Genomic DNA, 281171 nt, shown 5'->3' on the forward strand with positions numbered 1-281171 from the left:
CTGCAGTTCGTGGGGTTGCAAAGAATCAGACACAACTGAAGCGACAAACACACACACGATTTAACAGCTGCTGGACTTGTCAGAGCCAATGACTGCATCCAAACCACATTTACCAAATTTGCCGCATGAACAAATGACACCCACATTTACACTTTTCCTAAGGCTAGTTAGTTGGTGCCATTTTTCATATTTGGATCACTTCTTTTGGTCATGTGAAGAAAAATGCCAAGTCTAACGCAGTTACAGAGTGTTCCTCAGTAGGTAGAGAGTTTCAGTGGCTGAGACAGTAAAGAATCTGCCTGCAATCAGGAGACCCAGGTTCAATCCCTGGGTTGGGAAGATCCCCTGGAGGAGGAGATGGCTACCCACTCCAGTATTCTTGCCTGGAGAATTTTATGGACAGAGGAGCCTTGCAGGCTACAGTCCATAGGGTCCAAGAGTCAGTCACAGCTAAGCAACTAACACACTTCAGAAAATCAATGTCATCAGCGAATGTCCACATAGGTATTAGAGAACCATAAACTAAAGCAGAGATGAGCAGTCAGCATTCCAGAACCACCCACAGACCACCTGTTTTCACTATAAGGCCCATGATATAATTCAAAGATAGAAGGTTAATCCACGGTTTCCATTTTCCTTTTTAAAAAATATTCCGATAAGTATTAAGTAATTCTGAGTTGCCAGGTTTCAGAGCCTTCTTGTTTATTAAAATAGGCCATCTTACATTGAAACACTCATCATTTCTTTATGGGCCTCAATCATATTATTTTCATTGGTAATAGAAAAATAATGCAGCCCATAATTATATTTGGTTTTTGAGAGTTGACTGTTGAGTGGAGCTGGGTGCTCACCACTGGGCTGGTGGATGGAGCCTCAAGTTCTCCCTTCGCCAAGATCTCTAACGAGCCCCAAAGTCCTGCACTGGCTGTCAGTGCTCCCCTGAGGTGACTCCAGCCCTGAAAATCCAGGCATAGCTGCTGGAGCTTTGCTGCTCCAGCTGGGTGAGGATATTAGTCACTAAGCCAGTGGTTCTCATTTTCAGTGGCACAGTGGAGTCACTTGGAGAACTTCAAAAACCATGGGCACCTGCATCCCACCTCCACAGACACTAATTTAATTGGTCCAGGATGTGGCATGGGCATCAGGATTTATTCAAGTTCCCTTTGTGACACTAATGTTAAGAACCATGGCCTTCAACTTCCTTTTTTTTAGCTTTCCTTAAATCATTTTTAGTATCTATTAAAGTATATTCCTGTTAATTTGGGACTCTGGAGGAAAGCCAACCAAGGATGAGTGCCACAAAAACGCCTGAGCCCAAGTGAGAGAGGTGCAGTGACCAAAACCTCCTACAGTGACATCTGCAACCTGAAATCCTGACACTCAAACTCGGCCCACCAAGAAAGACAATCTTCGTTTTTTTAAATCCTTGTCAGAATTGCCCTTTCCAATAAAAATTTAGAAGTGAGCTTTCTTTGTCTTAAGTAATGCAGTCTCTCTGGCTCGAAATACATTCTGAAGAAATTCATGGCCTCGAAACCCTTGAGTTGTTTGAAGCCCATAATTATAACTGAAAATCCCCTTACTCGAGAAGGAAGAGGGACTTCCCTGGTGGCCCAGTGGCTTAAACTCAGTGCTCCCAATGCAGAGGGCCCAGGTTCAATCGCTGGTCAGAGAACTAGATCTCAAATGCTGCAACTAGAACCTGGCTCAGCCAAATGAACAAGTAAATTTTAAAAAAAAAGAAAGAAGGAAGTGAGATTGCTCTCACAGGGGCCCTTCAAAACACATCTGGGGGCAAAGCCAGCTGAAAGTAGAGCAGTTCCACCCACTACCCGAAGACCCTCAAAGGAAACTGTACCAGTGTCCCTGTCACACGTCCCTACCCCTGGCAGATATGTCACCAGGTGACTCACCTCCAAGAGGATTCTTTCAAAATTGAGTCTTTCCAGTCCCTTTGCTTTTTCAGCAAGGACTGGGATTATTCCCAAAAGGATTCTTATCTGCTCTAGGTTACCCCTCCATGCATTAGCTAGGACCCTCACTAGTTTACCTGGCTTAGGTAGATGCTAGAATTCCTTACCTGAAAAATTGGGCTGCCTCTCCTCCCAATTAATTTTAAGAGAAACAGGTATAAGCGAGAATGCATGGGTTCTGAGGCCAGAGGGACTGGGCACAAGGCTGACTCCACTGTCTTCCCAGTGATGAGACCTTAAGCAAGTCACTAAAGCTCTATGTTATCTTAGTTTACCTCCTGCACATAGGATCTCTTGGTTATTAACCTATTAACCTATTAACATAGGTTATTCTAAAGATTGAATAAAATAGTCTCCATAAAATAACTGGTACCCAGTGCATACGCACTTTGTCACTCAGTCATGTCTGACTCGTTGCGACCCCATGGACTGCAGCCCGCGAGGCTCCTCTGTGTGGGATTCTCCAGGCAAGAATACTGGGTGGGCTGCCATTTCCTCCTCCAGGGGACCTTTCCAACCCAGGAATCGAATCTGAACCTCCTGGCAATGCAGGAGGATTCTTTATCACTGAGCCACCTAGGAAGCCCCTGACACCCAGTAGATACCCAATAATTGTTGAAAGGAGAAGTAAATGATCACGATTTGGGTTTAGGAGGCATTCTGTATTTTACCGGTTTTGAGATTTAACACATCCTTGGAGGCTTTTTTTGTTTGTTTGTTTATTAATTATTCATTTACAAAATTTACAAAACAGATGCTTAAAGAAGAAATCCACTTCAATCTTCCAGCACCTCCTCCGTCCTCCAGATGTTGATGTTACAACTCCAAATGTTACAACACCATTCTCAGCACTTGTACAAATGGATGCACACATTTTGGTTTTGTTTTGGTTTGTTATACAAAGGTGGGGTCACATACAGCTCAGTGCTTTGCAACCTGCTTTATCCTTGGACACCCTTCCAAATCAGTACATACAGACCTAAGCTATTTTTAAAAGCTATATAGTAATGCCCAGTATGATGGAATATACTTTACTAGTCATTCCCTTTAATGAGAGACATTAAGGATCTTTCCAGATCTCCACTAAAAACAGTGATACAATAAACATTCTTGTAGTTACATCTCCTGTGCTTTAATTCTGTGATTGCCTCCTTTTTTCTTTAACTATTACTTGGTGTTTTGTTTAGATACTTCATAGTGTGTGCTGTGTGCTCACTCAATCATGTCCGGCTCTTGCGAACCCATGGACTGTAGCCTGCCAGGCTCCTCTATCCACAGAGTTTTCCAGGCCAGAATATTGGAGTGGGTCATTATGCCCTCCTCCAGGGGATCTTCCTGACCCAGGGATCAAACCTGGATCTCTTTACATCTCCTGCATTGGGAGGCAGGTTCTTCACCACTGAGCCACCTGGGAAGCCCACTTTAGAGTACAGAGAGCTAATTAAGGTGGGGAAGACCAGGTGAGTCTATTATAAAGAAGTTCCATTTCTTAAAACAAAGTTGGGCTACCACCCGCCTTATCTGACTAACACCAATTCATTTGTAGAACGTAGGTGTCACTTCCTTGATGCAACTGTTTCTGTCTATTACACACACACACACACACACACACACACACATACCCACACATAGGCTCCAAGGATAATCAACTGCTTCCTGAATACAGACTTTACTCTGTTTCCTCTTTGAGAGTAGAGGCAAACCCCAGCCATCTTTGTAACTATAGCCCTCAGCACAGAAGCAGGCAGAATCTCTCTTGAAGGGAAATGCTAACCGTTGGGACCCACCCTTTCAATGTTTCACTAACGGGTGTGACCCTACTCTTTCTGATGCCTAACACCCCTCCCCTTACCTTCGAGAGGAGACCCTAGGCCTGACTTTCACTCAGGTTTAATCTCACTGCTTTCAAGCTTGAAACCCCCTATCCGATTGACTCTTCCTTAAGTCACTCCCTTTCCAAGTTTTGGATCTATGATCCCAAACACTTTCCTTCCACAGAATGTCATCTCTACTGTCTCTAACAGACAGCCCTCTGGCGGTTAATTCATCTGCTGAAATTCATCCCACTCCACCATGTTCTTACAGAGAATTACAGAGTTATAACAGAGTTGTTCCTAGGAAGCAGCTAAACAGACAGAGACTGGTTTCAGACCCACCATCCCTTTGCATTTAGCTGTGACTGATGCCTGATTTTCACCAATGGAGTGAAATAAGTATGATGTGTCTTAATTCCAAGCAAGGCTTTGAAGAAGGAACTTGCCATCTCCATGCTTTCTCTCTCCTTGCACCAGCCACAATCCCAAGGACCTAGAGGAAGGCAGAGCCACCATATGGAAGGTGTTGGGGTTCCTGAGTACACTGAACGAGAAAAGCTGCCTGCTGTAGAGTAGGGTTTGCTTCAGATGGTTGCAGAAGTAAGAAACAAACTCTGACTATGCTCAAGACATCATACTGCATTAAATCTCTATGTCACCACAACTAGCATTACCATAGCTGATGCAAGTCCTTAACGAGGACAGCCATAGTCCTTTACGAAAGATCTGGAACACAAACCAGGTCTCTGAAGCCAAATTCCATTTTCTTAGTCACCACGCCACACTGCTAGAGGCTCTGCTTCTTCCCTCTAGAAAAACTCTTCTAGGTCAGTGACTCACCCTTTTTCAGTTCATGCACCTCTTCAGTTTAGCTTAAATCCTGTCTCCCAGTCTTTATTTTCCTTTAGCCACCAGGGCAGAAACCAGATCAGGTCAAAATAAGATTCATCATGAGCAAACAATCAGTTCATGCCAGAAAAAAGAACCTGGATTTTATTATGATGTCAGAAACACAAATGTTTATCAAGTGACTACAGGAGACTACTTTGGCATCCTCTGGAAAAGCTGTGGGTGTCTGCAATCCTCAGCACCAGGCTTCAACCATTACCGCCCCAGTTGAATCCTGATGCTTAGAAATGCAATTACCTTTTGCACTGACGTTCATTTATTTTTTTCTAAATAGGATATGACATATTCATTATGAGATAGGTTGATGGGTAATGAGTTTTCCAGGATATTTTAATTGAGGTTTATAGTCAGTTGTTGGTATAAATTAGTATTATATTTAATAATTTATGAACTAATGGTCTCTCTCTCTGCTTAGTCGCTCAGTCATGTCCGACTCTTTGCAACCCCCTAGTTGCGCAGAATGAAAAGTCTCACTCCTGAGAAATAGTCCTTTCATTTCGTAGCTTTAGTAGGAAATGACTTACCAGGACTAATTAATTAGTTTAAGTAATGCTTTGCCATAGCATCCTTCTCCCTGAATATCCGTCTGTTCGAGAACAATGCTCTGCCTATGTTCGTAACATGGCCCTTGTTTTCAAAACTACTGAATCCACTGCTCTGCACACTGTATTAAGAGCACAAGGTAGAAAAGCAGTACTAACGGTAAAACAGATTTTATTTTCACCCACCAGACTAGGCATTCAAACTTTCTCAGTGATTATTTACTACCAGAGTCTTTTTTCTTTTATATTCAATCAATACCTTATTTGCTTTCTGGCTTTGCAGAAAATAGTGGCATGTATCCTGATTCTGGTAAAGCATAGACAAGGCTGCAAGTGAGTTCTTTAATTTTCTGCCTCATAAAGTTACTTCCTTCCAGATGTCCGTTAGTTCTCAGTAGAAATTACAGTCACCTTGTGAGGGGGCTTTTTAGGTCACAGAGCATCCCCTACGTATTAGAAATGACATTTGAAAGACAACTGGGGGTTCACTTCAGTAGCAATTCAGATGTGAGAGTTCAAGGTGTGGGCTCTCACAGGCAACAGAGAGCGAGGACTTTACTATTTATCACAAAGCATCCGTTTCCTCTTTCCAGTGTGTGAAGGACTCTCGTCCCTGCTGCTTAAGAAGGCTGATTTTAAGATGTGTCATTGCCTCAGATGCAAATCAGATTGAGAGCGGGACGCCAGACAACTCTGTCAGGCTAAGTAATTTTTTAAGGGAAGTAATAAACGCCTCAGGAAGAATAATTCCGTGTGGGGATATTTCATATGGGAGAAATAAATCCGACTCCCTGCAGTTCTGGCTAAACTAAGAGTGGGAGGAAAACAGAACATGAGTCTTTTCGGAGTTCCCAGACAGTCTCACCACACTGCAAGCGGTGGGTGCTGGGTCTTCAGAGAGAGAGCAGCTTTCACTTCCGGGGCCGAGGCCAAGAGCAGGAAAGGCGAACGTGAGGACAGATGGTGGAAACGCCTCAGTGAGCAGCCCAGGTGACAAGGCAGTGTCTGCAGACCCCGGCGCCTCTGCTGCAGGCCTTCCCACGACGAACCTGTGGTGCTGGAACACATTGCTCGGCAGTCTCCTGCGGGTGTTTCCTCTGTGAGAGTCAGAGTTAGAGAACTACCTGGTGTGCCTTTCAGGAGACCTGCAGTGTCTCTTGAGGACATTCTTCAGTCTCCAGTGGGACTCAGTGAAGCTCAGAGCCAGGCCCACCTGTAGGAGTTCTGAGCCCTAAAAGGGATTTGGCAATTTAGCAAAGGCAGCCTTGAAGGAACTGAACTGCTAAGGTTTTCTGAGTTCTGTAGGCAATATGTAAATAGTTAAAACCTCATTTGCGTTTCCTCTACTTTCCAAGCTGATCTGAGGGCTTCTTCCCTCATAAACATTAGGCAAGATTGTATTTCTAAGAGTCACTCAGGAAATACAAATTAATAGGCTTTAAAAGGAAGGGGTCAATCCAACAGAAAAAAATAAAACATAATAGTTTGAAATAGTCTATATTCCCCTTTTGACCGCACTTGAAATTTGATGTTCATTTGCCCCTTTCAAGTCTTATTTTCTCTATCTCTTGTTTCCATTATAATAAGCCCAGTCTCCTGATTTGCATAACTGCTGTGCCAATATCATACTAACAATGCCCTCCTCAACTCACCGAACTAAAAAGTCTCAGTGCCCACTTCCTCTTTGCAAAAGTACACATATGTGTATCACTTCCCAAATTATACTCATCAAGAATTTTGGACTATAAAATCATCCAAAAGTTGTTTTCATCTGAGACAATTAACTGCTCCTTTAAAGCATCGAAGTTGTTTTGATTTCATATCTTAAGAGTCTCTATATGTACAAGTTGGGGCCAAATATACTCACGCATCGTCAGAATTTTGAATTTCAAAGAAAGCAGGAAGTTCTCATACAAATTACTTTCATTTCAGGTGCTTGCATGGATTTTCCTCTACCACCAATTAATTGGGCAAGCAGAATTGCTCTTACATCACACAAGAAAATGAAAGCCAAATCTCAGATTTCTGAGACAAGTACTTATGGTCATTCCCAACTCAAAGTTACTCAGGCTTCTTGGCTCAAGATGAAAGCCTTTTCATTGGGAATTCCTTTGGCTTCACTTTCCAGGCAAGTCGTACAAACCATCCAAAACATGGACCAGTCTCACGGCACTGCAAGTGGAGGTACCAGGACTTTAGGAAAACAATAGCTTTACCACATAGTCAAATGGTCCATATAGTCAAAGCTATGGTTTTTTCCAGTCGTCATGTACAGATGTGAGAATTGGTCTGTAAAGAAGGCTAGTTGCTCAAGAATTGATGCTTTCAAACTGTGGTGCTGGAGAAGAGTCTTGAGAGTCCCTTGGACTGCAAGGAAATCAAACCAGTCAGTCTAAAAGGAAATCAACCCTGAATATTCATTGGAAGGACTATTGCTGAAGCTCCAATACTTTGGCCACCTGATACAAAGAGACAACTCATTGGAAAAGACTGTGATGCTGGGAAAGATTGAAGGCAAAAGAAGAAGGGGGTGGCAGAGGATGAGATGGTTAGATAGCATCATTGGCTCAATGGACATGAATTTGAGCAAACTCTGAAAGATAGTGGAGGACAGAAGAGCCTGTGTGCTACAGTCCATGGAGCTGCAAAGAGTTGAACTCGACTTAGTGACTGAAAAACAAAACTTTTCTTTCCAAGTTCCGAAGCCCACCTATGACAAATTAGTTAAGAACTTGAGATAGTATAACTCTTAAGTTACCTTATTGTCCCTGTGAAGTGAAAGTTACTCAGTCATGTCCAACGCTTTGCAACCCCATGGACTATACAATCCATGGAATTCTCCAGGCCAGAATACTGGAGTGGGTAACTGTTCCCTTCTCCAGGGGATCTTCCAATCCCATAAGTTGCTTCAAATTCTTTTGAGGAACTGAAAAAGTATCATAACCAAATTAATATCTTTATATTTAATTATATCTCTGTCTATATATTCTAATCTATATATTTCCTGGTGGCTCACATAGTAAAGAATCTTCCTGCAGTGCAAGGCAGATGGGAATGGCTACCCACTCCAGTATTTTTGCCTGGAGAATTCCATGGAAAGAGGAACCTGGTGGGCTAGAGTCCATGGGGTCGCAAAGAGTTGGACATGACTGAGCAACAAACACATATATTTTTCTCTCTATATTTATTTAGCTTTCAGTTCAGTTCAGTTCAGTTGCTCAGTCATGTCCAACTCTTTGCAACTCCATGAATCGCAGCACACCAGGCCTCCCTGTCCATCACCAACTGCCAGAGTCCACCCAAACCCATGTCCATTGAGTCATTGATGCCATCCAGCCATCTCATCCTCTGTCGTCCCCTTCTCCTTCTGCTCTCAATCCTTCCCAGCATCAGGGTCTTTTCCAATGAGTCAGCTCTTCACATGAGGTGGCCAAAGTATTGGAGTTTCAGCTTCAACATCAGTCCTTCCAATGAACACCCAGGACTGATCTCCTTTAGGATGGACTGGTTAGATCTCCTTGCTGTCCAAGGGACTCTCAAGAATCTTCTCCAACACCACAGTTCAAAATCATCAATTCTTCGGCACTCAGCTTTCTTTATAGGCCAACTCTCACATCCATACATGACCATTGGAAAAACCATAGCCTTGACTATACGGACCTTTGTTGGCAAAGTAATGTCTCTGCTTTTTAATATGCTGTCTAGGTTGGTCATAACTTTCCTTCCAAGGAGTAAGTGCCTTTTAATTTCATTGCTGCAATCTTTCTCTGGCTACCAAAACCTGGAAACTCCTCCCAGTGGCAGAATCTCCAGGTAGCTGCCAAAGATGGAAATCTACTTTGTTTTAGGAGATCAAGTCAGTAAAAACCAATCTTGATGTCAACTTTACCTGCATCCCAAATCTCTTTGGTCCCTCCTCTCATTCATATTTCCAGTATCCTATTGTAATCAGATTCTGCTCTTGTGGTCAGTGGTATTAATAGCTATGGCCTTTGTATTCTCAGTGCCTATTACAATTCTTCTTGCTTCTTTGGGGATCTCTTTGCCAACTCTATGTGGTTCTGCCGATGCTGTAAGACTTGCTACCAGCTTCCTCTATCACCAAAGTGACCTAGGCAGATAAGCCCAAAGGAATACCCATTCTGCCACCCTCCATGGGCTCATTAATGGGCATGTGACCACAGCAGCACCAATCAGAAGCTTCCCTGGAATTGATATACAGGTACTGAACTTTCTCAACTGAGAAAATAAGAGCCTGACAGCCCTCTTGTATACTATGTGGAGAGAGAGCTTGCATCAGAAACTAAGGGTAGAGGACTTCCCTGGTGGTCCAGTGGCTAAGACTCCATGCTGCTAATGCAGGGAGCCTGGGTTTGATTCCCGGTCAGGGATCTAGTTCCCACATGCTGCAACTAAAGATCCTGCATGCTGCATATAAGACCTGGCACAGCCAAATAAATAAATTAATTTTTTTTGAAAGAAAGGAGAAGCTAAGGAGAGCAGTAGAGTCAAGCGGTGATGGAGGAGAAAGAGAAAACCTTGATGACATCCTATGAGTTTGGATTTAGCCTGAAGCCAGATCCACCCCTGGACATTTTGTTATAGCAGCCAATAATTTCCCATTTTACTTATACTAGTTAAGTCAAATTTCTGTCAAGATTGAAGGAGTCCTGACTGTACTTTTGTCTCTGACCTTGTGGCCCTGTTCCTATCACCTCAACCCATCCTCCACATGGCTAAGTGATCTTGTAATGTTTCTAAGAAACATCTGATTTTAACATGTGCTCAGTGTCTTAAAATCTTAAAACCCATAGTATAAAATAGAAACTCTCTGCATGATGTTCAAGGCTTTTTATTCAGTTACCTGAATAGATATTAACAGTGACAACACTCAGAACCTGAGTCAATGTTCTCTGAGCTAAAATACATGTGGGAAGAGAGTTTAGTCATGTTGGCTTTCCTGTTGTGTCGTTTGTGATTTCTCTTACTGACCATTAGAGTCAAACCTCGGGCTGAGCCCTGAAATAGAGTTGGGTACCTTCTTGCTAACCCTGTGATGCAGTGATGCAGAAAATACCCCTTAATGATGTTAGATTTCTTTTGTAAAGTTCCAACCGCTGAATCTAAACCAGGGGAAATGGGAGGTCACAGTAAAGTCAAGGTAGTAATAAGAATACCTTTCATTTATGCTTTCTGGAGAACTAACAGCATCCTGTTAACCTGAAAAAAAGTTATTGAAACTTCCCAGAGCTGTCCAACTTGCCCTCAGGAAATAATCTGGACCTTTTTGCATTAGTTCATTATCTCATATGATCTCAGAACATTCCTGAGAATAAGGGAAAGCAAGCAGGTGTGCTTTTTATTTTGCAGAAAGAGAACTGGACACAGAGGGATTAAGAGGGGATTTCCCAAGAGTTGATAGTAACTATGCAGCCAGGATTAGAATGTCACACTTACATTATTAGCCCAGTGGTCTTCAAACTTAGTCACTCACATAGTCCCCCCCAAAAATGGTTAAAACCCTGCCCTTCTCATACATTCATAAGGTGACTTCAAAATTTGTCCATCATATATTTCAGAAATTGCAAAAAATATCATTTCCATAACTTTCTAAATATAAACATTTAAAAATATATCTGCTAGGGAATTCAAACAGGGGCTCCATGACAACCTAGAGAGGTGGGATGGGATGGGAGGTGGGAGGGAGATTCAGGAGGGAGGGGACATGTGTATACCTATGACTGATTCATGTTGGTGTATAGCAGAAACCAACGCAATATTGTAAAGCAATCAGCCTTCAATTAAAAATAAATAAATGAAAAATATAAATCTGCTATACCCAATAGAATGCATCTTTTAAATGTACCCAATAGAATTTAAATACCAAGTCAATTTGACTGTCATATCCATTTAAAAAAGGATAAATGAGTAAGCTATGCTTTATTCTTTTTAAAATTTTTTGTTTATTGGCTGTACTGGGTCTTCGTTGCTGCACTTGGGCTGTCTCTAGCTGTGGTGAGAAGGGCCTACTCTTCATTGCAGTGTGTGAGCTTCTCAGTGTGCTGACTTCTCTTGTTGCTGAGCACAGGCACTAGCTGTTTGGGCTTCAGGAGTTGCAACATATGGGCTCAGTAGTTGTGACTCTTCAGGCTCTAGCGTGCTAGCTCAGTAGTTGTGGTGCACAGGCTTAGTTGCTCTGCCGAATGTGAAACCTTCCCAGACCAGGGATCAAACCAGTGTCCCTTGCACTGCAAGGTGGATTCTTAACCACTGGACCATCAGAGAAGCCCTTTATTTATTCTCGAACTTATATTCCATTCTAATTCCTCTCAAAACTTAGTACTAACATATTTTTAGGTTTTAATGTTTTATTGACATTTAAACATTTTTAAATGTTTTATTTATCACCCTATCATACTTCTTCACACATAAATATCAATTTAAATTTTTAAGTTTCCTGTGACCATAAAGTTTTAAGTAACAAAATTTTTCTATATTTGTTACTATTACAGTTACTGTTATTAATCAATTGATTAAAGCAACAAAAGTCTATTATAAACTTTGATGAACAATTATAGACTAAAAAGAGAAATTGTACTGGAAATGCACATTTTATTGAGAGGGTCTTTTCCAATTAATTCATGTATCTACCCATAAACATTACTTATTGATAGAATGAGACAGAGTTCTCCATCATTTCTATTCTCATTATTTGTATTTAAGGATGTAAACCTTGAAACAAACCTATTCATAATTAAGTAGGTAGGAGTGGAAGGAGTCTCCTATGTCACTGTCAATCAATTCTTTGAGTTCCCTTTGAATTATATGCCAAAAACTTGCTGTGATCTATCATCAAAAATTACTTTTAGTGATCTTTCAGATGACAACTCCATTAGTTCTTGAATTTCATTGACAGCAAAGTGCTGGAAACCCCTTGACTTGCAACAATTTACTAACCAGTGATTAGAGCTATATACTGTTTCATACTTGTTCCTATACTGCCCAGGTTTCTTCACAGGTGATTTTTTACCACATGGGGGATTGCATCTCAGTGAGACTGATGAGACAATCCATTCATTTGTTAAGTAAGAGGAGAAGGATTGGAAAAAGGAAGATGGGAAAGAAACCAGCAGGACAACTTTCTCAGTGCCTTCTCAGGCAGATGAAATTTGAGAAATGACTCATAGGGAAGTTGAGGATCTAGACATTGGTTCCCTAAAGCTATCCATCCCCAGCCATCTCTTGGAAAGTCTTTGTAAAGTCTTTTGGCATAAGCATACTGCAATTTGAAGACCACTATGCATGCTAAGCCACTTCAGTTGTGTCCAACTCTGAGACCTTATGGATTGTGGCTTGCCAGGCTCCTCTGTTCATGGGATTCTCCGGGCAAGAATGCTGGAGTGGGTTGCCACTTCCTCCTCCAGGGGATCTTCCTTATCCAGGGACGGAACCCACGTCTCCTTCGGCTCCTGCATTGCAGGGGGATTCTTTACTGCTGAGCCACCGGGGAAGTCCTTGAAGACCACTGCATTAGCTCATTCTTCTACCACTTTTAAATATCTCCTTCAAATTTGTGCCCTATCCTTATACCTTGTATGTCAATCATCAACAATGTGTTGGACATTCTTACAATTATTGGGCCTACAACAACCAAAAAAGACAAAATTCCTGCCTTCCACACTAGTGGCAGAGACAGACAATAAATTATCAGAATTTGAGTCTGTTTCACACTGAGCATGACACAGCATGGACATAGCAGTCAGAAATAGTAAACTCAGGCTAATGCTGATCCTCAAACACTGCTGTCTTGTTTCCCCTGTAACCGGCAAGGGCAGAGGGTACTGGGACCTTCATCCTAAGTTTCCCCTGCACCAGGCAGAGTACCAGGCACATAACAGGCTCTCCATACAAATTTGACTAATTAACTGAGTGAAATTGCAAGTCAAAGAAATTGTACTTATCTTTCCAAAATGTCTGACACAATTGTCCTTTAAAGGGAAATACTGTAGAACCATTCATAAAATCAAAACCTTTTTATATCCAGAAGAAAACTCAGTAACCACCTGATCCCTTCTCTTCTTTTTTTAAATAAACTGTTTACTTTCCCCCAGCCTTATTTACATTTTCTGTTAAAGAGTATGTGAAGGAGCCGTGTAAGACCACTGTGGTTGTTCCTCCCTGGTCAGTGGCCTGAGCCGCAGCAGCTGTAGACCAGCCTTCAGAGGCGGGCAGAGTGCCGTGGTCCTCCAGGAGGAGCTGCTGGAAGGCACTGAGGCCACCTGTGCCTGTAGACCCTGTGCTTACAGACCCGTCTGCAACTTGGGGTTGAGTAGCAATAAATTCGGGAACTGGAGCAATTCGCGCACCCTGAAATTCCTCCTGAGTCTCAGCCTTTTCACAGCTGCCTGTTCTTCCTTTTTAGTCTCTTTTCAGGATCCCTGTAGAAGCAGAGACAGCACTTGACCTCCCAGGAGTGTGCACCTGAGATGGAGCAGCACAGGCGCAGAATCCCAGGGCCAGCATGGCCACATCAGACCCCGGGAGCTCCCCTCTTGCTGTGGGGGTGGCAGTGTCCACACAGCACTGGGGAGAGTCTCTGTGACCTGGGGCAACAGTAGGTGGGTTACCATAAGACACCTCTGTGAGACTGGTGGTCACCCCTGGGGTCTGTAACCACAGAAGACAGGGCAGAAGCTTTCTACTCTGTCTGTTAGTGATGCTTACATGAGTGGATGAAATGCCCCACAATGGGAGTTGCTCCCATGGCAGCAGCAAACTTCAGCACAGCTTGGCTGAATGGCCAGCACTCCTGGAGCAGAAGACACTGGCATCAGTGATTAATGATTAATGAGGTAGTTCAGTTCAGTTCAGTTCAGTCACTCAGTCATGTCGACTCTTTGCAACCCCATGGACTGTAGCACGCCAGGTAATGAGGTAACGCCATCACTTTTCCTTTTGTAGGTGTGCTGTTCCATTTGGAAGTCAGAGTCAGTGTCCCTAAGTGGGTTCCTCTGAGAGGGATTTGAGGACATCCTCCTCCTTCATTTGCAGGACATCAAGGGCTCCACATATTGTGAAATTCTCCCTTTAAGTTACAAGCGGGAGCCCAAAACATGCCGCCATATGGACCCCTCTCTGGCTAGTGTGGAAAGAACGTTTTGCCTTTTCTTGAAGAAGAAAATTTAAGCCTGGGAAGGTAAAGCAGTTTGTCAAGGTCATGAATCCAGTCAGTGACAGATGTTATATTTGCAGCCAGTGGAAAATCTCTGGATACCTTCAATTCAGGTAAAACCTGCATCCACTTTTCTTTAACATTACCCCAGTTTGATAGTTGCCACTGAGAAATGTCCCTGCCCTGTACCCCTGTAACTTCCCAACAAAGCCTTAGCATCTATATAAAAAGTGAAATAAGAAACTGTTTCTCCTACTATTTCATGAAATCCCTTGGAATTCACAAAAAAATATATATATCTCATAACAGAAACAATTGGTTAATTGGGTCACTTAAAGTGGCTACTTCTACAACCCAAAATGTGGTTTCTGTTTTTTAGCTTGGAGAGCATGAATGGAATTTCTAATGAATGGGAGTCTTCTACAGTTTCACTGTGAATTTAATATCTGTAAATGGAGCCCCAAGGCCAAATTTCCCATAAATGGTTAGCAGGATTATTGGTGAGGAAGACTCCTTAGACGGAGAAAGAGCAGTTCGAGTGGAAATGCGATTGCTTCTGTTTTGAGGTCTCTGGGGTAAGTCCTTGGGATGGGTGCTGCCCCCACAAAAGGGAAGTCCCTGGTGGCTGAATAAAGAGGTTCCAAGTAAAAGAAAAAAAAGAGCTGTTTTATTACCCTGGCACAAATGGAAACCAAAGAAGTAAATAAACGACGAGCTTCTGAGAGGAGAGTTTGATGGTTTGGTTTCTGGGTGTGTCCCCAGTGGTTTCACTTTGCATTTCTCTGGCACTTGATTGAGGTGATGTGCCATGAGAAGTTTCTGCTCATGGCTTTCCAATAAGAAACCCTGGAAACCACACTCAGGGGTAGGGACCGGCAAGTCCCAAAAAAGAGATTATTTCACAGTTATCATTCAACCTCCATTGATGACACCCAGGTAATGCACTCCATTCCTGAGCTCTCTCCCACGTCCCAAGTTGGATTTCTCACTCCTCTGGAAGTCTGTATTCAAGTCTGTATTCCCAAGATTTCTCAAGCCTATCCTCATTATCTTTGCCCCTGAAACTGCTCCTGCTCCTATTTTCTCTTGTTTAGCAGACAGCCCCGCCCTTTATCCAGGTACTCCAGCCTGAACCTTGGAACTTCTTGACTCTTTCTCTTAAACCACTTCAAATTCAAATTCATCACCAGATCCTGTCATGTGAGTGATCTGTCTCACAGTTGTGTCTGACTCTTTGCTGACCGCATGGACTGTAGCCTGCCAGGCTCCTCTGTCCATAGAATTCTCCAGGCAAGAATACTGGAGTGGGTAGCCAATCCCTTCTCCGGAGGGTCTTCCTGACCCAGTTATCGAACCCAGGTCTCCCACATAGTAGGCAGTTTCTTCTTCACCACCTGAGCCACCAGGGAACCCCAGTTCTGTCATGACTGCCTTCTAAATCCTCTTCAGCTGGTCTAGAGCAAATGCCTTAGTGGAATGAGCCCCAAGTTCTCGCCAGGGCTGGTATAAAAACTTCCCCAGAGTTCCAGCCTCCACAAAGTTCCCTCCAATCCATCCAGCACATCATTCCTTATGCTCTTTCAGAAAAGCAAATCCAATTACCTTTCCACTCTGCAAAGTCCTTCAGTGGCTCTGGCCATCTATGAAATATGATGTAACAAGGAGGAAACCTGTAAGTCTAGACACATGAGCAGGAATTCTAGCCCTGTTACTCATCTTGGGCAAGTCACATAGCCTGTATGAGCCTACATTTCTTTACCCATAAAATAAGGTATTTTGAACTAGGAAAAGAAATTTCAAATTTTTAGCCCAGGATCAACACTCTAGTACTCTTGCCTGGTAAATCCCATGGACGGAAGAGTCTGGTAGGCTGCAGTCCATGGGGTCGCTAAGGGTCGGACACTACTGAGCGACTTCACTTTCACTCTTCACTTTCATGCATTGGAGAAGGAAATGGCAACCCACTCCAGTGTTCTTGCCTGGAGAATCCCAGGGAAGGGGGAGCCTGGTGGGCTGCCATCTATGGGTTCGCACAGAGTTGGACACGACTGAAGCGACTTAGCAGCAGCAGCTGAAACGGTTTAACAGCAGCAGCAGCAACAGCAAATAATACATTTAAACCATCACACAGACACATGTATGCATAAGCACATAGCACACACAAAAGTGTACACACAAAAAACATATATGTACATGCAGGCCACACACATACATGCATGGATTCACATGCTACACACAAATACACATATGTACACACAAAGCATATTGTAAAATGCAAAGCTTCCAAGTATGAAATGCAGCCTTTTATATACAATGTAGTCTGATACTTTGTTTTTTCCATATTACTTAATTTTTATATTTTTAATGATTGAAATAATATTAACTGTGACCCACAAAATTGATGACAAGACTCATAAGGAGACTGAAATCCTGTGTTATTAAATATCGAGCTACTATATTTCTAAGTTTCCTTCTAACTGTGAAGATGTAGGTGGGCCAAATCAGAAAAAAGAAGTGCTTCCAGAATTTAAGAAGAAAAGTTAGGAAGAATTCCTTCTAAGTAGGATTTTTAGGATAAAGGCTTCAGCCTCTTCCACCTTCCCTGATTTCCAAAGGGCAGAGGCAAACAGTTACTCATTAGGGAAGCAAGGGGATGAAGAAAGAAACAGCAGTGCAGTGATGGGTCAGGGTCCTAGCTCCTCCTGGGCTAGGGTGGAGGATGAGGGGAGAACAATCTGATGCATATCTCTGAGGTCTTCTACAGGAACTAAGGCTCCACCCAGGTGAAGGATGGTAACTTCAGGCTGAACACAAGCACATGGACTCCCAGACAAGTAGGAGCCAGCAGGCTGATGACTGAGATTCCTGGAACACCACCTTGTTAGTATACCTCACCACTAACAAATCAGAGGAGGGTTATACATTCTGCACCCCTTCCCCTACATTTTGCCCATAAAAACTTCTTCCCTAAAACCCAGGCCAGAGTTTGGATCTTTTGAGCACGAACCACCTATTCTTCCTTGCTCAGTTCTTCAATAAACTTTTTTCTCTGCTTCAAACTCTGACATTTCACTATGTGTTGGGCACATGAACTTGAATTCAACACTAATACTAAAAAACAGTCACTTTATTACAAGGCAGTCCCATATCCCAGTCAACAACTCACTACTTTGCTATTTGTAAATATGGAAACCACAGGCACCAGTTAAAAATTAACCACAGACCTCAGTTAAAAATTGTGTAATTGGCTTCATGACAGTATTCAAAATTCCCCAGCTCTTTAGGCAGACAGTCCCTTTTAAATAATACACGCACACAAAAAGTGTGAGAAACAGATTTTTTTTTTTAGCTTAATAATGTATCTTCAGACAATGTTACTCATATCCTATATTCAGATACATCTCTTGCTTAATGACTAAATAGAATTCCATTTTATAAATTGGGTCTAATTTAACTAATTTCTTATAGATGGCCTTTTCTACTATAATACAAACATCCTAGAAATGAAATTCCAAAGAAAAAGAACACATACAGTTGTCATTTGATAGGTATGGCCAAGTTATCTTTCTTGGAAAATTTACCAGTTCACACCCTTCTTAATGGTGTATGAGTACCAGTTACCCCTGCCAACACTTGTTTGAGAATCAACCAAATGGATTCAAATCTCAGCTTTGGCATGAGGTATGTGATCTTGAACAAGTTGTCTGGCCCTTTGTCAAAACCCACAAGGTTGTTATATGGGTTAAATTCAGTAGTGAGTGCAATAGGTCTTTTATAATTTATCAAGTATTATTGGTTGCATCTTTTTTCCCCAGCCCCACCCCAGTAATATAATGTTTACCTTTAACATAGTATTATATGTTAAGTTACAACTGTAACAGTGTATGTTCCTTGAGGGTAGTCCAATTTAAACAGCATGAGTGTAGCAAACTTCATGCTCAATAAATATTGACACATTATGAGCTTACATCTTTTTTTTTTTAATATATGGTTTTCAAGTGAGCCTTGTATATTGATGATCTTAGGTATTTAAAGTCTTCTGAGCTCTTTAGCAGAACAGAGTGGTGAAGAATTCATTGTAGATGACCAATATCTATTACCAAAAACAGTTAATTATCGTTTGACAGAAGTTGATTTTAAAGTGTTATAATACACCAATAGAAAATAAAACATTTCTTAGAGTTATTTATTAGAACTTGAATGTTCTAAACAGATTTATTGATGTATAATTCACATACCTTAAAATCTGTTTTGAGTATAAAATTAGTGATTTGGGATAAATTTATAGAGTTGAGCAAACATCACTACAATCCAGTTTTAGAACATTTCTATCAACCCAGTAAGATTCTCTCATGCCCATCCACATCCCTGTAAGTTCATGATATCAGTTAGCTGGGGATGGGTGAATAGCTTGTATTACCTCTGGTCCGCCACCACCCTGCTCTGCACATGCTCAGAAGACAACCAGGGGGTGTAGGGTAATTGTTCAAGCTGCTCTGTAGTGTCTCATTTCTAGGGTCTCCCTATTCAATGCCTGGATTGTCGCCCATAATATTGCTTTTCCCAACCTGGACTGCAGCTTCAGGTCAACAAAGTGCTGGCTTTCCTTGTTCACTTGCCACCGGGATCATTCCTTTAACACAACCAAGGGTGGGTTTTCTGCTGAAACTCAGTTGCACTCCCTCCAGCACTAATGGCTTCCCAGGTGGCTCAACGGTAAAGAATCCACCTCCCAATGCAGGAGATGCAGATTCCATCCCTGGGTCAGGAAGATCCCCTAGGGGAAGACATGGCAACCCACTCCAGTATTCTTGCCAGCAAAATCCCATGGACAGAGGGACCAGGTGGGCTGTAGTCATGGGGTCTCACAGAGTTGGACATGACTGAGCTAATGAGCACCAGGACTGAAGCTGCAGGCTTTTTCAGTATGTCCGATCCTGCTAGAACCTTCTCACTGAGCTGGCACAGGACTGGCTGGGAGCAGTCCCAAGCAAGCATGCCAAAGAACTCCACTATTCTTAATAAGATATAGCAGTTCTTTATGAAGAAAAAAAAAAACACACACTTCCCAGTTTGTTGTTTGTCTTTAGTCAATTTCCAGAGCCCTGAAATGGATGCTGTTCGCATTTTATCATTATTTTCTAGGAGATGATTGCTGACTTGCTTACTCTTCCCTATTGGAAGTCTGGAGCTTGGGTTTTAAGATGAGCACTTTTCTTCTATTTGGCTTCTCAGTGTTCCAGCAGCATTGATCCTTGGCCTCAGTGGACATTCTCCTATGAATGACAAAGCCTTTGGAAGGGAACCTGGACTCAACATCACTGTGCCAGCCAGACCTGCCACTCAGAAGGTGACTGAACATCACTCAGCATACACAGATTATCTTGGTTCTTCAGGAGCAACTTGATGCGCAAAATGAGCCAGTTAGGAAAACAAAGCAAAAGTAAAAAAAAAAAAAGATGTGTTAACTACACACAGAGTAGTAAAACCTCCTTTTGCGGCTGGAAAGCTGAGAACTAAACCCTTCCCCAGTCTGGAAAGTCCAGAAATCAAGACCTCCAGACAAAAGACAACCCCATACAGGACTGTGCACAACAAGAATTCTGAGAGAGGACTGTAGGACTGAAAGAAGTTATTGTTTCAGTTCAGTTCAGTTCAATCACTCAGTCATGTTCAACTCTTTGCAACCCCATGGACTGTAGCATGCCAGGCCTCCCTGTCCATCACCAACTCCTGGAGCTTACTCAAACTCATGTCCACTGAGTCAGTGATGCCATCCAACCATCTCATCCTCTGTAATCCCCTTCTCCTCCCACCTTCAATCTTTCCCAGCATCAGGGTCTTTTCCAATGAGCCAGTTCTTCTCATCAGGTGGCCAAAGTATTGAAGTTTCAGCTTCAGCATCAGTCCTTCCAATGAATATTTGGACTGATTTCCTTTAGGATGGACTGGTTGGATCTCCTTGCTGTCCAAGGGACTCTCAAGAGTCTTCTCCAACACCACAGTTCAAAAGCATCAATTCTTCAGTGCTCAGCTTTCTTTATAGCCCAACTCTCACATCCATACATGACTACTGGAAAAACCAAATCTTTGACTAGACAGACCTTTGTTGGCAAAGTAATGTCTCTGATTTTTAATATGTTGTCTAGGTTGGTCATAGCTTTTCTTCCAAGGAGCAAGAGTCTTTTAATTTCATGGCTGCAGTCATCATCTGCAGTGAAACTTGGAGCCCAAGAAAATAAAGTCTGTCACTGTTTCCACTGTTTCCCCATCTATTTGCCATGAAGTGATGGGACCAGATGCCATGATCTTAGTTTTCTGAATGTTGAGCTTTAAGTCAACTTTTTCACTCTCCTCTTCTACTTTCATCGAGAGGTTCTTTAGTTCTTCTTTGCTTTGGGGACTGACATATTTTGTGCTATGCAGGGAAGCCCTATGAATATGTATACATATATATTAATATGTGTGTGTATATATATATATATATATATGCCATATTCTGGGTATGGGTCAAAATTACAATTATTCCAAAATCTGACTTCAGTTCTTGCTTAGGGCTACATGAAATACCACAGAATATTTTCAGTGATTCTTAATCTCTTAGAAACATAGGCCAATGCTATTTAGAGTATTAAACACGCTAAGAGTCTTCACATTGATTTCCCACTTTCATGCCATGTAAACTCTACACCACATGGGTTTAAATGAAAAAACAAAAGTGAAGACAATCAAATCAAAACAAAATAAAACAAAGCACTCAGAAGGCAGTGTGTGTAATGGATTCAAGTGTGGCCAATGAGCACAGCCTGCCTGCTTTCAAAGACTTGCTCTTGCCCAGGTAACCGCGTGAGCCTGGACAATCTGACTGACCTCCCAGCACCTACTCCTTCATCTAGAAAATAGGAGTCATTGTAGTACCTGCCCCATGGTGTTGCTTTCAGAAATAAAGGACATAATGCACGTAGCACATGTTGGCTAGTGCCAGACACATTGTTGCTGCCTATAGAGGTTCAGGGCTTCCCTGATGGCTTCCCTGTGGGTTTCCTGGTGGCTCAGCTAGTGAAGAATCCGCCCACAATGCAGGAGACCTGGGTTCAATCCCTGGGTTGGGAAGATCCCCCGGAGAAGGGAACAGCTACCCACTCTAGTATTCTGGCCTGTAGAATTCTATGGGCTGTATAGTCCATGCGGTTGCAAAGAGTTGGACACGACTGAGTGACTTTCACTTTCACTATAGAGGTTAGCTGTTCGTTATCTATTATAATTCTTATCCTATTATTTACTGACCAGATAATTCAGCATTTCCTAACTGCTGGTGCCAGAGAACTCAAAGAGGCCACAAAAACCTACCACTGAATGCAGTTAATTCTTTTTTTTTTTTTTTTTTGGCGTTTATAAATTTATTTATTTTAGTTGGGGGCTAATTACTTTACAATATTGTAATAGTTTTTGCCATACATTGACATGAATCAGCCATGGGTTTACATGTGTTTCCCTTCCTGGACCCCCCACCCACCTCCCTCCCCATCTCATCCCTCTGGGTCATCCCATTGCCCCGGCCCTGAGCCCTTGTCTCATGCATCGAACATGGAATGGTGTTCTTTTTCACATATGATAATATACATGTTTCAATGCTATTCTCCCAGAACGTCCCACCCTCACCTTCTCCCTCAGAGTCCATAAAATTGTTCTATGCATCTGTGTCTCTTATTCTGTCTCGCATATAGGGTTATCGTTACCATCTTTCAAATTCCATATATATGCATTAGTATACTGTATTGGTGTTTTTCTTTCTGGCTTACTTCACTCTGTATAATGGGCTCCAGTTTCATCCATCTCAGTAGAACCGATTCAAATGTATTTTTTTTAATGGCTGAGTAATATTCCATTGTGTATATGTACCACAGCTTCCTTATCCATTCGTCTGCTGATGGACATCTAGGTTGCTTCCATGTCCTGGCTATTGTAAACAGTGCTGCGATGAACATTGGGGTACACGCGTCTCTTTCAATTCTGGTTTCCTCGGTGTGTATGCCCAGCAGTGGGATTGCTGGGTCATATGGCAGTTCTATTCCCAGTTTTTTAAGGAATCTCCACAATGTTCTCCATAGTGGCTGTATTAGTTTGCATTCCCACCAACAGTGTAGGAGGGTTCCCTTTTCTCCACACCCTCTCCAGCATTTATTGCTTGTAGACTTTTGGATAGCAGCCGTTCTGACTGGTGTGAAATGATACCTCATTGTGGTTTTGATTTGCATTTCTCTAATAATGAGTGATGTTGAGCATCTTTTCATGTGTTTGTTAGCCATCTGTATTTCTTCTTTGGAGAAATGTCTGTTTAGTTCTTTGGCCCATTTTTTGATTGGATCGTTTATTTTTCTGGAATTCAGCTGCAGAAGTTGCTTGTATATTTTTGAGATTAATTGTTTGTCTGTTGCTTCATTTGCTATTATTTTCTCCCATTCTGAAGGCTGTCTTTTCACCTTACTTATTAACAAGTGGTGCTGGGAAAACTGGTCAACCACTTGTAAAAGAATGAAACTAGAACACTTCCTAACACCGTACACAAAAATAAACTCAAAATGGATTAAAGATCTAAACGTAAGACCAGAAACTATAAAACTCCTAGAGGAAAACATAGGCAAAACACTCTCCGACATAAATCACAGCAGGATCCTCCATGACCCACCTCCCAGAATATTGGAAATAAAAGCAAAAATAAACAAATGGGACCTAATTAAAATTGAATGCAGTTAATTCTTAAGACCAAAAGCTCACATGACTCTTAATCAATAAGAAAAATCATATATGTCAGTGTGTTCAATGCAACTTCTATTTTTGATGACAAAATAAACAAAGGAAAAATTATGATTCAAATGCTTCGCTCTTTTTACTAAAAATGTTGAGAAGAATATAGTCTCTGCTTTCAAAGATTTAACAGTCTGAGGAGGAGAATTTTCATATTTTACCAATCCATACTAAGCCAGTGTGGGGACACACTGCTAGGAGAATGAGCACTCGGAAAGAGCCTGTTACACTCTTTCATTCTGATGTAAATTTGTAGACTTAGTAGGTTAATGACTGTCCCAGAACACACTCAACATCACTAACAGCACTAAAATAACTAGAAAATAATTCTTTCAACGAGAGTGTTTCATTGGGCCAACAGTGAGGCTTACCCTGAATACTTGTCTTCCTTCTGCTGCTGCTGCTGCTAAGTCGCTTCAGTCGTGTCCGACTCTATGCGTCCCCATAGACGGCAGCCCACCAGGCTCCGCCGTCCCTGGGATTCTCCAGGCAAGAACACTGGAGTGGGTTGCCATTTCCTTCTCCAATGCATGAAAGTGAAAAGTGAAAGTGAAGTCGCTCAGTCGTGTCCGACTCTTCACGACCCCATGGACTGCAGCCTACCAGGCTCCTCCGTCCATGGATTTTCCAGGCAAGAGTACTGGAGTGGGGTGCCATTGCCTTCTCCTAAGAGTCTGGAATTCTGGCAGCCTGTGCCTACACAACCAACTCCCAGTAAAAACCCTGATCACTGAGTCTTAATGAGCTCCCCTGGTAGACAATATTTCATACCTGTTGTCCCACTTTGTGGCTGGAGAAATTCAATGTGTTCAGTGACTGCAATGGAAATAAAGTCTTGAAAGCCCACACCTGGTTTCCTCTGGTCTCTGTCCCGTGTACCTCTTCTCTTTGCTGATTTTGCTTTGCATCTTTTCATTATAATAAATTGAAGCTGTGAACACACACACAAAGAAAGAGTTGTTTAAAACAGTATGCCAAATATATTTGTGATACGTAAAAAAGACATAATCACATCTTAAAACATCTTACTTATCATTAGAAACAGACTAACAACTCAATTTATAAATGACAGAAGAGAATAAGCAATTTATAAAAGAAATATAAATTACTGTATAATATGGAAAGACCCTCAACCTCACTAATAATAAACATTATGTGAACTAGATACATTTATTCCCAACACACTGGCAAAGAGAAAAATGAATAATTGATCATATCTAGGACTAGCACTTCCCTGGTAACTCAGACAGTAAAGAATCTGCCTACAATGCAGGAGACCCGGGTACAATCCCCGGGTCAGGAAGATCCCCTGGAGAAGGGAGTGGCAACCCACTCCAGTATTCTTGCCTGGAGAATTTAATGGATAGAGGAGCCTGGCAGGCTATATAGTTCATGGGGTCGCAAAGAGTTGGACACAACTGAGCAACTAACACTTTCACTTTCAGTAGCAGTTTGGTGGCAGTGTGAACTGGTACAGCCTATGGCAAGAATGCTTCAAGACCTTTCTTTCTCTAAGGTTCAAAGCCAGCTGGAAAAACTCCCATCAATGTTCCATAAACTTTACTGGGCCTAATGTTGTTTTTTAGTCCCTGAGTCATGTCTGACTCTTTTGCAACCCATGGACTGAGGCCCACCAGGCTCTTCTGTCCATGGGATTTCTCAGGCAAGGATACTGGAGTGGGTTGCCATTTCTTTCTCCAGGGGATCTTTCTGACCCGAGGATCAAAACCCCGTCTCTTGCTTTGACAGGTGGATTCTTTACCACTGAACCACTAAGGAAATTCATACAAGGGATTAGTACATGTGTATTGTTCTACAATGTTTCTTTGTTTCACTTTTTAAATCCTGGAGACACTTCCATGTCTGGTATCCCCAAGTTAAGAGCATCCCTGACCCATTTTTCTAAAGAATAAACTCTTGACTGCGGCCAAGAAGAAAGTGGAGGTTATCTGCTCCCCCAAATACAATGTTTGTCCCTCCTGCCACCTCTCCCTACCTTCCTGGGAACCACCATTTCCTGAGACTCTTTATGTTTTATTTTTCATTACCCTTTTCAAAATTTATTTTCATGATTTGGTCTCTTTAGGGATACTTTTGTGCTGTCATTTCAATGAGATTTAAGGACGATAAGTGTGTAAACCATGTGGTCAGCCTGCTATATCAAAGCAAAGTTTCCATAATGTAATTTAAAAGGATGAAAGCAAGTTGCAGGAATATCTGCATATACATAAATAATACATATATTTACATATAATACCATTTTCAACATTAATAAACACGTGCTCTGTATACCTAGAAATTGAGAAAGAACTTTCTATAGTACACGTTTCTCTATTTTTAAGTTTTTTGAATGGCAGAGATTTTTTTCACAAGGAAAGATACTTTTTAAAAACTCTAAACTGTTTTTTAATTTTTTAAGAGAATACATGTTCACTGCAGAAATTATTGAAAGTTCAAGAAGTGAAATGAATCATAAAAAAAAAAATACCTTTCATAGTCTCCTTTCACTTTGGCTATAACTATTTGGCAGATAAATGTTTGGGCTTAAATTCCCTTTCTTCCTGCAAGCATGCACACATTTTTTCTCCCCAGTACAATCAGTTTTAACATGATGCTTTCTCTCAACAATATGTCATAAGCATCTTTTCCAAATCGATAAAAGAAGTATCAACTAATCTAAAAGAATAGATTTAATATCCTCTGTCCACAGAGCAATAAAATTAGAGATCAATATGAAAAGACAGAAAAAAATACACTTGGGATTTTAAAGACATCATTCTAATAATGTATGAATACAAGAAGAAATTGCAAGAAAAATTCAAAATATTGGTAAACAAAAAATAATCCAAACACTAAAAATCAAGGTGCAATAAATGTCATATTTGTATGGAAATGCATAGTCGTAAATGCTTTTATTAATAAATAAGAAGTCTTTAGTAAATAAGATTGAAAAAAATCTGATTTTTAAAATCTAGGTATGATACTGTGATTTGTAGAAAGAAATATATATTTGGTCTTCCTCAGTTTCCAGCACAGAGCTCCTAAAACCCTTGGAGTTTCACAAGTGTTGAGAGCTATCAAGATGTCTTTTATTATGTCAATAAGGTGACTTTCGGAAAGTCCCTGGGTCACCTGAAGATGGGCGATTGCTCACCAGAGGTAACAACAAAGGGGTTAAAGGGTTGGAACTTTTAGTCCCACCTCTTGGCTTCCTGGAAGGGGCGGTGCCTAAAACTTGAATCAATTATCAATGGCCAATGATTTAATCAATCATAACTACTTAATGAAACCCCCGTAAAGACTCTCAAGGATGGATGGCCAAGCTGTCTAAGGCACTGTATTCCGATTGCAGTCTCCTCTGGAGATGTGGGTTCGAATCCCACTCCTGACAAGCCAGCCTTTGGACTTCCCTCATAGCTCAGTTGGTAAATCATCTGCCTGCAATGCAGGAGACCCGGGTTCAATTCCCGGGTCAGAAAGATCCCCTGGAGAAAGAAATGGCAACCCACTCCAGTATTCTTGCCTGGAGAATTCCATGGACTGTATAGACCATGGGGTTGCAAGAGTTGGACACGACTTAGTGACTAAACCACCAACCAAAGACTCAAAGGACAGGGTTCAGAGAGCTTCCACATCAGTAAGCACGTGGAGATTGGGAGACGGTGGTGTGTCTGGAGAGGGCAAGGATGCTCCAAGCTCTTTCCCATACCTTGCCTCATGCATCGCCTCCATCTGAGTTTTCCTGAGTTATAGCCTTTGATACGGAGAAGGCAATGGCACCCCACTCCAGTACTCTTGCCTGGAAAATCCCATGGACGGAGGAGCCTGGTAGGCTGCAGTCCATGGGGTCGCAAAGAGTCAGACATGACTGAGCAACTGAACTGAACTGAAACTCAAAGAAAGGGACTTCCCTGGTAGCTCAGCTGGCAAAGAATCCACCTGCAATGCAGGAGACCTTGGTTCAATTCCTGCGTCAGGAAGATCCCCTGGAGAAGGGATAGAAAGGGCTTCCCTGGTGGCTCAATGGTAAAGATTCTGTCTGCAATACAGGAGACGCAGGTTCAATCCCTGGGTCAGGAAAATCCCCTGGAGAAGGAAACGTCAACCCACTCCAGTATTCTTGCCTGGAGAATCCCAAGGACAAAGGAGACTGGTGGGACAGTCTATAAGGTGACAAAGAGTCAGACATGGCTGAGTGACTAAGTACAGTACAGCACAGCAAACTCAAAGAAAGCATGAAAAAATAAATAAATACAAAAGCAGAAATTAGTGATGATCAGTAAAACTAAAAGCCAATCCTTCAAAGAGACAATAAATAAAGCCCTGACTACAGTGACCAAGAAAAGTGAGAGGGACTTCCCTGGTGGTCTAGTGGTTAAGACTCTTCACTTCCAAAGCAGGGGACCCAGATTCTATCTCTGGTTGGGAAACTAAGATCCCACATGCTACAGCCAAAAATTAAAAATTTAAATAAAAAAGAAAAAACAACTACCATACAATTTTTTTTAAAAAAAGGCTACCAACTTATTTTGTCAGACAAAACTGTCTTCTCCTAGATTTCCCTGAGACAGAGCCTGAGACACAGGCTTGCACGTAAGTAGTTTATTTGGAACAAGATCTCAGGAAGCAGAAATGAGAGAGAAAAGGTTGAAACGAAGAAAGGCTGAAGTAAGGTTGCATCATTAACTTGGCTTGCAGGGAGGTATAGACTGAGGACTGATGGCTCAAGGATAAGTAATATTTTTTCTAGAGTGATGAAAAATGTTCTAAAATGGATTGTGATGGTACCTGCATGCATGCAAGCTCAGTTGTGTCTGACTTTTTGTGGCCCCAAGGACTGTGGCCACCAGGCTCCTCTGTCCATGGAATTCTCCAGGCAAGAATACTGGAGTGGGTTGCCATTTCCTTCTCCAGAGGATCTTCCCAACCCAGAAATCAAATTTCATCTCCTGCGTCTCCTGCATTGGCAGGCAGATTCTTTACCACTGAGCCACCTGAGATGATAGTTTCAGTTGACTTTTACAACTGAAATGGTAAACTGTATGTGAATTATGTCTCAATAAAGCTGTTACAAACATAAAAGGAAAAGAATTATTTGGAAATTATTTGAATTATTTAAAAATAAGAAAATAAGACCAAAGTAAAAAAGAAAAGAAGAAAAAGAAGAATGCAAAGAAGGAAGTGCACAGAAAGTGGGAGAGAAAATGGAAAGGAAGAATAAAATTCTTTGAGAAACTTTTCTGGTTGTCCAGAGGTTAAGATTTCACCTTCCAATGGAGGGGGTGCAGGTTCAGTCTCTGATCAGGGAGCTCTGATACTCATGCCACATGACACAGTCAGGAGAAAAAAATTCTTTGAATCAGTAGGAAAACAGAAAATTGTTAATTGCCTGTATAAGAAAAGGTGACTCTTCAGAAAAACACTAAAATTTCTGAATCCAAGTTTAACACACCAAAATTGAAACATTCTTTAGTAGGCCTAGTAATGGGTCCCAGTAATATCAGGTCCTAATCCTTGGAAATTAATAAATGTCTTACTTGGAGAAGGATTTTTGCATATGTGATTAAATTAATGGTCTTGGGGTGGAGATTTGATCCTGAACTATTAGGTAGATCTTGAATACAATCTCTTATATCACAGAAGGGAGGTCACACATACACACAGGAGAAGGCAATATGAAGACAAAGCAGAGGAGGATGTGAAGACTGACCCTGAAGATTAGAATGATGCAACCACAAATCAAGGAACACCAGCAACCACCAGAAACTGGGAGAGTTGAGGAACTGATCCTTCGTAGGGCCTCTGGAGGGAGAGCAGCCCCGTGCACAGCTTCATCTCCACCCGGTGGTACCAATTAGATTCCTGTTGTCTTAAGCCGTCAAGCTTTCAGAAATTTGTTACGGCAGCCATGGGAAACTAATGCACAGTCCTGTGGAACACACCAGAAGAAACGAATTAAAAAGTGTAATGAAAAAAAGTTCCTCCTCACAAATCAGCAAACACTTCCAGATACTTAGGAACAAATCTCACATTATACAGCATTGACCATGGACTCCCAGGTGTGTGCACCCAGATCTGGCTTCCCTAGCAGGGGAAAACTTCTTTGAGATGGGAGATTGCATCTTTAGGAATGATGTGGCAAATGTAGGTATTGAGATTTAGAAGTAGACATAGATCCTGTCCTCAAAGCAGATAGACAGATAATAAGGGTAGAATTCAAAAAGTATCTCAATGGTACACCTACAGAGTTCTGCGGGAGTTTGGAAGGGAAGAGGAAAGGCATAGGTGCAACTAGCCTTGAAAACAACCTTGAAAAATTAAGAAAGTTTCAGAAAGAACATAGCATCAGAACTGGCTCTTCAAGGAACTTCCCTGGTGCTCCCAGTGCAGGCAGGACAGGTTCGATCCCTGGCTGGGGAACTAAGATCCTCCATGCCACAACTAAGCCCATACCCTCAACTAGAGAACTCCGCGTGCTGCAACAAAGACCCAGCACAGCCAAAATAATTAAAAAAAAAAAAAAAAAAAGAACTGGCTCTTCAAACTTCAGGCCAAGAAGAAGCAAGGGAAGGACCCTGCTGGTCGAGGGAACAGTGAATGGAAGCATAATGAAACATCAGGAAAGAAACTGATGTGTTTGGGGAAAGGTAAAAAGTTCACCTTGATTATTTACACCATAAGTACTAGTCCATATTTATTGCATACTTCATAGGGAAAATGCTAGAGAAGTAAGAAGAAGCCAAATCAGAAAGGAAAATGTGACTTAAGCCAAACAAAAGGGTTCCTTTCCTTGGCGAAAAGGGAGATAGAGTCTTTGGCTGTGGAGTAGTCTTGATCTTTTTTTTCTAGGTCAACCTGGTGGCTAGTGGCAGTGGATTGGTATCAGGGGCCAGTTAGGAAGCCATGAAGCATCTAGGTAAGAGGTGACGAGAGTATGAGGAAAGCAGTAGGGGTGAGGGACAGGGCAATGGGGAGGGTCAGATTGAAGAGGTTTTAAGCACCAAGGACATGGAGACCAGCATGACGTGGGGACAGAAGCAGCTCCCAAGAATGGCAGCCCCGTGAGGACAGGGAAATTTACACCTTACTGTATCCTTGGCATTTAAACCAATTCCTGGCACGTAGTAAGTGCTCAGAAAACAACCATCTAATGAATATATCACATATGACTTCAAGTTTCTAGTTTGAAAGATAGATTCAATGGTGACAAGAATAAGCAAAATCATAGGAGGGAGATCAATTCATGGGCAGCAGTGCAGTGGTTTATTTGAGTCTTTGTGGTTTTACATGTCTGTGAGTGGAGATGTTGGTGTTGGGCTTCTCGGGTGGCACTAGTGGTAAAGAACCTGCTTGCCAGCTCAGGAGATATAAGAGACACGGATTCATTCCCTGGATCGAGAATATCCCCTGGAGGAGGGCGTGGCAACCCACTCCAGTATTCTTGCCTGACGAATCCCATGGATAGAGGAGCCTTGCAGGCTATAGTCCATAGGGTCTCAAAGAGTCGGACACAACTCAACTTCACACACAAACACACACACACACACACACACACACACACACACACACAGAGGAATGGAGATATGGGTTTAGAGCTCAGGAAAGAGTTTGAAACCATTAGAAAAAGATGAAATTTCCCAGGAAAAAAAGCATCAGAGCAAAAGGGATAAGATCAAGGATGGAACTTCCCTCTTTCTCAGTCAGCTTGGGCTGCAGAATACCCAAATTAACAAAATATCATAGGTGAGTGGTTTAGCAACACAAATTTATTTTCTCTCAATTCTGAAGGCTAGAAGTCCAAGGGCAGGGTGCTAGTATGGTGAGGTTCTAGTGAAAGCTCTTTCTTGGTTTGCAGACAGCTCTCTTCTCCCTGTCTTCTCACCCAGCAGAGCAGTGTGTGGGTGTGGGCAGGGGGGCTCTCTAGCATCTCTTCTTAGAAACTCACCAATCTGGTGGCCTACCGTCATGACCCCACCTAAACATAATTACCTCCCAAAGGCTCCATCTCCAATACCATCACATGGGAGGCTAAGGCTTCAAAATGTAAATTTGGGTGGGTGGCTGGGGGAACAATTCAGTCCGTGGCAGAGACTGTAAATGCCCTTTGAGAGAGCTACTTCAGAAGAGTGGGAGAACCATAAGCAGATAGTAATGGTAGAAAGTGGATGGGAATGACCTATATTTTTAGCTCTTTGTACCAGGAATATAGTAAGACCTTTAAAAAAATTCAGTAAATGAGTATGGCGGGGTGGGGCGGGGCAGGGGGGGGATCTCTCTGAACCTGTCCTTTTCCTAATTTAAAATAGTTAACACCTTATCTTGAGTTTCTCCTGCATCCTTCCCCTAAACCTCTCTGGACTAACTCTTGCTGTAGATTTCACAGTTGTTCTGGGGAAAGCACCTAATAACCATACACCAGTGCAGAGCACCAGCCCTGGTCCTGAGAACTGTTTTCACCCTGGAAAGACCAAGGCGGGGACATTTTGTGTGAAGGTCTACACCATCATGACCATGATAGTAGATCTCGGGGTCCAGAATTCTGTGGGAAAGCTATTCTAGGGGTTGCACACTCAAAAAAAAAAAAAATTAACAGCTGAGCAGGTAAAATAAATGAATGAAGCCAGCTGTATGTAAGACAGCTGAGAGTAGGGGTGACTCTGCTTTAAATGAGGGAGTGTCCCCAGGTCTACGTGAGGCAACCTCTCCCCAGTTCCAGTCAACTGTTACCATGAAGGACTGTGGCCCAGAACTTCTGGGTATTTATATTTTCCAGGAGAGGCTGTAATCTCAGATTATTATATAAAATTACCCAATTTTTAATCTTGACAACTAATTCAACTTAGTTGTGGGAGTTCAACAGAGCATACCTGCAGGTCCATGAGACACTCGAGTCATGTGAGACTCTCAAGTTGCCCGCAGTGTCCCTGCCTCAGATCTTGCAAGAAGTAAATTAAAGATTCATGAAGAAAAGTTGTACACCTACACTGCAAGTCACAGAGTTAGAAAGCTCATTAACCCCTAGGGCATGACTTGGGTTGAGAACGAAAATAAAGCCTCATTAAATTCATGGAAATGGAACCAAATTTGTGGACGACTCTCCAAGATGTCAAGCATCCTTAAATGCTCAAGAAGGACAAGCAGGCTGTTGACAACACAGCCCTCCGCATCCCTATCAGAACAGACCACAAGACGATGATGCAGATCCAGGCTCTTACTAGGGGCAAGCAGAGGTGGCAATGGGGGAACATTCAGGAGAAACAGGACAAGATTTTGTTCCTTGACTTCTTGAGGCTTCAGTTTGCTCATTTATACAATGAAGGGGCTGAGCCTGAGAAGGGCTCTCCGGTCCCTTCTACTCTGGGATTTGCACGGAGCGATGACTTCGTTTCTGCTGTCTTGCTCTGATTTGGTGTTGTTTTCTGACTGGCAGGGGCAGGCAACACCTCTTAGACTTGACGAAAAGCTGTCACCTTAGGCCTCAGCAGTCAGCACATCGAAGAGTGTCTTAGGGAAAAAAATAGCATCAGAAATTCATCTTCATAACCAGTAAGTGAAGTTTGGCCAAGGAAAAAGAGGAGACTAGGGGGGAATAAGCTGGTGTGTTTTGTTTTTCCACTCAGCATCACCTCCCTTATTAGAAGGAGAGAGAGAGACAAGAAAGAAGTCTTGCTCTGAAAGAGTAAATTACACTGATTTATTCATTTGATCACTTTCTCGACGAATGCTTATTGAGTTCTCCAGTCTCCAGCCCCTGTGGGAGGTCGAGGGGCACCACAGTGAAGGATGGTCATTCTCTCAGGACAGGACAGACCTCAAATAAGTAAGCATAATAAACCAAATTTAGATGGGAAAGATCATGCATTTTTAACTCATTTTTTTCATTAATTAATTTGTTTGACTCTGTTGGGTCTTAGTCGCAGCACATGAGATCTCCGTTGCATCACACAGGATCTGTCCTACAGTGTGTGGCTCTCTGGTTGCAGAGCACAAGTTCAGTAGCTGCAGGCTCAGTAGATGGGGCACCTGGGTTTAGTTGCCCCATGATAGGTAGGATCATACTTAGTTCCCTGACCAGGGATGGAACCTGTGTCCCCTGCACTGAAAGACAGACTCTTAATCCCTGGACCACGAGGGAAGTCTCTATTATTTTTATTTTTAATGAACTATGACAGAAAGACACCATGTGCTGTGATAAAGAATAACCTTCAGAGGTACATGGAGGCCTCACTAAAAATTATATTTAGGCTGAAAAGTGGACGAAAAGTAGGTGACCAGAACCCCTCAGGGAAGGGTGTTCTAGGAAGAGGAAATAGAAGTCAAAATAATTGGTCAGGAAGAATCTGGCAAGTGCCAGAAACCATCAGAGGGCCAGCTGGCCAGGGCCTGCAAACAGCAGGGTAAGTAAACTAAGTCTGAGATTCCTGGAGATGGGCTGGGACTCCAATGGCCACCATGAGGAGCTTGGATCTTGTTCCAAGGGCAACGAGAAGCTGTTTTTTAAGGGGTGTAAGGAGGGTCTGTCCTTATCCATCAGAGGGCAGACAGAATGAAAACCACAATCACAGTAAACTAACCAAACAGATCACATGGACCACAGCCTTGTCTGACTCAATGAAACTATGAGCCATACTGTCTAGGGCCACCCAAAATGGTCAGGTCATGGCAGAGAGTTCTGACAAAATGTGGTCCACTGGAGAAGGGAATGGCAAACTACTTCAGTATTCTTGCCTTGAGAACCCCATGAACAGTATGAAAAGGCAAAAAGAAAGGACACTGAAAGATGAACTCCCCAGGTTGGTAGGTGCCCAATATGTTACCTGAAAAGAATGGAGAAATAACTCCAAAAAGGATGAAGAGATGGAGCCAAAGCAAAAACAACACACAGCTGTGCATATGATTGGTGATGGAAGTAAAGTCCAATGCTGTAAAGAGCAATATTGCATAGGAATCTGAAATGTTAGGTCTATGAATCAAGGCAAATTGAAAGTGGTCAAACAGGAGGTGGCAAGAGTGAACATCAGCATTTTAGGAATCAGTGAACTAAAATGGACTGGAATGGGTGAATTTAATTCAGATGACCATTATATCTACTACTGTGGGCAAGAATCCCTTAGAATAAATGGAGTAGCCCTCATAGTCAACAAGAGTCTGAAATGTAGTACTTGGATGCGATCTCAGAAATGACAGAATGATCTCTGTGTGGCAAACCATTCAATATCACAGTAATCCAAGTCTATGCCCCTACCAGTAATGCTGAAGAAACTGAAGTTAAACAGTTCTATGAAGACCTACAAGACCTTCTAGAATTAACACCCAAAGAAAGATGTCCTTTTCATTATAGGGGACTGGAATGCAAAAGTAGGAAGTCAAGAGCTACCTGGAGTAATGGGCAAATTTGGCCTTGGAGTACAGAATGAAGCAGGTCAAAGGCTAACAGAGTTTTGCCAAGAGAATGCACTGGTTCTTAGCAAATACCCTCTTCTAACAACACAAGAGAAGACTCTACACATGGACATCACAAGATGGTCAACACTGAAATCAGATTGATTATATTCTTTGCAGCCAAAGGTGGAGAAGCTCTGTACAGTCAGCAAAAACAAGACCAAGAGCTGACTTTGGCTCAGATCCTGAACTCCTTATTGCCAAATTCAGACTTAAATTGAAGAAAGTAGGGAAAGCCACTAGACCATTTAGGTATGACCTAAATCAAATCCCTTACAATTATATGGTGGAAGTAACAAACAGATTCAAGTGATCAGATCTGACAGAGTGCCTGAAGAACTATAGAATGAAGTTCGTGACATTGTACAGGAGGCAGGGATCAAGATCATCCCCAAGAAAAAGAAATGCAAAAAGGCAAAATGGTTGTCTGAGGAGGTCTTACAAATAGCTGAGAAAAGAAGAGAAGCTAAAGGCAAAGGAGAAAAGGGAAGATATACCTATTTGCAAGGTTCCAAGGGACAGCAAGGAGAGATAAGAAAGCCTTCCTCAGTGATCAATGCAAAGAAATAGGAGAAAGCAATAGAATGGGAAAGACTATAGATCTCTTCAAGAAAATTAGAGATACAAAAGGAAAATTTCATGCAAAGATGGGCACAATAAAGGACAGAAATGGTATGGACCTAACAGAAGCAGAAGATATTAAGAAGAGGTGGCAAGAATCACAGAAGACCCATACAAAAAGATCTTTCATGACCCAGATAACCACAATGGTGTGGTCACTCACCTAGAGCCAGACATCCTGGAATGCAAAGTCAAGTGGGCCTTAGGAAGCATCTCTACGAACAAAGCTAGTGGAGGTGATGGAATTCCAGTTGAGCTATTTCAAATCCTAAAAGATGATGCTGTGAAAGTGCTGCACTCAATATGCCAGAATATTTGGAAAACTCAGCAGTGGCCACAGGACTGGAAAATGTCAGTGTTCATTCCAATCTCAAATAAAGGCAATGCCAAAGAATGTTCAAACTACTGCACAATTGCACTCATTTCACACACTAGCAAAGTAATCCTTAAGATTCTCCAAGACAGTGTTCAACAATACGTGAACTGTGAACTTCCACATGTTCAAGTTGGATTTAGAAAACGCAGAGGAACAAGAGATCAAATTGCCAACATCCACTGGATCATCGAAAAAGTAAGAGAGTTCCAGAAAAACATCTACTTTTGCTTTATTGACTACGCCAAAGCCTTTGACTGTGTGGTCACAACAAACTGTGGAAAATTCTGAAAGAGGTGGGAATACCAGACCACCTGACCTACCTCCTGAGAAATCTGTATGCAGGTCAAGAAGCAACAGTTAGAACTGGACATGCAACAACAGACTGGTTCCAAATAGGGAAAGGAGTACATCAAGGCTGTATACTGCCACCCTACTTATTTAACTTATATTCAGAGTACATCATGCAAAATGCCAGGCTGAAGGAAGCACAAGCTGGAATCAAGATTGTTGGCAGGATTATCAATAACCTTAGATATGCAGATGACACCACCCTTATGGCAGAAAGCAAAGAAGAACTAAAGAGCCTCTTGATGAAAGAAGAGAGTGAAGAAGTTGGCTTAAAACTCAACATTCAGAAAATTAAGATCATGGCATCTGGTCCCATCACTTCATGGCAAATAGACGGGGAAACAATGGAAACAGTGACAGACTTTATTTTCTTGTGCTACAAAGTCACGCAGATGGTGACTGCAGCCATGAAATAAAAAGACACTTGCTCCTTGGAAGGAAAATTATGACCAACCTAGACAGCATATTAAAAAGCAGAGACATTACTTTGCCAGCAAAGGTCCATCTAGTCAAAGCTTTGGTTTTTCCAGTGGTCATGTGTGGATGTGAGAGTTGGCCTATAAAGAAAGCTGAGTACTACAGAATTGATGCTTTTGAACTGTGATGTTGGAGAAGACTCTTGAGAGCCCCTTGGACTGCAAGGAGATCCAACCTGTCCATCCTAAAGGAGATCAGTCCTGGGTGTTCATTAGAAGGACTGATGTTGAAGCTGAAACTCCAATACTTTGGCCACCTCATGCGAAGAGTTGACTCATTGGAAAAGACCCTGATGCTGGGAAGGATTGGGGGCAGGAGGAGAAGGGAACGACAGAGGATGAGATGGTAGGATGGCATCACTGACTCGATGGACATGAGTTTGGGTAAACTCTGGGAGTTGGTGATGGACAGGGAGGCCTGGCGTGCTGGGATTCATGGGGTCACAAACAGTCAGACACGACTGAGCGACTGAACAGACTGAATGTGCCTTTCTTTCCTTACACCTTTTAGCCTTTGAACATATTGTTCAGTTTCCCTAGAACAGGCTTCCTTCTTTGTTCACTTACTGAATTCAACTCAGCTCAAAAATGATACCTCTTCTCAGAAACCTTTCTTGATTGCTCCAGGCTGACTTGTGTATTTTCTAACTGGACAACATAGTGTTAATTTAGAACACAGAACAGGGAGTCAGAAGGCCTGGGTTCAAATCCTGACTATAGCGCCCAGTAAGTGGGAGTTCCTCAAGGTCAGGGACTATACCTGCATCAACTTTATAGCCCCTGAGCACCTGGACAATGCTTGGCACAGAGTATGGAGTAGCCTGGTGAAGACTTTGTGAAGAAATGTAAAAGATCTCTCTGCTCATGCTGGGCTTCATATCCTCAAACCAAGTTCTCAAATCTTCCTTCAAAACTTGAGAGGATACACTCTAGAGACACCTACGTCTGCACTGCTAGAGGCCCCAAATGAGAAGCAATTGAACACATTCTCCTCCAGCACTTTCTCTCCGTCTCAATTTTTTTTTCTCGTCCCACAGCCCTCCAAGCTCACTTTTGCAGTCAGTCCTTACCCCAACCACCCACACCTTAGCCCTCACAGAGAGTGGAAGAGATCAAGCTGTGGTCTGCAAGATTTCCAAATACAGTTTGAGGATGATTTAAATTTCCCAGGACCAAATTTGTGAAAATTCAGTGAGCTATACTCTGAATGGTAGGTACACTTTCTGTGTGCATTTTATATTTCTATAAAATACAATTTTATAAAAGGACCCAGTTACCAAATTGAGGCGCCTCCTGATGGCTCAGTGGTCAGGAATCTGCCTGCAATGCAGGAGATGAAGGTTTAATCCCTGGGTCAGGAAGATCCCATGGAGAAGGAAATGGCAACCCACTCCAGTAATCTTGCCTGGAGAATCCCATGCACAGAGGAGTCTAGTGGTCTATAGTACATGGCATCACATAAGAGTTGGACATAACTTAGTGACTAAACAACAAGCCAAATTGAAGAGGTTCTTACTGGCCAAAAAAAGGATCAAAATCTGAACATCAGTAAGTATAATAAACCACAGTGGATTTAATACCAAAAGAATAATAAATTTCCCAGAACCCATTAACCAAAAATTGCTATTGAATGCCTACCATGTGCCCACTACCAAGCTCAATGCTTTGTGGATAAAAGTTTTGTACTGTGGAGTGTGAAACATGTACAAATGTTGGAGTCATTTAAAAAAATAATAAAGTGACAAATAGAAGTTTAGGAACAGAGTCCAGAAAAGCATGGTAAAATGAGAGACCTTGAAGCTTAAACATGGTTAGTTTCACATAAATCTCCCTCCAGCTCATGAATTCTTAACCTATTTTGCATCATTTGATAGCCTGGTAAAAGTATAGATTGCTTTAAGGTTTTTAAATGCATAAAATAAAATACACAGCATTACAAAAGAAACTATATTGAGAAACATTTGGGAAATACATTCGTGAAACAAATTTGTGATATAGTGACGTTTTTCTTTATGAAGGCATTAAATATCAAGATCTTGCAACAAGCTGGAGAACAAGTGCTTTCCCTCCTATAGAAGAACTTCCCTACTGTGATCTCAACATCTACCTTGTCTCAGTACCCAGCACCCTCTTAAGTGCCTCACCCATGGGTGACCCGAACACCTTCCAGTGTTCTCAGCTGTGCCAGCCAGCTCTGGGTCCTCGTGCTCTGTCTCCGGTAAACAGTAGCAGTGGTGCCAGCTTGAATGTTGGAGCCATAATCACAAGCACCCTACATATACGTTCTCCAGATTTCTTCCTTATTCAGTCATCCCAAAGGTCTCATGTTAGTCTGGAGTTGCACACGCTGGGAGGCAAAGGAGAGAGAAAAACAACAAGATTCACAGTCTGCAAATCTGAGATCAACTAGTTGGATGGTCTTAGCAACCACTCTGAATCAAATCTCCAAGACTGACAGAAGGAAGGGTTCTGCCCTGCAGGGATGTTCTGCGAATGGGAAGGTATGTTCAAAGCACTTCCGTAACTAAACATTTCTGTGAAGAAGTTACATAATTTGACTTCCTTAGAAAGGAAGAGATAATATATTGAGACATGCATTTAGCCATCCCTGGGAAAAGACAGGGAAGCTCGGCGTGCTACAGTCCATGGAGTCACCAAGAGTCAGACACGACTGAGCAACTGAAAAACAACTAGCCATCTCTGGGCTTCCCAGGTGACTCAGAGGGTCAAGAATCCACCTGCGATGCAGAAGATGCAAGAGATGTGGGTTCAATCCCTGGGTCGGGAAGATCCCCTGCAGGAGGGCACAGCAACCCACTCTAGGATTCCTGCCTGGAGAATCCCATGGACAGAGGAGCCTGGTGGGCTACAGTTCATAGGGTTGCAGAGTCAGACATGGACTGAAGCAACTGAGCATGCACACAGCCATTCCTTCTCTCCATATTGTGAGAAATGCTTTAACATTCATTGACTAGTTTATTGAAACTGGTTGTCAGACATAGCACGTGCTCTGCCCCAAGGCACACAATAGAGGAGAGCAGGGCCACTAGTTTTACCATTTTGCTGGACAGCTGGGTTCCAGGTCAGCTGGAGCCAGTTTCCCTGTTCCAAAGCCCAGACCATGAGTACTGTGAGTTTCCTCACAAATTTATTTTTCTCTGTGTTCCCCGAATTCTGATTCTCTTTTCTTCATGGCTTCAAAGCGCCTCAAGACCACAAAACCAGCTGTTAGGACAGGGGGCCTCATCACCTTCGTGAAGGACCCTTCCTGGACAGTAAGTCCAGCTGTTAGAGCAGCACTTATGCTTCATAACAAGTCTTCTTTTAATCTTTATTTTATTTTTTTATCTTTTGGCCACATAGAGCAGTATGTGGGATCTTAGTTCCCCAACCAGGAGTCAAACCCGCTCCCCTGCGTTTGGCAGCACAGAGTCCTAACCACTGAACCACCAGGGAAGTCCCCATAACAAGTCTTTACTCCTCTTTATAGGATCGCCACCAAACAATTCATGCACACATTCAAAATGTCCTGAGTACCTACTATGTGTCAGGCACTGTCCCAGGCCCTTTGGAGCCGACAAAGTTGACCCAGGTATGGCCAGTCCCTGGCCTTGAGAAATCCCATACGGTGGAGTTAGGACGTGAACTCAGGCAGGTTATGAGGTTTTTTTTTTTTTTAATTTTATATTGACTATAGTTGATTTACAATGTTAGTGGTTATGAATTTTATATTGAAAGGATTCTCAGAGTTCACTGGGTCCAGTTCTCCAATTTTACAAGTGAAAATGCTGTTTCCATATTTACTAGGTGTCAGGCAGTATTCTAAGGACTTTAAAACCATGAAATAGGTGCTCACTTGGACAGCACATATACTAAAATCGGAATGAGATGTAACCACAAGGTGTGTGGTGTCTGGTTTCTTGCTGTTCAAAAGCCAATAAACAGGCCAGGTTGGTGGAAAGGAAAGTTTGCTTTATTTCAGATGCTGGAAGTGGGGTGGGGTAGGGAGACTACATGCAGAAGCAGCACAGTAGACTCTGACAGTCACCTTCAAACTGGTCATCAGTGGTCTGAACAGTGTCAACTTGATTGTTTCAGGTACAGTTAATCTTCAGTTCCAGGGTCCATGTGTTCCCATTTCTTTGAGGCCAATTCTTGGAATTGTGGCAGTTTATGTCGTGGATACAGTCTGGTCATCAGGTAGTTAACTTCTTCCACCTGGGGTTTCAGTATCTATAAGGCAGCTCACAGGATATGGGCCAGAATATTATCTATAGCCTTTGAGAAGGAACTGGAGGTCCTTGACTATCTTAATGAGTACATTATTATTGTTTGGTCTCCTCTGACGTTTTCCTTTGTTTTCACATGTCCTCTGCATTGAGAAGATTCCCTGGAGAAGGGAATGGCAACCCACTCCAGTATTCTTGCCTGGGAAATCCCATGGACAGAGGAGTGTGGTAGGCTTACAGTCCATAGGGTTGCAAAGAATCAGATGTGACTAAGTGACTAACACTTCCACTTTTTCACATGTCCTCATTTCTCTGATTAAACTTACTCTTTGACTAAAGTTTTCCACAGCAAAAGGCAGGCAGAGGACAGGGTGGGGGCCCAAGGACCATCAGGTCCTGCTCTGTTCAGATACAGAGTAGATTATTATGGTGCCTGTGCAAGGATGACATGCAAATTCTTGAAGCATTCCATATTTTTATACATAATACAAAATAAAATGGATGTTAGGAAGACAGAAAATAAAATGTGAAATAGGTACAAAACAAAAAATGAACTTTCAAGTAATGTACCTAAGATCACATGTTTGTGCTCAGTTGTGTCCAATTCTGCAACGCCATGGACTGTAGCCCACCAGGCTCCTCTGTCCATGGGATTTCCCAGGCAGGAATACTAGAGTGGGTTCCCATTTCTAACTCCAGGGAATCTTCCTGACCCAGGGATCAAACCTGCATCTCTTGCATCTCCTGCATTGGCTGGCAAATTCTTTATCACCGAGCCACAAGGGAAGCCCTAAGATCACATAGCCAGGAAGAAACTGCAGAGCTTGGCTTCACGTCCAGATAGTCTAGCTTCAGCATCCACACTCTGAACCTGCCTTACTGAGCAGGGAGTAGGATGCTGGCCCCTCTGCCAGGCTGCAAGCCTTCTCCCCACATCAGTGAGGATGTTCCCCCAGTCAACTGGCAGGCCAGATCTGGCCCTGTCTTGAGTCAGACAGCGAAGATGCTATCAGTGACAACTCTGAGGACACACCAGAGAGGAGTTTGTCCCCTGCTATATTTTCCAGACCTTAGTCATGCTGGACTGGTTGGTTTCCCAGCATCTCTGCTGCTGCTGCTAAGTAGCTTCAGTCGTGTCCGACTCTGTGCGACCCCATAGACAGTAGCCCACCAGGTTCCCCTTTCCCTGGGATTCTCCAGGCAAGAACACTGAAGTGGGTTGCCATTTCCTTATCCAATGCATGAAAGGGAAAAGTGAAAGTGAAGTTGCTCAGTCATGTCTGACTCAGCGACCCCATGGACTGAAGCCTGCCAGGCTTCTCCGTCCATGGGATTTTCGAGGCAAAAGAGTACTGGAGCGGGGTCCCAGCATCTCTGGTCACACAGAAAAGCCCCAAGGCAATGGAGACCAAGCAAACAGTACTTCCAGCCTCCCTCCCAACTAAGCCCTCTCCACCCTTCTCTCTCAAATCCTTTGGCCTCCTTTGCCCTTGACCTGACTTTGAAAGGACAAATCATCAGTATTCAGTGAGGGCTGATATTTCAGAGGAAGAACGTCAACAGATGTGTTGAGACAGATCTGCTGATTGGATTCAGGCGGCTTGTGAAATGTGGCATCAAAGCCTCCTGCAGCAGGCTGCCAGGCCAAGCACTCCAGCTGGCGCTGGGCAGAGCAGACCTGTGGCATCCAGATAGAAGCCTCAAGCCTGCCAGCCTCGATTCATGGTTGCAGAGACACTCTCTTCCCGCACATCAGTACATTTTCACAGCTCCTTCCTGCTACCAGAGAAGAACAGACTTTGGTTTCCCCAGTGCTGATGTTTCCAGGTCCCAGCTGCATCAGCATCAGCCCCTCTCATACTCCTGCAGTACAGGGGAACTGGTCTGAAAAGACTCCAAACTCTGCAGCTGCTTTCAGGGTCTCACAATTGCTTTCAAGCCATCATTGTTCCCATACTTACTGAGCTTTTACTATCTGCCAGGCATTGTGCTCAGCGTCAGAGATCAAGGAGTGAATAAGGCAAATATGACCCCCGTCTTTAAGGAACTTGCAGTCCATTGGGGACACAAGCAATCACAAGGACTAACAAGTACAGGGCTACAGAACATAGCTTCAACTGGGTGGTCAGGGAAGGCTTCCTGAAAGAAGAAATATCTAATCTAAGACCTGAAGAATTAGCAAAGGTTAACTAAGCAGATTCTTTACCATCTGAGCCACCAAGGAAGCTCAAGATATCCTTTTCATTATAGGGGACTGGATTGCAAAAGTAGGAAATCAAGAAACACCTGGAGTTAACAGGCAAATTTGGCCTTGGAGTACAGAATGAAGCAGGTCAAAGGCCAACAGAGTTTTGCCAAGAGAACACACTGGTCATAGCAAACACTCTCTTCCAACAACACAAGAGAAGACTCTACACATGGACATCACCAGATGGTCAACACTGAAATCAGATTGATTATATTCTTTGCAGCCAAAGGAGAAGCTCTATATAGCCAGCAAAAACAAGACTGGGAGCTGACTGGCTCAGATTCTGAACTCCTTATTTCCAAATTCAGACTTAAATTGAAGAAAGTAGGGAAAACCACTAGACCATTTAGGTATGACCTAAATCAAATCCCTTATGATTATACAGTGGAAGTGAGAAATAGATTCAAGGGATTAGATCTGACAGAAAGAGTGCCTGAAGAACTATGGACAGAGGTTCATGACATTGTACAGGAAGCAGGGATCAAGACCATCTCCAAGAAAAAGAAATGCAAAAAGGCAAAACAGCTGTCTGAGGAGGCCTTACAAATAGCTGTGAAAGGAACAGAAGTGAAAAGCAAAGGAGAAAATGAAAGATATACCCATTTGAATGCAAATTTCCAAAGAATAGCAGGGAGAGATAAGAAAGCCTTCCGCAATGATCAGTGCAAAGAAATAGAGGAGAACAATAGAATGGGAAAGACTATAGATCTCTTCAACAAAATTAGAGATACCAAGGGAATATTTCATGCAATTATGGGCACAATATAGGACAGAAATGGTATGGACCTAACAGAAGCAGAAGATATTAAGAAGAGATGGCAAGAATACACAGAATTATACAAAAAAGATCTTCACGACCCAGATAATCATGATGGTGTGATCACTCATCTAGAGGCAGACATCCTGGAATGCAAAGTCAAGTGGGCCTTAGGAAGCATCACTACGAACAAAGCTAGTGGATGTGATGGAATTCCAGTTGAGCTATTTCAAATCCTAAAAGATGATGCTGTGAAAGTGCTGCACTCAATATGCCAGCAAATCTGGAAAACTCAGCAGTGGCCACAGGACTGGAAAAGGTCAGTTTTCATTCCAATCCCAAAGAAAGGCAATGCCAAACAACGCTCAAACTACCATACAATTGCACTCATCTCACACGCTCGTAAAATAATGCTCAAAATTCTCCAAGCCAGGCTTCAACAGTACGTGAACTGTGAACTTCCACATGTTCAAGTTGGATTTAGAAAAGGCAGAGGAACAAGAGATCAAATTGCCAACATCCATTGGATCATCGAAAAAGTAAGAGAGTTCCAGAAAAACATCTACTTTTGCTTTATTGACTACACTAAAGCCTTTGACTGTGTGGATCACAACAAACTGTGGATAATTCTGAAAGAGATGGGGATACCAGACCACCTGACCTGCCTCCTGAAAAACCTGTATGCAGGTCAAGAAGCAACAGTTAGAACTGGACATGAAACAACAGACTGGTTCCAAATAGAGAAAGGAGTACATCAAGGCTGTATATTGTCACCCATGCTTATTTAACTTATATACAGAGTGCATCATGAAAACCACTGGGCTGGATGAAGCACAAGCTGGAATCAAGTTTGCTGGGAGAAATATCAATAACCTCAGATATGCAGATGACACCACCCTTATGGCAGAAAGTGAAGCAGAACTAAAGAGCCTCTTGATGGAAGTCAAAGAGGAGAGCGAAAAAGTTGGCTTAAAACTCAACATTCAGAAAATGAAGATCATAGCATCAGGTCCCATCACTTCATGGCAAATAGATGGGGAAACAGTGGAAACAGTGGCTGACTTTATTTTTGGGGGCTCCAAAATCACTGCAGATGGTGATTGCAGCCGTGAAATTAAAAGACGCTTACTCCTTGGAAGGAAAGTTATGACCAACCTAGACAGCATATTAAAAAGCAGAGACATTACTTTGCCAACAAAGGTCCATCTAGTCAAAGCTATGGTTTTCCAGTAGTCGTGTATGGATGTGAGGGTTGGACTATAAAGAAAGCTGAGTGCCAAAGAATTGATGCTTTTGAACTGCAGTGTTGGAGAAGACTCTTGAGGATCCCTTGGACTGCAAGAAGATCAAACCAGTCAATCGTAAAGGAAATCAGTCCTGAATATTCATCAGAAGGACCGATGCTGAAGCTGAAACTCCAATACTTTGGCCACCTGATGCGAAGAACTGACTCACTTGTAAAGACCCTGATGCTGGGAAAGATTGAAGGTGGGAGGAGAAGGGGATGACAGAGGATGAGATGGTTGGAGGGCATCACCAACATGACGGACATGAGTTTGAATAAGCTCCAGAAATTGGTGATGGACAGGGAGGCCTGGCGTTCTGCAGTCCATGGGGTTGCAAAGAGTCAGACAAGAGTGAGCTACTGAACTGAACTGAACTGAACTGAGCTGAACTAAGCAGAGCAACAAAGCCCATACCCCACACAACTACTGATCCTGTGCTCTAGAGTTCAGGAGCCGTAACTACTGAACCCTCATGCTGTAGAGCCTGTACTCTGCAACAAGAGAAGCCACTACAATGAGAAGCCTTTGCACCACAAAGAAAAGTAGCCCCCACTCACTACAACAGAAAAAGCCCACACACAGCAATGAAGACTCACCACAGCCAAAAAATAAATAAATCTTTTTTAAAAATATTCGAGGTAGAGAGAAGAACATAGGCAGAGGCCTCACAAGAGGAAGCCTTTGGCTTTTGAGAAATCAATGTTGTGAAGAATATGTGGGGAGGATGGTCATGGAATGTGAAGAAAGGCTGGAGAGATTACAGAGAGCTGTAGACCAAGGTCGAAGTTGGATTTATGAAGACAATCGAGGCCTTGATTGGATTTTATGTAAGCAAGAGTAAGTCTGGCTGACCCTTTCTCATTCCTCTGGCCATGATTCAAGTGACCTGGCCCTTCAGCTCATATGTCACTTCCTCAGAAATGCTTTATTTGAATACTAAGCTTCCGCAGAGAGGAGGGTCAGAGCTCTGGCTTGAGTAAAGGTTGGACATTTTGACTGAGCTCGACTATGACTGAAAAGCCCTGGGACCTGACTGGGCTGAATTCTAAAGAGGGATTCAGAGATCTCAGTCAGCCACAGCTCTTGGAAAATGAGACTCCTAACTCATGTTCAAAGGGTAGAAGCTCTTCACTGAAGCCAGTTCGTAAAGGCCAGGGATTCCCTCTCGAAAGTGAACACCAGAGGGAACCAGAGCGGGGCCTTTGAGGAAGAGGTCTGAGGCATTTGTGGGCGTTTCTCATAAAAGGGTAAACAGGAACTTTCATTTTCTCTTGGCCTCAAGCAGGTATGACTAGCAAGACCAAAATACTGAGCCTTTTCACCAGAAACAGCATTACTCTCACAACAAACCACCCTGATAGAGTCTCATTGCTCAACACGGAGTGTTTAAAAACCCCACAGGGCTTAGCAGTAACGGTGAGAGAAGTGAGAGAGGCGGAGACCTGTGAGCTCATGGGGTGGGGGTGGGGGCCCCCGTAAGAGCAGGACCCGCACTTATCTGAGAAACCAAAATAAAGAAGAGATGCCAACACGGAGTGGGTTGGTTGGAAGAAAGACCTCAGAAAGAGGAAAAGGAAAAATCCCACAAATTTGAGTGGAGTCAGGGTGAGCGGAATTTCCTCTTGCTATGCAGGAAGGAGGGTTTCATGAGGCAGGTCTCCAAGACAGAAAGAGATAATTCCTTTTTTTTTTTAAACTTTATTTCTGTACTGTGCCCATGTTTTCTCTAGTTGCGGCAAGAGGGGGGCCACTCTTCATTGCAGTGCAGGAGGCTCTCATCCTTGTGGCCTCCCCTGCTGTGGAGCACAGGCTCCAGGCACTAAGGCTTTGACAGCTCCAGCACTTTGGGTTCAGTAGTTCAGCTTGAAGGCTCCAGAACACGAGCTCAACAGCTGTGGCGCAATGACCCAGCCACTCCTCAGCACATGGAATCTTCCCAGACCAGAGACCAAACCCTCACCTCCTGCATTGGCAGTAGATAGATTGGGACTCCTATCTACTGCGCCACTAAGGAAATCTTTGGGGGGAGGGGGAGCGGCTGTGCTGAGTCTTTGCTGTGGCTCATGGGCTTTCTAGTTTCCCCATAGCATGTGGGAATCTTAGTTCCTGACCAGGGATGGAACCCATGTCTCCTGCATTGCAAGGTGGATTCTCAATCACTGAACCCAAAGGGACGTCCCATAAAGTAATGATTCAGGAGCATAGTGTTCTGGGTCTGCCTGGGCTCCATCCTCAGAAGACCCTCAGAAAGAAATGAGGTCCTAGTGTTCAAAAGTTCCCATCAGTCTTTTCCCTTGAAAGGCCATTGTGAAAAGGCTGATGAAAACTTGACATGTAAATATAACCATGTGTTGATTGAACAACCTTTCTCAAGCAAGAAACTAGCAGTTATTTTTAGAGATGTGTGTAAAATAAATATCGCTCCCAGAATCACATCTTCTCACCTCTAACACCTCATCTCAGATGGGGTTTGGACTCCACCCAGGCCCTGGGCTCTGACAGGAGATGCAGATGAACTTGAATGGACCATTTCTGGGGAAGTCTGGATTCCAAATAAGTTTGGAAACCAAGAGACTCTTTGGTGATCAATGAAAATGATAAATGGGCTGGAAAAGTGATCATTATGTGGGAAGGCTACAGAAATTGAGGTCATTTTTTAGTCTGAATAAATAGACTGAAGAAGAAAAGCCTGGGGAAGCTGGTGAGGCTTTGCAGAGCAGGGCACTTGATAACAGTCATCAGATATATTAAAAGTTATGTGGAAGATGTGAGTAAGGTCTTTTCAAATCCACAGGGGAAAAAGGAGAAAATACACATAACTAGCCACGCAGTCCTGTAACCCTTCCCCAACTGTTATCTTCTGCTCCCAAAGCTATGCAGAGAATCTGGGAGTTTGTGTTTCAAGGCCACACATACTTGTCACTGATCCTATGACTTTATCTTTTTAGCTATCATTTTTCAAAGGAGCTGCCATACAACCATTGACCCCTGTTGAACAGAATATGAGATCATTAGTAAAATACAAGATTTCATATGAGTAGTCACATTCTCTCAGCTATCACTTCTGTCCTTAAAAGTCCCCTCCTTTCCCTTGGCCAAGTTCATAGGTGCCTTATAAAAATGATGATAAACAGGCCTCAAAGATTTCAAGAACTGTTGGCTTCTCTCACATTTGGATTCAAGCCCTCCCACTTGAGTCTGATTTCCTAAGATACCATTCTGTTGCCTCAAACCTGGAGTCTCCACAGGGCCTCTGGATGGATGACTCAGTTGTCCTGAAATTTTGGTTTTGTTTTTTGTTTCAGCCCAAGTTCATTTACCACCTCATCTTCGGTTTCGTAGTTGACAGTCTATGGGCAAATCCCACCCAATCTTATCAGTCAGCTCCACCGTTTAGCTCCCTGAAGAAGTTTGTATTCTCAAGAGGGAGGAAGCCTCCAAGTCCTGTTGGCTGGAGGCTCACATAAGCTCAGGAAGACGCAGCCAAAGTCTCATAAATGGCATTCTTAGCAACAAGCCCTGTTAGTGGATTACACTAACATCAGGATTGCAGGGTCAGATGTAAGTAGGGGGACTATTGGGGCTAAGTTGATCACCCTGTCCCAGTACCTACAAAGTACTCGTTGTTGTTATTTAGTCGCTCAGTCATGTTCTGCTCTTTGGGACCACATGGGCTATAGCCTGCCAGGCTCCTCTGTCCATGGGATTCTTCAGGCATGGGTTGTCATTTATTTCTCCAGGGGAATCTTCCCAACCCAGTCTCCTGCACTGGCAGGGCAAATTCTTTTACCGCTGAACCACCAGGGAAGCTCAGAAAGTACCTGACACACAAGAAATATATGATAAGTATTGTTGATTGAATATGTGGATTAAATACTATCTACAGGTCTTCTCAAAACCATTAAAGTGCTGATGTGCATTACAAATCTCCAAGAGGGTGACAATTTGCTCAAAACAGCCACAAGGGATCCCTTTCTTATTTTTCACTAAACACCAATCAACATCTCAGGGGACACTATTACACAGAGGAGCTCGGTTTGGGAAATGATAACCTATTTTCTTTTTCTCCTCCAATGTGATTTATCTACTGTTTTTACCAGTCATATCTTTGAAGTCAAAGCTACTTAAAAAATAAATGACTATTTTTCATAATGCATATTTTCCTCCAAACCACAAAAGAGAGTTTCCTAGCTACGCAATCAGTTTTTTATGTAGTCTCCCAAAGGAGCACCACAGGAGAGAATGATGGCCCTTGAGAGGAGCCATATGCATTAAGGATCTTGAGTGATTGGTTGAATCCCAAGAAATAGTCTCTTTGGTGATTTGCTCTTGATAGTTTCTGGCCAAAAATACCTGATTCAACTAAAATTGGGTACCTAAAGTTTTAATGTTAGTATGATTTTCATGCAATAGCTTTAAATTGAAGGTTATTTTCCCTACAAGTTCGAGTGCCAGATAGCATTCAACATAGCGGTGCCTCAACTTCTCCTGCTTCATGAGACATCAGCTTCCTCCTGCCTTCTGCGGATGCTAAGACAATGCCCAACTCACTCATAAACTCAACAACAACAAAAATCTAATTAAAAAATAGGCAGCAGATACGAATAGATATTTTTTTCTTCCAGGAAGACATACAGATGGCCAACAGGCACATGAAAAGATGTTCAATGTCACTAATTATCAACGAAACACCAACCAATACCACAATAAGATATCACTTCACACCTGTTAGGATGGCTATCACTGAAAAAGCAAGAAATAACATATGTTATAGAAGGTGTGGAGAAAAGGGAACCCTCATCTGTGGTTGGCAGGACTGAAAATTGGTGCAGCCACTGTAGAAAACAGTATGGTGATTTCTCAAAAAATTAAAATAGCACTATCATCAGTTCAGTTCAGTCGCTCAGTCGTGTCCGACTCTTTGCGACCCCGTGAATCCCAGCACACCAGGCCTCCCTGTCCACCACCAACTCCCGGACTCTACCCAAACCCATGTCCATCGAGTCAGTGATGCCATCCAGCCATCTCATCCTCTGTCATCCCCTTCTCCTCCTGCCCCCAATCCTTCCCAGCATTAGGGTCTTTTCCAATGAGTCAACTCTTCACATGAGGTGGCCAAAGTATTGGAGTTTCATCTTCAACATCAGTCCTTCCAATGAACACCCAGGACTGATCTCCTTTAGCATGGACTGGTTGGATCTGCTTGCTGTCCAAGGGACTCTCAAGAGTCTTCTCCAACACCACAGTTCAAAAGCATCAACTCTTTGGCGCTCAGGTTTCTTCACCGTCAAACTCTCACATCCATACATGACTACTGGAAAAGAACTATCATACAGCCTAGCTATTCCACTTCTGGGTATTTATCCAAAGAACACAAAAACATTCATTTGACAAGATATATACATTCCTGTGTTCATTGAAGCATTATTTACAATACCCAAGCTATGGAAACAACCTAAGTGTCCATCAATGGATGAAGGAATAAAGAAGATGTGGTATACATACACAGTAGAATACTACTCAGCCATAAAACAGGTATGAAATCCTGCCATTAACAACAACATGGATGGACCTTGAAGTTATTCTAAGTGAAATAAGTCAGACAGAAAAAGACAAATGCCATATGATTTCAATCATATGTGAAACCTAAAAATAAAACAAATGAACAAACAAGACAAAAACAAACTCAGAGATCAGATTAATGGTTACTGGAAGGGAAGGGGATTGGGAATGGGTAAAATGGCTGAAGGAGGTCAGCTGTTTGGTGATGGATAGTAACAAGACTTGTGGTCTATTGTGTTGATCACTTTTTAGTGTATAAAGATGTCAAAGCATAATGCTGTATGCCTGAAAATTTATATATATACATATATATATATATATATAAATGCCTAACCAATAAATGTAAAGAAGCTACAACTTCATGCATCTATGCTTTATATGTATTTTCAGTTAATTATAACAACAGTTTATCTACCATGAAATTACTGATCAGGAACAAGCAGAAAATATGAAGTTGGAAAGGTGTCAGAGTAGCCAAAAGAAAGATCTATTTCATGGCTTTGCCCTGAAGTTTACATACCTTCCTCACTGTAGTGATTCTCATATTTTCACTCAGAGCCAACTTTTTTTTTGTAATCACTTGGAAAACTTCTAAATTTTTAAAAATTAAAAAAATTAAACATTTAATACAATTTTTAAAGGTTACTTTCCATTTACAGTTATTATAAAATATTTGCAATATTTCACATGTTGTATAATCCATTCTTGAGACTACACAACAGTTTGTACCTCCCACTCTTCCACCCCTTATTGCCCTTCCCCACTGGTAACCACTAGTTTGTTCTCTCTATCTGTGAATCTGCTTCTTTTTTTTTGTTTGTTATATTCACTACTTTGCTGTATTGTTTAGATTCCACATATAAGCGATACCATACAGTATTTGTCTTTGACTTATTCCACTCCAAGTTCATCCATGTTGCTACAAATAGTAAAATGGCATTCTTTCTTATGAGAGCCAACTTATTTTTATCTCACACATAATTCTAACAAGTTTAAGAACTTGTTTAAAAATTTAGGAACAAGTTTAAAATTCTAAAAATTAAAAAAAGAAAAGTCTGGTATTCTTGAGTATAATGGACAAATGGCCTTACCACAGTGATCTGTTAACCCCTCATCCCTTTTGTTCTGATAGCCGTGGGTTCTATCTCTTTACACCTGTAAGTCTGGCTTATGTCTCATATCTGGAAGCAATCCTCCTTGGAAGGCACAGGCCGGGTAAGGAGCTCTGGACCAGTCCCTATGAGGTTCAGCCTCACACTGCTTTGATGGTTGTGTCCATCATTGAGTTTTGCCATGGTCTGGAGATAGAGCCCTGCCTTATACCAATCTGGTTCCTGATGAAGTCAGTTTGGGGTCAGTCTACTTTAGGACACTAATTTGAAGGCTGATACTGTTTTCCTTTAAGAATGGTGACTCCATTTTTCAAAAACAAAAGTTAGGACATAAAATCTGATAATAAATCATTTTATGATTTGTGTCTCACATTTAGTGGCACACAACACATCTTTATTGAGGCAAAATTCAAAGAAATTTAGCAACTTATATTTATATGAAATCAGCTATACAATTACTAAACATTAGCAATTGGGATTTTTCCTTTGAAATCTGGGTTACCTGGCCACCTTTGTTTCAGATACCTGTAGGTAGACATTTGCTTCTTGAATTAACTTAATTTCTTTTTGAACTGGGGATATTTCTGCATATAAAAACAGGTTCAAGCATTTAGTTTCAATAGCACTAGGGAAAAATGAAGCCTGTTTTCTTTATGAAAAAAAAGGAGCCCCATTTCTATGTGTATTGGCATATTCATCTCCCTGTGGTTTCCTGGCCAAGTCACACAGGCTTGTTCAATGCAGAAGTCTTTTAAAGTGTGGAGATCTGGGCTGCATCTGTAAAAAGAAAGCACAGAACAAGGGCTTCTGTCAGTTTCAGATGAGATGATATGAATACTAGTGCTCTGAAAGGGGCTGTATTACTACATTATTACATAATACAAGGCATATTATTAGCAGTGGGGAGAAGGTTCCAACTAAGCACACGGTAAGCATGGTCATGAGATCAGGGGAAAGACTCTTAGAAAGCCCCTGAAGGCCTTGCCTACCTAGCTAGTCTTTAAAGCTGCAGAGAGGCCCCCACCCTGACCCTGGCAGGATGAGAGAGAGACTCTACCTGTCCTTTTCTGCTTTTTGTGCTCCTAGAACTCTGTTCCCTCCTGATCACACTCTGAGGAGAGAAAGGAAAGTAAAATAGAAAGCAATAGAAAACAACAATATGCACACATTCTTATGAGGCTGGCCATGTTAATGCCAGTCCTTTCCTAGGAAAATTAGCAATGCTCCATCCCTGTACATCTGGTTGACCTCTCGACTCTGAAACAATCCACCTTGGGAAGGATGGGGCAGAATAATGTGATTCTATATTGCTCCATGTATTGCTCTTAAAAATGTATTTGTACACAAGATATATACATATTATATACACACGCGTTGTGTGCATGCTCAGTCGGTCAGCCATGTCTGACTCTCTGCAACCCCATGGACCGTAGCCCACCAGGTTCCTCTGTCCATGGAATTTTCCAGGCAAGAATATTGGAGTGGGTTGCCATTTCCTATTCCAGGGGATCTTTCTGACCCAGGAATCAAACTCGAGTCTCCTGGGTTGGCAGGCGGATTCTTTACCACTGTACCGCCTGGGAAGCCTCATTACATACACATATAAAATATATACATAATATGTGTATAAAACATGAACATATAAAATCTGGAGTTTGTATTGGTATCCAGCCAATCCTTTCACTAGAATTATGGACACCTGTCCTTTCATAGCTCTTTTGATGTCTTTCTATTGATGGGCCAACCAAAATATCTAACTAACTAGTTCTCTACCAGGATGGTGTACGTGGAAACCGTTTGCAACAACTTCTGCAGCAGTAGAGCATCTTAGGTCAGGACTGGCTTTCTGAGTGTTTCCTTGTGTATGAAACTTACCACAAATGATGCACTATCTCTCTCTGGATTGTATGTGTATTACCCTATGCTAGTGCATTGTGCTATGCCTGGGAACATGTTCTTTAATCACTCCTTCATTCATTCAACAAGTATGTATTGATCTCTCTCAGTGAGTCAGATTTGCCTAAAATGCCTTTTATTTTCCTCTTAGCAAAAACCCTTTGCTTTCTCCTCTCCTCCAAAGGCAGCCCACACACCACTTCCTTGTTGTTGTTCAGTTGCTAAGTTGTGTCTGACTGTTTGCGATCCCTTGAACTGACTTCCCTGTCCTTCACTATCTCCTAGAGTTTACTTAAGTTCATGTCCATTGAGTCAGTGATGGGGCTATCTTATTTGTAATCACACTATATTTCACCTACTCACTGCCTGCCTCCTTCACCAGGCTATGAATACCTTCAAAGAAGGACCCAGTCTTGGTCATTTTTTTACTGCTAGTTTGAAACATCAGCACATAGTAAACAGTCAATAAATGTTTGTTCATTTGAATCCTATGTGACAGATCCTGGGTCAGACCTGGGAACAAAAATACCTCAATATGCTCACAGCCATCCCCTCCCAGTTAACCTTACATAAGCCTGGAAAGTATCCATGCCCTTTCTTCTTTTTCTTGTTCTCTCTAGTCCTGTATTAAATATGAAGCAAAAATTAGCATGTCTTTCATTGCCCAAAGGAAAGAGGCACCTCTAGCTCATGCCCTTAACTCTTCACTGCCCCTCTAGACTCGAGGTGAATTTTTTGTAATTGTCATTATCCACTTATGCTCAGTTTCAATCAAAATCATTAAAAACAATTTTCTTTGACCCACCAAGTGACTAAATTTTAAATTTGATTTGAAGGTGTCACCAGATAGCTCATTTGTTTCCATCTCAGAGTGTGAGAGCTTCATTCCGTCCAGCATAAACAGAAGGGCTGGGTCTGACTAACATTTAACTCCTCAACTGATTTGTGTAACAGATCCTTTATTTGACGTGATGGACCATCCAAGGAGGCATCATTGTTGTTCTGTGTTTAGGGCATAGATTGACCTTAATCTAGCCCTGGTCCTTCCATTACTTGTTAGCAATTCTGGTGAAAGGCTTGTTGAAGGAACATGAAATAGCTGAATAAAAGGCACCTTGGGTAGCAAGTACAATCTGGCCCCTGTCTAACTGCTCAGTCTTTTTTCTTACATGTGCACACCCCTGTGCTCCATTCTACTCCCACCAGGACACTCAGTTTCTCCCCAAAGCACTCTCTTCCACTGTATGGCCTTCCCCCCATCCTATTCACTCATTTGGAGTTTAGCCCTAGGAGGACTCAGCTTCAGTCCAGCCTTCTCCATGGGGCCTGTCTGGAAAATGTCTAGAATGCATTACACATTGTGGCAAAAAGTAATAGGCATGGAGCATCATTCTTCAGTGGCCCACAAGTTCTTGTCAGTTTTGAAAGTTAATCTACAAATATATTTTAATTCTCAATTGGTTTTCAAGCTCTTGGTGGTCTGTGTGTTTTGGTACAGGGTAGTGTGAAGAGTAAGTGCGCAATAAATGTTTTATAGTAATTGCTCTCCAGATTTCAGTTGTCCATGAGATCTCCCTCAGTCCCCATTCTCCCCCTTCCCAAATCACAGATCATGGTTGTCACTCATTAATCCAAACTCAGTCTCATTTAGGAGTCTTGTCTGTGTCTCTCCCTTAAGGGTGAGTCTTCTGCATAGAGGACATCCCCACGAAAATAAAGATAGTTATTTTTATATCTGGGGACTTCCCAGGTGGCACTAATGGTAAAGAACCCACCTGCCAATGCAAGAGACGTTTAAGAGACCCATGTTCAATCCCTGGGTTGGGAAGGTCCCCTGGAGAAGGGCATGGCAACCCACTCCTGTATTCTTGCCTAGAAAATGCCACGGACAGAGGAGCCTGGCGGGCTACGGTCAATAAAGGGTCGCAAAGAGTCGGACTGACTGAGCAACTGAGCACGCAGGCATGGGAAGTCGGAACCTGACAGCCTCCCTTATGCATCCTCCTGAAAAGCAGTGGAGAGTTTCACTTCCTCGTTGTAGTCTAGTGCTCTCCTATCTTCCAACAAGTGAGGCAGGTCATCTGGGAAGGAATCAAGCAGGATCTAAACAAAGAAATCTCAATATGCCTAGTATATATCTCAGCAAAACCGTCTCCTAGAGCTATGGGCAGGGACTGCTGACCTGAGCAAGGTGGATAAGGCGACGAGTCTGGAGTCGGCGTGCTGGAGGGCAGCACTACTGAACCTCAGCTACCGCTGTGCATCTGCCCTAAGCCGGGAATTCTGTGAAAAGCATGACAGCCCACCACCCTTTAATTCTCACAACACTCCTATGAAAGCAGGACTTATTGACCCCATTTATTTTTAAAGATTTTTTTTTGATGTGGACCATTTTTAAAGTCTTTACTGAATTTGTTATAATATTGCCTCTGTTTTATGTTTTGGTTTTTTGGCTGAAGGGTATGTGCAATCTTAGCTCCCTAACCAGGGATCGAACCTGAACCCCCTGCACTGGAAGGTGAAGTCGTAACCGATTGACCATCAGGGAGCTCCCCTATTACCCCCATTTAATGGATGAACACACTGGGGCACCATCTATTTAGTGACATGCCTGACTTCCAGCAGGAACCCCAGCCACTGAACCATGCTGAATAGGGTTTTTCTAATAACTACTCAGATTCGAGAAATAAAAATATTAAATGTGAGCTGAGTATTCTTTATGAGCATGAACTACTTCTGGCGTTGATGTTTCCAAAATGACTCCAATTAACAATTTGAAGTCATTTCCAAGTGTTTAGATTTATTGGATTCAGAAAGCTCTGAGGATTATAGAATAAAGTTGTTCTATGGTGCAGCAAGACCTGCTCTAGCCAATCCTGAAAACTTCACAAGTCACAGGAAGAAAAATAAACTCACTCAATTGTGCAGAGCAAAATGTTGCTCTGCTGAGCCTTCCTGTCCCAGCCAGGGCTCCCATCTTGACCTCTAAGGGCATTTCTTGCAGACATGATGGGCAGAGCCAAAGATATGGTCTTTACCAACTGAGCTATCAGGGAAGCCCTCAGGGTTCTAGGGTTGAGCATTAAAAACTCGTTAGTTATCTGTTAAATTATTTTAGTGGGTAGTTACCAGCAGGACAGGGAGATGGGGAGAGAAGGAGGGAAAGAGAGAAAGAAGGAAGGGAGGAAAGGAGAGGAGGAAGGGAGGAGAAGGGAAAAAGAAAAAGAGAGAAAATAGAGTGCATTCCACACAGTTTAAGTATTGTTTTATGAAACAATTTTCAGGTGAAAATCGTTTTTTAAATATATAGGGTTACTGGAACATGATGTAGAAATCCTACTCTAAAAACACTTGAGAAACACTGGCTTTGATCCTCGAAATAAAAAGTTTCTTCAAAATGTAGACTATTGAATTTCCACAATGACTGGACTAAACAGAAACCCTCCCAAAGTTTTCCTTCCTACCCACCTAGCTGAGCTCACTGGAGACATCTGAAAACCTTTCAGGTTTGTTTAGTGTGTCCTCAAGATCCCCTCCCTCTCCTGGGTTCTCAGGAGTTGAGAAAACACACGAGCGACTATTTCCTGAACACTTTATCCTACCCACCGAAAAAGCTTTCCAACGGTCTTAAGTTTCTGATCATGTTTCCAGTTGGGCGCTGAGTTTGGGAAGCAGACTCCAGTGAGCCCAGGCTGAGTGAGTGACCCCACTCTGCTCCCACCTCGTCTCTTCATTTGTCTCTCACCAAGTGGGATGCCTCGTGCTTGGAACGATTTACTGTCATCGCATTCCCACAACTCAGTGCCCTGTATGCAACAGGCACTCTGTAAGTGTTTGGTGAATAAAAAATAAACAAATAAAAGAAAATGAATCTGCTATCAGTAAAGATCAGCTAGGTGAAGTACATGTAGCTTTGTTAAGGCCTTTCATTAACCAAGAGGTTAATGAAATTTGCTTTTGTAGTCCCAATTAAAATTTGTCTTCCTCTGATTAATGGGGTTAAGTGAAGGTCTCCAGGTCACAGTAAAAGATCTAGGAGATACATGTTCCCATCTCATACATGGTGGCCCCAGTGACCGTTGCCAAGAGGCCAGTTATTTGCCTGTGAAAGCAAATAAATAACACCTGGGAGAGGAAGAAGGGTTCCGTGTTTGGGCAACAAACAGGAAAACAGAGAAAGAGTGGGCAGAGGCAGACTCAGCCACTCCAGGAGAACCCTGATGGCCCAGGAGCTCACCTAGAGGCCTGAGAAGATGGTGGAGTGCCACACCGGAAACCAGTGAAGATGGGTGAGGAAAGAAATTTCCGGATGCCACGTACACACTGCCTTTCAGCTGTCCCCCAACTTTGCCCCAAGGGAGTTTAGTGTCATACAGCACCCTTCCTGTACTAATTTAGGAGCTATGAGGGAGCTACTCTCTCCCACCTCAGTCCACAGGCTTCCCAGGTGGCTCAGATAGTGAAGAATCCACCTGCCAATGCAGGAGACTCAAGAAACACGAGTTCAATCCCGAATTGGGAAGATCCCCTGGAGTAAGAAATGGCAACCCACTCCAGTATATTTGCCTGGAGAATCCCATGGACAGAGGAGCCAGGCTACGGGGCTCACGAAGTGTCGGATACAACTGAGCAACTGAGCACACACGCGCACACACCTCAGTCCACACAGGGTGAAGTCCCAACATTCATGGCACCGCAGAGATTGCCTCAGCGTGGAGAAGACCATGGCTGCAACAGGTCCTAATCAGACTCCAGCAGGAACAGTGTGGCACCTACTCCCGCAGCAGAAACACCCTGAATAGCAGCCCAGAGAACTATGGAGTGGCTCAGAGACAAAACAAAGGAGATATCTGGGTGTTCTGGCCTAGACTGCTGTATAGCTGCTCAAAGCTAAAGTTAGCTTTCCTTCCTGTCAGCATTTATCAGCTTTGATTTGAACCTTCTCAGCTGATGTAGAAGAAAATGTGGCTCCCCAGCATTGTGGAAAATCCTTCAGCATCAATCAGCCTTTTTCCAGAGAATTCAGATATCTGCCAGCCCAGCTCCGGAGAGCTCCTTCGTGTCCAGGAAATGTGCTAGTGAGTCAGGTTCTGGGAGCCTAATTTCATTATTAAAGAAGGTTCCTACGCTATGAGGAACTACAGCTCTGAACTCTGTCTCTCTCAGCCTATTCTAAATTTAGGATCCGAGGTTCCATGGTGCAAAGCACACTTCTCTATGAAGCCGCAGAAATCCCTTCTGAAATTACAGCCGGACAACACTCTTTTGTTTCTATTCCGTCACCGCATCAATTCACAGACAACGTGTTACCAAAACATGGAGGAAAATTTCAAGCTTTGTACAACTGTTGAAGAGACTTATACAGAGCAATGCTGTCACTGACTCATGGTTTCCAGTAAGAAGGAAAAAAAACAGGCTCCTTATTTCTTAAGAAAAATCTATCCATTGAAATGTCATCCACTTGTTTTGTTAAAGACCTTGGATGCTCACAGGGCCTATAAGCTCGTGGGGAGGTAAAGACGAGTCCTCATGTTAAAGGAAAGAGAAACATAACAGACAGGTCTCATATTTTTAAGACTTTAATCTTCACATTGCATGTTAGAATGGAAAAGTACCAAAACCACCTATAACAATAATAGCTGCTGTCTATTCTGTTTATTGGAGAAGGCAATGGCACCCACTCCAGTACTCTTGCCTGGAAAATCCCATGGACGGAGGAGCCTCGCGGGCTGCAGTCCATGGGGTCACTGAGTCGGACACGACTGAGCGACTCCACTTTCACTTTTCACTTTCATGCCCTGGAGAAGGAAATGGCAACCGACTCCAGTACTCTTGCCTGGAGACTCCCAGGGACGGTGAAGCCTGGTGGGCTGCCGTCTATGGGGTCGCACAGAGTCGGACACGACTGATGCGACTTAGCAGTAGCAGTAGCAGCATTCTGCTTATTTACCATGTGCCAAGCACTTTATATGCAGTGTCTTATTTAATCTTCAAAACAACCTTATGAGCAGAGCTGACATTCAGCCTTCAGTAGGTTTTTAAGCTACTGAAATATTTCTTTACTGGTTGGTAAAATATGCACTGCTCTGGGACCATTGAGTGACAGCCCTCCTCCCCATGTTCACAGCATTCTCTCCAGCCTTCCTCTCCTCTGGGGACATCCAGGACTGTCCTCTAGACTAAAGCTTCCATGCTGGTGACTGTTGTGATTAGTAAGTGTCCAGGCTAAACTCCTGATTACATATTTTCAGTGTCTCTGCTACCTAATAAGGTAGATATGGTTATCTTCATTTGCAGATGAAGAACAGGAAGCTTGAGACAGTATGGCAGACTCTCTTTTCCAAAATTAGCTCCAATAGTAGTTCCAAGCACACATGCTCTTCAAGAACCTTGTCACTTCCCCATCAAGAGTTGGCATCCATCTCCCCTCCCCGAGAATCCTGGGGATGGGGGTGAAGGGCTGTGTGACTATCTCAATGAGCAGAATGTGACAGAAGCAATGCTGTGTGATTTCTGGGGCTAGGTCAGCAAAGTGGGCTTCCCTTGTGGCTCAGCTAGTAAAGAATCCGCCTGCAATGCGGGAAACCTGGGTTTGATCCCTGGGTTGGGAAGATCGCCTGGAGAAGAGAAAGGCTACTCACTCCAGTATTCTGGCCTGGACAATTACATGGACTGTATATAGTCCATGGGGTCACAAAGAGTCAGACATGACTGAGCGACTTTCACTTTTTCAGCAAAGTGATCTGGTTTCCACTTGGCTTTCTCAGGACACATGCTCTCGGAGTATAACCACCATGGAGAAGAAGCCCAAGCCACATGAAAAGGCTATGTGCAGTTCTCTGGCTGATAATCTCAGCTGAGGTCCCAGCTGCCAGCCAGCCTCAACAGCTAGAAGTAGGAGTGAAGGAGCTTTCAGATGTCAGCCCCCAGCTTCAGAGCCTTAGCCTATGAGTTTCCAGCTAAGGCTCCAGACACCAGATAGCAGAGACCAACTGTCCTGATATGCCCTCTATAAATTTCTGACCTAAAATGTACCAGTATGCAAAATGGGAGGAGTTTGTCACCTGGCACTACATGATCATGTGCTGTGCTAAACTGCTTCAGTCATGTCTGACTCTTTGCAACGCTATGGACTATAGCCCGCCAGACTCCTCTGTCCATGGGATTCTCCAGGCAAGAATCCTGGAGTGGGTTGCCATTTTGGCCCAAGTTCACACAGATAGTAAGTGGTGAAGCCAGGATTTCAACTCAAATCACCTGACTTTGAAAGCTGGCATTCTTAACCACCAGGTAACACTGTTCCTGTGGTCACAGCATCATGAGGCAACACGGCAAGGTGAAGATGCCAGCTGGACAACCTTTCAGTGGATGTGTGGAGTTGAAGGGTGGGCCTGGCTCTTTTTATTCTATGACTCTGCTGTATGTGGTTCCCATTTCTAACTCCACTTCCCAATCCAAGATGACAGCTCCAGTTCTAGCCATCATATCTGCATTCCAGTCACTAGAAGAAGAAAAAGGGAGCAGCAAGAGCCCCACCTTTCAAGAAAAGTTCCTGGGAGATGCAGACCCTATTTCTGTTTAACATACCACCACCTAGAACTTCAGTACACAGTGTACCTAGCTGCAAGCAATGCTGGGTGACCTTGTGTCCAGCTAAAAACTAGAGGCATGGGACTTCCTTTGGGTCCAGTGGCTAAGATTTCATGCTCCCAGTGCAGGGGACCCTGGTCTGATTCCCTAGTCAGGGAACTAGATCCTACATGGTGCAACCAAGCGTTCAGATGCCATAGCTTAAAGATCAAAGACCCTGTGGGCCACAGCTAAGACCTGGCATGCCAAATAAATAAATAAATATTTGAAGTTAAATTATTCAGTAAAAACTAGAGGCATGTTTCTGTAGATTCTGGAGAGTAAAGGGAAAGACCTGACACTATGACAACTGGCAATATCTGCCATAGTGAAGAAAGGGGCTTGTGTAGGAAATGAATCACTTCCAATTTGGAGCCATACTCATCCCTATCTTCCTCTACTTTCCCCAGTCTTTTGGTTAAAAATATATATCTATCATCCATTATTAAATACTTTCTAGAGAATTTAAACTGACTTTACTATAAGAGTGTTAAGTACCTTGAGATAATAGGAATCCCCTGTGACTGGGCTGAAGGGGAGACTTGCCCTAAAGATAATCTGGGCTCAGTCCGCTTGGGTCCATCATGTTTCAAAAGAGTGGAAATGTTACATGGACCAAGACTCTAAAAAATAGTGTCACATTCAGTCATCACACAGAGAAAGCCACACATGATTGGCTGGTAGCTTTTTTTGGGAGGGATGGGGGAGCTGTGTCAAGTCTCAGTTGAGGCATGTGGGCTTCTCTCTAGTTGTGGCACACAGGCTTAGTTGCCCTGCAGCATGTGGAACCTTAGTTCCCCATCCAGGGGTCGAACCTGCCTCCCCTGCATTGGAAGGCAGCTTCTTAACCATTGGACCACCGGGGAAGTCCTGATTGGCTGGTAGTTTTGGCCTGGTTGAAAAATAAAGGTTACAGTGAACTTTGCAGGAGCCCATTTCCATTTTTCAAGATGTATTTCTTTCCCTCTTAATTGTCCATCTAGAGAATATTTTGGATGATACTTGTTTGGATGGCTACACTGCTAAAAGTGATTTCACTGATTACTCCATAAAATCTAAATGTCTACTATCTTTTACAATTCCAGGATCATTTCCAACGTGGAAAGCTTTTAGGAGGTAAAGGTGGAAATCACAGGGTCCCTTGGAACAAGCACATCATTTGACATCATTATAAGCCTTTAAGGTCTACATTTTTCAGTGCTTAATGAGTCAAACACAAAGAATTCTTTTAAAAAGGGACCTGACCTGCAATAACCAATGGGAGTGAGTTTAAAGGAAAGAAAATCATAGCATCCCCAACACACAAATCTGTTTTTATACCATTTCAGTGAAAATTTGCTACCACATAACTAAACAAAACAGAAAATAAAGCATGGCTTAGCAATAGGGAGAAAGGGCTCTAAATAAAATAAATAAAATGTTCTGTTGGCACAAAAATGCATCTGTTCTCTGAACTGGAGTCTATCTGATCCTAATTAGAGATGTCTTCAACTTGCTTCTACAAGAAATGGAACTGCAGTCTTCATAGAATGTTTCACCCAGGCCTCCAGAGGAACTTGGGAAAGGGTAGGTAACAAGAAGCACTAACCCCATGAATTCCCTGAAACCTAAAACTCTGATCCTGAAAGAAAACTGGGTAAGAACTCTGCGACCATCACTTTATGATGAGAAAGGGGCGGATGTTTGGGTTCTGCCCACGGGAGAAGAGGGTAAATTTTGCTTTACCACATGTAAAGCCAGCCCGAATATAAAAACAGAGTAAGTTGGGACTTCCCTGGTGGTCCAGTGGTTGAAAATCCACCTTCCAGTGCAGTGGATATGGATTTGACTCCTGGTTGGGGAACTAAGATCCCACATTCCATAGGACAATAAAGCGCTCACATGGAAACCTCTGAGCCCACCCTCTAGAGCCCATGCTCTGTAACAAGAGAAGCCTGTGTACTGCAACAAAAAGCCTACACACCGAAACAAAGACTAGAGTGGCCAAAATTAATAATAATAAAAAATAAAATAAAAGCAGCATTAAGTCTGCATAACATTTTATGATGTACAAATAGATTTTCACACACATCACACTCAGCCTCTACAAGGCTTGCAGTTTGTAAGGAAGGCATATTGTCCACTTAATTCTGATAATGGAAAGGAAGGTTCAGAGTACTTGTGATTTCCTAGGAGTCACCAGCTGGTGAATGGAAAAGCCAGAACTCAAACCAGGGCTTCAATGCCAAATAGTTTATTCTTTCCACTGCACCACATTTCTCTCCCTCTCCACTTTTCCAGTTCAGGCTGTGTAAATACATACAGCATAAAAAAAAAAAAAAAGAGAGAGGTTTTAAAATATGTTCACAGATTCTCCAAAACTCCTTAAAAGAAGTAGAGTCTACTAATTCCTCTTTCTTTCAGCATGGAATGGGCTTAGTAACTGATGTTTAATAAAAAGAATATGGTAGAAATGACTGTATAGTAACCAGGTCACAAAAAGCACTGTGGCCTTCTCCCTGTTTGAGCTCATCGCCCTTGGGGAAGTCAGTGACCATGTTGTAAGGGCACTCAAGCAGCCCTGTGGCGAGAACTAAGGCCCCCATCCAACAGGCAGCAAAGAAATGAGGCTCCTACCAACAGTGAGCCACCTTGGAAAAGGATCTAGACCCAGTCAGGTGTTCAGATGACTGGAACCTCAGCTAACATCTTGATTACAGGTTCACGAGAGACCATAAGCCAGAACCTGCCAACTAAGTGGTTCTCAGATTTCTGACACATAGAAATGGCAAGATAACAAATATTTATTGTTTCAAGCCACTAAGTTTGGGGGGTAATTTGCAACACAGAAAGAGAGAACTAAGATACTAGGGAATACTTTATTCTGTTCCTTGACTCCCAAGTGTGTGTTCTTTCCATGATATCACGCATTTTTTTAATCTTTCTCCACTTTTCCAGGTGTCCAGACAACCCAAGAAACTCCTTATTCAGTTCCGTGGCACCCAGAAGCCCTACCTTTTGGGCACATTCACCCAGATTCTTGTTATCCTTTAGCTATTGAGTCAGTATGTTATTGTTTAATAATTTAATAATAATCACCCCTTCTAGATACTATGTTTGTATTTTAACAGGGAACTTCAACATCTTAACCTAAAGGGCAGTCTCAACTGAAGGTAGAGTGGGAGGGGAATTTCTGGCCATTGAAGATCCCTTGTGTTCCCCGGTCTTTCTCTTTACGTAGCTGCCCTACCGGCTGTGCTCACTATGTGATTACCCAAGACAACCAAGGACCCAAACCTTGAATTTGAAAAGGGTCTGAGAAAGGAAGTAATGGAAAGATGAAAAGTAGAAGGTTGACTCTGAAAAGGCTACACGCTGAATCATTCCAACTCTATGACATTCTGGAAAAGGCAAAACTAAGGGGACGATAAAAAGATTGGTGGTTGCCAAAGATTAAGGGCAAGGGAGGGATGAACAGGCAGAGCACAGAGGATATTTAGGGCAATACTGTAGTGATGGACACATGTCATTAAGTAGTCATCTAAACCCATAGACTGTACAACACTGAGAGTGAACCCTAATGTAAGCTATGGCTTCTGGGTGACCACCGTGTGTTAATCTAGATTCACTGATTTTAACACATGTACTTCTCTGGGGCAGGATGCTCATAGTGCAGGAAAGAAGGGCATACACGGGGAAAGAGGATAGACCAGGACGCTCTGTACTTTCTACTCAGTTTTGCACTGAATCTAAGACTGCTCTTTAAAAAAGTCTGTGAAGGGACTTCCCTGGTGGTCCCATGGTTGAGAATCTGCCTTCCAGTGCAGGGGACATGGGTTCGATCCCTGTCCGGGGGAGTAAGATCCCATATGCCTCGGAGCAACTAAGTCCACATCGCACAGCCAGTGAGCCTGCCTACTGCAACTAGAGTCTGAGCACCGCAACGGAGATCCCACGTGATGCAACTAAGACCTGAGGCAGCCAAATAAATAAATATGTATTTTTTAAGTCTGTGAAGACCTAAAAAAATAAAGTCTAAAAGAACAAGTAGGAGGTTAGTCTAGATTTATAAATTGTATAGAAGAGAGGCAGACAGTAACAGAGGAGGCCAATTTTAAGGAAGTCCTCCATCCAACATCAGAATACTTGATGCCCATGCAATGGACTTGACGTTGTCCTCCAAAGTCTCAGCAGCTGGAGAGCACTTCCGATGATCGAAATGGAACGTGCGTGTGCTTCCTCTGCCTCCATAGAGAGGACCTGGCGTTTCTGCCCCACCATGTGTTTTACCTCTGGAGCCCGGCAGCCTGTGGAACCACCCATCTGACCCCAGGCAGGGATTCCAGAGGCCAGCTTTTTGTGTGCTGGGGTAAGGCAAAGCTGGTTTGTGGTATGAGCCCAGGGCACTCAGACAGAACTCAGAATTGACTGTCAGACATTCAGTGGAAATGAAAGGTCAGGATAAGGGGGCCACAAAGAGGGCAGCCAGTCAGGATGTGGAACCAGTCAGACAGAGATTCCCTGAGATGGGAAACCCAAAAGCCCAGCCTTGTTATACAAACATTACTCTCAAATGAGAAAAGGACCCCTAAGGTACAGCCCTGAAACTGTGCCCATCTTTATCTGTTCCCATCTGTGAATCGGGGAAGCTTATAGTCCTTGCCTCACAGGGGTGCTGTGAGGATTAGGTGAATTCATACATGAACGATCACCTGGGGCTTCCCAGGTGGCACTAGTGGTAAAGAATCCTCCTGCCAATGCAGGAGACACAAGAGAAGAGGGTTCAGTCCCTGAGTTGGGAAGATTCCCCCAGAGTAAGAAAACGGCAACCCACTCCAGTACTCTTGCCTGGAGAATCCCATGGACAAAGGGGCCTGGTGGGCTACCGTCCATGGGGTCTCAAAGAGTCGGACAATGAAGCGAATGAGCGCATATGTACGTGCACAATCACTCAGAACTATGCCTCGCACAAACTAAGCGCTTCCGAAGAAGATTAGTAGTTGCTGTTGTCATGACAGAAGTAGCAATGGCTCCTAGCAAGAACATTGCCAGAGGAACCCACACACCACTTGGTGACAAGTACGCATCTTGACAGCATGCTGAAAACTCTTTTTGAAATGCCTTCTGAGGAGCTGACTGTCCTGTGCTTTAGGGGACAATCCATCCCAGCCAAGGCCCCAGGATCCTGCCTCACTCCGTGTGGGAAGCCATGGGGTGGGGGTGGTTATACAGGGGCCCACTGTTCTATCATCCTGTGCACCATGGGGACCGTCCTGTGGCCGTGCAGCAGCCACTACCAGCCTCAGCCCTCAGCATGGGGTCAGCAAGGAAATACGGTTTTCACCTTTCAGGGGGAGATTTGACCTGAGAAAATCAAGTTGCCATTATCTCAGGCACAGCCCATCCTGAAGCCCAGATTAATTCCCTCAGTTTAGTGAAGGTGCTGTTCCCAGGGTTATCTTTATAATTCACACTCCAAATGCTGTAGCCAAGGAAGAATTTTACGGATGAGTGAGGAGATGAAACAGCTTTACTCAGTCGTCACAGCCCCAGAAGGAGGGTCCTGGGCTTGTCAGTAGGACAGAATGCATCTCTCAAGAATCTTCACTCTCTCCTTACTGAGGCAGCTCTCCTTGTCACCGTCTGTGTTGTGTGCCACCACGGGCAAACGACTCCGAAGTCTTGGGGTCCTCTTCCCTTTCTCTGTGGAGACCCCCTCCTCGCTACTCTTGTGCCAGCATCTGTGTGCTACTCTTTGGTTCAGCTGGCTTCTAGACTTGGAAGCATCTAACACTGTTGGTCATTCATTCAGAAATATTTCTGAAGGATCCATTGTGTGCCAGGCACTGGACTAGGCCCTGGAGGTGAAAAGATGGCTAAGAAAAGGTGTCTGCTCTCTAGGGTCCCTGTCTACTTGGTGGAGTGACAATCATGAAAAATGTAATGTGGTCAATTCCAATCTATACATTGTTACATTATTACAGGCCTCCAAGCAGTGTACATGAAGGACCACATCCATAACCTATCCCTTGATGGATGTCTTTGGGTCCATCCCTGTCAGGGAGAGTTATGTTTTAATATAAGTACAGTACAGAAAGGCTTTTAAGATGAAAGGATTAATCTGTAGGAGAGAAGAAACATCTTGCCAGTGAGAAAGAACCGGGGGAAGAAACTGTCCTTGCACTTTTTAATTGTTGGAATGTACCTTCCTTAGAAGGCAGTGTCAGGACCTAAGATTATAACTCAGATGCCTGCCCTCCTGCCACATATCTTTTAAAAAGAATCACTTAAGAGTAACAGTTTTCCCACAGGGAGAGGAAATTTTGTCTGCTGTGAAGAAAAGTGAGATTTTCACCATTTTATTGTTGTTGTTCAGTCGCTCAGTCATGTCCAACTCTTTGCAACCCCATGGACTGCAACACGTATCTTTATACTAAGGACATGGTTTATTCCAAGATTCAAACCCCTTTCCAGGGGAAGAAGATGTCTAGAGTTGGTTGTTAATGCATCATCATTTATCTGGCAAGGGATGCTCATGGGTCCCTGGCCATGGAGGGAGAATGTCATGGTCCAGGGTGCCCAACTCATGCCCAACAGCGTCAGCTAAAATTAGGCTTTATCTCAGCTGCAAAAATCTCCCTCTTTCGGGAAAAGCTATTCTGGGAGATAAAGGAATCTAGTTGTTGCCTTTTTACAACTCATTTCTAGCTAAGAATGACTTCACTGGGTGTTCTCAACCACAAGGAAAAGGGGAAGCACTCTACTATTCAGCCCCCACTTTGAACTCTGCCCTGCCCACTGCCATAGATCATGGCCAAAATTAGGGGCACACTGTTCTGGGACCCCACCACTGCTAAGAGTTGACACTCATTTAAAAATAAACAAAGCTGGAGGAAAAGCCACTGGAGTTGTGTTCTGCAGGTCAACAGACTATCCATAGGACAAGCACAGTGTGAAAGGGTCTAAGACAGAAGCTCAGGAGAAAGAAAGGGACAAGGATCCTCATGCCATCTTCAAAGAGTTAGCAACTTACCTGCAAATCCCACCCCCCAATAGAGCAGAGATTATCTAATAGTTAATGATCATCTCTAAGGGATGATGAGTGGAATACTCAGTACTATAAAAGGAGTGGGGAGTTGAGGAGGACAGCAATTCTGTGGGTCAATAAACTTACAGAAAACGCAGGTCTTATGTTGGGTCCTTGGAGCCCTCATGAAGGCAAAGGAAGGCAGTCTCAGAACAAGTCATTGTAACTCGAATGATGTTTGCAAGTATCTGAGTCAGAGATTTGAATTGTACATGTGAAAGGTATGTGCTCAGTCATATCCAACTCTTTGCTAACCTATGAACTGTAGCCCACCAGGGTCCTCTGTCCATGGGGTTCTCCAAGCAAGAATACTGGAGTGGGTTACCATGCCCTCCTCCAGGGGATCTTCTCAACCCAGGGATTGAACTGGCATCTCTTGCGTCTCCTGCATTTCAAGTGGATTCTTTACCCACTGAGCCACCTGGGAAGCCCACGCTAACTTATAAACTATGAATTGACTTTAACTAGGAAAGATTAGTTTTTACAAAATGACTGAACTCAATTCAAATCAAAAGAGACCAACATATTTTTCTAAAATAACTGATGCAAACAAAAACAAAGGCATTTATTCATTCATTTGCTCAACAAACACTGAGTGTCTGCTAGTGCCAACCAGTGTTCTATATAAAAGGTTCCTGTCTTTGGAGCTTACGGTTTGGTAGGGGAAAGCCAGACACTAAAATAGATTGGATAAACAAGGAAATTTCAGGATGTAATAAGATGAAAATGAAACCAAGTTATGTGCTCAAACTACTAATTCAGATTGAGTGGTCAGGGAAGGATGCTCCAGAGAAGTGACTTTTAATAAGAAACGGAAAGGACAGGAAGGAGCTGGAAAGGCAATGATACGGCATTGGGTTCATTCCAGGCAAAAGGAATAAGACCAAAGGTAGAAGCAAGCTTAATATGTTCAAAAAACTAAAAGGAAACTGGCTGGAAAGTGATGGGCAAGGGGAGGGTAGTACAAAATTAGTTAGGAAAGCCAGGCAGGGCCATATCATAGAGGCATCACAGGCCAGGATGAGCAGCTTGGACTTTATGCTAAGTGTGACAAGAAGCCATCAGTGGTTTCAGCTGCTGTGTGGAAATGGGCAGGAGTGAGCAGGGAGGCAGGGAGACCACATCAGGGACGGGAAGCCTGGTGAGGATAGCCATGGCTTATACTAGGCATGCATGCCAGCTGACCTAAATCTTGATTTTTCCCATTACCGTCATCAGAAAGCATCAACAAGCTATACTTAGGTTGAAAAACAAAACCAAATTCTCCCAAATAAGATCCAATCAAACCACGTAGGGATGCCCTTTTCCAACAGGCGATGCTACAGTTTAGTTAGTGTGTATGCTAAGTCAATCAGTCGTGTCTGACTCTTTGTGACCCTACAAACCGTGGTCCGCCAGGTTCCTCTGTCCATGGGATTCTCCAGGCAAGAACACAGGAGTGTGCTGCCATTTCCTCCTCCAGGGGATCTTCACAACCCACAGATCAAACCTGCATCTCTTGTGTCTCCTGCAATGACAAGTGAGTTCTTTACCACTAGCGCCACCTGGGAAGCCCAGAGTTTAGAGTCTCAGACGAAAAAACAGACAAGACACCCTCAGTGAGGTATCCTTGAATCTTTAAGAGCCTAAGCATTTGGTGAGAAGATGGGTTTGAACTAACTGTATCACCATCTTTCTAAAGTTAGCAATGGACTGTCCCTCAGTTTGATCTTCAAAGGCTTCATGGAGATTAAGGTTGGACAACAGGAGATGAGGTTTGAATATGAATCTCCTCTGGTACCTTCTGAACTTCCCAGCACATCCATTCACCAGTCTCAAACTGGTTCTTCTTGGCTGGGCAGGAGGAAAAGGAATTAGATTTCATCATTCACTATGCCCACTGAGCTTTATATAATGTTCTACAAGGTACAAGGAAACTTTAAAAAGTGTATAATTATCATTTGCCAGATGCCAACTGTGTTTATACAACTTGATTTTCTTGGTTACTGGTCTCCATTTTGTAAATTAGTTCAAACCAATAAATCAAGCTCCATTTCATGCCACGAGAGAGCTGCAGCCTAGGCTAGCGAGCCCTGTGTGGAGATCTTTATACAAGAATAAGATAGTAAAGGTTGTGATCTTAATAACCATTTTATATGCATGACTTGAGTTGAGCCCTTATGAATAATTCATGTGGTCATTTACAGGCTTTTACACAACTCTCCCTTTAAGAGTTAACTAACAAAGGGCAATATCAGCCATGGCAACAAAGATATTATGTAAATCTATCTCTGTACCAGAATAAGAGGGGGTGGGTTGATTAATTAAAAAGACAGGAGGCAAGGTACACATGCCTCTTGATGTTACTCATCATTTATTAATGTATTTAATTGAAAAGAATTTTGAAAGGGTAAATATGTGTTTGTATATTGCCACTGGGTGGGAGAGCACTGCTTAACCCTGTGAGCAACCGTTTGAATCAGTGGAAAACACCTGATTCCATTCATTTCATTTCCTCTCCTTTCAAAGAACAGCATCATGAGAAGGTGAACTAAGTCTTGGATTTGATATCAGCTTTAGCCCATTATACTAATCAAGATACTTAACTCCTTTGAGCTCAGTTTCTTGCAATAGAATATACATAAAAATACCCATTTATTTACCTGGTACAGAGTGGGAGGGGAATATCCAAGGGTATGGATAGGAGGAGGCAGGAAATATTGGGGGTCATCTGGAAGGCAAGCAACCAGATGTCAGAAGCAGAGACCAAGGTGATTCTCCTAAAGTCACTGAGACAATACAGAGCCAAGTCAACTGTAAAGGTCCTGACATAACTGCTATTCATTGAATTGCTGGAGGGAACCAAAGTAGAACCCTCTATCTTATCAAATAGGACTTTGAAATTTTCATTTCCAAAAGCTGATCTGAAAGCAGTGATAGGGGGACTTCTCTGGTGGTCCAGTGGCAAGAATCTGCCTTCCAGTGCAGGAGACACGAGTTCAATCCCTGGTCGGGGGACTAAGACCGTGTGTGCTACACGGCAACTAAGCCTGCACGCCACAATGAAGACCCAGCACAGCCAAAAATAAATAATTGTTTAAAAAATTAAAGCACTGGTAATGTCTGACCCATGAGTATTTAAAATATTTACACTTTACCTGAAGAACAGATGTTTCCATCAAATGCATCTATAAAGCAAGACTGAGGCAAGAAGAAAGTTAGGCTTGCACTTTCTCTCTTGGTTTTCAGTACTGAGACAAGGTCAGGGCTCCTATCCAGAAGAACCTTCCAGACAAAGTGAGTGAAGCAATCAAAGTTTTTTCTGGATTGCATAAATCTGGGGTAGCTTACAATTGATGGGTGACTACTTCCAGGCAAACTGAATTCTTGTAGACAAGACAGCAGCCACATTTCCTGTGAACTGCTTGCTTTTGACCTTATTTCCAACACCTGGTAACTGAAGACACTTCCTCCCATATCCCAAGTACTTACTCTTCAGTATTTTCTATTTTAAAATTATGGTGTAATTGCATCCTTATCCCACATGACAGAGAATTTGGGGATTGTTCTGATTCAGCTGTAGAGAAAAAAGTTCTGTGTTTCTGTTCCAAAACAACCTCTGTTGTTTTTTTATTATAAAATAATTTATGCTTATTGTATACATTTTAGAAATCAAAGAAACATCTGAACAAGCAATTAAAAATTCACTGTCAATAGTTGATGTGTTTTCTTAGGGATTTTCTTTCTGTATATGGAGTACTAGTAGCAATGAATCGGTCTGCCAGTTCAGGAGACTCAAGAGACATGGGTTTGATCCCCGGGTCAGGAAGATTCCCTGGAAAAAGGCATGGCAACCCACTCCAGTATTCTTGCCTGGGGAATCCTATGGATAGAGGAGCTTAGTGGGCTACAGTCCACGGGGTCGCAAAGAGTCAGAAATGACTGAGCACACATATATGCTCAGCTGTAATTATGTTAAAAAGCATGACCTATTTTCCCTTAGGGAAATTCATAATTGGGGTTGTCTTCTCTCTGAATTTCACCATTTCATACATCACAGGGGCCACAATGATGTGAAATAAAACAAAGTTATAACTATAAACTTCTACAACTACTTGATAAAATGAATACAGTCTTTTTAAATGGGTGATGTTCATTATTCCTATCATAGACAATATCCCAAATTACAATGACTACACAGAGACTTCCAAGCCACTGAGCACCACTGCTAATTTTTGCAAGATGTGAGCATTCTTGGAAACAAAGAGTTCCCTTCCTAGCCTTGCAGGAAGAGGAGCCTCCAGGATCACAGAGAATCATGGATTTGCAGAGTTTTGCTGTATTACCAGTAAAGGTGGTGCCTGTAGCCCCAGTCTCTAAGTGTGACCAGTTATTAGACTGATATCACTGAGGGTCTTTGCTTTTCCTCTCTGGAAGCTAGAGACCAGTTAATACCATAATTCCTTATACCCCTAAACCATAGTCCATAAGGCAAGTCTCTCTTGGTTTCTGGTATCTCACATATTCTTAATTCTATATTCCTTAGAATATCTTTCACCATCTCCATCCATTATCATTTTTTTTCCTACGAAAACTTCTGATTGTTCATTCCCCCTGGAATCCTCACTCCATGTAAAAAAACCTTGCAACCTCTCCTGTTTCTGGTAATGTCACAGGTTATTTAGAACAACTTCCTGCTGGAAACAACTAAAAAGGAGCTGAATTCATCTACACCCCCTCAACACCTCCATTTCCATTTCTGAAGGATGTGGAAACAGCTCACTTCACTTCAGATGTCAGTGTTTATTAACACCGGGGCAGGGAAGATAAACATCTGAACTGTCAGAGATTAAATAATTGAGACAGACATAAAAGCTTTTTATGTTGATGTTCTTACATATCATTTGTTGACAATCCAATCCTGTTTAACTCTTTCCCATCCCATTTGGGGGTTTGTCAAGAACCCGCTGGGATATTTTTTGCAAGCCGTTTTGGACCAATTCTTTAGCAAGCAGATGAAATCTCTGTAAAGGGTCGCAGGCCAGTGGTGGTCATATTGGGAGAATCAGACTCTGTGATTCTCGGTTTGGTACCAAGCTGGCCCATGCTCCCCTTTGTGCATGGTTCAGACAGCTCCCAGGTGCTGAGTCTGATTGGGGTCTGTCCACTGCCTCCCCCTTACTGAGTTCCTCTTGCTCACTCATTCTGATGACATTATTCAAACTGAGTCAGAAGTTGTACTGTGATTTATATGCCCTTTCCTGTACAGCTTTGTGTATCCTCTAAAGTTAATAATTATCTATTTTTATTTGATTATTTTTCAACATGCTTTCTAACAATTTGACCACAAATTCTCCATCACTCTTCTAAATTCCTCTCAACATGTTTGGAGACATCAGGTATTTATCAAATCGTATTCCTGAAGAATTTTCCTTTGGAGATTTCTGACTTGTTCTGATCTTATTAAACCAAAATTGAGGGGGAAAACCTAGCCTGTATTTAAGTAAAGATTCTTCAGCCATTACAACAGTCAAACAAGAAGAAACAAAGAAAGAAAAGAGTAACTGGAAAATCTTAACATATTGATAATTCTGTAAGGAAAATGAATTTAAGAGTTGTGAATAGCTAAGATCCCAAGCTCAGGAATTCCCCACTCTTGGGACAGCTTCGTGATTTCTCTCTCTCTTTCCCACATGAGCTGTGCCCAGACCTTCTCACTCTCTCCATCTAAGACCTAGGTCCTTGTCTCACCTCTCTTTCCTCTCTGCCTGTTCCAGATCCTGGTGGTCCAGACATCTTCCTGACTCATCCCTCACCTCCACTAAGTTTCATTCCCCGATCACACACCCTTACCCAGTCCTAGTCCACACTCCCAATGCCCCACACTCTGCCCAATCACTTCTGTTGTTCCTAATTATGCACACACATGTCTTGTGATTATTGGAGAGTCCCTGGTGGCTCAGATAGTAAAGAATCTGCTTGCAATGCAGGAGACCAGGGTTCGATCCCTGGGTCAGAAAGATCCCATAGAGAATGGACTGGCAACCCACTCCAATATTCTTGCCTGGAGAACTCCAGGACTGAGAAGCTTGGTGGGCTAAAGCCCAGGGGGTCGCAAGGAGTAGGATATGATTGAGCACAGCAGTGCTATTGTGATTATTATTTATGCTGTGTTCCCTCCCCATCCACTCTCATATAGAGAGACCTTAATGTTATGTTCACTGATGTATCCAAGAATCACTAGGACAGTGCCTGGCATACAGTATGTGTCAAAAAGGGTAACTTTTTATTGAGTGAATAAACAATTGCCTAACCCAGCACCCCAGATGCTTTTACCACCCTGGTTTTCTCCCACCTTCATTGTGTCCATTTTCAAACTTGAATCTACCCAACACTCATTTTCTCAGCCTCTGATGTTGTGGCTTCTGCTATTTTCAAGCTGCTGAGATTCACTGGAGAAAATCACAGAGGCCTGCCAAGGAGATCCTCTACAAAATCATATTCCTGAAATCATATGTGACTTTAATCATGACTAACAATCTCTGTGGGCTTCCCAGGTGGCTCAGGGGTAAAGAATCCACCTGCCAAGCAGGAGACATGGGTTCAATCCCTGGGTTAAAAAGATCCTCTGGAGAAGGGAACGGCAAACCACTCCAGTATTCTTGCCTGGAGAATCCCATGGACAGAGGAGCCTGGCAGACTACAGTCCATAGGGTCGCAAAAGACTTGGATATGACTTAGCAACTAAACAACAACAATCTTTGTATTTATCTCATGTTGCCTCCCTAGCAAATTCCACACTGTGATGTTCCAAAACATCTTTCCCTTTTGTATCTGTGTAGAGTCAGACTTGTTGCCCAACCACAGCCAATGTTCAGACTTGAGCAATTGTTTTCATTTTTGTAATAGGTTCTTTCCAGCTCTATTTTGTCCCTACTCTTTTGGCCTCTTTCCCTCACCTACTTCTAACTTAGGCAGTCTTGCTGAATTTTAAATCTACTCACAAGCTGCCTTAAATGATTTTGTTTTAATAGGGTTATAAGTTTGTTGTTGAGGTATTTTAGTTTCTTAGGTAATTTTAAACCACTTTGTAGAATAATTTTGATGGTCATATAATCTTCTATGATAATGTACTTACTTTCACTAATGTTGGACATCCATATGTTTTTCCATTTATTTTATCATAAAAGCCTAGGCACATAAATCTTTATTTGACATTTCTGCAAATTCCTAGTGGTAGATTCCTAGATTTATTGAAGTCAAAAGGTCTAAGCATTTTAAGACTCATGATAAATGTAGCCAAATTTCTTTTCAGAAAAATGGTACTGATTTATGTTCCTATTAGTCACAGTGATCACTTCATTATACCCTCACCAGTACTAGTATTTTTGTTTTCTCATTTTTTTCAACTGGATACACAAAGAATAGTGTTTCATTTTAATTGCATCTCTTTGATCATTTGTGAATATGATATTTTTCATGTTTTCATTAGCTATATGTACTATTACTTTTGTGGATTGCCTATTAAATATCTCTCCCCATTCATCTATTGAGATATTCATGTTCTTGGTCATTTTGTTTATGTTATTGAGAAATCTATGGCAGTAACTGTGTGTAATGTTTGCTAGAAATAATTTTCTGGCTTGAAAGTTGCCTTTTCATTCATTTTTTTCTTCTTAATATGTACATGCCATTTTTAAATCTTGTTAGAGCTTTGTATCTTTGCCTTTTGGATCTTTACTTTCGTTTGTAACCATGGAGAGTCTTCTCTGATCCAGAAATTTTATATTATTTTCCAGTTTTTGTTTCTAATAGTTTGACATTTTTAAAAGCTATTCTTCATATATTTGCATGTGCTATGATATGAATTTTTCCCCCAAACAGTCAACCACTTGGTCCAATTTTGGAGTTTTAGATGGACCAACAAATAATATCCTTTCCCCATCATGAGTTGGAAACTTATTAAGAGATAAAGACACAATGCACAATGCAGCCAGATGTTGTCTTCTTTATTTATGGGTAAAGCTGATTAGAGCATGTAATTTTAGATAAACAGCCAAAATAACCGGTTAATACACCTCACCCCTGGACTAAATTGTTGGAGTCATGTGAACTCAAGCCCTTCCAAGTCAATTCAGTTGTGTCCAATTCTTTGAGATCCTATAGACTGTGTCGCCCACCAGGCTCCTTTGTCCATGGGAGTCTCCAGGTAAGAATACTGGAATGGGTTGCCATGCCTTTCTCCAGGAGATCTTCCAGACCCTAGTCTCTTATGTCTCCTGTTTTGGCAGGCAAGTTCTTTACCACTAGCGCCACCTGGGAAGCAGGCTGTGCTAGACCCCAGTGAATTCCCATCAGATAGGAGCAAGAACTTCCTCAATAAGGGGCCACAGAGCAAAGGGCAGAGCAGCAGTCTGCAGCCCAGCAGTTCCAAGAGAGGAGGAGCCTGAGCAACTTAACACTGTATTTCCTCTTCCAAACTCATCCGTGAAGTATTTCCCTCCTCTCACTCTAGGGAGGAGAAAGAGAGGACTTGGGAGAGAAGTGGACATGGGACTCGAGGTGAAGACTCTGTGCACAGAAACACACATTTAGGAACAGTTTCTCTCCCTCCCTTTGTCCAGCCCCTCCCATCCACACCAATAAATATCCAGCACCATTCATCGGAGAATCTTCCACTTGAGTCCTTTCTGTGACACCATCTTTATCATTATCATATCATCACGTGAACTCAGGCCCTGCTGTGCTAAATCCCTTCAGTCATGTTGGACTCTTAGAGACCCTATGGACTGTAGCCCTCCAGGCTCCTCTGTCCATGGGGTTCTCCAGGCAAGAATACTGGAGTGGGTTGCCATGCCCTCCTCCAGGGCATCTTCCCTACCTGGTGATCAAACCTTAGTCTGTTTCTGGCCTATCTATTCTGTTTCACTAAACTATACCAGTAATAGAAACAAATTGAAAGCATTAGTGTTCTTCTGTTGTCTTTCACTTTCTGGGAAAACTAATCCCTCTCTGCCATCCACCTGTTTTGTTTTGTTTTGTTTTCTCAAAATACATTAGTTACTATTGCCTGTTGTCCTCCAGCTGCATTTTAGAATGATTTTGTCATATTCCAAAAATAACCCTATTGGGATTTTGATTGGAGTTATATTATAACTATAAATTAATTTGGCAGGAAATTGACGGTTTTTATAATATTCAGTTCTCCAATCCAAGAACACAGTATGGTTCTATTTATTGAAGTCTTCTTTTATATCTTGTAGTAAAATCTTGTCATTTATTCATATAAATCTTTCATAGTTCTTGTTAAGTTATGCTTAGGTATTTCATCACTTTTGTTGCTATTGGGAATGCAATATTTTTCTCCATTATGTTTCATCACTAGTTATTGTCAGTAAATAGAAAACCCAGTAATTTTCAGATATTTATCTTAATATAAATGTGCATGTGTGCATGCATGCAGGTGTCCTCAGTCGCTCACTCATGTCTGACTCTTTGCGACCCCATGGACTATAGCCCGCCAGGCAACTCTGTCCATGGAGTTCTCCAGGCAAGAATACTGGAGTGGGTTGCCATATCCTACTCCAGCGGCTCTCCCCAACCTAGGGATTGAACCTGTGTCTCTTGCATCTCCTGCATCGCCAGGCAGGTTCTTTACCACTGAGCTAGCTGAGTAGCCCCTATATGTGTGCATCTTTCATACATTAAGTCATTCTTTTCACTCTTTTATTAATGTCAATACTTTCTTCCTTGGGCTTTCCAGACTGGAGCTTTCCATGGTGTGCCTCATGCCGTCCACTGTTGCGCTGAGAGTGGGACTCAGGTGCTCTGTAAAATACTGACTACCGGCAGTCAGGGAAGGTCTGGTGTGGCCACTTGTATCTAGTCACCTACAATCAAGAGGCTCCTTGGAGACTCAAGAGAGAGTCCCAAGCAGAATAATTCTGACTATGAGACCACTATTAGCAATGAGCACAACCGGCCACATCCCACACACCTTGCTTTGTGCCAATCTGTTAAACCAACCGAAGGGGTGCCCTCTAGCCAGGGCAGAGCACATCTCTGCCTTGTAGCCCTGGGATCATGGAGCTGCTGGAGGGGTTTGGGTACCAAGTGCCCATGGGCCCAGATCACAGCTCGAAGGGGCTCAGGGCAGGCGCTTCACCAGCCAGCAGCTTGAAATCTTGGTCCTGACACACAGGAGATGCAGCCATGTTTTTGTGCTGATGGATTCTTTTAACAACATTCACTACTTGCAAGGTGACTGCTCAGATAACACCAGTCTTTTCTTCACATTAAAGAGCTTCATCACTTCTTTGAAGCACATGATAGGAAAAAGCTACATTGATTTGAAAAATCTATTTGCATTATCACAGCAAATTTCAGTATCACATTTGTCTATGAAAGAATGAAAGAGCTGTTAGATTCTCTTGGCAACTATTATACATTTTAAAGATTAAAAACTAAATATTTAAAATTAGCAAATTATATGAACAAAGTTTCTCATTCATGTTGACTAATAAGAGATGATCATTAAAAAGTCAACACAAAGAGATATTGATAACTCTTTCAGGCATATAATCTTTTTTTAAAATATTATTTATTTATGTTTTGCTGGGTCTTCATTGCTGTGACCAGGGGCTACTCTTCGTTGCAGTGTGCAGGCTTCTCATTGCAGTGGCTTCTTTTGCTGAGGAGCATAAGCTCTAGGCGCATGGGCTTCAGTAGTTGCAGCATTTGGGTTAGTTGCTCCAAGGCATGTGCAACCTTCCCAGACCAGGGATTGAACCTATGTCCCCTGTACTGGCAGGCGGATTCTTATCCACTGTACCACCAGCGAAGTCCAGGTATATAATCTTAAAGTTATGTTCAGAGAAGGAAGCCTAAGTTTCTAGGTAAATAATTTGAGAATATTTTACATGGAAGTTTTATATAAATTCAATATTGAATATCTTCCCTAGTACGTTACATTTTAATTTTATTATCATAATTATATAATATAAAAACACACTAAAATTTTTTCACCAAGCTATAGAAAATTGCCTCCAGCCTTCCTATGGTTTATTCCAAGATATCTTACAGATATTATCATTTTCTTCAAGGACCGTACTGAGAATCTCTGTTTTAGCTGTTCAGTCACTCAGTCATGTCCAACTGTTTGCAACCCCATGGACTGCAGCACACCAGGCTTCCCTGTCCTTCACTATCTCCCAGAGTTTGCTCAAACTTACGTCCATCGAGTCGATGATGCCATCCAATCATCTCATCTTCTGCTGCCCCATTCTCCTCCTGCCCTCAGTCTTTCCCAGCATCAGGGTCTTTTCTAGTGAGTCAGCTCTTCTCATCAGGTGACCAGAGTACTGGAGCTTCTGTTTTAGAACAATAAACAAACCATGGTAACCATACACCTTCTTTTATAATAAGCTTGTTATTTATGCTTTAAGCCACTGCAACAACTAAAACTTACACACACACACACACACACACACACAAACCACTGTGGGTTTGATCCAATTACTTTCTGTCTCTTCCAAGGCCATGTGCCATCAGGCGTCCTATTTCTCTCCTTAGTCATTTATCGCTTTCTCTCTTGGGCACCTTCTCTTCAGTTTAAAGAAACAGGATCAAATTCTCCATCTTGAAAAAGGAATATTCCACCAACTTTGGATTCGAAAGCAAGCTTTCTAGATCTCACCTTCCTTTTACCATCAAACTTCGTCAAAAATATGTTTGTGCTGACTTCCCCTCCCGCGGCTCTCATTTACTCCTGAACTCACAATAGTCTGGTTCCTGCTCTGGTTATGCTACCAAAATCATCTCAGATAATCATCTCCCTTGTGGATAACCCTACTGTCTCTTTTCCGTCCTCATCTTCCTTGGCTTCTTTGCTGCCCACTCTGTTTCTCTTTTTCAAAAAACTATTATTTGTTCAGCACTTCTAGTGAGTCAGGAATTGTGCTAAATCTTTTATTTAGAACACTCGATTCAATCTTCACAATAGCCTTATTTTAGGTAAGTCTTACTCTACCTATTTTACAGATGAAAAAACTGAGACTCAGAAAGATAAGCAAAATTCCCCAAGGTCTCACAGTAAGTAAGGAGCGGTAGTGGGCATTCATATGACCAGAATCTTTTCAGTCCCTGGTTGTCTTCTATGACATTTTGTTTGCCTTGTTCTTTATTCTTATCCTGTATTTCTGTTGCTCATTTTCAAAATTAGGGAAATTTTCAGTCATTATTCTTTCAAATATTTTTAATTAAGTTTCTTTCTTCTACTCTTTTTCTGGGACTGTGATGACATGAATGTTAGACCTTTTGATATACTCCCACAGGAGAAAGAGGGGTTATGCTCTCCCTACCCTGGCCAAATCTTTTTTTTTCTGTTGTTCATAAAGGATAATTTTTATTGACTTTTCTTTTAATGTACTGACTCTTCTGTTATATCCATTCTACTAGTCAGTCCATCTGGGGAGCTTTTTATTTTGGCTATTGTATTTTTTTTAGTTCAGAAATTCCCATCTGGTTCTTTTTATATCCTCTATTTCTTTGCTGAGACTTTCTATCTTTCCATTCTCTTCAAGAATGATTACCTTCACTTCTTAGAGCATTTATATATTAGCCACTTAAAAGTTATAATTCCAGGACTTCCCTGGTAGTCCAGTGGTTATAGACAGCCAGTGGGAATTTGTTGTATGATGCAGGGAACCCAAGTCAGTGCTCTGTGATAACCTATAGGGGTGAGATGGGGAGGGAGGTGGGAATGAGGTTTAAGAGGGAGGGGACATATCATACCTATGGTTGATTCATGTTGAGGTATGACAGAAGCCATCACAATTTTGTCAAGTAATTATCTTCTCAGTTCAGTTCACTCACTCAGTCGTGTCCGACTCTTTGAGACCCCATGGACTGCAGCATGCCAGGCCTCCCTGTCCATCACCAACTTCCAGAGCTTGCTCAAACTCATGTCCATTGAGTCGGTGATGCCATCCAACCATCTCACCCTCTGTCGTCCCCTTCTCCTCCTGCCTTCAATCTTTCTCAGCATCAAGGTCTTTTCCAATGAGTCAATTCTTCGCACCAGGTGGCCAAAGTATTGGAGTTTCAGCTTCAGCATCAGTCCTTCCAATGAATATTCAGGACTGATTTCCTCTAGGATTGACTGGTTGGATCTCCTTGCAGTCCAAGGGACTCTCAAGAGTCTTCTCCAACACCAATTATCTTCTAATTAAAAATAAAATAAATTAAAAAAAAAAAGTTCTCCTGCCAATACAGGGGACTCGAATTCAGTCCCTGGTCTAGGAAGATTCCGCATGCCCCGTGGCAACTAAGCTGATGCAACACAGCTAGTGAGCCTATCTTTCGCAACAAGAGAAGCCACCAAAATGAGAAGCCCACTCACCACAACAAAGAGTAGCCTTGGCTCTCTGAAACTAGAGAAGGCCTGCAAAGCCATAAATAAATAAATAATATTTTTAAAGTTATAATTCCAAAATCTGTTGGCTTCTCTCACTTGCCTTGTCTCCTGTGAGTTGACATGTCCCTGTTTCTTTGTACGATGGTAATTTTGGATTGTAGATTTGATATTCTGATTGTTATGTAATGAGGCTCAGGATCTTGTTTCAATCCTATGGAGCATTTTTATATTTCTGTCTTAGCAGACAATTGATCTGGTTGGGTTCAGGTCACAGGTTCTGACCAGTCCTCTGTGGGTTGCAGTTCTAATGACAGTTGAATTCTCTGAGCCTGCAGGGCTACTGTATGTGCCATCCAGGGACCAGTGTGAGGCCAGCATGGTGGCCTGTCACAGTTCAGTTCCCATAGTCTTCAGCAATCTATTTAGGGCCAGGTCTATACATGTATAGGTGAAGGGAGGGGCTTCATAAGCAATTTGCTGGGGTTGATTTTCTCAGCTCTTGTCTCTTTAAGATTATCTTGGTCTTTTCAGTTCCCTGGGGGTTCCCTTTTCCATCTCAGTGTCTAGCTACCTGACTCTGCTGTGCACTTGTCACATGGAGTGTGCATTCCCAAACCTGGAATATGCACTCAATAGGGTAGGGCCAATTAAGTGCCATGTCCACCCCTAAACCATTGACAGTCTGCAGGGGCAATGCCTTGAGCTGACTGGCTTACACCAATTAGGACACTCCTAAGGGGCTGAGAAAGGTTGACATTTGACAAAATCGGGCTCTGTGAAGAGCAGTGACATGGCTGTTGGGTAGACAACCAGGAGTGTTTAGCCAACGCTTCTTGTCTCCTTTTCTTCCCTGAAGCACTAAATGTCAGCAACCTCCTCCCAATCACTCAGGTTTAAAACCTCAGAGTTTTCTTCTCCTCTGTGCTTCTCCTCCCCATCCTCACTCCTGCAAACATCCAAACAGATGCTCAGCCCCCTCACTAAGATGTCTCTCCTTCATCCTTACATTTTAAAGCCCACCTTTCATACTTCCCTGGTGGTCCAGGGGCTAAGAATCCTCCTGCCAATGCAGGGGACCTGAGTTTGATCACTGGTCTAGGAAGATTCCACATGCCGAGGAGCAACTAAGTCCATGCACCACAATTACTGAAGCCCACGTGTACTAGAGCCTGTGCTCTGCAACAAAGGAAGCCACCTTAAGGAGAAGCCCATGCACCACAACAGAGTAGCCCCTGCTCACCACAACTAGAGAAAGCCCATGAAGCAATGAAGACCCAGTGCAGCCAGAAATAAAAAATAAACTTAAAAAATAAAGCCCTCCTTTCTGGCTTTCTTGCCCCAGATTTCCCCTCTCTGTGGTTAGCATCTAAAAGCAGAGCACAACTGATTATCAAATTCCCCTGGCCTACAGAAGAAAGTCCTTAGTGTTGTGATCCAGGCCTCCCTGCATCTACTCTAACCTTCCATGTCTAGGGTCACACAACAGCCCTCTGTCCCCAACACTCCAGCAGCTACCTTTGACTAAAAGTCAGTCCTTAAACATACCCTGCATTTTGTGCCTTTTGTTCCAGCTATGTCCTCCTAAAAGACCCTTCTACCAAATCACAGTATTCAAGGCTCAGCTAGCATGCCATGTTCTCCCTGAAACTGAGCCCACACCAAGTTAGCATTCATCTCCCTTTCCCTTGAGGCCTCGTGGACATCTCTACTGTAGCTTTTGATCACGATGCCTCGAATTGCACTGTTGTCTCCTTCACTAGAGCATGAGCTACTTAAGATGTGAGACCCTCTCTTGTTTTCCTTTGTAGCCCCCAGAGTGTCTGGTCCAGTATCTCAGACACAGTAGATACTGACAACCTGGTTGTTCCATTAGGTTCAATTAAATGGACTTGACTATTTAGCCTCTAGGCTTTCCAGGTGGCGCTAGTGGTAAAGAACCAACCTGCCAATGCAGGAGATGTAAAAGACGTGGGCTTGATCCCTGGGTCAGGAAGATCCCCTGGAGGAGGGCATGGCAACCTACTCCAGTGTTCTTGCCTGGAGAATCCCATGGACAGAGGAGCCTGGCAGGCTACAGTCCATAAGGTCACTAAGAGTCAGATATGACTATAGCGACTTAGCATGCTCACATGTAACATTCTTGGGATCAAAAGAATCCAGAAAAATAATTCTCAGCTTCTAATAGGCTTCTGTGGGTGTCTTACTTGAAAGGCATTTAAGAGGAGAAATCATTGCCTCCCCAGCAAAGCCTGGGTGCTTACCCCTATGCTACTACAGCTCCCTCTGCCCCTCATTTTTATCATTCATCATTTTTCCATTACTCGATTAGTATCTGTTCCCCCACCTCATGCTTTCATATCATTCTTGGAAAGTAGGGACTCATCTTTCTTATTCTCCACTGTACGTCTGACACCTACTACAGTTTCAGGTTTGCAGAAAGCACTCACAAATATTTATTCTTTGAAAGGAATTCCATAATTAAGAGCTACTGAAAAGAGATAAAGAGAAGTTTAAGTCTGTTATATAGCATTGCAAATTGCAGTGATGAGAAATAAATTTGGACAACCAGAATCAATTGAACAACAGCAAATAAGAAAACACCATAAAATATAGTCTACCTTTACCAAAACAACCTTTGACTTTTCCTTCTCTTTCTCCCTTTCTTAACTTTCCCAATTTTCATTTTCCTTTCTTTTCCTTTCTTGTTTATACATGGGAATGGGACTGCCAGTTGTCCCCTTATTTCCATTCTCATCTTCTTACACATGAATAGAGTTTTTAGTTTATCATAAAGCCACATAAGTAAAGTTGATATTTCTTAGCTGCCCTTGTAGCTTGGTATAGCCATGTGGATAAGTTCTGGCCAGTGGGAGGTAAGTAGAATAATTAGAATGATATATGCAACTTTGGGGTCCTACCCTTCACAGAAAGGAGGGTGCTCTCTCCTTCCATCTATCCCCTTCCCACCAGCTAAAATGCAGATGTGCTGACTGAAGCCAGAACAGTCCTGTTGGCCCACAGAGTAGAAGCTGCATGTCATGATTTCGCAAGAAGGTTGAAGAAGCCTGATCCCTAATCCCACATAGCCACCAAACCTATCCTGGCTGCTTCAACCCACATTGTTAGGAAAGTGATCCAGAGAACTATTTCATTGACCTTTGTCTCTTAAAGAACACCAATATTTACATCCTTCTAGAGCCTGTTATACAGAAGGAAGTCAGAGAGAGAAAAACAAATACAGTTTATTAATGCATATATATGGAATCTAGAAAAAAATGGTATTGATAAACCTATTCGCAGGGATGAAATGGAGACTCAGGTCTAGAGAATGAACTTGTGGACATAGTAGGAAAGGGAGTGAGTGAGTGGGATGAATGGAGAAAGTAGCATCAATACGTATACACTCTGCTGTGCTGTGCGTAGTTGCTCAGTCATGTCCGACTCTTGTCACCCCATGGACTATAACCCGCCAGGCTCCTCTGTCCATGGAATTCTCCAGGCAAGAATGCTGGAGTGCGTTGCCATGCCCTCCTCCAGGGGATCTTCCCAGCCCAGGGATCAAACCCAGGTCTCCTGTATTGCAGGCAGATTCTTTACCATCTGAGCACCAGGGAAGCCCTAATATACACTATCATGTGTAATGATACATGGTTAGCTGATGAGAAGCTGTTGTATAGCACAGGGAGCCCAGTCTGTGATGTCCTAGAGGGGCATGATGGGGGGAAGGGAGGAGGGCTCAGGATAGAGGGGATATATGTATAATTATGGCTGATTCACTTTGTTGCATGGCAGAAACCAACACAACATGGTAAAAATTAAAAAACAAAAAAATTTTAAAAATATAATGCATGGTCATCTTTATGGCCATTTTTCCTAAAAGAAAAAAAAGAAAAAAGATACCTTTGAAAAATCCTACATTTGCTCTGTGCCTTGAAAAATTACAGATACATGCTACTTTGTGATATTTCCATTAAAATAATGTTGACCTTTCAGTGTCTAAATGAGAAAGGAAATGTCGTAATTGGATGTCTACTGAGAATCATCTTGGTTAAAGAGAGGGGTTAGGCAACTATACCCATTGAGACTTTTGAGACAAAAGAAAAAAAAATCTAGCAATAACATTACTGATCAATATTTAATGTTACCTTGAGTAGACAGCAAAAGGGATTCTATTGAAGATGTCTTTTAAATTATGTTTGTCTCTCAGAGTTCTGAATCTTTCATTCACTTCTCAATAAAATGAATTAACTACTTAATTTGTGGCCTGGAAAAGTGAGGGGAATTACTGACCAAGAATCCCCTTAAAACACCTAGGGTAAGTACTGAGATGTGTGAATTTCATTAATTTAGCTGCTGAGATCTTTGATTTCTTACTCATATTTATGCAACTTTTCCAACATATTGATGATAACTTCATTTTTTTTTTTTACCACACTGTGAGGCATGTGGGATCTTAGTTCCCCAAAGAGGGACTAAACCCTTGCCCCTGTAATGGAAGGGCAGAGTCTTAACCACTGGACTGCCAGGGAAATCTAATAACTTTATATTTTAAATTAAAAAAAAAACAGTAGACTCAACATTCTTAGATTTAACCTCATGGTTTCTAATATCATGAAAAACTTAGGAAGTACATGGTATAATATTACATAATTTCTCCAGTTCACAGAGGAAATTATATCCTAGAATGATCCATTTGACAGTTCACAAAGGTCTGGGAACATTCAGGATCTCACTTCTAGTACTATGACAGCCCTCTGGTTAGCCGGAAGCTTACCTGGTTCAATAGACTTTGTTCATCAAGAAATCTGATGGAGGATTTCCCTGGTGGCCCAGTGGTTAAGAATCCACCTGCCAATGCAGGGGACACAGGGTGGATCCCTGATCCAGGAAGATCCCACATGTCTTGGAGCAGCTAAGCCTATGCACCACAACTACTGAATGAGTCCTAGAACACATGCTCTGAGATAAGAGACACCACCACAAATGAGAAGCTGACACACTGCAGTGGAATGTAGCCCCACTCGCTGCAACCAGAGAAAACCCTCAGCAATGAAGACACAGCACAGCCATAAATAAACAAATATTTTTTAAAACATAGTAATAACAAAAAAACAAACACATTAAAAAAAAAAAAGAAATCTGATGAAGGTTTCCTTCTATATAGTCTAGGGTCTGTAGTGCCTGAAGGACCAAGAGAAGAGACTATTTCTCTTCAAAAACCTTTCTGTTAGTCCTTATTGGTAATAGAGAGAATCAAGTGTAAGTTACTGATCCCTCTTCCTTACAAACCATTCCCTTGTTGAAGGCACATCTGCATTACCGGCAGATGTGCAGTTTATAAGGAAGCTTATCACCCAAGAGATTGAAGATGAGTAAGGTCCTCCATAGCGGCATCCTGGACTAGAAATTCCTGTGTGTTCACTGTTCTCTTCAAGAACCTATCACAGAAAAAAAGAAGAAGGAGAACCTAGCCCAGGGTCATGTACACAGCAGGTGCTTAACAAAAATCTGCTGAATGAATAAACAAATAGATTCAATGCATAATGTGAGGAAGCATAAGACATACTTCCTGCCTTCAAAGAGCTTACCAGTCATACATACCCATTACATAAACCAAAAGAAACTCATTTCCTAAGAGGCAAAGGATTAATACAGATTTTTAGGTACTGTAGTTTTTCTGGAAGGTCATTCTCCAGGGTTTTAATTGGAAAAGACAAAGGTAAGATGGGCCAAAAGAGAAGGGGAGACAGAGAGAAGGGAATTCCAGAGAAAAAGAAAGGTGGGCATTAGGACACAGCCCAAGACACCAGGCAGATGAAATGGCAGAATAATGGAGTGGTTGAGGACGAGGTTAGGGAAAGAAGCTAGGGCTGTGTGTGCGGACGGCTCCAGATGACCAGCCAAGAGTGTGGAGTCCATTGTGGGTCATGGGGAGCCACTGTAGTTTGCTCCATTGGAGAAGATAGACAGGAGGAGGCAGGAATACCGGGGCAGCTGCTATCAGGGCCGTGTAACCAGGGAAGAGTGTTTATTAGGGCAGTGGCAGGGCAATGCAGAAAAGGCATTAAAACATCTAGAAGCTCAGCAAACCAGCCCTGCAGGAACCGGAATGAACCTGCAATACTTCTTCAGGCATCGCGAGTCAGTCACCTGGGTGCTACTGTGACACAGAGCAAACTAAAATCGACTCTGAAGTAGAAAAAACTTTATAAAACGGCTCTATTAACTTTGTTTAATTTTTTTTCAGAAATATACAAGGTCATTTATTTAAAAAAAAAAAACCACAAAGTATACAGGATAAGAAAAAATTACCCCAAATCCAACTCCCAGCCACCAAGATTACTATTATTATTTTGGTGAATACTTGCCCTCATATTATTCTATACACAGATACATACAAAGTATGTTAGAATCTTATTAGATGCGATTATTCCATACAAGCTCTTCCAGAGTCAATTTTCTTCACCCCCTAATACGTTGTAAACATTTTGCCATTTCAATAAATATTTATTTACATGTAATGATGTCAATCAGTTTGCCTCTATCACAAAGTTCCACTGATGGATATTTGGATTCTCATTCTATGTGTTGCTCTAAACAATCCTGTGATTAACCTCATTGTGTATGTTATTTTTCAACTGTATGATTATCTCCTTAATACAAATCTAAGAAGTTGGATTAGCTAGGTCAAAGGTATATATCATTTTATGTTTTGACACATGTTCCCAAACCACCCTCCAGAAAAGTATGTTTATTCATTTACTCAATAACTATTTTTTGAGCACTTTCTATGTATCAAACACTGTTCTATGTGCTGGGAATACAATAGTGAATAAAATGGACAAAGTCTCTGCCCTCATGGAATGTACATTCTAACATAGGACAATACACAAACAACAAAACATATATTGTCAAACAGTGGTGAGTGTTACAAAAGCACAATAAAACTGAGTAGGGGAGTGGAGAGTCCCAGGGGTCAGGGGAGGAAATAGAGTGTTTTACATAAGATGGTGGGGAAGGGACTATGAGGAAGAGACATGATATCAGACATGTGTGTGCCCGCGGGGACAGCAGTACAGAGAGGGAACAGGAAAGCCAAAACATCTGACGTGGGAACACGGCTAGCATGTATCATGCCCCCAAAGCCAGTGTCTCTGGAGAGACTGGAACAAGAGGGAGAGTTGTGAGAAATACACATGGAGAGGTGGCCAGGTCAGACCAGGGAATTAGGGACAAGCACTTGTAGAGGTGTTGCAACTAGTTATGATATTGGCTAAAGGAATGAGACTCTAGCCTGAGACTATTAAAAGGAGAAGAAAGATGGAACTGAGTCTGTTTTAGTTGTGTTTTATCACTGTTCAGTCTTCTATTCACTAAACACTGCTTAATGGATGTCTGCATTCCTTCTTCCCCTCTCCCAACTCCACTTTCCCACTTACGACTAGGGTCTGGAAAGGATGGAACACATGTAGGACTATGTATATGGAAGGTGCTTTAAGGGTCCATGATGCTGGAGAAGGAAATGGCAACCCACTCCAGTATTCTTGCCTGGAGAATCCCAGGGATGGAGGAGCCTGGTGGGCTGCCGTCTATGGGGTTGCACAGAGTCAGACATGACTGACTCAACTTAGCAGCAGCAGCAGATGCAGGTCTTATTATGAAGTCTTAGGATACCTCCCAACTTCAATCAGATCTGAAAACTCTTTTTGCTGGCATCTTAACTAAGCTAAAGATTCCCTGCTCCCCTGATTGGAGACCTCTATCATCCTAATAAAAACTCAGGCAGCCACGTGGGCTCATCATGGCCGATTTAAAGCCATATGAACTTTCCCAAGTCCTCCTAACACAGAATTTTTAACATGGGAGGTGATCTGTGAATATATGCTGGATAAACAAAAGAATATTCACAATTTTTCTCTGAAGGCACCTTTACTTTGTAGGAAGAAGCTCTATCCTATTATTTTGATTAGTGTCAGTTTCAGTGGACACATTCTGACCACGTTCTTTAATTCTGAAGCACTTCGATTACAGTTTCCTAGGCCCTGCCTTTGGGTGTCTCCCTACCATCTGCTGGGAAGGTTCAGGGGATTTAAATGTGTCCAAAGAGAGCTTGGGACTTCCCTGGTGGTTAAGTAGTTCAGTTCAGTTCATTTCAGTCGCTCAGTCGTGTTCGACTCTTTGCGATCCCATGAATCGCAGCACGCCAGGCCTCCCTGTCCATCATCAACTCTCAGAGCCCACCCAAACTCATGTCCACTGAGTTGGTGATGCCATCCAACCATCTCATCCTCTGTCGTCCCCTTCTTCTCCTGCTCTCAATCTTACCCAGCATCAGGGTCTTTTCAAATGAGTCAGCTCTTCGCATCAGGTGGCCAAAGTATTGGAGTTTCAGCTTCAATATCAGTCCTTCCAATGAACACCTAGGACTGATCTCCTTTAGGATGGACTGGTTGGATCTCCTTGCAGTCCAAGGGATTCTCAAGTGTCTTCTCCAACACCATAGTTCAAAAGCACCAATTCTTCGGTGCTCAGCTTTCTTTAAAGTCTAACTCTCACATCCATACATGACCACTGGAAAAACCATAGCCTTGACTATACAGACTTTTGTTGGCAAAGTAATGTCTCTGCTTTTTAACATGCTGTCTATGTTGGTCATAACTTTCCTTCCAAGGAGTAAGTGTCTTTTAATTTCATGGCTGCAATCACCATCTGCAGTGATTTTGGAGCCCAGAAAAATAAAGTCAGCCACCGTTTCCACTGTTTCCCCATCTATTTGCCATGAAGTGATGGGACTGGATGCCATGATCTTAGTTTTCTGAATGTTGAGCTTTAAGCCAACTTTTTCACTCTCCTCTTTCACTTTCATCAAGAGGCTCTTTAGTTCCTCTTCACTTTCTGCCATAAGGCTGGTGTCATCTGCATATCTGAGGTTATTGATATTTCTCCCGGCAATCTTGATTCCAGCTTGTGCTTCCTCCAGCCCAGCATTTTTCATGTTAAGACTCCACATTTCCAAGGTAGGGGGACTGGGTTTGATCCCTGGTCCAGGAACTAGATCCCACGTACCGCTACTAAGACCCAGAGCAGCCCAATAAATACTTTAGGTACCCCAGGTGGTTCAACGATAAAGACTCTTCTTGCCAGTGCAGGAGACAGGAGACATGGGTTTGATCGGGAAGATCCCCTGGAGGAGGAAATGGCAACCCACTCCAGTATTCTTGCCAGGAGAATCCCATGGACAGAGGAGCCTGATGGGCTACAGTCTGTGGGGTCACAAAGAGTTGGACACGGCTGAGTGAGCACAAGGAGAGCACCTACAGACAGTGTTTAGGGCAAGGTTTGAGCAAACACAGGGCTTTACTCTCTCCCAAGGTAATTATTTGCTTGGGATAATGATTTCTTCTCGAGTGATATTATAGAAATTGCACAGCAAAAAATAAGACAAAGAGCAAAAGAAATTTTTTTTAATTCAAAGAGAAAAGGTGATTTGCTGACCATGGAAATTGCAATGTTGGCGAATTTACTGTTCTTTAAACAAAATTAATAATAGCATTTTCTTCTGGTTATGAAAGTACTTTGTACTCATTCTAGAAAAATATTTTAAATATCACAAAGCCTACAGGAGAAAGTAAAAATTACTCATAATTCATTATTCACAGATGACATTTGGCTGGATTTCCTTCCTTTCTAAACATCACTATGGTCATACTATATATGTACAGTTTTATATATCTCTTTTTCACCTGACAACAAATTCTGAACATTTTCCCCAAAATACACTTTTTAATATTATTACTAAAAGATACATAATGTTCCAACTATGCCTTTGTCATAATTTATATTATGTGCCTACTACAATTAGTAGGGGCTAGAGAACATTAGTTTTCAATCTATATTATAAACTCTTATAAATAATGTTTCAGTGAACATCGTTGTACATAATCATTATTTAAATCTCTAAGCAATGTCCTAAACTAGACCCTCAGAAGTATAATTACGTGGTCAAAACATGTGACATTTTAAAAGTCTTATGATAAGTATTTCAAAACTGCTTTCCAAAAAGTTTATATTAACTTACACTCCCCTCCCACTACTCTCAACCATCTTGCTCATGCCACAGTATTTTAAGAGAGTAGCAAAGAGGTGCTGGGTTCAACAGCTCTACTACGTTAGGAAAGTTATTTAACCTCACTAAAGCTCAGTGTCCTCATTTGTAAATCAGGGATAGTAATTTGTAAATCAGGGATAGTAATGGTTATCTAGCTCAAAGAGTTGTTGTGACAGTTAAATTAAATTACATAAAATTGCTTAGTACAGTCCCTAGAACATATCAGGTAGTCAATATTAGCAGCTATCATGTAGTCAATGTTACCAGTAACCAGCAACATCACCCTTCCCCAAATTACTGCTAGCCAGAGCAATATTTGAGTGCAAAATCCCCTAAACATAGTCATAAAAAGTACCAAGCTTCCCTGTTAAAATAGCTGAAGTCACTCAATTATTGTTTCCATACACAAAGCCTCAGTATTCTAAAAATACGCACCTATTTGGTTTCCACCTGCAAGCAAAAAGGGTCTGCTGAAAGGTGTTTTCTACCCTCTATACATTATTTTAACAGTGGTATGTTTTCCTTTATTATTCTAAGGGAAATATTTATTTAAGGGTCAATGGCTCAAATTTGGAATTTTTTTCCAGCAAGAGAAGGAATCAACATAAACAGCCTTATAATTCATCATTATAAACAGACCTCATAACCTTCAATCTACTATGTTTTGGTCACAGCCTCTCAAAAGAGATCAATGTCTTTTTTTAAAAAAAGTCCCTGAACAACTTAACAAAGAAAAAGTTATTCTAATTATTTAATAATCTGAAAGGTCTGCTGGAACTTTGCTTAGAATTCAGTGAGTTTTTTATTTGACTATTCTCAGACTCTTTGGTTGAGATGATCCCAAGGTATTAATAAATGAAATCAATTGTAGAAACTTGTGTATTAGATAGATGTCCTAAAATTGCTGCAGGAAATTAGTTTAGCTCTATTTAATCCAAAATAGATCAATTTCAAGTGCTTTATGAGAATGTATTTGATTAATTTTTCTATAGAGCTAAATATTTACTGGGTGTGGAAACATTAGTTCTCAGCTGCTGGAGAGAAACTGCTCAATAGTGCTCTGTGTCCATTGTCTAAAAGGCCATTACTACCAGTGGAATAAATATACAGTTCTAAGTTCTTTGGGGTTCCCTCATAGCTCAGTTGGTAAATCATCTGCTTGCTGTGCAGCAGACCTGGGTTCGATTCCTGGGTCAGGAAAATCCCCTGGAGAAGGAAATGGCAACACACTCCAGTATTCTTGCCTGGAGAATCCCACGGACAGAGGAGCCTGACAGGCTTCAGTCCATGGGATCGCAAGAGACGGACACGACTTAGCGACTAAACCACCACCGCCACCAAGGTCTTTGAAGTTCCTTGACACTGGGTAAATTTACACACTGGTTAGGAGAGAAACACTGGGGCATTTCATGCTGTGAAAACACAGAGGAAATGAAATTGTAGGATATCAGAAAAGGTCCTGCCTGCTGCTTTCACCTGGAGTTTCTTCTCTGGAAATCTACTTTGGTCTGATACCAAAGGTAACATCTGGCGACAGAAAACTGATTCAACTCTTCCCTTTCTGAAGTACAAATATGGCCAGGGTTTTCCTGTCCTATTTTCCTTCTCCCTACTCTGAGATCAGTGTTATCAGCCCCTGTAAATTTCCCATGCAGTGGGTCCCAAATAAACAGAAGTATATGATAACAAGCAGTTGGGTTTAGACGTCTTTCTGTCCAACTGTTTTGGCCAGAAAAGATGGGTAATGCCTCTTGAGAGATAGACAAGGAAAAATTCTTAGAATTGTCCAGAATCTGAGTAAGAGAAAGGCACTCCTTCCTCCTTGCTGCAGTGGCTATCACTTAGCTTGACAAGCAAAGCACAGGGTAGATTTTACTCTAAACTATCTCTTTGGCCTACACAATCATACTGTGTAACCCTAAATTTCATTTTCACAAGCGCCACGTGTGTTGCTTAATTCTTAACAGTAACATAAGAAAAGTAACAGGTCAAATGATAAAATATAATTTCAGATCTCAGCTCCAACCTGGAAATCAAAAGGTTTTATTGTGATTCTGCATGTGCCCATTTCTGTGCAAGGCATGCAGGGGATACAAATGGAAAAGAAGGATGCAATGAGTTCCTGAAGGATGCTATGGTGTAAAGGTCTCTCTGTATATTTCTCATTACCTGTTATAGAAGAGAGAGAAAGATTATCATATTACCTTCTCAATAATAAGACCTTGTTTAAATTTCTAAGCTTCTGCTAAGAATATCAGACCCCACATAGACTCAAATCCCAGTACCATTCCTTGCTAGATATAACTTTCAGTGACTCACTAAGATGTCCTGTTCCTCAATTCCCTCATCTACAAAAATGGGGATGATAATAGTAATACAAAGGAGTACGTCAAGGCTGCATATTGTCACCCTGCTTATTTAACTTATAGGCAGAGTACATCATGAGAAATGCTGGGCTGGAAGAAACACAAGCTGGAATCAAGATTGCCAGGAGAAATATCAATAACCTCAGATATGCAGGTGCTGCTGCTGCTGCTGTTAAGTCGCTTCAGTCGTGTCCAACTCCGTGCCTTCTCCGGATATGCAGATGACACCACCCTTATGGCAGAAAACAAAGAAGAACTAAAGAGCCTCTTGATGAAAGTGAAAGAGGAGAGTGAAAAAGTTGGCTTCAAGCTCAACATTCAGAAAACTAAGATCATGGCATCTGGTCCTATCACTTCATGGGAAATAGATGGGGAAACAGTGGAAACAGTGTCAGACTTTATTTTTTGGGGCTCCAAAATCACTGTTGATGGTGATTGCAGCCATGAAATTAAAAGACTCTTACTCCTTGGAAGGAAGGTTATGACCAACCTAGGTAGCATATTGAAAAGCAGAGACATTACTTTGCCAACAAAGGTCCGTCTAGTCAAGGCTATGGTTTTTCCAGTGGTCATGTATGGATGTGAGAGTTGGACGGTGAAGAAAGCTGAGTGCCACAGAATTGATGCTTTTAAACTGCGGTGTTGGAGAAGACTCTTGAGAGTCCCTTGGACTGAAAGGAGATCCAACCAGTCCATCCTAAAGGAGATCAGTCCTGGGTGTTCATTGGAAGGTCTGATGTTGTAGCTGAAACTCCAATACTTTGGCCACCTGATGCGAAGAGTTGACTCATTGGAAAAGACCCTAATGCTGAGAAGGACTGGGGGCGGGAGGAGAAGGGGACGACAGAGGATGAGATGGCTGGATGGCATTACCGACTTGAAGGACATGGGTTTGGTAGACTCCAGGAGTTGGTGATGGATGGGGAGGCCTGGTGTGCTGCGATTCATGGGGTCGCAAAGAGTCGGACACGACTGAGCGACTGAACTGAACTGAACTGATGTTATATGCTGTGCTGTGCGAAGTGAAAACTGAAAGTGAAAGTTGCTCAGTCATGTCCAACTTTTTGCCACCCTATGCACTGTAGCCTGCCAGGCTCCTCTGTCCATGGAATTCTCCAGGCCAGAATACTGGAGTGGGTAGCCATCCCCTTCTCCAGGGGATCTTCCCAACTCAGGGATCAAACCCAGGTCTCCAGCACTGCAGACAAATTCTTTACCAACTAAGCCACCAGGGAAGCCCAAGAATACTGGAATGGGTAGCCTATGCCTTCTTCAGGGGATCTTCCTAACCTAGGAATCAAACCAGGGCCTCGCGCATTGCAGGTGGATTCTTTACCAGCTGAGGTACCAGGGAAACCTGTGTTAAGTAGCTTAGTCATGTCCAGCTCTTTGCAACCCCATGGACAGGCTCCTCTGTCCATGGAATTCTCCAGGCAAGAATACTGGAGTGAGCTGCCATTTCCTCCTCCAGGGGATCTTCCCAACCCAGGGATCTCTTACATCTTAACCCGCATCTCTTATATCTCCTGCATTGACAGGCAGGTTCTTTAACATTAGCGCCACCTGGGAAGTCCCAAAGGTCATTCCTATTATTCTGTGTTCATCACAGCTCTTCTAGTGCCAAGGATAGTATATTATTTTTAAAAAGAAGAATTCCATCTGTTGTCATAATCACTCTGAATTTAAGCTTTAACTTTGGAATGCCTAGCAGACCCTGTATTTAAAATGGCTATTTGGTTTCTAATTCTAGCCATGGCAGGCTAGCTTGTAATTAAAAATATATATATCCTCCCATGAAAATAGCTAGAAGAACTAATTTAAAAAAAAAATGTTAATGTCTGAAAACATTGAAGAGCCACTGAGGCAGCCAGGTCTTGAAGAGTCAAGTCAATATCCCTAAAAGAAGGCAAACTCACTGAGATAAACCTCACATTCTACAATCCCTACTGAGTATCTGCTGACTCACATGCATAATGGATAGAGGATAGAGAAGCTGAGCAGAGAGTGGCTTTTAAAAAGCAGAAAAGGTGAGCAGGAGTTTTGACAGACTCATTGGCGAGACAAATATTGAAGCTCAGGGCCACCAAAACAACCAGGACTTGAGATGCTAAGATTTTAGAGGGAAGGAAAGTGCGGAGAACTGATTTAAATAGAATTATCTAGTTGTTGCCTCTTCATATTTGCCAATTAGTAAGCAGAGCAGACTAAGAGACGCAGAACAAAAGGCTATTAAGAGACTGAGAAACTAAACAGAGCTAATGACAGCACCATAGTGCTGGATAAATAAACATTAGCACTCAGAGCCTAGCAAAGCAGAGTTTTGTAAACACTTCCTGCTTTCAGTGGAACTGATTGAACTACATTCTAGAAATAAGGGTAAATAGATACAGATCAACCTTGTAAAGGCTTAAAAACCCAGGCTCAAGTCAGCTTATTCCCTTATCAGTTTAAGGCATTCTGCTTTTAATCTGACCATCTGCCAGAGTTAACATCATTGAGAGTCTTTACAATGTTGCATATGCAATGTCTGGCATTCAATCAAAAATTACCAGGCATACAAAGAGAAGGGGCAAGAGAAAAAATACACAATAGAAACAGATACAGAGATGATCCAAACACTGGAATTATCTGTCACAGAATGCAAAATAACTGTGATCAACATGCTCAAGAAAAAAGATGACAAGATGGAGAATTTCATCAGAGATTTGAAATCTATGTATTAAAAATAAAAAGCCAAATATAAATTCCCAAACTGCAAAATATAATAAATGAATTTAATAAAAGTTTAGACAGATGAAATTAAAGTTCAGTAAATGAATTTAACAACAGTTTAGATAGATGAAAAATGCATTAGCGATTCAGAAGATTGGTTAATAGAAAATACCCAGATGGAAGCATCCAAATCAAAAAAAGAAGAAAAAGGTGAAAAATACAGAAAATAGCATAAAAATATGTAAGACATTGTGAAAAGGTCAAACATATGTGTAATTAAGATTCCAGAAGGGTTCTATAGTGAAACTGAATTGGAGCAATAGGGGCAATATTTGAGAATTTTTCAAAATCAATTTAAAGGGATCATGTTATAGATTTAAAGGGATCGAGTTATAGATTCAAGAAGTACTACAAACCTTGAGCAAGATAAATACAAAGGAAAACACATCTAGAAATAGCATAACCAAATTTCCAGGAAAGTAAGACAAAAAAAGAAAATTCTCCCTAAAATCAGTCAGGCTATCTTCCATATTACCCTCAGGAGAGCAATGAGAAACAGAAGCAATGGAATTCAAAAGACTCTGGAATAACATCTTCTAAATGCTAAAAGAAAATAACAGCCAAGCAAAAGTATATTTCAAATATTAAGGTGAAATAAAGACATTTAAGACAAAAAGTAAGAGAATTTGTTGCCAGCAGACCCGTGCATTAAAACACAGAAACCTAAAAGGAGCCCTTTAGGCAGAAAGAACAATTATCTCTGGTATAAGATCATACAAATGTGCAGGAATAAAAAACACTGGAAAATAAACATAAATAATGACTATATAAAACTATAAAAATGACTATTTGGAGACTTTAAAAAGCTAGTACTAGCTAGCCTGCTTTTCAGGTCTTGTATGTTGAGAAATTTTCACTGTTTTTTAAGAATCAAAAAAGCATTGTCTTAACTAGGAATATTCTGTTTCCTTTCACATGAGGGGCCATACAGCATCAAAAAACTAACCTCAGCCCTTCTACTCACTGAAGAATAGGGCTTGTGATGGGCCCTCCAGGGATAATTGAAAGCCTCATCAATCACTGTTTAGAAACCAGCCCCACAAAAGGAAACTAGCAACATGCTAACATACTAAGGGCAAGGCTGCTGAGTTACAGGGCCTCACCCATTGCCCAGCTGTGTGTACATGATCCCAATAAATTGTCCCAACAATCCCAGCAGGTAGGTGTTTTTCTTCCTGTTTTATAGGAGTTCAGAAAAGTTAATGAAATAACCCAAAACTGTACAGTTAGAAAATGATGGAGAGAAGGGGAGGAGCAGGGAACCGTGGCCTCTATGGCAGCTCTTGCAGTAGGCTAGGGAGGAGAAATTTGGTGCATTTCGTGACAGCTGCTGTCTGCCTCACAAATTCCGGGACTAATGCAGTGCCGTGAGGAAGTTGTTCACAATATAAACAGATATCAAGCAAGGAGGACCTGCCTGCTCCAATGGAAAATCCTTATAAAGAGGCTCTGAAAAGTTATATCTTGTGTGGAAACCGTGTAGATTATAAGAATATACAGCTTTTATCCCAGTTTATTTCTCCACTTACTGGATGCATTTATGTGAGGCACATAACAGGTCTTTGTGGGAAGAAACAAAAAGAAATCACAAAAACAATTAAGAGAACTCAAATATAGGGGGTTATGCCAGTTACATATAAGGATCCTGCAAAGACCCTAAAGTTTGTAACATCAAATATAGGGAGTAAATTATATAAAGTTATCATCAATAAACTTACTTTGCAATTAAAAAAAAAAGAAAGTGATGTAGGTTTAGATTTTAAATCAGTTCTGCAAAGCCCATGGTCTTTCCACTCTACCAGGCCAGAGGCTAGAAAGGCTCCAGCCAGTGAAATAAAGTGAGTCACATAATAGTTAAAAGAGAAGATCTAACTACGTGTAGCACATGTGCAGAATATTCTTCAAAACAGAGTGAAATGATAAAGGGATGGATGGATGAAAGAATGGATGGAATGCATGCACATGTGTGCTCAGTCGTATTCAACTCTTTGTGACACCATGGACCTCTGGCCCACCAGGCTCCTCTGTCCATGGGATTTTCCAGGCAAGAATACTGAAGTAGGTTGCCATTTCCTTCTCCAGGGGATCTTCCCGATCTAGAGATGGAACCCGAATCTCTAGTGTCTCCTGCATTGGCAGGTGGATTCTTCATCACTGTGCCACCTGAGAAACCCCAGAGATTACACAACAGTGTAAATCAACTATGTTTCAATAAAAAAAAATTTTTAACAGCTATCAGAATGGGCCCAGCAGCTCTCTGGGAAGTTCACTTCACCTGCCATTAGGTGATCTTTTAAAAGACAAATAAAACAAAGCAAAACAAAAATAAATGAAGCTGCAATATATTTCAATGTTAAATAATTCAAACAATAAAGAGGCTATTTAATAAAAAGCAGATTTTCTCTGTACTTCAAAGATTCAATTTCCTTCTCTAGTGGAAATGGTCATTGATTTTCTATGCGCTTATGAATGTAGATCTATGTTGATACTATGCTTACATCTATGTGTACATATGTATGTGTGTGTATAAATATATATGTATATGCTTTTTCCTTGCACAAACAGAAGCATACTACACAGCGGACATTGAACCTTAATTATTTTTTTTGGCCATGGCTCACAGCATATGGGATGCTATTTTCCTAACCAGGGATGGAACCATCGCACCTTGCATTTGAAATGTGGAGTCTTAACCACTGGTCCTCCAGGGAAGTCCCTGAACCTTGATTTTTCACATAACTACTTTTTTCAAGATTTTTTTCAAATGTGAACCATTCTTAAAGTCTTTGTTGAATTTGTTACAACATTGCTTCTGTTTTATGTCTTTTGGATTTTTTGGTCACGAGGTCTGGGGGATCTTAACTGCCTGACCAGGGGTCAAACCCACACTCCCTGCATTGGAAGGTGAAGTCTTAACCACTGGACTGCAAGGGAATTTCCTCACATGAATTTTCACATAATGAAGACTGTTCCTATCACACATATAAATCTAACTCAAGCTACACTGAAGAGTCCATTGAAAAGATGAGCTATGCTTTAATGAAATAAGCTCCTATTAATGGAGTGTTCTAGGTCTTTGATATTAAAAATAATACTTTCAATGGAAATTAGTCCTCATGTATATGTGAAAGTGTTAGTTGCTCAGTCGCGTCCGACTCTTTTCAACCCCATGGACTGTAACCCACCAGGCTCCTCTGTCCATGGGATTCTCCAGGCAAAAATACTGGAGTGGGTTGACATTCCTTCTCCAATATGTGCAAATAGTGTATAGGATAAATTCTTGGACATGGAAATGCTGAGCAAAAGTATATGTGTATTTGTTTTTATTTTAATAGCTATGGCCAACTAATGCTTCCAGTAGATTGCACTAGATTACACTCTCTCCAACACATTATGGCAACCAATTTCGACATACCCACAAATCATCAAACTTTTTAGTTTTGTGAAGTATAAGGCTAAAAACCATATCTAATCATTTTAATTTGCATTTATCTAATTTTAAGTTCAGCTATTTGTCATATGTTTCTAAGTAATTTATATTTTTCTTTCTTCAAAAGTCTATTCATATCCTTTGCCCATTTTCTTATTGGATTGTTGACTTTATTCTTTTTAATATTCATATTCATACACTAAGGAGATGAGCCCTTGATCTGTCACATACTGTTGCAAATTTTTTTTTTCTAGGTTATCATTTGTCTTTAAATGTTATCTATGGTATCCTTTTGTTGTAGAAATGCTTGTTCTTTATATAATCAAATTTATCATCTTTTTCTTTTTACTGTCTAAGCATCAGGTGATCTCATCAGGCATGAGGCTGTGATAGCCAGGAGCTATACCATTTTTGCTTGTTTGTTTGTTGCACTGTCTCAAGATACAGAAAAATTTGCAACGATATTCACAAAAACCTTTATTCTAGAGCATCAATGAGCAACAATAACATCTTTCCTGGAAATTTTTTCTTGAAGACCACTGTTGGTATTTTTGAGGTTCTTTAAGACAGTATGATACCATATAAATGTTGCCTACAGAAACAATACCATGAACGTTTAGGACTCCCCTTTCCCCTCATTGGCAATTTGCCACTTAACATTTAAAAGAGTGCCAAGAGGTGGTTGTGGAAGAAACTAGTGACCGTGTGCCTTAATCCAAAAATCTTAACTACTACTCTCACTGTGTAGTGGTGTTTCATAGTGATGACGCTCTCCAACTCTACAAAATACTTACCTGGTGATTGATTATATAATCTGATCCGCGTGACTAAACTAGGCAACCAGGCATTACCATCTCCATTTTGCAGATATGAAAATTAGGAAAGGCAGTGGCCTGTCTTAGTTTATACAGCTACCAAGTAGCAGAAGGTGTTTAGAAGTAAGGTCTTTTGATCATAGATGCAAAGTCAGTCTTTCTGGCTCAGCTCACTACTTTTCTCCCTGCTGCTGAAACACTTCACCACCAAAAACAGAACTGCTCCATGGAACCAGCCTCATTAACGTGTCATGCCTGAGGCTTTTCTATTCAGTTCAGTTCAGTTCAGTTGCTCAGTCGTGTCAGACTCTTTGTGACCCCATGGACTGCAAAACTCCAGGCTTCCCCATCCATCACCAACTCCCAGAGATTGCTCAAACTCATGTCCATCGAGTCGGTGATGCCAAACCATCTCATGCTCTGTCATCCCCCTTCTCCTCCTGCCTTCAATCTTTCCCAGCATCAGGATCTTTTCCAATAAGTCAGTTCTTCACATCAGGTGGCCAAAGTATTGGAGCTTCAGCTTCAGCATCAGTCCTTCCAATGAATTTTTAGGACTGGTTTCCTTTAGGATGGACTGGTTGGATCTCCTTGCAGTTCAAGGGACTCTCAAGAGTCTTCTCCAACACCATAATTCAAAAGCATCAATTCTTCGGCACATAACAGGAATATAAGGCTCTGCTTCTTACCCTGACAGGTCACCTTTCAGGAGCAGAGCTGTACTGGACCCCACTCTGTCAGGTGGGGCATGAGAACACCAGCTGATTTATGCTCAAATTCAATGACCCCTATAGAACTGCAGGAAAACTGACAGCAGAATCCTTGCTATGTTATGAAGGACCCTGGTGTTTATAATACCTACCTACAGATTCACATTGACAATTTCAACTGATCACAAGCCTCTTTGGAACCTCACTTCTTCCAAGAATGGGCTGCCACTCTAAATCATGGCACCAAAGATACAGTGCTAAGTCTTCAGTTCAGAGCCTATGACTGTGAACTTGTCTCCTAAGGAGAATAATAACAAAGGCAGGTAGTCTGAGCAACTACTGATATTTGGTACAGCTGCAGGTATCTAGCACTACTGATAATTTGGACGGTGTAACTTATTTCAGTTTGGGGGTGGGAGGAGCCATCCTGTGTACTATAGGATGTTGAGTAGCACATGGCATCATTTCTCCACCCACTAGATGCCAGTAGCAATCCCTGTCCCCATAATAACACCAAAAATTGTTCCAGACATTGCCAAATATCCTCTGGGGAACAAGACCACGTCCAGCTGAGAAACTGTGATACAAGACCTTAAAACATTCTGCCAAATATCTGAAAAGACCTCTGATTACCATTGATGGATCTATTAGATAAGATCTCAGATTGGTCCACTGCTCAAACTCAATGGGAAAAGAATGACTAATAGAAAAACGATCTGAATGTACCAAACTACAATTAAAGTTTGCAAACAACCCACTCCAGTATTCTTGCCTGGAAAATTCCATGGACAGAGAAGCCTGGCGGGCTACAACCTATAGGGTTGCAAAGGGTAGGACTTGACTGAGAGACTAACATACACACACATACTTATATTTATATATATTTTTTATCCCCATTCCTCATTCTCATCCCATCACTCCTCAGTGGAATCTATCCTAATATGTTTAAAACATTTCATTTGTTTGCAAGTGTCCTTGTATAACATGTACCATTTTGAATATATTCTTCTCATTAAAGTAAACGTAAGTCTGCAATTGCTTATCCACAATTCTGAAACCTCACAGCTCTGGACCCCAAAAGTTTTTCCTTAAACTCACTTAGCAAAATCTGATACATGAGACGTGAGGTTATGTGTAGCCTTTATCCACTTAATGTAACCCATTCCTACATTTTGCTGCAGAAACATTGTGTTCAATCATGAGATGCTGCCTTTTCTTTTTTTAAATCCAATTTTTTTGTATTCCTAAACAAACCTGACTGCAAGAGGTCTAACTGTCTGTGTCTAGTATTATACACAGATCTTATTCTGGTTTTATCTTTATGTTTTTACCTAGTATTATGCTTTAAAGATCTACTCATATCGATGTGTATACATCTAGTCCACTACTTCTAAATGCTGCAGAATACTCCAGGAAGTGGATCCCTCACATTCTATCTATGCGTTTCCCCACTGGTGGGCAACTAGATGGTCTCCAACTCCCACCACTACAACCAATGACTTAACATGTATGAACATCTTCATACATGCCCTTTTATGGACCTTGGGATCTATATCTCTTTAGGGTATATACCCAAGCTAGAACACTGGATAATCAGGAATGTATATACTTAATCCAACTGAAGCCAGATGCCAAAATGCCCTCCAGTATAGCCGCATCAATCTACTTGCATTACATAAAAGAACCTAGGATCCTACATTTTCACCAACACTTGTCAGTGTCCAATGTACTGATTTTTTTTGCTGGTCTAAAAGGTCAAAGTGATATCTTATTCTTCTTTGCTGTTGTAGTTTTCAGATCATACTATATTTGAGCATTTCATGATGCTGATTAGCCTTTGAGGTTTCCTCTCTGTATATTGTTGTCTGTTCATAACTTTTGCTCATTGTCATTGGGGTTTCTTTTTCTTACTGACTTTTAGGAGTTCCTTCTATACTTTCCTGTTAGTTTTAGACATTGCACAATATTTTCTTCCAGTCTGTCGGCTATCTGTTAACTTTATCCATAGTTAACAGGAAATCATACTACAGAAATTTTTAATTTTAAAGTAATCAAATATATGAATATTTCACTTATGGCTTGGGGCTTTCATGTTTTTAAGAAGTCCTTCTCACTCTTAAATGATGAAGATAGTGTCCTACATTTTCTTCTACTACTGTAATAATTTTACTTTTCACATTTAGTCTTTAACCTACTTCTAAGTGGCTTCACTTCTGTATAATAACATTTTCTACTAAACAATCCATGCTTCCCTGATTGATCTAAGTGCCATCATACCTTTATACTAAATATACATACATATGAGTCTGTCTATAATTTTCTATTTTGTTTGAAAGGTGCATTTGATTGTCCTATTGCCAAATGTTATTTTTATTACTATTGCTCTGAACTATATCTTTATATCTGGTAGGGCTATTTGCCTATCTCTATTATTTCTTTACAGGTTTAACTTAGATATTCATGGACTTTTATTCTTATATATTCTAGATTAGGCTTATTATTAAGTTCCTCAGAAAAGTTATTTGTAATTTGTATTGGGATTGCATTGAATATGTGAATTAACTAAAAGAGACTTGAGCTATTTATATCTTAAGATCTTCCACCCAAGGTTATGTGTTTCCATTTAAATTAAATCACTCTATGTTCTTGACTGAATTTTCCCCAAAGATGATTTTATGCTTACATTAACTCATGTAATAATCACAACAACCCTACAGTACCTTTATTATCATCATCTTTCAGATAAGGAAACTGAGCTCAGACAGATAAGTAATTTTCACAAGAACACACAGCAAGTAACCAACAGAACCTGGATTCAAACAGTTTAGAGTCCATATTCTTAACCACTGTACTGCTTCCCCATCAACAGGGAGTTACTTTATAGTTTGGCTGCCATTGTGAATGGTATCTTCTTTTTATTACTGTCTATTTATTATCTGGTACATTATTTTTATTATATTTTCTAAAAGGTTGTTACAGATGTAGAGAAATTTAGTTGATTTTTGAAAGTTAGTATTTGTATCCAATGAAGTTTATAGAGTCCATACAGACTAATTCTCTTATTAGTTTAGTATTTGATCTATTCTTTCTGTTGGTTTTTAATATATCAACCATAAATAATGAAAGTTTTGTCTTTTACTTTCCAATTTTAAATCTCTCATTTCTTTTTCTTTCCTTATCTCATTGGCCAAGACTTCCAGTATAGTGCTAGACACCATTTAGTAGTGATCATGGGCAAAGAATGTCTCTTATAGAAAAGTAATGTTATCTCAGAAGAAAGCTGTCCTTTTATCTTGGCTACAGAATGTGCAGCACATCAGAGAACTTTTTGATAGTGTCACAGGTTAGAAACCATGTCTGGTGGCCAAGAATCCATTCTGAGCAGAGGCCCTATGCTCATTTATGCTGCAGAAATTCTTTTTCATAAGAGACAGCCCTTCCAAGGGAGAAATGGCTCAGCTAAACTTGACTTCATTCTGATTTTAAGTATACATAACTCCATCCTAAATCCCCGTGGCAACAGTACAGCTCAACACCCCTTATTTGCTTCACACAACCTGCAGATGCAACTGTTTCTGACAATGCATTGCTATCTATCCCCAAGGGGTAATTCGTAGACCACAGCATTGGAAGGAGCCTTAGAGATCAACTGTGGGTCTCATTTTACACACATCTAAAAGTCCCTATGGTGGGTACCTCATAGCAGATGATCTGCTAAGGGGACTGATGCTAACAAAAGAGAGAGCTGGAATCAGAGGAGGGGTTAACACAGCTTTCTCCTAATTGGTTTCATCACCACATCTTTAGTAAAGGTTGGCCCTGACATGCATTCATGGTAACATCTCAAGGCTTACTATGACCTCATCCATCCAGACTTCAACAGGGATCCAGAGGAAGCACCACTCTTCTCTCCTGTATTCCAAAAGGCTTATCCCTCTACAAGACGAGTGCATCTGCCCAAAGGTGGACACTGGACACTGAAGTCCTGGGGCCATAGTGCAGTCAGATCCATTGGAGGCTCTGAGTGGATGATCAAACACACCCTTCCCTTTCATACATACCCAGGGTGACTAATGCTCGTGGTAGAAATGAGTGAACTGAAAAGTCCCACAGGAACCTCAAACCCAACACATCCAAAGTGGAACTTCTCAGTGTCTCCTCCAAACTCACTCACCTCTTACAGTAACCCCTGTGCAGGAACCAGAACAACCTCTCTTCAGCCATCCTCAGCACCTTCCTATCCTGCTCACCTGAGGAGTTACCAAGTCTTGGTCCCTCCCCACCCTAAGGCTTCCATTGCCCACCCTTGAGTTTCCAATCTGAACAGGGCTTGGTCATGCCCTCCACTCTTGACCCCTGGGACCCATCCCCCGTGTGTATGTGTGTGTTAGTCACTCAGTTATGTCCAATTCTTTGTGACCCTATGGACTGTAGCCCACCAGGCTCCTCTGTCCATGGAATTCTCCAGGCAATACTGGAGTGGGTTGCCATGCCCTCCTTCTCCAGGGGATCTTCCCAACTCAGGGATTGAACCCAGGTTTCCTCCACTGCAGGCAGATTCTTTACCTTTGAGCCACCAGGGAAGCCCCCTTCCTCCACACTACTGCTGATTTTCCCATCATGCAAATGCAACCGCATCTCCTGCCTAAAACCCTAGAAGGCTTCCCACTATTCTCAGCATAATGTACACTTCCCAGCACGGACCCTACTACCCTCACAGCACAGCGCCCTCACCCTTTCCAAACTCACACCCTGTGCAGGACCGCTAGACCACCCCCTTCCTTTACCTTCCCCAACTATGTGTCTGATCCCTGTTCCCTTGACCTAGAAGTGGCATCCCATCTCACCCGCAGCAGTCTAATGTCTACTCACCTGTCAACAATCAAGTCGCAGCTCCCTCCTTCTGGGCGCTTTTGCTGCCTCCTCAACTCCATTGCTCCTTGATGACCTTTCTCCGACTTCTCCTCCATCTGTACATCCATCCCACTAAACTCTAACGATTCTCTCCTGGGCGCTGTAAGAAACTGGATTCTCTAAGAGTAGTTATTGCATAGCCAGTCTGGTTTCATCCCTTTTTGTATTTAAGATGGTACCCAGGAATAAAACACATTGAGTCAGATTTGGTGTGGGAGTGAGCCGAAAGTGACCAGTTCACTGCTGGGTGCCCCTCAGTGTCGCCCTGGCGCACCGTGGACTATCTGAAAAAAATGAATGATGATTGAATGATTTGCCTACCCCCATGCAGAACTAGGCGAGAGGTCAGATCTCATCCTAGATTTGTATGGACAGGGGGTGGCCTTACTCGGTGCTCCGTCGGGAGGGGGCGCTGCGGAGCGGCGGGGCCAGGGCTGGGTAGCTGGGGGCGGGGGGCGTCCGAGGGTGGCGAGCCAGGGGTCGGGCTTGCCAGGGGTCGGGCTTGCCCGGGGACCCCGCGCCGCGACGCTGCGCCGAATTTCACTTTCGTTTTGGGCCAGGCCGGAGGCGGCGGGGCCGTCCCGGAACGACTGCGGCCGGGCGCACGGGGAGTTAATCCGAAAGCGCTCCAGCCCCGCGGGCTAGACTCCACGTGTCATCGAGAAGCTGATGTAGAGAGAGACAGAGAGAGAAAGCAAGCAAGAGATCAGAGTCCCGGGAAAGTCCTGCCGCGCCTCGGGCAATTATAAAAATGTGACCCCTGGGTTAGCCTCCCAACCACCACCCTCACCTGCCGCGTGCACCCGTCTGCGTCCAGCTGCCGGCTCGGTTCCGCGTCCCCGCCGCTCCGCTCAGCATGTGCCCGCTTCGCAGTGAGTAACCAGCCTCGCGCTCGGGTTGGGGGACCGCGACCGGGAGGCAGAAACTTGGGATGGGCTACGTGGAGACTGGAAGACCGCAATCTCGTGCAGAGGAGGAAGGATGCAGGGAGACACTGCGGGCTTATCCTGCGCCCAGTAAGACATCCTCTCTTTTAACCGTGGAACAGCCCCATGAACTAAGTATTATGCCCACTTCACAGATGAGAAACTGAGGCCCCGCAGGATAATTTCTTGCCCAGGCTCCCTTGGCGACACCATTAAGAGGACAGATCCCAGCCAGTCGGCTTCAAAACAAGGCTATGTCTCCCCACTGTTTCCAAAACACTGGGTGGCTGGCCTTGCTTTCCCTCCTCCTAAAAAGGAGACTTTTTCTGGGTGAACTCTGCCCTGCACCCTGGTCTGAACTCACAAGGCCATAGTGTCTGTGAGTTAGCTTCCAACTCTAGAACAGAGCACTGCCCTTCAAGAGCTTGATTCATCATCTCTCAGTTGCTGAAAGAAGATCAGAGGGAGGCTGGTGCCCAGAAGGAGATGGGTGGAGAAGGCCAGAGAGCTGGAAGGTGGAGGTCGGCCTGCTCATTCTTCCCCTGGATTCCCTTGCAGGCCTCCTCCTCATGTCCACCCTGGTCCTCCTCCACCACCTGCCCCACCTCAGTTTGGGCAGGAGCCTCCCCACCACCACAGCAGGCCCAGGAAGAAGTTGCCTCAACTACTCTCAAAACCTGCTGAGGGCCGTCAGCAACACGCTGCAGAAGGTGAGCTTTTCATTGTCCTTGTTCCCACCTTGTTCCCACTGCAGTCTCTCTAGTGAAGGGACATCTCTGAACCCTGGTCACCTGAAGGAACTGCAGGGAAATTGTGGAAGTTAATCAGGAGCTGTCAAGAGAGAAAGAGGGAACTTTACAAATGGCCCAACTATTAGCTAAAGAGTCTCAATGAAATTGTGTCTCCAGAGAAGGCAGGAGAGGTCATAAATTACAATGGCATTCGTTTTGGCTGTGCCTACACAGAGGAAAGTGGATATTTACAGTGTTCCCTGTAGCCTGCCAACAGAGATGGAATTGTGTCAGGCCCACACTGTTCCTCTGACAACTTATCAATCCAGGAAACTGTTATTAGGGGCGGCCTCTGTGCTCCGGGGGGTACAAAGATGAATTGGCCCTGCCCCTCATGCTCCTCGCCAGCTTCCAGTCTGGTGGCTCTCTTTGTTGTTAGAGTAACACATTTCAGGGGGCTTGTAACAGTGCATGTCCAGGCTTCCCTTTCTAGGGGGCGAGTTATCTAATTTTATTTAAAGCTTCAGCCATTTTTTTTAGCTTTCATATTTTAATGCAAAAAAATTTTTTTTCTTCTTCCTGTAAAAATACTCCAACATCTATTGCTTTGGCTGCAACAGCCTAAACTGATATTTTGAAAGATGTCCTTTGACCTTCCTGCTCTCTAGTAAATCTTTCTTGAATATTTCTAGCTTGTTGCTTTATGAATATATTAAAGTAAGCTCAGTGCCACAAGTTCTCCTTAACGAACTCTCCACTCCCCACCCCCCAACCTTTCATAATGGGTTGCCCGTTGTTCCTTACAGTTCAATCCATCTTAATTAAAAAGGCAGCTCACCAAGTGAAAACTGCAGAGATAAGTCCTTTGATTCCTAAAGAAAAGTTTGATATGGGTAAAATTTAGGAGCTCTGATTAAATAGATTAAATATTTAAATAGATGATTAAATATTTAAATAGATGCTTCATGTGAAAAGTTTGACTCTTCTACTCCCAGAGGCAGCACCAAAGGTCAGAAGATCACAGAACTCAATTTGATTTTTTAATATGATTCCTGTGTCAAATTTGCCAGAACAAATCAGCTGGCTACTGGAGAAAACAGAGATAGCAAATGCATGTGCTTCAGGGGCCGTATCCAGCCCACAGATCTATATCTGTGTCTTTTGGCCAGTGTCTTTTATAGTTTATTTTAATTTTTGAGCTTGATGTCATTGAAAAAGTAGACCATTCATATAAGAATCTAGATTCCTAGCTTCTCCTGAAAAGATTTGAAGAACTATAGCAGTTGGACCCACATTTCCAAATATATATATATATATTTGCTCTATTTATTCATTTTTTCATTTAAAAAGTACTTACTGAGTGCCTACTGTATGCCAGGTACTATTTTATAGATTCATCTTTTTTAACAATGCCATAATAATATAGATAATCACTGTTTCATTTTGGAATAAAGGAAGGCAATTATCACAGAAATAAAACTATTGTCTTATTTGGAGATTTTTTTCTTTTTCTTGTTGCAGTGTAGTTGCAAATCTAACTTTTTACAACCTGCTCAGGCCTCCAGGAACAATGTATTCATTTTCTATTGCTGCTGTAACAAATTACTACAAACTTAATGGCTTTAAGCAACACAAACTTATTATCATACAGCTATGGAGGTCAGAAATCCTAAATGGGTCTCACTAGTCTAAAATTAAGGTGTCAGCAGAGCTGTATCTCTTTCTGGAGACTCTAGAGAAGAATTCATTTTCTTGCCTTTTCCAGCGTCTAGAAGCAGCCCACATTCCTTGGTGGCCCCCTTCCATCCTCAAAGCCAGCAAATAAGTCTTTCTCATGCTTAATCTCTCTGACCTTGACTCTCCAGCCTCTCTCTTCCATTTACAAAGACCCAGAGATTACACTAGACCCACACAGACACTCCAGGATAATCTCCCTATTTCAAAGTCAGCTGATTAGCAACCTTAATTTCATCTGCAACCTTAGTTCCTCTTTGCCACATAACGTGACATAGTCTCAGGTTCTAGGGATTGGGAGGTGGATATCTCTGGCGGGGGCATTTTTCTTCCTACCACAGACAGGGTAGCAAGCTTTACTGCTTGCTGCCCACACGTGTCCTGTGATTCTCAAGCTTTGATTCATGGCCCATGCTGTTCCCTCTGCCTGACGATCCCCCTCCTCTGAGGATGTCCAACCTCTGGGGAACCTTTTCATCTCTTTCCACTCCCTTTTCAGAATCTTCTGACCCTTCAATTCAGCCCTTCTCACCTGCCGGCGTGTCCACTGGTCATTTGGGCACTGGCCTGTCTCCACAGCTGAACTGGGAATCCTGGTGGGAATAATACAGTCTCCTTCTTTGTCACATTCCTTAGTACTTAGCATAGCATATATCAGGCTTGTTGAATGGAAAAATGATCTCAATCTTCAGTCAACAAATCATTGACTTCTTAAGCTAAATTTCATAAATATGTTCAGCATGCTTGTAAGATGATGTGTGTGTGTATATACCACACATTAAATCTCCACTTGTTTTCATGGTTGCATGTTTGTTATATCCATCAAGTGGTGACCTTAACAATCCCCCTCTAGAAGCTATACTTGAAAAAGATATTCGTAAAACACAGATGGTTTGGCAAAAGGAAAAAAAAACTGTTTTCACCAGAAGCATGGTATAGAGGCTGATTAGCACAGTCTGTTGAAATGATTTATAGTATTTACATAACGGAAAAACATATCATCTGGAGAAACATGTAGTAAGCAAAAGGAGAGGAGGGAGTGGGAGAGAGTGTCAATGTCCTGTTTCTTTGGTGTTATGAAGACCTTGAATTTTCTACAGGTCAGAGACGGCGGTCAAAGGCAGCCAATTCTTGCTTTGATGCCAGTGTTACGGGGAGCCTGGTGCCTTATTAATATCATAAGCTGAGTTTTTTTATATTTTACAGGCCAGACAAACCCTGGAATTTTACTCCTGCACTTCTGAGGAGATCGATCATGAAGATATCACCAAAGATAAAACCAGCACCGTGGAGGCCTGTTTACCACTGGAATTAGCCACGGTATAGAGGATTTTCCTCCCAAAGCCTATAACATGGTTAAGAGCTGTGCATCAGACCTCATCTTCTTCCAAAAATGTGCATGCTTCTGGGCTCTATCCTCATGGGATGTCAACAGGCCCCATTGTAGAAGTTCAATTTGAAACAAAAATGTGTAAAAATATGTGGTTTTTTACAACTGTGAAATATACGTAACACTACTGAACTATACACTTTAAAATAGTTAAGGTGATAAATCTTATGGTTGTTTTTTACCACATTGAAAAAATTTGATATGTTTGAAGAGTCAAAAAAAATTTATATTAAGAATTAGTATCTTTTTGATGTGTGATTTTTCCTTTTTTTGCTCTAGAATGAGAGTTGCCTGGCTTCCAGAGAGACCTCTTTAATAACTGTAAGTCAGAAAATTGAAGGTTTCAGCTCATATTATGAATTCATATCATTGATATCTCATTATTTTTTTCTTCTAGAATGGGAATTGTCTGGCTTCTGGAAAGACCTCTTTTATGACAGTAAGACACAAGATTCTTTCTTCAAATGCAACACTGGGGTAGGGGGGTGATGTTTTTAGCCCATCTCAATGGTTCCTTCCCCACTTCGTTATCACCCAGACCCTGTGCCTTAGAAGTATCTACGAGGACTTGAAGATGTACCACATGGAGTTCCAGGCCATGAATGCAAAGCTTCTGCTGGATCCTAAGAGGCAGATCTTTCTAGACCAGAACATGCTGGGAGCTATTGCTGAGCTGATGCAGGTAAGACCTCCCGTTCTTCATGCTGAGACAGCCAGCCAGGGTCCCTGATGAAGGGCTCTACTGTCAACCCTTCCTGGATTGGGGGAGGCCTGAAATGCCCCTTTCAAAAGCCAGCTACATAGTAGGGGAGACAGCCTCGAGGGCGCCCTCTAGTGAGAGGGCAACGTGAGCTGATCACATCAAGGAAAGCAGCCTCCTGCTTGTTGATCATGCGGTGTGCCCCAGGCTCTGGGCAAAGATGTTCATACGTGTGCTGTCCCCACGGCAACCACAATGGGTCTGTGGAAAGGAGGAATCCCATGGTTAGAGGGTTGTCCACTTGTCCGAGGTCATACAGCTTGGAAATGGCAGAGGCAGGATTTAAACCTCCATCCAAGGGATTCCACTCCACTCATCTTCTCACACATCTCTAAAACTTCTGCGATGTTCATGACAGGGGCCAGCATGCATAGCTGCAAATACTGTTAGTAAAGACACACTAGTCTAGTGCCTGGATAGGACCCATCCAGAACCAAAATGTGGACATCCACATCCCCACCTGGGGACATCCACAGTGTTACTCAGAGACAAGAACTTGCTTTGTAATTTCCTGAATCACCAGAGCACATGATGCTAGCTGAAACATAGAAATAACCACTTAAGAAAGAGCAGGGTGCTGCTGTGGTGACCAGGGCATGGGATAAATACGGTGTCAAGAATGATTATCTGAAAAGAAATTTATTTTTATTTCATTCTTTTTTTTTTTTTGGTGCCAAATTACTTGTTTGAAAGGCAGTGAACATCATGCAAGTATCAAAGAATGTTACCATCTAGACAGTTGTAGATGACATTTTATTTTCAGGACCAAGAATGGAGTCAGTTCCACCAGTAATCAGACAACTATGCCGAGACATTCTGCACCTCTGTGCCTCAGTTCCTTCCTCTGTGAAATGGGGTGATGACCCACTCTATATTTCTTTTAGGCTTTTTGTGAGGAAGTACAAGCAAAAATGCTGATCATTGTGCAAATATATGAGCTTCCCAGGTGGTGCAGCAGTAAAGAATCTGCCTGCCAATGCAGGAGACCCAAGTTCTATCCCTGAGTCAGGAAGATCCCCTGGCAGAGGAAATATCTACCCACTCCAGTATTCTTGCCTGGATAATCCCATGGACAGAGGCGCCTGATGGGCTAGTCCATGGGGTCACAAAGAGTCGGACACAACTGAGCAACTGAGCACATGTGGTCTTGCGTTGTGTTATCAAATTAAAGGGCTCAAACTGGGAGACCCAGTGCCAGATTTATTTATCTCACACAACTATCTGTAGTCAGCAGGTCTGATACTGACAGTTTCCGATCAGTAGCAATCCATCACCTCCCTATTCTGAAAAGGACATAGCTTCTTAATGTAATGTTCAAAAATTAATTGGATATCACAGCAGATGTCTCTTAACAGAATTGTTCCTTTCTAAAATGCAACTCCCACTGATGATTTTCTAAATAGCTTTCAGGGTCTTTTCAGAGCTCACTGAAGATCCATGTGCTTGGATAATGAGCACTTCTTCTCTCAGGTTCTGCCTGCCCATCTGGCTGGGAGTGGATTTGCGTTGGGTTTAGGAGAGGGAGTGAGGGAGTGGGTTGCAGGCTCTGAGATGTGTATTGGCTTCACCCGTTTTTACAGATGAATGTTTTAATTTTGGAATACCGTATATGTCATGCTCAATATTTATTCTCCTAGGCCCTGAATTTCAACAGTGAGATTGTGCCACAGAAACCCTCCCTGGAAGAACTGGATTTTTACAAGACAAAAGTCAAGCTCTGCATCCTTCTTCATGCCTTCAGAATTCGGGCGGTGACCATCGACAGAATGATGAGCTATCTGAGTTCTTCCTAGAATGCTGAGGTCTCTCCTAACCTTAAAATCATTTTTAGAAAAATTGCAACCAAAGAGATTATAATAGGGCATGGGTTAAGAACTGGGGAGGGGGTGGCTGGACCTGTCCCTACTGAAGCTGGCACAGAATTCTCATGCTTGTTTCCATGAGTCATCTCTCCAGACTTGCAGAATGTGTCTGTTCTAGCCACATGATTCTTTTGATTAAGTCTATTTCATATTTACTAGGGATAAGTTATTTTTATAAGTTTTCATGAGCAAATTGATGAGGGAAAATGTCCCACAGAACGTTTTTTTTTTCCCTTTAAAAGAAGAGCAAGGAATTATAAGCTATTTTAGTACCAAAGTGTTTGTAGAAACAAACACTCAAACATAACTTATTTTAAAGTATTTATTTATATAATTTTGTGTTCATGAAAGCGTGTGAACTAACTTATATTTATTTATGTTATATTTATTAAGATATTTATTGCCAAGTGGATTTGAGATATATCTTATGTTATTCTAAAAATAAAATGAATGAATTAAAAAAAAGTAATTCTGTTTTTCTAATGTGATTGGAATGCTTTGAGTGCTAAAATACACATTGTGGGAAAACTGAAAACTGGTGAAATTTGAAAAAAATCACCTTGGAAAGAATGCCACGATATTCTTGCTCATTTACCAGTTCCTTTAATCCCATATTTTATTTTTTTAACATCTCTAAAAATTTTTTTTATTTATCTATTGGCTCTGCTGGATCTTTGTTTCTGCGTGTGAGTTTTCTCTAGTTGCAGAAAGTGACTGGGGGCTATTCTCTAGTTGCGGTGCACAGGCTTCTGTTCACCGTGGCTTCTCTTATTGTGGGGCATAGGCTCTAGAGCACGAGCTCAGTAATTGGGGTGCATGGGCTTAGTTGCTCTGTGGCATGTAATCTGAATCTTTCCAGGCCCAGGGATCGAACCCATGTCCCATGCATTAGCAGGCAGATTCTTAATCACTGGACCACCAGGGAAGTCCTTTAATCTCATATTTTAAAGGGAGCCTCATAAGACTGATCTACTTTAATACTGAGGCTGTTTGAGTGAAATTACAGCTTGTGAGAATGTACTTTATTAGTTTTTTTCAACATCTGAATCTAAAATACATAAAAATGTTTTTCCCTATTAACCACAGCCCAGTAACACACTGTGCATTAGCCAAATACATAATAACATCCTCCAACTGGGAAAAACATCATTAAGAGGCTTTCTAGTTACATTATTCTAATTTTTGTAACCCCTTAGTCTTTCAGGGGAGAATTGTTTCTAAATTACAATAAGAAAAATTCTCCCTTTGCTTTAAATTATATAGAACTCCTGCCCGAACCACATGGATAATAGCCTTGCTCTGGCTTAAGAGATGTGCTTTTTAATTCTTTAAACAATGAGAATTTTAAAAGATTTACCTGATGGAATACCATGTAATTTTCGAACTCTGTTAATCACATGCCTCCTTAATATGAAAAGGCCATAAGGAATGGACTATTCAGAGCCCATCCCTGTCCCCGTATCTTTTCTCAGGTGAGTCCTCCCCTCAGAACTCAATTCGTATCCCAGTGAACAGGGAGGGGAGTGTATATGGCCAGCTCAGGTCCTCACCTGTGGAGAGATGTACTCATTTTTCAGAGTCTCCCCCCGCCAAGTTGATGTACAATTGGATAGAAATCGTCAAGCTAAGATCCCATCACATGGCTCCTCTTCTTTAGGGACTCCTCCTCAAGCTTGGATGGCCAGCAGGTGATTCACAAATAAGAGTTTCTTGCCTTTGAGTACTGGGTTTGGGGCAGCTGGCTTTGATCATGGCAATAACTCAGTGGATTTGATGGACTGGCACCGTTGAGTTGCTGGTATCCCACCCCAGCCCCTCCTTGGAATGGCAAGGTTGTCTGGCCGGTTGTCTGTGCCTGGAAATGAGGACAAGCAAGACTCTCGACTGTGCTATAGACTGGGTTTATACAAAGGATCACAGGTGTCTCCTTGGTTCCAGAAATTGCCATGACATATCCTTTAAAAACATTACTAGCCCAAGAAACATCTTCACAACAAAGTCCATTCTTCACTACTGGACCAGTTTTCTGGTTTTTCTCAGTTAAGCCTAGTCTGCCGTTTACAACTTGTATGACATGAGCATGTTGTTCTGACCTCTCCCTACCCATTTTCTCTTCTAAGAAGTGAAGATAGGGACTTCTCTGGTGGTCCAATGGTTAGGGCTCTGTGCTTCCAGTACTGGGGCTACCGGTTCAGTCCCTGGTCAGGGAACTAAGATCCTGCGAGCTGTGAGGCACACGCCCTCTAAAAAGTGAAGGTAATACTAGAACCTACCTCAAAGGATCAGATGAAGGGTTACATGCAGCAACTCCTACAAAGCATTACCAGTGCACCTGGCATGTAATGCTGCTGCTGCTGCTAAGTCGCGTCAGTCGTGTCCGACTCTGTGTGACCCCATAGACGGCAGCCCACCAGGCTCCCCCGTCCCTGGGATTCTCCAGGCAAGAGTACTGGAGTGGGTTGCCATTTCCTTCTCCAGGGCATGAAAGTGAAAAGTGAAAGTGGAGTCGCTCAGTCGTGTCCGACTCAGTGACCCCATGGACTGCAGCCCGCCAGGCTCCTCCGTTCATGGGATTTTCCAGGCAAGAGTAGTGGAGTGGGGTGCCATTGCCTTCTCCCTGGCATGTAATATGTACACAATAAATGGAAGCAATTTTTGATCATGATTATTAGCCCTCGGGTTTGGTGATGGGCCAAATGGGTTAAAACTCTCTTTGCTACTATTTTCATGTGTGAAATTCAGAAAACTGTAGCCCTATTTCACAGCACTATTGTGAGGACTGAATGACTCAGTACACTGCTGGCCTCTAGTCTGCACTCAACATCAAGGTTTTAAAATTGTTAGATCATTTGCTTGAAGACCTCAGTGATGCCTTGTCCTGCCAGGGCAGTCGCCTACTGGGGGCCTTCAGCAGAGGAGACTGTCTGGCACAAGACACAATGGCAAACAATCAGGGTCCTACCTTCCCAGAGCAGAGGGTGGGGAACAAGGTAACTTAGGAAGACTGAGGTCCCTCCTAAAAATAGGTCTCAGATCTAGCCTGTTAGAGAAATTTGATAACAGATCACTTTTTAAAAAGGAAATAAGAATGACTGAATTAACATAAAATGATAACAATTAACATAAAAAAAACAGCTGACAGTGGCCCCACTGAAGGCCCAGAGCTTTGGGGAAAAGGGGTCAGTTCTGCGGAGTGATTTGGCCAGATAGCCACAGGTGGGTATGTTACAACTCAGGAGATGCACAAGGGCCTTAGAAACCCTCATGAGGAAAGAAACCGTGGGAGTCAAAAGGGAGAATGTCTGTATTCCTTTAAAAGTCACATATAGAATCCCTGATCCCTAGTGTGACGGTATTAGGGTGGGGCCTTTAGGAGGTTAGGTCATAGTGGGATTAGTGCCCTTGTAAGAAGAGACTTGGAGGGGACTTCCCTAGTGGTCCAGTGGTTAAGACTCTGCCTTCCAATGCAGAGGGCACAGGTTGGATCCCTTCAGGGAATTAAGATACCACGTGACTTGAGGTGTGGCAAAAGAAAAAAAAAAGGTTTGTGTTAATAAAGTTAAAAATAAATAGAGACTTGGAGAGGTCTCCCCCAACCCCAATGTGAGGACACAATAATAAGGCGACCTGCTGCAAATCTGAGAAAGTTTTCACCAGACACCAAATCCGCCAGTACCCTGATCCTGGACTTCCCAACTTCCAGAACTTTGAGGAACACACTTCTGTTGTTTAAGCCATTCAGTCTGTGGTATTTTGTTGCAGCAGTCTGAGCTGACTGAGAAAACTTTCAAATAAGGAAGAAAGTCCAACCATATTTTTCAAAAATTGAATTGCATCAACTTTTCGGTTGACATTTATTAGGTCAGAACAACTCAAAACTTTTAGTTATTTTATGTATCTTTTAGTATGATGTTAAAATTATGAGTATAAATTATGACATCAATGTAACATCAGAGACAATACACTCAAGTAACCTTTTTCTAGAAGCAACAGGAACTAATGCTTACTCCATGCTTACTAAGTACCAAGCATGTTTCTATAAGTGTTTATACCACAAATGCACAGAATCCTCTCAAAAACCCTGTTAGGACGCACCATTGCCTTCCTCTTTTCATAGATGAGGAAATAAAGCAAGAGACCATGGAGGCTTACACAGTAAGTAGTAGACGCTGGTATATGAGCCCAGGCGGCCTGGTTCTGGCCTGTGCTTGCAACCCGTACCTTCTGCTTCTCATAATCAGGTCACAGGTTTCCCCGGTGATTCAGTGGTAAAGAATCTGTCTGCAATGCAGAAGCTGCAGGAGACATGGGTTTGATCCCTGGGTCAGGAAGATCCCCTGGAGAAGGAAATGGCAACCCACTCCAGTATTCTTGCCTGGGAAATCCCATGGACAGAGGACTCTGGTGGGCTACAGTCCATAGGGTTGCAAAAGAGCTGGACACAGCTTAGCGACTAAATAACAATTTGGGTCACAATAAGTCATCATAACCATGTAAACAGCATCAAAGTTAGTTATACTTCTCCTCTCTCCCTCACTACACTGTGAGAGATGCAAGTACAGGAAAGGTCATGTCACTCATATATTTGTGTACTTAACGCCCTGGCACTTAAAAATGGTAGAGAGAAAAAGGCAAATTTTCATGAGTTCCCACGTTTCTCATTTTTAACCTATGAATAAATAAGAAAGTCTTCTAAAAATCAAATTATTTCCAATCACACAAAAAAATTATAAAATGCATATGTTCCCTTGGCTCAAAACAATTATACCTGCTCAGAATGGGAGAACACCTGTAAAAGTCACCAAGGCTCTTCCTAGTTTCAGTTTCCTGGCTTAAAACAAAGGTCTATTTCTTGCCTAAGAAACAGGCTCATTGTGGATCAGCTGGGCGCTCTGCTCCGCTGTTCTCTTCCAGAACCCAGGCTGCCGGAGCATCAGCTGTCACGTGCTCTCATCACTACAGAGGGAAAGGCAGGCTGGAAGGCCTCTACAGGGTAGATGATTTAAATACCTGACATATCTATGGTCTGGGATTATGTGGTCCATCAGGAGCAATGTGCCACCGAAGTATTACCAGCGAACTGGAAATGGGGTTATTTCCCATTGCAGATGTCATAGGTACAAGCTACAAGAGACCCAGTCATCTCAATGGCTGGTTCACACACTGCTCAACAGGAGCCAGTCAGGGGTCCAGCAGGGCGCCTCAACAACCCTGCATCAGCCCTGAGTAACCCCCCAAACAAGAGCAGTGCCACTTCTGAATGCTTCACCAATGCAGCTTCCAGGTGAGACTTCCTTTCACAAAAAGCTCCTCCAGCTAAAGAAAACATGGAACTCATCCAAGCCCCTCCCTGCAGTTTTTATGTCACAAAACCATCTTGTAGATTTCCCAACTTGCTTGAAAACAAAACACTGCTATAAATGCACAGATAAGACCCCCTTCTAAAAATGAAACTCATGCCAAAGGTTTGAGTTTGCACACAGCAAGAATGGACTTCTGCAGAATAAAGATGGCAGCCTAACTCAGGGCTGCTTAACTAGGAATTTACAACATGATTGGAGTAAATTGGATTTAAGTCCTCTGGAAGCTCCAGGCTGGAGGTCTCAGTTAAGAAAAGCAGGAAGAACTTCAGAACTCTGCACTCAGAATTCTACCCCAGGGCCTCTGTTAAGTAGCAGCAGCCACAGAGCCATTATTAGAAATGCTCAAACCCCAGTGTGTGGGCTGGAAGAGATGCACTCCCAGCAGTTGGGATCTCCACCTTCAGCAAGCAGCAGGCTGCTTCACCCTGAGGACTTCCAGCAATGGCAACAGGCTGGACCAACTGCTGAAAACAACCATCCTCATGAGAACACACTTCAATTCAGCAAAGATGGTGTCCTCTTTAGAAAATGGAGTGAAAATACTTCCACTTGACAAAGCAGGGGAGAAAGCCTGTCCCCTAAAGCCACCTCTCAAAATAACAAAACATGTCCCAAATGTGCAGGAAAATCCTATTACAGAGACACACAGGTAAGGAGCTCATTATGAATACACCTGATTTTAAATAAAAACATACCTTCCCATGCACAGGTGGGAGAACACTCATTCCTGGAGTCATTCCTGGAGGGGGAAAGGTTAAGGGATGTGGGGGTGCTCCTGAATCTGTGAAAACTCCTGGGTTAGTTGCCCCTGCTTTACCCTCACTCAACTTTACTCCAAGAACTGGGTCTAGGAACAAAACCAACTAATGCCCAAACAGCCAAGATAATAACAATCAAGGAAGATGATGCTTTAAAAAGTAATCTGTAAGTAAATAATAACACAAAGAAGACATATTTGCACTGTACAAATGCAGATTTATTGTTCTTCCCTTTATCCACAGTAGGAAAAAGGTTGGAAATTGTTAGGAAACCAGCTTATATACAAAGCACCTCTGAAATGATGATTTTCTTTGGAAAACAACTTACAAAAAATAATAAACACTTAAAAAATTCAAGACCTTTAAGTATTTTACATTTCTGAATGTTAAAACTCCATGTGTTTCCTGAAATATAGAACAATTAAAAAAAAACCTCATAAAGTGACACTGATTTGAATTCCACTGGATCCCTGATCATTAATAATATCAATACGTTCTTCCTTATAAAGTGAATTTGCTCTTCACAGGCAAAGCTATAAAGTATTAATTTGATTAATTCATTGAGATTGAATTTACTCTCCAGCTACTGTCTATAGGAGACTAATGGTAATTTATAGTTTCTTCAAATAAGTTAACAAAACATATCCAAAATGTTAATCACCATATGCATGATTCTGGGAGAGCGACAGTATCTATACATAAAAAAAAAAAAAGATTTCACCCATTAACAAGAGCCAATATGGCCCATGATTCCCTGGGGCAAGTCCTCTTCGAGAAGAGATGACAATGTTCCTTGGTCCTGACTAAGGCTATTTCTGAGTGTCATTTCCGCACTGCCCGCCCCCCGCCCTCAACCCTCCCAGAAGTAAACAATCCAGGGTCAAGGTCAAGAAATGCAGTGCTTGGTGATTTCAGAAGGTTGATGAAATCTGCAGGGACTCTGACAATGGACCCAGGTGAACTTCCCCAGTGAGATGAGGCCAACACCTGAGTGTTTGCACCAACCCGGATGGGGACAAGATTATAATCCTTTCTAATGACCCTAGGGCCAGGTTTTTGTTTTGATTTAATGGTTTAACAGACCACCAGCCAGAGTGGTTAGTAATATGAGACCTGGAAATCACACCCCACATAAAAAGACATACTGGACCCGGCAGCACATGAATGTCTGACTGCGTGGGAGCTAAAAGAACAGGAGCCTCTCTTCATCATTAATGACATGAGGAAAAAAAGCTAAGTGAAATTGGTGCAATTTAAGTACTCCACCACTTAATTGCTAAAAAAATATGTTCCAAACACTTGATATGAATTTCATAGTTCACAGACTCCAGTAGGAAAATTACCACATTTCTCGCTTGACTGCTGTTGAGTCATTTTAGGCACCCTTTATAAGTGTGTGTTTGGGTGGGGAAGCCAGGTGGGATGGTGAGAGTGGGAGGTACAAAAAAAAATTCTTGATATTATAGAGGGTTTTTTTTTCTTTCCCAAGGCTTCCAAATATTTCACATTCCCTTTGCCCCTGAATAATGTGAGCTGCAAGTGGTCTGTGAAAGGAGCTGCTTCCACAGGCTGCATAGCTCTGGGTCCCGAAGTCCGTGCCTTATTACCACGGAGACAGTCTTTGAAGGCGGAAGTTCCTGAGGCTTCCTTTTCCAGCTCATCTTTGAAACCTCACGTTTCCTGTAAGAAGCCTAACAAGGGAGAGAAATGAATTAGGGATTCATTGTTGTGGGGAAAGAGCATATGCGTTTAAAGAAAGTCACTTGTCCATTTCAAAAAGGAACTGCTGGAGTGGCTGGATTTTCCTGAGATGAAGATAAACCCATGCAATTTTTTAAGACTGCAGTTATAAGACACTAAAATGCCCTGATAAAGACACAAAAGTCAGCCAATCCCAGATATTTTGGCTACAGGAGGGCAGAAAACACTGGAAATTTTCTGGTTTTTTGTTCGTTTGTAACTCACTGAAGATTTTTCCCTTATTCAATGACAAATTGGACTAATAAGTTTTTATGATCCATTTCATTGCCAAAAAATGTCACAAATCCTTATTCAGCTTTACGTGGCAGCAAGTCAAGCATCCAGTGAAGTCAAGAGCAGATAAAAACAAAACGACAAATAACCACCCATTCTACAGGATCTGTGAGATGGTCAGATTTCCAAGCCTTCCTTTGATGGAAGAGGCTATGATTGTTTGCTTATCACAGCAGAGGCCAGTACTGTCAATAGGCAGAAGTGCCTATATGCAAATAAGGAGATTTCCACATGTGGGCCTCAGTGATTTACATAATTTCAACATATTCAAGGAAAAGAAATTTGATATTGAAACTGGCTATACTATTGGCTTTCAGCTCTTGCATCTAAACTGGTGGGGGCGTTCAGAAAGCTTGGTGTGGAACCTGACAGCATCCTCAGAGGTCACCCCAGACTTTAACTTTTCATATAAGCTTTTGGGGTGGCTGACACACTTTTACATTCTTTAAGGACCAAAAAGTCCAAATAGAATTCCAAATAAAAACCTCTCTCTGACTTGCTTCCGAGAGGTAACACAGCATTTGTTAATCGTGGTAACAATACATATTAATAATAATCCAAGTTGTGAATTGGTTTGACCTTGGGTCTAACAATATGCTAAGTCAAGCCACAAAAAAAGAAGTGCTTCAAAACAAAGGAAGGAACCCTGTGGTTTTCTGGACTGAGACCAGAAACAACTCCCTTTAGCTCTCTGTTCTCATCTTTGCTGCTGGAGGCTCACTAGTGCCACCAAGTGGAGCACTGCATCAACACCACAGGAAGTCTGGAAGGCTCAAGGCTTCCAGTTAGGTCTCCAGTTAAGGACATTATCAATGGACCTGAGTTTGAGCAGACTCCAGGATATAGTGAAAGACAGGGAAGCCTGGCATGCAGCCGCTCGTGGGGTCTGCAAGAGTCGGACATGACTGAGCAACTGAACAACAAAGGACATTATCTACTCCTGCCTGAGTCTCACTGCCTGAACCTGGAGCTTTTATATGCATTATCTCTTTTCATTCTCACAACAGACCTAGGACATTGGGAGTTTCACATCCATTTGACAGATGAGAACATAGAGGCTTTAGGTGAGGTAAGGAATTTGCTTAATCATCGATATATTGCACAGCACAGGGAATATAGCCAATATTTTATAACTGTAAATAGAATATAACCTATAAAAATTGTGAAACACTACATTGTACACCCGTACCTTACTGTATATCAAGTATACTTCAATTAAAAAAAAGAAGCAAAAAACAAATCTGCTTGGTCACAAACCTAGCTAGCACTTGAGATGGTATTCAAATGCTTCCTCTGATGCCACACGTGAATCACCTTTACTTAGATTATGACCCATGTGCTTACTGAGGAGCATTTGCACAATCTTCTGAACCTGAGCTTAGACGTGACCAACACATTTTAGAGTATAAATTTGCTATTTGCAAAGACACAGCTTTACCCCAAGTAAATGACTAAGATAATTTTCTGCTTACCTCTCAGCACATCTTGGACTTCAACCGAATCAACATTTTTTAAGCAGTTACATAAATTCTGAGCTGTGGCATTACTCTGCTCCTTTTCTTGCCACTTCTTCAGCATCTTAAACTTACTGATCGTAACATCGTCTTCCTTCTCCCGGATAGCATCGATTTCGCTAATATTCAGCTTCAGGTTGGCAATGGCAATCTTTAACCACTCCTTCCCCAGCGTCTCAGCAAGGTTAAACAACTGAGTGTCTGTTAACAGGGTTTTAGTCTTCACCCCATCTAAAAGCACACGAAGAATTCAGTAGTTTCTCTCAACACTTCATTTATAGTCATTGACAATGAAAATGTATTCTCTTTATATAAAAAAGGAAACCATGATTTGAAACTCTAACTGCTTTTAAAATAAATTTAAGTGCCCAAAAAATCCCTGCTTTCTAAACTATTTGAAGAACCAAAGGGAATGATTACACATAAGGTTGAACTGGGGTATAATGATCACAAGGATAATTCAATGATTCAGGGATGAAATTGTTTTACAAAGCTGCACAAATAAGGCTGGAGGAAAAAAAAATCAGGCACCAAAAATAATTTATGTGGCTCAAAAAGAAAAATATACAACTTTTCCCTTTGCCCATCTCTGTATCTTCACATACAAAGTGCTACCTTTAGTGGTCACTAAAGAGGGCAGCAAGAGATATGAACTGCAGTCTCCATTCTGCCATCTCCTGGCATTAGGGGGAAAAGCATATTCCACAGAAAAGTCAGGGCATAGTGTCTGTAATATCAGTATCTGCTGTTCACTAAGAAACCATGTCATCATTCTGGAAGGGATTATGTTTACCAATGCAAACCAGTGCCCCAATACAAAATACCAGCCCCAGCTGGGTTTTCTATGTTCACACTTTTCAGATGGTTGTGCTACAATGCAGCAAAGCTCACCAGGTGTCGAGTCTCATTAAGGATACTCCAGGCCTTACAAACCCTGGAGGTTCCATGAGAAGAGGGTGAGAGGAAGAATCTTTCCTGCCCCTCCTCCAGAGCCATAACACTTCACTCATCTAGAGCCAATAGTCTAATGAAGGGAACCTAACATTTATATTGAACCCTAAACCACTTAACTCAAGAATGGTTTCTAAAGGATGGCCACTGCCCCCTAGTGGTATTCTAACGCATGTGGCTTGTGTTCCTCTCCAACTGCTACAAGAGAAACCACACAGCGAATCCATCCATCCAAGATCCAAGTTCTCAGGATCACCCCCAAACCTATTGTGTCAGATTCTGTATCTAAATTTTAACCAGATCTCAAAGTGACTCAGTTAAGAGATGACTATATTTTAAAAAGCAATATGGTGATATGCTGAGCCTCAAACTATCAGGATAGTGACTCAGTATCTCAAAAAATGTTGTGAAAATACCTAAACAAAAGTAAATCATTATTAATTTATTTGCTACCACATTGTCAACTCTAAAAAGGCTGGAAATCCTTAATTTTCTAGGTAGTATTTGATCATTTTATTCTATGTCTAGCTACTTGTTCTTGGAGCTAATTTTAAATAGCCAAATAACTGCAAAAAAGGAAAAAATTTTCCTATGTGTCCCATTCAGTTATAAGTAAATAATTTTTGAGGATCTAATATACAGCATGATGACTACAGTTAATAATAAATACCATGCTGTACTCTTGAGATTTGCTAAGAGAAGGTCTTATGAGTTCTACCACCAAAAAAAAGGTGGCTGTGTGAGGTGAGAGATGTGCCAATTAATTCGATTGGTCAATATTTCACAATGTATGCATACATCAAAGCATCCCATTGTGTACTTATATACAATTTTTACTTGTCAACTATATCTCAATAAAACTGAAAGAAATATGTATCCCAATTTGGTTAGGTTTTAAAAATAATTCCAGAGCCTCATTTATTTTGATGTTCATTTAATAGAAATAATAAACAATTCTCTAGTGACATACAGTAAAATTAGACATACACCATCCTCTTCAACTCCAAGTGAGTAACATCTTATTTTAGTCTATAGAGTTTATCTGCTTTTAGATTCACACCTTCTTACAATAATAAAAAGTATTTTGATAAAAGGGTTCATCTACATGAGGCCCCCAAAGCCTTAAGATCTTGTCTTATGTAATTTGAGTCTGGGTTTTTTAACTTCAATTTGTGAATTCTGGTTGGACTTGAATTTCAAGGTACATACTCCATCTTCTGGCTCCTTGGAGTACCGTTGTTAAGTGCTTAAATCTCTACTATATTTTCACAGCTATCAAGCCTCGGTCTCTGCCGTTTAAATGGAAGAAATTAACTTGACCTTTATTTCTAATAATTGAGCTGGTGGCTCCCTCCCCGCAAATATAGTTAATAACTGTGAAGCCAGTGAATGCACACATGGACATTCACTATTCACTTCTTCAGTGAATGCTCATTATCTTCTACATTAGAGGCTGCCGGCTCAGTGCTATAGGAAATGCACAGATGGACAGGCCATGGCCACTGACCCTACAGGCTGCAAGACCTTCCCTTGGCCCCCAATTCTACTTTCACCAAGTTCAGGGGAGGAGTGGGCAGTCAAGGTGGAAAAGTAGGACCTTCATCCAGGCCTGAGAAGCTTGGACACAGGGGCAAGGCAGCTGGGAGAGCAGGCACACCTAGGATATGGCTCCAGGAAGACTGACCCAAGAACACGTGTCAGATGAACATCCTGGGGGAGACGAGAGGAAGTGACTGATAGCCACAGAAGACATTTTTACAAACCTGAACTGTCAATCTGCTTCATTCTTTTATCATAGACCATCTCATCAGGTAAGCTGCTATTCATTTTTCGTCGCCTGTTACCTTTAAAAAACAACAATAAATTGGCTTTCCCTAATGGTTTTATTATCCACCCACCTTCAAGCTGGACTTTTCAAAAATCATTTTAAAATCATCATTCTGACAGAACAAACTAAAAGAGGATTCAAAGCTCATTCAGATGATTAAGAGTGATGGAACACTTAACAGATCCTGAACGTTACTGGATTTGCAAAGCAGAATTAAAATTCTAGTGGATGAAAGGAAAAGATGAGTTTAATGTCCACTTACAAGCACTTACCACTTGTGCTGCTTTTTGAAATGTTCTGGTTCTGATGATGCTGAACCCAGTCACCTGTTAAGGTACAATAAGCAGCAGTTGGAAAAGTGGTATGAAACTGGAATTACAGCATTGATGTGTGAAAGCACATGAAGTTCTAGGGTTTTGGTAATCTCTCTCAAATTCAAATGTGGGTTTTAACTTGGTATGTATGCAAATACCCTGAGCTTGAACTCCTTCCAGCACGTCTGGTGGGACGAGTGTTTCCCATATTTCAGTCATCTGCACACTGCTGGCATGGTATCTGCTACACCCAGAGGCCAGGTGAAATGTCATTCCTTCCGTATTTCTCTAAATCTAAAACTACTGTAAATAGAACATTGGCATCATGTGCCATATGGAGAAGGAAGCCATAAACATTTTCAAAAAATAAATAACATCTTTAAATTTTAAGTGAATTTATATGTACCCCACTCCAGCATTCTTGACTGGAGAATTCCATGGACAGAGGAGTCTGGTGGGCTACAGTCCATGGGGTCGCAAAAAGTCGGACATGGCTAAGCGACTAACACACACACACACACACACACACAAATACACACGCGTAAAAGAATCTCAAATATGTATTATCATTATGCATACTTGGTGGGTTCTTTGCAGAAACTTCAGTATGATTTGACACCACCTGCCCCATGAGTTCAGCCCCGCTCTAACAGATGCCCATGTGTTGGGCAGGCCTTCCACAGGTCCCTTGAGTGAAGACGTCTTATGAGTGATGGGCAATTTCCACTCATCGTTAGGATAGGCCTCCCCAAAATAATAGAAACCAGAACCATCTTATGAGGCAGAATATTATTAAGCAAGTTTTAAACAGAAATCTTAAAAAGTGGTCTTTAAAACTGCCAAGAGACTTAGTCTGGAAGAACATGTGTTATTCAGGTTGCTACATATTAAATACCTTTATTACTGTGGCATTTGCTATGATTAAAAAGCAACATCTTTCAGGTTCATTTATTTGAGCAAATTAAATAATATAATCCCCAATACAGAATCCCCAAACTAGGACTCCTCTGGGGTAAGTAACTGTAGTTTGGATAAAAGGGCCTGTTTCAAACTGGCTAGTTTAAGGGTATAATATTGAGAACAGGAGTCACAACTACAGAAAAGCTTCCGGCTTAAACTAGGACAGAATCCCAAATGGATTAGATTGGGTTTTGTTTCTGGAGTATAAAGCCTCAATAGCAAACATGGGCTCTGTGCACCTGCTGAGTGTGGGGATTTGACCGTGGGGGCCTGAGAACCAGAGCCAGCACTTCTGTCCCAAGAACTGGGGCCTCTGCTTCTCTTAATTGAATTTTTTGATGTTATGGTGATGGGACAGACGAGTATTCTATTTGCTTTCCACCCGAGCCACTCCCCCAACCCTCCCCAACCCCCCACCTGCCAAACAGAGTTGTAATTCAAGATACAGGATACTCACACTCTCTCAGTTTTGCCTTCCATACAATTTCCTCAGAATCCATTTCAACCAAGAGTAATTTAAACTCCACTGGTTGCTCCAGATACACTTCAATATAACTTTTCAGTTTTAAAAGTGAACCATCCACAAATTCAATTTCCTTTAAAAAAAAAAAAAGGTGGTTTTCTTAAATTTAAAAGTTGCATTAATTAACAACATAAAATGTCAGATAAAGAATAAAGGCAATGAGAAGGGTTAGTGCTTAAGTGGATGCCCGTTGAAATTCTGACCTTGTAAATCCACTCCTTAACCACACCTCCTTTCACTCTTCTGCTTTCAGCTTCTCTTTACTCTTACTCAGACCTGTTATCCATCTCATTGAAGCCTCTAGTCCCATGGCCCTTGTTTTCCAAAGTGTAACTTTTCAGCCCTTTCCTGACTTCCAACATTTCACGTTCCCCAAATGGAACCTGTGCTCAACCATCAGCCTCCCTCTCCTAGGTGCTTTAAGCTCCTCACCACCTTTCTCTTAGATCATTCTCTGACCTGTCCAACTGATTTCACATTCACAGAACTACGTGCAGTGCTGTGTCCACATCCCCTCATTGAACACCACCTTCCCCCAACAAACCCTTTTATCACTATTTTATGAATAAAGGATCCCAGAGAAGTGAATGAATTTGCCCATGTCCATATCTAAGTGGTGGAACTGGAATTGGAATCCACGCCTGTGACTCCAAAGTCTGAGCTCTTAACCACTATTCAGACTGTCTCCTGCCTTCCCGCACCTCTGCTTCTCTCCAGACTGGCCAGCAAGAAATACATCTTTAAAAAAAAATCAGTGAACGGTACTGGGTGTCACCATCACAAACTAATGCTCTTAATCTGTTCCTCTTCCTTTCTGTTCCAAGTCACCAGTGTTATCCTCCTAACCTTCCAAGGGTCAGTCACCGAGGTCTACAACGCTGAGACAGCGCCTCCCCTAACCCCATTCTCCTAAATCCCTCCAGGTTCATTTCTCCAGAACTCTCCTGGGGCTCAGCCCAGCTGCACAATCCCGTGCCCTCCTTAGGCCCCTGGGGCTACCTCTCCCAGGACAGCCTGGGAAAGCTTGTCTCTCCCAGGGACTCCCTCACCCTTCAAACCCAGAGCCAACATCACCCATGAGAAAGCCTTCCTGGAAACCCACTGCACTTGTTACTCGTCTCTAAAGGAACACCACGTTATATTAAAATGATTTCTCTACACGAATGGAGTATTTCCCTCACTACACTGGCGTCTGTGAGCGAAAAGACTGTGACTTCCTTATTTTTTAATTCTTAGCTCTTATCAGGCTGGCTGGTAATAGGCACATCTGATGTCAGTTAAGCAAATCATTAATGGTATAAAACTAATAAGAGCACCTTATGTTTACACGGAGTTTTACAGCTCTCAGGAGTGCCCCAAACCATTACTTTATATGATCCTTACGGCAATCTTGGGAGATTATCCCCATGTTATAGGCGAGAAATTTGGTTAAGAGAGAGCACACAGTTAGTGACAGACTTTGCACTATGTGACTGACTATGCACTAGAATGCAGACTATTTAAAGCCCTCTAGCTATCAGCATCTTTTGCAAGAAACAACTCCTGGGATCCCCTCCGTCTCTTTCTGGGAACATTCACCCATTCAATATGTATTCTTCCCTCTCCTAGTGGTTCTTAACCTTGGCAGCACATTATAGTCACCTTGGGAGCTTTAACAAGTCCAATGTCTGGGCCATTCCCAGACCAATTAAGTCAGCATCTCTGGAGGTGGGAGGCCACCGAACTTTTTTTCTTAAAGCTCCCCAGGGAAATCCATTATGCTGCACAGGCCACCCAAAGCACACCCTTCTCACTTAGTTCCACTGCTCAGACAAGGCTGCAGTTTGATTCTCGTGATTCTCTTGATCTGCTGGGGCCTGATCGGTTTGGAAGGGACGAAAATCAACCTCTCAGATCCCAGTGGGGAGATGGTAGCTTCAAGAGCCAAGGCAGTCAGGGCCGTGGGTGAGCTCTGCTTGCATGTGTGGCCTGGGCAGAGCGCCCACCTGCTTCGCACATTGGTTTCCCCAGCCGTGTTACTGTATGGCTCAAATGGTTCAAAGAATGTGCAGAGAAGCTTTGAAAGTGAAAAGGAAGGAAGACTGTCCTGATCAACCTGACTGCTTCTGCAGGGCACAAGGCCCTGATAATACCAGTATAATAAAACAATGCAAAATGGACCATTGCAATTAGCTCTCTTGCCTTCCACTTTTAATTTAATGGAATCAAAACATGTTTTCAACTTTTTCATAAACTGTAAAACAGACAAAGGAGGTAGACAAAAGGAATTTCCACGCAGATGTCCAGACTAGATAAGCTATGGCATACACCCAGGGCACATAATGAAAATAAGCTTTAAAAATAACTAAGTCATTTCCGAGAAGCTAAAATCACTTACAAGTGTCGTGGTGTGTACAGTGAATGTTTCAAATCGAACAATTTATTCCCATAACTACTTTTCAAATGCCTTCCAGTAGGAAAAGCCCAATATCCTTTGTTAGCAACTCTTTTCCATTAACCTTTAATGCTTTGCATGACTTAAACTGAAGTTTTGTATTCCTTTGAAGCTAAAATTATTTTAATAACTTAATTTAAAATGCAAGAAAACTGAAAACCTTTTCAAAGGGAAATAAAAATAAAGAATCTCTTTTTTTGATGACTGCAGATGAACCCTGAAATTCAACAGCATCTTTGGAATAAACTGCAAGTTTAACAAAACAACTGCTTTCTTAGACACTGGGAAATACAAAAGGAGAACAAAATGCATTATTTTTAAATATCTTCAAAATGCTGTATCTAAGAAATCTACACACTCCCCCCACTGCTACTCCAAGTTGATTTTTTATAGTGTCTACCTCTGGGGTGATCTCAGCTTCTGGCTCACTGATCAGCCTGTACTTCTTCCCATTCTGCAGCAACTTCTGGCAAACCGGAGGCTTGTCGATTTTCATGAATTTCTTACAGGAGTGCTTTACAGACTTGGAAATATCCTAAAGGTGGAAATAGGTTTGGGTTTTGAAATCCATCAGCAACAACTGTGAGAGCCGAAGTCAAGAGCCGAGCAGTGCATGAGCCAGCTGTATTATTTTCATGTCCTCCTACAGAAATGACGGCCAGGAAGGATGTCCCACAGTGATCACAAGGGGAAAAAGGCCCAGAAGTTGAGGCATCTTTGTTCTACGCATCTCTCACATAGCCAAACATCTTTTCACAAAAGCACTATAGCCAAAAGTGATACTTATACCCTGTGTGGCACCACCAATTTGCTTCTGAAGGGTCTGAGAACATTACATGAGCACCTGCATTACACATGGGTACTAATTCCATGCCCATCATGTGAACAGAAAGTACCTCTTTTATTGGAAGTGATTCCAGCTGACTCAAAGTTTGTCTCTGCCCCACACTTGATATGTTCTCCTCCTTGCTATCACAACTCTCTTTCTGACATGGCCCTAAAGGGACACCGACTTTACATGTATTGTTCCAATGCCCCCCAGGAGGTGAATGTAATCTCTGGCCTAAGCTCTCTTGGTAAAGTAGCTGTATGGCTGAATATGAAATTTAGGTTTCTTGAGACAGAGTTCAAGGAAATCTTTTCCTACACAGGAAAAAAAAAAAAAATCAACCGGAGAAGGTATAAAAATAAAACACCAGCCAGGAAGGATATCCTGCCTTCCTCATGCCATACTCTCCACTGTCCTGATGGCAGCCTTCTCCACATCTGCTGATGTAATCAGCTCCTGACCCCAGCTTCCCAGGAAGTCTGGATAATGCTCTTTCAGTTAACTGAATTTACTTTTAAAATATAAGGTTCATTAAATAATAGTGCTTTTTCCAAATCTATGCTAATTCTACTTTATATGTATGTGTGTTCAGTCGCTCAGTCATATCCAACTCTTTGTGACCCCATGGGCTATAGTCCACCAGGCTCCTCTGTCCATGGGATTTTCTAAGCAAGAATACTGGAGTGGGTTGCCATTTTCTCCTCCAGGAATTATACTTTAGGTGCAGTTATTTTTATACCACTTTGAAGAAATAGTGAAAGTATTATCTTTAGTGAGACTACAGGAAGCATATTTTACTTTCTTAGGAGGAAACAAAAAAATCTATTACTTAAAGTTTTTACACGTTAATACATATTGCTAGTTATAATCCGCATAACATTTTTAAAGCATGCAAATACTACAACCTAAAACCACTGGGAGTGGGTAGCTTGATATAAATTCTGTAACTCAAATTATAATTCACAAAGTAGTATACTTTATCATAGCTCTGTGGATCACAATAAACTGTGGAAAATTCTGAAGGAGATGGGAATACTAGATCACATGACCTGCCTCTTGAAAAACCTGTATGCAGGTCAGGAAGCAAGAGTTAAAACTGGACATGGAACAACAGACTGGTTCCAAATAGGAAAAGGAGTACGTCAAGGCTGTATATTGTTACCCTGCTGCTGCTGCTGCTAAGTCACTTCAGTCGTGTCCGACTCTGTGTGACCCCATAGACGGCAGCCCACCAGGCTCCCCCATCCCTGGGATTCTCCAGGCAAGAATACTGGAGTGGGTTGCCATTTCCTTCTCCAATGCATGAAAGTGAAAAGTGAAAGTGAAGTCACTCAGCCGTGTACGACTCCTAGCGACCCCATGGACTGCAGCCTACCAGGCTCCTCCGTCCATGGGATTTTCCAGGCAAGAGTACAGGAGTGGGTTGCCATTTCCTTCTCCAGTCACCCTGCTTATTTAACTTATATGCAGAGTACATCATGAGAAACGCTGGGCTGGAGGAAGCACAAGTAGGAATCAAGATTGCCGGGAGAAATATCAATAACCTCAGATATGTAGATGACACCATCCTTGTGGCAGAAAGTGAAGAAGAACTAAAGAGCCTCTTGATGAAAGTGAAAGAGGAGTGGGTTAAAAAAAGTTGGCTTAAAGCTCAACATTCAGAAAACTAAGATCATGGCATCCAGTCCCATCACTTCATGGCAAATAGATGGGGAAACAGTGGAAACAGTGGCTGACTTTTTTGGGGGCTCTAAAATCACTGCAGACGGTGATTGCAGCCATGAAATTAAAAGACGCTTACTCCTTGGAAGGAAAGTTATGACCAACCTAGACAGCATATTAAAAAGCAGAGACATTACTTTGTCAACAAAGGTCTGTCTAGTCAAGGCTATGGTTTTTCCAGTAGTCATGTATCGATGTGAGAGTTGGACTATAAAGAAGGCTGAGCACCGAAGAACTGATCCTTTTGAACTGTGGTGTTGGAGAAGACTCTTGAGAGTCCCTTGGACTGCAAGGAGATCCAACCAGTCCATCCTAAAGGAGATCAGTCCTGGGTGTTCATTGGAAGGACTGATGTTGAAGCTGAAACTCCAATACTTTGGCCACCTGATGAGAAGAACTGACTCATTGGAAAAGACCCTGATGCTGGGAAAGATTGAGGGCAGGAGGAGAAGGAGACGACGAAGGATGAGATGGTTGGATGGCGTCACCAACTCAATGGACATGGGTTTGGGTAGACTCCGGGAGTTGGTGATGGACAGGGAGACCTGGCGTGCTGCAGTTCATGGTGTCGCAAACAGTCAGACATGACTGAGTGACTGAACTGAACTGAGCTGAATGCCTTTTTTTTTTTTCACATCTGTCAAACCCTGATTTTGAATCTGAAAGGATAATTTTGAGTCATTGCTTTATCTTTTGTTAGTGCTCCACCCACCTATAAGTCATTATAACTGTATTGACAGTGGGTCAGGGTATAAAAGGAGATTCAATCCTCTGTTCTCAATGATATAGTTCAGAAAATGGGCTAAACAACATAGATTTATTCTGCATTCTGGAAAACAGGTTCCATTATGAATATCCAAACCCTTCCCCCTCAGGTCATTCTACCTTAAACATATTGGGTGCTTCATGAATATCTGCTGCTACAAAACCCAGAATGTTGAACCCATGAACCAAATATCAACTTTTATCCAAAAAATTACTCTGGAATGAGTTACCCTATGAGGTGTGTCTTACTGGCAGAGCTTTAAACCAAGGAGGAATCTCCAGTCTCCCTACCTTTGACCCAAAGACACGAAACAGGCCCCCAGTGTATCAGCGCAGGTGCCTCGCCAACTGTAATGCCCCAGTCAGCTGGGAATACTGAGCAGGGCAGGCTCTGAGTCTGCAGATCTGGGCGGTGCTGAGATTTGGCATTTTAAGGAGCACCCTGCTGATGGCAACCAGCCGCTACTGGTTCCCTGGTCCCCAAATCACATGTTCAGCAACAAGGCTGTAGAGAATAGATGGCCTTGGCTGTTCTCCAGGCAACCCTCTCCAAGGCCAGGCCTGCTTGATTGTGCCACACCCACCTCTAGAGAGCTATTTTCCTATCTGCTCTCCTCCCGACGCTGTTCACATGTATAAACACCCATGCTCCACAGATCTGAGGACCCGGCACTGATCTGATAACTTCTGTGAGTGAGCATGACATCAGACCCACCATGGAGAGACAATTAAATCAACAGAGACACCCAGATCTTAAATCAACAGACATCACCCAGACATTGTATAAAGTCTGAAGACAAAGTATTCAACATTTAGTATTCACTTTCATTGACTTTACCTTGATGAAGGATTCATTATTGGTTGCTACATACACTCGAAAAGACAAGGACGGGTTATGGTCGATGGCTTTGTACAGAATCACCGCCCCATGGTGGAATACCGTCTCTTCACTTTGAACAACAGGTCCCACAGGAGAAAGAGAGCTCACACGCCATTTGACGTGGGTTGCAGAATGGTCCACAGTATATTCTAATGAGGCCCCAGTACTTTTAACATGTAAGACTTTGAACGTCATGTTGGCATCTTGGTCTGTTAACACATGAAGGTGAATTAGTGTTCTGGGCATTGTATGCGTTGCACACATACTCTCCACGTCCACACATGCACATGCCAATTAAACTTTTAGCAAACAAGTACTCACGACCCAAGCAGAGGGAATGTGGAAACTGAATGGAGGTAAGACAGATCGGGTCACATTTAACATCAAACAAGGGTCCACCGACGGCCCAGGGCTTCACAACCAGCTTTGAGTATTTGCTCCAGGACAAGACGCAATACTTGATATCAACTTTCCTATTAACCTCAAATATCAGACCAGTCTCCGTGCACTGGTAAGTTCCCTCTCCATCCACCTTCAGCCTGCAATGGACAGATAAGAATACCTGTCAAGTCCTGATGTTTGTTTAAGAGAGGATTAAAAACAATTTTTTAACTCATTTTTTTTGTTGTTTAATTTCACTCAAAAGCACTGAGGGAACTCCATAACATTTTGAAGCAGCATCACAATCAAAGGAAACAATCTAAGGCCTTCCCTGGTGGCTCGGAGGTAAAGAATTCTCCTGCCAATGCAGGATACACGGCTTTGATTTCTGATCCAGGAAGATCCCACCTACCTCGGAGCAACCAAGACCGAGTGCCACAGGAGAGTAGCCCCCACTCCTTGCAACTAGAGAAAAGCCTCTATAGCAACAAAGACTCGGCACAGCCAAAACAAATAAATAAAATTATATATATACATATAAAAAGAAAACAATCCAAGAAAGTACATAAAATGTGTGAAGTTAAGTTATGCTCTTTTGTGTTTCCCCAGCTTGGGGGTATTGTTACATAGACAGATAAATTACTAATGGTATCATGTCTCCTGTATGCCCAATGACTCACAAAAACTGTCCTCGAGAAAGAAGCCTGGGGGTCACCAGTTCATTGTGTTTCTGGAGAAAAAGCACAGATATAACATATAAGTAAACGTCATTTTCTTAAATACAGCAAATTAAAAAGAATCATCCTTTATAATTAAAAGCATACTTACATTTTCAGCATTACAGTGTTCACAGTGAGATTGGATTTTATTAGACTCTAAATGATAGAGAAAAAATTTTACTTACAGGACTGTGACTGGCATTTTCAGACAAAATTTTTTTGACAAATATATATGATATGACCATATCACAAAATTCAAAGATATAGGCCCCCTCAGCAATAATGAGACTATTTTGGAGAATGTAAGTTCATACCTGAATTAAAATGTTGTGTGGGCAATTCTTTACCCTCCCATTCTTCAACTGTAAAAGATATTGTCACACATGTATTGGCATAGTCAGTCACAGGGTAAATCAGTTAACCCCCACCCCCCACACCCAGCTTCACAACCAATAAGAACTTTGTGCTAAATCACTTCCATCCTGTCCGACTCTTTGCGACCCTACAGACTGAGGCCTGCCAGATTCGCTGTCCATGGGATTCTCCAGGCAAGAACACTGGAGTGGGTTGCTACTTCCTGCTCCAGAAGATTGTCCCGACCCAGGGATTGAACCTGTGTCTCCTGTGTTTCCTGCATTGCAGGCGGACTCTTTACCATTGAGCCACCGGGCAAGCCCAACAGGAACCTCAAACGTATATTAAATATCTCTTTGAGGGGATTCGTAATACATGACACATTCTATTTGTGAGTCTCGCTGTAGGTATAAGGCAGCAGTTTCCAAACTTTTTAGCACCAGGGACTGGTTTCACAGAAGACAATTTTTCCATGCGACAATTTTTCCATGGACTGAGGGACGGTGGGGGCAGGGTGTGTTTTGGGATTATTCAAGTGCATTACATTTATTGTGCACTTCATTTCTATTTTTATGACACTGTGATATATAATGAAATAATTATACAACACATCACATGGCATAATCAGATCATCAGGCATTAAAGTCTCATAAGGAGTGGGCAACCTATATCCATGGGCAGTTCACAGTAGGGTCTGTATTCCCATGAGAATCTTGTCCCACCGCTGATCTGACAGGAGGTGGCACTCAGGCAGTAATGCAAGCGATGGGGAGTGGCTGTAAATACAGATGAAGCTCTGCTCGCTAGCTCACCGCTCACCTCCAGCTGTGTGGCCCGATTCCTAAATGGTACCAGACAGTGGCCCAGGGGTTGGGGACCCCTGGTATAAAGCAGGAAAATAAGCTTGAATGTGGAAGTTTCCATGCACCCCACTTTGGCACATTAAGTCTTTAGCTGATCTTTTGACACTGAAGCAACAGCTCTCTCATCCTCCTCGTCTCACACCACAGGCAGAGGGTGAACAGGATACGTCAGAGAAGACAAGAGGGCAAGGGCACCGCCTCACTCTTACCCTGAGCAGACGCTTCCTCGGTGGAAGACTCTCCTAGTTCCCCATCTGTGGAGACAAAAAGAGCTCAGGGCACAGGTGGTCATGAACGAGCTCTTCACCAGTCACCCCTCAGCTAGACCAGGGTCTCAGCTGGACAGCTACAGGCCCCCATGAAGAGTCCCTCAAGTGGCCAGAAGTCGAGAACTCGGCTGGAGTTGTTATCCCCAAGACAGAGCCTGTCTGGCATCAGCCCTTCAGGTTAGTAAAGTTAGAGATTAGCGGAGCAGTAAGAGAGGAACTGGTATCTGATTTTAGGCTTGTTTAAGCTGGAATTGTCTTGTAAGAGTCCCTGATTTAGCACGTAGACTCTTTCCATTGGCTCCCCACTACTCGTCTCTGGTCAGCCTCCCTGCATTTACTGCCCTCCAGTCACTCTGAACCACTCTCTACACCAAAGCATGCTCCCGCCTCAGGCCCTTTGCACTCACTGTCTCCCAGGCTGAATATTCACATTGCTCACCCAGTCACATCCCTGCCATCTCTGCTCAAATGTCACCTTATCAGAGAGGCTTTCCTGACATCCCACCCCTCTCCCAAAGCAGGGCCTGCCTGACACATCTCTTCCCCCTTTCATTTTCATCAGGGCACTGCTCACCACCTCGCACACGATAAGCTCAGTGTTTCTGCTTCCTGTCTCTCTCCCCACTAGAATGTAAGTTTCACAAGGACGGTAATCCCAGGGCCTGGTAAGTGTTCATTTTCTGAATGACTAGAATCCCAGAATACAAAAATACACTATGAAAGGAAACAGTGGTGAATTTTCCTATTATATACACCGGCTACTAGTTGCAGGAGTTTAGGCTCTTTAGTTACATACGAAATCTTTGTCTATTATTTTCCTCATCTGTTAAATGAGAATTAACATAATACCACCCCCCAGAAAGACAGAAAATTAAATTATAGATAGGGATTGCGCCTGGCACTCAGCAAGCAGTCAGTGAGTGCTAACTGTTATTTTGCTATGGTGATGTGTGAAACTCAAAAACATTAATAATTCTGAAGCAGACAATAACTTTTCACTTGGGAGATGACATAATGTGTTGAATGCTTGGTTTTATATTTGAAAGATATGAACAACCTTTGGGAGGATGAGTCCCATTAGTAAGACAGGCATCTTGAGCACATGTGGAAGGTCCAGGCTGCCACCAATGCCCAGAAGGAGTGGACCCCCTCTCGGCAACCCCTCCCCCCAGGACCCTGGCTCTAGTCCTGGCTACACAAGCTGCCTGCTCTCAGGACATTACACAGGGACCAGGGGTTGCAAGACAGAACCAGCTTTAAAAAACAGCATTAAAATGAAATAGAAAATAGAGACGTATTTAGAATCCTGGACTCAGAATACCATAGATCTGAAAGCTCTGAAACACTGATCCAAGTCCTGCACCAGAAAATCTTTTAATCCTATTCCACAGTCGCTATCCTGAAAAGCATCATAAAATTCTAAATATGTAATGACTATCCTCTACACTGCATTTCATCCACATCCCATGTTTTTGTGTCTTGCTATTTGCCTGGGGAGCTGAGAAAACTAAAGTTGTTAGAGAAGCGTAGTCACCCAGCACACAGTCTTCCACCAGGTCTTCCAGCCAAAGCAGAGAAACGGATGCACTTCTCTCCAACACATAACCCTCGGCTTCTCTTTAATCCATGAGATTCAGGTGACTTCAGAGCTCAGAGTAGAAGGTATATCCAATCAGAAGGATGATGGGTGGGCCTGCACGGCCAGTTGGCCCACCCACAGAGAAGCAAGCATCCCAGGGTGGCCTATTTGGTCCTCCTATCTGACCTGAGAATGGAGGTGAATGGGGGGTATCTTTTTGACCCCTTCCCCAACGTGGAGGATAAAAGGTGTTTTAACAAAGAGAATAACTTTGGGAAAGGCAGGGCCCTGTGGATAGCCCTAGACATCCAGGTGTCTCATATGGCCAAGGGCCAGGTCCAGTGGCTCCCTGACCTACATGTGCCCTGTCTGACAGCACTGACTCCAGCCTCCCATTCAAATCCGAGCCTATCTTGAGCCTCATGGACTCCAAATGCCTTCCACCTGGTTGCCACCCTGACGAGGCCCTGGGCCAAGCCTAGCTGCCAGGACCCTGGGGGCCTTGCCACTGGATCCCATGTCTCTATGGCCATTTACTCAGTTATTAACCAGGGACAACAAAGAACAGATCCCAAGACATAGCCTTCTGACTTCATTTCTATTCTAGTCCAATCCATGGAGGCTGGACTTCTGACTGCATTTAATTGGATGAAATAATCCTTATTATGTATAAGGAGGATTGGAAGTAGCAAGGCTGGTATACATTATTCCTTATGGGTATCAGATGGTGACATCTACTCCACGAGTGTGATACAGAAATAACTACAGGTTCTTATCTATACACAACATGACTGCAAAGAGCTTACAACTACCTTCATGGGTTCCCCACTGGGAAACTGCAGAAAGAATTAGATTAAATACAGAAGGACTTCTGAGTGAAAAGACTTCATTTATTTTAAAATATTATAAAGAAACCCCCTGACTGCCTTGTTATAGTATTTGTGTTCATAAGCAGATTATATCTAAGAGCTGGGGGGGGGGGGAATCCTACAGTATAATAAAATCAGTTAAAATAAAAGCTTAGTCATGCAACTTAAGCTTTTCACAAAACTTTAGACCAAAAGCAAATTTTATATTTAGAATCTATGTCTTTACAGTGGTTTCATGACTCAAGTTGTTCATAAGCCAGAACAGCAAGCCAGAAACTTTAAACCACAAATGGTACCACATTTCCAGCAGTGAACAGTCTACTTTGCGATTAACTGTGAGCAGCGCCCACCACGGGAGGAAGCAGAGGCTGTGGCTGTAGATTTTGGTCAGCCCCTCAATCTCTTCTCCTCTGGGAACCGCAGAGCAAAGCCACACATGCAGAGTCTCGGCATCAGTGCAGACCAGGAACACAGCCCTTGTATTCCAAGTGTACTGAGCTCAAATTTTCAAAATGCTTATTCATTTCCCAGTGTTGAGCCCAATCTGACACAGAAAAAGATCAGGAACAAGCAACTTGCAACTTAAAAATCTCAAGGCCTATCCTTCTTTCTTCCTTTCAGCAACAAAAAGAAAGTCAGAGGAAGGAAGGATATACTCACTTGTTTTTTCTGGTTTTGCCTCCTCATTATCTATGAAAAAAAAAAAGGTTGAAATCATATGTCAGATGAAATTCATATGGCAACTAAGAAAAAAAAACACAGGCTAATGGAAGAATAGGTAAAGCGTTTGCCTCTCACCAATAGCAACCATTTCCTGTCTTTCTTCCTCAGCTCATCCTGTTTTGCAACTTTACTTGCCAGCTAGAAATTATTTACCATTAAGTACTTTTCAGCACTTCACAAAAAGGACACTTGTAATTACTATGTCCTCAAGCTATCAGTGATATGGGCTTTACATTAAAATAAAAATAAAAGTGTCCATTTTTAACTAGAATTCTGTTATTAAAGAAAAACATACATAGATAACTCACCAGATTCAGCTTCAGAACCACTCTCAGAACTGCTGTCCTCATCTTAAAAAAAAAAAAAAAAAAAAAAGGATACACAGAAGCACACAATGAATAAAAAAGTAGGAACTATTTTTTAAAATTATACATATAATAAAACAGACCCAAACTCAACTGATTTCCTCCTTTTACTCCATTCTCACTGAGTCCCAAACTGGTTTGGTTTACATAAAAGAAGGCTTATCCTTCTTTGGAGCTGGATGAAATATACTTTAATTACTTAAATTTGAGCCCAAATCATACTTTGGCTGCAATAACCACTTTACTTGGGTGTCATCCAAGTCTCGCCCAGCCTGACCTGCCCCTATTGCTCCCATCTTGCCTCTGCACTTGTGCATCTAGAAGGTTCCATGCACAAGTTCAATGATACAACAGTGCAGAATTCTCTAATGCAAAATGCCATTTCCCTGAAGCACAGGACAAAGAGTCTATATGATTCAACTACTTCTGGAAAGAGTGACCCCAAGAATGTTCCCTCCCTTTCCTCACCCCCAACTCAGCCCCTCTGTCCACTGCAATCAGGCTTCTGTTCCCATAGTTAGCTTGGAATTCTTTCCCCGATGTCCCCAAAGGCCCACTAACCCCAGACCCATGGAACAGATCCATAGTTCCCACAGGTAAAGGCATCTACCAGCCCTTCCTGTCTGCACAGCTCTCCCATCTATCCTGGTTCTCTACCTACCTCTGCATGTCTTCCATCTGCCCTACTGTGTGTGATTAGTGCTCAGTTGTGTCCAACTGTTTGCCACCCCATGGACTGTAGCCCGCCAGGCTCCTCTGTCCATGTAATTCTCCAGGCAAGAATACTGGAGTGGGTTGCCATGCCCTCCTCGAGGGGATCTTCCCACCCAGGGATCAAACCCCGGTCTCCTGCACTGCAGGCGGATTCTTTACCATCAGAGCCACCAGGGAAGCCCACCCAACTACTAATACCCAGGCCCCACTTCCCACACACACCCAGCCTTCTTTCTACCTTGAGAGCCCCGCAAGGACCTATCACCTACCCCTAAAGCAGATTCCAGCCCCCACCTCCAAGGGCACCCTGACCTGCCCTGACAGACCGGACAAGCACCAAGGCACCTCTCTCTCTCACCCACCCTCTTCAACTACTCCCCCTGCTTCACCCTGCTTGGGATCCCCTGAGTAAGTATATGGAAAGCTATTAATATGATTCTCAGATCTTCCCTCGATACACACACACTAACAACCAAAGCCAAGGACGGGCAATAGCTATATGGAGGAAAGAAAAGATTTGAGAATAAAGATGAGAACAATAATATAGCAGCTAAGAGCAGCTTTTCTGGGGTATTACTATGTGCCAGGCACTATACAGTATACATACTTACTCATTTACATGTATTCATTAATTACGTTTATGTACTCATTTTGCATATATATATTTACATATATTTATGTAAGAGCTTTATATATGTTAACACATTAGCCCTCACAACTGCCCAATGAGGTAGCCTGAGGTCAGTTAATTTCCTTATGTAAGACCACCACCACCACCAACCCCACTACCCCTATTCTCTACCCAGGGAGTCTGAAGCTAAGATATCAACTTGGGTAGTCCAGCTTGAACTTGCATACTTAACTATGTTGTTTCACTTGCAAACATGCTTCTTGTTGTTTCAGCAGTTTAATACCCAGGAGCTGGTGATGGATAGGATGTGTGGGAAGAAGGGAAGTAGGAGGCAGGTTCCTACATGAGATGATGCCTAAGTGGAAGGTGAGGCACTGAAACAGGGGCTGGGAAATCAAAAGTGATAAGACATGGCCTTGGTCCTCCGGGGCTTGAAGCACAGAGCAGTAGTTCTCAACCTTGGCTGCACACTGACACCACCTAGGGAGCTTTCCACACACATACCCATGACTGGGATTCTGCCCTTCCTTAGGGGGAATGATTAACTAATCTGGGGTAGCATTTTTGGTAAAGGTCCCCAGATAACTGGAATGTACAGCCAGGGCTGAGAACCATGGACTAAAACCAACCCACTGCAATCACTTCCTCGTTCCCCAAGCTGTATACCAGCGTGATTACCACTCCTTCCTCCAAGTCCTCAGATACGCCATCCCACTGCCTCGATCTCCCTTCCCCAGACCCTACCTCCAGACCCCAAGGTATCCATGAGAAGCCAGCCCAAAGTCACTTCTGCTGACTGTGTCCCTCTGCCCCACAAAGTCAGATGAGCCGTGCCTCTCTCTGATCCATCTGTTTACCCCTCTGTCAAGCAGTGGCTGCTTGTTGAGCTGTTGGTGCATGAGCCCTGGAGGACTGAGACCATGTCCCACCACCCTGATACCCCCCACACCCATCCCTATAGATGCTCCATGAATGATGAATGTGTGAATGAACAAATGCTTTGGCCAGCTTTAAAGAACTGAGCAGCCCCTACCACGTCTTTATTCTGCCAGTTCCCTCTAGCAGTCTGGGACTCCTGCATGTATGTGTGTGCGTGCGTGCTAAGTCGTGTCCAGCTCTTTGAGACACCATGGACTGTAGCCCACCAGGCTCCTCAGTCCATGGAATTCTCCAGGCAAGAATAGAGGAGTGGGTTGCTATGCCCTCCTCTAGGGAAATCTTCCTGACCCAGGGATCGAACCTGTGTCTCTTATGTCTCCTGCATTGGCAGGTGGGTTCTTTACCGCTAGCGCCACCTAGGAAGCCCCTAGGACCTCTGCAGGGATGTAATTCTGCCTGGACCAGCCCCAGGTGAGGCCCACCTTCTGCTCCAGGTCCCTGGGAAGCGCAGTCTGGGGCCATCCCTTCAATTCACCTTCCTTCTGGTTTGGGGCCTAAGACTCCTGATTCTATTCCTGCTTCCCTGCCCTGCAAGCCCCCTCCAGCCCCCAGGACCATTTTTCTGTCTCATGGCATATATTTGAGAACTAAATAAGATGTCTGTGAAGAGTGACCAGCCCAGGACCTCGTACACAGTAGTCACGATTTTTGAGGGGTAGCAATTTTTACTAACAGGTCACACTCCTAAACTCTTGGGCCAGCCCAAGCATGCTATCACCAGCACTAAAGCCTCCCCATGTTTGCGTAGGCTACAGCTCTGGCAGCAGGATCCCTGTTCGGGGAAGCTAACATGCAAACAGCCCCCAACTCTCGAGTTTCGAGTTTCGTTTCTCTCATTTTCTCATCCTGATGGCTCCACCTTCATCACACCCAGCTGTCCTGAATGCCAGCCTAGAAGCAGACAAAACCTACACCCCTTTCTCTGACCCATTTCATTCCACTAAAAATAGGCTAAACTTTTAAAAATAAACCTTAAAAAAAAAAAATTGAAAGGAAGGACAGAAAGGTGAGAAAGGGAACAGAGGGAACGTGACAGCAGGCAAACTGAAATCCCAAGTCCCATGCCTTCGCCGGCCTAGAAGCCCGGTCCTCAGCAGTGAAAGTATCGGGTCCTAACCACCGGGCCGCCAGGGGATTCCCACCTACACTTCCTGAGCAGCCTCCCTTCAGCTAGCTGAGAAGGCTTCACCCCACTCTGATCTGAAACATCTCTCCCCTCACTAGAGAATCTGAATTATCTACTATACTCTGCATTCAAACATTTTTAACTCTCAATTTCAGACACTGTTGCCAGCAGCAGGCTTTCTCCTCCTTTCTTAGATAGCAGTCCTTGCACAGTCTCCTAATCTTCATTTTGGTTGCATATTACGAAACCATCCTTCTCCTACTTTTTTATTTGACGTTAAAACCAAAGGGTACTTAGCACAACTTTAGGGACCATTCTTAAGTCACTAGGAACACGGAAACCTCATAAAGATAACTGATGTAATCATCAAACCAGCACAAAATTACCTTGATGAAAAAAGGGAAAATATACTTAATCTTCCAGATATAAAGATAAAAACTCCCATCTGGCAACAAGATTGCCAGGTGGCCCTGTTTTCAGAAATGACAAGGGCAAGGAAACAAATTAGAGAGACAACTTTTGCTACTTGTCTGTCCTAAAATATATTCTGTTGCAAATAAACCTAATCACAGGAGTAAATCAAGCATGCAAAAAACCACAGTCCCAGAAAATGGTTCGGGATGTACGGCTCTGGGCACAGAAATGATTGAGCTGAAGTTTTTTCAAGAAAACATGGATTTTTTTTCTGGATGACAAGCTTCAGATTTTTTCCTTCTGATATAACTTTTTTTTATTTTTCTGTAACAACCTTATTGAGATCTAATTCACATACTACATAATTCAAAGTGTACAACTCAATGGCTTTTCATATATTCACAGTTCCCTGGTGGCTTCAACGGTAAAGAATCTGCCTGCAATGCAGGAGAACTGGGTTTGATCCCTGGGTTGGGAAGATCCCCTGGAGGAGGACATGGCAATCTACTCCAGTATTCTTGCCTGGAGAAGCACCATGGACAGAGGAGCCTGGTGGGCTACAGTCCGTGGGTTCACAAAGAGTCGGACACAACTGAGCAACTAAGCAACAACAAACATACATCCATCACAACAATCAATTTTTCATTTTCAACATCCCCTAAAATCCCCTGTACATTTTAACTATCACTTCCAATCTCCCCATTCCCCCTAGACCTAGATAACCAATACTCTATTTCCTGCCTGAATAGATTTGCATGTTCTGGACATTTCACGTAAATGGAATTACATAATAGATGGGCTTTTTTTGTACCTGGCTTTTCTCACTGATCATGTTTCCAAGGTTCCACCATGTAGCATGTATCACCACTTCGTTCTTTTTTATGGCTGAATAATATTCCACTGTATGGTGCTATAATATTGAATTGTGTCCCCCCACAAAAACTTCATGTTTTAAGTCCTAACCCACAGTACCTTAGAATATGACCTTATGTGGAGATACAGTCTTCATAGAAGTATTTATCTTTAAGTAAAATGAGGTTTTCAGGGTGGACACTAATCCAAGATGACAGGTGTCCTTACAAAAACGGGAAATTCAGACCCAGAGACACACCACAAGGAGAACATCATGAGATCATGATGATGGCTACCTACAAAGCCAGGAAAGAGGGAACAGACCTTCCCTCCTAGTCCTCCGAGAGAACCAACCCTGCCAATATTCTGACTCAGACATCTAGCCCCCAGAATGTGAGACAACATACTTCTGCTGCTTAAGCTCCCCAGTCTATAGCACTTTCTTACAGCAGTCACAGCAACACACACAAATGGGGACAGCACATTTTGTTTATGCATTTAAAACTTGCTGGACCTTTGGGTTGTTTCCGATTTTTTAATATCATGAATAATGCTGCTGTGAACACTCATGCACAAGTTCTTTTGTAGAGATATGGTTCCATTTCTCTTGGCTATATACACGGGAGAGAAATTACTAGGTCAAATGGCAATTATATTTAACTATTTGAGGACTACCAAACTGTTTTCCCAGGTGGCTGTGTCAATCTACATTCCTATCAGCAGTGTGGGTGGGTGTGGGTGTTCAATCATATCCGACTCTCTGTGACCCTATGGACAGGAGCCCACCAGGCTCCTCTGGTGGTATTTTCCAGGCAAGAATACTATAGTGGGCTGCCATTTCCTCCTCCAGGGGATCTTCCCAACCCAGGGATTGAACCCACATCTCCCACATCTCCTACATTGCAGGTGGATTCTTTATTACTGAGCCACTGGGGAAGCCCTCTATCAGCAGTGTATGAGGGTTCCAATTTCTCCACATCCTTGACAATACTTGGCTATTATCTTTTTCATTGAAGCCACCCTAGTGGCTGTGAAGCAGCATCTTTCTGTGGGTTTGAATTGTATTTCCCTGAAATAATATTGAGCATCTTTCATGTGCTTATTGGCCATTTGTACATCCACTCTGGAGAAAAGCTTTTGTAATCCAAAGGTCCTATGCAATCTAGCCCCCACCTGTCTCTACACACACTTTGGCCCTGGCACCCTTCCCCTCGCTCTCTGAGGGGAAGTCATCTGACCTTCTTCAGTCTCTGCAAACAAGCACGGTGTACTTTCCCACGTGGGGACATTTACACCTGCAAGCCTTTTGAACTCAGATAAGTCTTGTCCCTGCCTTTGCCCTGTTACCGCAATGCATCCTTCAGAGTTCAAGTCAACCATCACCTCCTCTGGGAAACCTCCCAGGACTACCCCAGCTTGGCTACTACCTGGCTTGGCCCGCAGAGGACCCTGTATTAGGTTAGTGAAGCCAATCTAGAAAATGGTCCAGTTACCTCATCAGATAAATTCTCAGTTTCATTAAGTACAGCTTCATCACCGAATTTTAAGTTACTGATTTCACTAGGCTAGGTAACCATGAAAGTTTAAAACTTAATCAGCTCTTTGAAGTAGAAAGATGAAAGTTCCTATCTTTCATGCAGATTGCTTGAAGTAAAACAGAAAAATAAATTGTTATTTATCTTGCGATGCTATCTTGCGATGTTATTTATCTTGGTTATTTTATAAAAATTTTATTTGGGCATTTACCAATGTTAATCATATCTCTTACCTGATTTCGAGTCCCCTGAAGTATCTAGGTTGGGGCTGGGGCAATCTAAATTTTGAGAAAGAAATCAAGTTTAGTAGTATAAATACAAGGATAAAATAGAAGATTGTGTTCATTTTTGTAAAAAATTGCTAAACCAAACATAACAGAAGTATCCTCTTCTATAAACTGAATCACCTCTTTAAACCCAAAGCAGCACTGCAAGTCAAATTAACACCCAGTTACCAATGGTAGGCAAGGCCATATTCTCAAAGGAAAAAAGATTTAGACCAAGCAACCTTAAGCCTTTTCCAAGAGAGGGCAAACAGAAAGCCAATAAACTTTATAATGACCTTTGGTTGGGTCCCTGGCAACCTCTCAGTTCTGTGCCAAAGGAGTGGCACTGTCTCTGTGTTTGATCAACTTAGCCACTCCCTAAAAACATCCCTTGTGATTAAGTAACTTGACACCAGAAAGGGAAAAAAAGCACCTGGTTTTAGATTTTGTAACTGAAAAGCAGACAATGGTGTTACTATACAAAAGACTTGGAGTCCTTTCCCACTGAACAGTCAATTCATGCAAACAGCCATCACCGATTTAGTGAAATGACACAGATAGGTTGGAGGTGAGGATCCAGATAAGCTGGGACCAGACTAGGGAGAACCTCAAACACAATTGAGAAGAACTGGCCTTGGGGGATGGTTCTCCTACAGGGAATGATATGGAAATGCAGAATTACATGAGTGTTTCAAGCTGAAATGGGCCTTGGTGTTCCCAAAGATGCTGGTGGACTTTGGGGGGGTGGGGGTGGGTACTGTTGTTCAGGATGCATTAGACTCCAGAGAGTCTAAAACTCTGCTGCAGAGATTCAGCTATGAAGTGATAAGAGCTGAGGCCAGTGTAGGTACATGGGAATGGAGATATTATAGTAAAGGAGAAGAAAGGGTAACTGTTGCAGAAGTTACCAACAATATCAACTAGAGCAGGAGTATTTCTGTGTAGGGAAGGACTGCCACTTAGTTACCATGCCCCTCATCTGTATTTATGCCACGCTCAATTAGGGCTCATGGAACAGGACCTAGCACTCTTCCATTTTATTTCTCTGGAACATTCACTCATGCCAGGCTGGTGAACAGAAGGGGCTCGATTACTGGCTGACTGCTTCCCCTCGGCGCAGGCAGAGACTACTGTCCCTTCACTGACTTACTGTCCACCGTGTGATGGGCACTCTGCAGAAATTAGGAGAAAATCCAAGTCCTAGCCAATGGCATGTGTGAGGACAAGGAAGGACCATGCAGTAGACAAATGAAATCAGGACAATATGAAAGTAAGGAAGGTGCCAGTACTTTGCTGGTCAGAGAGAGAAATTGAGAGAAGGGACTCAAGCCTCAGCAACCCCTAAACCTAGACCATGACCTTCTTTTAATAGCAGAGGTTTTACTTGACCCAGTTTCAGGGATAGAATTAGGTGTTGCTATTTTCATTAAGTATCTATAATTGATGATAACACTCAAGTATTAAAGAAAATATCTACTCGTGCATAAAACAATTATAGAATTCGGTTGACAATGCTTCTCTATTCTTACTCTATTGAATTTAAAATAAGGTTAAAAAGAACATTAGAGCCAGAGTTTAAAAGGAAAGAGATGTAAGAGCATTTGTTTTCTATTCTTGTTATAAAAACCACAAAGGTATAAATTCTTTACATTTCATTGTTTTAAATATCTGTTGACAAATAATCTTAAAGAAAATTCTGAAAAACTGTCATTATCCCATCATCCTAACCTATTGATTATTTCAACACATTTCTGTAAGCTGGTGACTGCATGAATGTAATGAGGCAATTTCAGCCAATAAATAAAATGAATAAAGAAATCATTTTCTAAAAATGCAAATTTCCACACAGGGCAGCTTAAGTGTTTCGATTACTCAACGTTGACTTAAGAGTTCATACCTTTTTCTTCTGAAGAGGCGTTGTGATCATCACTAGAACAAGAAAAGAAAAACAGTTTTATAAACTGATACTAATTTTATATAAATAATTATGAAAGTCTTCAAAATGATCATACTATGTTTCTCCAGAAATGTTGGCAGGTGGAATAACTCTCTCCCTCCTCAAGGCTCTTCTTGCCCCCTCACTCCCCACTCCAGCCGGACTCGAAACCACAGGGATAAAGGTGACTTTGGAGTGTGCATGGAAAGCCCTGCCGGTCCGCTCACACCCCGGGTACCTCCAGCAGCAGGTAGCAGCAGCACCGCGCACAGGGTCACTGCGCTGAACCCCCACACCCACGTCTCCAGCCCATCCATCCACCTCGCCCCGCCCCGCTGGCCTCCAGTCCCTCCTCCTGGCTCCTACAGAGGGCTGCTCGCCCGCTCACTCCAAGGTCTTCTCATCTGCTTCTCCAGCCTCCTCCCTCAGATAGAGCACTTCCAGGAGATGAAGGGCCTGGACAGCTCCCCCATTCAATTAACTGGTCCTTCCGCTGCCTGACCTGGTATTTGCATCCCCACCCCGGCTCTGCCCTGCTCAGCTCTGCCCTGCTCAGTCTCACGGGAGGTCTCAAGGGAGAACTCCCCATCTCCGCTTCCCACTCCCCGCCCTCTCCCAGACTCAAAGCTACCTGCCTTCTGCTTTTTCCCACGTACGGAAACCACTCGAGCTAGAGGCACCGAGGATCCTTGCCCAATAAGCCCAAGGGGCCCGTCCTTAGGGCCCACCTCGCTTTAGATGAAGCAGATGACAGGCTCCACTGCGGCTCCAGTGCCCCTCATCTGGTTTTCTCCCTCTCTCCTGTGGTGGCCTCTCCCGCCTCCAGGTGCTCCATCTCCCAGCTCCATCAGCTCCTGGCAATTCACTTTGTGCCAAGACCACCTCAGTGGGCCCTCCACACACTGCCTCAGGCCCTCCCTCAGGCCAAAGCTGCAGATCCTAGATCTCTGACCCCTTCCCAGGCCTCTTTCCTGAATTCCAGATACTTAAGGCCCGAGGGTCACTTCAGCACTTTACATACAATCAGCACTAGCTAGTCCTTGCCTTCTCCTCTCCAAGAAAACCTGCTCCTCCTGACCTGTCTTTGCAGAGAATCACCAGGTCACCTAACTGGAACCTCCCAGTCATCACTAACTCTTGCTCCCTCTTTCTCAGCAAGCAGCACAATCAGACTCCTCCCACGCTTCCTCCAACCCATCTCTCAAACTTCTCCCCTCCTCACCGCACACCGCTTCTGCCTGCCTGCAAGCTCTCTCTCCCACTGGTTCTCACACTCTCTCACAATTACTGTCTCACTCTCTTGGTCTGTCCCTCTGCAGGACCTTATCATGTCTTTGCCCTTTTGTGGCTTCTCACTCCTTCCTGGCCTGAGCTCCCTGGCACAGCACACATGGACCCCCACCTTGCTCCCTTGTCGCCCACCCTTCGTGCTCCCCCAGATGGAATGTTCTTCAGTCTCCCAAGCACACCCTGCATAGCACACACACACACATACATACCACCCTCTGCACCCTCGCCTGAAAAGGGTCACTGCCGTGAGCCTTGCAGGTCTGGAGCTCAGCTACGTGTGCCCCACGGACATGTAGAGTTTGTGCATACAAGTGACAGCCCTGCCCTCCGCCATGATGCCCAAACTGCTCCTTATCCCCCAGGAACAGCATTTCACAAGGCATGGACTGAGACATTCGAATCTCAGAGTGCCTTCAAAAAACCATTTTTCTGGGCCCATCAAATCAGAATCTTCGATGAATAAATGAAAAACCAGGAAGAAAACAATGGTGTTATTTGCAGTTATAGGTGTTTAAAATCTTTCTGGGTTTTCTCATTGAATCATCCCAATAAGCCTATGAAGGCCATTTGACAAATGCAGAGACTGGGGCTCAGAGAGGTTCATTAACTTCCTTGAGGTCACACAGCTAACAAACAGAAAAGGAGCACTTGACCCTGGGCCATTAGGACTTCAAAGCCCCTGGTACCATGTCTCCCTTCACTCCCCACCACTTCACCCACTGACCCAACCCTGGCAGTGACAGTAAACCGAGGAAGAACAGAACAAAAGCAGCAGACCAACGGCTAGTCCCTTCCTTTCTCTTCTTCAGTCAAGTTGGTCAGGAGCCTTCAGATTTTGAAAACCTCCTTGACTCAAGGTTTTTTCTGATAAACATTCCCAAGTATTTGGTATTTCCCAAGCTCCATGTCCTAGGAAAACTATGCATTTTCAGACCCAAGTCCTCTTATTTTTTAATCCTAACCTCCGGCTCAGAAGGTCAGAGAGTGGTGGTAAGCCTGAAATTAGGAAATGTTTCAAGACATTAAGAAAGACTAAAACATGGTTCCCAATGAAATGCATAGAAGAACAAGCCAGCCATTGCATCATTTTTCTCCAGACTCATACCCTTATAATGCAGTCATTGTGCCTTTTAATTTAAAAGTAATTATAAGAACACGTAATGGAACTGGATGCCATGGTCTCAGTTTTCTGAATGTTGAGTTTTAAGCCAGCTTTTTCATTCTCCTCTTTCACTTTCATCAAGAGGCTCTTTAGTTCTTCGCTTTCTGCCATAAGGGTGGTGTCATCTGCGTATCTGTGGTTATTGCTATTTCTCCCAGCAATCTTGATTCCAGCTTGCGCTTCATCCAGCCTGGCATTTTGCACGATGCACTCTGCATATGAATTAAATAAGCAGGGTGACAATATACAGCCTTGACGTATTTTCCTTTCCCAATTTGGAACCAGTTTGTTGTTCCATGTCCAGTTCTAACTGTTGCTTCTTGACCTGCATACAGATTTCTCAGGAGGCAGGTCAGGTAGTCTGGTATTCCCATCTCTTGAAGAATTTTCCAGTTTGTTGTGATCCACACAGTCAAAGGCTTTGGCGTAGTCAATAAAGCAGAAGTAGATGTTTTTCTGGAACTCTCTTGCTTTCTCGATGATCCAATGGATGTTGGCAATTTGATTTCTAGTTCCTTTGCCTTTTCTAAATCCAGCTTGAACATGTGTAAGTTCAGAGTTCACATACTGCCGAAGCCTGCCCCTTCATGGCAAATAGATGGGGAAACAATGGAAACAGTGACAGACTTTATTTTTGAGGGCTCTAAAATCACTGCAGATGGTGACTGAAGCCGTGAAATTAAAAGGTGCTTGCTCCTTGGAAGAAAAGCTATGACCAACCTAGACAGCATATTAAAAAGCAGAGACATTACTTTGCCAACAAAAGTTCGTCTAGTCAAAGCTATGCTTTTTTCAGTAGTCATGTATGGATGTGAGAATTGAACTATAAAGAAAGCTAAGCACTGAAGAATGATGTTTTTGAACTGTGGTGTTGGAGAAGACTATTGAGAGTCCCTTGGACTGCAAGGAGATCAAACTAGTCAATCCTAAAGGAAATCAATCCTGAATATTCACTGGAAGGACTGATGCTGATTCCAATACTTTGGCCACCTGATGTGAAGAACTGACTCACTGACTCACTCTTGGAAAAGACCCTGATGCTGGGAAAGATTGAAGTCAGGAGGAGAAGGGGACGACAGAGGATGAGATGGTTAGATGGCATCACTGACTCAATGGACATGATTCTGAGCAAGCTCCAGGAGTTGGTGATGGACAGGGAAGCCTGGTGTGCTGCAGTCTGTGGGGTTGCAAAGAGTTGGACATGACTGAGTGACTGAATTGGACGGATGAGAACATGTATTAAGAGTTAGACTTCCTTATTGTACAAAATATGTCTGCTTAAAACAGTGACAAATTTCTCTTGACTGTCCCTTTCACAGTCCCCTTTCTACAGCTGTTTATCTTTATTTCCAGATGTGTATGCATGTGCATAGATATCAGAACTTCTGCTAAAAACCAGAAAACCTTTATGGAAAACCTTTATTTTTACCAGGTAATGAGGCTGCAAGGTAGAAGGTCAGCTCTCTGTATCAAAACACCCACTGGGCAACACCAAAGTCACAGCCCGGTAGAGGAAGCAACCAAGGGGACCCACAGAGCCCTTGCACTGTATAGGAATCTGCTTTAGAGGGAGCAGAATCTGCTACCCTAAAATATGTCTCTTTGGCATATTAGTTATTTTAAGCTGGTTATTCTCTAAGAAACAGCAGGCAAAGGAAAAACGCTGAAAACCCAGCAGGAGTTAGCCTTTTGGGAGAAACGTTAACATTTGTATGGGAAATCTCCATGTGTAAGGGTGTCCAAATCTGTATCTTATCAGTGAAAGGGCAGGGACTGAAATCTCATGACAACCTCACCGGGGTTTGCTGTTCTCTTCCCGGGGAACTCCCAGAACTCACTCTCCCCACCTTCAACATCCTTGTCCACCTGCTGAGGACGGTATTTAAGTTGAGGGCTTTGGCCACTTTGGAGAGTTACTCACGTTTTCCTTGGCATCTCCCATGTATGGCTGTTGTCGCTAAGTCGTGTGCCACTCTTCTGCAACCTCGTGGACTGTACCCCGCCAGATTCCTCTGTCCATGGGATTCTCCAGGCAAGAATTCTGGAGATATTCCATTTCCTCCTCCAGGGGATCTTCCCAACCCAGGGATCGAACTCGGCTCTCTTGGGTCTCCTGCACTGGCAGGTGAATTCTTTACCACTAGCACCACCTGGGAAGCCCCTCTTCCATCTACACCAGTTATTAAAACTTTTGTAAGATTTTCTCCTGTTAATCTGACACATGCCAATTTAGTCCTTAGACCAGAAGAACCCAGAAGGGTGGAGGAAGATTTTCTCCCTCTCTGACACGCAACATGGATGCTAGTGCCCCACATCTTCTTTTCTGCTTTTCCATGTGCTTTGTTAAAAGGAAAACTAAAGTAATCATGGAGAGGGAGCACCCATTCCAAGTGTCCCCAGTGTAATTTAGGGGCTGAAGATCAGTAGGGAATGGAAGTGGACATTTACTTAGTATCACTTAAAATTCCTTACATTTTCATCCCGACTCAATTGTGATGACTAGGTGTAACGTCAATGCTGCCTTATGCCTACCAGCTCCCAGGCCCTGCCTAGTATAGGTCTCTTTCCTTTAGTGGGAGGAGAGAAACGCTGCATCTTGGCACTGTAAAATCCAACCAGAGGGAGCCTTTCTCCCACCTCTGCACCTGGGCCTGACTGCAGCTTGGACAGGTGGATAGTAGGCACCAGAAGGGTTTCAATCAAATCTGGCTCCATGAGTAATAATTCTCCAGTTAAAGATTTTAACAATCCTTAGCGTGAAAAATAAAACCACTAATTGTTGTTGTTCAGTTGCCAAGTTGTGTCCAACTCGTCACGACCCTATGGACTGCAGCACACCATATAATATATATAATACATAATTATATATCAATATAATTATTAATATAATATTTTATTATATTTAAACCATACTATAATAGCTAATATTTTAAAAAAATATTTACTGTGTGCCTGAACCCGAGCCAAGGACCTGGCAGGCATCAATGAGCTCTGTGCAACAAACTTTTTAGTGTCTGATGCTGAACTAGTATCATCCCCATTTCACAGATGAGGAAATAAGGCTTGGGTAACTTAACCACAAACCCAGTCCATCTGACTGCAGAGCCCAAGCTTTTATCAGTACGTTTCACAACAAAAAGCCTAAAATTCTGCCAAGCAGGTAAAGACAAAACACTTGATACTTTCTAGTCTCTGTTACTAAGGTGCCACTGTCTGTGAAGGTAATTCTCAACTAGAGTCACCTTGTAGTAAATAATAAAAAGTTATTAGACATAATTAAGCCCATAATGGGGCTTCCCCAATGGCTCAGCAGGTAAAGAATCAACCTGCAATACAGGAGCCTCAAGAGACACAGGTTCAAAAAAAAAAAAAAGAGACATAGGTTCAGTCCCTGCGTCAGGAAGATCTCCTGGAGGAGGGCTCGGCAACCCGCTCCAATTCTCTTGCCTGGAGAAGCCCATGGACAGAGGAGTCTGGCGGGCTACATAGCATAGGGTCGCAAAGAGTCAGACACAATTGAAGTGACTGAGCACGCATGCACACAAACCTATAACAAGGCCCAAATCCTCCTCTAACTCTTCACCAGAATGAAAGCAACTACTGTTTTACTTCTTTTAGCCCTTATCAACCTTCAGGAAATAGGTCAAAAAAAGTTAAATGGGTTAAGAAAGTGGAAAAGAGTTTATGTTAGTCACAAACTAAAGTTAATCTGCATAATCATAAAATAGTTATACTTTCCAGGGAATAAACTCGATGAAAATACTATTCTCTATAATACAGATCTTTTTTCATCAACTGAAATCAACTCACAGTTGCTGTGATAAGCGGAGGGGATATAAAAGTGACACGTGACACAGGAACCTGATCCCAAGGGGCACACTAACGGAAGAGAAGGCAGATCAGGAAATAAAATGTATGTGATGTGGGAAGAGCACAATAAAAGCAATATAAGCTATCATTTTAGCCCAGAGCAGGCTATGGTGAACTGGGAAGAATGCAGCTCTCATGCTAAGAACACAGGCATGAAACTTAAGACCACTTAAACCTCAATGCTAAGGTCAGCTTTTGCATTTTCAGAGAAAGCTACCACCCCTCAAACAGGATCCTCTCACGGTTAGAAAAAACTGAAACGGAAAGGAACCTATAAAGATCTTCCAGTCTGATGCATTATTTTTAATGCACTCTAGGAGATGCACTCTAGGAGAGGTGAAACTAATAAACACCCAAGATCACACAGCAAGTTAGAAGCAGAGATAATCTTACAACCTGTCTCGGGTCTCCTAGTTTACCCATCAATTCATCCATTTAACAAACACAGATGGACTATGTGCCAGGCATGAGTGAATAAACCAACTGCCGCTGTGGCTTCAAGAACCCATCAGCCTGATGGGGAAGCCTGTCTACCTGCATCTGAGAAAGGAAGCGCCAAGATTGAAGAATTGGGGGTGGGAGGGGGGCTGAGCAGCTCCCTGAGGAAGTGACATTTAAACTCAGCCACAAAGGACAAGCAGGAATAGGCAAGAGAAGAATTGGGGGTAGGGGGAGTAGAGGTCGCACAACTTCTGTCTGAAGCAGGAAGGAATTGATCAAGATCCAGGAACAGGAGGAAAGCAAGTGTGATCAGAGGGAGAAAGGGAGGAGATGAGGAAAGACAGGGAGGTGGAGAAACTCCAACTCTGTAATCAAGCCGATGGCAACCCCAGGATGCTGAATGGAGATCATCTGGTCCACCGAGTGGTGGTCTCTAAATCTTCCCTCTTGGGAAGATCTGAAGTTTGAGCGCAAAGGAGGAAGTCAACAACGCAGGTTCCAGAATCTGCTGTCATCAACATCTCTCATGGGAAATGTCTGACCCTGTGCAACCCTGACAGCCTACAGGCTCAGACATTGCCTGCATTGAGTCCAAAAGGTCCAAGCATTTCCCCAAAGAAAATCTCAGTCTCCAGGCCACAAAAGCCAGACCTCCCTGCCCAAGAAGTTGTAGTACCAGATGTACCACCCCTCAGGAGGCTAGGAAACTTTAAACATACTCCAAGGAAACTGTCTTCACAGACTTGAGGTCTGGAAGCCAACTACACAGCCCCTTGCATAGGGACAGAAGGATGTCCTGAACTCCAAGCCCTCTGGGACCAGGCTGGGGCAGGGGAGGAGGGGTGGGGTGGGGATGGGGGGTCAGGACTCCATAGGGGAAAGTGGCAGACAGGTGGGGGAAGGCGGAGGAGAGATGTGGGCATCATGAGCCACCAGCTGTCAGTTCTCCCAAGGGACACTTCCCAAGCTGGGCAGGTTTCCATCATCACCCAGTTTCCTTTATTCTAAGCATCCATGACCACCACCTATAATCACCTCACCTGGGATGTAAGCCACCCCATCACTTTTTTCTTCTATGTTCGGGTCCCCGAATGAGAGCACAGCCTTAAATGCTTTGGAAAACATTCAGTGCCGGCAAAGGTGAAAAATCCACAGGCCTAGCTCTCCAGGCTGGCTCCTTCATCTATTCCCTCCCTTCCTTTTCTTCAGTTACACCAGTAGGAAAAAGAAAATAGTAGTCAAACAGGAAGATTTTTGGATATCAAAAGGCTAAAGGATTCACGCATCATTAGTTGTAACAGGCAAAACCTGGAAACAACTGCCATGTTCCTCAAGAGAAAAATAGATGAACAAAATGTGATACCATCATTAAATGGGGGTCCTGTAAGCCACGAGAATGAAAAACTGCTTACACACAACTGAGAGGATGAATCTCACAAACATAACAGCACAAAAGAAGTCAGACACAAAAGGGCATATGCTGTATGATTCTATTTTTATAAAGTTCACAAACTAGCAAAACTATCTCTGGTCCCTTTGGGATGGAGGGATAGGAAAGTAGGAGGAAAAGGAAGGGGGCTTTTAGGATGCCACGTTCTATTTATTGACCTGGATGGTAGTTACACAGATGTGTTCACTTGGTGATAATTTATCAGCTGTACACTTAAGATGCTGTGTTTTCTGTATGATTGTACATACACACACTTCAAGGAAGGGTATTCAGCATCTTGGTAAAGGAAAAGTACATAGGACTTGAGCTTTGCGGGCCACATTTATGAATGGAGAATGACCCTGGGTGGTGGTGGGCGAAGTGAAGAGATGACTGCATTTGGGATATGGCCCAAATGGTAGCTGTGGAGTGGCAGGTAGGGTGAACAGTTTCAACGTTTACTTCCTTCTTTCTCCCATAACTAACTGTCAATGAAATCTCTGCGTACTGTACTCCAAAGGGAAGTGGGACCAGGAGGAAAAACAGTTGGAACTGAGCTGGCTTAAGGGAGAAGGGAGGCAACTGGAACACTTCTATCAGTGAGGGGTCAAGGAGGGGAGTAGGAAGAGGGAAAAGAATGAAGTCCTAAGTGCCCAGGGCAGGCAAGAAGGAGAGCTGGCCTGACTGGAAATGGATGGGGTGAGGTGATTCCCATTACTCAGCCCAGTTGAAGGGATCCCTTCTCTACTCCCCTCCCTGAACCCTGCTCTGATGCATATCTAAATTAATGGCTTTATTGTGCTGCTCAAGAGATGCAAGAGACAAAGGTTCAATCTCTGGATAGTGAAGATCCCCTGGAGCAGGAAATGGCAACCCACTCCAGTATTCTTGCCTGGAAAATTCCATGGACAGAGGAGCCTGGCAGGCTACATTCCATGGGGTTGCAAAGAGTCAGACATTACCGAGCATGCATGCACATTGTACTTTGTAAGTCGTTTATAACTCCTGGGAACTAAAGAACAAGAGAAGTGTGTGTGTGTACAGCAAAGGATTCCACATTCTCAGCATCTAACACATTGTTTGGCGTATAGTTTGCGCTATTGGAAAAAAAAAAAAAGGTTCACTGGATAAATGATAGAAACAATGTGGTAATTAGACATAAAGTTGCTGTTGCTGAGTCACTAAGTCATATCCGACTCTTTTGCAACCCCATGGATTGTAGCCCACCAGGTTCCTCTGTCCATGGGATTTTCTAAGCAAGAATACTGGAGTGGGTTGCCATTTCCTTCTCCATGGGATTCTCCTGGACCAGGGATTGAACCCACACCTCCTGCATTGGCAGGCAGATTCTTTACCACTGAGCCATCTGGGAAGTCCCTAGATATAGAGACTTCCTTAGTATTTAAAAATCAGTAATAACATTTTAAATGGCCAAAAATGTGGGAATGCCTAAGTATCAGAGTGGCATACTGTGCAGCTACTAAAAATTACAAGTAACAGTAGCAAACATCTGTAGGGTGTTTTACAGTTTACAGAGAATTACACCTCCCCCTTGTTAGGATTTCCCTGGTGGCTCAGAGGGTAAAGCATCTGCCTACAATGCAGGAGACCTGGGTTTGATCCCTGGGTTGGGAAGATCCCCTGGAGAAGGAAATGGCAAGCCACTCCAGTATTCTTGCCTGGAGAATCCCATGGATGGAGGAGCCTGGTGGGCTGCAGTCCATGGGATCAGAAACGACTGAGTGACTCTACTTCTTGTTTGACACACAATTATATCGACTTTGCTGCCACACTGAAATGTGCAAATGACTCATTAGTAAGTCTTCCTGAAGAGACCAGAAAGATCAGCGACTGTGGGCTAGCAAGTTTTTATGTAAAGAGGTAGGGAGGACACACATTTCAGAGTAATGGGGTCACAAAGAGATGGACACAACTGAGCAACTGAACTGAACTAGGAAGGAGTAGGTAGAAGTTGAGTTAGCTCTGCTTTGTTTGTGTAAATAACCGTGCATGCTGATTTCACACACTATATTTCAATTCACTTCCCTTTTCTTTTGGAACAAAACTTTACTTTTGCTATATTTTATTGATTCAAAATTCACTTTAACAACCATTTGCAAGTCTTCCTGCTAACTGACCACCTCTAAGAAGTGTTTTTGATGACCCAAGTGGACCCAGTTCTTGTCCTAGTGGGGTTTTATTAATGCTAATGTCAAGAAATTCAACAGCAGAACCTAGCCACAACAAACCTTTCCACACTGTCTTCCTGATTGCAACAGTGTTTTAAAGAACAGAGGAGGGGAAAGAAAAAAAAACACATATAAAATAAAACAAAAAAATCCTTCCCTCCTTCCTAAAACAATATGAGCCTAATGTTCAACGAATAATCCACGAAACACTGAAGTCGTGAACACTTTGAAGCTCCGGATTCTCTAGTTGATCGTGCAGAAACTGTTATGTGGCAGGGACTGTCCCATAAGCAAGTTCTCTGCAGAGTCTGAATCTTTGCCCAGCGTTTCTGCACTGCTTTGGGCGGGCTTCCTGCATGTGCTTACAGCAATGAGAGGATTACCTAAAGGATACATTTCACAAACAAGCCGTCACGTGTCTTGTGCCCTGAAACTGCATCCAATAACAAAAGTCTGCTTCTGCAGATGAGAGCTCTGGAGAACTCGACCACCACAGCCCAAACCAGCTCTGAATACACATTACCACGTGAAAAGAGGCTGCCTTTAAAGGTCTGTGGGACGCTGATGACAAACAGGTATTGGCTACCTTTACAGTAATAGCAGATATCCTAAAAGCAATGTTGATCTCGTGCCTTCTGTGCTAAAAACACTATTAGGACCCCTTGGGAGCGTAGAAGGGATGACTGGCGCGGGGCGGGGGGAGGGGGGATGGGGATGTTCCACGCATGGGCAAAAGGGGATTACGGAAATAGCCCGGCTCTCGGCTCAAACCATTTGAAAGTCAAGGGGCCAAAGCGCCAGTGGTGTTCAGGAAATCTTCCAAGTCCTCCCCAACCCGGGTGCAGAGGGCGCAGGGGCTCCGGAGAGCTGAAGCTCGAGAGCTGGGAGCAGACGAGGACAGCAGAAACCGGCCTGGGGGGCGGGGAGTCAGCGCGGAGGCGGGAAGGGCGCGAGTCCACTCGCGCTGGGAGCAAAGGGGATGCCACAGGGCGATCTGCCGCCTCCCCACCGGCCCGCCGCCCGTAGCCGCTGCCCCCGGGTGGATGTGAAGAAATCGGGCCCACCTGCCGCCGCCTTTGAGCCGCCGCTGCCGAGGGGCCGGGTAACTGGCGCCGGCAAACCGCGACGACAGGGGCAGCAGCGCCGGCCGTAGCCCCGCCTCCGGGCCGGGCGCCCGGGGCCTCGGAGCCGCGCGCCACCGCCTCCCGCGCGAGCACCTGCGCGCGACCCCGGCGCAGCCCGACCGACCCAGGTGCAGCCGCCCGGGCCCCTGCCGGCGGGTAGGGAATCGGAGTCGGGGCTGGAGGGCGAGTCGCTACCCCCATGCTCCGTGCCCGCGCCAGGCAGGCGCCGCCACCGAAGGGTGCTTTGTTTGTGCAGCTGGAGCGGGGATGCCGGGGCGGGAGTGGAGCCCCCACCCCGTTCAGAAAACGGGAAGAGCAGAGCCAGCGGTGGAGGATGCCGAAGACGGCAAAGCCCCTTCTCCACGCGGCGATGTCGGGGCCAGCCGCACCCCACCCCCGCTCTGCCCGTCCTCCTTCCCAAACCCCGACCCCCACCCAGCCCCGCGACTGCGCTCACCTGCTCTCCGCGACCCCTGCGTCTTGGCTCATCGTCCTTAGGCGTCTGGGAGGGGGCGCCACGCGCGCCCGGGGCTCGGCGCTCGAGTAGCGCCCGGGCGCCTGCAGGAGGGGTTCGCGTGCTGTGCGCTGCCCTGCGCACCCGGAGACGGCGGACGCTGCCGGGGGAGGGACGAGGGCGAGCGAGAGCCACCGGGGGAGGGGACTAGGCGGGAGGGGGCGCCGGGCGCGCTGCTGCAGCCGCAGCCAGAGGCCGCCTGGGCTCCCGAACGGAAACGCACGCTCGCCGGCGGCCCCGCGCGTGCACGCCGGCGGGGCCGGCGGGCACACTCGCACACGTGCGCACACCGGCCGCTCGGTGGCTGCTTACCTCCCTGCGGGAGCTATGTTTGATGACACTAATGCCGGGCTTCTGTGAAAGAACAGGGCCAGCGCCATTCTGCAGGGAGCTCATATCACCCCGATTGGGGGTTTTCACGAGACAACCCGCCTCCCTCGAGGAATTCCCAGATTCTCTTCCTAGGGTCTGAAAGCACCTCGAAGTTCATTTTCAGATTTTTATATCTAAATCCAAGTGTCTAGAATGAGGAACCGCAGCTTTCATATGGTTAAACAGCCTTGTGACCCCCTCCCGTCCACCCTAAACTGTAAGTGAGGATGGACTAAACCAATGGTTTCCCAACTTTGCTGCACATTTGATCACCCAGGAAGTTTTTAAAATCTTGATGCTCCGAGTGGTATCCCAGATGAATTAGATTACTGCAGTGGGATCCAGTCACTCATATTTCTTAAAGATCCAGGTGATTCCAATATTCAGAAAAGTATAGGAACCACTACTTAGACTGCCAGTGGTCCTCGTGGGGCCCTGTTTTCTTTTACCCCGTTTCTCAGCGTGATCCTTTGCTTGTCTTTTTTCCACCTAGTGGGTGGGTGTCACACAGCATCAAACCCAGGTCTGACTCACAGTAAGTATAGAGAACACCTCTACTGCAGGAAGGAAGTAAAGGCAGAGTCCAGGATGGGCCCTCTACCTTGCAGCCCCCTTTGCTCTTTCTCAATTCTCCACAGGCTGAAATACCCTTGACCTCATGGAAATGGCTTCATGTCATGCCTGAAGCTGGGGAAGCAAACGAGTCATTGCGCTTGAAGGGACATCTGTCTTTTATTTTCCTCCAAATGTCTCCATCTCAGAACACCTGTCAGAGAAGGCAATGGCAACCCAGTCCAGTACTCTTGCCTGGAAAATCCCGTGGATGGAGGAGCCTGGTAGGCTGCAGTCCATGGGGTCGCGAAGAGTCGGACATGACTGAGTGGCTTCACGTTCACTTTTCACTTTCATGCATTGGAGAAGGAAATGGCAACCCACTCCAGTGTTCTTGCCTGGAGAATCCCAGGGACGGCAGAGCTTGGTGGGCTGCCATCTATGGGGTCGCACAGAGTCGGACACGACTGAAGCAACTTAGCAGCAGCAGCAGAACACCCCTATCTGTCTCACTGTAACTCAGAGGTCCAGTGCTGACAGTGTGGGAGAGCACAATAAAAGTCATGGCTCAGTGACTGGAACACCAGTTGAGTCCAGCGCTATGACTAGATGGTTTATACCTGGGAAAGAGATGGCCTTGGTACTATCACTGGGCCTTGGTGTTCTTCTGTTAAACATAAACATGAACAAGTTCTCAGAACACCAGCATCAGACAAGGCCCCTCTGTGACCACGATGTATGAAGACAAGAGCAAGACTCCTTGATCATGTCTAAACACAGACAAAATATGAACATCGTCCAAGCCACAGTGGACACACAGCCATTCTGGCGAGTTAGGGCCCCTTTGCCAGTTATAGCCTTAGTCTCCCTCTGGTCTGCCCTTCTGTGAATAAGATTTACAAAGATAGACATTTGTAGAATGAACTCTGGTTTCCTGAGCGCCCCTGCAATCAGCTAACAAAAAACCAAATCCTTTAATAATATTTTCCAATACCTTCTCACTGACACACCTCCAGAGTTTCCCATGGTATGCATTTCCCTCAGTGCAATGAGTAGTACATTCAACTCTTTAAACGATAGGAAATATTCCTAGTGTTCTTTGGCAAGGGAGCATTAAAAAATATCTCAGTCATCACAATAACAGCACAAGATAACTATTACACCCTCTTCACATATAAGCTAACTAGGGTTCATACAGATTATGTAACAAACTCACACAGGGCTGCCTGGCTGTCAGTGGAGAGGCAGGCTTCATGTTCACATGAGTTTGAGGGGAGCAGGCTGGCACACTACCTTCTCATAGTACCTCTGACTTCCAGATGAGCCTGAGTTCCAGCCCCAGCTCAGTCCTTTTCTAGCTATGGGCATTTGAGCAAGTCATTTAACTCACTTGAGTTCACCTTCCTCGCAAAAGAAAAAAAAAAGTAGACCTAGAAACAGGTATTTTTTATTTAGGTATACACCATTTTATTAGTTTCAGATGTACAATATAATGATTTGGTAGGTGTATATATGTGAAATGCTCACCATAATAAGTCTAGTTCATATCCATCATCACACCAAGTTACAAAAATTTTGTTCTTATGCCAAGAACTTTTAAGATATAATATCTAAGCAACTTTCAAATATATAATACAGTGTTATTAACTATAAGGACGTGTATACTACTGGTATATTTTTCATAAACTCCTCAGGTGGCCTGACACATCACCTGTTGGCAGATCCTGGTTTTGGAAGTTTCCCTTGCATCTGCCAGATCTGAAATCCCCTTTTCCAAATGTTACTATGTCACTTGACTCTTCTCACTTTCCAGAAGTTTTTTGTCTTCCAGGAGGCCCATATAATATGATAAGCAAATGAACTAAAGCCTGAAAAAACCATATGAGTGAACTTGTATTGGATCCTTCAGCCTCATCTGAGTCTTTGGACCACCGCAGCCCTGGTGGACAGCTTGCCTACAATCTCATGACAGACCTTGAGCCACAACCACCCAGCTAAGCCATTTACAGATTCCTGACCCACACAAACTCTGAAATAATAAATATTTGTTGTTTTAAGCTGTTATATTTGGGGGTAATTTGTTATGCAGCAAAAAAACAATACAAAGGAAATAAGATCCCATAGTTAGTGCAGTAGAATCACACTGTTTGCGCTTGAAGATATATTTAACAATATTCACTCTGCAAAAGCGGGAGAGAAAACAATTTACAGTGTCAACAATTCTGCCTGTTACTCCAGTGAAATGAGAGGATGAGTTGAGAGAGATGGGTCTGGTTTCATCAGTCAGTCTCTGATTCAATCATGGGTATCTCTCACAGAGATGAAAGTCTTGATGCTGGCTATGTTGCCTGTATTTTTAAATATCCATGTTTTTAACAAAGTGGAAAGAATGAGGTTATTTCACTGACTTAGATTCTATATATAATGTAATCAAAATGACACTTGAAACCCCTTAACTCATCAGGACCTGAGCCCAGAACATCCCCAAATCAAGAATAACACTGACTTTAGACCAGTGTAAGAGGATATCCAACCCCAGGACCCTGGCTTCGGAGGACCCTTCCACAGCTCTCATCCAATCACACTTCCCATGGGCTACGGAGTCCATGAGGCCCAAGGGATGTGCCCTTCCATAGCTTTTGTCCTGTCTCCACTTCTAAACCAAGCTCAGGGGAAGAGAGATCCCACATTCCTCTCCAAATGCCCTAAGCTCACTTCCAGGGCCCACAATGGGCATTTCCTCAGTCCAACCTTCACCAGCTCCAACTCTCCAAGGCTGGGACATAGCAGGGCCAGGGGAGACCAGATGTAGCTGTTTTAAAGGGATGTGGATGGAGATTGTGCAAGCCTACTGGTCAACACATGCACAGAGCCCCTCGCCACACAGGCCAGCAGCAGAAAATCAAGAACAAGACCCACGGACCACAAGCTGACTCTCCAAATGCTGCCTCCTGCTGGTATACGACTCTGACAGCTCTCACTTGACCTGTCCCTCCTGTCAGTTATTCATTTGGCAGGAATATTTGTCAAAGCAGGAAGACACAATGTATTACATGCAACAAACAGCGTGTTTGCTTGACTTATAACTTACATGTTTAGACATATTACACACGGATGTCCATTTGTACTCTAGCCCCAAGCCCCACAAATGACTGGGATGACCTGGCCCAGAACTAACTTCTTCAACTTTATTTTGTTTCACTTTTTTAGTTTTGGCCTCTTTTTGCCTGAGAGAGTGGAATCCAAGGCATTATTTGAGTGGGGAGGAGGGCAATGAGATCATTCTCCTTCTGCTTTCATTTAAGTATATTGGTGTGGGACTTCCCTGGCAGTCCAGTGGTTAAGACTCTGTGCTTCCACTGCAAGGGATGCAGGTTTGATCCCTGGTGGAGGAACTAATATCCTGCATGCTGCTCATGACACAGCCAAATAAATAAAAATAAAAATATGATGCTTTCAAAATTTTAAGAATAAATAAATATATTGGTGTATGATTTTGCCTAACACATTTGGTTAAATCCACAAAGATGGTGTGTCTTCTTTCTCTGAGGCCCAAATGGGGCTTGTTCTTTGGGGTCTCTCTAGGTAAGGTCCATGCTTAGATTTTTGTGTGTAGTTGTTATTGTTTAATCCTTTGCTAGGATAATTACTCATCTCAGATGGAAATGTCCCTTCCAGACCATTTTCCTTACATCTTCATATATATTATAAAAAAAAATTGTGTGTGTGTTTGCCTCAAAAATTGTATGATATATGCACTATTTTTCAGTTTGTTTTTATGCTACAATATATCTCAAAGATCTATCCATCTTAGCTACAAATTTTGCTATTCATTTATTTATTATTAGCACTATTATTTATTTTTTAGCTCTATTCCATTAAAGATAGTTAAATTACCTCATTTTGATACCTAATGTACTATATGAAATTTGTATGTGAGTCATGCATGTTTTCAGATTTACAATGTGAGTTTATTTATGTTAAATTTTGTAGAAGGGGTGTTAGTGGAGAGAGACCTGAAGAGAGAAGATTTCCTGAAGACATCTTGGAGAATTCCCTAAATACTACAATACCAGAGTGAGAATTGCTTATGTAAGCTGTGAATAAGGGAAGACTAGCCATTTTCTGACTTAATTATGGCAAAAACTACTCAGTTTTCTCTCCATGTCTGTTTTCTCTGTGTTGTAGATTTTTGTCTTTCTGTTTCTGCCTGGGAAAGGCATGTGCAGCCAAGAAACCAACAGTAAGATGTTCTTTGGATGCCGGCATTAGCCAGGGGAAATCTTGATGTGTTCACACAATGCTTGGTTTTCTTCCTAAAGTCCCTTTGATATACTCTCTCGTGTTCTGAGCTACCTTGGAGTTTGCCTTGTTTGTTTTCTAGAACAAGAGCATCAATTTTTTGTTTAAGGTACTATTCATGGCCTCCCAGGGCTTGTTACGCATCTCCTCCTCCAGCTGACAGAACGTTGCCATCCTCCAGGCTCCACAGGAAAGCAGGTGTTGCCCACTGCTCGGCTGTTGATCAGAGCGCACCAAGGGTGTATGTTCGTTACAGCGAAAACACGCCACCACTGGTAACAGGGAACTCTGCCCAGAACTAACAGACTCCTAGCATGGAAGCTAAACCATTTATCTAGAAGAGTCTTTATCTAGTTGTAGTGGACCAAATGTCTGTTTCCCCACCCTCTACAAATTCATATGCTGAAACTCTAACCGCACTGATGTGATGCCATTAAGTGGTGGGGCCTTTAGGAGGTAATTAGATTTAGATGAGGTTGTGATAGTGAGGCCTCCAAAATGAGATTCATGTCCTTATAAGAAGAGAGACACCAAAATTGTCTTCTCCATCATGTGAAAAAATAGCAAGAAGTCAGCCATCTGTCCCTCACCAAAGTCCAAATCAGCTGGTCTCTACAATTGTGAGAGTAATGTCTGTCTAAACCACCCAGGCTATGGTGTTTTGCTATGGCAGCTTGAGATGACTTAGACACTAGTATTTAGGCCTCTATTGTCCATACCTCTTACCCATAATTTGGGGAGGGCTACTCTGCTTCTTGGCTTCCCAGGTAGTGCTAGGGGTAAAGAACCTGCCTGCCAATGCAAGAGACATAAGAGATGTGGGTTCGATCCCTGGGTCAGGAGTATCCCCTGGAGGAGGGCCTGGCAATCCACTCCAGTATTCTTGCCTGGAGAATCCCATGGACAGAGGAGCTTGGTGGGCTACAGTCCAAGGAGTCACAAAGAGTTGGACACGACTAAAGCGACTCAGCATATAGGCACTCTGCTTCTGCCTTTATCTAGCTGAACTCTTTGTCTCAGTTATTTAAAGAGACAGTGTGTGAGCAAAAGATTCTGGGAAATTGAATTTTGTCAGGAAGTTATCATTTCTGCCTCCTACACCCCTTACACCCCAACTCTAATCATGCACATGAAGATGTAAATACCTCACAGAATGGTTTCCAAATCTAGTTTTAGGATACATCGCTTCAATTAACTCTAAAGGCTATTACAGAACAATAAAATATCACTCAACACAATTTTGACTCACCTTAATTTTACAAATTAAGCATCATCCAGCCTTTTCCCTAGAAAACAATAGAATAAATAGAATAATTGTCATCCCAGAAAAATTTTAAATTTTCCTCTTTGCGTGTTTCAGTATTGCTTTGTGTATAAACTATGCCCCCCCTCAACCCATTATTGATGACAGAATCTACAAGTATTAGTCAAGGTAGTTGTTAAGCTGAAAACAAATAGAAAAAGCATGCTGCACAAAGCAGCTGTAGCATCACCTGGGAGCTTGTTAGAAATGCAGAATCTCAGTTCCACCCAGAGCTCATGAGTCCCATTCTACATTTTTGATATAACCTAGTGATTTGTAGGCCTTCCCAGATGGCACAGTGGTAAAGAATCCTCCTGCCAATGCAGGAGATTCAAGAGATATGGTTTGATGCCTGGGTTGGAAAGATCCCCTGGAGGAGGAAACGGCGACTCACTCCAGTATTCTTGTCTGGAAAATTCCATGGACAGAAGAGCCTGGTGAGCTACAGTCCATGGGCCTGCAAAGAGTCAGACACAACTGAGCACACACACATGTACGGTGATTTGTGTGTATCTTACACTTTGAGGTGTACTGGTTTTAGAGATACTAGGTATGGGATTTCCTTGGTGGTCCAGTGGTTAAGAATCTACCTTGCAACGCAGGGAACATGGGTTTGATTCGTGGTCAGCAAACTAAGATCCCAGTGCCATGGGAGAACTAGATGAAAGATCCCGTGTGCCACAAATAAGACCTGGTGCAGCTAAATAAATTTTTTAATTATTAAATTATTATTTAATATTGAATTTTATTATTTTAATAATTGATATTAATATTAAAATAAATAAATAAAGATACTGGGTAGTTCACATACTCTCCTTCAGAAGAGCCAAATTTGAAATGTTAACATCAGGAGCAAAACCCAAGTCAGTCCTCAGAGGGGCTCAGTGAGGACAGCCGCCTTGGGGCCCAGGTCACAGTCTGCCACCAGTTTAAGTGAGGCCAGGTAAAGGAGTAGCATTTTCAGTTTAATTAGTGAGCATTTAAATGATGAGAGGAGGGGTATGCCTCTGAGAGGGAGGGCGTCTTCAAAACATAAGCAAGAGGGTTCAGCTGCTGGGTGGCCAAAAAAATGACAGACCGATCCCCCCCCCCATGTATATATTTTTTAAGAAGAATGGTGGAGTCCAACTCTACCATCAGCTGCCCAGACATCCTTAGCAAGTGCAGGGACATTTCACAGCCTGGATTTCCTCATCTTTAACATGATAGTTTCTATTGACACAGAACTTTATAGTTGGCAGGGCATATGTTTTCATTTGAGCTAACAGAGCAACTCCATGTAATAGATGAACACAGTAGTGTTACCTCCATTTCACAAACTGGAAAAGAGAGGCACAGAGTGACCTGCCTGAGAGTGCTGAGACCACAGAGCTTCAAGCCCTGGAACCACAGCCACATGAGTTTACATGTGTGAAAGTAAATTGAAAACTGCAATGCTTTCTCCCAATAAAGGGTGTTCCTTATTACTCTAGTAACATTCCACAAACACACAGTTATCTGAACTCACTCACCCACCAAGATAGTGGTCCCAGGATCAGCAACCCCCTTTCTCTCCTTGTGTTGTGGTAAAACTATTACCAGGAAAAGCTAATAATTAATATCAGTGATGATGTGCATATGAATGAGCAATAAAGGAAACCCCAGCAACCCAGATGGAAAAAACTAATCACCCTTGCATTGTTTCATTGTTCAGAGTCTTCTGCAGGAAGTAACTGAGAAAGCCTTACATGTTTTTTTAGAACTATTTTGAAGAAATAAAATCATGATCATTTCAATTATTTGTTATTTATCCTCATATTTTCCACATCCTTCGACAAGGTCCTATGACCAATCCAAGGAGGTTCAAAGGCAGATAAAGGACCAGAATAATGATAAGACCATGATTCAGGCCTTCTGTTCTCAAAATCAATGTTTATTTTGGGTTTTTCAAATAATGAATCTCTTCTATTTTTTCCTCTAGAAAGACACAATAATTTCCTTTCATCTGTCTCTTAAACAGTAGGTCACAACCTACATTTCTTTTATCATCTGTTATGAATTCCACTAATTCTCCTCCTTTCTTTGTCACTGATGTTACATTTAAGAGAAAGCCTTTTCAACAGAGTTCTAAATTGGGTGCGGTCTCGAGGTCAAACGTCTTTGGCATAGCCTGCTCAAGGAAATAGATTTTCAGTTACAGTAGTAGTTCAGTTCAGTTCAGTCGCTCAGTCGTGTCTGACTCTTTGCGACCCTATGAACCGCAGCATGCCAGGCCTCCCTGTCTATCACCAACTCCCGGAATCCACCCAAACCCATGTCCACTGAGTCGGTGATGCCATCCAACCATCTCATCCTCCATCGTCCCCTTCTCCTGTCCTCAATCTTTCCCAGCATCAGGGTCTTTTCCAATGAGTCAGCTCTTCACATCAGGTGGCCAAAGTATTGGAGTTTCAGCTTCAACATCAGTCCTTCCAATGAACACCCAGGACTGATCTCCTTTAGGATGGACTGATTGGATCTCCTTGCAGTCCAAGGGACTCTCAAGAGTCTTCTCCAACACCACAGTTCAGAAGCATCAATTCTTCGGTGCTCAGCTTTCTTTATAGTCCAACTTTCACATCCATACATGACCACTGGAAGAACCATAACCTTGACTGGACGGACCTTTGTTGTCAAAGTAATGTCTCTGCTTTTTAATATGCTGTATAGGTTGGTCATAACTTTCCTTCCAAGGAGTAAGTGTCTTTTAATTTCATGGCTACAATCACCATCTGCAGTGATTTTGGAGCCCCAAAAAATAAAGTCAGCCACTGTTTCCACTGTTTCCCCATCTATTTGCCATGAAGTGATGGGACCGGATGCCGTGATCTTAGTTTTCTAAATGTTGAGTTTTAAGCCAACTTTTTCACTCTCCTCTTTCATGGACATCACCTCTCCTCTACACATAGAGGACACTCTCCTCTACACATGAATATCACCAGATGGTCAACACCGAAATCAGATTGATTATATTCTTTGCAGCCAAAGGTGAAGCTCTATACAGTCAGCAAAAACAAGACTGGGAGCTGACTGTGGCTCAGATCATGAACTCCTTATTGCCAAATTCAGACTGAAATTGAAGAAAGTGGAGAAAACCACTAGACCATTCAGGTATGACCTAAATCAAATCCCTTATGACTATACAGTGGAAGTGAGAAATAGATTTAAGGGACTAGATCTGATAGACAGAGTGCCTGATGAACTATGGACGGAGATTCATGACATTGTACAGGAGACAGGAATCAAGACCATCCCCAAGAAGAAGAAATCCAAAAAAGCTAAATGGGTGTCTGAGGAGGCCTTACAAATAGCTGTGAAGAGAATCGAAAAGCAAAGGAGAAAAGGAAAGATATTCCCATTTGAATGCAGAGTTCCAAAGAAAGCAAGGAGAGATAAGAAAGCCTTCCTCAGTGATCAATGCAAAGAAATAGGGGAAAACAATAGAATGGGAAAGACTAGAGACCTCTTCAAGAAAATTAGAGATACCAAGGGAACATTTTATACAGTAGTAGAGAAAGGAATATTATGTATTTATTTTTATAACCCATGCTCTGCAAATAGATGATGAAAAATACATATTAACACCATTCTATCTAAACTGAAATATATTTATTCACATTTATTTCCTTGCCTTTTTTGTGGGGAAAGGGGTTCTTTTCTATTTTGAATATGTATGTATTGATAATAACTGCCATTTGTGGTTGTGCCTATTGTACGCTAAAGATTATGCCAAGCATTTAAATATATTATGTGGAAACTCCCTAGCAGTTCAGAGGTTAGGACTCTGCACTTTCACTGCCAAGGGCATGGGTTCAGTCCCTGATGGGGGAACTAAGATCCCACAAGCCACTCAGTGCAGCCAAAAATTAATAAATAAAATATATTATCCTAAATCCCCTTTGGTACAATCAACAATATTATCAACACTCTGCAGTTGATTATACAGTTGAATATTTACAATAATGTAGGTGGTGGTGGTGGTCAGTCCCTAAATTGTGTCTGACTCTTTGCAACCTCATGGACTGCAGCACGCCAGACTTTCCTAGCCTTTACCATCTCCCGGAGTTTGCCCAAATTCATGTCCATTGAGTCAGTGACGCTATCTTACCATCTCAACCTCTGTGACCCCCTTTTCCTTTTGCCTTCAATCTTTGCAGCATCACGGTCTTTTCCAATGAATTGGCTCAATTTTCACTGCTCTTTATACTACAATTGGCAGTAGTGCTGGGCTCTTTTGCATGCGTTGTCTTGCTTAGTCCCCACATCAGCCTTATGAGGTACTAACGAGCAGAGAGATGCCTCCACCCTCCGTCCTCAGGATGAGCAACCCAAGGCAGAACCTAGCACGGGTGACCCCCTATCTCAACTGGCCTGAAACTCACCAGTTTTAGCACAGAAAGTGCCATGTGCTGAGGAAACTTCTCAGGCAAAAAGGGACAGTTAGTCATCCTCCTCCAGCAGAGGGCACCTTGTGAGCCCTACCACACTGCTGTCTCCGGGTGAGAGTGGGCGTGACAGGCATTATAATTGCCCCCCCACTTCCTGTTCCCCTCTACTTCCCAGCAGAAGGGAGGACACTTCTCTGCTCCTGTGAAGGTAGTTGATGCCCGTGTGACTTGCTCAGTCGAATAAAACGTGAATGGAAAAGATGCTTGTGACTTCTGGGTAGAAACATGTAAGCACCAGTATGGGGAGGATGGGGGAGGGATAAATTAAGAATCTGGGACTAACAGATACACAGTACTGTGTATAGAACAGGTAAACGACAAGGACCTACCATAGAGCACAGGGAACTATACTCAATATTTTGTAATAACCTACAAGGGAAAAGAATCTGAAAAAGAATAGATATATGTGTATGTATAACAATTGCTTTGCTATGCACTTGAAACCAACATGACATTGTAAATTAACTATATTTCAACTAGATAATAATAAAATAAAAATTTTAAAATAAAATAAAAAAAAAGAATCAGTATGTAATTCTCCATATTTCCTTCCTCTTGCCCTGGCACTGGCAACTTCTAGACAGTGCAGGCTCCATCAACCTGAGCCCCTGAGTAAGGACCACACAGAGCAAAGCCCTTTGTGCCTATGTGCTCAGTGACTCAGTCTTGTCCGATTATTTTGTGACCCCATGGACTGTAGCCCAGCCAGGCTCCCCTGCCCATGGGATTAGGAGTGGGTTGCCATTTCCTTCTCCAGGGGATCTTCCTGACCCAGGGATCAAACATGTGTCTCTTGCGTCTCCTGCATTGGCAGGCAGGTTCTTTACCACTGAGCCATCTGGGAATCCCTGTTTATCTTTTTACGCACCATGAACTTTGTATATCCTTTTGCTCTGCTGAAAAAATAATAAAAGCTTAAGTAAAAAGACACCACAATATTGCAAAAAGCACTTACCCCTAGAGCTGAGGAAAACTGCCAGGGGACATGCTTCAAAAATTCCCTAATCCAGGGATTCCCACCCTGGCTGTGCCTTAGCATCACCCAGGGGTTAAAACATATGATACCCAGGCCATGCCCCAACTGTATTAATTTCCTGTGACTGCAACAAATCAGCAGAAACACAGAGGTTTCACACAATAGAAACTGATTCTCTCACAATTCTGGAGTCTGCAAGTTCGAAATCAAGGTGTCAGCAGGGTTGCCGTTGAAGGTGTCAGCAGCCTTTGAAGGCTCGAGTGGATTTTCCTTGTCTCCTTCAGCTTCCAGTGGCTCCAGATATTCCTGGGCTGTGGCTGCATAACTGCTTCCATCTTCACATGGTTCTTTCCTCTTCTTCAGGTCTCTTTTCTCTGAATGTCTCTTACAAGGATACTTGTTGGAATTATGCCTGACTGGGATAATCCAAGATGATCTCATCGCAGCATCCTCAACTTCATTACATCTGTGAAGACCCGTTTTCCAAAGAAGGCTACATTTGCAGGTTCTAGGAAGTGAATATATACCTTTTGGGGAGTAACTATTCAGCCCACTAATAATTTTTTTTAATATTTATTTATTTGTTCATGGCTGTGCTGGGTCTTTGTTGCTGTGCAACCCACTAATAATTGCTATAGACTAGATGTTTCTGTTCTCCTAAAATTCATTTGCTGAAACCTAATCCCCAATGTGCAGTTATTTGGAGATGGGGCCTTCGGGAGGTGATTGGGCCATGAGGGTGGAGCCCTCATGAATTGTATTACTGCCTTATAAAAGAAGCTTCAAAGAGCTTCCTCACCCTTTTCACCAGGTAAGGACCCAGCAAGATAGGCTATTTATAAACTAAAAAGTGGGTTCTCCAGCATGGAATTTCCTTTAAAAACTAGGAATAGAACTACCATGTGACTCAACAACCCCACCACTGGGCATACACCCTGAGAAAACCATAATTGAAAGAGATGCATGTACCCCAATGTTCGTTGGAGCACTTTTTTACAATAGCTAAGACATGCAAGCAATCTAGATGTCCTTCGACAGATGAACGGATACAGAAATTGTGGTACATATATACGATGGAATACTACTCAGCTATAAAAAAAAAAAGCATTTGAGTCAGTCCTAATGAGGTGGATGAACCTAAAGTCTATTGTACAGAGTGAAGTAGGTCAGAAAAAGAAAAACAAATACTGTATATTACCGCATGTGTATGGAATCTAGAAAGATGGTACTGATGAACCTGTTTGCAGGGAAGCAATGAAGATGCAGACATAGAGAACAGACTTGTGGACACAGTGTGGGAGGGAGATGGTGGGATGAACTGAGAGCAGTATGGAAATATATACATTGCCATATATAAAATAGATAGCCAGTGGGAACTTGCTGTGTGACACAGGGAGCTCAACCCAGTGCTCTGGACAACCTAGAGGGGTGGGATGAGGTGGGGGATGGAAGAGGAGTTCAAGAGGGAGGGAACATGTGTATAAGTTCAGTTCAGTCACTCAGTCGTGTCAGACTCTTTGCGACCCTGTGAATCACAGCACGCCAGGCCTCCCTGTCTATCACCAACTCCCGGAGTTTACCCAAACTCACGTCCACCAAGCCGGTGATGCCATCCAGCCATCTCATCCTCTGTTATCCCCTTCTCCTCCTGCCCCCAATCCTTCCTAGCATCAAGGTCTTTTCCAATAAGTCAACTCTTCGCATGAAGTGGCCAAAGTATTGGAGTTTCAACTTCAAGGACATGTGTATACCTATGGCCAATTCATATTGATGTATGGCAGAAACTAGCACAATCTTGTAAAGCAATTGTCTTCCAATCAAAAATTTTAAGATATATACATAATTTTTTTAAAAACAAGTGAGTTCTCATCAGATGCCAAGTTGCTGGCACCTGGATCTTGGACTTCCCAGCCTCCAGAACGTTTCTGTTCTTTGTAAGTCACCCAGTCTATGGTATTTTGTTAAAGCAGCCCAAAAAGACTAAGACAGAAATCAACCAATTAAATCAGACTCTTTTTAAACATTTTATTTAATTATTTTGACTGCTCTGGGTCTTAGTTGCGGCTTGTGGGATCTTCACTGTGGCACTCGAAATCTTAGTTTCTGCATGCATGCAGGATCTAGTTCCCCAACATGGGATTGATTCTGGGCCCATTGGTACTGGGAGTGTGGAGTCTTATCCACTGAACCACCAGGGAAATCTCTAAATCAGTCTCCTTAGAAAGTGAATCTGGGCATTAGAATTTTTTAAAATTTATTTCCTTTTAATTGAAGGATAATTGCTTTATAATATTGTGTTGGTTTTTGCCATACATCAACATGAATAAGCCACAGGTATTCATATGTCCCCTCCCTCTTGAACCTCCCTCCTGACTCCCACCCCATCCCATCCCTCTCTGTTGTCACAGAGTACCAGTTTGAGCTGTATCTGTGTCATACAGCAAATTCCCATTGGCTATTTTACATATGGTAATGTATATGGCATCTGGTCCCATCACTTCATGGGAAATAGATGGGGAAACAGTGGAAATAGTGTCAGACTTTATTTTGGGGGGCTCCAAAATCACTGCTGATGGTGATTGCAGCCATGAAATTAAAAGACGCTTACTCCTTGGAAGGAAGGTTATGGCCAACCTAGATAGCACATTTAAAAGCAGAGACATTACTTAGCCAAAAAAGGTCCGTCTAGTCAAGGCTATGGTTTTTCCATTGGTCATGTATGGATGTGAGAGTTGGACGATGAAGAAAGCTGAGCACCGAAGAATTGATGCTTCTGAACTGTGGTGTTGGAGAAGACTCTTGAGAGTCCCTTGGACTGCAAGGAGATCCAATCAATCCATCCTAAAGGAGATCAGTCCTGGGTGTTCATTGGAAGGACTGATGTTGAAGCTGAAACTCCAATACTTTGGCCACCTCATGCGAAGAGTTGACTCATTGGAAAAGACCCTAATGCTGGGTAGGATTGGGGGCGGGAGGAGAAGGGGACGACAGACGATGAGATGGTTGGATGGCATCACTGACTCGATGGGCATGGGTTTGGGTAGACTCCGGGAGTTGGTGATGGACAGGGAGGCCTGGCATGCTGCAATTCATGGGGTCACAAAGAGTTGGACATGACTGAGCGACTGAACTGAACTGAATGTATATGTACCTAAACTATTCTCTCAGTTAGTCCCACCCTCTGCTTCCCCAACTGTGTCCACAAGTCTAGTTTTTAAGGTTTAGAACCTGCTAATAAAAGGAAGTGTTTCTAATGGTTAAAGGTAAGGCTGTGAAGTCAAAGAGGCCTGGTTTCAAACACTGGCTCTGTCATTCTCTTGCCATGTAACCCTGGGCAAGCTACATAACCTCTCTGCACTTTAGTTCCCTCATCTCTCAAAAGAGAGATAGAATACCAGGCACACTCCTGTCAGTTACAGAGATAAAGGTTACAAATGGAAATCAGAAACGATAGATCTTATTCCCAGAGAGTTGGCTAACTGGATACCGAGGGGGAAAGAGCAAATCAATGAGAAACAAATTAAATATATAATCCCTTGGTTATTTTTACCTGTAATTACTAAAATGAAAGTAAAAGGAGCAGATCCTGGCACTGTGCCATGCTTGGATTTGCCCCAGTGGGTCAGAGCTATGGTTGCTGCCCTCGGGACTACTACCAAACGGACAAATGATGCTGGCACATCAGACAATACCTCTATAATCCCTAAAGGAAGTAGTCCAGGTGGTGAAGGGAAGTGGTATCAAGGCTGTGCAAAACCAAGGAACTATACCCTTTGGTTATAGGGTATAGTCTGAAGAAGCTATTTCATTTTATAGATCAATATTATCAGCTTCCTGAGCTTTTACTAAAATGTGTAACGTGCGTACATACTAAGTCAGTTCAGTTGTGTTCGACTTCTTGTGACCCTATAGAGCGTAGCCCACCAGGATCCTCTGTCCATGGGATTTTCCAGGCAAGAATACGGAAGTGGGTTGCCATGCCCTCCTCTAGGGAATTTTCCCTGACCCAGGAATCTCTTACGTCTCCTGCATTGGCACGTGGTTCTTTGTCACTAGGGCCACCTGAAAAGCACCCCCCCCGCCTCAATATGTGTGACTTAACTTAGGATTGGTCTTCTTGGCTTTGAATACTGCAGAGAATAAGGGCACATTTGATTGATGCAGGACCCATAGCTTACTATTAAACAATCAGAGGTGGCAATATATAATCCAAACAAACAGTAGGTTGTTTCCGAAGGGACAGCTAAACTGAGGGACTAGATGAAAGCCACGGTACGGTTTATATTCACTGAGAATGTGAACTGATGACTCCTCTCCTTAAATGTTGAGTGGAACTCCCCAGATGAGGCAGCTCAAATGCTGAATATGCAGTCCATTCCGGATTGGCTTTATGATGACTGGGGTGTGCATCCACATAATATACTCCTTACTTAGCTTATAACAAATGCTGTGACTAAGGGAGCCCCTTTTGCACAGACACGCCATAAAAACTTACTTCTGCGAAATCAAGCAACAGTCCAAGAAATCGTATCAGAATTGTTATCTTAGCTTACCCTTAGTCTAAGAAAATGGAATCATTCACAAAAGCATAGTGGAGGAAAGAGGGATAGTCAAGGGGCTAGTCCCAACAGGATGGAAATATTCATTAAGTTACTAAGAAATGGGAAGAATATGGAGGACATTGATGGGGTCAAAACATGAGGCACTACTGGAGGTTGAGTGGACTGATGGCACTCCTGCTGGTGCCCCAACGTGAAAGGGCCCTAAACAAATTCATTTTACTCTAGTTTTAAAATTCTAGAGAAAACTAGAAGGCAAAGACAGCATTGAAAAACCCAACTTTGTATCCTTGGGGGCTAGAGCCAGCAAATTAATCTGGGTGAAGAGTAACAAAAAGAGTCAGGGTCCCTTGGTCTGATCCCTAGCTGGGGACCCAAGGCCATGTGCCTATGTGTGAGTAAAGTGACCAGAAGGTGGACACAAAATATTCTGGGTGAGTTCAAAATCTAAAGAAGGCCACGATTAGCTTGGGCACATATAGAGATGCAGCAGTGATGTGATTAAGGTGAAAGTTAGGATCAAAATTGGAATGTCTGAACAGACTTAATGTGAAGTGGTTGTGTTTCCTCCACTTGAATGTATTACTGAGATGGATATTACGTCTGACGGGGGAACCCTTTCTGTATCTTGTACTGTAAAACTGAAGGCATGTAAGTTTACCTTTTGGCTCTCATTATTTGAATATACTAAATGAGAACCCATAGATTGGCTTGCCCACACAGAGGTTGTTAACTTGACACAGTACTGGATGCCTAGTGGACACAAAATGATTTCCACTTTAATTAATGACATACTGGAAGGTGGAGTGCTGGTGCCAACAAATTCTCTGTGCACTAGCCCTGTGTGGCTCATGAAAAGGGTGGATGGCTCATAGAGACCTCCAGTAGATTATCAAGGCTTGGATAGTAGTGTCATCTGCAGCTTTTTTCTTAACCACAGTCTAAAAAAGGAGCCAACTACAGTTTGCCTTCATGTGAAAAGGATCACGATTCACATTTGCTGTAAAGCCCCAGGGTTATTTGGATTTACCAGCTGACTGCAATAATTTGGATTGATAATATGCTGATATGTGTGTGTGGCATGATTTTAATTACCTTTTATATATGTATATAGGGCTTCTCAGGTGGCTCAGTGGTAAAGAATCTCCCTGCCAATGCAGGAGAGGCAGGAGGCCCAGATTCGATCCCTGGGTTGGGAAGACCCCCTAGAGGAGGAAATGGCAACCCACTCCAGTATTCTTGCTTGGGACATCCCATGGACAGAGGAGCCTGGTGGACTACAGTCCGTGGGGTCACAAAGAGTAGGACACCACTGAGCACAATTCAGCACAATTAAACAGGACACGTCAATGTCCAGGAGGAGAATCTCTTTTCCAGATTCCACTGTGATAGAAGCCAACAAGTGGATATCTCGGTGCACTCTCTTAAGGTGTTCAACGGAGTCTATGAAATGAGTGGCTCTGGGGGAGCTGAGCAGTGCTGAGATGGGCTGACTGTCTACACAATCCTCCTTCACTTGATAGGCACAAAGGGCCAACCAGAACTGTCCTGTCTGCCAATAAGACAGGGACTGCAGACGGCTGTGAACTATATTCCTGGAGAGAAGACTCTCAAGTATAACTGGTAAGTAGAATATATGGGGCCACTGCCCAGTAGCCCCAGGAGGTTATACATAGGTCTTGACAGAAATAGACACTTCAAACTGGACTTTGCATACCCAGTGATAAATGTGAATGCTCAAAACACCATGGAAGGAGTGGAGCAGAAGATACAATACCAGTTTGGACCAGGAAATGAGTTACATTTCTTCTGATCAAGGAACACACTTTACAGCTCATAGTGTGCAGCAGTACGCAAAGAGATATCACATTTAATGGACATATCATATTGCTTATCATCCTCAGAGTAGTGGCTTGGTAGAGAATTGGCAGGGACAATTGAAACATTTACTGCAAAAATTGTGGGAGATAAAGGCATGCAGAGCTGGTTTTCTGTATTTTCCTGAGTGTGTGCTCACACTCAATAGATTTCCTCTGCTTTTTTTGGAGGGGGGTGGTTAAGGGAGGGGGCATATGGAGGATGCTAGTGTAACTATACAATTATTCCCCACATCACCTCAACTTTCTTTGTTCCTAATTAACTCAGTATTCTGGGACCATGGTTGCAACCATGGGTCATTGAAGCAGGATAAAGTAGGGGTGATCCTTAAGCAAGAAATTGTAACTATACCTTCTAAAACTTTATGCCAGAATTCCTAAGGGCCTCATGAGCTGCATCATGCCTTCACTCTATCTAGCAAAATTTAAGGTGACAATGAGTGCAGCCATGTTGCGATGTGACCATAGCCTATACAAACAGGGATGGACTAAGGGGGAGGCACTTGATAGGCTGGTACTACTGCCAGAAATCTGGACCTGCACAGTGGCTGAACCTAATATCCCTTCAAAAGCTGGAAAAATTTGTGTTAAAATCAAAGACAAATGGAGAGAAGGAGAAATAATAGCTGGGAGTAGAGGAATGAATAAATGGATTATGCAACAAGGGAAATCCAATACTGCATTGTTGCCTCTAGAGAGGCTCAGAGCAACAGAAGGATATTGTTTCTTAGCATGACTATATCAGATGCCCGAAAGAGTAAAGCCGTATGCTTGCCAAGACCACCTCAGCTTTTGGAATCTGCAAACCTGAGTGGTATTGCTCTGGGAGACATTTTAGTTATACAATATAATGATGAACCGAACAAATTATCCATGACTGAGTGGAACTCTAGTATGTTCCAGCATCTTTTGGCTCTTTTTTTTTTTCCAGGTCACATCTACTACAGAGAATATCAAAATAGAAATTTCCAGGAAACATCTCCTACTGGGCTATTGGACCACGTATTGTATAGCTTCTGGCGTACTGTGTAACAATAAGCCTTGATGATCAAATGCTTATATTAATAAAAGTCTACAGTTCTAACAGTCAAATATAGCAGTGCCATGCCCAACACACCACAGTGTACCATGCACAAATACATATTCCCCTTGTTTTTGTGGATGCGTGCATGCTCAGTCGCTTCAGTCATATCTGACTCTTTGCTACACTATGGACTGTAGCCCACCCAGGCTCTTCTGTCCATGGGATGCTCCAGGCAAGAATAAAATACTGGAGTGGGTTGCCATGTCCTTCTCCAGGGAATCTTCCCAACCAGGGATCAAACCTGCATCTGCCTGTGTCTCCTGCATTGCAAGCAGATTCTTTATCCACTGAGCCACCTGGTAAGCCCCTTTTTATGGGTGGGAAGCTATAGAACAGAATAGAGAAAGACAATGACTTTCTTTCTTTCTTTTCAAAAATATCTATTATTTATTTATTTGGCTGTGCCTGGTCTTAGTTGTGGCATGTGGGATCTAGTTCCCTGATCAGGGATTGAACCTGGGCTCCCTGCATTAGGAGCTTGGAATCTTAGCCACTGGACCACCAGGGAGGTCCTGACACTGAGTTTCTGATGGGAATAAAACAGAGAGCTTCAGACAATTGATCTGAGTTCCCCTGGGGAACATCCCCACTCCCTGGATGAATAAGGCTGTGAGATGACTAATGGCATAATCAAGACTAAACTGTGCTGAGGTGTGACAACCACTCATCCAACCCTAGTATGGGGACTCAATATTTTTGAGTACAAAACACATATCATATCTGCAGTTAGGCCATCAGTACACAGTGATGGCAACATGCATGGTAGATTCAACACTGACCTGCAAGACGAAACAGGGCCTTAGGGGAGACAGGTACCAGTCTAGGCAGCATGGGATAAACCAATTTGTTTTCTCTCTCTTTACTTTTTCTTTCTTTTTTTTTTTTTTTTTACCATTTAAAATTTTTTTAATTTTCTATAGAAGTATAGTTGATTCGGTGCTCACACAGTAAAGAACCTGTCTGCATTGCAGGAGACCCAGGTTTCAACCCTTGGGTCAGGGAGATCCCCTGGAGAAAGGAATGGCTACCCACTCCAGTATTCTCACCTGGAAAATCACAAAGACAGAGGAGCCTGGTGGGTTACAGTCCATGGGGTCTTAAAGAGTCAGACACAACAAAGTGACTAATGCTTTCACTTTCACTTTTCATTGTTGATTTACAATATTGTGTCAGTCTCAGATGTACAGAAACATATCCATACTACTATATACATAAATAGATAGTCAAAGGATCTACTGTATAGCACAGCAAACTCTACCCAATATTCCATAATAACCTATACGGGAAAGAATCTGAAAAAGAATAGATATATGTACATGTATAACTGAATCACTTTGCCGTAAGCCAGTTTGCTTTTAATGAGGAGCAGGATTCAGCGTAAAACAATAGAGTTTTACCACCAGCATGAAAGCTAGCCTATTTAGGCCCGTTATGTAGTACACAGGGACAAAGTCCATCCAAGTCACTGAAAATTAAAATATACTTTTATAGAATGCCAAAGGCAACTTCAAAATAAAATCCAGGATTTCCCTGGTGGGCCAGTGTCTAAGACTCCACACTCCCAATGCAGGGGGTCTGGGTTCGATCTCTGATCAGGGAACTAGATTCCAGGTGCAGAAACTAAGACCCAGCTCAGCAAAATAAATAACTATTAAATAAATAAATAAAAATCTTTATTAGAAAAAAATAACAAAATAAAAATCCTACTTTTTATTGGGCTAGTAACCAAAAAAATATGCCCCTCAAATTTACAAAACAAAACGCTATAAAGTCAGCAAAAACAAGACTGGGAGCTGACTATGGGTCAGATCATGAACTACTTATTGCAAAATTCAGACATAAATTGAAGAAAGTAGGGAAAACCACTAGACCATTCAGGTATGACCTAAATCAAATCCCTTACAATTATACAGTGGAAGTGAGAAATAGATTCAAGGGATTAGACCTGATAGAGAGAGTGCCTGAAGAACTATGGACAGAGGTTTGTGACATTGTACAGGAGGCGGTGATCAAGACCATCCCCAAGAAAAAGAAATGCAAAAAGGCAAAATGGTTGTCTGAGGAGGTCTTACAAATAGCTATGAAAAGAAGAGAAGCTAAAGACAAAGGAGAAAAAGAAAGATATACCCATTTGAACGCAGAGTTCCAAAGAATAGCAAGGAGAGATAAGAAAGCCTTCCTCAGTGATCAATGCAAAGAAATAGAGGGAAACAATAGAATGGGAAAGACTAGAGATCTCTTCAAGAAAATTAGAGAAACCAAGGGAACATTTCATGCAAAGATGGGCTCAATAAAGGACAGAAATGGTATGCATCTAACAGAAGCAGAAGATATTAAGAAGAGATGGCAAGAAAGCACAGAAGAAGTATACAAAAAAGATCTTCATGACCCAGATAATCATGATGGTGTGATCACTCACCTAGAGCCAGACATCCTGGAATGTGAAGTCAAGTGGGCCTTAGAAAGCATCACTACAAACAAAGCTAGTGGAGGTGACGGAATTCCAGTTGAGCTATTTCAAATCCTAAAAGATGATGCTGTGAAAGTGCTGCACTCAATATGCCAGCAAATTTGGAAAATTCAGAAGTGGCCACAGGACTGAAAAAGGTCAGTTTTCATCCCAATCCCAAAGAAAGGCAATGCCAAAGAATACTCAAACTACTGCACAATTGCATTCATCTCACACGCTAGTAAACTAATGCTCAAAATTCTCCAAGCCAGGCTTCAACAATACGTGAACCATGAGCTTCCAGATGTTCAAGCTGGTTTTAGAAAAGGCAGAGGAACTAGAGATCAAATTGCCAACATCTGTTGGATCTCCCAAAAAGCAAGAGAGTTCCAGAAAAATGTCTACTTTTGCTTTATTGACTCTGCCAAAGCCTTTGACTGTGTGGATCACAACAAACTGTGGAAAATTCTTCAAGAGATGGGAATACCAGGCAACCTGACTTGCCTCCTGAGAAATCTGTATGCAGGTCAAGAAGCATCAATTAGAACTAGACATGGAACAACAGACTGATTTCTAATCGGGAAAGGAGTACATCAAGGCTGTATATTGTCACCCTGCTTATTTAACTTCTATGTAGAGTACATCATGCAAAATTGTGGGCTGGATGAAGCACAAGCTGGAATCAAGATTGCTGGGAGAAATATCAATAACCTCAGATATGTAGGTGACACCACCCTTATGGCAGAAATCGAAGAAGAATTAAAGAGGCTCTTGATGAAAGTGAAAGAGGAAAGTGAAAAAGTTGGCTTAAAACTCAACATTCAGAAAACTAAGATCATGGCATCCGGTCCCATCACTTCATGGCAAATAGATGGGGAAACAATGAAAACAGTAACAGATTTTCTTTTCTTGCGCTCCAGAATCACTGCAGATGGTGACTGCAGCCATGAAATGAAAAGACACTTGCTCCTTGGAAGAAAAGCTATGACCAACCTAGAGAGCATGTTAGAAAGCAGAGATATTACTTTGCCAACAAAGGTCTATCTAGTCAAAGCTATGGTTTTTCCAGTAGTCATGTATGGATGTGAGAATTGGACTTAAAAGAAAGCTGAGTGCCGGAGAATTGATGCTTTTGAACTGTGGTGTTGGAGGAGATTCTTGAGAGTCCCTTGGGCTGCAAGGAGATCCAACCAGTTCATCCTAAAGGAAATCAGTCCTGAATATTCATTGGAAGGAGTGATGCTGAAGCTGAAACTCCAATACTTTGGCCACCTGATGCAAAGAACTGACTCATTGGAAAAGACCCTGATGCTGGGAAAGATCGAAGGTGGGAGGAGAAGAGGATGACAGAGGCTAAGATGGTTGGATGGCGTCACTGACGCGATGGACATGACTTTGAGCAAGCTCCGGGACTTGGTGACAGACAGGGAAGCCTGGTGTGCTGCAGTCCATGGGGTCGCAAAGAGTCAGACATGACTGAATGACTGAACTGAACTGACTGATTGCTTTTAAGTCTGTGCCAGGAATATGCTTATAAATACTTTTTTTTTTTTTGACTGCACTGGGTCTTCATTGCTGTGGGGGATTTTCTTTAGTTGCAGTGAGCAGGGGCTAATCTCTAGTTGCAGTACACAGGCTTCTCATTGCAGTGGCTTCTCTTGTGCAGCACAGGCTCTAGGGTTTCAGAGGTTGTGGCACCTGGGCTCTAGAGCACAGGCTCAATAGTTGTGACACATGGGCTTAGTTGCTCCACAGCATGTGGGATCTTCCCAGACCAGGGATTGAACCTGTTTCCTACTTTGGCAGGCAAATTCTGAGCCACCAGGGAAGCCTGCTTATACATTCTTAAACATAATTGTGTGCAGTTTGATTTTTTTTGAGGGTAAGAATTTTACATCAGCAACACTGAAGCTCCACGTGAGTCAGAGAAGATAACTTTCAGAAAATATAAAATGGCCTGTCTCCTATATTTAAACTCCTAAAACTCTCCTTCATGGGCTTAAGGGTCCAACAAGTTCATCTTAAAGTAAGTTTAGGCTCCTGTATCTGTCCTCTGGATTCAGAAGACCCCGACCAATCTTGCCTCCCTCATTCCCTGAAGCTGCTGCTAAGCTGCAGAGTTTTATGGGGTTGGGAGGAGGACAGGAAGCATTCCAAACCATGAAGTAAATGGTAAACAATGAAATATTGATGGCGCCAAAAAGAACCTGAGGGAGTCACAGAGGCTCACATTACGTAAAAGCCTTGCGGGTTTTGTAAAGTTGCTTGGCCATATGTTCAAGGATAATAAAACATAAGCACACTGCACAAGACTCCAATTATGAAAGATACTAAAACTTGCAAACAATAAGTAAAAAATTAAATTCTGGGTCTTAAAAATATTTATTGTCACTTTCATCTGTTGGGAACTACAAGCAGATAAATTGAAATGTTCATATTTGAAACCAAATGCCAAAAAAAAACCCCAAACTGCATACTTTAAGACAAAACTTCCAACATCTTATCGTTATTTTGACACTTACCAACTTCTCATAAAAGAAAGAAAAAAGATAGATTTGACACTTTTGGAAAACATGTTCTTTTGAAAGAGTTTTAAAATACATTCTTTGAGGATTTTAAGTAGCTAGTTGAGAATAAAATACTGCCACATTTAGCTTCTGGTAGACGATGTCTGAAAAATATTTTTATTTCTTTAAAGGTTCAAAGCCAGATAATTTGGGGGTAATTGCTTAAGCATCTGGAAATATCTACTCATTTTGGTCTGACCTCTGGGAGATTCAAGCATACATTGAGAATCACATCAATTTTTCCATTGTTTATGTAGCCATGCTTACAAGGGTAGAAAAAAAATCACAGGCAAAATGAAGGTAGTTTGATTTATAGGGGTAGATGAAGGGTTTATGGGTAAATTTTTTTTTTCTTTTCCTCTGATTTATGTTACTGTGCTACTATTGCCATGATTTCACATCCACATTTTCACAAACATTCCCTGCATGATGTTTCCTCTAGAGCCAAAAAGATTCAGTGTTGTACAAAAGCAGTTGTGATATAAGTGGGTTCTTACTCAGATTTGTGTAGATTCCCTCTAGAGACCAAGATGAGAGGTCAGAATTTGAGGGATTGTAAGTTAAAAATAAAGACCCCCAGTTTAAAAAAAACACTGGAAGGTTATACATGAGTAATAATCTAAAGGAGCATATGAACCATAGGAGGGAAAATCTAGCTGTAGGTCAGAATTACCTTCAAGGTAATTTTAATAACCTTTAAAATTACCTGTTTAAAATACAGCTGCTCCAATTCCCACGTCTTTTGATTCAGTAATTCTAGGGAAGAGGCCAGACATCTGTAATTCTTCATTTTTTAAAAACTATTTATTTGATTGTGCCAGGGTGTTTTTGTTTTGTTTTTTTTGGTTGCCCTGTGTGGCATGTGGGATCACAGTTCCCCAACCAGGCATGTGGGATCATAGTTCCCCAACCAGGGATCGAACCCATGCCCCCTGCATTGGAAGCATGAATTCTTAGCCCACTGGACAACCAGGGAAGTCCCAGACATGTGTATCTCTTCAGCTCTCCATAGACTGCAGTCAGGAGGGAGAACCTCTGTCCTGTACAAAACAGACCAGTCCCTAAAAGTAGGGTGGGGGAGTTACTTTTCATTTTATATCCAAACCTGTATTTGACTTTTTTTTAATCTGTGGAAGTATTATTATTACAAATACAGCTTAATTTGAAATCATGTATTATAGAAATTTGTCCTTGCTAAACAAGCCCGTAAACATCTCCCTTCTCTATTCCTGCCAGAAGAGTTGGTAGATGCGTTCTCAGCTTTACTCCTTTGATTGCTAAATGCAATATCCCTTGAAACATTGGCCCTTGGAACCAGGTTAAACATCAGAATCGTCTGAGAAACTTTTCGAAATAGAGATTTCCAGGCCCCTGTCCCAGGGAGATCTAATGCAGAACATCTCGGGTAGCATTAGGGCTTTGTTTTTTTTGTTTGTTTGTTTTTTAACATTTAAAAAAATGTATTTATTTGGCTATACGAGGTCTTAGTTTCAGCACATGGATCTTTAGTTACAACATGAGAACTCTTAGTTGTAACATGTGGGATCTAGTTCCCCTACCAGGGATGGAACCTGGGTCCCCTGCATTGAGTCTTAGCCGCTGGACCACCAGGGAAGTCCCCAGGAATCTGTATTTTGAAATGGTTATCCAGAAAGTTCTATAAAGCGTGGGATCTTCTGCCTCAGGGAAGCTGGCAGACAAAGCAGGTCCCAAGCCAGCTTTGACACCTTCGAGCCTGGGGACTCAGGACAGGTTTGGCCGTAGTTGGTCCACAGAAGGAGAGAGGAGGCTGGCGGATACTACCTGTCTTGTGGGAGGCAAAGAGGAGAAAGGACAGCCTTGAACCAATTCTCCTTCCCTCGGGTTTGCCAGGCTCTAGCCAAAACCTTGAGCTGAACAGAGTTTAACTACATCTTTTATCCTTTCACAGGCTAGACCCCAAGTTATAAAATACAGTAAAATCCGTTGCCTTTCAACCATTTTGATCCTTTGGGACTTTTTTTTTCTTTTTTTGAAGTATAGTTGATTTACAATGTTGCCTTAGTTTCTGGTGTATAGCCGAGTGATTTAGATACCTAAATAAATAAATAACAAATATTAATATATATGTAAACAATATATATATTCTTTTTCAGATCTTTGGGACTTTTTTAAAAATAAATAAAGTCTGACAGAAACTTCCCAACCCAGGGATTGAACCCAGGTCTCTCCTGCATTGCAGGCAGATTCTTTACCAGCTGAGCCTCTAGGGAAGCCCAAGAATGCTAGAGTGGGAAGCCTATCCCTTATCCAGGGGATCTTCCCTACCCAGGTATTGAACCAGGGTCTCCTGCATTGCAGACGGATTGTTTATCGGCTGAGCTACCAGGGAATCTAAAGTGAGAAGCAGAGCATACTAAATTGTAAGTTCTCGAAGGCAAGGGGCAGGGTCCACCCTCCCGTTTCCCAGCTCTGATGGCACCTACTGAGGAACTGGTGGACACCCAGTGTGAGTCATTTGTTCATAAACAGTCCAACAAGCCTCCTGGTTTTTATTTTTAGCTCTTCCTCTGAGTTCAGTGGGATAAGTCATGCCTTCAGGGTCTCAAGTTACTTTTTTGGCTTATCAACAAGAATGTTTTCTGCAGAACTTTGAGGATAGGGCTTCCATGAAAGTTGCTAGAAACCAGAAAACTTTGTTAAATATGACAGAATCAGTTCTAGACATAATCAAGGTAGAGTGTAGAATAAAAATAAAGCAGGATAGTTTCTCAAAATCCTAGAGAACTTGTGGAAATAGGGCCTGAATGGTATTTATTTAAAGAGCTAGTGAATCTGTTCACAATTGTAATGTGATATAAACATAAGTCACAAGATAGTATCAAAGCTTAGGAGCATTTCTTCAAGCCAGCCTTTTAAAGACATGTTTACTAATTCAGACATGTTTACATCTGCATGGATACTCTCAAACAAGATACATAGATTAATACGTAAGAAGGCAACACTTAAGTGACATTTACTTTCGCTTTTGAAATGGAACCCTCTCTTCCTCTTTAAGCCACATATTATGGTTCCCAGTAACATTTTTTCCTTCAATTCCACTCCCTTGGTTTAATTTTTTTTAAGTGCCTTTCTCCACCAGCTTTCAAATAAATTATTTACCCTTGTGAAAATGTTTTAAACATCAATCCAGCCAAAGCTGATGTAAGTGAACCCAGGGGTATTGACAGCACACAAACTGAAAGTTTTTTTTTCTTAAATGGGACTACAGAAAAACAAAGAAAAATTGATAGGAGAATAGACTTAATTCTCCTTTTCCGAGGAGGAGAAATGAGTCAAGACAAATTGAGGCATGATGAGATCTTCCTAGAGTTTTCATTTTCCACCTGGAGGCAATAAATAACATATTACAGATGCCTATTACAAATGGGCAAGTCACTAACTTGCAAAAATTAACTATTGAATAGAAGAATGTTAGGATACTTCATCAAAAAAAAAAGAAGGAAATATTGCAACAAGATACAGTAAGTATTTAGTATGATTAAATTAACATAGAGGATTTAATTAAAGAAGGTTGAAAAGAAGTATCAGCATATCAGCATAAATTTCATTTTTTAAAAAATCTTGTCTTGTAGCAAATGACCAAAGATACAAATAATGAACTGTGATTTTTCTCAAGTTCATAAAGCAAGAATAAAATTTTCCAGACACTTTTACCCTGAGAGAAATTCAGAAATGGATACAGCTTTGGCCAAAAAGGAGATTGTATACTGAGTTCCCACCTGTATTTACTAAAGTGCTCCAGGAGAATCAACAATAAACCTTTCACTGCTGTTTATCTCACCACAGCTGGATGCAAAGTAGCCAGAAAGATGGTAGAAAACACAGTAGAAACAGGGCCGAACTTCGTGGAAGCAAGTGTGGGCAAAGTAATGAGCTGGGATCTGTTCCCACAAGAAATGTTTATATTTTCATTAAATCAGTGACTTGAACCAAAGAAATGCCTCCAGGGACTAGGAATCAGGATTCTTTTGAATGCTTCAGCTTGTGATGAGCTATTAAAGAAAGAAAGTTGATACAGGAGAACTTATTTTCGTTTTCTACCTGCAGATTCCAGATCCTTGGTTTCAAAGTGAGAAGGGCCCTTAAAATTCACAGAATCTAGCTTTTCCTACATCTTATTCTCTAGTTTCTAAACTTCCTGTCTGCCCTCAGAGCCTCAGTCTGGTCACTTGCTAAGTACCCTCTGCTGGTCAGTGCTCTAGTACTGCCCTGCAGCCCTCTTAGTGGCAACAATTTTGGTCAGCGGGATCCTTAGATGAAATCAAAAACCCTTCAACAAGCCACCTATTTCCTTCTACACACATGCACACACACACACACACACACGCACATATCCTTACCCACAAAGGACACAAGCAAGAACAAATCCCTCATCTAAATAGTAAAATGACAAGCGATTACTACATGGTGCATGGGCACAATGGAAATATGTAGCTGCTGCTGCTAAGTCGCTCAGTCGTGTCCGAGTCTTAGCGACCCCTTGGACTGCAGCCTACCAGGCTCCTCCATCCATGGGATTTTCCAGGCAAGAGTACTGGAGTGGGGTGCCACTGCCTTCTCCGGAAATATGTAGAGTAACCATGAAAATACAGCGTGAAAGACAAAAGCAATGCAGCACTGTGAGAGTGAAAGAACAGCAAACTTGAGGGATGAGGAGCGGGTAGAGGCAGATAAAATATTCTATTTATTTACACTGGAGAAACCTGACAAACAGTACCTCAGCCAGAAGATCAAGGTCAACATCAACAATGATGTCATGTTGATGGTAGGTACCCTTGATATGATGGGATGAAAATTATGCTATGTTACCTCTGTGGTCTATTCCCAAAACACATAATCCCAGTCTAGTCAACAGAAAAACATCAGCCAAATCCCAACTGAGAAAAATTCTATTAAAATCCCAGTCCTCAAAACTGCCAAGGCCATCAAACACAAGGAAAGTTTGAGAAAGTGTCACAGCCAAGAGGAGCCTAAAGAGACATGACAACTGTCTGTAATATGGCATCCTGGGTGGGATCACTGAAGAGAAAAAAAGGCATTAAATAACAACTAAGGAAATCTGAATAAAGTGTGGCACTTTAGGTAATAATAATGTATCATTATTGATTCATTGTTTGTCACAACTGTACCATACTAATGTGAAATGTTTGTAACAGGGACGCAGTATTTAAGAACTCTCTGTATCATCTTTGCAGTTTTTCTGTGAAAATAGAACTGTTCTAAAATTAAAAGTTTATTTTTAAAAATTCTATTTATGTGGTCTATACGCTAGTGGGTTTGAAGTCAGAGAGATCAGTTTATAATCTAGTTTCATCTCATCAGCTTTGTAACCCTGGATGCTTCTTGCCTTCATTTACCTTAACTCTAAGTGTTGTAGAATCTGAAGGGGATCCAAATACGTCATCCCCAAACACAGCTCTTTGGTATAGTGTTATTCTGATTATTTTATGCTAAAGGCAATTAGGAAACAGCAGACAGACATAGAAAGAGCTCTCTGCCCTCTACCTTTCTGCCTAAAATCAGGGCATAAATTTCCTTTTGTAAGTATGTTCCTTGCCCCAAAACTAGGAAGAGAACTAGCTTAATCACTGGAGAGGGTCAGAGTCAGCATAACAAATCTTACTAAAAAACTCTTATCTATTGTCCATTTCCCAGTTAACTTCCCACAATTTACCACCCCCCCACCCCCACCAAGGAGCCCCAACCCTCTTTTGTTTATCTAATCACTTCTTCACAATTCATCACTCTTTGTTAAAATGATAAATAAACCTTCAAATCTAACCATGTCTTTGGGTTTTCACTTTTTTTCTGTGAAGCTCCCATGCATGTAAGCTGTTTAGTCGATAAGTCATGTCTGACTCTTTTCTGACCTCATGGACTACAGCCCACTAGGCCTCTCTGTCCATGGGATTTCTCAAGCAAGAGTACTGAAGTGAGCTGCCATTTCCTACTCCAGGGGGTCTTCTCAACCCAAGGATCAAACCCACATCAGTGGCATCTCCTGAACTGGCTGGTGGATTCTTTACCATTAGCACTATCGGGGAAGCATCCCATGCATGTAAAAAACTAATAAAATCTGTTTCTTCCAATATTCTGTTTTTTGTCAGCTTAAATCACAGGCCCTAGGAACAGAACCTAAGAAGGTATAAAAACAGTTTATGTTCCCTTATGAAATCAAGTGAGAGTATACAAACTGTATGTGGAATTATAGTAAGAGCACAGGAAGCTTCGAATTATTCCCTATTTGTGTGACTGTAGTAAATATCTTCTTTAGAATTCTGTTTCTTCATCTAAAATCTAGATGGAATAATAGTACTTTTATCTCAAACAGATGTTATAAGCAATACATAAGATGATAAAATGATGTAAAGTGTCCAATGCCACTCAGATCATGTGAGCCATTATGCAGAGTCCCTGCTGCATAGCTGACTTTCAGTCGGTGACTATTCCCTTCTCTTGCTCCCCCAGCCCCTGCCCCTAGAGGCAGAGGCATCACAGGGCAATATCTCATCCATAGCTTTGTTAGTTTAAAAACCATATTTTATCCATCCAGTTAGGTGTGATCAGGGCCAGGAAAACTGAGGCACCTTAGCCAAACTTTCAAGAGATTAGCTCACAAACCAGCAAGCCGATGCATATTAAGTTTCTTCGTAAATATGATGGTCAAAGAGACTATGTCTGGCTGTGAGGTTGGTTTCTTCCAGTCGGAACATTCTTGGGGAAACCATCTTAGGTTCAGAAGACTGCTCAAGAATGATTGGGATAGAGTGCAAAGAATGTTATGGTCTTGATAGAATGTGTAGTGAGCTCTGGGTAATTTATGTTTGTACCCCACTGTTATGAACTGAGGGCTTCCTAGGTGGCACTAGGGGTAAAGAACCTGCCTGCCAGCACAAGAGACATAAGAGATGCAGTTTCGATCCCTGGGTCAGGAAGATCCCCTGGAGGAGGGCATGGCACCCCACTCCAGTTCTCTTGCCTGGAGAATCCCCATGGACAGAGGAGCCTGGCGGGGTTCAGTCCTTAGGGTCACACAGAGACAGACTGAAGCGACTTAGCATGCACACATGCACACGCCACTAAGAACTGAATTGTGTCCTCTCAAAATTCACGTGTTAAAGTCCTAACCCTAGCAGGTGACTGTATTTGCAGGTGAGGTTTTAAAGAGATAATTAAGGTAAAATGAAGTCATTACAGCTACTCTTTTCCAGTACAACTATGTCCTTGTGAGAAGAGGAGAGGACACAGCCAAGCACAGAAGGAAGACCACAGGAAGACACAGGGAGAGTGAAGACACCTGCCAGCCAAGGAGAGAGGGGTCAGAAGAAGCCAATTCTGCTAATACCTTGACTGTGGACTTGTAATTTCCAGAACTATGAGAAAATAAATTTCTGCTGTTTAAGCCACCCAGTGCATGATACATTGTCATGGCAGCCCTAGCAAGTAGCACCCTCAATGTAGAGAAATGCCTAGTGAGCCCGAGAAAAACTCTTCCTACTCCCCAGTTTCTTCTGTTTTCCTCTGTAATCACGGCATATACTGAGAGACGTTATAATTCATTTGTGCAAATTAATTTTTATAAACTTATTTGTAGAAATAAATCTTTTTGTAGAACTATATATAAGCAGATAATTAGAATCCCTTGTTGAAATTAAAAAGCCATGCTATTCTTTATGACAGTCTCCAAGTCCATCCACATTTCTACAGATGACTCAATTTCATTCCTTTTAATGGTTGAGTAATATTCCATTGCATATATCATATATATGTAACACATCTTCTTCATCTATTCTTCTGTTGGTGGACATTTAGGTTGCTTCTATGTCCTGGCTATTGTAAACAATGCTGTAAAGCATGGAGTTTGCCAGAGTAGATTTCTTTGCAAAAAAAAAATTCTGTGATAAAACACATTTGGAAAAGACCACACATCATAGCTTCTCTTAGAAGTACATCACATACTTTAACATATTAATGGTTCAAGAAGTGCTGTGATATGTGTTCCAACATGATTTAGTTCAGTATCTGCAGGAAGTATTTGGTCATGGAACTCTTTCTAGTAGGCATCTCTTTACAATTCCCTTTGAGGAATCTTGCTCTGGTCTAATGCTTCTCACTTACCCATCATCACTTAAATGTGCTATTTCCTCAGAAGTTAGTTAATGTCATCCTTTTGACTCCCATGGTTTTTGTTTTTCTCAGGGTGACATTTCTTGGCTGTCTTCCCAGATGCCCTAACTTTTGTTCTTTTACTCACACACTGTGGAAGAGTAAAATTCTCCAGCAAAACAAGGCCAAAGGAAACTTGGAAACCACTGGAGTTAGTATCATTATCTTGTCACGTCAGTTAACTGTAAAAGTTTCAACAGGAACCCAGAGAATATGAAAGAGTATAAGACACTCCTACTCAATAAAATGTACTTTTTAAAAGACCATTTTTTGAGGCTTTCTGAGGATCTCTAATTTTAGTTAATATCGTCAACAGCTAGTAAATAAGAGAACTAGGTGGGAAACCATCTGTTATCTGTGTGACGGCTGAAGAGGCCCTCCTGCAAATTAAAATTTATCCTATCTCTAGCCATCTTCAACTTGAGTTTTATCTTGATTAGAAGAGAATACTTCAGACACCTAATGTGAAGAGCTGACTCATTGGAAAAGACCCTGATGCTGGGAAAGATTAAAGACAGGAGGAGAAGGGGATGACAGAGGATGAGATGGTTGGATGGCATCACTGACTCAATGGCCATGAGTTTGAGCAAACTCCGTAAGATAGTGAAGGTCTGGGAAGCCTCGAGTGCTTCAGTCCGTGGGGTCACAAAAAGTTAGACACAACCTAGCGACTGAACAAAAACATAAGGGAAAAGGTAGCTCAGTGAGTTAAACGTCACTGTTCCTTATAATCGATCTCTGTCTTACTCCTTGGCCAAATGACCAAAAAAGAACCACTATTCCTGTTTTAGTCTGTTCTCCACCTTCATCTCATTTAAGATACTGATAGTCATTTCAGTTTCTGCACCTTGGGAGACAGCACCTTCTGAAAAAAACAGATGACCAGCTTGAGCGTAAATATAAAACTTCATCTTCTAAAATAAGCAAGCTAGGATGCAACCTACAAACCCGCTAAATGCCTCTGTGGAATTGCAAGTAAAATTAGAAAAGCTGCCCAGAATTTTAGAAATGAGAGAGAAAATGATGACTCTCCCACGTAACATCCAGCCCCTCTCATTTTTCTGTCGCAGAAGAGGAGGTTTGGGACCAGAGTGGAAGGGAGATGGTGTGGTTCCCAGCAAGGGCAGGCACAGTCCCAGACTCCTGGCTTCCAATGTGGGCCAGGCAGCTGGGTGAGCCTTGGCCGTCCAGTCAACCCCCACCCCCGCAAGGCCACTGCTCCTCCATGAGATGCCATCATCGCTGCTGTGCTTTCCTTATGGATGGTTCCAAGCAGTTAAGCATTGGAAACATGAGTGAGTCAGTGCTGACAGAGGTTGGTGGCTGAATGTTCTCCTAGTTTAGAGGCTGTTGTAAAAAGCCAAGCCCTAAGGAGGCAGGAAGGGATAGCAGCACACAGCTGGAGAGATTTTAAAGAGAAGAGTGAGAGGTGTATCTTTGTGATGTGTAGAAATTCCTCTAAAAGTCATTTATTCAAGACAATTTCACAAGCCAAGACATGCCATCTGTCCATTTCACCTCCCCTCTGCTATCTCCTGAAACATCTTCAGTTTCCTTACTGTGGTGTGTCTTTCATGCCCTCTCCAGTTATCTAAGGAAGTCCAGCCCCGATCTCTTCACTGACCCTTTCAGGAGACTGCGGTTGTTCTCCATTGCCTTTGAGGTCAAGATTGAAATCCTTAGCGTGGCTCAGAAGATGCTTCACAACTTGACCCCATCCTGTTTTTGCTGCAGCTTCTCCCCACCAGTCTTCAAGCTTCAACGTCCACTGCACCACCACTCAACCTCTGCCCATTACAGCATAGAAATGAAGCATTTGTCATTATGGCAAGGGGAGGGTCCCAGAGGAGCTTAACCTCTGCATTTCTTATCGAAACCCTGGCAGGCCATGGCAGGTCTCCAGGAGCCCTGTTTACATAAGGACCAAATGACCATGAGAGAAGCAAAAGAAGAGAAAAAGAAATATTGGCCCCAATATTAATCCCAGAAACCCTGGCATTTAAGGCTATCCCAATATAAATGGTGCTTCAGTTGGAGGTTGTAGAAAAAAAGCTGTGCTTTACTGGAAAGCTAGACGTTGTCTAGAGGACAGCCCTCGGGTTATCTGATTCTAATCTTTCATTGCCTTTGAGCTATTTTACGATCTTTCCAGTTGTAAGTAATTGATAGTAATGCAAGATGATTTACATAGATGTGCAAATTCTGTCCTGTCTGGTAGAGGTCCAATTGATTTCCCTATCCTCTGTGGAAAAATCAGTTTGCTTCCATTTACACATTCATTTCAATATTTCTGAGCTATAAATATGTCTCTTTGAATTACAATGCCTACCTGGTTCCTTCATTGATTAATGAGTAAAATAAAATCTTTAACATATATACATGCATGCATGCTCAGTCACTCCAGTCATATCCAACTCTTTGAGACCCTATGGACCATAGCCCACCAGGCTCCTCTGTCCATGGGGTTTTCCAGGCAAGAATACTGGAGTGGGTTGCCATCCCCACCTCCAGGGGATCTTCCCCACCTAGGGATCGAACCCATGTCTCCTGCATCTCCTGCATTGCAGGCAGGTTCTTTACCGCTGAACCACCAGGGAAACCTTTTAACATATATATCTACATTAACAATGTATATATATATTTATATAAATTTATAATATATATAAGAGAAGGCAATGGCACCCCACTCCAGTACTCTTGCCTGGAAAATCCCACGGACGGAGGATTTTCCGTCCATGGGGTCACTAAGAGTCGGACACGACTGAGCGACTTCACTTTCACTTTTCACTTTCACGCATTGGAGTAGGAAATGGCAACCCACTCCAGTGTTCTTGCCTGGAGAATCCCAAAGACGGGGGAGCCTGGTGGGCTTCCGTCTATGGGGTCTCACAGAGTCAGACATGACTGAAGCGACTTAGCAGCAGCAGCATAATATATATTTATACACAATATAAATATGTATATATAATATATAAAACATATATACATATGTAAAAGATAATTAAAATTAAAATCACGCCATACACACACATCATAACACACATCTTACATGTGTGTGTGCATGTGTATGTGTGGTGCACGTGGCATGACTTTAATTTTAGTTATCTTTAAATAGAGAGTAAGATGCTGTCTGACCCCACCCCACCCAAATTTCTTCCAAATCAACCCAGAGAGAAATTGTTTCAGAATCTTCAGGGAATTGCAGGAGGCTAAGGGAGTAATGTCACTATTTCAGGATTTTATAAAAGTTGTGAAACATTATTAGTGGAGGAGAGCTTCTTCACTAGAGAGGCAGCACCAGCAGGTCAACAGACACCCCCTGTCAACATCAAAAGGCAGAGGGTCCCCAGGGAAGTCAGAAGTGGGGCTGCAACAGCAGTCAGGTTCTGTGACGCGGCAGCGGTGGGTTGGGAAGAGCCAGATCCATGGCTGACACTGAAGGACGGTGATGGACATTAGCCCCAACCTGGACAAAGCAGAAACAGAACGCATAGGAAAGCATGAGCCTGAGATCTCAGCGGGCCTTAGACTTACAGGTTTTTCTTGTCATCACTGATACTGTTACCCACATTCTTTGAATAACCTCCTGAAGGCAGATGAGGGCATCAAGCTTTAGGTTGTGGGCACATGTGCTAAGGTGCTTCAGTTGTATCCGACTCTTTGCGACTCCATGGACTGCAGCCTGCCAGACTTCTCAATCCATGGCATTTCCCAGGCAAGAATATTGGAGTGGGTTTCCATTTCCTTCTCCAGGGGTCTTCCCGACCTAGGGATCAAACTCACTTGCATCGGCAGGCGGGTTCTTTACCACTAGCGCCACCTGGAAAGCTCAGGGTTAGGTCACCTTGTGCTATATTCAAGTAGTTCTCATTATCCTAGTACTCATTATACAAGAACATGGGATACCAGGTTATGTAGGAAAGCAAATATTTTACAATTAAAAAAAAGCCTTCTTTCACTGCCCTTTTCTTTAAATTACCCCTCACTCAAGCACCCCTCTCCAAACACACTAGTATCTGTATCAGCCATCAGTCAAAGACTTGAGGTCAGACTCTCGTCAGCTGTCAGAAACTGTAAAGGGATCTGTCATTTTCAATGACATCTCTGACTAGGAAGACTACAAAGAAATCAATTGCAAAATGAAATTGCAAGTCTTCTAAAAGATGAAGGTTCGTGAAGCACTGAGTCTGACATTGGAGAACAGTTTGAATCACACACAAAGCCACGACAGGCAGGAGGAAGCAGTTAATAACAGAGAAAACTGACCAGATTTGGCAGGCCTTATAGGTGACTCATTCAGTATCTCCCAACTCCTTCTTTTCTTGCCTGTTCCTACTTTAGAGGCTGGAAAAGCTTAAACAACCTCTCTCTCTTTCTGTCCTGCAGCCAACAAGAAACAGACTGCCCAAGTTCAAATCTGACTTTGTCTCTTCCTGCCTGTGTGATCCTGAGTGAGTCACTAAAGTCTCTTGCCCTCTGTTTGTTCACCTGTAAAATGTGCCTTCTTCGTGGAGTTGTTCTGAGGATTAAATGAATTAATATCCTTGAAGCCCTAAGAATACCTCCTGACAAATAGCTTACTGTAAGTGTGACCAGGAGTCTAACTCTGATCTAGAAGTAGGGTCACACACGTGCACCCCACTTGATGTGGAAGTGAGGAGACGTGATTTGTAGCCCCACGAACACAAACAATTTTACTGAAGGAAGCTCTGAGTGCTGGGCTGCCCAAAACACTAGAGATCCATTAGCCCTGCTCAGTCACCAGGGACAGCCCGGGGCAAAGATCAAAAACCATCCACTCGCCAGTGGCCCAAGGAGAAGCTGTATAACTCTTGGACTATTGAATTCCAGAGCCGTGGCCACTGTGCTCTTGCAAATTCAGCCCAGAGCCAAACCAGGGTGGAAAGTTCTTTTCTTCCTCCCCTGATATTCCCTTTACATTTTCTTATGCTTTAATTTTCTTAGCCCTATATTTAGCCACATGAAATTGTGATAAACATTTTTCTCCCCCCTGTAGTGTCCCTCTGTAACTATTTGGAATACATAATCTTGCCAAATCTATCATTAGCAAAACAATTTTGCCCTACTTCAGCCACACTGTCAAGTTCCTACTATTTGCGTGGCTCACACTCTCCTCCCTTAATAAGTCTTCTTGGTAAGCCCCTCCATTTCTTCTATCTTGCTGCTTGTACTTTCCTAATAGTTTCTCAATTTTTCTGCTCCCTACTGCAGACTCTTTAGGGACTCAGCTTGGCATGTGTTCACAGGCAGGCCACTGAGCTGAACACACATGTCCCAGTTCTCAGCTAACCTCGATCCCTCATCTGTTTAGTTTACTCTAGAGCCTAGTGAAGAGCAATTGCACACAAGCCTACAGCAAAATCAGTGCCAAGAACTAACAGGAGGCCCCCTGAGCATAAAATGACAATTTCAAACTGAGGAGATGTTTTTCTAACCATTTCCTGCCTTCTTCAATTTCTTCAATCCCATCTATATTCATCCTCCCTAAAGATAAAAATAAAATAAAATCTGGTTATAGAATCACTGAACGTTAAGCAGATTTGTTCAAACAGGTCATAGAGCTTCCATCTTGTACAAAATTTCCTATTTGAAGAGAACAGGTATACAATCCACCTGTGAAACTGATAAAAAATTATTTCATTAGTAAGTGAGCCAATTCAAAGTAGACGTATAGAAGGGACCATCAGGGTTAACCACTGGAACTTGAAATGATGAAGTAGTGTTATTACCAACACTGTAAAGTTGGGTCTTTAAAAACGGACCAAGGACTTCCCTGCTGGTCCAGTGGTTAAGACTCCTTGCTTCCACTGCAGGAGGCATGGGTTTGATCCCTGGTCAGGGAACTAAGATCCCACATGCCATGCAGCACAGCAAAAATAAATAAATAACAAAAAATAAAAGAGAATTCTCAGTTATCTTTTTTTCTGTGATCAACAATCTTGAGAATATTGTTCAAAGCATAATTTTCAGTTTAAAATATTATCAGCTAGCAAATACTTCAAAAAAGAAAACCAACGACCAAAAAGCATACCAAAAAAAAAAGTTTAACATCATCAGTCATCAGGACACACAAATAAAAACTACAGTGGGATAAAACTATAAACCTACTAGGATGGAGATAATGTTTCATTCTTGCTGTTCAGTCACTCAGTCTTGTCCAGCTCTTTGTGACCCCATGGACTGCAGCACACCAGGCTTCCCTGTCTTTCACCATCTCCCAAAGCTTGCTCAAACTCCTGTCCATTGAGTCAGTGATACCATCCAACCATCTCATCCTCTGTCATCCCCTGTCATCCCCTTCTCCTCCCGCCTTCAATCTTTCCCAGCATCAGAGTCTTTTCTAATAAATCAGCTCTTCTCATCAGGTGGCCAAAGTATTGGTGCTTCCCCTTCAGCATCAGTCCTTCTAATGAATATTCAGGGTTGATTTCCTTTAAGATTGGCTGGTTTGATCTCCTTGTAGTCCAAGGGACTTTCAAGAGTCTTCTCCAACACCACAGTTCAAAAGCATCAATTCCTTGGCACTCAGCTTTCTTTATAGTCCAACTCTCATGTCCATACATGACTGCTGAAAAAACCATATCTTTGACTGTACGGACCTTTGTTGGCAAAGTAATGTCCCTGCTTTTTAATACACTGCCTATGTTTGTCATAGCTTTTTTTTCCAAGGAGCAAGCACCTTTTAAGCATGATGGAGATAAGGATGGAAATAATGGCAAACCCCATATCCTGAGATGGAGAAGGCAATGGCAGCCCATTCCAGTACTCTTGCCTGGAAAATCCCATAGACAGAGGAGCCTGGTAGGCTGCAGTCCATGGGGTCTCGAAGAGTTAGACATGACTGAGCGACTGAGTGACTTCACTTTTCACTTTCATGCACTGGAGTAGGAAATGGCAACCCACTCCAGTGTTCTTGCCTGGAGAATCCCAGGGACGGGGGAGCCTGGTGGGCTTCCGTCTATGGGGTCACACAGAGTCGGACACGACTGAAGCAACTTAGCAGCAGCAGCAGCAGCATATCCTGAGATGTGTCCTTCCTGAGTTAGGGTGCCGTGGACTAGAGCTTTGGAGAAAGTGAGCCTCCTTGGGTTCCCTGTTTGATTCAGCCTTCCCAGGGTTTGTGTATAGCTCTAGTAAATACAGCACAGTTGGAGATGACTCAAGTCTCTAAATCTCATTGTAGAGATGATGTCCACTCCACCGACAAGACTGAACTCCTCAGGGTCAAAGACCCTGGCTCTTCCGTCTTTGTCTCCTCACTGCCAGGTGTAACTCATTAAATGTATGCTGACTGTATGAAGCAAGGCATTTCATATGTTACTGGAACATTAGAAACAAGGGACTTCTAGATTGCATTCATAGAGCAACCTAATTTTGCTTGCCATGTCTCTATAGATTTCTCTGGTGGCACTATGTTAAGAAAAAGTCAGGCAGGTCCTATAACTTCTTTGTCCACCTCTCAAGTCACAAATCCAATCTCAGATTCAGTATTTAACATGTGTAAACTTGTATACAATGCAAAACTCCAATGTAATTTAAAGTTGAACTATTCCCCTTGGGCAGGTGGCTGCCCAGGATCTGCTGACACTGAAAGTCTCAATTTGGGGAAAGACGGTGCTTGTCTGTTCTTTGCTCCTGCTTTGCTGATTTCTGCCTCCTCCGTCTAGCCCACCAGGGTTTCTGATCTCTCCAGGGTCTGAGGGTCACGGGAAAGTTCTGAGCTGATGGGCTCTGTTGTCTGCTGGTTCCAAGCTTTTGAGTCTGGCAGGGGTTTAAAGTCAATGCTTCCTTTCATGAATATTTAGTGGGTTCTTCAGAGAGCTTTGCTCCCCCTCAAAAGAAAGCATAGATTATTCAACATGCAGCTATCTTGCCCTGGGTGAATTCAACTCATTTCCACTGGTACTTGACCTAAGATATTAATTGGCCCTAGGAATGCAACCAGACCCTCGCCTCCTCTCAGCTCTGTTTGCCCCTCAGTGGATCTCTGGGATAGGACCAAAGATGACCCATGCCAGCTCTCTCTAGTGTTGTGACCTACACTTGGTACATAGGTAATGTGTGTTCTTAGCCTGCCAAGGTCTGTGAGTGATATCCGATTCCAACCTGACCCCCTTTTGCATACCAACAAAGCTGTTGGCTAGCCTATCTCTCTTGCCTGGAAAATCCCGTGGACAGAGGAGCCTGGTAGGCTACAGTCCATGGGGTCGCTAAGAGTCGGACACGGCTGAGCGACTTCACTTTCACTTTTCCCTTTCATGCACTGGAGAAAGAAATGGCAACCCACTCCAATATTCTTGCCTGGAGAATCCTAGGGACGGCGGAGCCTGGTGAGCTGTCGTCTATGGGGTCGCACAGAGTCAGACACGACTGAAGCGACTTAGCATAGCGTAGCCTATCACTCAGCAATGAGATTCACTTCTCAGGCCAGAGTTGATGATCCCAGATCACTGTGACCCAATTGTAAAGACCCCCACTGTAGCTCTCCTGAGGCCCCTTACACTGGACTTGAGATGGAAGCAATCCTTACCCCTTGGCTGGGATCAAATAACCAGTGAACCTAAAGTGAATTTCCAAACATCCACTCCCCAGCTCTCTCTTGTCTCTGCTCCCTTCACCACTTTCAGCTCAGTTCAGTTCAGTCACTCAGTCATGTCCAACTCTTTGCAACCTCATGAATCGCAGCACGCCAGGCCTCCCTATCCATCACCATCTCCCAGAGTTTACCCAAACTCATGTCCATCGAGTCGGTGATGCCATCCAACCATCTCATCCTCTGTAATCCCCTTCTCCTCCTGCCCTCAATCTTTCCCAGCATCAGGGTCTTTTCCAATGAGTCAGCTCTTTGCATCAGGTGGCCAAAGTATTGGAGTTTCAGCTTCAACATCAGTCCTTCCAATGAACACCCAGGACTGATCTCATTAAGGATGGACTGGTTGGATCTCCTTGCAGTCCAAGGGACTCTCAAGAGTCTTCTCCAACACCACAGTTCAAAAGCATCAATTCTTCGGCACTCAGCTTTCTTTACCGTCCAACTCTCACATCCATACATGACTACTGGAAAAACCATAGCCTTGACTAGACAGACCTTTGTTGACAAAGTAATGTCTCTGCTTTTTAATATGCTGTCTAGGTTGGTCATGACTTTCCTTCCAAGGAGCAAGCGTCTTTTAATTTCATGGCTGCAATCACCATCTGCAGTGATTTTAGAGCCCCCCAAAATAAAGTCAGCCACTGTTTCCACTGTTTCCCCATCTATTTGCCATGAAGTGATGGGACCAGATGCCATGATCTTAGTTTTAACCCTTTACATGCTCTTAATGCTGGAGAAGAGTTCAAGAGTCTGTAAGCACTTTTCTGCTAAACCCTTTGGAAGCTTGCACGTTGTTATACAGCATCTATTAGTTCTGCAGTGGCTCAGCAGTTGCACATACATTGAAATGAACTGAAGCATAAATGCTATTAAAGTAAAAGTAATTTGCCTGCCTAGTGAAGTGAAGACTGGCTGAGGAGCTGTCATGACTGAATGCCCCCAAAGAACTCACATGTGTGCTCTGACAACTTCAGGGGTGCAGAATGCGCCTTGCAAACTTGAGCTCGAGCTTCCTGCAGATGTATGATCAGAAGGCTTTCCTCCTAGGGGAGTCTGTAATGGCCAAGGCTCAGTGAGAACAACTGGCCCCACCCTGCAGCCTTCCTTGGTCGTGGTGTCAGGGGACTTTGGGGTCTGCTGACACAGTACTTTCCAGCAGCCCCTGTGGCCCCTGTTGAAAAAGTGAAGTGTTAGTTTCTCAGTCATGTCTGACTCTGGCCCCTGGACTGTAACCCACTAGGCTCCTCTGTCTATGGAATTTTCCAGGCAAGAATACTGCTGTGGCTAGCCATTCTCTTCTCCAGGGGATCTTCCCAACCCAGGGATCAAACCCGGTTCTCCTGCATTGCAGGCAGATTCTTTATCATCTGAGCCACCAGGGAAGCTCCACACTGAATAAAAGTGAAAAGTCCAAAGTGAACTCCCCTCAGGCAGTCAGGAGTTAAAGGAGTTTGCAAACAGCTGGGGTTGGCTTTAGGAATATCATATCTGATGTCAACTTTTCTCTGTCTGTGGCTAAAGAGGGGTAGAAATTGTTCTTACAAAGTTCTGGACTCATAGGACAGGTAGCATGCCAGATGGGTAATGAAGAGACTTGGTTGTAGGCATGACACAGGCATTTGAGAGGTGACAGTGGTTCAGGACAATGCTGGGCAATGAACACCTGATGGAACTTCATTTGGAAGATCACTCCATTGGGAGTCAGGTAAAGGTGAGGAGATTTAGAGACACAATTGACAATTCCACAGACCACTGGGCAGTGGAAGTCATTACAGCTGCTGGGGTTCAGCAAGCACTATACCCCAAAATATAGTATCTTGGCATTTTTATTAATATTTTAATCTGAAGGAGTTTGAGAAAATGGCAGAAGCAAGAAGGTCACCCTGACCTTGTCTCCCCACCCCATCCCCACCCTTGTCACCCTTCTTTCTTGAAACAAGTCATAAAACCCTCACATGAGAGGTGCTTTCCTTATGTCTGGAAAAAAGGAGCACCCTAATCTCCAAAGATGAAGGGATGTTAAGGAGAATCCTAGCAAGTCTGCCTTGTTAACATTCCCTTCAGTTTACTACCATTACCTCATGTTCCTTAATCAATCATATATACACGGCTGCCCACTCTTCATCAAAACCTACCATAAAATAGAGGTCTGCCTGTCTCTTTGGGTCTTTATTTTCTTATAAAAGAGTCCATGTCCTATAAAACTTATGTTAATAAATGTATATGCATTTCCCCTGTTAATCTGCATTTGCCAGTTTAATTTTCAGTCTCAGCCAGCGACCCTAAGGGGTGCAGAAAAATTTTTTCCTCTTCTACACACTTTAGGATTCCTTTCTCTCTAACACTACAGGTAGTTGCTCAGGATCCTGAAAAATAAAACCCACAGGAAGATCCAGGATCAGGCTTTTCCCAGGATTCTTGCCCCTCATCCAGGCTTAGGAAGTGGATGAAACCTCTAGGAAGGAAATCACGAAGCTTTCTTCATTTCTGGAGCCAAGGACCTAAGGAGCCTGTTCTTGGCTTCTTTGCACCTGAGCCACGTATCAGAGACACTGTCCAAACCTCCCATCCAATAGCAGTCTCCCATGATCCTCTGCCAAGTTTCCAAAGAGACTTCCCTTGCGGTCCGGTGGTAAGAGTCTGCTTGCCAATTCAGGGGACATGGGGTTGATCCCTGGTCCAGGAAGATCCCTCATGCTGCAGGGCAGCTAAGCCTGTGTGCCACAGCTACTGAGCCCATGTGCCTTAGAGCTTGTGCTCTGCAACAACAGAAGCCACCACAAGGAGAAACCCAAGCACAGCCACTAGAGAGTAGCCCCCACTCTCTGCAACCAGAGAAAGCCTGTGCAGCAACCCAGCACAGTCATTAATTAATTAAAAGAAATCTCCAAGAGTTCACCCCCAAATCCTCACTAGCTTTTGTCCTATTTTCACTTGTCCAAATAAAATTTCAAACACTCCCTCCTCCTCTCCTGGGGAGGAAGCAAGAAAGAAGGAAACATCTGTCCAGTATTTCTGAGCCCAAAACACGCTAGTCTCTTTTCTCGCGATCTTAACAGATAGCATGGTTCCCAAGATCTTATTTGTGAAGGCTGAGATAAAGAGGAGCAGGGAGGGCAGAGACATCAGAGGACAAGACCAAGAGGGCCAAGAACTATTGGAAGTGAAGGTTCAGGCTGGAGAAGCCCTGATGACCCAGGAGTTCAAGACCTACCAGGTATGGGACAAATGGTGTAGGGGCCAGGATGGTGCAGAGGAGCACTGTGGACTTGGACCAGAAGTTGTTCCTCAACTCTCAGGTTAGAAGCCTAGCTTCCCCATGGATTAGCACCAAGACAGTGGGTGAAACAGTCCAGACTCATGTATTATCCTGCCAAGCGGGATTCTGCAAATCTACTCAGTTGCTGTCTATGACATCTAGAGATTCTGCACCCCAAGTATCCTTGTTTGCATGACTCACTCAGAAGCAAAGCAAAGAACAGGACTGTGGGGTCCCAGCAAGCAGTTTAGATAGAAACTCTTTCATCTGTTTGAGTGGAAGGGAACTAGGAGGACTTTATATGGAAAGAGCATTAGATAATTGCTTGTCTGACTCAAACATTTTTGTGACAAATGTTCAAAGAAGAGACACAGCTTTAGGCTTCATGGGTGAATGAAGGAACCATATTTATTTTTTCTTTTGTTATAACATAAATCTTACATTAAAAAAGAAAGTTAAATGACACGGAGTGGCAAGTGATAGTGTTACCCATTAGGATTTGATATGAAAGTAAATTTTAAGTTTACCCATGTTTATACTAAGATTTTACCTCTTCAGATATTCTCCCAGTGAAAACTTCAATCTTTTGACTTCAATATTAGGAATTATTATTATTATTATTTTTTACCCAACTTTCAAAGGTTACACTCCATTTACAATTATTATAAATTGTAATTTTGAGTATGGCTATAGTCTCTGTGTTGTACAATACATCCTTGAGCCTACCTTACACCCAGTACTTGGTACCTCCCACTCCCCTACCCCAACTGGTAACCACTAGTTTGTTCTATCTATGAGTCTGCTTGTTTTTGTTATATTCACTATTTTGTTATATTTTTTAGATTCCACATCAATACCCTATCAGTTAGATAATATTAGAATATGTCCTTTAATTTATTTTTAATTAGAGGATAATTGCTTAACAATATTGTGTTGTTTTCTGCCATACAACAACATGAATCAGTCATAACTATACATATATTCCCTCCCTTCTGAGCCTCTCTCCCAACCCCCACATCCCATCCCTCTAAGATCTAGAATATGTTTTTTTAATCCTCCCTTTTATGGGTCTTCAGTTGTTTGAAGTCTAACAATCATGCCTTAGATTGTATTTCCTTAGTGCATCCTTCATAAGCTTAAGCCAGTAGCTAGGAGGAAAGAAGGAAGCTCTTAAATTAGACTTTCCTATTCAGAGGGTTTGTAATTCATAATAAGAAAATAGCAAGAGCCTAACAACTAATTTATTTCATAATGTAAATCTTTACAATTTTAACTCATTTTGTGAGTGTGAGTGTGAGTGTGTGTGTGTGTGTGCATGCGCACGTGCAAGTGCACATGGGTGCCTGTACCTGTTCCCTGAGACTTGGTATCCCCTGGGATTTCAATTGCAAATTCTGAGCATTTTGAGTGGTGTATTAGGTATTCTCTGCAGTCAGATTTATAGGAAATTGAGCTCTTTTCATTCAAATGAAAAATGAATCCAATGCCTTTTAATGGGATTTATATTCAATTAGTCTACAATTGGAAGGAAGAGTCTACCAATGAACATAGTCTGGATAACAGAATTAAGCTAATTTAAGTCAACCTGATACTAATTTTCCCCTCCTAGAGCACAGTATATAGTGTAGACAATTCTGAACGTTCTTTAATCTTCACAGTTCTTTCCAATTTTGTGCCTAAAATCAGATACCCTTGTATGATTCTGTTACCTAATATGATTCTTCTTTCTTACATGAGAAGAGATCTTAATGTAAGTAACTCATTAGCTATCATTAACCTCTAGCCACAAGTGTATAGCTTTCTGCATTTGCACAGAGGCCTCTCGTCAAAAGGCCAATTTATTGTTCAAGGTGACCTACAGCAGTCTCCGTGGACTCAGGTAGATATTTCTCCTTCCAATAAATGAGGCTTCATAGTTTCAATGAACTTCTATAAAACATACAAGGTCACATAAGTCATAAAATTTATATAAATAGTGACAAAAACCCTCACATAAAAACAGAACACGCTTATCTTACCCCTGCACAGTTAAGCCATATGACAATGAAACAGGGACTTTAGTGGACAGCTCCATCTCTGCAGACAGCTTCTTGTTGAAGTTGCAGAACTGGAGCTAGATTCAATAGGACTTCCCTGGTAGTCTAGTGGTTGAGAATCCGCCCGCCAATGCAGGGGACATAGGTTCAATCCCTTGTCTGGAAAGGTCCCACATGCCTGGTGGCAACTAAGCCCATGCACCACAATTATTGAGCCCGCACTCTAGAGCCTGTGCTCCGCAGCAAGAGAAGCCACTTCAACTAGAGAGTAGCCCCCACTCACCACAACTAGAGAAAGCCCTTGAGCAGAAAGGAAGACCCAGTGCAGCCAAATAAACAAGCAAATAATTTGTTTTTAAAGAATTAAAATAGATGGGTAAGGCTGGCTTTTGAAAATAACATCAGGAACTTCCCTGGCAGTCCAGTAGTTAAAACACCACCTTCCAGTGCAGGGAGTACTGGTTCAATCCCTCGTTCAGGAGCTTTGTTCCCACATGCCTTGTGGCCAAAAAACCAGAACATAAACAATAGAAATTATACTGTAACAAATTCAATAAAGGCTTTAAAAATGGCATACATCAAAAAAATATTAAAAAAAGAAAGAAAGAAAATAACACCAAATACTGAGTAAAACAATTTCCCACCAAATAACGATTGTGACTAAATATGTTTGTTTGAATGATCGTCCCTCTCAGATTTCCCTTGTCAAATGTCATGGCCTCATTCTGTTTTATGAAACAGTGGCAACAACAATGACAGCTAAAATTACAGGGTGCTTAGGCCTCTGGCAGGCAAAGGTAAAACCTGATTTTCCTCTAAGTCTCCCCCCTAGGATAGTACATCAACCAACCAGCATTTGCTGTTAGGTTTCAGCGTTTGAAGGAAGTGGGTGTGTCACTCAGCCCCACAGGGTGTCATTTTCCATGATTTACAGTGATTTACAGTGACCCAGGGCCCTGACTTCAGCCTCCAGGGGTCAGACTCTCAGTCTTGGGAAGGTCCCAGATTTGACTAAAGTTTGACTCGTGTTCACAGAAGCTGATGTACATGTTCATTTACTAATTTCCAGTGAGAAGTAGAACTCTATAGTGGCCCAATGTGCATGTCAGCTCAAGCAGCTGTTGTTCCCCAGAAGCAAGAGAAGTCAATGTGTTGTTGTTGTTGTTCAGTCACTCAGTTGTGTCCGATTCTTTGTGACCCCATGGACTGCAGCATGCCAGGCCTCCCTGTCCTTCACTATGTCCGGAGTTTGATCAAACTCATGTCCATTGAGTTGGGTGCCATCCAACCATCTCATCCTCTGTCATTCCCTTCTCCTCCTGCCTTCAATCTTTCCAAGTATCAGGGTCTTTCCAAATGACTTGGCTCTTCACATCAGGCGGCCAAAGTATCGGAGCTTCAGATTCAGCATCAGTCCTTCCAGTGAATATTCAGGGTTGATTTCCTTTAGGATTAATGGGTTTGATCTCCTCACTTGTCCAAGGAAATCTCAAGAGTCTTCTCCAGCACCACAGTTGGAAAGAATCATTTCTTTGGCACTCAGCCTTCTTTATGGTCCAACTCTCAAATCCATACATGACTACTGGAAAAACCATAGCTTTGACAAGACGGAACTTTGTCAGCAAAGTGATGGTGGTTACTTGGTCAGCATGGCTTCAGGGCAAGGGATGGGAGTAACATGAGTTGAAGGCTTGGTCCCAGCAGATATGAGTGACTCATTGGACCAGTTCTACAATAGTCATTCCTGTCCTGCACCCTGGCTAGGCACTCTTCTCCCTGGATGGTGTTTGAGTGGGCAGCACTAACAGTTGCTTCAGGGACTGTCCTTGTTCTAATCTCCATGGCCAACCAATCCCCTCTTAATGATGCTTTCTTTCTTTAGAGCATTTCTTACATTTGATCAGGGTACCTGCAGCCTGGGACCCAGCCTGTGTCTTTGAGATGAATCTGCACATCTCTGTTCTGAGCCCTTTTGGACTCAGAAGATGATGTGTTTCCCCTTTTTCTGAGTGTGATGAGGGAAGCATACACTGTTCATGGGTACCTCCTTTTAAAACCCATATATATCACCAAAGGAAACAGAAAAATCCCTAGAGATCCTGTATTATCAGGAAGCTGGGTTATCTTAGGGAGGAGTGTTCAAGGTTAGATTGTCATTGACCCAGTGGAGAGGAGATAAAAGTCATGGTAGATGTGTAGGAAGTAGTAGAGGATAGTGTGGAGTGGAAGATAGGCATAAGGCTAGTGTGGAGTGGGGATTTTATTTGAGCAAAGACAGGGAAGCCTGGCATGCTGCAGTCCACGGGGTCACAAAGAGTCATACACGACTGAGCAACTGAACAACTACAACAAGGAGGTAGGCATGTCTACATTCTCTAATAGTGTAGGACTGGGAATTTTTCTCAATTTGTCTGCAATAATTGCTCAATAAATATGCAGGAAGAACAGAGATGAAAGAAATAAATGTATTTAGAGTAAAGGATTCACCTGAAAGAATTTCATGTTGGGTGGAAAGAATAATAAAGCCACAATTAGAAGATCTGAGTTGTGTGATCCAATATGTGACCGGGGAGCAAATCAATTCAGCTCTTTGAGCTTGGTTTCCTCATCTGTAATGCAAGGCTGTTAATTCTCACCCTGTTCACTTCAGAGGATTACTGTGAAAAGCAAGTACAGGAGTGAGTGGGAAAGTTGCTTTGGAAAACACAGTATTCTCAGAGGGTGGTGGTAGTGAGGGCAAATATCTTGGCTCCTTTGTCCACTAAGGAGGTGAGTTGCAAGTCTTTCTCTCTGAATTCCCCATCTATTATGCAAGATCATGGGGAAGGCTGCCTTTGATACTGGGGTAGGGGTAGGGAGCTGGAGCAGGAAGAAGGGTTTCTCACCCAAGGTTACAGACTTGCCAAAATTAAGCGAGTGAGCAGAGCTGAGAGTCAAATGAAAAGCTGGGTTCAATTTTTTTTTTTTTAAGAGAGAGAAAGAGGCCCCAGGGGAAGGGAGCCGTCCCGCGGCTTCTTTCCTGGAGGGCTCGAAAGGAAACTGGGCTCTCCAGGTCCCGCGGCAGGGCCCGGCGGTCCGAGGGCGAAGCCGGGCGGGGCCGCGGCGGGCGCGGGTCCGAGCGCCCGAGGCGCGGGCGGAGCATGTGACCACGCCGCGCGGGGCCGGGCTCGCAGTGCCGCGCGGCGGCGGCGGCGGGGAGAGCAATGGAGGCCGTGGCCGCCTGAGAGGCGGGTGCGCTGCCGGTGCTGCTGCGGAGGCTGCTGGCGCCGCGGGAGCGCCGCGGGCATTGCACTGGCGCCCGCCGCCCGCGCGGGATCGCCATCGCCACCCAGCCACTTTCCCAGCTCCGACTCCCGGCCGGGACGTCAGTTCACAAGAGCAGTGATTCCAAGGCTTTCTCAACAATGTACCCTATTTCTGGGCACGCTTACCACTGAGGATAAATTCTTCTTTTACAAGAAGAAAATTTTGGAGGAGAGCTATCTACAAGGAAAGGGCGTGTAGCTAGTCAGAGAGTAACATTTAACAAAATCTTGGCCATGGAGGAACTTAAACTTACACAGAATGTCCATACTGAGTCTCTGAGTGCTGATGTTTCAGAGTGACTTCGCTGTGGCCCCGTGGTGCTAGAGCTGTCCAGAGGGAACCGTGGGTTTCTGATTTGATGCTCCAGCAGGCAAGGGAAGAAAAAACACCTTTTGACATGCTTTCTGACTCCCCCTTTGGCTTCCCCTCACCTCCTGAAGCAGAGGAGAAATGGCATGATGAAGGCCTTGAGTTTCTCAGCAGACGAGAATTGAGTGGGGTTGGAGCAACTGGAGCAGCTTAGAGGAAGCAGGGAACAGCATCCAGATCCTCTGTTTTTCAGACTTTTTGTTCCCTACTGTTTCATCAAAACTTTCTATTTTCTCTACGGAAATCCTCTGAGAAAGAAATTCTTTATAAGAAAAATTGCTTCACGTGAGGGAAAAAAAAGAAAAAGAAGCATCTTCGGACTTGAATTCTTATTTAATTAAATTGATTCAGATCCATAAACATGGACCAAGAACCTGCAATGTCCTAGGCAGGCACTGTGGTGAACTGACATCATCTTATTTATCCCTTCACTGTGGCCTTGGCAGAAGGATGTCCTTGTGCTCAATTTACAGATATGGAAATGGACCTTTATGTAAAACATCAGCATCAAAGAATAATAAAGAGAACCATCAAAATCTCCCTTTTCTCCAAGCTTAGCTGAAACGAGTAATGGCCTACATGCCATCTAGATGCATTTAAGCAGAACTGAACCTGGAGCAAATTCAGGTCATCTTTGCACCTGGAAAAAAAAGTGTCTAAATCTAGAAATAGGATGGTTATTGTCAGTTTAAATCGACCATTGTGGAAACAAAATCAGCCACCATCAGAGTCGATTAGTCCTCAGCTTTGTTATGAACCCCACCCAGACTCCCTGCACTAGTCTCCTCTGTATCTGAAGACTGACCATAATAAAGTTTTGTCTTATAATTACCTCCGAACTTACAGACTTCTGGAAGACGAACACATGGATATCTGCCCTGCTGATATTAATGTATGAAATCAGATGAAAGTATTAAATCTATATAGAACTTTTAAAAAGCAATTACTTTCTAGATGTTTTAATTTCATTCCTGATTTTTTAAATTGCTCATTGTTCTAACATGACCCAGGTGTATACTAGGCTCCAAGATTACAGAGCTTATGACATAATATTCATTTATTAAAAGTATACCCTTGGTGGGAGGGAGGCTCAAGAGAGGAGGAATACATATATAATTATGACTGATTCACGTTGATGTACAGCAGAGACCACCACAACATTGTAAAGAAATTATCCTCCAATTAAAAAAAAAAGTATACCCTTGTTCATACCAAAAGATATATGGTATCATCCCCAACCTCAAGAAGTGGGGGAAGATTGACAAGGATGCAGATGATAAATATCCTGGAGAGATATGCCAAAGATCTCCCAAAGCACAGGGTGGCTGGGGAGGGAGCACCTAATACAGACTGAAGGGGGGGAGTAACCTCTGAGAAAGAGTCCCTGGAGGAGTAAATAAACTGCACAAAAATCAAAAAAAAAAAAAAAAAAAAGAGAGAGAAAGAGATTCCAAACAGGACAACAAAAGTGAGGCCTCAAAAGCAGAAGGAAGAAGCCAGGAATCTTCAAGCCAGAGTGCTAAATACAAGCACACGCCTAGAAAAGAGCGACTGCCTGGGGATGATTTTTTTTTTTTTTTGGAACCATTATATTGAAATACAACTTATATACCACATAACCATTTAAAAGTGCAATTCAGTGCTTTTAACATTTTCACACAGTTACACACCTATCACCACCATCAATTTTAGAACATTTCATCAACTTAAAGAGATAGTCCATACCCTTAGCCATTATTCCCTAGCTTCACCCCTAGCAACTAGTAACCTACTTTCTGTCTTTATAGATTTGTCTGGCATTTCCAGTAAAGAGAATCATACAATATGTGGTCCTTTGTGAATAGTTTCTTTCAAATAGTGTGTTTCCAAGGTTCAACCAATACAGTAGCATATATCAGTACTTCATTTCTTTTTATTGTTAGATATCACATTTTGGTTACCCATTCAGCAGTTATGAACAGAACTCTATACCTGACCAAACTATCATTAAGGCTGAGGTCACAATAATGACTCTTTCTGGGTTTGCAACATGCTGGTATTTTCAACCCTGTTAAAATATATCTAGGGCTTATTACGTTGAAGAAAAAGACTGGAATTCCAATCGGTTGTTAGTCACATGATTGATGCATTTCATATCCAGATATGAAAAAAATAAAGACAGTCCATGTTATTCACTTAAAAATATCAGTGCTAGGACTTCCCGGGTGGACCAGTGGCTAAGACTCCACACTCCCAATGCAGGAGACCCAGGTTCTATCCAGGCAGGGAACTGGTTGCCATATGCGACAAGTGAAGATCCCGTGTGCTACTGCCGAGATCCAGCACAGCCAAATAAGTAAATATTTTAAAAAATATACATATCAGTGTCTCTGCTTCCTCTCAGGGGCAACAAGCCTTAAGGCAAAGGCTCGCTGGCATGCTGCAAGGGAGTACTTATGTGATTATGCTGGTTTCATTGATAGCCATGAGAAAATTAAACATTTCACTAATTCTCCTTAAAAGAAAACTGTGGACCAGTCCATGCAATAAGGGACTCTTTTTCTTACACGACTTTTGACAGAGTCAGTGATTCCAGCTCTTTTTCCGGTGGTGAGAGTTGCACTGAGGCCCCATCTTGAGACCTGAATACCTGATGCTGTCCTTAGTCACTCAGTCATATCCAACTCTTTGCAACCCCGTGAACTGTAGTCTACCAGGCTCCTCTGTCCATGGGGATTCTCTAGGCAGGAATACTGGAGAGGATTGCCATGCCCTTCTCCATGAGATCTTCCCAACCCAGGGATTGCAGGTGGATTCTTTACCATCTGAGCCACCAGGGAAGGTTGAATGCCTAATGACCAATCACTGAAGCCAGAGCTTCCCTGGGGTGGGAGGCCTAGAGCTCCCACTGCATAAAAAGTCACAGACATCTCGGCATCTACTCTCTTACTATTTCCTCCTTAGCTAGGAGAGCCCCAGACACCAGGTCCTAGATGTTTATGCAAGATGGTCTAGAATTAAACAATGCAAGGTTGGGTCCCCTCTGGTTGGAAGCCCTGATCCATGAAATAAGCCTACTCAAGAGGAGGACTATAGACAACAAAACTGGTTCCACTTTCCTCAGATGTGGGGGAAAGCTGAAAGCAAACAAGTAACATAGGAAGACATGGCTCTTCCAGCAAATGTTCACCATTGGTTGAAACTATCATTTCTGATGGTTTCCAGCTTTCAGCCTGGGATTTTCCCCCTTAGCTCTTTAATGATTTCTCTTCCGAAAGACAAAGGAAATAGGACTGCTAGACAGATATTCTTGTCTAAATTGCATGCTTTTTGTAATTTGTGGTTTTCTGAGTTTATAAGTAGCACATTCCATGCAAATTTGAAGGGAAAGCAAAGTAAAAGAACAGTAACTTTCCATTCAGATTTAATTACTGCATCTGTCATTTTCTCATTCTGGAACTTTCTCTTTCATACATTTAAATATTCTGAATTGGGGCATCATGGCTTCCTTCTTCTCAGTGCCATTTTTCTCTCTATTCAACTGTGGGAAAATGCCTCATTTGTCTTCTTGCCTAACTTAGCATCAGCCATGTCCATAGCATTTCCAAATGCAGTGGTTGTATCTTTTATCTGTAAACAATCTTCCTGCCCCCACGCCTGCTCTTTTCTTATCTGCTTTCTGCCCTGTCTTGGGTGCAACATTCCACTGACTCTCTGAGGATACAATCAGAGGTGGTTTAGGGCTTCCATGAGAGTTGGACTGTGAAGAAAGCTGAGAGTTGAAGAATTGATGCTTTTGACCCATGGTGATGGAGAAGACTCTTGAGAGTCCCTTGGACTGCAAGGAGATCCAACCAGTCCATCCTAAAGGAGATCAGTTCTGGGGGTTCACTGGAAGGATTGATGTTGAAGCTGAAACTCCAATACTTTGGCCACCTCATGCGAAGAGTTGACTCGTTGGAAAAGACCCTGATGCTGGGAAGGATTGGGGGCAGGAGGAGAAAGGGACGACAGAGGATGAGATGGCTGGATGGCATCACCGACTCGATGCACATGAGTTTGGGTAAACTCCAGGAGTTGGTGATGGACAGGGAGGCCTGGCGTGCTGCAATTCATGGGGTCGCAAAGAGTCGGACACAACTAAGTGACTGAACTGAAGTGAATGACTTCCTAATGACAGGAAGTGGGCTGCCCTGGTGGCTCAGACAGTAAAGAATCCACCTGCAATGCAAGAGACCTGGGTTCAATGACTGGTTCTCCAAGTTTGATGACTGATTCTCCAAGATCCCCTGGAGAAGGGAATGCCTACGCACTCCAGTATTCTTGCTTAGAGAATTCCATGGACAGAAGAGCCTGGTGGACTACAGTCCATGGAGTTGCAAAGAGGCAGACACAATTGAGCAACTTTCACTTTTTAGATTTCAATGGCTTAAAGTATTAATACTTTCAGAAGGAAATATTATAGCTTTGATTTCTAAGACAGGCACCTCTTTTGTCTTAAAAATATATTTTAAATATGTCCAGTGGTTTTTCTCCACGTAGAGAGGCTGTCCCTATGTGTCCAGCATGTATTAGGTGAGATAAATTCTAGCAGCAATCGTGTGGCTTCCTGGTCAAATCCCACAAGTCTAGAAAGGGAAACAATTTGAGATTTTCTTGAGTTCTGCTTTTCCAGATTAGTCTGCTTACAAGTAGTTAGTAGGTGGGGCCTGGCAGCTGGTGTGTGGCAATTGTGCCCTGGGTAGAAGTTCCTTTTCTGGGACTTCCCTGGTGGTACAATGGATAAGAATCTGCCTGCCGATGCAGGGGACATGGATTTGATCCCTGCTTTGGAATGATTTCGCATGCTGAGGAGCAACAAAGCGCAGGAGCCACAGTTACTGAGCCCGAGTGCTGCAACTACTGAAGCCCACATACCTAGAGCCTGTGCTCCACAACAAGAGAAGCCAGTGCAATGTAAAGCCTGCGTACCTCAACGGAGAGTAGCTCTTGCTCACTGCAACTAGAGAAAGCCCTTGCACAGCAACAAAGACCTAGTGCAATTTAAAAAATAATTAATTAATTATAAAAATAAAATAAAATAATTCGTTAAAAAAACATTCCTTTTCTGGGTTTGTTGGGCAGCCCAAAATCCATGGGGGCCTCTGATGGAGGTAGTTTCTCACCAGGCAGGACCCTGGTGCTGGTGAGATTGAGATCTCACACCTACCTCAGGGCCTCCCATCACCACCTCTGACTCTCCTGTGGATGTTCATCCCTCCACCTTTTCCTCCTGTAAGATGAGGGGTTTCAGAAGGGACCTGCTTGAGCTCCCTCCCTGTGGCACAAATATCATTACTTGCTGCCCAGTATCTGTCCCCCTTCCTCCTTGCCTACAGAACCCTGATTTTGTTCCTTGGGGCCATTGTGTGAAACCCAATGTGGACTATGCTTCACTTAAGCTAGTGGTTCTCCAGAAAAGTTAAGAAAATGTGTATTAGAAGTGTGTATGTAAATATCTGAACCATTGCAGGGGGTACCAGAGAGTGGGGGCAGGGGTGATGGATGCCCTGCAATGGGAATTCCCTGGCATAAAGGCCAGCCCCGAATATCCTCCTATTGCCCACTGGAAATTCATAGAGATGAGGAAACTATTCTCTGTGACCAAGAATCTAACTCCATTTCACATATAAAGTATCTGTTCTGTAACTTTAATGAACACTGACATTTTCCAGGAGTGCAGCTATTGCATAAATTGAGAAATGATTGTGCTATGCTTTATTATGTTTTTACTATGTTTTGAAATTCACAGGAGCTGTTCACTATTACAGAAGATTACATCACTGCTGGGAGTCGCTCTTTGTATTTGAGTTGACAGCGCCACACCCCGACATCAGTATGCCTTCGTAACTGTCACATGCGATTATGTCACAGAGGGAATGTGAGTCCCTGTGAATAGACTTAGAAATCAAAGATTATTAAGCACGAGGAGATTCGTGGCACAGGAATCTGACTTAAATTTATAATGAGTCATTTTCAAAATGATGTCATGTTTGTCATCCCATATTTGAAATTTTTGCTTGTTTGTTTAACGTAATGATAAGAAATTTATTTGGGGGTTGCCTGTCGTTTTTCACCCTTATTTTGATCCTCTTGCCGGAATTGTACCAAACACCTTCTCTACAACCTTTTTTTCCCCCTTTTATTGGAGTTATTGGAAGAGGTATTCATTTATTTATTTATTCATTTATTTTTGAGGTATAGTTGATTTACTCCACAGTCCCTTTTGGGCTTCCCTGGTGGCTCAGATGGTAAATAATCTGCCTGCAATATGAGTCACCTGGGTTCGATCCCTGAGTTAGGAAGATCCCCTGGAGGAGGGCATAGTAACCCACTCCATTATTCTTGCCTGGAGAACCCATGGACAGAGGAGCCTGACGGGCTGCAGTCCACAGTGTTGCAAAGAGTTGGACATGACTAAAAACAGCTTAGCATGCATGCACAGTCCCTTTTATTATGATTTTTTTCCTTGAATATCTTTTATTAGAGTGCTTTTTGAAACAATTTTGTAGGTCCTCAAGGCTAAGCACAGATCTTAAGATATGAAGTCTTCACACTAGGAGAAGGGTTTTTTTTTGTGGTACTTCCCCAGCGGATGTTCCATGTCATAAAGAAAGAATTATTTTTGATGCTGCACTTAGCAATAAGGCTCAGCTCACTTGAGAGAATATCCTAGTCTTCATTGTCTCCACTTTAACATTCTGTAATTTGTCTGGACAATTAAGGTTTTCCCTCTCTCTCTCTCTCTCTCTTTTTTTATTATATTCAGACAAGTCTGGTTTGTTACTACTTAAACTTGCACTGGATTTTTCTGTACCTCTTCTGTGGAATATCTTCTGATCTTCTTTCTCTTTTCTTCTCAATTATTCTTTTGAAACAGGTGCAACGTCTGACTCTGACAGTCTGTCTACTGGTGGAGTCATACAGAGTCAATTGTGCATTGAAATGTACACATTGTATCATAAATTATTTTCCTCTTATTTCTTATTTTTATATTGCAGTTAGGGCATTATTTTCAAATGGTGGCTATAAATAGGTTATATGATCTAGTCATTGCCTTTCAGGATAAAGGATTATTATGAAATTTGAAGGGTTTTTTTTAAAGGTAGGAATAAAAGAGGGTATTTATTCTGATAAGAATGAGTCTAAGGCAAACGTGAAAGTCCTGTTCTTCACTGTCCAGCCTTCCTGGTGAGGTGGCAGAGGTATGGGGAGAATGCAACTCAGTTCGTCAGTGAGATCTAAGCAGATGTCTGCTGGACAGAGGAGTGTGGGAAAGCCTTGTATTCTCTTGGTGAAAAGTGACATATGTGGTTTACCTGCCTCCCTTCTCTTTTTGTCTCCTGGGATGCTGATGCATGGCTGGAACTGCAGCTAGTGACAAGATGATGAGTCAAGGATGAAGCCAACATACTAAAGATGGCAATCTGGAAAGAGAAAGTATCCAAGTGCTTAGATGATATTTTTGACCTACTGAACTAAAACAAATAACCACCTACTTACAAATCATGACAGCCACGGTCAACTGACTTTTCTGTTACATGCTTCATCAGTCAGTTCAGTCGCTCAGTTGTGTCCGACTCTTTGCGACCTCATGAATCGCAGCATGCTAGGCCTCCCTGTCCATCACCAACTCCTGGAGTTTACCCAAACTCATGTCCATCAAGTCGGTGATGCCATCTAGCCATCTCATCCTCCGTTGTCGCCTTCTCCTCCTGCCCCTAATCCTTCCCAGCATCAGGGTCTTTTCCAATGAGTCAACTCTTAGCATGAGGTGGCCAAAGTATTTAACTAACATAAACTATCTACTCCTTTACCTACACAGAATCCTGCATTGGTCTCACTTGTAGCTGCCACCCCAATGACTGCAGCACCTTAAATCAGTAGTGGTTTGGTAATCCTTATTCTAAAAAATCTGTGAATGATGTCTCTTCCAGTGTTTGTGACTATGCTTGTGGAAACTGAACATATTCACTCCAGAGGGCTCTGTTTTGAATGCTAATTCAACCTTATGAAGAAACCATAGGGAGGGACTCGATCCAATGATTACTACTCTTTGACACCATCTTAGAAGGCAGCTGGGCAGTCCTCACATGGCCTGGAACCCTAAGTGGCTGAAGTTTCTGTAGAGCAGCGTGTCACCATAATTTTGTCATCAGGTAACACTAGTAGCACAGATTAAAATAAAAGCAAATCTATTAACCCTGCTACTGCAAACACTTCAAGATAATTATTTAAATGAAGTGGTTTTGCCTTAATTATTGAACATGATTCAATTAAATTACATTTGATTACCCATAACTTTTGTTCAAGGAGCACTTCATATATAGACACCTCTAATCAGAGCACAAAGCACTTAGCCAAATATTTAATCTTGTTAAATGGAAGTGAAAACCATAATGCATGGCATTCTTTTTGTTAAGGGAAATCTTCAGCCATTACATCTGGGTAAGACCAGGCTTTAGAAGTAATGAGTACATACCAGTGTGCACTTGGAATATTTTGAGGAACATGGAAAAAGCACCCAAACTATATTTGTTCTCCAAAAAAAAAAAAAACACCTTGAAATCCTTGTTCTAAAATATAAAATACTGGAAATTATAGGGCAATTCATTTAATCCTTAAACAGCCAGGAAAAAATACAATAGGGACTTTAAGAGACAATTTGCCATAGGACATAGAAGCTATTTTGTCCATGAAATAGATCACTGGCCATAATTTGATGGAAAAAGATTTAGTGGACACTCAGGAACTGGTTGTTCCTTCAGTGCCTGGTTTGCACCAGGTCTTGTGTGTTGACATTGACCAACCTCCATAATGAGAGAGACATCATCCCTGCTGGTGTCTGTCCCTAAATAGGTGGCTGTCAACTGGCTGGGGCAGTTGCACTGACCAGGTCAAGTTGAGTCTTGGAGACAGACACATCAGGGGTTTGTACTGTGTTCTGAGGCTACAGAGAAGTCACAGGAAATTTTTCCTAGCGGTCTTTGTGTCACTTCGGCATTGTTAAACTTTATCTCTATGACGGCAGAGATTGGACGGAGAACAAGCAAGAATAGAAGCCAGGAGTCCAGCGAACAGGTATGGAGATGGGGTCGGAGGAGGAGACGATGAGATAGCTTGGAGAGAGACTGAGGAAGCAGACTTGAAAGGACCCAGTGAACTGATGGACATTGGGTTGGGATGACTATGATTCATTCAGTGAGCATTACTTGGTGCCCAGGAAGCTAAATGTCTTTAAGAAACATAAGCCAGGAGTTCTGGAAGAATATTACATTTCCCCATCTTCACTTCATGACTGAAGAACTGGAGACCTAAAAAGCTGGTAAATGATGTTCCTACATCACTTTGCCTGAAAATGCTGCTTCTCTCTTGGCTAGTTGGCACTTCAGGCTTCTCTCTGTTTGGGGGTTCTGTTTTTCATTCCTCTGCAGCAAGCCTTTGCCATATAGGCTACTAGATTGAGAAGCCTTCAAAGGAAAACTCCCATGGCCTCTGTGCTGGGAGATGAAGAGGGTAATAATGTCAGTTGATGATCTGTTCTCATGTGAGGTCTGGGCTAGATGCTATGGTGGTGGTGGTTTAGTCGCTAAGTGTGTCCAACTCTTGGGACCCTATGGCCTGTAGTCTGCAAGGCTCCTCTGCCCATGAGATTTCCCAGGCAAGAATACTGGAATGAGTTTCCATTTCCTTCTCCAAGATGCTATATATTATCTTATTTAATGATATTATCTAATTTATTTATTTAATGATATTATTAAATATCATTATCATTTATTTAATGATATTATTAAATACCATTATTATTTATTTAATGATATTCAGCACCTGGTTTGTACCAGGTCTTGTGTGCTGACATTGACCAACCTCCATAATGAGAGAGACACCATCCCTGCTGGTGTCTCTTTAATGATATTTAATGATATGTTAAATAATATCACTATTCTATTTAATGATATATTTAATGATATTTAATAATAAATTTGATATTTATTTAATGTCTCTAATGATATTCACTTATTTATTTAATGATATTATCTTATCATTAAATATATTATCTTATTTAATGCAGAACCATCTCTGTTCTGATATAAAAAACAACTGAGATTCAGAGAAGTTAACTGATGTGATGTGTCTAAAGTCACATGGTTAGTAGTTGGTGAGGTCCAACTTCAGGTCCCTCTGGTTCAAAAGGACATGCACAGCTTTACACCATTGTCTGGTGTCCCCTCCAAGCAATAGCCATAGTGGGGTGTGAAGACAGGGCCATCCCCTTTTTACCATTATAAAACAGCACGTGGCTAAGCCCAGTTCCACCAAAATCAATTTTAAGCCTATGTGCAGCTATGATCACTCGCTGTTGATGGGTATATCAATTAACACATCTGCTGAAATTTAATACTTTAGTCAATCCTTGGCAAGCATTATAGATCTGACCTTCCGCCCACTTAAAGAAGTGTGGAGGCCTTTTCCACTGTCAGATACAAATGAAATCCAGCTGTCTATGACTTCAACCCCAGGCCAGATGTTTTAAATGTTAAGTTTCCTGCACACTGTATCCTTTCATTAACCATTTTTTTAAAGTGCAGGCTGCAACGCATTAGTGATCCTGAAATCAATTTGGTGGATCACAACAGCCTTTCAAAACATTGGAATAGAATTGACTAGAATGCTGCTGCTGCTGCTGCTGCTGCTAAGTCGCTTCAGTCGTGTCCGACTCTGTGCGACCCCATAGACAGCAGGCTCTGCCGTCCCTGGGATTCTCCAGGCAAGAACACTGGAGTGGGTTGCCATTTCCTTCTCCAATGCTTGAAAGTGAAAAGTGAAAGTGAAGCCGCTCAGTCGTGTCCGACTCTTCGCAACCGCATGGACTGCAGCCTACCAGGCTCATCCGTCCATGGGACTTTCCAGGCAAGAGTACTGGAGTGGGTTGCCATTGCCTTCTCCATGACTAGAATAGAGCTGAACAAAAAATATCAGAATATATTCCACTGAGTGGCTCAGATGGTAAAGAATCTGTCTTCAATGCAAGAGACCTGTGTTCAATCCCTGGGTCGGGAAGATCCCTTGGAGAAGGGAATAGCAACCCACTCCAGTATTCTTGCCTGCAGTATTCCATGGACAGAGGGGTCTGGTGGGTTACAGTCCATGGTGTCGCAAAGAGTCGGATAGACTCAGCGACTAACACCTTCACTTTCACATCCCACTGAGTAAAGGGTGTTATTCTGTGACACTTGCATGTCACTTGTGTTTGTACGCGATGACAAAGATTATGGTTCTTACTCTGAGTTGTGGTTTTAAAAAAAGGAAAACCACTGCTTTGGAGGGCTCTGTCATCCCTTTATGGTTCTTGAAAAAGCAGTTCTCTGTGCCCATGGGAGAAAGTTAACTTACAAACAAAGAAACAGAAAGGAAAGCAGTGGAAGGCGGAGTCTTCAAGCAGGCAGGAAAATAACAGATCTCTATAAAGGGAGATGTTCTTGTCAACAAGTCACCCAAAACCAGTGTCCTCAGAGAGACTCTCTCATGTACAGTAAATGATTTTGTTGTATCAACTTGACTTTCCCACATTTTAAGATTGCTTTGGGATCCTGCTTTGTGGATACTCAACAGTTTGGTTTTCTAGATGTTGCAGCCTGAAACAAAGATGTATGTGTGCTTCTTCTTTAACTTCTTATGATGGAAACATTTTAAGCAAACAAAAGTAGTCAGGAGAACTATGGAGAACAGTATGGAAGTTCCTTAAAAAAAACTAATAATAGACTCACCATATGATCCAACAATCCCACTCCTGGGCATATATCTGGAGAAAACCATAATTCTAAAAGATACATGGACCCCAGTGTTCATTGCAATAGCCAGGACATGGAAGCAGCCTAAATGTCCATCAACAGAGAAATGGATAAGGCAGATTTGGTACATATATGCAATGTATTCCATTACTCGGCCATGGAAAAGACTGAATTAATGGCAATTGCAGCAACATGGCTAGACCTACAGATTGTCATGCTACGTGAAATGAGTCAGAGAAAGACAAAGATATGAAATCGTTCATATCTGAAATCTAAAAAAATGATACAAGTGTGAAGTGAAGGTGCAAGTGTTAGTCGCTCAGTCATGTCTGGTTCTTTGTGACCCCATGGACTGTAGCCTGCCAGGCTTCTCCGTCCTTGGAATTCTCCAGACAAGAATACTGGAGTGGGTAGCCATTCCCTTTTCCAGGAGATCTTCCTGACCCAGGGACTGAACCAGAGTCTCCATCATTGCAGGCGGATTCTTTACAGTCTGAGCCACCAGAAAGCCCAGGTACAAGTGTTCAGTTCAGTTCAGTTCAGTTGCTCAGTCGTGTCCAACTCTTTGCGACCCCATGAATTGCAGCACACCAGGCCTCTCTGTCCATCACCAACTCCCGGAGTCTACCCAAACCCATGTCCATCGAATCGGTGATGCCATCCAACATTCTCATCCTCTCATCCCCTTCTCCTCTTGCCCCCAATCCTACCCAGCATTAGGATCTTTTCCAATGAGTCAACGCTTTGCATGAGATGGCCAAAGTATTGGAGTTTCAGCTTCAACATCAGACCTTCCAATGAACACCCAGGATTGATCTCTTTTAGGATGGATTGATTGGATCTCCTTGCAGTCCAAGGGACTCTCAAGAGTCTTCTCCAACACCATAGTTCAAAAGCATCAATTCTTCGGCGCTCAGCTTTCTTCACCGTCCAACTCTCACATCCATACATGACCACTGGAAAAACCATAGCCTTGACTAGATGGACTTTTGTTAGCAAAGTAATGTCTCTGCTTTTAAATATGCTATCTAGGTTGGTCATAACCTTCCTTCCAAGGAGTAAGCGTCTTTTACTTTCATGGCTGCAATCACCATCAGCAGTGATTCTGGAGCCCCCAAAAATAAAGTCTGACACTGTTTCCGCTGTTTCCCCATCTATTTCCCATGAAGTGATGGGACCAGATGCCATGATCTTAGTTTTCTGAATGTTGAGCTTTAAGCCAACTTTTTCACTCTCCTCTTTCACCTTCATCAAGAGGGTCTTTAGTTCTTCTTCACTTTCTGCCATAAGGGTGGTGTCATCCGCGTATCTGAGGTTATTGATATTTCTCCCGGCAATCTTGATTCCAGCTTGTGTTTCTTCCAGCCCAGCGTTTCTCATGATGTACTCTGCATATCAGTTAAATAAGCGGGGTGACAATATACAGCCTTGACGTACTCCTTTTCCTATTTGGAACCAGTCTGTTGTTCCATGTCCAGTTCTAACTGTTGCTTCCTGACCTGCATACAGGCTTCTCAAGAGACAGGTCAGATGGTCTGGTATTCCCATCTCTTTCAGAATTGTCCACAGTTTATTGTGATCCACACAGTCAAAGGCTTTGGCATAGTCAATAAAGTACCTATCTACAAAACAGAAATAGAGTTACAGATGTGAAAAACAAACTTATGGTTACCAAGACGGAAAGTGGGAAGAGGGATAAATTAGAAGATTGGAATAAACATATACATACTGCAGTGTATGAGGCTTCCCTGGTGGCTAAGTGGTAAAGAATTCACCTGCTAATGCAGAAGGCACAGATCTGTATATGGGTAAAGAATCTTAAAAAGAATGGATATAAGTATAACTGATACTTTGCTGAAGTGAATGCACAATTGTAGATTAACTGCTCCTATAAAATATTCACTCTAGTGAAACTTTGCATACCATCAGCCAGCTTCAACAATGATCAGGTTGTAGTCCATCTGATTTCAACAATATACCTTATCCACTTCCCAGATGGTCTGTCATTTCATCCATAAATATTTCAGTGTGTATTCGAAGAGGTGGTCTTTTAACATTTATATCTCCTAGGTCTTCCAAATCTAATGCTCATTCACTGCAGCCTAAGGAAACTGTGCTCCATGAGACATGAGGTTTTGGCCAAAATATAGGAACAGGCAGTCAGGTCCCATAAAAAGTAGGTGAGATGGCTTATGTTTCCTCATAACCAAAGACCCTAGAAAGGATATCTGATTACATAACCCAAGACATCTTCCAAAAAAATTTTTTAAAAGGGAACAGAATGGCTTTATGAAAATTACGACAGGGTAGACATAAGGTATGAGCTCCTAGTCACCAGGGCTGACTAACAGAGGCTGTCTGGTCCAGCATCGCCATGCTGTAGAGGAAGTAACTGCCTGCGGATCAATTCTACTTTCAAAGAAAACTCAACAGTCCAACTTGCCTCAGATACTTCTTCAGTGAACAACTGATTCCTTCCTCATCATTTTCTGTGACCTGGCTCTGCCTCAAGGTCAAATCCAAACTCCTCAGCCAGCCTTCCACAGCCCACTGTCCCTGGGCCTCCACCCACTCATCTCCAAACAGCCTACAATAATTGCCAAACTAGTTTTCCCTCTGTCCTTAAGTGTCTCAGGCTGGGTCCCTCTGCAGGCCTCGTAAGGATGCTCCCTTGAACAGACCTTTCCTTTGCCCTCTTGCCCATACCATTTCTGTGCTTCTTGGCCTCCCTCAACTTTCTAAGCTTTGGGAAGCCTGTGCTCTTAGACAGTCATGCTTCTCTCTCTCCCCTTGTCTGGGTACCTGCAGTATTTCAAAGGTTCCCTTCACACTGGTGCTTTTTAATATTGCCTTTTAACTGTCTTATCCAGGTTCACCTAGTGACCTCATCTGGTCCCTCCTCTCCTTGAGGTTAATAACTGAGTATTCTCCCTGTATGGACTATCTCTCATAGGGAATTAAATAGATGCAACATACAAGTCAAGGCAGCAGGGCCCTGTGCAATGAGCTTTGGAATAAGAGCTTCCTGCCTCCGTTGCTCAGTGACTATGGTGGACAAGTTAGTTAACCTTCCCAAGGTAACACAGGGAGAAATAATACTATCTGCCTAGTAGGGTAAATAGGATTTCCCTGGTGGCTCAGACCGTAGAGTGTCTGCCTAAAATGCGGGAGACCTGGGTTTGATCCCTGGGTCGGGAAGATCCTCTGGAGAAGGAAATGGCAACCCACTCCAGTACTCTTGCCTGGAAAATCCTATGGACAGAGGAGCCTGGTAGGCTACAGTCCATGGGGTCGCAAAGAGTTGGACACAACTGAGTGACTTCACTCAGCAGGGTAAATACAAAAATGTCTGTTTACTCAGATGATATTTAGAATCTACGGAGGTACATTTGGAAGCTATGGAATAGTTTTGTGCCACATCACTGAGGAGACAAAAGCACAGATTTAATTCTATCGTCATTACTTTCTCAAAAGTAACCCCAGGAGACTTCCCTTGTGGTCCAGTGCTTAAGAATTCACCTTCCAATGCAGGGGATGTGGGTTCAACCCCTGGTTAGGGGACTAAGACTTCACATGCCAAGGGGCAACTAAGCCTGCACTGCAACTAAACAGGCCCACCTGCTGCAATGAAGACCAAGCACAGCCAAAATTAAAAAAAGAAAAATTAATAATAAAAATCATTGAAGATATTTTTAAAAATTAATGAAGTGAATATTTATTTTTTAAAAAAAGAGTGACCCCGGGGTAAAATCATGCCATAAGCCAAGCCCATGGACATTAAATCAAACCTGCTAATACTGAAAGTGTACAACAGATTACCCACCCCACCTCACCCCTGACCCACCCCAGCCACTATTATGAGGTTTATGGGATCTTAGTTCCCCATGGGAACTGAACCGTTAGTTCCCTGTGGGATTGAACCCTGGCCACTAAAGTGAAAGTACCAAGTCCTAACCACTAGACTGCCAGGGAATTCCCCAAGAGATATTAGTATTCTCAGTAATTATGACAGATTCAGCAAGCTGTAATTAGCAAGACACGTTAGTCCAGGTAATTAACAGGGAGCTGCAGCAGCAGAGCAACCTAAGCTCTCAGTGGTTTCCTCCAATAAAAGCAAATCGTTACTGTCAATGTTGCTCAGGTCAAACTGGACATGATAAGTCAGAGATTGCCCTCTGTCTTAGAAGTTTGAACTTGAAAATGGGACAGTGACTTCGGTCCATAAAGGAACACGACTACCTCATCAATTACCAGAGAACCTGGAGACGCGATTTAAACACCCGCCCTGTTTTCAAGGAGTGATGGAACATGTTACCCTTGAGCCCGCAGTGCCATCGCTTATAAAAAAGGCAAAAAGAGAAAAAAAAGAAAATGGAATGGTGAGACTACTGCAGCAGAAGAGAAATAAAGATGAAGCAGCCCCTTCTGCTGCTAACAGTGGGCTGCAGGGAAGGCCAGGAGGGGACTTGTGGGCACACGTGCAAGCTCAATGTGCGCCCGGCTGCAGGCAGCTGGCAGGCAGCACAGGTCCCAGTTTCCTTTGACTGCGGTGATATTGTTCGTATCAGCTGAGATGCTGGTGACTGTGTCCAGTGAAAAGCCTTTGCTGGAGAGCTCAGCCAGCTGCCACTCGGGGCCAGTGCCCACAGGTGGAGGTGACTTCTCTGGGTGAGCAGGGAGATGCCCTGGGGAGAACAGCAAGCCCACCAAGGACTCAGGCTCTCTCTGCTTGTTCTCTCAGCTTCTGTAAAAGGCCTCAGAGCTGCCTGTTTGCCCAGCTCCTCCTCCTCTCTCCCTCTCTCTCTCCTCTTCTGTTTGTGTGAATTTTGGCCCTCCCACCTGTTGCAGCCAAAATGGCAGAGGGAGAGGTTTGGGCTGGTTCCCAAGGGTGGTCTGGCCCCAAAGTCCCCAGCTTCCCTGCCAGGTGTATAGCCTCTGAGAGCAGAGATCGTGTTACTGCAGTTCACACAGTAGATGCCCGTACATCTTTATAAGCAGGACAATACGTCCTCGTGTAGTGTGTTAAGGAAATATATGTTGAAATCAGCCATACCTTCACTCAAATTTTGATTCTAAGGTTTTTTGGGCCTCAGACCTTGGCATTGTTATTTAACATCTGAGTGCCAGTTCGTGGTATTGACGGGTCTGTGTGTACAATATCTGCTGTTAAATATGTTTATATAACATCACCCCTAGTTATCAAAGTCAAAATAACATGAAAATAAAAGGTACCTAACAGGTAGCAAGCCCTTTAAAACTGATAGTGATTATTATCAATATTAGACAATCCCTCTAGGGCAAACACCCTTATGGCAGAAAGTGAAGAAGAACTAAAGAGCCTCTTGATAAAAGGGAAGAGGAGAGTGAAAAAGTTGGCTTAAAGCTCAACATTCAGAAAACTATGATCATGGCATCCGGTCCCATCACTTCATGGCAGATAGATGGGGAAACAGTAAAAACAGTGGCTGACTTTATTTTTTCTGGACTCCAAAATCACTGCAGATGGTGATTGCAGCCATGAAATTAAAAGATGCTTACTCCTTGGAAGGAAAGTTATGACCAATCTAGACAGCATATTAAAAAGCAGAGACATTACTTGGCCATCAAAGGTCTGTCTAGTCAAGCCTATGGTTTTTCCAGTAGTCATGTATGGATGTGAGAGTTGGACTATAAAGAAAGCTGAGTGCCAAAGAATTGATGCTTTTGAACTGTGGTGTTGGAGAAGACTCTTGAGAGTCCTTTGGACTACAAGAAGATCCAACCAGTCCATCCTAAAGGAGATCAGTCCTGGGTGTTCATTGGAAGGACTGATGTTGAAGCTGAAGCTCCAATACTTTGGCCACCTGATGCGAAGAGCTAACTCATTGGATAAGACCCTGATGCTGGGAAAGATTGAGGGCAGGAGGAGAAGGGGACGACAGAGGATGAGATGGCTGGATGGCATCATCGACTCGATGGACATGGGTTTGGGTGGCCTCCGGAAGTTGGTGATGGACAGAGAGGCCTGGATGCTGGGGTTCATGGGGTCACAAAGAGTCGGACATGATTGAGCAACTGAACTGAACTAGGGCAAAATTCATGTCTAACTCATCTTTTAGTCCTAGTATTATCTCACATATGTTCATAAACCTCAGCTGGTTGAAGTCATTCTTCCAACATATTTTTCTTTCTTTTTTTTTGACCTTGCTGTGCGGCATGCAGAATCTTAATTCCCCTACCAGGGATCCAACATGTACCCCCCTGCAATGGAAGATCTGTGTCTTAACCATTGGACCACCAAGGAAGTCCCCATTTTCCCAATATTTATTTGTTGGGTGCCTCCTCCATGCCAGGGGAGCTGGGGACACAATGACAGGCAAAGTCTTGCTTTTGTGGAGTTACTGTCTAAAGGTGAGAGAATGACAGTAAATAAATGACCAGATAAAGTTTGGAGAAGTGGTAAGTGTGCTGAGAAGAGATGCAGGGGAACCAGAGCTAGAGAGAGGGGAGCACTGTTTTAGACTGTGTGATCCCGGAAGGCCTCACTAAGGAGGTGACCCGCAAGCAGATTCCTGGGAGGATAAGGGAGCCGTGGAAACACTGAGTCACTGACAAAACTGCCACACTCACACTCGCTGCTCCAGATCAACACTGTGAAAGGTTTGCGTGCTTTGATCAGAGTGACATTAATATTTCTAGTGTTTCAGCAGCCCTGAATTTAAAGGGCACTCATCCTTGTTCTTGTCATTTCTCCCCTCTGAGCTCTAACTACTGAACAAAGCTAGCTCCCTTCTCCTGCTTTTTTTTTTCCAGGCACTTCATTCAAATTTTATAGTCCCTCTTTCTCTCTTCTGTTCCAAAACCACTTTGATCTTTTTGTCCTTTTCCTCTCTTAAGTGTTCCTTGGCCCTTTTCTGCAGAAGATGCACATTTTCAGCAAGGCTCTCATCTCCGTGTCCTCTGAGAATATCACAGAACAGCTAAAAGTGCTGAGTGCATTAGGGGAGCAAGAGCTGCAGACAAGGGAGGGGAGGATGGGGGAAGGTCAGAGAGAACTGAGCCGACAGAACTGCCCAGGCAGGCGTCCCAGGGCAGGTGCAGTGGCTCTGGGGTGAGCAAGGCTCTGAAAAGGACTTGGAAACCAAGAAGCCATCACCTGGATGCCCAGAGCTGACTGTGTGTTAGAGCATCAGCCATGAAGCTGTCCTCTGCTCCTGCCACCCCTGACTGACCCTTCTACATCCCAGAGGGCTGTGGTGTGTGCCTGGGCCTCAGAGGGAGTCACATAGGGAGTTTATCAGCTTTTCTTGACTGTGACAACCCAGTGTAGGGCCAACTATGAAGCATTTGCGAAGGTCTTCTATGTACCTTCATTGAAATCCTGGCCACATCTTACACCGCTTGTAGAGCTTCCCAGGTAGCACTAGTGGTAAAGAACCCAGCTGCCAATGCAGGAGATATAAGAGACTCTGGTTTGATCCCTGGGTGGGGAAGATCCCCTGGAGGAGGGCATGGCAACCCACTCCAGTATTCTTGCCTGGAGAATCCCATAGACAGAGGAGCCTGGCGAGTTATAGTCCATGGAAGCTGCAGAGTCGGACATGACTGAAGTGACTTAGCACACACTCACACACATCACTTATACAATCTCTCATATAACATTCTTCTTTAAACTGATTCCCTGTTCTTCATGTTCTTCATTTGTTTTCAAGGAAATCTTTACGTCAAGGCAAAAAAAAAAAAAAAAAAAGAAACTAGTAATGGGTCAAAATAAATAAATAAATACGATGAAAATGAAACAATGATATCAATGTTAGTGCAAATACTGTTGCCTGCCAAATGGTCTAAATTTAAAGTTGTATGTTTCGATCTCTCTGATAAAATAATAAAAAAAAAAGGAGTTAGATTAACAAGTATTTAAAAGAGGTATTAGAGCTGTAGTAACACTTACATTTTTACTTCAGGATTGATAGAGAATTGAAAAAGAAAAAGTCTCAATACTAGTTCAATGTTATGAAATACTGTGCCCACAGGACAGGTTAACATTTAAGGAAATTCGACAGTAGCTTTGGGTACGGCCCTTTCTCTCACTGCCGCCTGCACTGTGGTCCCATGTGGGCGCTGGTAGTGACCAACTCTGGCCCCACCAAGCAGGCTTTCCAACCCAAGCAACCTGTCTCAAGCTCTCTCACTGGAAAGGCCTTGATGACCACACTATAATTATGATTCATTGAGCTCTTATTATGTGTCAAGATCTTAAAGTGTCTGATTTTAAGTCTCACATTAAACCTCCAAGGCGTGTATTATTATCTGCATTTTAGAAAAGAAGAAGCTGAGTTATGTCATGATTCAACTCCAGGACCCTCTTACTCCAAAGTCCTTGCCCTGGCCACTCTCCTCCCTATCTCCCCCGCCTTGGGAGATAAAAGCTCTTGGATTTCTTTGTAAGATCATTGATTCTACTCAGAGGAGTGGTTTTCAAACTCTTTGTTTAAACCTTTCCTTCAGTCTTCTACTGTCGTGTAACTAATGACAGGAAAACATAGAGGAAAGAAACTGCATTTTATTTTGAACACGGTTCTGAGGTCCTTGACAAGGCAAGCAGAATGGGATTATCCCTGCTCCATGTGATGTATGCTGGAGACAGAATATCCAAGATGGTGTCTTCAGGTCCTCTAGGATGGCTCAGATGGCCAGGGGCTGGCCGGAACAACCTGACTGGGGACATATATTGGTGCCTCGGATCTCCTTGTGGGCTGTTTCTTGGCTCTCTACCATGTGGTCTCTTCAGTAGGAGGACTTCTTAGATGGCAGCTGAGGCTCCAAGAGCCCGCTTGTCGAGGGGAAAGTGGGGGCTGCCATCCTCTTAAAGATCCTCTTAAAGCATCTTTTCTGGCACATTTGTTGATCAAAGCCCAGATTCAAGACCAGGATAAATAAACTGCACCTCTTGATGGGAAAGTGAAAGAATGTCTGCTTTCATCTGCCACCATTTGAAACCTTCAAGAGGTGAAATCCTACACAGCATTTGAGTGAACAAAACGGATAAAGAAAGGGAAGCATATTGGTTTGAAATGGGGATGTGGGAGGAGTGTACAGAGCCTTGCCCACCCTGCTGCTTCCTTGGACTTTAGATGAAACTGAGTTCTCTAGGAAAGACAATGTTTAAAGACTGGCCTGGATGACAACAAAGAACAAAGCCCAAACTCCTTACTGTGGTCTGCAGCGCCCTCCATGATCCTGCCTCTGTCTTCCTCTCCCACCTTGCCTGGACTCCTGGTCCTAGCCGGAGCTGGGTCTGCTCTCTGAGCTCTGCCCTACTAGCCTTTGTCCTGTTCTTCAAACACAGTCCTTTCACAGGGGCTCTGCCTGAGATAATCCCATTGCCTGGAATTCTCCTCCCTCGGGGTTGTCACACGATCAGGTCTATCCTGCCACTCAGATCAGGGAGAACTTCCCTTGCTAAGACAGCCCTCCCCAAACACTTTCTATTGTATTAGCTTATCTCCCTTTTAACACTTAATATCTAGAATGTATCATATTTAAAAGCTTCCCTGAAATCTAAAAAAAAAAAGTCTGCAAATGAACTTAGCTACAAAACAAAAATAGAGTTACTGATGTAGAAAATAAACTTATGGTTATGGAGGGTTGGAGGCCGAGGGTAAGGGAAGGAGGGATAACTTGGAAGGCTGGGGTCGACACATACACACTACTGTATATAAAATAGATAACTAATAGGGACCTATTGTATAGCATGGGGAACTCTGCAATGATCTATATGGGAAAAAAATCCAAAAAAGAATGGATATATGTATATGTATAACCGATTCACTTGGCTGTACATCAGAAACTGACACAACATTGTAAATCAACTATACCCCAATTTTTAGAAAAAGAAGCCCCCAAATGCAGGGACCCATCTATCTTGTTCACTGTTGTCATTCCTGGCACCCAGCATAGTGCCTCCCGCTTACTAGGCACTTGATAAATATTCATTGAACAGCAAAGTGATTAACTGAACGAATGAATGAACCAATAACACTCCGTAGGAGGCTAATTTGCCCTATCTTCTCTTCTCAGTGTGTTCCCAGCACATTCCAGAAGAGGATAGAATCTTTGAGGCTGTGTGACTTATATGGTCCCTGTGCAGGAAACAATAACATTAATATGACTAATATAAACAGCTTTGATAGGGGCTTAGTCATTCCCCCTCCCTCCAGCCCCCTCCAGGTATCTCAAGCTTCCTCAAGTGCTTTTCCAAATCAAGTGGTCCCAAAATGAGGCCGCGGCTACAGTCAGCTCTGACCGAATTCACACAGGTCCTGAGTATAACGCTTCGCTGCAGCACTGTAAGAACCCCCACCAATAACTGCTCCAGGGTGCGGCCTTTGTGTAGTTCGATGGCCCTAGGCCTGTGATGCTCAGAGATGGACGAGGATGGTAGCCTCTTCCCCATGACTGGCACCCAGAGAGCATTCCATCTGTGCCCTGGTTATTTCAGCTTCACTGTGCCCCGTGGAGACGCGTATGTCCGAACGTCCCCTGAAGTCGCTCTTTCAGAGAACCCAGCTGGTGAAGCCAAGTCTTAAAGGGGCCCTGTCAGCTCAAAGCTCAGAGTGTGAAATGAGAGCTTTGCCCCCAAGACCCTATTGAGAAATGAGAGAAAAGAGTGTTCATTTTTAGACGGGGCCATCCCTTTGGACAGGGCTAAGAAAAAGGACGTCTTCCACTGCTGACCACAAGGATGTATGAGTTACAAAGAATAACCTCAGTCCGATGGCTCTAAAGAAAGCCTCTGTTTAGAAGATGGTTCTCATAACAGACAGCTTTTGTGCTGTTGCAAAGTATTTAGGCAATTCATTCTCAGAGGGTTCTGAAAAATTCACTTGGGACTGCAACTTGAACATAAAGATGTTCCTGTTCCACCCTATGGAAGACATTTTTATTTCTCACAGATTTCAAAAGCAATTATGATCACTTTTAAGGAATTTCAGAAAAAAGAGAAACAGCTCGTGCTTTTAATTTACTCATGAATATAACTTTTGTTCCTAGGGATTATCCCAGCTGTGGAGGAAAATCACAGATGTGGGTTCTAATCACAGCAGAATTGGTTTCCGGTTCCAACCCCTTGAGTTCCTGGAACTCTCACTCTCCCTGCTACCATCACCGTCTCCTGGGGCTGCCGCCAGCCCCCGCCATGTCACCCAAGGGTCCCAGAGGACACGCTGCCAACAACGCTCCCACACAGGAGAAAGCCAGAACCCCACCCCCAGGTGTCACAGGTCTGTCAACCAAACTATGTCCAGTTGGTCTTGTTTGGGCAGTGGGAGGGGGCAGTTCGGTTGAGAGACTCCTCTCTAACACGCAAACTAGGTCTGTGTAAAGCAAATCAGTAGAGACAGGAAATAGATCAGTGTTTGCCTGGGGCTGGAGGTGGGAATGGGTATTGACTACAAGTGGAAAGAGTGAGCTGTTGTAACATTAGAAACAATTTTTTAATATTTATTTATTTATTTGGCTATGCCAGGTTTTAGTTGCAACAAGCGGAATCTTTGCAGCCTGCAAACTCTTAGTTGTGGCATGTAGGGTCTAGTTCCCTGGTCAGAGATCGAACCTAGGCCCCCTGCATTGGGAGTGCAGTAGTCTTACTGCTGGACCACCAAGGAAGTTCCAGAATTGTTTTAAAATTGAATTTTTGTGACAGTTACACAGATCTATAAATTTAGTTAAAGGAATTGATCTACATACTTAAAATGAATGAGTTTTATGCTATGGAAATTAAACTTCAACAATACTATTAAAAAAAATTTTTTTTAAAGAAACCAAGTCTGGAAACAGGGCCATATCTTTGACTTTCTCTTGCTTCTACAGAATCTTCCCCTTTCCTCAGTCTCCTAAGGACCACAGGGCCCGAGACAGCCATTGTTTATTTTTCTTCATCTCAGTGCTGACTGTAAATTCCAATGCCCACTTACCTGTTTATCCTAAAGAGTCCTCATGCAGCTAGGAATTCTGGGTGGTGGTTGCTTTGTGTGTGCGTTAGTCACTACGTTGTGTCCGACACTTGTGACCCCATGGACGGTAGCCTGCCTGGCTTCTCATGAGATTTTCCCAGCAAGAATACTGTAGTGTGTTGCCATTTCCTTCACCAGATGGTTGCTTTGCAGTCCCCTAAAATTGTGCAGATTTCCACTACCTCGACCTCTCTAACCAGAGAATAATCAACCTAAATTCAGTCACACTGAAAGCTAACTATTGCAAACGTGGCTAAAGAAGGATTTTTGTTTCTCAGACACGCTGTCTGTGAATGGGGAAATTTGTCTAGATAATAAACACTCCATGCTTCAGGGACTAATGGAAGCTAACAGACCTTATGTGAAGGATCCTCAGTTTTGGCACTTCGTAATTTCATATGGCTTTCAACCCCTCCCCCAGAATCAGCAGCTCTCCTGAATGCTTTGGAAAAGATCCCCAAGGTCATCAGTTTCGCGACTTAGCTCAGAATGGATGGGGAAGTGCTGCCACGGAAACAGTAGGTCTTGGTTTGTTATACACTGCCTTGATCTTAGGCAGCTGTCCTTTAAGGCAGTGGTTCTAAAACTGTGAGCCAAGGATCTTTTGACTTGGAGCATTAATCTCCACAGTATGTACTTTAGGGGCATGAATTAATAATTAAGTTGTGATCAATTTTCTTGTGATAGCCCTTCTTGGTGTCTCATCAGGAACACCACCACCCATCAGGAGAGCCTTTCTGTATCCAAAAATAGGAGATTTGAGGGAGACTGGAAGGGGGAGAAAAGAAAAAGGAGCAGTCCATAGATTTAAAATGTTTAGAGAGACCTGTGATCCAGTGTGCTACACTAAATGCTAAGGCCTCATTTAGAGAATGTTCTAGGGTCATTCCTGGGGCTGGGTCCTGCAGGATTCATCATGGGCAAACGATTTTCCCAGCCTTGTTTAAAACCTTGGAAATAGAAAGCCACCATTTGGAAAACAACCACCATAATAATCACTGCAGTCCAGAACCATCAAAGGATACTAAAATCAGTGGACAGAAGTGTGACAAGAACCATCATATTTACATATTCCTATAAGATGCTTGTTAATTACAAAGGGAGAACAATCAGCATAGAGTGGGGAAACTTGCCAGAACCACCTTAACCAGGTGGTAGGCGTAAGAACATCATTAACAGCACATGTAGACATCATGCATCTTCTGATACGATGCACTGAGAAGGGTGTTATTAGCAGAAATATAAGACCTGAACATAAGCAAGAGGAGACATTACACAAACCCATGTTGAAAGGCATTCTACAAAATAACTGGTCAGTATCTTTACAAAATGTCAAAGTCATGAAAAATAAAGGCTGAGGAACTACCCAGACTCAAAAGGACTAAGGAGATCTTGGATGACCTAGTATCATGTACGATCCTGGATTTGGATCCTCGTTCAGAAAATGGACATTAATGGGACAATTGATCAAATTTGAATAGGTTCTGTAGATTGATTGTATTGTATCAGTGTTTACTTCCTGGTTTTGATCAATATTCTATAGTTATGTAAGATGCTCACATTTGGGGAATCTGATTGAAGAGTATATGAGAATTTTTTCCACTATTTTTACAACTTTATTGAAAGTCTGAAACTACTTCAAAGTGAAAAGTTAAAAATAATCTTTAGGGAATTCCCTGACAATCCAGTGGTTAGGTCACTATGCTTCCAGTGCAGATGGTACAGGTTTGATCCCTGGTCGGGGAGCTGGAATCCCACATGCCTCATGGCCAAAAAACCAAAACATAAAACAGAAGCAATATAACAAACTCAATAAAGACAAAAAATGGTTCACATAAAAAAATCTTTTAGAAAAATATTAATCTTAAATACAGATGAAGTATAGGGAAAATAACCATCAGAGCAAATTTTATCAACCAGGGAAGATTTGAAATAGCACAGATATACTTTCATTCAACAAACTAAGTGCCAACTAGGCCAGGGGCTGTATTTGGTGCTGGGGATTCAATGAGAAAGACAGGGCCTGCTATCCATGAGGCCTCAGTCTGGACTAGGAAGATACAGACAGTAAAGGATAGCATGTTGTGACGAGTGTTATATTATAAACATGAACCAAGTATTATGGGAACACAGAGGAAAAGAAGTAATAAATTAGAGTGTGTTTTAAATGAACAAAAGCCAGCCTGAAGACATTACAAAAGCATGGGAAAAGAGTGATGCTGTGGAAGGAAAGAATGAGTGAGCATGAGAAGAATCAGGGAGGCACAGAGAGTAGGAGAGAGTGGGAAGAGAAGCAGCAGGTTGGCAAGAGAACAGCAAAAAGATGTGGGAGAAGCTGGAGAGAGGGCGGTGAGAGGGTTTGTAGGTAGTGTGAGGCTGTGATTGGGGTGGGCAGTGACAGTGGAACAGGAAGAGCTTATCCCTTGGCGTGGAGAAGCGAGGGAGTTTCTTTGTTGCATTGCTGGGCTCAGGAAGAGATCCTGTGGCAAACAGGTACACAGTGAGGCCACAGAGATTGTGAGGGTGGGAGACCGGCAATTTCTTGGAAGGCAGAGGAGGGTAGCTCCCTCTCAGGCAGAATCAGTTAACTGTTGCCCTGGTAACAAGAAAGCCAAAAGAGGCAACGCTGACACTTATGATGTAGAAAGGCAAAGGCAGGCTCTTTTTTGGCATCATCTGCTCCTCCTCTTGCCACGCTGACCTGAGTCACTGTCCTAAGCCATTCCCCCGCAACCTATAGCAATGAGTGCCTGTGTGCCTGGTCGTGTCTGATTCTTTGTGACCCCCATGGACTGTAGCCCATCAGGCTCCTATGTCAATAGAATTCTTTAGGCAAGAATACTGGAGTGGGTTGCCATTTCCTCCTCCAGGGGAGTCTTCCCGACCCAGGGATCAAACCTACATCTCTTGAGTCTTCCGCATTGGCAGGCAGATTCTTTTACCACTGAGCCACCAGGGAAGCCCCAAAGGACACATCCTTGTGTGGACTCAAACCACCAACCTTCCAGTTAACCTCCAAACTCACTAGTCAATTGAGTCACAGAGAAGGAGCAGAATCTGGATTGCCACTTTCTTGCACCTCAAGGAAAGCTCTGGTGAAATGCACTGATCTCAGTAAGTTCAAGACTCAAAAGCCAAGACCTAGAGTTGTGATTGTGATTCAGTCTGACTTAGTTCAGATTGATGACTTAGTTCCAGATTGAAGGTAACTAGAACTCTCCCCAAGAGCTCATTTATCAGCTCTTCTTACATTTCCAAGCATGGAATGACCAATTAAGAGATTCGCTTTTCCTGCTTAGCATTGATGATGGTTAGGAATACAATGCGTGTGAGTTATGTACCATGCCTATTGGTTCTTGTGGGTGACTTCACTGAGTCTTAAGAAGGAAAACAGAAAACCATTAGTGATAATCTCCTTCTTGGGACAAAGAACCAAGCCTTGGGAGGCTAAGCCTCTGGGACAACCAAGCCAGAAAGGGAGGGAAACATGTCCAGGCTGCATTTAAGACAAGTCTAAATTCTAAACTGAAAAGAAATGTTTGCCTCAACTAAATAAGGGTACCAACAATGAGCCAGCACTGTGTGACAGGGTGATAGTTGTTTGAGTGTGTTGTGGGTGTGTGAGGAAGAGAGAGGAAAGTGGTGTGCTCCCTGTTGAAAAGATTCTACAAGTCACGGTAGATGCAAAATGAGATATTTCTTCTTCCACAACCATATTTGGACAGCTTTTTATTTTTAATTTCTGAGTGTGGCCAGCAGATGGGGGTAGTTCTTTATTGGTAGGTAATACAATGCGTCCCCTACATATGAACAAGATCTGTTCTGATAACGCATTTGTAAGTCCAATTTGTCCATAAGTCCAACAGAGTTAGCCTAGTTACCCTACTAACACAATCGACTGTATAGTACTTACTGTGATAGGCTTATAATACTTTTCACACAAATAATATGTACATAAAAAATGAACACAAAAATAAACGTTTTCAATCTTACAGTACTGTACCTTGAAAAGTAGAGTAGTACAGTACAACAGCTGGCACACAGGGGTTGACATGATTGAACCGACAAGAACAGTTACTGATTGGAGGAAGGAGAGGAGGTAGGAGATGGTAGAGCTGATAGATCATCAGCAACAGGAGACAGAGGGCAAGCTGCAATGTCTCTCATGCCTGATCTGCCCTCTTGAAAAAAATGATCCAGTGATGTCTGGGTAGTAGCATGTTCCCATCTTTGAAAGTCTGAAACTTAAAGGTTCGTATGTAGAGGACTTACTGTAATGAATCTCGCCAGTAACCTATTTTGTAACTTTCTAGGATGAACCGAATGGAGAAATCAATTTAGCCTTCTTAGACCTGGATATTTCTTAAATAAAACCAAAAGGATTCAAGATAAGTATACTCAAGTAATAATCACACTTATCCTTCTCTAATATTTATTGAACACTATGTACCAGGCACTGTATTAAGCACTTTAACCCTTGGAAGAGCCCCAAAATGTTAGATGCTTGATCATGCCCAACTCTTTGCGACCCCATGGACTGTAGCCTGCCAGGCTCCTCTGCCCATGGAATTCTCCAGGCAAGAATACCGGAGTGGGTTGCCATCTTCTCCTCCAGGGTATCTTCCAAACCCAGGTATCAAACCTAGACCTCCTGCATTACTGGCAGATTCTTTACTGTCTGAGCCACCAGGAAAGCCCATGAGTACATAATATACCAATTTAATTATCCAAAATCACAAAGCCAGTGTGTCGTGCAGTTGGGATTTTATCTCTGTGGCTCCAGAGTCTATACTTTCACCCAATTAGATCCTGCTGAAGTATAACTTGGGATCTGATGTCAGATAAATAAAGTTTGAGTCTGATGGGGGCTAGAGGAAGGAATATAACGCAATATAGATTAAAGGCTCACAGCAAAGGAAGAATCACTCCAGAAACAGAAGAAAATGTCAGACAAGTACTTCTTCAAACTTTCAAAGATATTAGAGAAGCTAGGGACTCTCTGGGAAAAAATGAAACTCAAAGAAATTGGAAAGATCAAATAAGATAAGACAACAACATTAGTTTAAAAATGAGACAGTAGAGATTAGGAGAATAGAAGAAAAATAAAGAAGTAAACATTATAAAAATGGAAGACGTATTAAAAGGAACAAGAATAGACATTGCTGGAAACAGGAAAAAATTTAACATAATATTAATGGTTTGCAGGAATATGATAGAGACATGAATAAGAAATTACCTAAAGTGAAGAAAAAATAAAAATTCTACAGGGCTTCTCTGGTGGCTCAGATGGTAAAGAATCTGCCTACAATGCAGGAGACCCAGGTTCAGTCCCTGGGTCGGGAAGATCTACTGGAGAAGGGAATAACAACTCACTCCAGTATTCTTGCCTGGAAAATCCCATGGACAGAGGAACCTGGAGGACTACACGCCAAGGGATCTCAAAGAGTCAGACACAACTGAACCACTAACACTACCACTACTACTACAGATATTCAGGCAGAGAAAGCAAGTCACTCAACAAAGGCTGAATCAGGCCAGTTTCAGACTTATCCACACTATCCCGCAATGTCCAGTGTGAGAAAACAATGAACCAATGTTTGTAGAATTCTGAGTGAAAATGTGATCTAGGAATTTTAAACACACTACATATGCCATTCACATTGAAGAAGTAAAAAGTAGACACTCTCAAATATGCAAGAACTCAAGACAAATGGCATCTATGAAGTTTTATAGAAAAAACTGTTCAGTGATGAAATTCAGCCTGCTGGTGCTATTAAGAGCATGTAAACATATTATAATGTTAAATTCATTTCTATACCATCCCTGGAATAGTCAGAATAAAGTATATTTAAAAATCCAAAAAAGAAATTATTAAGTAATATAGTGAGGAAAGATGAATTAACTAAGTCAAATTAGGACAATTAGTTACATATTGGAAAAACAAATCAGCTCACCTTCGAAGTCCTTACGTTAAAATAAATTATAAAAAAATCAAATAGCTGAATGTTAAAATATTTAAAAGCTGTAAAAAGACAGTATATGTATACATCTTGATGCTGAAGAGATTGCTAAGCCTGACTCCAAAATCCAAGAGCAATGAAGACATGATTGATAAGCTTAACTACACACAAAATTTAAAATTCTTCATGGGCAAAACATAAACAGTTAAGAAAAATGACAATCTAGGGGAAATAGCTGTGACAAGTAAAACAGACAGAGTTAATATTCTTGACATCAGTTCAGTTCAGTCACTCAGTCGTGTCCGACTCCTTGCGACCCCATGAATTGCAGCACACCAGGCCTCTCTGTCCATCACCAACTCCCAGAGTCTAACCAAACCCATGTCCATCGAGTCAGTGATGCCATCCAACCATCTCATCCTCTGTCGTCCCCTTCTCCTCCTGCCCCCAATCCTACCCAGCATTAGGGTCTTTACCAATGAGTCAACTCTTCACATGAGGTGGCCAAAATATTGGAGTTTCAGCTTCAACATCAGTCCTTCCAATGAACACCCAGGATTGATCTCCTTTAGGATGGACTGGTTGGATCTCCTTGCAGTCCAAGGAACTCTCAAGAGTCTTCTCCAACACCACAGTTCAAAAGCATCAATACTTCGGCGCTCAGCTTTCTTCACCGTCCAACTCTCACATCCATACATGACCACTGGAAAAACCATAGCCTTGACTAGACGGACTTTTGTTGGCAAAGTAATGTCTCTGCTTTTAAATATGCTATCTAGGTTGGCCATAACCTTCCTTCCAAGGAGTAAGCGTCTTTTAATTTCATGGCTGCAATCACCATCAGCAGTGATTTTGGAGCCCCAAAAACTAAAGTCAGCCACTGTTTCCACTGTTTCCCCATTTATTCCCCATGAAGTGATGGGACCAGATGCCATGATCTTAGTTTTCTGAACATTGAGCTTTAAGCCAACTTTTTGACTCTCCTCTTTCACTTTCATCAAGAGGCTCTTTAGTTCTTCTTCACTTTCTGCCATAAGGGTGGTGTCATCCGCATATCTGAGGTTATTGATATTTCTCCCGGCAATCTTGATTCCAGCTTGTGTTTCTTCCAGCCCAGCATTTCTCATGATGTACTCTGCATATAAGTTGAATAAGTAGGGTGACAATATACAGCCTTGACGTACTCCTTAGAAATCAAAAGAAAAGGAGAAAACAAAAAAAAAAAAAGAAGGGGATGAAAAAATGGCCAAAGGACATGAATATGAAGTTCTTTAAAATAAGTAATATGAATTGAAATGAGTGTGTAAAAAGATGCTCCATCACATTCTAATCCAAAAATGCACAATAAAAGGATGAGGGCTTCTGTTTTCAGTATGACCAGGAAGCTTTTTCTGGATTAAATTTCCCTCAAGCAACAACTATAAACCCTGGAGGAAATCACACACACACACACACACACACATCTGAAAGTACTGGATAATACTGGATAAAAGTTGATATGTTCTGGGCTTCCCTGGTGGTTCAGTGGTAAAAAATCTGCCTGCCAACGCAAGAGACACAGGTTCGATACCTGTTCCGGGAAGATCTCGCATGCCCCGGAGCCACTAAGCCCATGTACTGCAACTATTGAGCCTGTGCTCTAGTGCCTGGGAGCCACAACTGCTAAGCCCATGTGCCCTAGAGTCTGCGCTCTGCAATAACAGAAGCGTGCACACCACAACGAGAGTAGCTCCCACTCACCGCGGCTAGAGAAAAGCCAGTGCAGCAACAAAGATCCACCACAGCCACGAGTAAAGAAATAAATAAAGTTATTTTGAAAAGCTTATATATTCTGAAGAAAATTCTTAATTTTCTTTTCTTTCCAGAAGAAGGAAATAACAAGTGTCTGTTTTTATGGCTTTAAGTCTGAGATTAGGCTGAAGTTAGTGTTACACAGGGTGACTAAAATTCTGATAGAAAAAAAACCACGGTCTTTTTGGGCTGAAGAAGCAAAGCACAGAGTTTAGAGAAACTGCAGACATTGAAAATTGAGATGGAAATTCAGAGACAGTCTCAGTGGAAGGGGCCCCAAATTCTTGAGTGCAAAGCGTACCTTGTTATCTGCATGAATGAGGTTGATTTAGATAGCCCCTGTAAAGAATCCACCTGCAATGCAAGAGACACAGGAGATGCAAGTTTGGTCCCTGGGTTGGGAAGACCCCCTAGAGAAGGAAATGGCAACCCACTCCAGTATTCTTGCCTGGAAAATTCCATGGACAGAGGAGCCTGTGGGCAACAGTCCAAAGAGTCACAAAGAGCCAGACATGACTGAGCGACTGAGCATAGGCACAAATAAGGACAGAGAACTAAACTGATATTTGAGCTGCCAATCAAAAGACAGAGTTTGCAGCTCAAGTCCAGTAGATAATAGATTAATTGAAATTTTTAATAGAAGAACTAGAGGAAATTCTAGAACCCCAAACGACAATAGCTGATATTAAAACTTCACTAGCAGAGATAAAATTTTAAATTAAAGCTAGAAATACATATCAGAATGATTATGACAATGAAAAGTCAATAAGCTTGGATATAAATCAATCAAAATTATCCATTGTAGAGAACAGAAAAAAAAATTTCAAAAGGTAAAAGTTAAGGAATCTATGAGACAGTATTAAAAAAGTCAAATAAACATACCTTGGGAGTCCCAGAAGCAAAGGATAGAATGGTACAGAAAAAATATTTGAAGGTGTAACTGATGAAAATTTTACTAAATTTGGTACAAAACATAAATTAACAGATTAAATAATTTTAGTGAACCTCACGAAAGATAAATATGGAAAAACTATACCTAGGCACATCATAATAAAACTGCTGGAAACCAAAGATAAAAACAAAGAAAAGTAGCACATTTCAGGAAAACAATGATTCAAATGCTTAAGGATTTGAATCCTAAATTATGAGGGCCAGAAGGCAGTGGAATAACATTTCTATAGTATTAAAAGAAAAAAATAAATAACCTAGAATTCTATATCCCAGAAAAATATCCTTCAAGATTGTAGGCAAAATATAGTTTTAGGTCTAAAAGCAAAGCAGAACAAGATAATTTGTCACCAGCTACACTACTCCATGAAATGCTGAAAGAAAATGATACCACATGAAAACTAAGATTTCTGGGAAGGAACAAAGAGCATTGAAAATGGTAAATATGTGAGTAAATATAAAAGACTATTTTCCCCCCTCTTAGCCCCTTTGTACAATACATTGTAATATTTAAAGCAAAAATCACAAAGTTAATAATAACAGTAAAAGTTTATAAGCACAGATATAATACATATACCCACTAGAATAAAAGCATGTAAATAAACTTCTATGACTGTGAAATGTTTACATTTTACACAAAGTAATGCAATATTAACTCTAGAAAGACTGTACAAAGTTAAGGCTAGGTAGTATAATCTTTAGAACAATCACTGAAAAAAAATACAAAGTTAACTGCTAAAAAACTGTAAAAACAACAGTTTTTCATAAAATTTGGCAAATTAATCCCATAAATCCCACATACTTCTGGAAGAGCAGATTTCCAAGAAGAACCAGGAAAATTTTGAAGGGCAGTATATTCATAAAGAAGGAAACCCAAATGGCCAAGAAATATTTGAGGAGTTTTTGAAACTTGGGAAAATGAAAATTAAGCCATGTAACCCATTTCCCGCTCAGCAGACTGGCAGAACAAAATTCTGACAATGCCATGTGTTGTAAAAGATGTGGGGAGATAGGAATTTGTATAACTGCAGGTGGAAGTATAAACTAATACAACTGCTTGGATGAGCAAGGTGGTGATTCCTAGTAAAACTGAAGATTGAAAGCGATTATGGTAAAACATTAACATGTATTTAATCCCAGTAGTTTTCCTCTATTTCTTTGCATTGATCGCCGAGGAAGGCTTTCTTATCTCTCTTTGCTATTCTTTGGAACTCTGCATTCAGATGGGAATATCTTTCCTTTTCGCTTCTCTTCTTTTCACAGCTATTTGTAAGGCCTCCTCAGACAGCCATTTTGCTTTTTTGCATTTCTTTTCCATGGGGATGGCCTTAATCCCTGTCTCCTGTACAATGTCACGAACCTCCATCCGTAGTTCATCAGGCACTCTCTCTATTAGATCTAGTCCCTTAAATCTATTTCTCATCTCCACTGTATAATCATAAGGGATTTGATTTAAGTCATACCTGAATGGTATAGTGGTTTTCCCTACTTTCTTCAATTTAAGTCGGAATTTGGCAATAAGGAGTTCATGATCTGAGCCACAGTCCGCTCCCGGTCTTGTTTTTGCTGACTGTATAGAGCTTCTCCATCTTTGGCTGCAAAGAATATAATCAATCTGATTTCGGTGTTGACCATCTGGTGATGTCCACGTGTAGAGTCTTCTCCTGTGTTGTTGGAAGAGGGTGTTTGCTATGACCAGTGTGTTCTCTTGGCAAAACTCTATTAGCCTTTGCCCTGCTTCATTCTGTATTCCAAGGCCAAATTTGCCTGTTACTCCAGGTGTTTCCTGACTTCCTACTTTTGCATTCTAGTCCCCTATAATGAAAAGGACATCTTTTTTGGGTGTTAGTTCTAAAAGGTCTTGTAGGTCTTCATAGAACTGTTCAACTTCAGTTTCTTCAGCATTACTGGTCAGGGCATAGACTTGGATTACTGTGATATTGACTGTTTTTCCATGGAAACGAACAGAGATCATTCTGTCATTTTTGAGATTGCATCCAAGTACTGCATGGGCCTTAGAAAGCATCACTACGAACAAAGCTAGTGGAGGTGATGGAATTCCAGTTGAGCTATTTCAAATCCTCAAAGATGATGCTGTCAAAGTGCTGCACTCAATATGCCAGCAAATTTGGAAAACTCAGCAGTGGCCACAGGACTGGAAAAAGTCAGTTTTCGTTCCAATCCCAAAGAAAGGCAATGCCAAAGAATGCTCAAACTACCGCACAATTGCACTCATCTCACATGCTAGTAAAGTAATGCTCAAAATTCTCCAAGCCAGGCTTCAGCAATACATGAACCATGAACTTCCAGATGTTCAAGCTGGTTTTAGAAAGGGCAGAGGAACCAGAGATCAAATTGCCAATATCCGCTGGATCATAGAAAAAGCAAGAGAGTTCCAGAAAAACATCTATTTCTGCTCTATTGACTATGCCAAAGCCTTTGACTGTGTGGATCACAATAAACTGTGGAAAATTCTGGAAGAAATGGGAATACCAGACCATCTGACCAGTCTCTTGAGAAACCTGTATGCAGGTCAGGAAGCAACAGTTAGAACTGGACATGGAACAACAGACTGGTTCCAAATAGGAAAAGGAGTACGTCAAGGCTGTATATTGTCACCCTGCTTATTTAACTTATATGCAGAGTACATCATGAGAAATGCTGGGCTGGAAGAAACACAAGCTGGAATCAAGATTGCCGGGAGAAATATCAATAATCTCAGATATGCAGATGACACCACCCTTATGGCAGAAAGTGAAGAAGAACTAAAGAGCCTCTTGATGAAAGTGAAAGAGGAGAGTGAAAAAGTTGACTTAAAGCTCAACGTTCAGAAAACTAAGATCATGGCATCTGGTCCCATCACTTCATGGGAAATAGGTGGGGAAACAGTGGAAACAGTGTCAGACTTTATGTTTTTTGTCTCCAAAATCACTGCTGATGGTGATTGCAGCCATGAAATTAAAAGACGCTTACTCCTTGGAAGGAAGGTTATGGCCAACCTAGATAGCATATTGAAAAGCAGAGACATTACTTGGCCAACAAAAGTCCGTCTAGTCAAGGCTATGGTTTTTCCAGTGGTCATGTATGGATGTGAGAGTTGGACGGTGAAGAAAGCTGAGCGCCACAGAATTGATGCTTTTGAACTGTGGTGTTGGAGAAGACTCTTGAGAGTCCCTTGGACTGCAAGAAGATCCAACCAGTCCATCCTAAAGGAGATCAGTCCTGGGTGTTCATTGGAAGGACTGATGTTGAAGCTGAAGCTCCAATACTTTGGCCACCTGATGCGAAGAACTGACTCATTGGAAAAGTCCCTAATGTTGGGAAGTATAGGGGAAAAGAGGAGAAGGGGACGACAGAGCATGAGATGGCTGGATGGGATCCCCGACTCAATGGACATGGGTTTGGGTAGACTCCGGGAGTTGGTGATGAACAGGGAGGCCTGGCGTGCTGTGATTCATGGGGTCACAAAGAGTCGGACACAACTGAGCAACTAAACTGACTGACTGAATCCCAGGAGTGTGCACATGGTTCTGTATTATATCTCTTCTCTACTATCAAATAAAAGAAGTAAAACAAGATTTATGCTCAAGAATGTTTTGGAAGCAATATTTTTAAGGCAAAAAAAAAAAAAAACCTTGGAAATCTTTTTCTTGTATAACAATAGGAAACTGGTTAAATAGACATGGTGCTATAAAATGTATGCAGCAGACTGGGGTAATTTATATGTGTATGAAAAACATATCAAGTGTATTACTAAGGGAGAAAAAGGTGGAGGGGGTGCTTTCGGTGGTCCAGTGGTTTGGACTCCTGGCTTCCACTGCAGGAGGCATTCGTTCAATCCCTCATCAGGGAACTAAGATCTTGTAAACTACAGTGGTGCAGCCAAAAAAGTATTGCTACAGGATAAAACGAAGCTATAAAGCAATAATACTCCCATCTACTTGTTTAAAAGCTAAATAAGGTATATGCTTGTACACACGCAGCTGAGAGGATGCCCAAAAAACTGTTGATAGTTGTTATCACTGGGAATAGGACTGGGAGGCAGACTCTTATTTTTCACTTTATGCTCTTCTAATAGATTATTTGAATTATTTTTCTTTACAATGAGCATGTATTGCTTTCATGTTTTTAAAAAACACCTTTTAAAAATTGAATTTTGTTTCTAATAACAGGCTACTAGTTGATTCGCTGAGTCATTCCAGCTACAGAATTTTTAAAATATTTTCCTCAGGTTTGAACTAGTGGAAGGAACTTAAGGTTTTACCACCACTGCTCATCTCATTATGGCTTCATCCCCATTTATGTCTCCACAAGAATCCAGGACTCCAGGTCACCTCCACTTCCTGCACTCTGAATTGCATGCAGCTCTGCGTGGCCCTAACCCACCAATCCCAAACTCCTGACACCTTTCCCTGGGTCCGCAGGAAATCACAGCCTTTAGCAAAAAAGCCCCTCTCCCTGCAGCTTCGTGGTCTTGCTCTCTTGTAGGAACCCCAACGTCCCCTGAGGACACTGCTGCTCCCCTGCAGCACCCCCCCAGTCATGCAGCCTCTCCCCCTCCTCTTAACTCCTTCCTTCTTCCCTCCTCACCGTCTACACTGCACCCTCCACCCCAGCATCTCTGAATCTCAGGTCATCAGCAGGACCACCCGTACCTCTCCTTGTTACTGTCATCTACTAGTGCTGGGGGGCTTCCCTGGTGGTTCAATTGGTCAAGAATCTGCCTGCAATACAGGAGACCTGGGTTCAATCCCTGGGTTGGGAAGATCCCCTGGAGAAGGGAACAGCTACCCACTCCAGTATTCCAGCCTGGAGAATCCCATGGACTATACAGTCCATGGGGTCACAAAGAGTAAGACACGACTGAGCAACTTTCACTTTCACTTTCTTTCACCAGCGCTGGGACACTGAAGATTATCACTTCTGTCTCACTGTCACTCTCTTCAACTCTGCTCCTGCCTTAATTCTTGACAATTTCAACATCCCTTCTGATAATGATCCCAAAGCCCTGGCCTCATGCTTCCTTTCTTTTCATCCACCAGTCCTGTTATCTGCCCTACATTGGCCACCCAGGTTCAGCATCACATTCCAGTCCTGTCATTAGAAACAATCACGACCCTCCCTCATCTACTGTCAGCCCCACCCCCTTCTTTCCATCTCACTCTTTCCAATACCTCAACTGGGTTTATAATCCATCTACCTCTTGCCTTTCATTTGTTCCTCAGACACCTCTTCCCCTCACTTCTCTATTTACCACAGTTTCAATTCCATGACCAGTCTCAACTCGGCCCACTAAGTCTGTGCCCACACAGCTGAATGAGTCTGGAGAAAACACACAAGACTTCAAGGAATTGAGTGGGTGAGCCCTGTGATATCTGGAGAAAGAATATCCCAGAAACTAGGAACCACGTGTGCAAAGGCCCTGAGGCATGAGCATGCACAGAGGCATTAAAGAATAAAAGAAGACTAGGCAGCTGAGCAGAATGAGCCAAGGGGAAAATGACCAGTAGCTAACCAGGTCCTATTTAAGCCTGCCTTTCCTCTCAGTGAGACGGGGAGCCCTCAGAAGATTTTTGAGAAAATCGTGACATCAACTGACTTCATCTGTAGAGTGTCCTGTGGCTGTAGTGCTGAGAATGGACTATAGGGAGCAAGGGCAAGATCAGGGAGACCATACAGGAGGCTGTTGTAATCATCCAGGTAGGAGATGGTGGTGGCTTCAGTCCATCTGGCAGCTGTGCTGACACTGAAGAATGGTCTGATCCTGGATGTGACTCAAAGATAAATAGTTTACGGTGACTGATTGGATGTGGGGTATGAGCAACTAAGAGGGATTATTCTACATTGTTCATTTGTATCTGTTTCTTTGCTTTTTTTTTTTTTTTTTTGCTGGCGCAACTGACAGGGTAGCAATGCCATCAGCTGAGATGGAGAGACTGTGGGTGGGTGGAGCAGGATCTATTTTGGGATACAGTCTCAGGCAAAGTTAAATCTCAATAAGGCCTTTCTTGACCACCCTGTTTTAAATTATACTCCCACCCCAGCACTCTTCATCTCTGTATTTTTCACACATGGATAAAGGCAAGTCTGCCTGACCCAATGCCCCTTACCCCCACCCTGGACCTGGAAGAAGAGAACCCCTGGTTTCCTGTCTCTCCAACATGCAGTGGAGAATGAGTGTCCCTAGAGGAAATGAAGGTGATGTTACCAGGAGAGTGAGCGGGAGCTGGGTGGGTAAATGAAAACAGATGTCCTTTACACAAGCTGTAAACAGAAAACAAATCATTCCCTTTCCATTTACTTCTTTTAAAATCAGTTACAGCTGCAGGAACAATACTTTCCCTTCCCTATCAAAGATTTAAACCTGAACCTCGGATTATGAGGTACTTGGATGCCACTACCACATCCTTTTCCTGCTTTCTCCTGAGATAGGTGACCTTAGCAAATTGGCCTCTTCCAGAACAGCAGGCTCCCTGCCTGAGGTGTGACTTGGCAAGAGGCCAATGGATGTGGTCTGGCCTTAATTTCATTTTGACCTTAAGAACACCAATTAGACCAAATGAATACTTTGCTCCATTAAGAACAATCTCAGGTCATGTATCTGTTCATTCTTTCAGGCATTCATCTCTCCAGAGACATCAGACAATGCTTTTTCACAATTAATATCCGTGTACGTACCTGCCTTTTGCAAACTGAGGCAACAAGTTACTCGGTTCTCCTGAGGCTGAATCTCAGCTCACCCTTTTTGACTCTATGTGCCTACCTGTCAACAGGGCTTCCCCCTGGTGGCTCAGACAGTAAAGAATCTGCCTGCAATGCGGATGACCTGGGTTAGATCTCGGGGTTGGGAAGATCCCCTGGAGAAGGGAACGACTACCCACTCCAGTATTCTGGCCTGGAGAATCCCATGGACAGAGGAGCCTGGCAGGCTACAGTGCATGGGGTTGCAAAGAGTCAGACACGACTGAGCCACTTTCATACCTGTCAATACACCCAGCGCTGAAGGGGAAAGGACCCAAAAGATGAAAAATATTTTGAGGCCTTAAGCCAGTATATCCTCATTCTCAGTCATCTCTAAAAAGCATGGCTGGTTGACTCAGAGCATCGAGATTTTCCTTAATCCCTGGCAAAGGCTGGGATTGGGGAAAAAGCCACCACGTTTGAGAGCTTCACAACCAGTGGCAAATGACCGAGCTGTTCTCTTCAAGCATGTGCTAGCTTGAGGCCTCAGAGCACCCAACTGAGCCAGTCGCTACTTTGCATGTACACTCTCAGGACCTGTCCAGAGCAGACAGTCAGCAACAGAGACCACCAAGGATGCAGAGGACACTGGTGAACCCAGCATCCTCTTATCCCTTAATTTACCACTCAGTCAACTAAGCCTCCCATTTTCCCTGATACCATTTTGAAAAAGAATCAGGGCTTCCCCCCTGGGAGGTGTATTACTTATTTTATTAACCAGAGTTCTCCAGATAGACAGAACCAATAGGAGATATTTATGTATATTGTTGTTGTTGTTGCTATTTAGTTGTCTGACTCTTTTGGGACCCTATTGTAGCCCACCAGGCTCCTCTATCCATAGGATTCTCCAGGCAAGAATACTGGAGTGGGTTGCCATTTCCTTCTCCAGGGGATCTTCCTGACCCAGGGATTGAAGCAGCATCTCCTGCATTGCAGGTGGATTCTTTATCACTTAGCCACCTGGGAAGCCCCATATATGTACATGCTGTGCTGTGCTTAGTCACTCAGTCATGTCCAACTCTTTGTGACCCCCTGGACTGTAGCCCGCCAGGCTCCTCTGTTCATAGGGATTCTCCAGGCAAGAATACTGGAGTGGGTTGCCATACCCTCCTCCAGGGGATCTTCCCAACCCGGGCATTGAACACAGGTCTCCTGCATTGCAGGTGGATTCTTTACTGTCTGAGCCACAAGGGAAGCCCATATATGTATATACATATGCACAAAGAGATATATTACAAGAACTTCAACCACATGATTGTGGAGACTGACAAGTCTGGAGATCTGCAGTTTGCAGTCTGGAGACCCAGGAGGACAGATGGTATAGTTCCAGCCTGTGTCCAAAGGCCTGATAATTAGGAGACCTAATGGTGTGAGTTCTGGCTTCCCCAGTAGCTCAGTGGTAATCTGCCTGCAATGCAGGAGACACGGGTTCTATCCCTGGATTGGGGAGAGTCCGTGGAGGAGGGCATGGCAACCCACACCAGTACTCTTGCCTGGAGAATCCCGTGGATAGAGAAGCCTAGTGGGCTATAATCCACAGGGTCACAAAGAATCAGACACAACTGAAGTGACTGAGCACACACGCAATGGTGTGAGTTCTAGTCTGAAAGCCTAGTCTCAAGACCCAGGAGAAGCTGATGTTTCAGGTTGAGTCTGAAGGCAGGAAAATGTCAGCATCCCAGCTCCTCACTTGTACTTCTCTGCAGGAGACAGAGTCTTCTCTAGTTATTTTAAATGGAAGAAATGGTGATGCTTTTAATTGGCAAGTTAAAACTTGAGTTGCAGTGTGTGAAAAAATTTTCCATGGCACAGGGAGAAGGAAATATAAGCCTGTAGGAGGCCCATCACTCAAATGTTTGGTCAAACTTTACAGCGGAACAAAAGCTATAAAAAGAATAACGAGATGGCTGTTGCTTTTCCTTGTGTTAATATCTCAGTCTGCTGGGGCTGCAGTAGACTGGGTAGTTGAAACAGCAGAAGTTACTTTTCTCACAGTTCTGGAGGCTGGAAGTCTAAGATCAGGGTACAAGAATGTTAGAGTTCTGGGGAGAGCTCTCTTCCTGACTTGCAGACAGTAACCTTCTCTTCCTGTGTTCACTTGGCCTTTCTCAGCATGCATTCATGGTTTTTGCTGTTCAGTCACTAAGTCATGTCTGAGTCTTTGTGACCCCATGGACTGCAGCATACCAGGCCTCCCTGTCCTTCACTATCTCCCAGAGTTTGCTCAAACACATATCTATTGAGTCGGTGATGACATCCAACTATCTCATCCTCTGTCATCTCCTCCTCCTGCCTTCACTCTTTCCCAGCATTATGGTGTTTTCCAACGAATCTGCTCTTTGCATCAGGTGGCCAAAGTATTGGAGTGGCTTCAATCAGCTTCAGCATCAGTCCTTCCAATGAATATTCAGCATCATTCATTCCAATGATTTCCTTTAGGATTAACTGGCTTGATCTCCTTGCAGTCCACAGTTTGAAAGATCAGCTCTTCAGCACTCAACCTTCTTTATGGTCCAACTCTCACATCTATACATGACTACTGGAAAAACCGTAGCTTTGACTATACGGATCTTTGTCAGCAAAGATGTCTCTGATTTTTAATATGCTGTCTAGGTTTGTCATAGCTTTTCTTTCAAGGAGCAAACATCTTTTAATTTTGTGGCTACAGTCACCATCCACAGTGATTTTGGAGCCCAAGAAAATAAAGTCTGTCACTGTTTCCATTTTACCCCCATCTGTTTGCTATGAAGTGATGGGACCGGATGCCATGATCTTAGTTTTCTGAATGTTGAGTGTGTTCATGGGGAGAGAGAGAAAGAAAGTAAGAAAGTTAGATAGATAGACAGATCTTGGCTATTTTATAAGGCCACTAATGTTATTGGATTAGGACCAAATCCCTATGACCTCATTTAACCCTAACTACTTCCTAAAAGCCCTATTGAAACTGTGCATCTCAGATTGGGACTTTCAATGGAGATCAAATACCCGGTCTCAGGACTTAATGAAGCTCAGGTTCTTGATATCTCATCACAGAAAGAATTCATTGAAAGACAAAGTAATAAGTAAGAAGTGGATTTAGTTAGAAACACACTTCACAGAGTGTGAGCCATCTCAGAAGGCAAAAGCAGCACCAAGGTATGGGGTTGTCATTTTTATAAGGGTGGGTAATTTCATAGGCTAATGAGTAAGAAGAGTACGCCATCTATTTTGGGGAAGGAGTGGTAATTTCCAGAAATGGGGCCATTGCCTACTTTTTGACCTTTATGGTCAGCCTTACAACTGTCATGGAACCTATGTATGTGTCATTTAACATATGCTAATGTATTACATATTTACTGAGGCTCAAGTTCTAGTGGAAGTCGACTCGTCCATCCACCATCTTGGACGCATTTGGTCCTAACCAGTTTATGTCGCGTCCTCAGCTGCGTCCTTCTTTTAAAGGGTGTGCCCTGCCCCCCTTCCCTTCCGTTTCACTATCTCCAAATATAGTCACACTGGGAGTTAAAGTGTCAATATACGAATCTGGGGGCAAGGAAATAATTATCTCTTCTCAGCCTTCTTGAGGCAATTCCAGACATGTTATTTAAATAACAACAGACCCAGCCTCACAGTCCCACTGCACAAGGAAAATTTATTGTTTATTTCAAAAACTCTTCCCTGAGATTATTTGGCTGATATACCAGGGACTTCTTGGGAAAGAATAAATCTGGGTTTTCCCAACTTTCCTCACCCACATTTTCATATTCCTGAGGTTTCTATTACCCCCCCCAAAATGCTCATTATTTACCAAGAGTTTGCTTTTCCAGGGCAGTTGGGTTCCAAAATGTTCCCTTACTTGTAAACTGGAGCGAAGATTTTATCAAACTCTGCCACTCTTTCAAAGCCAGCTCAAATCCAGTCTCTTTTCTTAAACTGTTCTCGACTGTCTTACCTTGAACTGGCCTCTCCATCTCCAAAGTTTTGAGGCAGTTTTAGTGTAAACCTTAGAATTTAACACATAAGCACATAATACAGATAGGAATTCCCCTCACGCATGATAACTCCCACTCACTCTTCTTTGGTCAATTCTATCCCCCATGGGATCCTAAGAGGGCCAAGAATTATAGGAATAAACTTCTACTCTCATCCCCTGAACCTCCAAATTTATCTTTAATTATCCTTTCTGCTTCTGCTTCCTGCCTCAAAAGACAATCATGACAATCATGATTCCTTTGTAGGTAAATAACTCCCCTAGCTTTCTTGATCTCCTTCCTTCTGCCTCTTTCAGAATTTCAGGGCATCAGTTGTGTTCCTTCTTGGATCTTTAGTCCTTTCTTCTCCACTGAATCTCCACTCTTTTATATTACAAACTTGCTTAAAAACTCTTTGTTCTAGGAAGGAAAGAAAGAAGGAAGGAAGGGAAGAGGGAGTAATGGAAGTGGGGGAAAGGGAGACAAAAGAAAAGGAGTCACATCCTGTTTTGTGCCCTTCAACTCAGGCTTATGCCTCACCCTGTTCTTCCACTTCACTATCACTCTTCTTAAAAAATAATTTGCCACTGAATAACACCTTTCACCCATCGTGCATGCATGAAGCGTTTCCAACTCTTTGTGACTCTACAGGCCATAGCCCACCAGGCTCCTCTGTCCATGGGATTCTCCAGCCAAGAATACGAGAGTGAGTTGCCATGCCCTCCTCCAGGGGATCTTCCTGACCCAGGGACTGAACCCGCATTTCCTTCGGCTCCTACATTGCAGGCAGACTCCTTACTGCTGAGCCACCAGGGAAGTCCTTCTCACCCTTTAGCCTACTGCAATCTTGCTTCTATTCCCATCAATCATTTGAAACTACCATTTGTTACCTCCTCCATTCCCTCCCACTTATCAAAGGCAGTGGCTTACTTTCAGCCCTGATTCTCCCTGCCACATGAAATGACTGATCACCCTCTCCTCTTTGAAACTCCTCTCTGTTGGCTTCAGCAACTCCCCCCACCCCACCACCATTTCCCGGGGTTTCTTTCTCCTTCTCTGACTGTACTTTCCCGGTCTCATTTGTTGGCCCCTCCTTTCCTGCCCATTCTTCACCTCTTGGTAAGGTTGTCCCTGGGGCTCAGTCTTGTGCCTCGCTCTTCTCTTCACCCAACAGTATGTCTCTCTCTCTGCACAAACTCTGCACAAACTCTGCACAAACTCTGCACAAACACAAACTGTTCTTTTACTTTGTTCTTCTGAAGTCAATGGAGTACAAAGTGTTCCCCAATCCAGGCCAGACCCTAAAATTTGGAGCATGAATCAGTATTACAAACGAAGGTCCATGTGTCACAGTCTAAATAATTAGAATTTATAAAACAAGATGACAAATTCTAAAATAAAATATATTCTATCTACTTACCTTGACAAATAAAATGCCACAATAAGATTAAAAAATACATAGAAAGGTATGGTTTTAATATGACTGAAATTTGGCAAAACATCAAAGATGGCTGAATTTAATTATTATTGCATAATCCTGGATGTTCTGTGATTTGTCAGTAATATTGGAAGGAATAAAATAAACAGATAAGTAGTTCATGAAGTATTGTATGTTTTTTCCACCAAATTTACTTGTGCCTTCATTTCAACAAAATCACCTGGTCATGTAGTGCCCTTTTCAATGCTGCCCTTCGTTAGGGAGTTCCCTGTCCCTCCCTTCTGGGTAGTGACATGCTGAACAGTCTCATTCTGGAAGAGACTTTCCCCACATGAAAATCTGTCAAAGTATCTTCAAATAAAGTGTGTGTGTGCGGCTGCCACACTGTGAGGATCTTTTTCCTTGATAAACCCTCAAACTCACTTTAAGTGTCCCTCTGTTGGGTTTGTCTAATGTTTTCTCATGTTTAGACCCAACTTATAAATATTTGGCAGAAATATCAGAGAAGCAATGCTGTGTTTTTCTCATTGTGTCATGTCAGGTGGCAAATAATGTTGATCTGAACCCTTAAGTGAAGTGAAAGTTGTTCAGTCATGTCTGACTCTTTGCAACGCCATGGACTATACAGTCCATGGAATTCTCCAGGCCAGAATACTGGAATTGGTAGCCTTTCCTTTCTCCAGGGGATCTTCCCAACACAGGGATCGAACCCAGGTTTCCTGCATTGCAGGCAGATTCTTTACCAGCTGAGCCACAAAGGAAGCCCAAGAATACTGGAGTGGGTAGCCTATCCTTTCTCCAGCAGACCTTACCAACCCAGGAATCAACTCGGGGTCTCCTGCATTGCAGACAGATTCTTTACCAAATGAGCTCTCAAGGAAGCCTCTGAACCCTTACTTGTGCTATTAACATTTATCATTTTATTAAAAGAGTGTCTGCAGATATCTTCACTGTGAAGATACTCCCTCCCCTAACTTTGTAATTAATATGTATTTAATTTGGAGCTATTTTACAACTATATAAACAAGCCATTCCTCATCCTTTGGCACACTATTTTTAGCATCCATTGATGTTTCTCACCTAAATTAATAACTACTTTGATGGTTGCCACACTGTGATTTTTTTAACTCCATCATTCCTTCTGTGATTATTTATTGGCAATTTATTGTGATAAAGAACTTTCTCTTCTGCCTATTTGTTTACTCATCTGTTTATTTAGATGCAGAGATAGGCAAACTATGATTCATGGGTCAATCCAGCCTGCTATCTGTTTTTGTAAATAAAGTTTTATTGGAACATAGCCACTCATTCATTTATGTATTGTCCATAGCTGCTTTTGTGTTACAATGGCAAAGTTGAATAGTTGTGGCTGCACAGCTCATTAAGCCTAAAGTATTTATTACCTGGCCCTTTAGAGGAAGAAGCAATTCCTAACTCATATTGTGGGAACTTATGAATTCTTATTTTACTCCATTACTATCATTATTTACTTTGGTGCTCTAGTTAGCCTAGATTTGGCCCTTGGAAGCTTCTTCAAGCTGGCTCCTGTGTCCTTTTGACAGGTTTTCATTGTTCTTTGAACCCTTCCTTGTTTTCTGGCACAACAGGATTTTCTAGGCCTTCCCTACTTCTGCCAGGGAGTAAACCATTTCTCCAGGGAACCCTAGCTCCTTTTGGTCTGTGTCTAGGCATTAGGATGTCATTGCCCTTGGAATGTTGCCAGAAGCTACAAGAAGGGTCATGGTTACAAATATAAAAGTGAACATTATTGGAACTTCGCTGGTGGCCCAGTGGCTAAGAATCTGCTTGCCAATCAAGGGGACACAAGTTCAATCCTTGGTCCAGGAGGATTCCACACACCACAGGGTAACTAAGCCCATGCACCTAGAGCCCGTTCTCTGCAACAAGAGAAGCCACTGCAATGAAAAGCCCAGGCAGCACAGCGAAGAGCAGCCTCTGCTCACCACAACTAGAGAAAAGCCCACATGTAGTTAATGAAGACCCACAACAGCCAAAAATAAATATTTTTTAAAAATAAAATTGGAAATGTTTACATATAGATGATCCAGAAAGCTGTGAGATTAGCAAAATCACTGAGGGAGGAGTGCAGAGAAAAGAGGACCCAGACTAGACCCAGGCTCTCCAATTTTATAAGAAAACAGTCTGAAAAAAGATATTTGGCCTACTGTGGTTCAGGGTTTTCATATCTATATCTACAAAGAGGTAAGTAGGTAAGAAACAATTAAGACTTCACTAAAGAGTGAAGGATCGTGTCAGACCAGCCATGTAATTAAAATGAGAATAAGTACATCATCATGAGGAAACTGATGAAAGAAATTAAAATTAAAGCAGGATACAGTTTCAGGTAATTGTCTTGTTTGTTTTCATTTTTCAAAATTTTAGTTAGACCATTTCCGTATAGTGGACAGAAGAGAATAATGAACATCTGTATACCCATCATCTACAATCAACATTTCTTAACATTTTGCTGCTTACTCATTTTTTTTTCAACCACATACACACATACACACTTTCATTTTTTCCTGCTGAACCACTTGAAAGTAACTTTAGATATTTCATCCCTAAATATTTCAACATGCGTCTTACAGAGGATTTTTTTATGTAAAAGTAACATTGTCACACCTCAAAAAATTAATTCCTAAAGGATTAGAAATTTTTCCAACTGTGGTTAAAAAGCACATAACAAAAATTTGCCCTCTTAACCCTTTCAAAGTGTGCTGTTAAGTCGTGATAAGTATACGCACATTGTTGTGTAACAGACAGACTTCAGAACATTTCCATCTTGCAAACTGAAATTTTTACTCCTTAAGCAACTCCCCACATACCCTTCCTCCAAGAATATTAATTTTAATTCAATAGTATTAATATATCTAATATACAACCCATATTCAAATTTCCCCAGTAGTTTCCAAAAAAATTTTACAGCAGTCTCTAGAAACTGCCATGTCTCTTCATGTTCTCTTATTTTAGAACAGTCTTCCTGCCTTATTTTGGTTTTCAGGACACTTAATTTTCTTACATCGAGGCTTCCCTGATAGCTCAGATGGTAAAGAATCTGCCTGCAATGCAGGAGACTGGGTTCGATCCCTGGGTCAAGAAGATGCCCTGGAAAAGGGAATGGCAACCCACTCCAGTATTCTTGCCTGGAGAATCCCATGGACAGAGGAAGCTGGAGGGCTACAGTCCATGGGGTCACAAAGAGTCTAACACAACTGAGCAACAAACACACTTTATGATCACATTCAGATTAAACGTTTTTGGCAGGAATATGCCATATGGGACATCATACACTTATAGCACCATAGCAGGAAGGGTATAACACAGGGTTTATGCTGGTTTGTTCACTGTATGTGGTGCTAAGTTTGCTCATTTGGTTAAGGTTGTTGCCAGACCTCTCCTTTGTGAAGATACTCCCCCTTTGGAATTCATAAGTAACTGTGGTGATACTGTGAAACCATGTGAATATTCTGTTTCCCAACAACCTTTCACACAATTATTAAGTCAGAGGTTGCCAACTGGCTTTATAATTTGATGGGTTTTTATTTATTAGCTGGCATTCTACTCCAGAGAAAATCTTCCCCTCTTTTTCCGTTTCTTGTTCTTCTTTGTGCGTTATCATTAACTCTCATGCATTTTTTGTGTGCAGTATGTTATCACTCACTGCTACTATTGTTCCTTTTGATGCTCCCGTTGTCAGATATAGCTTTATGGACCACTTCAAGGTGGCACTTTTTTTTTTTGACATGACATTAATCTTTCTTTCTTTCCTTTTAAGGATTTCTTTAAAATCTGGACCATTTTTTTAAAGTCTTTATGGAATTCATTACAATATTACTTTTGGATTCTTTTATGTCTTGGTTTTTTGGCCAAGAGGCATATGGTATCTTAACTCCCCGACCAGGGATCAAATCCTGAACCCCCTGCATTCCAAGATGAAGTCTTAACCACTGTGTGGAGTCCTGCTCCAAGGCCACCGGTGCAAGGCCTTGCACTAAGGCCACAGAAGTGGAGCCCAGAAACAAGGTCATTTCCCGAGCTCACTGATGAGCCCTGTTGTAATCATTGCCAAACCACCACCATCTCCCCACTTCCGATCATCACCAGGAGGCTTCCTGACCCTGTATTAGGAAAAACTGCCCACCCCAGTAGTCACCCTATAGTGCACTGACCAATCACCTAATGCCACTCTTCCAGCAGGAATTTTGTCATGAGGCTATAAAAATTGGCTGCAAACCCACAAAAAGCGTTGGCTTTCCCTTGAGCCAGCCCACTGCTCTAATAACATCCCCTCAGGGATACCCCTCGGCATTCGCAGCACCTTCATTATCTCTGCTCTTTGCTCTTAATAAGCTCACTCCTTTCTGAAATGCTCTGTGTCTGGAAATTCTTTCCCAATCAGAGCATAGTCCGTGACACACTGGACCACCAGGGAAGTCCCTAGTCTTTCTTATTGACACAATAGAAGTTTTCAGGCTCACTTCATATTTTCTGTGCCCCTGACACGGAGTCAGCCATTTTCCCAAGAAATTTTGTTCCTTTTTAGAGAAGAAAGGTATTCAGAAACCAAGATCTGGGCTCTGGATGTGCTCATTTCTGCAAGTATGTATCCTTGTGTCTAGGCCTTTTCAGTGTACCTATTAGGAAATAAACCTATTAGGTTTATTTGATACCTCCAGTTCAAATCAAACAGCACAGTGTTCCCCAGCTTCCCTCATACCATGTTTATATTTCTCTTTTTACCTGGAATGAAGTCTGGCTCACAAAACACAAATATATTTATTAATTTGATCTATCCCATAATATACACAAAAATGTTCCAGAGTCACATCACCAATACTGCTACCAATTACAAAGTTACTGTGAAGTCCAAAATTTCCAAGCTATCCTTTTTGTTCTTCGAATATACCCCACTAAGGATATGCACAAGGTTTGTTTGAGCCCTCTGAGCATCTCTGGCGAGTATGGGGTTTGATTCTAAACACGATTTCGCCCCTCCTGTCATCTTGCTGGGTTTTCTCATTTGCCTTGGAGATGGGGTATCTCCTCAAAGTCGCTCCAGTGCTGTGCAGCTGCAGCTCCAGCGGCTTTATTTTTGGAGGCTGCAAAATCACTGTAGATGGTGACTGCAGCTATGAAATTAAAAGATGCTTTGCTCTTTGGAAGGAATGTTATGACCAACCTAGACAGCATATTTAAAAGCAGAGACGTTACTTTGCTAACAAAGGTTTGTCTAGTCAAAGCTTTGGTTTTTCCAGCAGTTATGTATGGATGTGAGAGTTAGACTATAAAGAAAGCTGAGCTCCGAAGAATTGATGCTTTTGAACTGTGGTGTTGGAGAAGACTCTTGAAAGTCCCTTGGACTGCAAGGAGATCCAACCAGTCCATCCTAAAGGAAATCAGTCCTGAATGTTCATTGGAAGGACTGATGCTAAAGCTGAAACTCCAATACTTTGGCTACCTGATGTGAAGAACTGACTCATTGGAAAAGACCCTGATGCTGGGAATGATTGAAGGCAGGAGGAGAAGGGGACGACAGAGGATGAGATGGTTGGATGGCATCACCGACTCAATGGACATGAATAAGCTCTAGGAGTTGGTGATGGACAGAGAAGCCTGGCATGCTGCAGTGCATGGCATCGCAAAGAGTTGGACACAACTGAGAGACTGAACTGAACTGAAGGATATGCAGTTATAGTGCTGTCCACAAATGTTACTCGAGTTTATTTTTTCTTTCCCAAGTTATCAATATGGTATGCAATTAGATTCATTTGTTTCTGTTCTTATTTAATCTTAGTGTTTATCACACCTTTAAGTTTATTTTTTGAATATGTAAAACATTCAAGAAGTTTTAACTATTGAAAAAGGAATACCTCAAACAAATCTTATTCCCACCAATTTTTCCTCCACTCCACTTACTGCTACACCCCAGAGGGAACAGTTTTAAATAATTTCTGGTTAATTCATCTGTATTTTAAAAAATAACCTGCATGCATATTTTTCCATGTGTGTATGAAGTAACTCCATAGAGATTCATAAGATCTTCCTCATATTAGACATTGTGCTTTAGGACCAAAAAAAATGTAAAGATGAATGAGATGTGAACTGTGGGAGGGCAAGTACTTGTGATGAAAAGATTCGATATGCATAACTTTTTAAAAAAAAAATTTAAAGTTTCTGATAAGAAAATAGATGAACCTGTAAAGATTCAGAGAAGTCTTTCAAGAAGGAGGAAGTAGTCAACTGTGCCCAGTGTGGCTGAGGTCAGGGAAGATTAGGGCAAAGAACTGACCAAGATGAAGTCATTGGTGACCTGGACTAGAGTGGTTGCAGAGGCTGATGGGAATGAAAGGCTAATTTGATTGGAGTAGATTACAGAGGGGCTGGGAGGTAAGAGAGTGGACATTAGTACAGGCATTTCTTCTGAGGGGCATTTTCAACAAAGAGGAGCAGAGAAATGCGGTCACAGCTAGAGGCGAAATTTTTTTTAAATTAATTAATTAATTGTATTTTTGCTGCACTGGGTCTCTGTTGCTGCACTAGGGCTTTCTCCAGTTGTGGAGGATAGGGACTACTCTCTAGTTGTGGTGCACAGGCTTCTCATCACAGTGGCTTCTCTTGTTTCAGGGTATAGGCTCTAGACACGCAGGCTTCAGTAGTTGTGGTACACAGGCTTAGTTGCCTTGCGACATGTGGAATCTTCCTGGATCAGGGATTGAACCAGTGTCCTTTGCATTGCAAGGCAGATTCTTAACCCCTGGACCACCAGGGAAGGCCCTGGAGGCAAACTTGTTGCAAAGGAAGCTTTGGTTTTTGTTTGTTTGTTTGTTTGTTTTTACAGGAGAGATACTATAGCATACTTGGATACTGATTGTGGGGCTCCTGTTGAGGAGAAGAAATCAGTGGTGACAGAGAGAAAAAGACAGTTGCAACAGGCAAGTCTTTGAGCATACAGGAGCGGGTAGGATCTAGTGGACAAATGGACTAGCATTTAGTAGAGGCTTAATAAAGTGAATCATGCACTATTTCCTCAAGGTGATCAAGTCCAAAGTTGAGACAGTGGAGGGAAGCACTCACCAGAATACAAACAGCACCATGTGAACCGTCACTTCATGAATACAAGAACTTTGAGGAAGAAGCAACACAGTCTAAATCATGAGACTTCCCAGAGCAGGTAGCGCCTGCTGAACCTTCAAAGATGAGGACGTGATGTGAAGGATTCTGAGCGAGAGAAACGATATCACTCCAGCCTGAGGAAACAACATGAATGAACAAAAGCAAGGAAAGATGAATTTGCACTATCACTTCATAAAACTCTTACATTCACTACAGTCTACATCATACACAAATAAGGTTTTCTCCCAAATATTTGGAGCTAAAATTGGATCAAAAAGAAGGCTGAATGCCAAAGAACTGATATATTTGAATTGTGGTGCTGGAGAAGAATCTTCAGAGTCCCTTGGACAGCTAGGAGATCAAACCAGTCAACCCTATAGAAAATCAACACTGAATATTCATTGGAAAGGCTGATGCTGAAGCTGAAGCTCCAATATTTTGGCCACCTGATGCAAAGAGCCGACTCACTGGAAAAGACTCTGATGTGAGGAAAGATTGAGGGCAGGAGGAGAAGGGGGTGGCAGAGGATGAGATGGTTAGATAGCATAACTAACCCAACGAACTTGAATTTGAGCAAACTCCAGGAGCCAGTGGAGGACAGAGGAGCCTGGCGAGCTGCAGTCCATGGGGTCCCAAGGAGTCAGACTCAACTTAGTGACTGAACAACAACAACAAAGTTTGCTGATAGCACTCTTAACAAACAGCTGCTGGAGGAAGACCATTGATCCTATTCCTATCTTTGAATATGTCATCAGCTGGTCTTGGAGAATTTAGTGTGGAATCTTCTTCTCTCTGTGCTCATTTATGATCCCTGGATTTCTTGATCACACTATATATGGGGAATGCTCTCATCCATCAGAGAGGGGCAGCTCTTCCTTTGACTGGTGGAGAGAAACTTGCAGATTACTTAAACTTTTCAAAGTTTCAGTTTCCTCAAATGCAAAGTGTGGCTGGCAATACCTAGCTTTTAGAGTTTGGGGAGGATTAAAGTAGACCCTGATGCTGGGAAAGATTGAGGGCAGGAGGAGAAGGGGACGACAGAGGATGAGATGGCTGGATGGCATCATTGACTCAATGGACATGGGTTTGGGTGGACTCAGGGAGTTGGTGATGGACAGGGAGGCCTGGTGTGCTGTGGTTCATGAGGTCGCAAAGAGTCAGACACGACTAAGTGATTGAACTGAACTGAAAGTAGACAATATATGTGAGGTGCCTACTCCCTGTGTGAAACAGAATATATACTCAATAAATGATTAACAAGAAGATGTGGTGCATATATACAATGGAATATTACTCAGACATAAAAAGGAACAAATTAGGTCATTTGTAGAGCTGTGGATGGACCTAGGGACTGTCATACAGAATGAAGTAAGTCATAAAGAGAAAAATATTGTATATTAACACATATATGTGGAATCGAGAAAAATAGTGTAGCTCACCTTATTTGCAAAGCAGAAATAGAGACACAGACATGGAGAATAAATGTATGGATACCAAAAAGTAAAGAGATGGGGTTGGAAGAACTGGGAGATTGGGGTTGACATTTATACACTATTGATGTTTTTGTTGTTGTTTAGTTGCGAAGTTGTGTACAACTCTTTGTGACTCTATGGACTATAGCCCACCAGACTCCTCAGTCCATGGGATTTCCCAGGCAAAAATACTGTAGTAGGTGCCATTTCCTTCTCCAGGGGATCTTCCTTACCCAGGAATTGAACCCACATCTCCTGCATTGGCAGGCAGATTCTTTACTGCTGAGCCACCAGGAAGCCCATACACTACTGATTCTATGTATAAAATGGACAACAGATGGGAACTGTATAGCACAAGGAACTCTACTTAATGCACTGTGGTGTCCTAAATAGGAGGAAAATTCAAAAGGGAGAGGATGTATGTATATGTATGGTGATTCATTTTGTTGTGTGGTAGAAACTAACACAACATTGTAAAACATTGTAAAACAACTATAATCCAATAAAAATTAATAACCCCTCAAAAAAAAGTTTAGTGATTTTGAGTACTAATCACAATGATAGTTACCATGTACAAAATGCTTATGATGTACCCAGTACAGCTCTAAGTGTTTACTAGGTAGTAGAAGAGCTATGATAAACCTAGACAGCATGTTAAAAAGCAGAGACATTACTTTGCCAACAAAGGTCTATCTAGTCAAAGCTATTGTTTTTCCAATAGTCATATATGAATGTGAGAGCTGGACTATAAATAAAGCTGAGCACTGAAGAATTGATGCGTTTGAACTGTGGTGTTGGAGAAGACTCTTGAGAGTCCCTTGGACTGCAAGGAGATCCAACCAGTCCATCCTAAAGGAGATCAGTCTTGAGTGTTCATTGGAAGGACTGATGCTGAAGCTGAAACTCCCAACACTTTGGCCACCTGATGAGAAGAACCGACACATGGGAAAAGACCCTGATGCTGGGAAAGATTGAGGGCAGGAGGAGAAGGGGACGACAGAGGATGAGATGGCTGGATGGCATCACTCACTTGATGGACATGAGTTTGAGCAAGCTCCGGGAGTTGGTGATGGACAGGGAAGCCTGGTGTGCTGCAGTACATGGCATGGCAAAGAGTCAGACACGACTGAGCGACTGAGTGGAACTGAGATATTGATTCACTGAATCCCCAGGTCATCCTAAGAAGCAGGATCATACCTTGCCTCTGGTTTCACAGCAGAGCGCACTGAGAGGAAGAAGCAGCAGAACCAGAATCAGATGAGGCAGGCTGGCCAGAGTCCTGCTTCTCTTCCACTGAGCCACGCTGACTCTAATAAGGAAAGGAATCACATCAGGCTCAGGACCGAGTCATCTGTTGTTGCAGGTCCATTTCCCTTGTTAGGAATCTAGGAATTAAGACAGTAGAGTTGGGAATTGTTACATCCTTCCCAAAGATGGGAGTTGGCAAGAGGCTTGAAAAATGATCCACATTTGTTACTGATATGCTTAAGTTTGACCAAATTTCCTCCACTCACCAGTTATAACTCTATAATAAAAGGCAACTTATTTGTCTCATTTTGCAGTTAAAAATTTACCATTACTCAAGAGCAGGCAGAAATGTCTAAGAACGTATACACCCAAAACACTTACACAAGCTTGCAAAGAAATATGAACAAAAATATTTATTGCAGTGCTTTTTTAAAGTTCAAATATTAGAAACAAGCCTTTACAAGTGGTTGAACTAAAGTGTGGTACAGCCATTCAAATATTTAACAAGAATGAGATAGATTTAAAGATGAGGAAAAATTCTCATATATGACGTTAAGCAGAAAAGCATGGTTAAAAAAAGCATGAAAAAGCAGGCAGAACTCTGCATCTAATTTGATTCTAATTTTGAAAACGAATGCAAATGTTAGTATTATGCAGAGAATGAAATCTAGAGAAATAATCAACAAATCCCTTAACAGTCATTGCAAGGAAAGGATAACAAACAGTTTCTGACTTCCTCAATTATACATTTCTGGATTGTTCGAATTATTTACAAGCACCTATTCACTTTTGATATCAGAAGAAAACAACGTTTTGTTTAAGTAGGCAGAGAGGCAGAGCCTGTGAGAAACGGATCAGGAAAAGCCGTAGCCTAAAGCTGGGCTCTAATCCTCTGGTCTGTTAACTGCTGCCTCATTTCCTGGCAGCAGAGTTTTATGACTGGCTGGCTCTCAACACATTCTCCTGCCAACAGGACGTTGGCCTGCAGGGACATTAGAAATCTTCCTTGAGAGAACTCTAACAAAAGCCTAAGAGGCATTCAACTTGGAAATATGGCCAAAGGGAAAAATCCATAAAAAACACCCATTCCTGCCCCCTCCCCCCACCCCCCTACACTCACCAGCCTTTCCCTCTGGTAGGAAATGCAGCCATTAAGCCAATGAAAGGAACTAGGATCGTTGTGAAATCACACTGGTTTGGCTGTGGAAAAAACAAGGACATTAAGTGCAATTTATCTTTAGAGAACTCCCTTCCCATCAGGCCTCCGAACGTACATAACTATAAAAGAAACAGAGATAAATACTCACTAGAATAGCTGACATTTTAACAGTGGTCCACAAATTTCAGTCTTTCACATCTATTTTATGCTGCATTGTGTGTGCCCTTTCAACTCTGGGAAGCAGAATTTTCAGAAGAGGCCCTAGAAAGTGACACAGAGGAAGCAGAAGCAGAATGTCTCACACCCACTAGCCAAGAAGATCAACCTGGAATAAACTAGAAGCATGAGTACTATTAATGTTTAAGCAAATGTATCTCTTCCTGAAAAGCTACATAAACAATGTATCTACCAAAGAAGAAAGATTGATACATATAAACAATGCAAACATGCAAGGGAAAGGGAGCCCAGGAATGAAGTCTTCGGCAAAGGGGTACATTGGTCAATCTGGCTTCCCCTAGACCTTAGCAGTGCAGAGTAAATCTGTATGTGGTTACAAAGTTCTGCTGGTGGCTCAATTGGGAAAGAATCCATCTGCAGTGCAGGAGACCCTGATTTGATCCTGGGTCAGGAAGATTCCCTTGAGGAGAAAATGGCAACCCACTCCAGTATTCTTGCCTGGGAAATCCCATGGTCAGAGGAGCCTGGCAGGCTACAGTCCATGGGGTTGCAAAGAGTCAGACATGACTTACCAACTACACCATCACCACCACAGTGCTCTCCAGGGCCTCAATCCTATGGGCACTTGGTATGGTGCCCTATCTATTCTGTCTCCATGTCAACCATGCCACCACCAAAACGGATCCAACATGCAGTGAGGAGAATGGGGGCTCTGGGAAAGCAGCCCCTCCCTCACTGGTCCCATTGAGAGGTCTGTGTGCTCCTCACTGGGGAGCCAAGAAGCGGCCACCATGGCCTCTGGACAGCCAATTTTGTTTCACAAAGGTAAAAATTCAGAAGCAAAATCATTATGGATATTTCTCAAGGTGGTTCCGTGACAAAACCAACAGTAAAATTCACCTTTTCTCAATGCCACCTTCAGGGCCAGATCTCACAATAGAAAGGAGTAAGGACCTGAGACTAGCCCACACCTCATTTTCATTCCCATTTTATATACTAGCACAAATCTTACCACCGTTATTTTTCTAATTCACCACCCTTTTCCACACAGAGCTGAGTTCATTATTCTGTTAAGCTAAAGAAGAGAGAGGGAATAAATAGATTGACAAAGTAAGGTTGAGAGAAAAATGATTCAAGTAGTTTGCAAAATAGCTGGGTATCATACTTTAAGACAAGATTGTCTCAATAATTTTAATGATTTATTATAGATACAGAAGTTTAGTTTCTAAAAACTAGCAAAATGCATTTTAAAAATGTTTGACCTTGCTGCATGACCTGTGAGATCTTAGTTCCCTGACCAGGTATCAAACCCCACACCCCCTGCATTGGAAGCTCAGAGTCTTAACCACTGAACTACCAGAGGAGACCTGAAAAATATATTTTATTCTCAAATCTTTGACGGGCTCTTTATAGAGAAAAGCCTCTCCCTGGGTGATATTCTCAACTAAGGCATCAATGAATAGACAATCAGTATGAAAACAAGAATAAAACTCAATCTATTTCTCCAAAGTGAATCCAGGTTTTTTTTTCTTTTAATGCTTTCTTTCCACCAGCAACTGGGACAACCTAAAAACAGAGATACTGAGCTATGCTAGTCAATGAATGAGGACTAGATTCCTCCATAGGCAAAATCTATTATTCTTCCCTAACAGAGCAACAACTATGGATCAACAAAATGCTAATGTGTATTTCCACAAAAGAATACTATTCAGCAATAAAAAGGGAAAATACTGACAATGCGATAACACAAATGAACCTCAAAGACATTATATTAAGTGAAAGAAGCCAGTCACAAAAGACCGTATATTGTATGATTCCATTTATATTAAAAGTATAGATAAATCTCCAGAGACCAGAGGTAGATTAACAGCTGTCTGAGGCTGGGGAAGGAATGGGAATCAATTGGAAGCAGGCAAAGAGATCTCATTCAGGATGAAAATGGACTAAAACTGGATTGTGGTGATAGTCATGCAACTTGCTAACCTGGGTGGAGCCACTTCAGAAAAAATGATGTGCATGGCCTCATTTTTGTGACATTAAATGATTTCCTGAGACTTGCCACAGAAGAGACCCCAAAGCAAGCCCAAATAACAAAATTCTAAATTTGTTTCTCATTTAGCAAAGTGGACTATCATCTTCTTACATACTTACCCTCTACTTAAGGAAGGTGACCTTGGTTTGTTTACTTTTTATGGGAAGCTTGCAATTGTCCAAATACTAGAGTTTCACTTGAAGTTGGCTGCAGAATAATTTACTTTGGGGTGGTCAGCCACTATATTCAAATGTTAATCCACATAGGGTCAAATTTACTTAAGCCATGACATTCAATCCTGTTTTTCTCATTTGGCTAAAAAGGAATTTGAAGGTTTTTTTTCCCCCCAGTCTTACAACACTTATGAATAAACCTTTCTTTCCATTTTACATGTATTTGTATTTCATGAAATCTGAGCATCTCATTTCATCCTTTCCTTTTAAAATATCATGCGGATGGATGTGTGTACAAGGATTTCAACCTTGTGGGTAACAACAAAATATTGCTCATAAACAGGGAACTGGTAAAATAAATTATTATACATCCAAACTGAATAAACTACTATGTAGCTATTAAAAATATGGAGAATGGATCTGTGAGAATTGGTGTGTAGCTACCTATAAGATATATTGTTAAGTGAAAAAATATATATATATGTATATATATAACAGCATAATATTATGCTACCCTTTGTATTTTGTTTTTGAAAAAATATATGCATAAATGCTATATATGATTAAGTATCTAAGCACATATACAGCATATGGCAAGAGTATATTCTTTTAGGGAAGAGAATTGGGTAGCTGGGAGTTTACCCTGTTTTTGTTTTACTCACTAAGGGCTGTCTAACTCTTCTTGAACCCCGTGGACCAGAGGAGACCACCATGCTCCTCTGTCCTGGGATTTCCCAGGCATGAATATTGGAGTGGGTTGCCATTTCTTTCTCCAGGGGAATCTCTCCAACCCGGGGATGGAACCCATGTCTCCTACTTGGCTGGTGAATTCCTCACCACTGAGCCACCTGGGAAGCCCTTGTTCTGTTAGGGATGCTAACTTTTCAGTATATAGCACCATTAGAATGTTTACCATGCATATTATCATCCATTGAAAAAAATTTCATGTTTTACAGCTTTACACTTAAATTTGGTAAACCTTAACTAAATAAGTTTTTTAAAAATGGAATTAAAATATTCTAATCACTTTTGTCCAAATATAATAACAATGAAACACAATTAGAACTCTGACCAAGTTATAATACATAGTTAAATAAGAAAGTTATTTGAAATCTTCAGTCTCTCCATCTCTAAAACAGAGCTATTATGAAGATTGATGGAATAACTTTTGTAAGATGCAGAATCATTGAGATGGAGTTTTGCAGAGGTAACTCACCCTTGGACAGAAGTAAAACGAAGTTCAGCTGCAAAAGCAATAGATTTCTTTGTCCTGGACATTTGTTACTTACTCATCATTGGATCATTTAGGTTGAATTGGACTTGACTTATGGTGATCAATTATGTCATTTTGTATTACGGGACCAAATTCATTCTTGGATCCTTGGGGACCAAGTTTAGCATTAAACTTCATAATCCACCTGTCAATTCATTCCACTGCCTAGTCATTCTCCTGCCTGTACAATTACTTTAGCTGAAGAAACAGTAATAAACATACCTTGAAATTGTGATAGCGCATTAAAGTTCACTTACCACTTCTATCAACACATACTTCATCATATTCGACCCTCTTAGCAACCCTGTAGGGGAGGCAAGAGAGACATTACTATGTCTGCTTCACACAGTCATAGTTAAATCACCCAACCAGGAATCAGAGAACTGAGATTAGAATCTAGGCTCCCACAATCTCCTTCCACCCAGTTATACATATTTTACAGTATGTATGTAAAAAGTGTGTGAAACACACCCTTCAGAAAATGGTGTGTTTGTGTATAAAATCTGTTTTGTTATATTAGAACACAAAGACACTGTGATAACTTTATCATTTCTCAGTTGTTTTTTCTTTTTTCTGAATGGAATTCACATGGGCATTGTTTCATCTGCCTTTTGAACTTACTCTGACAATTATATTACCTAAATTTACATGGGTAGGCAAAGAGTGTTCTTGTGCAATGGGGACCATTCATTTTCATAGACTCATTTATGACTCACGGATTTGTGTGGGCGTTGAAGAGAAACATCTAAAGAAAGAGGAATGGGAAAAGATTTCTTTCTATATTTGAATATAAGCAATAGAAAGAGGCTGAGCTAAGTTATAAATAACAGTAAAGTGAAATGTTCTCTGGAAAACCCATGGCAATAGCATTACTGCTGCCTGAGAAATGTGACCACTTAAAACTCTGGTTTGGAAAACTGGCTTGTAAAATAAATGCTTTTTTTGTTGTTATTATTCCATCGGTCATTGTCCTAAAATATTCCAGGTTTACTAGTGTAATAATTGGTTTTATACAGTCCAGAGATTCAAGATGTGTGGTTTTTAATATGTATCATGTATGAGGAAGAGTGACTTGGGATATCATTCAGTGAGTTGCTCTGGGTGGAGGTGGAATCTTGTTATTTTTGGCAGCAAGATGTGAAGACACATTTAATATTTCAAACACTAACCAGTTATTGTAAGACAAAGAAAATACTATTAGGTTCAAATTGCCATCATTATTATTCTTACACACATTGATACAGGCATTAAATAGCACACTCAAGATCAGAATCTGGAAACTTGGACAATATCCACAGCACTGATGTGATTTTGTTGGAGTACTTCTCAAGACTGACTGAAGTTAAAAGTAATTTAGCTCACTTTTAGACATTATCTAACTTGTTAGCAGAAGAAATCACCTAATCTGGGAAGGAGACAGATCACAATTTTGTGTAAGTGCTAAAATCGCCTTTCTTCAGCTTACAAGGAAATGCATGCTCACAGGAGAATGTTTCACACGCCTTTTATTCCGTTCCAACTTGCAAAGTCATCTTGCTTCTAAAATAGTTTCAGAGCCAGAGATGGGAGGTGGTCATGCCAGTAAGAAACTCTTGTCTTTGAATTGTTTTAGAACTGGACCCCAAAGGCCAACTGTGTAACTGCATTCTAAATTGTTTTGTTTCCATCAGATATATTTAGCAAGATTTAGCATCCATTTGAAGATTCCACAGGAGTTATTCTAATAATCATGTGCAGTGTTCATAAATAACTTCCACCCCTTCTGTACAGATGTTCTGAAAATACTGTCAGGAGGGCATAAAAGGACAGGTGAAGTGAAACTATTCAAGTGTGAATGAACTCCTTCCACTTTTGTTTTCTCTTCTTTAAGATTGATTTAGCTAATCCAAGCTAAAGGAAAGCTAATTATTTTGTGTTTGAGTTAATGTGAGAGCTTACATTATATCCTGAAACGTTAGCCAACATCTGAGATATTTACCAAGCTTTTATTGAACATATACATATGCATATATATATATGTATAAATATACACGTCTCTGGAGTCTCCGCACATTCAGTTCAGTCACTCAGCCGTGTCCGACTCTTTGCGACCCCATGGACTGCAGCACACCAGGCTTCCCTGTTCATCATCAACTCCTAGAGCTTGCTCAAACTCATGTCCATTGAGTCGGTGATGCCATCCAACCAACTCATCCTCTGTTGTCCCCTTCTCCTCTTGCCTTCAATCTTTCCCAGCATTAGGGTCTTTTCCAATGAGTCAGTTCTTCACATCAGGTGGCCAAAGTATTGGAGTTTCAGCTTCAGCATCAGTCCTTCCAGTGAATATTCAGGACTGATCTCCTTTAGGATGGACTGGTTGGATCTCCTTGCAGTCCAAGGGACTCTCAAGAGTCTTCTCTAACACCACAGTTCAAAAGCATCAATTCTTCGGCGCTCAGCTTTGTTTATAGTCCAACTCTCACATCCATACATGACTACAGGAAAAACCATAGCCTTGACTAGATGGACCTTTGTTGGCAAAGTAATGTCTCTGCTTTTTAATATGCTGTCTATGTTGGTCATAGCTTTCCTTCCAAGGAGTAAGCGTCTTTTAATTTCATGGCTGCAGTCACCATCTGTAGTGATTTTGGAGCCCCAAAAAATAAAGTCTCTCACTGTTTCCATTATTTCCCTATCTATGAATTATTTAGCACTACACCACCTGGAAGGTGCTTCTACATATATATAATTGTATGTTGTATATAACTGTACACACATGGTTTTTATCCTGGGAAATGGGTTATAGTGAGCAGGGCTACTATAGGGAAGTATTAGCACTGAAAAAAATTGGCAAATATTATGGAAATATAAATGATCAGAGCCACAACATGCAAGAAATCAGAGATAAAAGTATACATTCATAAAAGAGCATGCTAATGTAAAAACCAGGTAACAGTGGAGATCAGAAAGCTGAGTAGTTAATTCATATTTTAAAGGGAAGTCAGGCACTAAATGTTTGAAAGTCAGGGCAGGTAGGTATGATCCAAGACCCACAGGACTAAAGCAAGGGCTTCAAATCTAATTCTGAGGGAAGATCTCCTATACACTCCCAGGAAGATGTGGACTGGACTCTCCCACGCAAAGTCTGTGATCCTTTGACTCCTGAGTAGACATAAGATCACCTAAATGAATTTTGTTTCCAGGATAAATTGGATTACACATAATGGCTGTTCGCCTATGATTTCTTAAGCTCAGTTCTCTCTCTTGGCTAGTAGTAGCAAATGGGCAAACTGAAACATGGCTAAGGACAGTTGATGTATTTAAAAGTCAGGAGAAAAGCACCCCACCCCACACCTCAGAGGTGGAACTGAGTGTTTGCGTTGCATGAGCCTAGGGAGGTTGCTATAGCAATATGATCACATAGCTGGAATCATTTGTGTATCTAACAGAAATTGAATTTCAAAGTCCACAGGAAGCACAATTAAAAGGACTTTCTTTGGCTTGCTGCATGTTTACAAGGCAGCTACTTAATGGATCAGATTACATGTGTCTAGCCATCCCTGAGAACCTGGGTAGGGAGAAAGCTGATATTACTGGCACCCTGGTTCTTGCTCATTATAATAAGAAGGGGACTGGGGCTCCTAACACTGAAGATGAGGGGAAGATGAGGGAGAATTTACAGACACTGAGCTCAACCTCTATGTATGGGCAATCGCGAGGTTTCCATCTGTCACGGGGACCTGTGGTCAAAGCAGGGCTCACCCCTGCAGATTCCAGGTGGAGAGTTGTTGAGCACAAAGGGAAGGGAGGTTTCCTAGGTGGCTCAGCAGGTAAAGAATCTGCTTGCAATACAGGAGACACAGGAGACGCAGATTCGATCTCTGGGTCAGGATGATCCCCAGGAGCAGGGCATGGCAACCCACTCTAGTATTCTTGCCTGGAGAATTCCATAGACAAAGGAGGCTTGCAGGCTATGGTCCATGGGGTTGTAGAGTTGGACACAGCTAAAGCCACTGAGCACACACATGCTCAAGGGAAGGGAAGGGGTTATCAGACTTGAAAATGAATGGGAAAGGAGTTAGATGGTGGAAGGTGGAAGAACAAATCCAGTGTGCAGAAATCCAAAACACAGGTGAGGTTCCCAAATCCACGTTGTAGGATAGCTTACATATCAGATGTGAGGCAGGCAAGGTCAGGACAGAGGCAAGCAGATGTGTCAAAATCGCGGTTCGGAGATGGAGCACTTGTGTCTGATCCAGGGATTGTCTCATCCCAGGGCTCTTGTTTATTCCCTGCCAAAGAACTATTGCCTCCACGTGAAGAAAGAGCTACACTCCACCAGCAAGAATGGATTCTGACATGTATTTACAGGTCTTTTGTTGTTCAGCCACTAAGTCATGTCTGACTCTTTGTGACCCCAGCACGCCAGGCTTCCCTGTCCTTCACTATCTCCCGGAGTTGGCTCAAACTCATATCTGTTGAGTCAGTGATGCCATCCAACCATCTCATCCTCTGTCGTCCCCTTCTCTTCTCACCTTCAATCTTTCCTACCATCAGGGTCTTTTCCAATGAGTCAGTTCTTCACATCAGGTGGTCAAAGTACTGGAGTTTCAGCTTCAGCATCAGTCCTTCCAATGAAAAGTCAGGATTGATTTCCTTTAGGATTAACAGGTTGGATCTCCTTGCAGTCCAAGGGACTCTCAAGAGCCTTCTCCAACACCACAGTTTGAAAGCATCAGTTCTTCGGTGCTGAGCCTTCTATATAGTCCAACTCTCACATCTGTACCTGACTACTGGAAAAACCATAGCTTTGACTAACAAACCTTTGCTGGCAAAGTAATGTCTCTGCTTTTTAATATGCTGTCTAGGTTTGTCATAGCTTTATTGATGTCAAAATATGACCAATACCCAGGGATTCTCTTAAGACAAAAGAGGGGAAAAAGCATGTGTGCATCCATTTCTATCAGCATCCATAGGAATTACAGCTAAAACAGACCTTGGGAATTTCCTTATGAGGTTCTTTTTTTCTTTCAGATGTGCAGTGTTACAGGCCGCCCCTAGCTGCATGGAAGGGTGGGAAAGCAAATATTTAGATTTTTCCAGTATTTATAGCAGACAGGGGAAAAAGTGCTTAGACTGGGTATTGGGCTGGGAAGTCCGTAAACCTGGGATGGCAAGTGTCAGCAAGTGCTCCATGGCTCTATATCTGTGGCAGACAAACCAGCTGCTAATCAAACAAGCTTGGATGTGGCCTCAAAACTCTTCCCCCCAGAGTTTTCCATTCAAATTCTACCAGTTAGTCAATTCTGGTTCATGAGATAAAGCCTATTTGTTCTTGATTATTTTCAGCGTTTATGGTAACTCTGAGGTATGACAAGAAAGCTCTTTTAATAAAGATAATAATGTGGCTTAGATATCCGAATCCTACACACAGACTGCGGCACACTGCCATCCATGGGGTCACAAAGAGTCGGACATGACTTAGCGACTGAACAACAAGACATACAGAAAGAGCTGGTCCTTGGTCCAGAGTCTTTATTTTACAGCTGAAGAAGTTGAAGCCAAGAGTGGCTAGGACTCTTAATCAGTCACCCAATGAGCTAGTTGAACATGGTCCCTTTTAAAGCAGTTACCTTGAGAGGCTTTTTCCAGGCTTGCTGACAGTATTCAGAGCATCTCTGAAGTTCTTCTTTTAGAATGTCTCTCATTTAGCTAATAAGCTGCTAACACAAGAAAACATAGCTCTTCTATTTTGTAGATGCCTTCTGTCTTCTTCCCCATCCTCTACCCCCACCAACCAGTGCTACCCAGCTCACCTACTCATTAATTCAAGAAAATGTGTTGAGAATGAGTGCACCAGATCCACTGTATGATTTGACTCCAAATGGCTCTGGCCTATTTTGGAGAATCAAATGTACTCTTGGTTCTTTATGTTCAGCAGACTATCTCCCCACCTTCTGCCTCCTCCCCTCCCCCCGAATCATGCTAAAACTGGTTCACGGAACAAGCTACCATTTTAGGTAGTGTTTTAGAGTCAGTACCACTCAATAGAACTTTCTGTGATATTGTAGATGTTCCAAAATCTGTACCACATGCAGCACTAACACTGGGACTAGTATAACAGAGAAACTGAATTTTTTATTTTATTTTAACTAATTTAAATAGCTACACATGGCTAGTGGCCACCATGTTGGAAAGCACAGTTCTGGATCTTTCCTCCATTTCTTCCCGAACGCATTCCTCTTTGTCTCCCAGATGTTTGTCTCAACCCCAGTTTTGATGCGTAGTTCTCTTCTCTTCTCTAGAGCCCCCATGTGGTTGCTTTCACCTCATTTTTTCACTGACTCAACTGCACTGTTCTAGTTTTGGTGATTCCATGATTCAGAGGGGAATGTTCTATGCTCTAGCCGCAGGTCTGGGAACCTTCATGGGATGGTCCCCTCCTGATCAGCACATTCAAGGGGACCAACAGATTCAGATGTTCGCCATCCTGCTAGAGACATTCAAAGTAATGTCCTGAGGGCTCTTTCCCCTTGTGATTGGAGAGTCACAAAGCTAGAAATTTGCCCTGGATCCTAGGATGGCTTTATCTTTGAGACAAGCTCAACAGCACTGCAACAAGTAGTCCATGGAAGTCTTTCCCTCTGTACACATAGCACACTTGGGAAACTAGACTTGGACAACAATTCTCATTATTGACACTCTGCATGCATGTATGCATGCTAAGTCGCTTCAGTCGTCTCCAACTCTTTGAGACCCCATGAGCCATACATAGCCTGCCAGGCTCTTCTGTCCGTTGGATTCTCCAGGCAAGAATACTGAAGTGGATTGCCATGCCCTCCCCAGGGGATCTTCCTGATCCAGGGATCAAATCCAAGTCTCCTACGTCTCCTGCACTGGCAGGTGGGTTCTTTACCACTAGCAACATCTGGGAAGCCCCCGATTGACACTCTACAGCACCTCAAGCAATCAATTACCCACTAGAAAGAAGCAACATTTCATGGTATAATGATGCATTTTGGTGCTTTTCATGGATGTGTATTTGTCTGAAGATGCAGAGTTCTTTCAATAGCCATTGTTGGAATCTGAGATGCCAGAGGCGAGAGATGGGGTATTTCTGCCAGGATATATGTCCTGGAGCATTACTCTTTCCTAAGCAATGCAGCATGATGAACAGTGTATTAAGAGGAAGCAAACCACTTCACTTACCTCAGATAGGAATGTGGGCTTGCACACAGAGGGTGCTCAGTAGCAAACCTGTGCCTATGAGCTGGTGTGAGTATGGACTGAAATATTTTTTTTGCCCTGGGAAGTTACGTAACAATTCAGCGATAACCCCTCATGTAGGTAGAGGCATTGTTAATAAAATTATTAAATTCTCCAGGACTTAGTTCAAAGGCCTCCTTCTAGGCAGGAGACACCTCTAGTGGCTGAACTGGCTTTGGGGCTCTCAACGTGGAGAGAACAGAGAAGACTCCGAGAGAGGAGGAGGTTGTCTTTGGAAGGAGGGCAGTATCCACGAGGATAAGCCATTTTTCCTCCCTACCCTAAAAGGCAAAGAGAGTGGGTGCTGGTTCATTACCATTCCTTGAGGACTCCTGGTTAAACATTGAACATAAGAAAGGAGGTCCCCCAAACACTTTGTCATAAAGTTTGGGTTTTATTTCAGAAGGAAAGACTTGATGGTCTTGTTCCCTGTTTGGTTGTTGGCTGGGCCACTGAGTCCCCAGCCTACCCATATGAAACTGACTGGTGTTGTTTTGGGGGCTCCAAAGAGATCCAGTACCATAGTCCTCTGTGTCCTAACACAGAAAGAATTCAGCAAAGGGGAAAGTTACAGGTAAGAAGTGATTTATTAAAATAGGACACTCATGAGGTTTACAAGCAGGTGGATGAGTGAGCCATGCCCCCAAAACTTACTGGGCTACAGTTTTATAATCAAAGGAAAAGTGGAGAGGGGGAGAAGAACTTCTTTGTCTTTTTTGCATAGACATCGTGTTTCCATCATCAGCTTCTCTTCCAGGTTGAACAAGGGAATTTTCTTGTCCCTATATGGTCAAGCTAGTTCCACAAATAATTGTTTTCTATGTGTGCAGAGAGCATGTCCTAACTTACTGAGCTCACTGGGCAGGATGTGGGTTTCATACCATCATTGTTTTATTGTTTGGGGGCATGTCTTGTGCTTTGTCATATGGTTTTGTTGCAGAGCAAGACTGCTTGGTTTTGTGGTTAAACAAAACTGCTTTCTTGAGTAATCATTAACTTACAGGGGTCTCCCATATTTTTTTCTACTTACAATCCCCTAGTGGGATTAACTATTTAATCAGTTACTTTGTCCCTTTACTCTGTCCCTATCACAAATGCTTGCAGATGGGCAAAGAACACTGGGGAGTGATAGCATGGTAGATGGAGTGGGGATGGGATGGGGGAGAACAAGAAAGATCTGATCCAAGCCCTCAGGCCCAAGGGTCAGAGGTTAGGGAAGGAAGAGGAAATTGGGGCTGCAGGGATACAGGAATGCTGAACTTGGAGTACAATTGAGGAGCATGGGAGGAAGTGTGTCTCCCAAGTGCCACCAAAGCCAGGGGTTACTCAAGTGCCTTGGGAGTGCTGACAATGGAACTGGATCAATGGTAACAATTGGGAAAGGGGACCAAACCTCAATGCATGCTCTTGCTTAAGGAAACAGCTTCCCTCCTCTGCAGAGCTCAGGAATAAGAGGTGGGAACTGAAGAGGGCAGACCACCCCACTGCCCCTACTCCAGGCTCCTACAGCCACAGGTAACCCTGAATTCAGGAAAGGAGGAAAGATTTGAATCAAACATGAGGGTGGAGTGTTGAAATGATTAGGACTGAGTTTTAATAACTGGGTCACGTTATTTAAATTACTGAAAAGAGGCAGATTTACCGAGTTGGAATAAGATAACATGAAGGAAGCCCTTGAGCCAGAGCAGCAGAGCATAGATGGAGACAGATATTGGGAAAGTAATGCCATTTCATGAATGCACCTGCATGGGTTGATTAACCCATCACTGAACTGGTTGCACACTTAACTGGCCTCGGGGTGCAGGTACTGGGTCTCAAACCTATGGGCTGAGTGCTGCACTGATAGCTGGGTGCCTAGAAGTCTCCTAGTTCTCAACTTTCTGTTTGGAAAGTGGGGTGCTAATATATCTTATGTCACACAGTTATGAGACGTACATGAAATAATATCTGTATACATTCAAAAATTAAAAGAAGTTGCTCTTTGCTGTTCACTCCTCCATGGGTCACCTTCTTGGTACAATCTCCTTCATCTTAGCTCCAGGGTTGCTGCCTCTTGGCCTGATCCTAACTGCAAATGTCCTCCCAGCTCCCGTGTCCCTGACTGCTAATGACGTCAGGTTCTTTCCTGCCTCGGGGTTCTCCCAGACCCCCCTCCACTCCATGATGGATTTGTTTTCCCTTCAGGCCCTCAGTAGTGACCACCAGGCACCTCTTCTTTTTGTCTCAACAACTTTTTGTCTTCCCCTTGAATATCCTGGGCCCCTGAGTTAGCACTGCCACTCCAGGACTCATCCACATCCCTTAGGGACCCTCTGGGAAGGGTCGCTCTAGACCCCTACCCAGGTCGCTGATTCTCCTCAGACCCATTAGCCTGGAAAATTTTGGCCAGCTCAGCACAGACCACTGCTATCAGACATTTTTATTTAACTGAGATGTAGGGACTTCCTTGGTGGTCCAGTGGTTTGGAATCCACCTTCTAAATAGGGGACTCAGTTTGATCCTTGATCAGGGAACTAAGATCCCACATCCAACAGAGCAACTGAGCCCGCGTCCTACAACTTCTGAGCCCGTTTCTGCACACTGCAATGAAGAATCCTCATGCCACAACTGAAACTCAAAATAGCCAAATAAGTAATAATTTCTTTTTTGAAAACCTGAGGTATAACTTATCTAGGACTTCCCTGGTGGTTCAGCCATAAAGAATCTGCCTGCAATGCAGTAG

At 42.6% G+C, this 281171-nt stretch overlaps 2 protein-coding genes, 1 long non-coding RNA gene and 2 pseudogenes across 12 annotated transcripts; 3 read left to right on the plus strand and 2 right to left on the minus strand.

Moving 5' to 3' along the window:
- Positions 1-19478: 19478 nt before the first annotated feature.
- Positions 19479-112489, minus strand: LOC145538526 (uncharacterized). Of its 8 annotated transcripts, XR_014076977.1 has the most exons (13): positions 110698-110729; positions 107565-107781; positions 107163-107440; positions 106733-107058; positions 79477-79614; positions 52733-52786; positions 52178-52452; positions 51084-51154; positions 48615-48822; positions 38626-38828; positions 28929-29147; positions 23990-24149; positions 19479-19812 (listed from the first exon to the last, which is right to left on the minus strand). It is a non-coding gene; the product is annotated as an uncharacterized LOC145538526 (long non-coding RNA). The 8 variants fall into 8 exon arrangements; XR_014076981.1 differs by lacking the exons at positions 19479-19812; positions 23990-24149; positions 28929-29147; ... (4 more) ...; positions 52733-52786; positions 79477-79614 and adding exons at positions 93795-93936; positions 94275-94365; positions 102013-102158 and having other exon boundaries at positions 107565-108531; positions 110698-112471; XR_014076979.1 differs by lacking the exons at positions 19479-19812; positions 23990-24149; positions 28929-29147; ... (3 more) ...; positions 107163-107440; positions 107565-107781 and adding an exon at positions 69652-69773 and having other exon boundaries at positions 52048-52452; positions 106733-106884; positions 110698-112461.
- On the plus strand, positions 41093-41188 carry LOC145540010 (U6 spliceosomal RNA; annotated as a pseudogene).
- LOC145539588 (small ribosomal subunit protein bS18m pseudogene) lies at positions 98139-98593 on the plus strand (annotated as a pseudogene).
- Positions 107451-114642, plus strand: IL12A (interleukin 12A). Of its 3 annotated transcripts, XM_081570701.1 has the most exons (7): positions 107451-107646; positions 108259-108410; positions 111372-111485; positions 111835-111876; positions 111953-111994; positions 112094-112237; positions 113953-114642. In XM_081570701.1, exons 1-7 carry the CDS (start codon positions 107631-107633, stop codon positions 114106-114108), a joined length of 666 nt encoding a protein of 221 aa, XP_081426827.1. In that variant the 5' UTR covers positions 107451-107630; the 3' UTR covers positions 114109-114642. The 3 variants fall into 3 exon arrangements, with proteins under 3 accessions (XP_081426827.1, XP_081426828.1, XP_081426829.1); XM_081570702.1 differs by lacking the exon at positions 111835-111876 and having other exon boundaries at positions 107616-107646; positions 113953-114152; XM_081570703.1 differs by lacking the exon at positions 111372-111485 and having other exon boundaries at positions 107616-107646; positions 113953-114152.
- A 5852-nt stretch (positions 114643-120494) lies between these two features.
- On the minus strand, positions 120495-161293 carry LOC145539589 (uncharacterized). The gene is made up of 18 exons (XM_081573647.1): positions 161288-161293; positions 161033-161238; positions 149549-149580; positions 147619-147663; positions 141118-141159; positions 140747-140776; positions 137579-137623; positions 136467-136514; positions 136262-136308; positions 136114-136163; positions 135374-135591; positions 135011-135261; positions 131257-131391; positions 128357-128495; positions 126898-126951; positions 126561-126641; positions 123805-124077; positions 120495-121989 (listed from the first exon to the last, which is right to left on the minus strand). The coding sequence occupies exons 1-18, from the start codon at positions 161291-161293 to the stop codon at positions 121970-121972; spliced, it is 1722 nt and encodes a 573-aa protein (XP_081429773.1). The 3' UTR covers positions 120495-121969.
- Positions 161294-281171: the final 119878 nt, after the last annotated feature.

The sequence above is a fragment of the Giraffa tippelskirchi genome, chromosome 2, assembly GCF_054371585.1.
Source record: "Giraffa tippelskirchi isolate mGirTip1 chromosome 2, T2T-mGirTip1v1.2.pri, whole genome shotgun sequence".
Lineage (NCBI taxonomy): Eukaryota > Metazoa > Chordata > Mammalia > Artiodactyla > Giraffidae > Giraffa > Giraffa tippelskirchi.

Excerpts from the sequence above, each read along its gene's own strand:
- LOC145539589 (XM_081573647.1), bottom strand. Across the intron at positions 141,160-147,618 it reads TTCAGGGGACTCGAAATCAG|ATGAGGACAGCAGTTCTGAG; the intron begins GTAAGAGATATG and ends TTTTTTTTTAAG. Across the intron at positions 135,262-135,373 it reads ACATTCCCTCTGCTTGGGTC|ACCAAGATGCCAACATGACG; the intron begins GTGAGTACTTGT and ends ATGTGTTAACAG.
- IL12A (XM_081570701.1), top strand. Across the intron at positions 111,877-111,952 it reads GAGAGACCTCTTTAATAACT|AATGGGAATTGTCTGGCTTC; the intron begins GTAAGTCAGAAA and ends TTTTTCTTCTAG. Across the intron at positions 111,995-112,093 it reads GAAAGACCTCTTTTATGACA|ACCCTGTGCCTTAGAAGTAT; the intron begins GTAAGACACAAG and ends GTTATCACCCAG.